Consider the following 288,358-nt stretch of genomic DNA (forward strand, 5'->3'; position numbering starts at 1 on the left):
AACCAAGGATCTCTACAAGTGAAGGAGGGTAGTCTAATCCCTTCCCGACTCTGTATTTGAAACGACTGTTAGTAAGTCCAAAGCCTTCAAGCACTTGGTTTCCCAATTCAGTTTAGTTCTACACACCTATTTAATCGTAGAATATTGGTTGTTTTATTATGGCTAAATATCAGTACAATCGCCAGTGGTATAAATCCAGTTAGGGTCCATGCAGGTAGCCAAAGTACTCTAACTCCCCATGGTCCCTAGAGTGGTGATCTACCTTCAGTTGTTGGCGATCCGCAGCCTTTCTTATTACTGTGATATACAAGTTGGTTTTACTGTAACTTCGTGGACAGGTTTCTTTGTCATAAATTTATGAAGTGCTCCGATTGGTGTCAGGTGGATATGGAATTACCTCCATATCCAGAGGGTCAAAGGAGTTATGGACCTCGACGGGGACCTCCAAAGGAGAGGTGGCCTTTGGTTTTGGGTTATGCAGTTGTTCAAGCTGCTTTAGTCTCTGTAGCTTCTTTTTTCCCCATATTTGCGCGCAGTTTCTGTTTCTGGTTTTGACATTTGTTCTGGTGTTTGTGGGTCAGCATTATTGTTGAATTATTGAAGATGTACAGCATTAAATGTGTAAATGGTTTCTCAGAATGTGTAAAACAACAAACAATGCTATAATTTGGGGGAAATGTGACACAGCCCCTCTCCAACTTCTGTACACCAGGACTAGTATTGGTGCAGGCTACTGTATTGGGATGAACACAGACGGTCTCGCCAATGCTACCTAATGGATGACTCTGGCTCTACCACATGCTCCACTCATATTAAAGTATTCTGTTTGTGAAGATATTTATTCTCCTGTCTAAACCATGATTATTTGACAACTTACAACTATCATGGTGTAGTTCTAAGAACAGTTTATCTGATGTTTATCTAACAGTCGATGTTTACGGAAGAGAGGTCAGACTTTTGTTCAAAGCAGAGGGGAGTGCTAATGCAAGGGTGTTCAAATATTAAAAGCAGGTAGACAAATTGAATACGATAAGCAGGAAGGTAAAAAAAATGACCTACTTTGGCAATATTTCAGCCATATCGTGACTATCTCAAGTTACAGATTAATATATATTAAAGGTAAATCATAAAAACCTGTCAACGAAGGACAGTAAAACAACTAGATTATCACAGGTAGAAATTTAAAACTAGTGACCAAATCTAAAACATGTAACTATACACGACATAAATACAATATAAAGCAGGCTATAGATTGCCAACAACTGAAGGTAGATCACCATACTAGGGACCATGGGGACTATTCGTTTGTGAAAAACGTAAGTTTTGATTGAACCGCACGTTCAAACCTTCGGGCTGTCCGGTTTTTGATCAGGGTTTGAGCACCGTGTCACTCCTTGTGTATTTTATGTAAAGAGTGTAGCAGTAGAATTTTCCTACACATTCATTTCTTCACCGATCAGATTTGAAATATAGATTAATCAAAACATATAAAAACAATATACGATTGCAAAAGTCTAGATATATATTTTTAAAAATGATTGTCCAAACAGTATTAGAAGTCAACAGCTAGTCTGCCAACATCAAAGACACTTCTAAAAACGTCATCAACCGAGACATTTTGCAACCAACAGACGTCATAAAATGTCATGTGTACATGTATCACACCTGCCTAACTGTGTAATTTCAAAGTGTGACAGAGACGCAACACAAGCCATAAATCAATGTGTTTTGTTTATGGTGTAGAGCCTGATAGATGCTTAGCTCAAATTGCATGTGGTCAATGATTATAGTTGTGTATTGCATATTGCCATTAGCAGACAGGCAGGCAGACACATAGGTGTCAATAAAACAGACATTAGGTTTTGTCTGTGACAGAGGCTGCTTATCACAATCAACATGCTTTTTCTAGGTTTCCATAGACATAAATTAAAACATTTAAGTTTTCAAGCTGAGCAATTTTTTAACAATGAAATTAGTATTTCTAATGCAAACACGTAGGGATCTACTTGTGTGTTGTGTGTCAATTTCCTCCTCGGTAGAGTCTCCATCTTCTGAAAAGAATTCACATTCCATATCTGAAGCCATGTTTAGTGAACTCGAATCACTGATCTGAACCCGACATCTTGATCTTATTTGACAGTTAGAAATTCTGACAATGCTAAATAATGACGTTGCTGTTAAATATCGAACTCAGAAAATGACTCAGTAAGAATAACGGGTGGTGGTAGTCAAATGAAATTGTGTACACCCTTGCATTAATAAAGCACCACCCTATTTTAAAAATAAGATTTGATGCAACAGAAAAGTTAGGGTACAGCCATCAATTTAATCAACCTGTAGTTATAGAAGCTTTATCCACTGACAGTTTTACAAATACCATAACCTTTTCTATTATTATGAAAGTGTATGTTGATAACAATGTGGGGGACTGAATTTTTACCCTAAATAACTATTTCTCCCCTGTTCAAACTACACAATTAAATTAAGTTCTGACTAGAAATGACACTTTTGTTATAAAGTCTTTCAGTGGCATTTAGAAGTTGTACATTGATGTCCAAGCTATTTTTATGGATTAAACTTCTTTTAAATTTCTCTCACGACGTTTCGAGACCATTCCAGGTCCCTTCATCAGGTGAACTGGCAGTTAGGACTATGACGTCGTCGCTATCCTAACTCAGCTATGACGTCATAGCGACGACGTCATAGTCCTAACTGCCAGTTCACGTGATGAAGGGACCTGGAATGGTCTCGAAACGTCGTGAGAGAAATTAAAAAGAAGTTTAATCCATAAAAATATCTTGGACTTTTGTTATACACCAAGATGACATTTACATATCAAATAAGCTTTAATTATGCATAATCGGGAAGAACCCGAGTGTCAATGATTCAAACCTTTTTCCAACAATTCAGATTGCTAATTAATAAGAACTGAAAAAGGCCACAAAAATAAGATTTTGGAATAATTTATGTTATGATTTGGAGTTTATTGTAATGAATAAACACTTCTCCTTGCCGGATACTGATAACTACAGCCAAAATATGTTCGTTTTATTTGTAAAGCAACTTTAACTGCATTTTAAAATATCCCTTTTTTTTAGTTTGACTGTAACTTTTCCTAAATCTTAGTTTACAAACTTTCATCCATTCACAATAAATAACGAATTTATAGGCCACACAACAATCAATTATTACTTTCACTTTTCAAAATAAGGTAACTTGTTTTGGGACAGAAAAACACCTGTTTTAAAAATAGGCAATTATTCTAATTAAAGTACATTGTAATTTCAATGATGTTTTCGTTTTTGAAATGTTAAATGCTTGCTCTATCAAATTATAAAGGTTTTTTTTGGAAAGAGTTCAGAATTTCATTTCAGACAAAATTAATTGGTAAAAATACAGGGTGGTGCTTTTTTATGCACAGATGTATATAAACAGTTTAATCCTTAACAAGGTTCTTTCATGTAACAAGTAGATTATTTACTATTTACTGTTTGTGTACACAACCAAGATTAGACTACTCCTGCTCACGACCTTATAATCCAGGCATCACTGGTCTGCGCAGCGCAGCACAGCTGTTCCAACGACTTTTCACCCCAGCTGGGTTTTTTTAGTGAATCGTTTGATTTTTTTCATTGCGTTATGTTTCAACTTTATAAGTTGGATTTGCATTGTTGATAATTTGTTACCGTAGGTACAAACCGAAAGGTATCAGAATCTGCAAAGTTTTGTTTTGCGTTGCATATAAGCTTTAAGAATGAACCTTACTACATCAAGAATCATCTGCCCTGGTGTGGCAGACGGCCTCCTTTGTTGATATGGCAGATTTGACAGGAGAAGAAAAAAGGAAGAAGGTTCTAGATGATTTTGAAAGGGATGTGACTAATGCAAAAAGGGTAGCTGGTAGACATGACATTCCTCTGTCTAAAGTATACTAAACTTTGAAGAACATTCAGTTAAGAGTTGATTTGAGCGGAAGACAGGGTCAGGGAGGCCAAAGAAGCTCAGTACTACATACTGGCGACTTTGGCAGATTGTGAGTAGAGGTATATAGAAATGCGTTGAGAATATTAGCAATGAGATGGTTTATAGAGGACGTTCTCAAGCAAGTTAGGAAACCCTTAGATACGACTTACCTGGGTGACTCTTGCTTGACCTACGTATAAGAATCTATACCGAAACGTTGCATCATAGTAAAATAAAGAAGGAGTAATCCATAAAGTATCGTACTTTTCTTATTGTGTGTTGGGGTACAAGACACACGTGTGATATCGCAGTTGTTAGATACCAATAACTTTATGATTTATTCGTGTTAAATCTCTGAATATCATCTCCAAAATGGTTACAAATTGAATGCTAAGTAGATACAAGGCAATACAAGAGAGCACTACTGAGTAATTGCTTATTATTTATTTGAATGCGGGTGACATTGCAACCCCTTCAACACATATCCACGCAAGTAATATACACAGAAAATCATTGTATATCAAGCATAACTAATTTACGAAACTACAGGATACATCTATTATTGTTACATTAAATTTGAAGCTCACAATTCCTAAAATATAACATGACCGTTGCCAAATTCAAGTTAATATCTATAACAGTCATATGTCTAATGAAGCAATTCACAGACAATTAATTGATTACTAAAAAATGGTATGTCTCATTCTGGCTCCCAAATTAGTGTGATAGTTGTGATGACAAAATAACGTGTATTTGTATTGGATGGCATGAAGGTATCTTTCGAGACTGCGTGTTGTTGGGTTAGGGGTTGTTCACATGTTCACATTTTAAGTATGGCTGAATGCATTTACAATGATGATTTTAAAGAACAAGGTCATCTTCTACGTGCCAGTTCGGATCGGTTAAGCCAAGAATGGCAAAGTCCACTTTCTCCATTGCAACAGTACCGCTTCGGTTAGTTGGCCAGTTCATTCCATCTGGATCAATTCTTACAAATGTACACCCAAGTTGGTTATACCACCACGGAAGGTTGAAGTAACCACTTGCACATCCATTTATGTCCTTGTCAAAAGTTCCAAAACGCGCTCCATTCATGCTCTTACTGGAATCACCTAACGCCCCAAGCCCATCAAGATACTCCTCACTCTTGTAGGAAGCAGTGTGTTTCCTGTCGAATGAATCCCAGTGACAAGCGTAGCCCTCTGCTTCTGAGTCCACCCTAAAGTTTCTGTAGATAACGTAACCACCTGGTTTTCCCAAAATAAACATCACAAGAAATAGATCATATGCACCTTGTGTAGTTAACTGGTGTATAACTTCAGGGCCAGGAAAGAAAAAACCCGCATAAGGTATAATCCCTTGTTTAATCTGCTCCCAGGTATACGTAAAATTGACATTCCTTGTCGACCAATACTCAGACAGTTTGGTGTAAGTCACTCCCGGACCACACTTCCACTGAAAGGTGTAGTCAGATCCAAATGGCTGAATGGTGTACACATCACCTGCAGCAGGCGTCTCCAGGCAATCTGGAAGGAAAACGACGGCATACGTAATATCTAGCACTGTGTGATCTGTAACTGAAATTGTGCGATTGTCAATATTCTTTGACCTGTTTTAACTATGACGCTAATACATAATCACCTTCTTTACTAATGTACTTAGATGTTACTAATCCTAAAAAATAGTAAAAACAATCTGAAACAAATGACTTAAAATATACCAACATGACTATATCCAGTCAATGAACCAATATGCTTTCCATATTCACTGTCGGATGTAAGAATGGTGGCAATGTGTCCACTACCACTGCCGTTGGATCTAAAGATATTTCTTCCCAATGAGCAGACAATAAGTCCATATTCACAGCAGGGGCCATTGCAATATTGACAGCTTGGAATACATTAAAGAACAATCTCTTCATAAACAATTTGTATTATTTTCTTGTTTATTATCATGTCGACAGGCAATTAAAAACATCGGACTATCCAGTCACCTTGGATACATTGGAACTATACCATGATCTTGCCAGTGGCCAATACGACATTGTCTGCTGTTAGTTGCCCAGACATGTTAGGATTGTTTGTAACACAGTGGCTGACGATGCAGCAAACGTAGCACTCAAAAAATCTGACACCACTCCTTCTTCCATATAGTGATATCAAACCTGTCATTAGATCTTACATACGTGATCTGATGCAAAAGAAATGAGACACGCAAGTAGATGTCAATAAAATATATGCATTAAAACCAATTATGGTCACTCTTACTTATGCTGTCATTCCAGATTTGAAGAGGTCATTATGCGACGATGTCGTATTGGCAATTCATGTTACACACATAAATACTTGTTAAAAACTGAGCATCCTCCTTTACGTATCCCTTGTGATGAAACAATCAGTCATGCATATATTGCTGTACTGTGTAGATTTCTCTCTCACAAAGGATCTATATTGTCACTCCACTACTTTAAAGATATTTTTAGTAACAAGAATGCTCATTTTATTTTTGCCTTTTTAAGAAAAATCGAACTGATAGATAAATAATAAATATATTGGCTAGCATAACCTTCAGTCACTGATAACCAAAGTGATGTTTAAATCTTGCTGGGAAATCATGTAGGAAGCAAAAGTACTGTCCCCTTGAGGTGGTCGAACTTTCGTTGTAAGTGGCTTACAGCATGGTTTTAATTAGTATGTATGAATCTGTTGTCTTCTTGTCTTAATTGTCATAACGTTGGCTTTATTTTACAACTATGACATTCCTACCTGATTTACTGTCCTTTGTACAGACGTGACAACACGTGAATACATGGATTTGAATAGTGGGTCTTTCTTGTCGTAAGAAGCAACTTGACCACTTGAATCGGGTGGTCAGTGATTGACTTGGTTGTTCATCATATCACAATTTGGCAGATTGGTGGTCTTTTGTCCAGATCAGATTATTTACAGACAGCTGTCATGCTGGAATATTGCTGAGTGCAGCGTTACACAAGAAGAAAACTGTGTTGGCCAACTGAAATTACAGCCATATCGTTATAGAAAATCTCGTTCATGTAAGCTAATGCATACATGAACATTCTCGATAAGACATTTTTGAAACAATTTCGTAGGAAACAAGCAAATTCACAAAATTTCAAGTTTTTCAAATAAACTTGTAACGAGAAAATATTCGAAGCAACTGAAAAATATTTTATGCTATAACAGTGGAGGCATTAGGACTTCGTACCTCAAAAGTGCTATTGTTTACCCACCGGTAACACTTGTAACAAAGTAATGCAAAGGGAAACCAATAATTCATCACTCTTTTCATACTGTGGTGTGATGTACGTTTTGTATTCCCAGTTCTTTCCACACAGATCTAGTTACATTCTAGTTACAATGCATAGGTAGGTCCTTCGTCATTAATACATATGTCTTTGAAATAAAACTCATTTGGATCTTGTATTTGAAATGTTTATTAACTCATTTAGCCCGAGAGCCCCATCACTACTCAACACCTGGAAGCCCTCGCTGATTGCCCACTCTCTGTGCCGAGACTATTTAGTGCTAGTCACACCTGATTTCCCTGGCAGGTTTCGGGGATCACAGGAAACTGTCTAGTCGTACAAACAAGTCCTGATTGTTTAATTGTGTCGTAAAGATATATGTTGAAAGAAATCAGGTGTGAATACATGTCGTGTATTGCAAGCTTTATGTAATTTTATTGCAAGTTTCTCTTGTAGACCTTTTGTCGGCTTGTACATTTATATTTTATCACAATATGCATACACATGTATTCTTTGTATGTAACAAAGTTACCACGTTAACAAATTCTCTTTCTTATATCATTGTGTGAGGTTTAAATTTACAAAACATCATGAGATACCTATCACAGAGGAAAGGACAGGTGATGGGGCGTGGGCGAAATTTACAGAGAGCACGTTTGGTCACTCAGCAGCTTGGATAGAGATTGGTTATTGGCTATATCCTTGACCAGTCGATATGCTGGGTTTCGGCTTTATCAACTCAAGCTATCATGTAACAGTTTGTGTATTGTAACATACACACTGGTAACGATGTATGAAATATACACATAAGACAAATAGGAGTAGATAGTCACTTTGGCGAGTTTATTTGTCCTCATTTTAGTGTTTTTCGATAAGTAAAACAAAGCGATTGAAATCCAACCACTGAGTAGAGGTAGTATTTATTTTCATATACATTTTATGCACGCAACTAGTACATAAAACATAATGCTTTAGTATACATGTAAATATAATCTTCACCTTGATACGAAACTAGAGTACACGCATTACAGAATTCACGAGGTGACACTATACTGAATAGTGTATAAACTTGCAGTTGACACCCCCAACCCCAATATTTATGAAGGTGGGCGTGCCTATATCTTTACTGAATGCAAACGAGGTTCATAAGATTACAGATGTGCATGCATGTATAAACATCACAGAGAGGGGCGTGACTCCATAAAGCAAGATGTCCAGTGATATAACAGCGCAAGGTCGAAAGAGGCGTTCAATTATCTCATTACTGTAATCTGCTTGAATGACTATACGCATGTGTATCGATACCGTAACTGATATACTATCCAGCTTTTATTGACGATGGATCAATAGAGACTGAGTTGATTGATACACGTGATAATTGCACCGGATTTGATAATTAAACAGATCAAATACCAACGTTTTACAGAATGCTCATGTAAATTGCATAGAAAACTGACAATTCAAATCAACATGAAACTTTCAACAGCTTGAACAAAAATGCTTGAAATACCTTTGTATGGCTTACATGTAATAACTAATGATATTATCTCTGTCCATGTGTGACAATGTTTTGAATTACCAACTTACTGTCTTTTGTAACAAACGTAGTAAAACATTTCGTTGCTGTAATAACACTGACATGTATATATGTAGTCGATGCAAAGGCGCGACTTATCACTTTATATTCGCTTAGGTAACATTACGAACTTTAGATTATGGAAAACAACTAGTTACAATTCAGTAAACTTCAAATTAGTAAGTTCAATTATGTTAAATCTATTCGAGCTTGGATGTATAATTACTTGTGTTTATACATTGTTTCAGTATATGAAACATGACAACATAATGATGCCTAAAAAGTAAATTCAAACTATTCTATTGTGTTTGAATTCTTTGATGTCCTTGAAATTTCGTATATGTTTCCTATTTATTAGGTAGTTAAAGGAAATATAATTTTTAGTAACCTCTAAACCATTACATCTAATTCAGTCAAGGTGCATACGAAGTATTTTAGTATTCATTCCCAAGGAAGAGTACCAGGCACTTACCTTTGTGAAAACATCATAATCCCCTTTCTCGCCGACATGCGTTCATTTGCTAAACGCTGTACAAGCCTATGATAATGATTAGCAATTGTTATCTAAACACTTTAAATACTTCTTCTGATTGATACTAAAGGAGGGATCTCTCGTAAGAAAAGCTAACATTTGCTCAGTACTGCTAAATTGGTTGAAATAATATGTACAGTGCGATTTTTAAAAGTACAACACACATGTGCGTCTCTCGCTGAATAAGAGGTGCTTTCTGTTGACGACTGTATGTGGCTCTCGCAGTGAGAAACTGCTAATTACCTGCCCCATAAACACGTCACTCGCAGTGAGGAGCTGATTAATTTGCCCCATATATGCGTCTCTCGGCCTTTATGAGTTAAAGCAGACTTGTTCTCGTCACTATATGGCTGGAAAAATGCCGATGTGACGTAAAGCCCAACTCAACTCAACTCCTTCGTCATTCCCTGATGAAGCTCTTTAAATGTGTTATCATGGACTTCCTTTGCTTTTTATATATAATACCTGCTGTCGATGGACAGTAATACTTTTCGAAGATCACAGATTAGGTAAACATAGCATCTTAGCATAGGAACATGTCATTAAAAACAATGGTTCCATATATAAACAGACAAAAAAGATCACCACAAACTGAAAGAAGAGCACCTATCCAATAAAGATATCAGACTGGTTGGGCCTAAACTGGAAATTGGAGACGTACAGAATTCACGACAAGGCAGAGATATTGCCGATATGACGCTAAATATTACCATACTCACTCACCGGTAGACAAAGGTAGATTTTCATGGTGAATTTATGGGATAATAACAGCCTTAGAGTCTTGTTTTTGCAGGCTGGCAAACGACATTATCTTTGTTAAGACTAAAGTGTAGGTGGGGATCATGGGGGATGATATTACTGTAATATAATTAAACAGATCATGTGTCATCCTACTGTACATCCAAGCACAACATTTACATGAAGCAAAAAAGAGCCAGAAAAAGGTGGTGGGCTTGCAAGGGTCTGTTCTTTGTTCGAAAAATAACCCTTGAAGCGGTAACCCCATAAATCACAATGTACTGGAGTGAGTATAGAAAAGTGTATGATTCTCAACATAGACCATCTCCCAACCTCTTGTCCATGTCTGTTGCATGGCGACACAGCTCTGGGAAAAAACAGATTCATCTTGTCGTTTCTTTCTCCAAAGACCTCGGCATTTCCTTATGACTCCAGAAATGCAACATTCTTTTATCTTAAACATCTTGCTTAAAGTCTCATTTCCTACATCAAGGTCACTGGGGTGGGGTGTAGAATAGGCCCGATTCTATCAATCGGCTGGTCACGCCATGCCCTGTGCATATAGCATGTTATCTCCCAAAATGATATCATAAAACCATCCTTTGAGACTTGTAAAATGCTTACTTCTTTTGAATATGTTTACAGGCATATGCACAGAAGGCGGTGGCTTAAAGGGCCAATCTGGTTATTCTGACCTCCGATTTCTGTACGCTCCAATTGATTGTCATGGGCCTAACTATCCTGACCTTTGATCTGGTAGACAGCTACAGCTTTTCGTGTCAACTTTGCTGGAGTATAACACCCCTTTACTCTTTATCCTCTGTCTTTACAGCCTGGGGATCCGCTGCAGTGTAAGATCGTCCCTGTTGCCACTCCCTGGTGGGTGGGGAGAAGGGGCGCTGAACCATATTCCCAATGACATGGCTTCGCAACACCCTGGTTCGAAACGAAGACACATGGATACCGACAATTTCTCATTTGATGAGAGTACGCCCTTCCGACCTGACTACTGGCCACGCTTCCTGATCATCGAAAGTTGTGACAAAAAACCTTTACAACTAAATTTATTTGCAATCACCAAACTCCGATCCGGTTCACTCCTGATAGAATGTACTCGGAGACAACAATCCTTGAATCTGCTCAAAAACCAAGAATTTGTCAATATCAAGGTCGCTGTCTCAGCGCACAAAACACTTAACTGTGTAGAGGCATTGTACATGACAGAGCTCGATGCCTGTCTGACGTGACTCAGGAACAAATTATCCAGGCACTCTCCCAGCATTCTGTCACAGCCGTAAAACGATTCACTTTCAAGAAGCACGGTGTTGTTCAACTAACAAACACCTATCTCTTTACGTTCGCGCGAGTAAAGATTCCTGATTCAATTGGACCTGGTTATTGCAGCATTGTTGTGGAGGTGTATGTCCATGATCCACTCAGGTGCTACAACTGCCAAAAGTTTGGACATGGGTCCAAGTCCTGTCGTTCCTCTGCTGTTTGTTACTGCTGTGGTGACAAACATGAGGGCAATGACTGTACTAAGGAAGTGAAGTGCACAAACTGCGGTGGTAACCATATGGTCTCTTCGAAGTCTTGTCCAGTGTGGCAACGCACATCAGAGATCCTAAAGATGAAACACAAAGAAAATGTCTCCTTTCATGAAGCTACGAAGAGGGTTGCAAGTTTAACTGTAGCCCCTTCAACCATAACCATCTCTTACCCTTCTGCTGTCTCCCGACCTTCTATCACTGCTGCTTGCCAAACCAAAGGCCACCTCTCCCCGTCGAGGTCCATAACTCTTTTGGCCCTCTGGATATGGAGGTCACTCCATCTCCACCTGACACCAATAGGAGTACTTCAAACGCTTGCTTACGGTCACGTGACATGTGACCAGTGGACGCACCATGAACCCACAAAACATGATTCAGTGGAATGGCAGAGGACTTAAGAATAATTTTAATGTACTACAGTTATTGATCCAAGACTTTAAACCATCCGCGTTTTGTCTCCAAGAAACCTACCTAGAAAATTGATAAATTTGAAATCCGTCCGTACAGTTCCTACCACTCCTTTTCTCGTCCCGGTGTTAAAGCTACAGGAGGCATTTCTATCCTGGTGAGGCAGGGTATCCTCCATAGCCCTGTTCCACTTAACACCAACCTACAATCTGTTGCTGTCCGCATGACTCTGAAAATAGGCTTTACACTATAGGCTTTACACTATGTTCTCTCTATCTTCCTCCTTCCTCAACTATCCGCCTAGCAGATCTTCAGAACTTGTATGATGTACTCCCGAAACCCTGCATAAGCATGGGCGACTTGAACGATCATCACCCCCTCTGGGGGAAGTACCGATACAAACAACAAGGGAAAGGTCCTTGAAGATTTTCTCTCCAATAATGATCTATTCATCTTCAACGATGGATCAAACACTTACCTCCTTCCTGCCACTGGAACATACTCTGCTCTTGATCTATCACTTACAGATTCTAATCTTTTAATAGAGTTCGAATGGTCGGTCCACAATGACCTTTGTGGAAGTGACCACTTCCCAACAATTCTTACTCCTATCAATCCCGCGGATGAACCACCTTCAACAAGATGGAATTTTACTGAGGCCAATTGGCCATATTCTAAACCTTATGTTCTGAAAAGCTTAAACCTGACAATTTCAGGAATGTTCCTGATCCCATGGAACTATTTTCAGACGTCCGAAATGCCATTCGAGACAAAACCATTTTTACGTCCTCTGCAAACCCGCACATACGCAAACCATGGTTTGATACAAATTGCAAACGAGCTAGAAAAAATAGGAAGAAGGCGAAAAAATATTTCCGACAACATCCTACTGTGCATAACTTAAAATGACAAATGTCAGGGCAAGACGTACCTTTATGGAAACTAAACGCCTGTCATGGAGGAAATATGTGTCCAAAATCAACTCCCGCACACCCATGTCCCAGGTGTGGAACATGATTCAAAAGATTATGATCCAAATCTGGTGTTCGCCATCTAAAAGATGGTGACTCTCATTTAACAAATCCCCCCTTGTGATGAAAGAATCACGGTCAGGCATGTCTTGCTTAACTGTGTTGAATATTCCATCACAAAGGATATCTATTTCAAATCACGAACTGTGAAGGATCTTTTTTGTAATATAAGTTCTCATTTAATTATTGCATTTTTTAAAAGAATTAGATTTGTCAACTGATTTGTAAATAGATAAATATTTTATGATTGGAAGTTTGAATTAATAACTCAGATCGTTAGTGGCTGTATCCTCAAGGGGGATTAAAGTACTGTAAAATGATTGTCCTCCTGAGAGGATACGTAAGTCCACAAACATCCAAAGTAAATTAAAACTCTCCACTATTTTTAATCGTAGAATATGTGTGTTTTTTAATGTATGGCTAGATTTGTCAACGTTGCTAACGGCTGAAGGGATGGTGTAAATCCAGCTAGGGTCCATGCAGGAAGCAAATGTACTGTAAGTCCCCATGGTCCCTTGTGTGGTGATCTACCTTCAGTTGTTGGCGATCAATAGCCCGTTTTTATGTTGTATCATCATCTTTAGTTAAACTGTTTTAGATTTAATAACTAGTTTTAAGTATATATCTGTGATAATCTAGTAGTTTTACTGTCCTTCGTTGACAGGTGTTTATAATTTAATTTTAAATCATTATAAATCTCACTTTGGTGTTCCAACAGGAATACAACCAGATACGTTCTAAGTATATCACCTATAGATCCATTTTCACAGACGGATCGAAGGATGAGGGCCAAGTTGCCAGTGCTACAGTCATTGGATCCAAGACTGTCTCCGCTAGAATTCCCGACAATAGCTCCATTTTCACTGCTAAGGCCAAAGCTATCTTCACAGCTTTGACCTATATCAAACAACAGAACAATTTCAAAAACTTCATCGTTTTCACAGATTCATTATCTTGCCTTCAAGCGCTTCAAAATGTTACTTCAAGTCACCAAATCATTCTGGACATTTTGGAACTTTACAACGACCTCTCTACTGGCCAATGTGACAACGTCCTCTATCAAAAGCTATACTCGGAACCTCATGCAAAAAAGGTGGGATATTCAAGTAGGAAGCAATAAACTGTATGAACTGAAACCCACAATTTGTTACACCCACTTGGGTTGTCAGTCAAAACGTGATGAGGTAATTTTACGACGATGTCGTATTGGCCACAGTCGGTTTACACATGACTATCTGCTGAAAACGGATGGGGATGGACCCCCCATGTGTGTCTCTTGCGATGAGGTTTTCACCATCAACCATATTCTGCTTGACTGTGTGGACTTATCGTCTGCAAGGGACTCACACTATAATGCAACAAATCTGAAAGATGTGTTCTCCCGCGTGAGCGCTCATCTGATAGGGAACTACCTGAGGGAAGTTGATCTGTATCATAAATTGTAACTGTGTAATGTGACTAACAAATTGCCTGCCTTTAAATTTAGTGCTATGACTTTTTCTGTTTTTAAGTGACAATGTAATGAATATATGTCTTTGAAATAAAACTCATTTTGACTCTGTACTTACAATGTTTATTAATGCAGACTTGTTCTCGTCACTATATGGCTGGAATAATGCCGATGTGACGTAAAGCCCAACTCAACTCAACCCCAACTTTGGAGGAGCTAAAGACACTCACCAACTCACTCTCACGTAATCTACTGTTAAAACATCATTCAGCCTTTGCACATCAATTAGACTCACTCGGCTTCTGTCACGTACCCACTTAATCTACTGTAACTGCACCATATCTGCTTTTCAATCTGGCTTCATGTACATTACTGGGATATTCATGGTATGTTTTAAACAATATTTATTCATTATTAAATGAACGGATTGGTAAACAGGCTATAAGCCTGTATAAATACCTCTCCGAATACGACGCGATGGGAAACATTTTACATACATTCATCGTTACAGACAAAAGAACACACCATTTGAAGAGTAAAAGACTTAATGAAAAAGACACTAGTATAATTAACCAATTAGGTAAAATCGTTTTGTTAAGGTAAAACAGTCATGTACGGATTTTACAATATTTTCATTGATTTCGTCAGAATATGAGTAACTTCCACATAATACAGATTGAATGTTATAACCATTTATGTAATAAAAACACTTCGATCGGATTGTAGTAAAATTTGGACAGATAAATAGAAAATGAATGGCATCTTCATAATGATGGCCACAAGAGCAAGTTTTTGAAGAAAACGGTCATTTTATGTGCATTTAAGTCACTACAGCCAAGTCTTAACTTACAATGAATTACTTGGTTAAATCCAGTTTCAGTGTTTCTAAAGACATGATGTATATTGGGTGAGACAGTTCGATCAAAGTGTTTCTTGAACATGGCAACGGAATCTATGTTTCTTATATCATTATCTAACTTGTTCCACTCCATCACAGAGGATGGTAAACAACATATTAATATGTTTCCGTACGACATAATGGTACTTGGAGTATATTACTAGATCTAGATTCATATGTGGATACAGAGGATATGTTTACTGGAATTAGATCTGATAAATACTATTTATTGAAATACACACATTTGGTGATTGTTGCGACATTCCCTTAGTGATGAAAAACCAGTTTCATGATAGATTTTGGATGGCTGACTCCTCTAACAGATCCACATATGGTTTTTAAAGCATCTAAGTGAAATTTTTCTAACAATAACTGTTGAGTTTGTGTACAGTTGTTCCAAATATAATCACAATAGTCAAAAAGTGGTAAAACAAATGAACTATACAGGGTTTGGAGGGTTTTCCTCTGAAGGCGGTATTTCAGACTTCTTAAACAATTGATCATAGGACTAACTTTAGAAATAATATCATCTATATGTATATTCCAGTGGCCATCGCTTTGTAAAGTAAGCCCCAGATGTTTATGAGTGTCAACAGACTTTATCGGTATATAATTCATTATAAGATATGGCATTGATGTTACTGTTTTCTTTCTAGTAAAAATGATAGATTCAGTTTTATTGGGATTTATTTTATTCATTGTATATCTATTAGCTAGGGTTCACCTGACGAAGGGACAAAGAAAAGCCCAGAGACGTCGTTTTATAATTAAGAAAAAGCTGACACCCATAATACTTTCTCTTATACCTGAATACGAACTTCTATATGTCTCTAAAATACCTCATGTGATAAACTAGTTGTTTTGTTGTCCTTTGTTGACAGGTTTGTTATCATTTACCTTTAATTATTATTAAGTTACGACTTCATATAGTCACTGATATGGCTGAAATACTGCCGGTGTGACTTCCAAATGTAACTCATTCTCTGTAGTACCCTTCTTCATTTGATTATAAAAGTTGTAAAAGAGACCAATTTTTTGTAACTTTTATTTGATAGCAAACTGTCTTTATGCCACATTTAAATAGAAGCGTCAAAACCCTTTCCACGTTCATCAGAAATTTCTGCTAAAAAGATCATGAGCATATATTTGTTTCAGCAGAACTACAGCTGTTATGATAATGTTTGTAAAAATCCGGGTCTGAACCCAAAAATCCAATGATTGTCACCATGGGATTGTATCCAATTCTAGCTAGGGTGCTGACTGCAGTACCATTCTTCATCTATATTCTTCATTAGGAATGACAAGTGTTTATGGATGATCAGCTTCTTTATTGTACAATTGCGACGTTCTGGTATGGATGCTTATACCGTTTCCATGCATGATATGAGGAATGAGTACAGTAGGGCTAACAAAGACAATGGATGATAAAACATGATGATTAACAATGAGCACAAGCATAAGCATACATAGATAAGCCGAGGCAAGATAACAACATGATGAATAGGATACCAATGGGAGCGGGGATAACTAATTAGGCAAGGAGATTAGTTAGAGAAGCCAGGGAGGGTTGGGGAGATTAGAGTGGGTTAATTAGTTTTGGTTTAGGTGGTAGTAGGCTGATGGGATGAAATAGCCAGGTGGTCGTTTTCGACAGCAGACCTAGCAACCAAGAAACGATGCTGCCCAAGATGCCAGGCAGCGTTTCGGCGGGTTTGCCGGTCAGTCTCGCCAGGGCTTCCACGATCCAGTCTCTGACGTCGCTATCCAGCTAGGCTCCATGCCGGTAGCAACAGTAATGTAAGTCCCCACTATGGTGATCTACCTTCAGTTGTTGGCGACCTATATACATTTTTCCATTGTATTGCAGGCTGCATGTTACTGTGCTCTCACCCTTTTCCACTGTTTTATGCCTCTCATACGCTACTCAAAATTGGCATCAGTGTTTGGACAAAGAAAATCTAACAGTATTTATGGAAATAATTTGTAAAATATGTTTTATTTGTGCATATTTACATTGTCTATTTTGAAATCAAATGAACTACTTTCATCATCAAACAAGCTATCAGAGACAAGGCTCAGCTTGCAGACAATCAGCATGGGAGACAGACAATGGATGTGAGTGCTTACATCAGCTGAGACGCAAACAAAGGCGGTGTCATGAGACGTTACATCATATCAGATCCCTAGGAATCAGTGATACAAAGCCAACTAAACGAGGAAAGCGCACTGGTCGACGTATTCAAGTTATACTCAATGTGTTTCCTAAACAACCAAATAGTGTCAACAATGTTCATAGATTCATCAACGTTGACAATAACATTCAAGTTCACCCTAAACTTTTAAGAGAATTATTACAACTCAGATTGTGGAATGCTCGTTCTTGCAGGAATAAAATCTGTGGATATTTCAGATTGCATTCTTGATGATGACATTGACGTTGCTGTCATTACGGAACGGGGCTCCGTGACATCGGAGACGAAACGAAGATTGTGGAAATGACTTCATTCGTCAGGCGGAGGAATTGCATCGTTACACAAAGAAGAACTGATCGTTGAATCAGTTTGTGATAGTCATGAAGATTTTCCATCATTTGAACTAATGGAGGTGTTACTGAAGCATGGTTCACAATCAGTGCATATTGCTTGTATATACAGACCACAGCAAACCACCTCCTTCCAAAGCAAACAAACTTACAGATATGGATTTCTGTAGGGATTTTAGTTTGCTTTGTGACAGATTGTGTGTCGGGAAGGGAAAAGTTCTTATTCTTGGTGATATGAATGTGCATTTTGATAACCCATCTAAGCCCTTTGTTAAGAGAATACTTCACGTTTTGGAAGCACATTGATTACAGCAGCACATACAAGAGGCTACACACAAGTCTGGCCATATTTAGACTGGGTAGTCACTATGGATGCTGACAACTTGGTCAAATATGTTCACATTGAGGATAGACAAATGTCTGACCACTTCTTCATAGGCACCCGTGATGAGCCACCTCCTCGTGGTGGGTGCTGGGTAACGCTAAGCGCTCTTCAACCCCCCCGTTGTGGACCCGGGGGTATATTTGGTCCACCAACAAGTTTGCCGTGGGTTGGGCCCCTGTGTTGGCGGAGGAGGGGATTCTGGTGGTTGAGGGCACTGGGAGCCTGGAACCGTGTTCCTTTTGCCCAACACACCACTTTGGCCCTTTCTTCACCTAGACGGGTGGTAGAACTGGCCCGGTTCTATCAATCGACTGGTCACGCCAAGCCCTGTGCATGGTGGTTATATTTGCACAGTAAATTATGATTGGGTCTTGGAAATTTTGATTTTCAATGTTTAAATTATTGATAACTTTAAATTGCCTAGAGTCCTATGGCAGAAGGCGGTGGCTCATGGGCCAATCTGGTGATCTTGACCCCTGGGTAATGTATCTCTCCAATTTCTTGTCAAGGGCCGAACCAGTCTGGCATTAAATTGTTAGATAAATACAGCTATTCATGTCATATTCTCTGGAGTATGACACCCCTGTATCCCTGATGTCAGCATCTTGGATATCCGATGCATATTGACACCATCCTTGTTGACACTCCATGGTGGGTGGGGAGCAGGGGTGTCGAATCATTTCCTTTCACCATGGCACTATCACATGCTGGTTCATCTCGTAGTGAAAAGAAAAGACGTTTCGAAGATTTGTGGAGGGTGCACGGAGACAGCAATCTGTCTTTCAAAACATTTGCCAACATTGAGGTTGCTGTGTCTGTGCACAGAACGTTAAATTCCTGTCGCGGCATCGTTCGTGACAGAGCCAGATGTCTTGCTGACATGAGTGAAGAGGACATTGCCACAGAACTAACAGGACAAGCAGTGACGGCAGTAAAACGTTTTACCGTCAAGAGAGATGGTGTTATCATTAACACCAATACGTATCTTTTGACGTTTGCTCGGTCTCATATTCCAACATCAATTAACTCATTAAGCCCGAGTGCCACTTCACTACTCAACACCTGGAACCCCTCGCTGATTGCCCGACTCGTGTGCCGACACCAATTAGTGGATGAAAGGAAACCGTCTAGTCGTTCAAACAAGTCCTGATTGTATAATTGTGTCGTAAAGATACATGTTGAAAGAAAGCAGGTGTGAATACATATCATGTATTGCAACGTTTTATGTAATTTTATTGCATGTTTCACTTGTAGACCTTTGGCGGCTTGTACATTTATATTTTATCAACATATGCATGTATTCTTTGTATATAAGAGATGAGACATACATAAACAAATTCACTCTTTCATATCATTGTGCGAGGTTTAATTTTACAAAACATCTATGACAATGACATACTGTAAAGAAGAATTTACTTACATACTTTATAATCTTCTACGAAATTAGCGTTTTTGCCGATACATTTCTAGTGTAAGGAAAGTACTATTCCGCTAGTCTGTGACTAACACTAACACTATATTGAATTAATATATTGTGTAATTGAATCCCCCCAAATATTTATGAAGATGGGTGTGCCTATATTTATACCGTATGCAAACGAGGTCCATAAGATTAAAGATGTGCATGTATGCATAAACGTTACAGAGAGGGGCGTGACTCCATAACGCAGGTTGTCCAGTGATGTAATAGCGCATCTGTTTATTTTACACTTGTCACGGGACAACCCTTTCAACAAGGGCGTAACTACATATGCATTCTACCGGAGGCTGTTATTTCAAGGTCGAAAGAGGTGTTCAATTATCTCACTACTGTAATCTGATTGAATGATTATACGCATGTGTATCGATACCGTAACTGATATACTATCCAGCTTTTATTGACGATGGATCAACAGAAACTGAGTTCATTGATACACGTGATATTTACACCGGATTTGATAATTGCAGAGATAAATACAAATGTTTTACACAATGCTTATGTAAATTGCATAGAAATCTGACAATTCAAATCAACATGAAACTTTCAACAGCTTGAACAAAAATGCTTGAAATACCTTTGTATGGTTTACATATTATAACTTATGATATTACTTCTGTCTATGTCTAAGAATTTTTGAATTACCAACCTACTGTGTTTTGTAACAAACGTAGTAAACGATTTCATTGTTGTAATAACACTGACATGTATATATACTACTCAAAACAAGTTAAGGGTCATGCAATATCATCATGTAATGTTATTGATGAGGCTGGTTGCATTATGTATAAATAAAATTTTACATTCCGTGTATGGCAGTTTATTCAAAACCATTGCAGAACCTGGATAAAGGCTGCAGATAACCGTGGTGCCAATAGTCATCATGTGGTAGGGTGTTAAAAAATGAACAAATTGAAACATCGAGTGCTTCACAGAAGCGCCACCGCTGTGCGTGTGAAGGATGATGTGTTCTTCGTGGGATTAGTGCTGTGCATGCTTATTTTCCCTATAAAACTTGTAATTGTCGCATTGTTATTGTCACTTGAAATTCAACAATGGCAAGACGTCAATTGAGCATTACAGACAGAGGAAGAGCTCTTGCGTGGCTTCAAGATGGCGAACCTCAACGCAGTGTGGCTCAGACACTAAATGCGAGTCGAGTGTCATTGGAAGGTTATGGCACCGGTTTCGTGTCACTGGAACGCTGGCTAATCGGCCACGCTCTGGCAGGCCTCCGTCATCAACTCCTAGAGAAGACAGATACCTGACAAATATGGCTCTCCCACAACGCAGAGTATGACAAATATGGCTCTCCCACAACGCAGAGTAGCTGCCATGACCAACTGAGAACTGCCACAAGTACCCTGGTATCTGATCAGACTGTAAGGAACCGACTGACGAGGAACAATCTTCGGGCACGGTGACCAGCAGTACGACCGCCGCTCCTTCAGCGACACACAACGGCAAGACATGACTGGTGTAGACGCCATGTTCGTTGGCAAGTGCTCAGTGGGCATCAGTTCTTTTCTCCGACGAGTCTAGGTTTACTCTACAGTTCAATGATGGTAGAACTCGAGTGTATCGGCGTCCAGGAGGGAGGTTTGCTGACGTTAACGTCAACCAACGTTTGTCATTTGGAGGCGGGGATGTCAGGGTTTGGGGTGAGTTTTCCTTTCATCAAATGGCACCTCTCTATGTCATTAATGGTACCCTGACCGGAAATCGATATCTACGGGAGATTATCAGACCCCTTGTTTTGCAATGTTTACAACGTACCGGCGTCGGATCCATATTCGAAGGTGGCAATGCCCGACCACACCGTGCCCATGTGACGGACTTCCGTAGACAGAACAATGTTCAGCACATGGAATGCCCGGCATATTCAGCAGATTTAGCCCCTATGGACCATGCTTGGGACAAGTAAGGACGTCGGCTTCGTAACAACCACGCCCCTCCAGACAACCGTGCAGAACTGGCTCAGTATCTCATTGCAGAATGGCAGACAATACCCCAAGCCTTCTTCCAACGTCTGGTGAACAGTATGAAACAGAGGTGTACTGCTTGTCTTACTGCTCGAGGTGGTTACATCCGTTATTAGTCCAATGTTGGCTTTTGAATTTTCACTTCTGACAGTAGGTCACTTTGACCTTATTGATCAGCAATCACTGACATCCCTGCTGTTTTTGCCTCCCGTTATGGTTATCATGAAATGTTGGCTAGAGTTGTTATATGATCGCTACATTTTACTGTTATTTATGTTTGTAGTTATGGCCATTAAATGTTTTGACCCTTAACTTGTTTTGAGAAGTATATATATTCGATGCAAAGGCGCGACTTATCACTTTATATTCGAATAATTAGCATTAGATTATGGAAAATAACTAGTTACAATTCAGTAAGCTTTAAATTAGTAAGTTAAATTATGTCTAATCTATTCGAGCTTGGATGTATAATTATTTGTGTTTATACATTATGTTTCATTATATGAAACATGACAACGTAATAATACCTAAAAAGTAAATTCAAACTATTCTATTGTGTTTGAATTCTTTGTATGTCCTTGAAATTTCGTATATTGTTTCCTATTTATTAGAAACTTGAAGAAAATATAATCTCCAGTAACCTCTAAACCATTAGATCTCATTAAATTTGATATGGGGGCCATTTTGAATTCAAAATGGCCGACATTAGTGAATATTTTAAATTATGAAGTATAAACCAGAAGTTTGTTATGAACTATGTAGCCATGACAAGTGCATTTCTGCTGAAATGTGGGTGAAAAGACAACAGACCCAACCCCCAAATTCATACACAAGAAATATATTTCCCCAACCTTGATTTTCTTTGTTTTTTTTTATGGTGACCAATAACACCCTGCTGGTCAGGTTAAACACAAATTTGGCCTGTTATCAGAAATGTCTAGGTTCAGTGCAGTTTCTACTGGCCTAGCATAGAATTAAACGAAAAACTGCGTGAAGATATTTTAACAACCAACAACTTGATGATATAAGTAAAGCAAAAACTAAAGGTATCCTCATAAGAGCTAATGCAAGATGGGTTGAAAAAGGAGAAAAACCTACAAAATATATTTTGAATTTGGAATCAAGAAACTTCCTGAAAATCCAAGATACCTCTGGAAACATGATACGAGCTAAAAAAGTAGTTGAAGAAGTGAGAATGTTCTATTATGAACTTTATCAGCAGCAAGAAATGTCAGGATAGATAATTCACCTGTGTCAAAAGAATACTGAATAGCATTTATAATGTATTTGTTGAGATCCTTCCATACAAAATTGTAAAATTCAGAAGTAAAACCATCAGGTCCAGGGCTTTTCTCATTTTTTGTTCTTTTAGGGCTTCTAGCAATTCTAGAGAGATTTGACTTTCGAATAATGATGCTGTATCATCATTTAAGGTTGGAACAGTGATATCTTCAAAAACTGGGTTTAAGTCAATATCACCATGTTTCCACGTTGTATCATATGCTTTTTCTAAGTCGAAAAATATAGATACAATATGTTGTTTGTTAACAATGGAATTTTTGATAAATGATTCCAGACGCACCAGATGGTCAGTCGTACTTCGGTTCTTTCGGAAACCACAGTGAAGGTCACTAAGGAGGTTATTGGACTCCAAGTACCAGATTAATCGATTGTTGACCATGCGCTCCATGGTTTTATAAACACAGCTAGTTAGTGATATAGGGCGGTAGTTTGAGGGATCAGGCTTTGGTAGAGGGATGATAATGGCATTGTGCCACGAAGGAAGATAGTTGCCGGTTGTCCAAATGTCATCAAATATATTGAGTAGTGTTTCCAAACTTGAATCAGGGAGGTGTTTCAGAAGCTGATAATGAATATCATCAGCTCCTGCTGCAGTGTCATGAGCCTGCACCAGGGCAGTACGTAATTCATGGTGAGAAAACGTTTCATTGTAATCCTCCCCATTAGCAGAGTTAACATTGACTGATTTTCTTTTCCTGTTGGGTTTGGTATTTCTAGAACCGAAGGTTGTAATTTGATAATGAGGAATAGTTTGCCAAAGTTTCACAAAGTCTGTTTGCAATGTCAAGTTTACTTGTATATAGAGAGTCACCGTTGTTAAAAATGGTGAACACCAGATTTTGATCCTCTGCCACTAATCTTTTAAATCATGTTCCACACTTTGGACATGGGTGTGCGGGAATTGGTTTTGGATACGTATTTCCTCCATGACTAAATTTTAGTTTGTTTAAAGGTTCGTCTTACCCTGGCATTTGTAATTTTGAAGCCCCACCACTTTACATCATGGAATGTTACCAGTTATAGCGTCCCCATGTGACCGGAAGCCCCACGACCCCTTTACGTCATGGGAAGTTACCAGGCACATCCCCACGGAGAATCCCGTGACGTCATAGCATGCCCACGTCACCGGAAAGCCATAGCGTCCCCACGCTATGCTATGATATGCTATACTATGTGCTATGCTATGCTATGATATGCGTTGTGCTGTGCTGTGCTATCGCCTGGCAAAAATGTAAACATAGACTCTTTGAACTAGATTTAAATATTCTCATTAATGAGGCTACCTGAGCTTACTTCTGTGCACATCTAACAGTGCTTTAATCCCCTGGCTGCCACATACCATGTATGTCTCATCATAGGAGTCCACAGGGGGTGAAAAATGACACGCTGAAGCGTATTGACAAATAGTAATTGTTTTTACTTTTAGTACATAAGTGAATTCATTAGCCAATAATGTAAATACGAGTGAAAGGTCATAAGCGAGCTTTGAGCACCGTATAACGGCACATACGCAGCACGTAATAATGAGGAGATTGCATTTCCTGGGTTACAATGCCCCCAAAGTACATGTTATGACGAAATGAAGCGTAGGCATAGATGATAGTGTTCGACTGTCTGTCCCTTCATGTTTCACTACATGTAAATCTACTATTCAAAAGAAATCATGCCATTATACATCATCCTACCTCCAGAATCCATGAAAAACACGTCGTAAAATCCACATAAAATCCCACGTACATTAACCTTATACTTTAACTGTGTTACTTATACTATTATTATGAGTAAATGGATTGATTAACCACCAGTTAGTATTACATATGAGCATTTACCAAACACATCTCCAAAAGATATGGTCCCACCAATGCGTTTTGTTTCATAGGGCTATATTCATAACTGTCATAGGCGTTCTGCTTCCCCTCATATGAGGTCACAGTATTCATAGCCGACCCGTATTCATCACAATGCTACTCAAATAAGACAACTGAATGGGTACTGTGCACATCATCTTACCAGGCACGTGCTGTTGAATGAGTGAGTGAATATTGCTTAACGCCGCATCAGCAATGTTGCAGCTATTCGCAATGCTACTCAAATAAGACAACTGAATGGGTATTGTGCACATCATCTTACCAGGCACGTGCTGTTGAATGAGTGAGTGAATATTGCTTAACGCCGCATCAGCAATGTTGCAGCCAAGCTGTGGAACGACTTCACGGATCAGTCAAATAATTCATGAACAGGCTATCCACTTACGTCAGTTGTACAATGAACAATTGCCTAATATATAATTGCCATAGATATACTCCGTATGATACACAAACAAGAACGATATACAGATCTGATGTGCTATTTATTAGCTCCGTTACAGTCAGTACACATTATGATAGGAGCACTTCCTACTTTACATATACTGAGTAAAAAAAGAAACTTCACATTCTTTCTTCAGGGCACTATAAAAGAACAAGAGATGGTAGGATGGTTAAATTGTTATTGTTCCATTGCTGAGATCTGTGTGATGTACTCGATACACTGACAGTGCCATAATCAGTTCCATTTGGCTACACCGCCGTTCCAAAACATGGGTATACAGAATGTAAAGTCACAAGAATAAAAATGCGAAATTTCTCAGTTCAATATCGTGTATGGCCGCCCCGCGCATTCACCATTGCCAAACACCGTCTCCTCATCGACTGCCTGATGCTTGTGAACACGTGGTTGGGGATTCTGCGCCATTACTCTTGCAAGGCAGCGCCAAGTTCCTGCAAATTCTGAGGTTGGTTCCTAAGACCACGAAGCCTTCTCCCAAGTGCATCCCAAACGTGCTCTATTGGATTAAGGTCAGGGGACCTCGATGGCCAGTCCATGACGTTGATTCCAGCGTTTAGACGGAAATTTCGTGTCAACATCGCGGTATGCGGCCGAGCATTATCATGCTGGAACTGTAGACCTGGGCCATGAGCCGCCATGAAAGGAACGAGTTCAGGGGTGAGCACCTGGTCGCGGTAAGCAGCAGCTGTTAGGTTTCCACGGATGACTAGAAGTCGGGAACAGTTGCTCCCACAGAAAGCATCCCACACCATGCAACTTCCGCCCCAGAATCTGTCGACTTTCTGTACACAACATTGGGCATACCGTTCACGACGTCGTCTCCAGACTCTATGCCTGCCGTCCGCGAATCTGAGGGTAAACCTGGATTCATCGCTAAAGACGACTCGATTCCAGTCTCTCTGGGTCCATCGGAGGTGACGTTGGGCCCACAGCAGACGTTGACGTTGATGAAACGGCGTCAATATTGGCCCACGATATGGACGTCGAGAATGGAGAGTGGCAGTCTGCAACCGATTTCGAATGGTCTGTGAGGACAGTCGACCTCTAAACATCTCAGCCTTGGTTCGTGTAGTCGGCAGAAATCTGTCACGTAGGTGACGTGGGACGATTTGACGGTCTTCTGCTCGTGACGTCACACGTGGACGACCCGACCTTGGGCGATCAGAAGTGGTGCCAGTTTGTTGTAGACGACCACGCAAGTCATACACAGTACGACGGCTGCATCCCATTGCTCTTGTCACGTCAATAACTGATCTTCCCGCTTGCAACATGCCAACGGCACGTTCACGTTGCACATTTGACAATCGTGGCATTTCAAGTACCGTTAGAACTGTGGTTTAAAAGTGTTTTTTTCGATTCTTGAGGCCAATGCAAACAGGTGCATATGAAGAAAACTTCGATGCGAAGATCACGTGATGGACTGCACGTGCAAAACCTGATTTGGCACTAATGTCATTTGCACGACGAATGGATGGGTTTGAGTGGGTTCTGCTAACGTTTTTCTAGAGTCGAAAGATAGGGTTCCCATTTCGGATACATAGATGTATCATCAGAGAAACATTATTCATTATTTTTCAAATTACATTTTGTGAAGTTTCTTTTTTGACTCAGTATATTTTGTCAAATTACAGCATCTCATTCTTCCTCACCCTCCTCCTGTTCTGATTCTTTGCTCTCGGTATCGGATATCAGGTTTTCATCTTGGATCAAGTCTTCCACCCAAGATTTATATTTGTACAGTTTTGAAAACACGTCATGATACATATCATTCGTGTCTTGCATTTGCGTCAGTATTTATTGTGTCTTTGGACCCTGCTGCTTATGATACAGATACGTAATAAATCTGGACCCTGCTGCTTATGATACAGATAGGTAATAAATCTTGCATATGTCTCTTTAGAAGCGATCCAAATTAACTTCTTCAGTTTGCCTTCCATCATGTCTTCGGTCAGACCTCTTTTCGCTTACATCTGTTGTTTCTCATCCAAAAAGTCTGTACTCAACTCACGTGTACGTAAATACACTTGTCTTATGCCTTGCTGTTCTTGGTCTGCCATCTTGTTTCCGTTTTTCATGTGGTTTGTGACATCGCTTAACGATTCATCATCATCATCCATTTCAGGACATTGTTTATTCTGTAAATGTCTTTGTAAGTTATTGTTACTGCTAAACACCAGATCGCAGTGGTGGCAGTCCACCAGAGGATGTTGTGTCTTCACAGTGGAAAAGTTGTCTTTTGAGTCCTACTTGGGGTATGCTAGGTGGAACCCCGAGGACTTTTCGGGACACCAGTTTCTTCTGTGTTTTTGGAAATCGCATACCTCTTGAAAGGAGAATCCACAGTCATCGCAAGATGGCATTGTTGGGAGGCTCTCTTCACACATCTGCTCACTCAGTCTAACTCGGACTGATTTGTCCTGGTTCGGAGGTCTCCTTTTAAACTGAATACAATGCAAATGGGCAGGTGTTGTGTATCCATAAGGTGTCTGGGTAGCCCTTTGAAACGGGTCAATGAAATATTTATAATTTTCAGGATACTTTTGCCTCAACAAAGTCATGATGGGTTGTTTATCGATAGGGTTGTTGAACAGAAGTATATAATGACAGTTTCTCCCTTGGGTCCTTGCTGTAATACAAATTCTGATACAAGGCGATCACCGACAGATTATGTCTCAACATATTGTCTGTCCTGGAAAAAGCCTGATAGCACACGGGACACGTTGTTGACTGCATGAACCTGTATACAACTGATTTTATCTAAAACATTGTCTTCCATTTCTTCGTGTGACTCTGGGAGGAGAAAATGATTTCTCCGGGTTTAGATCCCCCCTTTCTTTTACATCTGAATATGAGCCTTGGTCTGTTCAACGATTAGTTGAGTGGGCGCGACCAAGTTTACTTTCATTTCCTGATTTGGTTTTTCCTCCTTCTTTGTAAACAACTCAGTATCGTACAATTCCATGGTTTTATCCACGGACATCAACCCCCGTCTCTGTCCCCCTCTCATAATCAGCACGTAAGGGTCCAGTTTGCCTTCCGCTTGCAACTTGAAGTAACGATACCACTTTTCGGGGTCTGACATGTACCCATTGGTGCAGACATGTTGACTCATCAAAAGTTTGACGTAGAATGAAGGTATCCACTTTTTCTAGCTATTTTTATAGCCGTTCTCCCTACACCAAACCTTCTCAGTAATTTCTTTACAAACAAAACAGAAGTGGTTTTAAGTGTAGTATTACCGTCACTGATCCAGAACTAAATGAAGCCAGTTGGCTGAAGTGGTCCTTAATATAAATATATTAATTGACCTTCAGCTTTCATGGCTTAGTATGCAAGGCCGACCAGTAATTCCGCGCATCAAAGCACATCGATTGCAACACGGCAACTAACGTCTCTTATTTTGTGTGGTTTATTTTGTGTGGTTTACGTAAGTAAACATGCTGGTAAGTTTTATTGACGACTATAAGATTCTAACGTTGCATTATGACATACGGTTGACCTTACCGGCGATCTGACGACATCGCTTGCTGTCCGTTAATTCTGCGCAGCAACTGATGTGCATAACATCCTGATGGAGACCCGAAGTATGGAAGCCTATTAGGGCCAGATTATTTTCAAAAATCACTTCATCAATGAAAGGAAGAGTGTTTTATATTAAATCCAATTATGAATAATGACGAAAAAGGTTTTAAAGTCCAATGAAAACGAATTTTCATAAAACTGTCAATTTATCTGTCAGTTACAGTTATTTACTTACCTTTAGTGAATAAAAGCCAGTCCCCTGTAGAAATGTCCCGATTTCAAGCGTAAATGTGGTAGCAGACGATGTTTAACCTCGATACGGAAGTACGCTATTGCAACTGCGCAGAATTACCGGACGCGCGGAAATACCGGACTCGCTTGTAATTTCCAGCCTAACTACCAGCAATGTTTGGCATCGTGATACTCTTCCCACGGAGTGATGACTGCAAGTGATGAGAGCATGCAAAGACTAAACTATATATAGACACCCAGTGCAAACATGCTCTAATATTGATTTATTACCAATAACAGATTGACTTTGACAAATCAAAAATATACAGTATTTTACGATAAAATCACACTCGTAGTTACAATGTAAATCAACATGACTACCCCAGCGGGCCATTCCTTTCTGAGGTATTCCCGCCAGGGTCACATAAGGACAGTCTGGACATCAGTTTTCATGTTGGACACAAGGATCATCATCTACTTCTCAGTTTGAGAACGAGACCACATTGAAAACACTTGCAAGTGTCCCCTTTGATTAAGTACACAAATCCTGCCTGAGCCATTTGACTAGGACTCTGTTTTACCCGCATAGGCCAAAACTGAGAGGAATTCAACCGTTCTTGTTTGAGTTTTAATCAGAGGAGGGGTACTGTCCATACACAGGTCTTGGTGTCCACATATATCACCTCCTATACGACAACGGGCATCCTGTATCTCTTGTCAGCTGCTTGTGAGTAGAGTGGGGAGTCTCAAGACTCAACAATTTTATTGCTTCTCTCTCTCCGCATTCCTCCAAAGCTTTGCAGAAGAGGGTGTAAGCTTCAGGTCCTTGTCAGGGAAGGGTATCTAATAAGGCTCTTATACGGTCATAAGATGTCACTTCTTTCTCCTGTTAGGTTTAATAGATTGCCGTGACAAAAGGTTTAAGAGTCCCCTTTGAACCAGCAAAATAAAACACACACAAGTCTAAAATATTCAATAATATATTGAACAAACAATGAGCAAGCTACAATGAATCACAATACAGATTTCTAGTACACTGCAATTGAGTCCCAAATCTAAAGTATCGCGTCACAAATGTTAGATATCAACTGACCGAGTCTTGACATTTACAGTGAGAGCAGATATACTGAATGAAGGTAGTTTACAATGAGAGCAGTCAGGCATGCACTGTCAGTCTTGAATGTAGGTCAGACGATGGCAGACAGATGTGTATAACTCCAGTGATATGAAAAGTCTGATGTGATTCCATAGCAAATTCTACAAAAGACTCATTGTCCCTTTTATTAGCATTTCCGAATTTCTGACGATAAGCTTCAGGCACTAACTCATAAGCTTTTAAAAGTGTCGTTTGGACAAGATCATAGTTTGAGCTTTGCTGTATTGACAAGGCCGAATAAGCATCATGAGCTTTACCCTTCAAAACAGTTTGCAGTAGCATAGTCCATGACTCCCTAGGCCACTTGAGGTTTTCAGCGTCTTTTCAAAATGTAGAAAATATATTTGTCTACTTCTTTCTCATTAAAAGGGGGTACCAGTCTGGCATGCTCTGCAATGTCAAAAGAGGAATGTTTTGAGGGCGGAGAAGGGTTTCCAAGCTTTTTCAGCTCAATTTCTCTGTTAATTTCCAATTTCCTTTCATCAATTTCCAATTTTCTGAATCTATTTCCTTTCTTTCTCTTTGCAACCTTTTAAATTCCATTTCTTCTTTTTCTTTTCTATATTTTATTTCTTCTTTCTGAATTTGCAATTGAATTTCAAGTTTGTTCATTTCCAAATTTTCTTCTTTCACCATTTCCAAAACTTCATGTTCAAAATCTCCCTCATCAATATAGTGATTCAACACAATTTTCAAAATCTGAAATTGCCTCGTAACAGGTTTGGCCTCAAGTTTGAAATGTGAAGAAATTTGCAATAAATCTGATTTGCGCAAGTGACCGACTGTCACAGGGGTAGGGGATTCAATGTAGGGGATTCATCCATGGTTATGGGGCTTCCGGTCACGTGGGGACGCTATGATGTCACTAGGAACGTCATGATTTTGGGATGACGGATGGGTTTCATGTCACGTGGGGACGCAATCACATCACTGGTAACTTTCCATCACAAAAAAGGGGTGGGACTCACATCGGGACGCTATCACGTGACTGGTAACTTTCCATGACGTAAAGGGGGTGGGGCTTCCAGTGAAGCTATGACATTCCGGTCATGGGGGGGACGCTATGACGTCACGGAATTTTCCATGGGGGGTGGGGCTTCCAGTCTCGTGGGGATGCTATGACGTGACCTAGAAATTTGGGACGCAACTTTTTCTCCTGAGTTCATCAGTTTGTAAACACTGAGATGGTGTCTCAGAACACAAAATACCTAATTTCTGTATAAGTATGTATCTGTGATTCAGCAAACTATCTCAGACATGTCTAGGGAGGATTATGCTTCGAGGCTGAAGGTGTTTGATCTGTGAAGCGATTCATTGGGAGAGACGCAACACGATTATTAAACAAATCCATACCTACCTACAAGTTGCAGAACTTCAAACCCAAACGCGTGCAAATCCGCGTTATATTTTAGGTCTTCAGCAACCCATGCTTATCGTAAGAAGTGATTAACGGGATAGGGTGGTCATCGTTAATTGCCCAAAATGATATAGTAAGTATGCCAAATGCAACGGTTAACAAGTCTTATTCCAAAATATGTCTATCTAGGACAAACACAGAATCTGAAACTGAACACTATATCTTTCACTGAAGATAATAAATTAATACCAATGTTTTTCATGGTGGTATAACAAACACTGAACAGCCACCCAGTTTGTCAGAGCCTTCCAGAATCTGAAACCTCCAAAGAACCTTTAAAAAGAACTGCATATCAACCAAGACAAGAAGTTAATACCTTAAATAACTAACGACAACAAGATATAAAAATGAATGACATACAGGTGTCTGATAAAGAGGTCGGTCCATGGCTACTATAAAAGAAACTGTTCTTAAGGCGATTGACAAAATCAATTTATGACATTACGGTTCTTTGCTTTTCTCTTCCAGTTGAAAAAGCAACTGTGGAATCATCTTTTAAAATGAGGTAGTGTGCGTCATAGCCACGTCCCTCTGAATACCCCCTATCCAGACTTAAAAAAACGTGTAACACTGAACGTTGTATTTACATTACGTTCTCTATACACCACTTCTTCTCTTCGACAGTCTGATCTTCAGGCATTGTATTATTAGTCCTTAAGTACTGTTTATCATTTGAGATCTTGATGTCCATAACCCACTTATGAGTACTAATGAGTACTAAGGACACATTACTGGATGACAGTTTCTTGAATAGGGATTTATGCAGTCATAATGATGGTTCTAACCTGGAGCATACTTTTATCACACCTTATCGTTTTTTTAGATATTAACCTAAGGAGTCTGAACTGTGACCACGTCATCTGTGTTATCGTTTTACGAACGCAACGCCAACCAGTATCGTACTGTTGATGTGTTAGGAAGTAAATGAGGAAGGTGTGTGTGTGTGTGTGTGTGTGTGTGTGTGTGTGTGTGTGTGTGTGTGCGTGTGAACAAGCTACAGTACAGAAGGTTTGTCCCTTTGAAATGTAAAAGTAACCCAAACCTGCAACTGTTGATTGTGGATTGTGTACCATGTGCAATTTGGCAATTTTGTATATTTTGATTTGGTTGTCGTGTGATTGGTCAATTGAAATATCTAAATTTAGTTACAAATCTCCAGAGTTAACGTATAACTAATTTGCCAGAACACAGAAATATAAATCTAAGCTCTTATGGTTGCTGTCGGGAGAGGAAATATACTTCCTGGCTTTGATTCTCAAAGAAACAGTTTTGGACCAAATGATATGCAGCAAATGGTTGTGTGAGCATCATATCGCGCTTGTTATTGAAACTCTGATGCTTATTTCTGAAATTATATCATTTGCTATAATTGTATAACTACGTACCTCTGTAACGGCGCTGACAGTAGTCTCCAACATAGCCATCAGCGCATCGACAGGTCCTGTTCTCATGAAGGAACGTTCCCCCATTTTCACATGGATATACCTGTGAAGAACATTTGGACTTTTCATAGCAAAAGTTATACATTATTTTGGAGAACCATGAAATGCTACAGTATTAAGTCAGTCACACAGAATACTATAACGTTTGTGATGAATGCAAGGTTAATGAAATACTAAAAGTTATTATAAAATGATATTATGATATTAAGTAGTATCTGAAATTAAGATTCTACCGCAAATTCCTCTGAGAGGTTTATCTTTGGTTAAAGAAGGTCCCACGGATGGTTAAAAAGGGTTTTTTTTAGTCCATGGAGTATCGTTGTTGAACAGAATGTTGTTATTTCAAAAATATTTGGTATCTATTTTTTTAAATATATTTTTTTAAAACAAGAAAATAAAATAGCAAAACGTCCCCAGTGACCACAATCCCATAGGGAGAAAGGATATTTGTTTCTGTTGCCCTTCTTTCACTGTGGGAAGCTGATTTCTCCCAAGGGATTGTGTCTCGCCTGCCGCTCTTCCCCGAGAGCCCATAATGTGATACCTTTCAAGTGAACTCAGAGGTTAATAGTAGGCTTTGAACCCTCAATGTAGAGCTGCGCAACTCCGACACTTTGGATCGTACCCGCAGTCACTCAACCGACCCGAGGACACGACAGCAGCCTGTTTAATTCTTTTTGTCAACCCTGAGGGAGTATTCATTCAGCCAAACAGGTATGTGAGCTACCTGTGGTCACTACAAAAAGCCAACTAACAATAAACTGGGTCATCAGCTCACCAGCTGAGACCTTTAATAGCTTCAAAATAGTTTAATGGAGTGAATAATACATCCAAGGGGAGGTCTCAACTATTTAGGGAACAGGTCTAGCTGGTTTGTGAAGGTCACATCCCATTATTTGTGAATTTAGTGTTTTGAAAACCGAATCGACAGACGTCTGTAATGCATGATGCAATATATAGCTTAAATTCACCTACTCACTCACTGCATGCTAGACAGCACGGTGGGACAGTACTGGATTCAGAATACTGTGAGTTAGAGTTCGAATTAAGTAAGTTGGCAAAACTTGGCAAAGAATTCTTTTTTCTTTTGAATTTACAGTAACATCAAGGAGACAATTCAACGTTAATCTTTTATGATGTCTTTGTTCTTGGCAAGGGCTTGAAGTTGGTCTCTTCCCATTGCCATACACTTTTTTCTCTTCTTCGCTGGTACTGGTTTTACGAGGCTTAAGGTGCTAATCTCTTCCTTCATCTTGTGGTATTTGGAGACTTCCGACATCACCATTCGGAACTCTTCTTCTGAGATCTTGCTATCAGAGATCGCCGCCGAGATATGATCCTCGATCGTATTTAATTTTGATTCAGCCAGAACGCAAATGCTAGTATGTTTTAATGCTTTACGTTGCAATCAATGTGAAATTATTTTAAGTATGAGCTCCCGATGCTATTTCCATGCCCAGCACGACAGGTGCGGCCACGATCGTTAAGCCCACGATGGTGACACCTAGCCAATGCCGACTTCTACGAGCACTTTGTTGTTGTTTTTGTGTGTGTGTGTGTGTGTGCAATGCGATTCGCATATCCCTTTCTTTTTCGATATGTCGTTTAAAATGGCTGATTAGATGCAAACGAAAACCGTCCACTGTTTCCATGGTTTTCTTCCCTAGCTGGATACAATCCAATCTTGAGTATAACATAGGTTAGGTAATAACCTTCAAATGGTTCGCCGACAATTTTTGATTAATACACTGACGACTGATTAGGTTTAGATTGTCATACAGTACAACCAGAAATTAATGAGAATTTTAGATTGTAATTTTTTTTTTCACTCATTACTCACGTATTAAATGTGAATATTAGCAGAACATAATTCCAGATTTAAAGAAGTTACAACGTCGTGGTCCATGCTGTCCCAATATCGGACCACCTCTTCTTTCTTTTCAGCAATATTTGTCAGATTTTTCTTATTGACACTTTCCTTCATAAGTCCTAAAACATTTTCTATTGGATTTAGGTCAGGGCTATAGCTTAGCCAATTTAATAATGTCATATTTTGGGTCCGAAACCAGGCCTGTGAATGCTTTGAACGATGTTTTGGGTCGTTGTCCTGATGGAAAATCCAAACATTTCCATAGAAAACGCGAGCAGATGAAGTAAATGTCCCTCGAGAATATCTGTGTACTGCTCACTGTCATATTCCCTTCAAATACACAGAGGGGCGTTGCCCCTAACACAGATATGCCACCCCACACGTTAAATTTCGGACTGTCGGGCGCTGATACAAAGGTTTTTCAGTTTGTTTGGTCCAGAATTTCAATGTATTAGGAAACACACAGAACTTTCATCTGAGAAAATCACATTGTCCCAGTTAAAATTTCTATGCTGTAAGTACCAGTTCAACCGCTCCTTTTGTTCAGACTTCATGATCGGTTATGGAATTCCTCGACTTTTCTGCCAACCCATTGCATGCAGCTCAGTTCTAATTGTCTCCTTACAGACAGCCACAGTTCCTTTATCAATCATATCCAGCCTTAAGTTTTCTAAACTCCTCCGTTTGTTTTAAGAAACAAGAATACCAAGTAGGGGTGTCACCATTCGGTTCAGTGCATCGAAAATCGAATCGATAGATGTACGATTCGATCTCGATTTCAAATGCATCCATTTCGATTCGATTCATAAAGTACTTACTTTCTAATACTGTTTATTTCCACTGAAATCGTAAGAAATCATGTTGAAAATTCGCTGTCGTTTCATATTTGGCAAACACTAAGCTTGGCCCCGTCTCGCATATCGCAGTGTACTGGCTTTGGCACAAAGTTGTGCAAGCAAAGGGAGCCGGGCTCAGGCAAACACAAGTTTTATAACCACTTTCTGGTATGAAACCTTACATGTATCCTGATTGGACGACTCTAACCAATGACAGTTAAGGTTGCTTACGAGTGTATGTAGTCCCTGGTTACAAAATGGCGGATGGGGTATATCGCTTAAAACACCTCCGGTAAACTTGAAATCAAAGGTCTGGGAGTATTTTGGCCTTCGGGAAAACTGAAAGGAAACAGCAACTTGCAGAACATGCTATGCAGATATTGGTTACAAATCTGGATCGACTACGAATCTATTCAATCATTTGAAGCGGAAACATAATGTGGATGTCAACGAGTCACGTGCGAGTGCAACGAAACCTGGAATTGATGCTAGCAAAATATGTTCCAGGTGTCAACAAACTTTATCACAAGTTGTTGCGAAGTCAAAGTTGGGAGATGACCGTAAGACCCTAATTACTAAGGCTATTGGAGGATATTTAGCTCATGACAAGCGGCCTTACGCAACGATTGAGAAAAGTGAATTTCAACACCTGATTAACGTTTTGGAGCCCAGATATGCATTACCTTGTTCACACTTTAGCAATACCATCATTCCAGCGATATTTAAAACTGTGAAAGATCGAGTAATCAAATCTTTGACTAGTCCAGAAAGAATATCTATGACTACAGACTCCTGGACATCAAGAGCGACTAAAAATTACATTGCCGTAACAGCTCACTATGTGAATGAAGACTGGAAGGTAGAGATCGTTACTCTGGAATCTCTGAAGTTTTCAAAAGCTCACACATCAGAAAATCTGACCCAGATCCTTGAAAGAAACAGTTGATGTCTGGACATTTGAGAGGATTGGGAGGGGTCCATCGGTAACAACCGACAACGCTGCTAACATTGTGAAAGCAGTTAAGGAGTACGGACTTAATCTGCATATAACATGCTTTGCTCACACGTTGAATCTTGCCACCCAGCGTGGTTTAAGAGTTGCCCAGATGGAAATCCTGTGAAGTAGAGTGAGAAGTGTTGTGCGCTTTTTTCACAAAAGCACATCAGCAACAAGTGCACTTACACTGATGCAGACAAAAACTTGAATTACTACAAAATAAGTTGGTAATGGATGTTTCCACCAGGTGAAATTCAAGATATGACATGTTGGAAAGATATGTGCAGCAGCAGACTGCAGTATTTGCTGCAATACTTGAACTAAAGAACATTAAAGAACTTGTCACACTCTCTGAAGAAGATCTGATGAACATTGAAGAAGTACTGCGGATTCTGAAGCCAATAAAGACTGTTTCGACAAAAATGTGCAGTCACACACAACCAACAATATCCATGATACATCCCTTCAAGGAAATGCTTCTGCATCACTTGAAGCGCCAATCCAGTGACAACACTCTCGTCTCTGATGTGAAGAAGACAATTAGGTCTGATTTGGAGTCAAGGCAAGTTTTTAAGAAGTTTCAATTGAGGGTAAGTAATATAAATTCAACATGAGACATTAGGTCCAGTAAAAGTATATTATAATATAGCACGAAAAATATTTATGTAAAACAGGTTAACGTTTCAATTCAGAATAGATAATATTAGTGAAGATTAAAATTATGAAAATACAATTTAAATAAAACAATATAGAGTTGATTATAATAATTATAATTCACAATGACACAGACTAATTTATGAAATATTTATTTTCAGGTATACAGGTGATATACCTGACTTCCTTCTTCAAGCCTCGGCTTTGGACCCCCGATTGAAAAGCATGCCTTACTTGGATAACGTCACCAAACACAGAGTCTATCAGGCTATCAAAGAGGAAACAATTCAGTATCATCAGTCTCAGAGTGAGGTAAGCTTTCAGAATCAAACAGATAAAAGTATTTCATTTTATCATGACCATTGACCACATTACATAATATTTGTATTTAACCTTTAGTCTGTTGAAGTGTTTACAGCTTTGATGAAAACGTGTAAACTGTAAAACTGTAAACCATGACGTCAGATAAGTAGTATTAAACATTTTATTGTGTAGACCGTGAGAGTAAAGACTGAGGCAGGGGAGCAGATTGAAGACCCAGAACAAACTCTTCATAATGTACCTCTTCCTAATCTACCTACTAGGGATGGAGATGATAGTGAGATGGAAGATCAACCACCCCCAATGCTGAAAAGGGAAAAGAGAGACAACTTTAACCAAACTAACCATGGCAGTGCATCCTTAGCAGATCTCTTTGGTGATGTGTTTGTGGTAAAGGTTGAACAGGGTGTCAGTGTCTTTGATAAAGTGGAATCTGAAGTGAAAGGGTAGAGGGGTGAGGATTTTTCTAGACCTGGGGATCCATTGATGTGGTGGACGGGAAGGGAAGGAAAGTACCCTGTTAGCTAGATATGTTCAATACTGTATCAGTGTACCTGCTACAAGTGTGGCCAGTGAGAGGGTATTCTCCACTGCCGGAGTCATTGTAAGTGCCCAGAGGGCATGTCATTCAAGTGAAAATGTAAACATGCTTGTTTTCCTTGCACAGAACATGACCATTCCAAATGACTGAAACCTATTTTCATGATCAATCAGCAGAGGACGATGTCACATTGGCCAGTAGAGAGGTCGTTGTAAAGTTCTAAAATGTCCAGAATGATTGGGTGACTTGAAGTAACATTTTGAAGTGCTTGAAGGCAAGATAATGAATCTGTGAAAACAATGAAGTTTTTGGAATGATTCTGCTGTTTAATATAGGTCAAAGCTGAAAAGATAGCTTTGGCCTCAGCAATGAAAATGGAACTGTTGTCGGGAATCCTAGAGGAAACAGTCTTAGATCCAATGACTGTAGCACTGACAACTTGGCCCCATCCTTGGATCCGTCTGTGAAAATGGATCTATGGGTGTCATACTTGGAACTTAACTGGAAGGATTTGTTTCGGACATTTTGAGTTTAGTGAGGGTAAGATCGACCTGTGGTTTCACCATCTGCCAGGGTGGTGAAGACAGGAGTCAGTAAGGTGCTATGATATTGAGATCAATTTTAGCTGCAGATATGTGTGGTTGAATTCTGATTCCAAGTGGTGGAACCAGGCTTGGCAGTTTAGGAAACAAGTTTTCATAGAGAGGGTTGAAAACAAAATTGTATGCTGGATTGGACTGTTTTGAACGTAGTTTTGTGATATACTGCAGTGAAAGTTTAATGCGGCGTTGTTCAAGGGAAGGTTCGTTAGCTTCTGCATTAGGTCCTGAAAGCTCCCAGGCAGAGCCTCAAGCCTTGGCGGTGGATAGAATCTACTTTTTCTAAATTGCTTTTGCAGGCTCCACCATAAACAATGGAGCCGTAGTCTAGTTTAGAGCGAACCAAAGATATGTACAAGTGAAGGAGGGTAATCTGATCCCCTCCCCACTCTGTATTTGAAACGACTTTTAGTAAGTCCAGAGCCTTCAAGCACTTGGTTTTCAAATATTTTATGTGTGGCAAGAATGTCAGGTGGCGGTCGAATATGAGACCCAGGAATTTGGCCTCTTCTACTACCTTGATGGGAGTACCATCTAAAGATATGTCTGGATCCTTGGGCCACGGCAATCCGAGCACAGCATGGCAGGGCACGACATGACTGTAAACTGTCCAGGAAAGGAATAATTCCAACGGAATTTTACGGCCAAACGAAGGTAAAAAGCGGAATTTTATACACTACAAGCAACCACTGAAGAAATCACTTACTCCCGGAAACTGCTACGTAAAACTTCCCATTAAATTTACATTACAAACCCAATAGCATTACAACAAAAGAAAATGCGACAAATACAATAGAAATAATGCGACCTTTATAAATTCAATCACTGTTCAGTGCAGACATGGCCTCCAGCTCTTCTTCTTCCCCTCTCGTCTCTTGACCTTCTTCGGGAAGGGAGGCAATGACGCCTCGAGGCTTCCTCCTGCCGAAGCCGTAGCCTTCGTGGGGAAAGCATCTTCTCTTGTGGCTTCGCCAACCTTGGAAGTAACGTTGCTCCGGGATCCATGTATTGCCGATTGGGAGCTTGAACCCTGGAAACAGTCACGTCTCCATCGTGTGACTTTGGATGCCACCTCCCGGATGACAACTTGGCAAAATCCTTCCCACATACGGAGCAACAAAAACGTGTCACATGCGGCTTGTGCTTGCTCAGCCAATGATCCAGAAGCTTTCCATATTTATGGAAAACATGTTCTCCACACCCGGACACCGGGCATGACATCCCTGCAGCCGTCCAAAGGGGGTCTTTCTCCATCAAAGAATGCCTTAGATTCTTCCTCCGAAACCATAACCTCGAGAGTTTCCATCGCTGAAAGCGAGAAAAGGAAGAAATCTCCCAATAAGCAGATTAACAAGCAAAAACGAAGCAAAGCAAAGCAAAGAAAACAAGCATCAAAAACTAAAACAACTCAAACACGTTAAACAATTTATTTGGCAAAAAAAACCCAAAACATACTGTAGCAGCTATATATATATATGTCTTGCATATATATATGCATACCCCGAGGTTCTCCTCCTTTCCCATACCTAACTTGGTGAATACACAACCTTCGGCTTCACTGCCCTGTCTACTCTGGTATGTACTGGTGATTTCATTTCAGATGCCTTGTCAAGAGTGATTGCACCCTCATCAGACTCATCCCTGGAAAAGACACAACTGGATTTGTGTCGTCCAGTGTCTTAGACAGAGATAACTCTGTATCCCTTAGCCAGTTCCCAGGAACAGGTTGACCTTCAAAAGGCTTCAAATGATCAATGTGGACGTTTGATACAGGTGAATTTTGTCTCTTCTGTATTCCATACGTTATTGCCGAGATTTTTCTGACAATGAGATATGGGCCGTCCCAACCGAGACCTAGTTTTCGATTGGCCTGGGTGAATACCATCTCCAAACAAAAATCTCCATTCTGAAATGATCTAACTTTCAATCCATGGTCATAATTTCGCTTTTGTGTTGCAGCAGCAACACCTAAATTGTCAGAAGCAAACTGAAATATCTTCTGAAACTTCTTGCATCCATTGAACATAAACAACAGGACACTGTGGATTCCTAACTCCCGGAGCATGACCCACCATCACATCACTAGGCAACTGAATTTCCCTACCTAACATCATCAAGTTCTCTTGTGTTCACTAGCCCTATAAGCCTTAAGGAGATATGGTAAGTGGTCGTCGCAGTCTAATGGTTCCTGATGGACATAAATTGAAAGCATCTGCTTCAAAGTACGGTTAAAACGTTCTACCAATCCATCAGACTGTGGTCGGTTAGGAGTCTAACGGGTTGTCTTCACACCTAACAAATCACAGATACCTGCGAACAAGTGTGACTCAAATTCCCTACCTTGATCAGTATGAATCTGTTCTGGACAACCAAATCTACACAATACCTCGGTGACTAGCTTATCAGCAACAGTAAGGGCTGTATGATCTCAACTGGCAAATGCCTCTTTCCATTTAGTGAAATAGTCCCCTACAACCATGATGTATTCATTACCATTCTGGGTAACCGGTAAAGAACCCACAATATCAATTGCCAAACATTGCCATGGATGTCGGACCTGAGACTGCCTCAACTTGGACTTGCCTTTACCTGGGCCAGGTTTGCAACGAGCACAGAACAAACATGACTTACACCACAACACAATGTCTTTTGACATATTTGGCCAATAAAATCTTGACTTGATAGCAGATAATGTTTCGTCTCGGCCAAAATGACCAGCACAACGTTTCACGTGTAACTGTTCAAAAATGCTATTTCCAACAAGTGATGGAGCAATCAGTGTCAACTGTTTATCAAAAATATCAGACTCTGATATTCGGTACAACAGTCCATTCTCCACAACCAAACTATCCCACTGACCCCACAGAGTCTTTGCCGCTGTTGACCCATCAGTAATATCCTCCCTAACTGGACACTGCAATCCTTCCCTCATCAGTTTCAAGACAGAAGGTCAATTAGCAGATCCAGGTATTGCCCCTAACAGCTAGTCCCTAGTCCAAAACGGTATCCAGTTAGGCGTACTAGTAGAATCAACTCCAGAATCAGACAGGACGTTCCCATCAGTTGACACCTAAACCTGCTGTGCTGTCATGTGTAAGAGGTGATACTCTAACTAATTCTGTATTCATGGCCGAACACTCTGAACAAACTGGCTTGACACTATCTCTCCTGTCACCATTGCAGTCTGGACACTGTTCAAATCTACAGTTCCGTAATGGCTTCCTAGATAAATTATCAGCATTAAGATGTTTTGTACCAGGACGATACTGAATCTGGAAGTTATAAGTCTCAATGATGCTTAACCATCGAGCTAGAATTCCTTCTGGATCTTTGAAATTTTTCAACCAGAACAACGGAGCATGATCAGTCCTTAGCAAAACTTCGAACTTCAGTACCACTTCAGGGAATTGGCCAGGTTTCAATAGAACTGATCTTATCAGGATTACATCTGATCCCTTCTTCTGACACAATATGACCTAGAAAAGCAACTTCTGTTTGAAAGAGTGTACACTTCTTAGGCTTCAACTTAAGGTTTGCATGACGTAACTGTGTGAAAACCAACCTCAGATTTAGTAAAGCATCACTGAAATCTGACCCAAAAACAATAACGTCATCAAGGTAACACAGGCATTTCTTCCACCTAAGTTTTCCAAGAATTTTGTCCATCAACCTCTCAAATGTAGCTGGTGCATTAGTTAAACCAAACAGCATGACATTGAAATGGTACAACCCCATATGCGTGGCAAACGCAGTTTTGTGCTTATCCCTTGGATCCATCTTTACTTGCCAATATCCACTAGCCAAGTCCAGCGTGCTGAACCACTTGGAACCTCCCAGAGTCTCGAGAGTCTCATCAATATGAGGTAAAGGATATGCGTCCTTTGTACTGACAGAGTTCAACTTTCTAAAGTCCACACAAAACCTACAACTGCCGTCCTTCTTAGTCACTAAGCAAACTGGAGCTGACCACGGACTATCACTAGGCTCTATGACACAATGTTCCAACATTTTGTCTAGTTCATCCTCTATCACCTGTTTCCTACTCAAAGGCACTCTTCTAGCAGGAAGCTTAATGGGAAAGGCTCCAGGAGCGTCTATCCTATGAGTTTCCACACTGGTTTGTCCTAATCTCCCGTCCTCACCAACAAAAATATCCTCGAACTCAGAAACTTAGTGAGTCAAAGTCTGTCTCTGCTCAACCGAAAGGGTTTCTGAACATTTATCAATCAAAGGCTGCAAGTGAGAAGGAAGTTCCTGTTTGACTGTTTCAAGTTCTTGATTTTGACACTCAACCACCTGTCTAATAGCACTGATGTTACCAACTAATGACGAGCTGTTCAATGATACTCCCTTGTTCCTGAGGTTTAAAACTGAAACCACAACCTTATCATCCTTAGGTCTAACTAAACTCCTAGCCACAAAAAGACCTCTTCTATGCAACTGGTTATTTGGTTCAATCAAACCATGTTCATATGAAAACGGACCTACCATTTTACATTCAATAAATCTTTCTGCACCTTCAGGAACAACAACTTTGTCCTGCACAAGAATACGAGAACAGCTGTATGTTTTCTGACTGTAAAGCTTGAGCTTACCCTGTGAAGTACTAAGCACCTTCTTTCTGATCTTGATTTCACAATCATACGTCTCAAAGAAATCCATACCAGTGATACTATTCAAATGTCCTAGGTCTGCAACCACAAACGCTTGCACAAACTGTGCTCTACCAACAGTAAACTCAAATGTTGCACAACCATACACATGTACCAGAGTACCATTCGCTGTGAAAATGTCCCTATCAACGACACTCAAAGTGGAATCATTGAGACCCAACTTCTGGAAATCCTGATATGACAGTATTGAAACAGGAGAACCTGTATCCACAAGTACTGTACATATGTCTGACCCAAGCTCAATATCCAGAAAAAGACATTATTTACCACTAGTACTAGCACGCAATACTACTGGCTCTCGCATATTTGAACGCATTTCTCCAACATGTGATGACATCTTCCCTGCAGTGCAATTTTCAGTCGGCCTAACATTCTGCTTGACATTGGCTGGAATGTTGGCCTCGATCCCAGCCTGACTTAGTTTCCCCCATTTGGTTTGCTGCATCAGGTCCAGGTAAGTCTAACCTAGCTAGATGTGGACATTTATCTCTCATATGTCCAGGATCCTGACAAACATAACATGCAAATTTCCTTGGCCTCTGGAATGATTTCGCAAATATTTCTAAACGCTGATCTATCAACTTGACAACAGCATCCACAGTCAAACCCTCATTTGACACTGGTTCGGAAACCCTGGCAATCCGCTCGCATGTTTCAGGTTTCCTACTTTTTTGTCCCTCAACTGCCTCAAACTCTACACCATGAGCAATTGCTTCCTCTAATGTTTGGGGATGTGCAAACGCAATGTGTTTCTTCATATTGAAATTCGACAACCCTGTCAAAAACTGGTCTATGACATGTGGCTCAAGCGAAACAAAGGTGGCATCTGGATACGCCAAAAGTGCCAATCTCCGCAACTTGTAACCATAGTCAAACACCGACTCATCCTTGCCCTGTCTACGGTTCCTAAACTCAGTCCGAAAAGCTACACCTCTTTCTCTAGGATTGAACCTCTGAGTTAGTACAGCTTTAATTGCACTGTAATCACTCAACTGTAATAGCGTAAGGCTACTGAGAAGTTTTTGAGCTGTACCTCGTAAACACATAGTTAACTGTTGTGCTTGTGATGTCACGCACTGACATCTGAGGTTTGATGTAAGCTTCACTAGAGTTGCTTCCCTTAGTTTGAGGTTGATTACCTCCCTTTTGCCAGCCATGTTGTACCATGCGCTCAAGCGACAAGTGTCGTTCTGAAGTTTGGAAGTGTTTTCTTTGCATTAAGCCTCGCACCAAGACGTAAGTTGATTTACAGTGTTATAGGATTCATTCCTGGTGTTCTTGTGATAATTATTCCATGGTATCTTCTGTATTTAATGCATTTAGAAGAAACATGCATCTCCGTAATTTGTGAGGCTCTACATAGGTAGGGTAATGCTACGCAGTAAAAACGTACATCTCTGTACTACTTTCGTGAGGCTCTATACAAGTGGGCTTGACATTCGTATTATATATTTTATGAAACAACTTAGAACTGTCATGGCATTTTGATATCGCAAAAATATTTTATTTGAACCAGTAAATTAGGCTCAATGTCTGGTATTGGTGTTGTTTACACAATTAAGTATAATTTAGCTAAAGGTGTGATTACACTCATCCAATGTACAGGAATATCACACTTATAGTTCCTTTGTTATTTTACAGCTTTTACCACGTCACACGTGATTGACCTCATCATGCATAGTCTTCATGATCGTACTTTGGTACAAATAAAGGCAATCAAGGTTAAACTAGTTGTTGAAGACTCTTCTTTATAGTTGGAGAACAGCATAGTAAAAGGTCTTGAATAGGAAAATGCAAAAGAATCCACGTCAAAGAAAAATGACTGAACAGGGGCAAGAATATTATGAAGCTGAAGTTTGCAATTACTACAGGAAGTTTTCCTCAATAAAGAAAAACATTGAAAAGCGTTTCATTGAATCTGAGAATGCTCAACGAGAAAATGACTTTGAATTATTATGGGAGCTGAAAGACAAAATAGAAAGAGACTTGGATACTTACCTTTCTGTTTCTAGAACATTTGTAGACTATCTCAAGAGATGTGCAACACACGAAAGTTCACTAGAACTCTCATCTCACATCATGATTTCCGATGATCTTGCTAATAGAGTTAACGATACCGTGAACAGTTTCAAGTTCATAAAAACTGAACATGTTGAAGTTATTGATGATGTACATGTGTTGTCCAAAACTGAAGAAGCTTCCGTTTGTTCTGGAAGGAGCAGACACTCACGAAGTTCAAGTCGTTGTTCAACCAGCTCAAGTGTTCTTCTCGCTAAGAGTAAGGCTAAGGCAGAAGGTGCTCGAACTCGTTTACAGTTTGCTGAAAGGGAATTTCAGTTGAAATTGAAACAATCAGAATGTGTGGCAGACTTAGAGTTACTTACACACAAGAAAGAGCTTGCTGTAGCAGAGGCAGAGCTTTCAGTGGTGCAAGAGGAGATTGGGGAGCAAACGTTTGTCAAAGATCGTAACGTCACTACGGTTACGGAGAAATTAATTCCTACTGAGCCAAGCCATACAATTCTAGCTGAAAACCAACAGTCATTAAGTGGAAATCATATTCCTCCAGGACATGTGAACCATGAAACAGTTAGATCTAGGAGCTTGGACCATGACCTCTCATTCAATGTAAATGCTCCGGAATTCGTCCCAGTTCGACAACATCCGATGCCAACACAAGCTTCAGATCTCACAAGTTACCTTTTTAAAAGGGATCTTCTCAATCTCAGGCTAACTAAATTCAGCGACAATCCTGCTGAATACCAAATGTGGAAAACAGGGTTTAGGAACATAGGAAGTGAACTGAACTTGTCTCCATCAGAAGAAATGGAACTTCTCGTTAGGTGGTTAGGTGTAGAATCTGGAAGGTATGCAAGTAGTATACGATCGTCCAACCCTCATGATCAAGTCACAGGACTCAAGCGAATATGGGCACGACTGGATGAACGCTACGGCAGTCCTGAAGCCGTGGAAGCCACAGTCAAGAAGAAATTGTTCAAGTTTGAAAGGGTCACAAGCAAAGACTATCAGAAACTGTATGATTTGTGTGACATCTTATGTGAAATAGAGTCCCTGAAAGAAGATGAACACTTCAAGAATGTATTTGCTTATTTCGATTCATCAATGGGAATCAACCCCATATTGCAGAAGTTACCACCCTTCATTCAAGGCAAATGGACTGACAGGGCCTCACAGCACAAGAGACAGAACAAGGTTACGTTTCCTCCTTTTACCTATTTTGTGAAATTTATTCAGGACATAACTTCCACCTTGAACGATCCAAGTTTCAAGTTTGAGGTTCAGGATAAAGTTTTTCCCCAGAAAGATTTCAGGTTCAGAACTCCAGTGTCAGTGAAAAAGACAGATGTTGGACAAAATGGAAATCCCTCTCTCCAACAAGCACAGCCACAAGCCAAGGATGTACCATATTGTCCCATTCATAAGGCGCATCACACACTGGGAAAGTGTCGCACCTTCAGGGCTTTTCCGTATGATGAAAAGAAACAGTTTCTTAGCAAGCACCGCCTGTGCTTCAGGTGTTGTGAATCGGACAAACATTTAGCAAACAGCTGTACCCTGTTTATAAGGTGTGATGAATGTAACAGTGATATACATTACGTTGCGATGCATGTTTCCTGCTCCTTGCGTGAAAAGACCTCTCAAAGTACGGATTCTCACGGCGGGGAGACACAGGTGAAGGTTGCCTCCAAATGCTCACAAGTTTGTGGTGGCAGATTTCAGGGGAAATCTTGCGCAAAAACAATATTGGCTAAAATCTACCCTCAAGGGCATAAGATGAATCCCATCCATGCTTATGTGATCATTGATGACCAAAGTAATAGAAGTCTAGCAAAGCCCGAGTTATTGGACAGGTTAGATGTGACATCTCAGACTCTAGCATATCTTTTATCTTCGTGCAATGGAAGCACTACAACTTATGGAAGACAAGCTTCAGGATTGGTGATAGAGTCCATGGATTGTATGAAAAGCTTTCAACTTCCTCCTGTTCTGGAATGTAAGCATATTCCAGACATGAAAGACGAGATACCGTCACCAGATGTCGTCGCACATCATTCTCATCTGGAACATCTCACAGGCTTCTTCCTTCCAGTAAACAAGGATGTTCCCATTCTTCTCCTCATAGGAAGAGACCTCCCAGAAGCCCATCATGTCCTCGAACAGTGCACAGGACCATGGGGCTCTCCTTTTGCTCAGCGTCTTCCTTTGGGATGGGTTGTTATAGGCGATGTCTGTTTGGGACAGACACATTCGCCTCAGACCGTAACTGTGAATAAGACATCGGTACTGACCAATGGACGTCCGTCATATTTGGAATCATGTCCAAATAACTTCAAAGTAGAGAAAGAGGTAATTGAAGATGATATCTTCACTCAAGACACTCTTGGTGACACAGTGTTTGAAAGAACCAAGGATGACAATAAGATTGGACAGTCAATAGAAGACCGTCTGTTCCTTGAAATGATGGATGCTGAAATGAAAAAAGGGTAACAATGGAAACTGGACAGCTCCATTACCGTTCAAACCTGGCAGAACCAGATTGCCAAACAACAGGTCTCAAGCCGAAAAGAGAGCATTTCTTTTGGATAAGAATCTGAAGAAAAATCCTCAGAAATTAAAAGATTTCGTGGAATTCATGGGTGACATATTGGATAAAGGCCATGCAGAGAAGGCACCGCACTCGACCTGATGAAGAATGTTGGTATCTTCCACTTTTCGGGTGTACCACCCAAAGAAACTGACCCAACTCAGAGGGGTCTTCGATTCCTCAGCTACATTTGATGGAGTGTCACTAAACAACGTCCTGATGACTGGACCAGACTTTACTAACAGTCTGTTAGGTGTGTTATTACGATTCAGGAAAGATAAAGTTGCAGTCACAGCAGACATCCAGAAAATGTTTTACAGTTTCTTCGTGAATATGGACCATCGCAACTTTTTGAGGTTCTTCTGGTATGAAGACAACAACCCTGATGCCGAAATCATTGAGTATCGAATGTGTGTACATGTGTTTGGCAACAGTACATCACCTTGAGTCGCTACATATGGTCTTTGCAAAACTGTCAGTGACTGTGTGGTTCAGTGTGATGAAGATGTCAAGAGCTTCGTTGAAAAGGATTTCTATGTCGATGATGCTCTCACCTCTGTAGAAACCTGTGGAAAGGCTGTAAGTCTCTTGAAAAGAACACAAAATGTCCTCCAGTCTGAAGGTCAACTTCACGCCCACAAAATTGCTTGAACAGAACAGAGGTCATGAAAGCTTTCCCCAAGGAAGATCTCGTCAAACATCTAAAGACCGTGGATCTCGGCAAGGAACTCCTTCCTTTATGTCACAGTCTTGGATTAGCATGGGATTTAAACAGAGATGTCTTTAGGTTTCTCATTCAAGAAGATAAACTAGACAAGCCATACAGCAGAAGAGGTCTTCTATCGGTTATAAACAGCCTATTTGACCCTCTCGGCTTCCTAGCACCATTCACAGTTAAGGGCAAAATTCTTCTTCGGGAACTTGCACGTAAAGGCACAGACTGGGACGAAATACTTCCTCCTGATCGTCAGTGTGAGTGGAACCTGTGGAGACAGTCTCTTAAGGCTGTAGAAGAGTTGAGTGTTTCACGTGCCTTTGTACCCATATCACCATCTGAGTCAGATTCAAGACAAGTTCACATTTATTGTGATGCCTCTGAAAAGGCAATTGCTTCAGTTGCCTATCTAATGGCTGTGAAGGATGGACAAACTCATGTAGGTTTTGTGCTGGGTAAGGCTAAAGTAGCCCCTCTGCACTGCAACACCATTCCCAGATTAGAGTTGTGTGCTGCCGTGTTGTCCGCTGAAATTGCAGAGTTCATCAGTGAACACCTGAACATATCACTCAAGAATATGAAATTCTACACAGACAGCAAGGTAGTGCTCGGGTATATTGGCAATGATACAAGGCGCTTCTTCATTTACGTGAGCAACCGTGTTCAGAAGATCAGACAAGTATCTACTCCAAGCCAGTGGAGTTACGTTCACACTTCATCGGCACCCATGAAGGGCCACCTCCTCGTGGTGGGTGCTGGGTCATGCCAAGCGCCCTTCAACCCCCCGTTGTGGACCCGGGGGGATATTAGGTCCACCAACCTGTTTGCCGTGGGTTGCGCCCCTGTGTCGGTGGAGGAAGGGATTCTGGTGGTTGAGGGCACTGGTTCCAGGAACAGTGTTCCTTTGCCCAACACACCACTTCGGCCCTAACTTCACCTAGACGGGTGGTTGAATGGGCCCGGTTCAACCAATCGGCTGGTCACGCCAAGCCCTGTGCATTGATTACATTATGGAATGTTGCACAAAATTTTGAAAATTGTAACTTACTCTTTTTTAAAGTCTTGGCGATTTTTGAGGAATTAGAATTTCAAATATACTTTCATGTTTTTGCCTAGAGTCGTATTGTCCTTGTGATACTCTGTGGTGGGTGGGGAGCTCGGATGACGAAACAGTATAACCTTACCATGGCTTACGAACCCCCCCTCAAACAATCAAAGCGTCCTCTTGATACTACTGATCCTGATGTTAACAACCAAAGACTGTCCACCTCTATTGATTACTGGCCACGATTTATTGTGATTGAGACCACTGACAATACTCCATTAAAGCTGAACCCTTTTGCCGTATCTAAAGGCATACAAGGCATTGCAGGAGATGTGAGAAATGTTAAACGTTTACGTACTGGCTCTTTACTTGTTGAATGCACTAAGAGGCACCAGGCAAACAACCTCCTTTCAACTAAATCATTTGTCGGAATTCCAGTTTCAGTCTCTGCCCACCGAACACTTAACACCAGCAAGGGCATTGTGAGAGACTGTGATAGACTTTTTGCTGATATGATGGAAATTGATATTGCCTCTGAGATGAAGGACCAAGGTGTGTTATTCGTCAAACGTTTCACTACCCGAAAATACAACCAGATCCAACAAACCAACACTTACTTGTTTTCATTTTCTACTCCAACTGCTCCAAAGTCAATCAAGGCTGGTTACTGTCACATCAAAGTGGAAACGTATATTCCGAATCCACTGAGATGTTTCAAATGCCAAAAGTATGGTCATGGTGTAAGTAACTGCACATTGTCTGTTGTGTGTGCTCACTGCGGTGAGAAGACCCACACAACAGAAGATTGTGACAGTGATTACAAGAAATGCACCAATTGTTCAGGAGATCATTCCTCTTTCTCTAAAGAGTGTCCAATTTGGAAGCACCAGATGGAAATTAACAGGATTAAGTTTACTGAAAATATTAGTTTTGCCGAAGCAAAACAACTTGTTCAAAGATCTGACCCACAGGAAACATATGCTTCAAAAACCAAAACACCGTCTGAGCCATCCACTAAAGTTTCTAAATCTTCTTCAGGTTCCCAAACCAACTTGACTTGGGTGAACACCGATTCTCCACAGATTTTCTCACCTGCAATATCTACTCAGACTGCTGAGCCACTTCCTGCCAATTCACTAAGTCAGTCAGGGTCAGCTTCTGTGCATAGTTCATCATCACAGCCACCCACAAAGTCTCAATCTTTGTCTAATGTAAAACAAGTCCCTAGAGGAAAAAATAAACCTAAGCCTGATTCTTCACAAAAGCAAAATGGCAGAGCCCCAAAAGGGTCTGAAAATAAAATCAAACTTTACAACAAATACGGATCACTCGAGGATATGGACGTGTCCGAAAACGTCCAATCTAGGGCACGAAGCTTGTCGCCCTCCAAAACAGTGCGGGGTAGATCCCCAGTAAATCCCCCGAAAAGATAGTTTATTCCAACACCATCGTACAGTGGAATTGCAGAGGACTACGGCATAATTACAATGAGGTACAGTTATTAGTCCAGGATTGTATGCCGTCAGCATTTTGTCTGCAGGAGACCTACTTAAAGCAGACTGATTCTTTTGACCTACGTCATTTCAATTCTTATCATTATTTCTCACCTCCAGGTGACAGGGCCACTGGAGGTTCTTCAATCTTAGTCAAACAGAATGTTATCCATAGCCCTATTACACTCACTTCTAATCTTCAAGCAGTTGCAGTGCGACTAACTTTACACGTTGCATTTACATTATGCTCTTTGTATATCTCACCATCTTCAGTCATTCAGAAGACTGATCTTCAAACTCTGTATGACCAACTCCCTAAACCCTGTATTATTATGGGGGACTTAAATGGCCACAACCCACTGTGGGGTAGCATAAATACAAACGCTAAAGGTAAACTACTGGAGGAGTTTTGTTTAGACAATGATTTATGTATTTATAATGATGGTTCCAACACGTATTTACACCCTGGTACAGGAACCTATTCTACTCTCGACTTATCAATCACGAATTCAGAATTACTAAATGAATTTGAATGGTCAGTCCATGATGACCTATGTGGAAGTGACCATTTCCCGACTATACTAAAACCTGTAAACCCATCTGATATTACTCCATATTCGAGATGGAACTTTAAAAAAGCTAACTGGCCTTTGTACCAAGCTCTGTGTTGTAACAGACTTAAACCCGAACTCTTTATAGAATGTACTGATCCTATAAAAATTTCTCTGATGAACTTATTAACATTGCTGATGAGTGTATCCCCAAATCCTCTGCAATTCCACACATACGAAAACCATGGTTCACCAATGAGTGCAAACAGGCTAGGAGGGCACGGAAGAAAGCTGAGAATTATTTCCGTCGCCATCCTATGGTCCATAATTTGAATAAATTTAAAATTATAAATGCTAAGGCACGGCGTACCTTCAAGCAAAGTAAACGTCAATCCTGGCGAACTTATGTCTCAAAAATAAATTCACGAACGCCGATATCAAAAGTATGGAATATGATCCAGAAAATAAAAGGTAAGGGTTCTAAATCTAGCATTAAGCATCTGAAAGATGGAGACGAATTATTAACTAGTCAATCTGATATTGCAAATAAACTCGGAGAAACTTTGGCCAAACACTCTTCCTCATCGAATTATTTACCTCAATTCCAAAATTATAAAAACAACAGGAAAGGAAAACTATTAATTTCAATTCAGATAATGGGAAGATTACAATGAACTGTTTTCTATTCATGAGCTTCATACTGCTCTTGATCAAGCTCATGATACGGCTACAGGTGCTGATAACATACATTATCAGCTCCTGAAACACTTACCGGATTCATGCTTAGAAACCCTTTTAAACATTTTTGATGATATTTGGACTTCTGGACAATTTCCTTCTTCATGGCACGATGCTATTATTGTACCCATCCCTAAACCTGGACGTGATCATACTGATCCTTCGAATTATAGGCCAATCTCGTTAACTAGCTGCGTCTGCAAGACCATGGAACGCATGATAAATAATCGACTTGTGTGGTACTTGGAAACTAATAACCTTATAACAGACATTCAATGTGGTTTCCGTAAAAAACAGAAGTACTATCGATCATTTAGTGCGTTTAGAATCCTTTATTAAAAATGCCATTATTAAAAAAACAACATGCAGTGTCGATCTTTTTCGATTTAGAAAAAGCATATGACACCACATGGAAACATGGTATTTTAAGAGATTTACACGATTTTGGATTGAGAGGCCGTTTGCCTCTTTTTATATCACAGTTTTTAACGGACAGGCAATTTCAAGTTCGTGTGGGTTCTACCCTGTCTGATCATTACAATCAGGATCAGGGTGTCCCACAAGGCAGTATTTTGTCTGTCACTTTATTTAGCATTAAGATTAACAGCTTATCCAAGGTTTTAAACGATTCAATTGATGGATCACTTTTTGTGGATGATTTTAACATTTCTTGTCGCGGTAAGAATATGCATACTATTGAACGGCAACTACAGTTGTGTTTAAATAAAATAAATAAATGGTGTCTCGAAAACGGCTTTAAATTTTCTAAATCAAAAACTAATTGCATACACTTCTGCCGTAAATATAAACCACATAAAGACCCGGAACTGTTTTTAAATGGCACTCCCATCAAGGTTGTAAAAGAGGCCAAGTTCTTAGGTCTCATTTTCGACTCCCATTTAACTTTTCTTCCGCATATCAAATCCCTAAAAACTAAATGCCTGAAGGCACTCGATTTATTGAAAGTCGTGTCTAATTCAAGGTGGGGAGGGGATCAAGCTACGCTCCTACACCTTTACAGATCACTTGTCCGCTCGAAGCTTGATTATGGCTCCATCGTATATGGTGGAGCCTGTAAAAGCAACAAAACTCTTAGATTCAGTCCACCATCAAGGTCTGAGACTTTGTCTTGGGTCTTTTAGAACTTCTCCTATTGATAGTCTCTATGTTGAGGCTGATGAGCCATCCCTTACCCAACGTCGTATCAAACTCTCTTTACAGTATATAACAAAACTCTATTCTAACGAGTCTAATCCTGCATTTAACTGTGTTTTCAATCCTTCTTATGAGGAGTTGTACAACAAAAGCCTTCTCTTGTTCCGCCTCTTGGTTTAAGAATTAAACCATTTCTTTCTGCTGCCGGCATTGAGCTGGAAAATATAGCTCCTTCCGTCTTCTTTCTTCTCCGCCTTGGCAATTGGTTAGGCCACAAGTTGACCTAACATTAACAGCATTTAAAAAAGCAGCAACTAATGAATTACAATATAAACAAGAATATCATCAATTAAAAAGTCAATATAATACATATAAATCCTTATTTACAGATGGATCCAAGGATGATGGCGCGGTGGCATGTGCCACTGTCATTGGATCCAGAACAATATCTTCTCGTTTACCAGATAACAGCTCTATTTTTACAGCAGAAGCAAACGCCATATTAACAGCTCTTAAATATATTAATAAACACCGTAAATATAAACAATATATCATCTTTTCAGATTCTCTTTCTTGTCTTCAGGCTATTAAAATATTTCTTGCAAACATCCACTTTTATTAGAAATTATTGAATTGAATAATGAGCTTGCTACTGGGCAGTGCGACATCGTCTTTTGTTGGTTACCCAGCCACGTTGGCATTTCTGGGAATACCATGGCTGATCTTGCTGCCAAGGCAGCACTCAACAAATCTGTGACACCACTTCTTATTCCATACTCTGATTATAAAGCTGGCATTAGAACTTACATCCGTGATCTGATGCAGAAGAAGTGGGACGCCCAAGTAGGTATTAATAAGTTACATGTAATAAAACCCTATATTGGTTACACCTACTTGGGTTGTCAGTCCAGATTTGAAGAGGTCATTATGCGACGATGTCGCATTGGCCATACCAGATATACTCATGAATATTTATTGAAAGGCGAAGATCCTCCGTTTTGTATCCCTTGTGATGAAAGGATCACAGTCAAGCATGTCTTGCTTGACTGCATTGAATATTCCATCACAAGGGATAAGTATTTTAATGTCAAAACACTGAAGGATCTTTTTAATAATGTTAGTTCTCATTTAGTTATTGCCTTTTAAAAGAATTAGATTTGTTAACAGATTTGTAAATAGCTAAATATTTTATGATTGGAAGTTTGAATTAGTAACATAGATTGTTAGTGGCTGTATCCTCGAGGGGGGGGTTAAAGTACTGTAAAATTATTGTCCTCCTGAGAGGGTACGTAAGTCCCAAAACATTCAAAGTCAATTTCAACTTTCCGTTTTTTAATCGTAGAATATTTGTAATTTTAATGTATGGCCAGATATGTGTTAATTGCTAACGGCTGAGGGGGATGATATAAATCCAGCTAGGGCCCATGCAGGAAGCAAATGTACTGTAAGTCCCCATGGTCCCTAGTATGGTGATCTACCTTCAGTTGTTAGCGATCTATATCCCATTTTTAGATTGTATTGTCTTCTTTAATTGGAATATTTTAGCTTTGTTCGCTAGTTTTATATTGATATCTGTGATTATCTAGTATTTTTACTGTCCTTCGTCGGCAGGTTTTTATAATAACTATATATATTCTATTACAATGTCAAATGTTCTCGTCACGATATGGCTGAAATATTGCCGATGTGACGTTAAATAATAACTCACTCACTTCACACTTCATTTCGAGAAATTCTCTTCATGGACCAGACTAGTAAATGCCATCGCATTACTTAAGGATCTCGTTCAAAGGAAAAAAGGGAAGGTCGTCTCTCGGCAACAAGACTCTGTTCAGAACTTTCTATCTTCACAGAGATTTATTCTCCTAGAACTTCAACGAGAAGTGTATGGTGCTGAAATCTCTTGTCTTGACAATGGTAAACCTGTTCAAAGACAAAGCCCCATCCGCGACTTATGTCCATTCCTTGATCAACATAGCCTACTCAGAGTAGGTGGACGACTCTCTAGGTCTAATCTCTCATCAGAGGAAAAGCATCCTATCATCATACCTGGTGGCAGTCACATAGCACAGTTGCTTGCTAAACACTTTCATGAACATGTCCAACATCAAGGAAGGCATCTCACAGAGGGCGCAATCAGAAATGGTGGATTCTGGATTGTTGGCGCCAAAAGACTGATTTCGTCTCTTTTACACAAGTGTGTTCTGTGTCGAAAGCTGCGTAGACCTCTGGAACATCAGAAAATGGCAGACCTGCCATCAGATCGGCTCACACCAGGAGTTCCATTTTCATCAGTAGGTGTTGACACCTTCGGTCCATGGCAAGTTGTGACAAGAAGAACCAGAGGAGGCAGCGTCAATAGTAAGGGTTGGGCAGTTCTGTTTACTTGCTTAACCATCAGGGCAATACACATTGAAGTAATAGAGGATCTAAGCAGCTCATCCTTTATCAACGCTCTCAAAAGGTTCCAATCCATCAGAGGTAAAGTGACATTATTCCGCTCCGATAGAGGCACTAATTTTGTCGGAGCCACAGATGATCTCAAGATTGATACTATTAAGGTGGAAGAAGGCCCAGTCCAGCGATACTTGTACAAGTCAGGATGTCAGTGGATCTTCAACGCCCCACACTCTTCTCACATGGGTGGAGTGTGGGAGAGAATGATCGGTGTTGTGAGGAGGATTTTGGACTCTCTTCTCGCCCAGAACCCAAATCATCTTACACATGAAGTGCTTGTAACATTTATGGCAGAAACATGTGCTATTGTGAATTCAAGACCCATCACCCCTGTTTCATCGGATCCGGATTGTGCAACAGTGTTATCTCCATCAATGATTCTGACACAGAAATCTGATTCTGTAGCTATCCCATCAGGTGAATTCACTCTGCCAATCATGTATAAACACCAATGGGCATGTGTCCAGCAGTTGGCTGATATGTTCTGGGAACGTTGGAAGAGAGAATATCTTCAGTTGCTACAATTCAGCAGGAAGTGGACTGATGTGAAACAAAACTTGAAGGTCAATGACATTGTTTTGCTCAGGGACAAATCGACACACAGAAATGAGTGGCCAATGGGACGTGTTGTAAACGTGAACCCAAGTGATGATGACATTGTTCGGAAGATTGGAGTTAAAGTGTTCAAAGACAATAAGTTTGTTGTGGTCACAAGACCAGTGGCGGAAGTAGTTTTGCTAATTTCTGAGTGACTTTTTGACATTGTTTAATGTAGTAGTTCAGATCTGATACCAGTGAATTTTAGATAACTATGTGTTATATTAGTGTTAATTGGTTATGTTAGAATAGTCGGTAGTGATATTTCATTAAATATCAGACGGGGAGTGTGATGTCACGCACTGACATCTGAGGTTTGATGTAAGCTTCACTAGAGTTGCTTCCCTTAGTTTGAGGTTGATTACCTCCCTTTTGCCAGCCATGTTGTACCATGCGCTCAAGCGACAAGTGTCGTTCTGAAGTTTGGAAGTGTTTTCTTTGCATTAAGCCTCGCACCAAGACGTAAGTTGATTTACAGTGTTATAGGATTCATTCCTGGTGTTCTTGTGATAATTATTCCATGGTATCTTCTGTATTTTATGCATTTAGAAGAAACATGCATCTCCGTAATTTGTGAGGCTCTACATAGGTAGGGTAATGCTACGCAGTAAAAACGTACATCTCTGTACTTTCGTGAGGCTCTATACAAGTGGGCTTGACATTCGTATTATATATTTTATGAAACAACTAAGAACTGTCATGGCATTTTGATATCGCAAAAATATTTTATTTGAACCAGTAAATTAGGCTCAATGTCTGGTATTGGTGTTGTTTACACAATTAAGTATAATTTAGCTAAAGGTGTGATTACACTCATCCAATGTACAGGAATATCACACTTATAGTTCCTTTGTTATTTTACAGCTTTTACCACGTCACACGTGATTGACCTCATCATGCATAGTCTTCATGATCGTACTTTTGGTACAAATAAAGGCAATCAAGGTTAAACTAGTTGTTGAAGACTCTTCTTTATAGTTGGAGAACAGCATAGTGCTTTTTCTCCACTAGACCACCCATTCCATGCAGCAACTTGTTCAAAATGAACAAGAAAATCCGGCCATTCACAACTTTTACCATCAAAAGTATCCGGTCTAACTTCACGATGATTTGGTTTTTGTCACGAATGGTTGCACAAATGAGCTATCACAATCACTATGATAAACCCTATCACCTGTCCAGTTAGAATCTATCAAAGAAGTATTGGACGTCGGACCAGGAACCAACCCTGCTGCTGAAGGTGCCCTCTGATCTACAGAATTCATTCTGCCTGTCAAAGTGTCTATCTGCAAATGGAACACCAAAATGTACAGAACGTTTATCCTGTCTATCACTTCTACCATAAGCAGACCCTTGCTGAAAATTCAGCATTGCTTCATTCACAGATGATGAAATACCCATTATCTCACTATTACCACTTGTGTACTAACACTTGGGAGTGCATGAGATGAACCAATGTTTTCAACTGGACGAGAAACATTAGGTGTAGAGGTTGCAAATCCCACTTGACCTAAATATGAAAAGTCAATAAGAGCATGGTCCAGATTATCTGGAGGGGACTCAACCTGATTATGTTCCATGGAATATAAATCACGTGTCTCTCCTGATGCCATTTTGTTTGACTATAGATGCTGCAAAACCAAGAACTTTACAATTCTGCTTCTAAACGTACTCTATGAATGTACTTTATGACCTCTAATCAGTTTCAACAGGATATACCTGTATGATGAAACAGACCTTGATTCTACAAAATGTAATACTTTACTTGTTTTGGGATTTTTCTTTTTCTTACGGAAACAATGTTACTTATTCTGACAAGAATCAGTTAGTTTTCACTAAGAAAATGACAAAACTATCCGGGTCACGGCACAAAATCTGTAATAGGCGCTTCCGCTGAGGGAGGTCGCCCAGTGACAGTAAGGTTCATATATCAAGGTTCGATGTTGTTATTTAACGTTCTCCCTTGTGGACTTTGCATTGTGTATTTTGTTTAGATGTTGATCTTGTGCCGTGAGAACGGAACCTTTCATGGACCTTGTTTCAGGTTCTATGGTAGTTCAAGTCATTGTTAAAGATTCTTCACAAAATAAGAACAAAGTTCAGATTTCACCAAATAAATACAGTTTATTAATTAATAAAAATAAACTAAGCCAAACTCAACAAAATAAACAGAAGCCAACCTCACACACACTCACAACTAGCAGTCTATGAAACCCAAAGAAAAAGAAAGTCCTAACTAATTAATTCCTACATACAAAGCCTACTCTAATCCTATCGTTTCCCCCAACCCACTAAATATTCTCCTACTCTACATGCAAAACAATGCTACACAAAACCTAAGGAAAGGAGGAAGACCTCCCGACTTACTGCAGTGTAGGAAAGATGTAGAAAATCTAGCCTGTCCACAGGACTGGCTGGTCAAAGTTTTTACCAATCCTGCCAAAATCTAGCCTGTCCTCCAAATATAAATAAAACACCATTTCAAGACTTAAATCTGGTTTGTTTTATTTTAAGCTATAATTTAATATGCACACACAGAGCTTGGACTGTTAAATCTCTCCTAGTGGAATCATCTGGTTACAACATGACAGAACTAGTCTTCAGACAAGTCATCAACATCTCCATCAAGATCTGAAAAGTCAGAGTCATAGTCTGAATCTGCATCCTTGCCAGTTGCACATTCAACATTGACTAAAATAAGAGTAAATTCGCTCAGTCATAGCAGCAGACCGACCGATGAGGGTCGCGCCATTTTGGTTTGAAATTGGGGGAAACAAGAAACACGTTTTCCTATTCGTTGATTCTGTGACAACCGGCCACTCACACACTTCCTTACTAAACTCGTTTCAAGAAGCTAAGGGAGAGAACTCTGTTCTTATAGCAAACATATCTCATCGATTTCGTTTGCGATAATTTTATCTGTTTGATTATTCTAGTATCCTTTGGCAGTAAATATTCAAAAAGGTTATAATATAATAATGATTATGTCATTGGTTTGCTAAAACTGACCCGACATGAGGACGGACCAGATTTTTTTTTAACCCGTCCTCCACAAAATTCACCCGTCTCGGACGTTGGGATGGGCTATCTTTCCTACTGTACGGTCAGGATGTCCTGAAGCAAGCGACTTCTCTGAGCGTTACAGGCCCTTAAACACCTCGTGCGCTAACCTTTGACCCGGGAGAAGAAGCCTAATACCCCTTGGCCCGCAATGGAGTTAGCCGACCAATCACGACAGCTCTACCATACCGCACTCGGAATGCAAACAGAAAACACACCGGGCCATGGCAATCTGAGCACGGCATGGCAGCGCACGCCGTAACTGTAAACTGTCCGGGAAAGGAATAATTCCAACGGAATTTTACAGCCAAACGAAGGTAAAAAGCTGAATTTTATACACTACAAGCAACCTCTGAAGAAATCACTTACTCCCGGAAACTGCTACGTAAAACTTCCCATTAAATTTACATTACAAACCCAATACCGTAAACAAACCCAATAACATGAAAAATAACATTTTCTTCCCAAAGAAAAACCCATTTTCCTAAACAACAAATCTGAAAGATCTGTTCTCCCGCATGAGCGCTCATCTGATAGTGAACTACCTGAGGGAAGTTGATCTGTATCAATTGTAACTGTGTAATGGGACTAACAAATTGACTTCTTTTAATTTAGTGCTATGACTTTTTCTGTTTTTAAATGACAATGTAATGAATATAACCTTTTTAAATTTAAACTCATTTTGACTCTGTACTTACAACTTTTATTAATGCAGACTTGTTCTCATCACTATATGGATGAAATAATGCTGATGTGACGTAAAGCCCAACTCAACTCAAATCTATCTACCACCACGGTCCGAGACTGTGTCTTGGGTCCTATAGAACTTCTGTTGACAGTCTCTACGTTGAGGCAGATGAACCATGTCTTACACAGCGCCGTATTAAATTATCCTTACAGTATGTCACAAACCTATATTCTAATGAGTCAAACCCTGCCTTTAACTGTTTTTTATCCTCTCTATGAGGATCTGTACAACAAAGAGTCTTCTCTTGTTCCCCCACTGGGACTAAGAGTCAAACCTTTCCTTCCTGCTACTGGCATTGAGCTAGAAAATATATCTCCATCCCGTCCTCTTTCTTCTCCTCCTTGGCATTTGGTTAGGCCACAAGTCGACCTAACATTAACTACATTTAAAAAAATCAGAAACTAGCGACTTACAATATAAACAAGAATTTACTAAATTAAGAAATAAATATAGTCCATATAAATCCTTATTTACAGATGGATCCAAGGATGGTGGCGCAGTTGCTTGTGCATTGGATCCAGAACAATTTCTTCTCGATTGCCTGACAACAGCTCTATTTTCACAGCAGAAGCTAACGCCATATTAACAGCCTTAAAATACATAAATATTTTCAGACTCTCTTTCTTGCCATCAAGCTCTTAAGAATCTTTCTTGTAAACATCATTTTTTAATAGAAATATTTGAATTATGTAATGATCTGTCTACTGGCTAATATGACATCGTCTTTTGTTGGTTACCCAGCCACGTTGGCATTTCTGGGAACACCATGGCCGATCTTGCTGCTAAGGCAGCAGTCAACAAATCTGTGACACCACTTCTTATTCCATACTCTGATTACAAAGCTAGCATTAGAACCTACATCCGTAATCTAATGCAGAAGAAGTGGGACACCCAAGTAGGTATCAACAAATTACATGAAATAAAACCCTATATCGGTTACACCTACTTTGGCTGTCAGTCCAGATTATGCGACGATGTCATATTGACCATACTAGATATACTCATGAGTACCTGTTAAAAGGTGAGAGACTGTATAGATTTTTCCATCACAAGGGATACATATTTCAATGTCAAAACAGTGAAGGAACTTTTTAATGTTAATTATCATTTAATCATTGAATTTTTAAAAGAAATACAATTACTAGATAAATTTTGATACATCGTTTGAAAATAGATACATATTTTATTAGTAGTAGTTTAGATTAGTAACTGATATTGTTAGTGGCTGTACCCTCAAAGGGGGTTGCAGTATTGTAAAATTATTGTCCTCCTGAGAGAGTACGTAAATCCCAAAGCTTTCAAAGTTAAATCTAAGCTTACCAAATGTTAAAGCGTAGTATTTTTGTTCTTTTAAATTCGGCTAAATATTCCTACAATCGTCAGCGTCTGGGCGGATGGTGTAAATCCAACTAGGGTCCATGCAGGTAGCAAATGCACCGTAAGTCACTATGGTCCCTAGTATGGTGATCTACCTTCAGTTGCTGGCGATCTATAGCCCGAGTTTTATGTTGTATTGTCTTCTTTGATTTACATGTTTTAGTTTTACATGCTAGTTTTATATTCTACGAAAGCGTAGCAGGGATAGGGTGAAATTTTGTGTGTGTGTCACTATCTCCTACGTAGGACTTAGTGTCTCCTATGTAGGACTTAGTATCTCCTACGTAGGACTTAGTGTCTCCTATGTAGGACTTAGTTTATCCTACGTAGGACTTAGTATCACCTATGTAGGACTTAGTATCACCTATGTAGGACTTAGTATCACCTACGTAGTACTTAATATATCCTTTTTAAGGTTTGGATTAAGAAGTATGGTTATTAAGTTGAGAAATGTTTGGCTATGCAGTACGTTAGATAGTAGAAATGTGAGTCAGTGAATATTCATGACACGAACGGGCACCCGTGAAGAGCCACCTCCTCGTGGTCGGTGCTGGGTAACGCTAAGCGCTCTTCGACCCCCCGTTGTGGACCCGGGGGTATATTTGGTCCACCAACCCGTTTGCCGTGGGTTGCGGCCCTGTGTCGGTGGAGGAAGGGATTCTGGTGGTTGAGGGCACTGGTTCCAGGAACAGTGTTCCTTTGCCCAACACACCACTTCGGCCCTGACTTCACCTAGACGCGTGGATGAATGGGCCCGGTTGAACAATCGGCTGGTCATGCCAAGCCCTGTGTATCTATATTGTGATGCACAAATTTCGGAAACTGTTTAAAGTTTATCATATGTCTTGGCTGCATGATTATATATTTAAATTCCAAATCAATTTTGTAATTTGCCTAGAGTCTTATGCGCAAAAGGCTGTGGCTCATGGGCCAATCCGGTGGAAAAATTAGTATTTTAGTTTTTCTGCTTGAGTATATCATCCGAGTATCCTTGGTGCTGCAAGTTGGAGACCCACTTGTTTTTAGCATTGTCTTCATGATACTCCGTGGTGGGTGGGGAGCTCGTATGATGAATCTTAAAAACACTAACCATGGCTTACGAAACTCCTTTAAAAAAACCAAAACGTCCTCTTGATATTGATCCTGATGATGATGACCATAGACAGCCCAAATCAATTTACTACTCGCCACGTTTCTTAGTGATGGAGACTCAAGATAACACCAGACTGAAGCTAAATCCTTTTGCTGTACAAAAAGGCATACAAGGCATAGCCGGTGATGTGGAAAACATTAAACTTTTGCGTTCAGGGTCATTGCTCATTGAGTGCAGTAAAAGGCAACAGGCAGCTAACCTGATGTCTACTGAAACATTCGTCGGCATTCCGGTATCAGTCTCTCCTCATAGATCCCTTAACACCAGCAAAGGAATCGTTAGAGACCGAGATCGATTGTTCACTGACATGTCCGAACTTGACATTGTTTCAGAAATGAAAGATCAAGGGGTGACATACTTTAAGCGTTTTACAACACGAAAAAAACAGGAAACCATTCAGACGAACACTTACCTGTTTTCATTTTCTTCTCCCAATGCTCCCAGACCAATAAAGGCAGGATACTGTAACATTACTGTTCACACCTACATACCAAATCCTCTGAGGTGTTTGAAATGCCAGAAGTTTGGTCATGGTGTTCGTACTTGCACATTGTCTGTTGTGTGTGCTCACAGTGGTGAGAAGACACATACAAAAGAAGATTGTGAGAGTACCTTTAAGAAATGTACCAACTGCGCAGGCACTCACTCATCCTTTTCCAAAGATTGTCCAATCTGGAAACAGCATATGGAGATCAATAAGATCAATTTTACTCAAAACATTAGTTTTTCTGATGCAAAAAAGCTTGTCTTAAGATCTGAGATCAAGGAAACTTATGCTTCCATAGCAAAATCACCGTCTGATATAACTCCTACAGTAACTAAGTCCTCTGCAAGCTGTCAGACGAACTTGACATGACTCAAAACCGAGTCTCCTGAGATCTTATCACCTGCAATGTCTACACAAACTGTCGAACCACTAAGTCTTCCTGGCACGGCCCAAACCCAATCAGAACCATCTTCTGAACGTGTTACATCTTCTCAGACATCTCAAATGACTCAATGTACCAGAAACGTTCAGCAAATCGTCAAAAGCAAAAGCAAACCGAAGCCAGATTCTTGGAAAAAACAAAGTGGCAGAGCCCCAAAAGGGTCAGAAGTTAAAATCAAATTATTTAACAAATACGGATCACTTGAGGACATGGACGTGTCCGAAAACGTCCATTCTAGGGCACATAGCTTGTTGCCCTCGAAAACGGTGCGGGGTAGATCCCCCATTAATCCGCCTAAAAGATAGGTCTATCTAAGCATATCGTGCAGTGGAACTGTCGAGGACTAGGGCCAAATTTTAATGAAATACAGCTATTAATCCAGGATTTAACACTATCAGCATTCTGTCTGCAAGAAACGTATCTGAAACAGACAGATAATTTTAACTTACGTCAGTTTGTACTGTATCATTATTTTCCCCCTCCAGGTGATAGAGCCACTGGAGGTTCTACTATCCTTATACGACAGGATGTTATTCACAGCCCTGTTACACTTAACACTAATCTCCAAGCTGTTGCAGTGCGACTTACTCTGGGTGTAGCATTTACGTTATGCTCTCTGTATATTCCGCCTTCATCGAACCTTCAGCTGACTGATCTTCAATCACTCTATGATCAACTCCCAAAGCCATGTGTTATTATGGGTGACCTAAACGGCCACAACCCACTCTGGGGCAGTACGAACACTAATACTAAAGGCAAAATAATTGAAGATTTCATTTCCAATAATGACCTGTGCATATTTAATGATGATTCAAGCACCTATTTGCATCCTGCAACTGGCACTTATTCTTCTCTGGATTTGTCTCTTGCAGATTCTAACCTCCTGAATGAATTTGATTGGTCTGTTCATAATGACATTTGTGGAAGTGACCACTTCCCAACTATCCTTTCAGAAATAACTCCATCTGAATCCCCGTCGTATACAAGATGGAACTTTTCGAAGGCTAACTGGTCTTTATATCAAACTATATGTAAATCGAAACTGCGACCTGAATGTTTCAGTGATATAACTGATCCCATTCAAACTTTTGCTGACGTTTTAAATGAAATAGCTGATGAGTGTATACCAAAGTCATCCACGACTCCACATGTACGAAAACCATGGTTTAATACAGATTGTAGACAAGCCAGAAAAGCGAGGAAAAAGGCAGAGCGTTATTTCCGCCATCATCCAACTGTCCATAACTTAAATAGATTTAAAATACTCAATGCAAAGGCGCGTCGTACCTTTAAACAAAACAAACGACAATCTTGGAGAAATTATGTCTCCAAAATTAATTCACGTACGCCAATGTCCAGAGTATGGAACATGGTTCAAAGAATTAAAGGCAAAGGTTCAAAATCTGCTGTTCACCATGTTAAAGATGGTGATAATTTCATAACTGACAAATCTAAAATTGCAGATAAAATTGGCGAAACTCTTGCCAAAAATTCATCATCGGCAAATTATGTCCCTGAGTTTCAGAGATATCAGAAGCAACAGGAAAAGACAAAACTTAATTTCGAATCACATAACGGTGAAGATTATAATGAAGTGTTTTCATTACATGAGCTACATACTGCTCTTGAGCAAGCTCATGACACTGCAGCAGGTGATGACAATAAACATTACCAGCTACTGAAACACTTACCTGAACCATGTCTGATGACACTTTTATATATATGTGACCAAATATGGACGTCTGGAGAATTTCCTCCTTCATGGCGTAATGCCATTGTAGTCCCAATACCAAAACCTGGCAAGGATCATACAGATCCGTCGAATTACAGGCCGATCTCTCTAACTAGCTGTGTTTGTAAAACCATGGAACGTATGGTGAATAATAGATTAACTTGGTATCTTGAAACCAATAACCTTATAACACATATTCAATGTGGTTTCAGGAAAAATCGTAGTACCATTAAGCATTTGGTACGTTTAGAATCCTTTGTTAAAAATGCTATAGTAATACATATAGTACAACATGCTGTATCAATTTTCTTTGATCTTGAGAAAGCTTATGATACAACCTGGAAGCATGGCATTTTGAAGGATTTACATGATTTTGGTTTGAGAGGCCGTTTGCCTCTTTTTATATCACAGTTTTTAACAGACAGGCAATTTCAAGTCCGAGTGGGTTCAACCCTGTCTGACCATTATAATCAGGATCAGGGTGTCCCCCAAGGAAGTATTTTGTCTGTCACTTTATTTAGCATTAAGATCAACAGCTTATCCAAGGTTTTAAACGATTCAATTGATGGATCACTTTTTGTGGATGATTTTAACATTTCTTGTCGCGGTAAGAATATGCATACTATTGAACGGCAACTACAGTTGTGTTTGAATAAAATACATAAATGGTGTCTTGAAAACGGCTTTAAATTTTCTAAATCAAAAACTAATTGCATACATTTCTGCCGTAAATATAAACCACATAAAGACCCAGAACTGTTTTAAATGGCACTCCCATCAAGGTTGTAAAAGAGGCCAAGTTCTTAGGTCTCATTTTCGACTCCCATGTAACTTTTCTTCCGCATATCAAATCTCTAAAAACTAAATGCCTGAAGGCACTCGATTTATTGAAAGTCGTGTCTAATTCAAGGTGGGGAGGGGATCAAGCTACGCTCCTACACCTTTACAGATCACCTGTCCGATCGAAGCTTGATTATGGCTCCATCACAGCAAAAATAACTTGGTTTCCGCAATGCGGAAACCTGATGGAAAGTGGACTGAAACTTAATTTTCCACTTAGAATCCAGTGAGTTTCCGTTCTTTTACATTGAGTTTCCGCAATAACGGAAACTTACAATTACCCACTTTCTAAGGGTTTCCGCAAGGTTTCTGTTACCCACACTCCAACAGGTTTCCGCAAGGTATCCGTTACCCACACTCCGACAAGTTTCCGTTGAGTTTCCATTAACTTTGAATCCATCAGGTTTCTGCAAGGTTTCAGTTATTAAGATTCCAACAGGTTTCCGCATAGTTTCAGTTACCAACAATCCGACATAGTTTCCGCATAGTTTCAGTTACCGGTTTCAATTTCAGGTTCACAGGTTTTCATATGCATTTCAAAGAGCCAAATTTAAACATTCTTCTTTATTCATATCATAAACTCTTGTTAAAGATAATATAAGCAATTTGTTATTATCATGACATTTACTTAAAGAAAAACAGAATATATAATAAGATTCATTGTTTTATTATCTCAACTTGAATATGAATTAGCTTTTAAGGCAAATAAAGATCATACATATAAATAGTAATATAGCACTAAAGAACAGGGCAAAACATTTTAAACTCAATCCAGGCAAAACATTCTAAACTCAATCCAGTTTAAGAAATCATATATCATGTATAACAAAGTAGTAATTTTTCATCAGTTAAACTTTCATTCACTTATTATCTTGAAATAGCATGTTAGATATGAAATTTATTTCTAAAATCATGCTAATGGTAAAAAATAACAATAACATACAACTTAACACAGTAATAAAACATAGCTGCATTAGACATTTATTTGCACGCCTTGGCATTCAGCCACACACTCTATGTCACAACTATCGCCAAACATCCACTATGATATACATCATACAATAACACAACATACAGCTTACAATACAAAAATAAAATAAAATTAAAATTACATTATGAAATTGAAAATAAATTCAATTAAATTGCAAGAGTTGGTCAGTTAGCCCACTTAGGGGCATCCCTGGGCGGAGATCCCTCTGTTACTTTGGTTGGATGCCTCATCCTCGTCCTCACGTTGGCCATGACGAGAGCAGTGGAGGTGTAGATTCTTTCCAAGCCCAGTGTCGTCGTGTATGTCCTAAGCTTGTTGGACTCCCAGACAAAGGGGACGGAATGCAACTAATTGACGTCATCTTCGTCACTCACGACTGGTGATGTCATGACTATGGTGAGTGTTGTCGCTACCTTTTTCTTTCGTCTATCTGGCCAATCGATAGATGCAAGTCTGTTTAGGCGTTGTGGAAGTTTCTGAAAATGGCAGGTAATAACGAATTACTAGGTTTTTTTGATAAATTACACAACCATCAATCAACAAGAAACTGCCAATGCCAAGGATGATTTAAAATGAGTAATGCAAAGGGAAGTTTGAATAAAAGAGAACTAAATTGAACAATCACACTTTGCACTAGTTTTCTCAAAACTCAAATTATGCAATTCATCACACTTCATTGACCGAATGAAATATCCTATTTTCTAAAGAGGACACACAATCTATACAAAATTTGCTCTGGAGTTACATGCTTCCCAGACCAGAGGTAGTAATACGTTATAAATATATATCTGAACATTTATTGCACTTTCTATATAGTAATAATGGTACTAGTAATAGATTTTCATCAAATTGCTACATTCAATCTCTTACAGTTCGTATTGTTGAGCCCATTTTTGGTGTCCCCCGCCGTGATGTTGCTGGAATATTGCTAAAAGCGGCGTAAAACCAAACTCAGCCAGTCAGTCCTATTGTTGTAAGCACAAGTATATTCACCCAGTAGTGACTATGTTTACACCAAATATAAGTCTTTGAGGTGTATTTAGAAGTGAATAATACAAGACATGAATGTTTACGGATGTCAACGTCTTTATTATGTGAAAACACAATGTTTCGGAGTGAATGCTTACACCTGACGAAGGGGTAAGCATTCACTCTGAAACATGTTTTCACATAAAGGAGTTGACATCCATAAACCTTGTCTCCACACTATTAATTGGAAATTATTTACTATTTATAATGAAAGTCACTACAGATAGGTCAAAATTACCTTCACATGTTCCTGCTGACCATCCTTGGTCAGTCTCCAGACTCATCATCAGCTTTGCTGAAAAAAATAAACAATAACACGTTATTTTTCTTTGCATTTCCCCATTCATTCATTCGAGTTTTAAAAAACCCCAAAGAATTGCAGCGACATTTATACCAACAAGCAAACTACAGATTTATCACTTTAGGTTATGCAATCAGTAAGTGAACGGCCTGACATAAACATCCTGATGAATGAAGTTTAGTTATCTCATGTGACATAACCTTGGAGTAATTACGGTATTGTAAAATCAAGGGGTCAGTTCGACTGCAATTGCACACAGGTGTGAAGTTAAGATTTATTTGGTCCAATTTGAAGTCATGATTAAGTTACCGGTTATTCAAATCCATTTGCAAATGTAACTTTAGTATGGTTCATTTTGTGAAAATGTATCTGGGGAAGCATAATAATAAAATATTCAAAGTGAAATTATGTCTGTTTCGTAGTACCATAGACACATACCTTCAGTAAGAGAGGGTGATCTTTTCCTCCAGGAGTAGTCGTGACACATGTTTCCTCACAACAGCCTAATGAATAAAACAAATTGATTTAAACATATTTTTATTCATGAAGATGAATTGGGATTGGTGAACAAGCATTACTGCTTATATTAACACCGCTCCCATGCAACATATAATACAACATGAAAATGGAGGATTTGACGTCATCGATACTGACCATTGCATAAATATAATATTTTTAGAATGTATAAATATATACAGATTACATGAAATACAGATTACACGAAATACAACTATTCTCTAAGTAGTCATAAGTTAGAGAGTTACAGTTGTGAGTGTCTCACAAGCCATTGTAGAACTATAAATCAATCATGAGAAGGTTGTTGAGTGAATTTAATTATTTTCCTCAGAAAATTTAAAGCGTTGTGTCTTGGTTATATAATCGTGGACGGATTCAACTATTTTCTGGTTTACACAGGGAGTAAGTTCTTTGTTTCCCTCAAGAATGGTATCCAGGTTATAACCGGTAGTGTAAAAATACATATTAAGTCTTATCCGAGTATAGTTACGGCAAATGAAGAAATAGTGTAGGGCGTTTTCACTCTGATGTCCACAAGAACAACAAGGGCTGTCTATTAAATGTCTGTTATACTTATCGGCGTTTAGGTCGCTACATCCGAGCCTGAGGCGATTTGGCAAAAACGAGTGCCATAATTAAGGTCAAAGTAAATCTTATTTTCAGTTTTTGTAATTCGGTTTTTAAATTCTGTGAGATTACATGACGCTTTGGAATAAATTTATTGTGGCAGGTAAAAAGGATTTAGCATAAGAGGCAGTGCGACTGTAAATTCCTTGTATTTCAGAGTTATTCCTCAAGCTGTAGTTTGTAGTTCCGGAGACGGAGTTTGGGATCAGGTCACAAAGATATATTGGCAATTGGTTGTTGTACATCTTATAGAAAAAAGTTAACTTCTGGCAATTCCTTCTATCTTGCATGCACTGAGATTTGGTTTCATTAGAAAGTTTGTTATGACTTGTGCCACGAACGGCACCACATATAGTTCTCAGAGCATCAAGATGTAAATTTTCTAAAGTACGCGATTCCTCAGAAGTACAGTTATCCCAAACATGCGAACAATAGTCAAATATTGGCAAGATATAAGATTTATACATAATATCCAACGTTTTACGTGATAATCGGTATTTAAAACTCCTCAGACAACTGATCATAGGGCGAACTTTACGTACAATATCATTAGTGTGATCATTCCACGTACAATCGCTTTGGGGTGTTAATCCTAAATGTTTATGACTTTTGACTTCTTTTATGATTGTTCCGTCCATGAATAGGTTCGGTTTTAGAGACGGTTTCGTTTTACGTGAGAACTGAGTAGTTTCGGTTTTATTTGGATGAAATGTAACCTGCCACTCACGGGCCCATTGTGAAATTCTATCTAGATCTTTGTTAAGACAGGTAGCAGCAACTGATGGATCGTCTATGATAACATATAATGAGGTGTCATCCGCAAAGAGACGAATGTTACTGTCAACATCACAGACAATATCATTGATGTATATCAGAAAAAGAAGTAGTCCAAGGACAGAGCCCTGAGGTACTCCAGCTAGTACAGTTTTCTTGTCAGATTTATAGCCGTTAATTGCGACCCGTTGTACTCTATTTTCTAAATAACTTTCAAACCGTTGTAATAGTTCGCCTTTTCAGTTTATAAATAATTCCTCTATGCCAGACCTTATCAAAGGCTTTACTTATGTCGCAGAAGACTGCTCTAACCTCTTTTCCTTCGTCAAGAGCTTTGTACAAAAAGGTAAATTGATTTGTTGTGGAGTCTCCTGGCATGAATCCTGATTGTAAATTTGTCATTAAGTCGTTATCTCTTAGGAAATTGAATACATATTTAAATACACATTTCTCAAAGACTTTTGATAAACAAGATGTGAGTGCGACAGGGCGGTAGCTAGAACAGTCATGTACGCTATCTTTCTTGTGAATAGGTATTACCGATGCTTCTTTCCATGGACTGGGAAAAATTGACAGGCTAAGGGACAAATTTAATAATTTCCCATCCGGACCGGTCGCTTTTGATGTGTCCAGTGACATTAAAATATCTCTGACGTCATCGCGGGTTCATTAATATATAATCTATTTGCTATATTTTAAATTGTAGTATATTTTTAGATAGACATATTTTACTTCACCAATCTTTGAAAATAGTTCGAGCCAAACTGTTTATACAGTCATAGGACTTAAATATACGTCAGTCGGCAAAATTCTCATAGACTTGCATGCTATTTTAGTGTAGCTGTGTAATTTTCATTAATTCAGTTTTCCATATTTGGTTGTCAAATTTTGCAGGTTGTTAGGAAATCATCTTAGTACCAGATACATACTTTTCCGCATTGTAGTTACATGAGCAACATATATACAACATTGCGTATTCTTTCCCCATGGACTGCCATGTTAAAAATTGCCATAACCATGACACGCACTGAATTGCAAATAAAACGGAAATTATGTCTTTGTAGCTGAGATGATTCATGACCCATGTGCAGAATATGAACAATATCAAACGGATATTAAATAAATTCAAGACATATTTCTAGCTGCACCAAATTAACATGTAAGTCGAATAATGCATAGTGACGAATACCTGGCCAGTGGCTGTAATTCGATAGATTAGCTTGTTTACCAATCCGGATTTCTGTACGTAAAGGAAATAATTCATTAAACGTTATTTGACAACAAAATAAATTGGTCTTACCTGACAGGGTCGTGGTACTGCGAGTTTTTCACAGCCATTTCCATCTTTCTTTTCCAGGTAGCGAATTCTCTCTTCCAGCATCTCGCAAAGACTCACGGGAAAAACACTTTGTTGTTGTTTTTTAATCTAAATCTAACATTACAGTTTGACAATATCTTTCCGCGTTATTCAACAAAATAAACATACACTATACACATAAAATGTCAGCTGTGTGTTTTTATAATGATTTAGGTAGTCTCGCGTGGACGTGATCCGGTCGCCATTGTTTTATTTGTTTACATTTCCGACATCAAAGGGGACCGTGAAAGGTGGAAATGAGCAGATTGAATGTGAGTACCCAAAGTGACAACAGTGGGCTGTTATGGGCTTAAGGGTCTTTTGATCGCATTATGGGCACTAATTGCTCCTCCTCAGTGTCAAGCATGAACATGTAGACCTAGAGATAATTAACAGTGAATAAATCTTAAAACATATTCACGTTACTTTAAAAGTCCTGATCGAGCTTCATTGTCCTACTCATGAGAACTTGTGTTAGTGGGAACCCTGTCAGGAGTAGGCAATATACGAAAATATTTCTGCTGGACGTAAAACTTCATCATGTAAGTAATTTGCCTATTGAGCTCAAAACATGCAAGTTTATTAGACATGCTTATATTAAGTTCATTCTTTTCAGTTCTACACCTTGATCTACGTATACTATTCCCATGTATTATAAGTTTACTTATCTAATTTTGCAGTATATATCACTAGTTTATATGTAATGTCAGCTCAATATATCTGAGTGAGTGAGTTTAGTATTATGCCGCACTCAGCAATATTCCAGCTATATGGCGGTATTTATCCAATTATACCAGTTCATCTATTTTATCATTTTATAACCACTAAAACAATTATTACATATACTTTACACTCATAGCTTTGTGTAATAATTTGTGTAATCAATTATTAAACCTCTTAGACTTACAATGCATTGACACAAGTCACGTATAACATTTCTAAAAGAATCATTGTTTCAATTATTTGATTTACAGATACGTATTGTGGATCCACTGACTTGTTGGAGATTGACAAGAGGCTTGGCTTGGTAATCATTTATAGTTACACCATACCATGCTCCTAATTTCATTAAAGGAAATCTTAAAACAATATTTTTTATTCATCAGCATTTAGTCAAAAACAAGTAAACACTAAATAGATACATATAATTATTTTCTTTATCTTTGTAAAAAATATAATAACTCAAAATGTAACAGTGCGTGGATTCCAGTGTAATTATAAAATGATATGTTTTTTCAGTTCCAAGAAAAAGACCAAGTTTTCTGTCCGCATTGCCTGTCGTTTATTTCAAGGAAACAAGGAATCCGTCTGGAATGGACGGCAGTTTCTTATCAGGTTAGTCGTCAAAGATACTTCACTTCATAGGTTTCACAGGTTTCACTTAACGACTTCAGTTTGATCTGTCCCTTTGCTATCCATCATATATCAATAATGAATATACTTAATTATTGTATATCAGATATGTAACTGTAACTGAAAGTGAATAAGTTGTGTTACACATTTTACAGTTTTTAAATTAAAGTAAAAGTCACATTAAAAAATAATATTTTATGTTATTATATTGCTGTGAATGTTTCCTTAGAGGGTTGATAAAACTAAGAAATACCCACGATTTTTCATTTATGGGAAATGTTAGGTTTTGTTGGGGTGAGGTTCTGATATGAAACTCAAGTTATAACACGACCTCCGCAAGTTGTTCTTTGTCTTCAGATGGGGCTAGGTTGGATCGGATGCAATCGTCTGGGCTCGTTTTTTCGTAATTGTTTACACGTTGGCGTGACTGGGGTGGAAAAGTGTTGAGTGTGGCGTAAAACAATACGAAATTCAAAAATGCAAAGAATTGTCATTCTAGTTATGTGTATAATTATAAGGGGATACGTACGCATAGATTCCAACCGATAGGCTAAGACACGTCTGTGCAGGCAGATTATGATTCATGTGCAACGATCTCTGAATTATCCAACGCATAATAGTAAAGTCACAGAGGCCCAGATAAGCTGCGTATCCGGGTAAAATACGCATCGAAAATTTCCAATTACGCATTGAAAAATAATTGTTGCGTACCAATTACGCATTTAAAATGTTAGATACGCAAAAAAGGTTCAAACAAATGCGTACGGAATATATTTATAAATATCGTTTGCGTAATGAAAAAGACATCGATTGCTATCAAGTTGTACTGTTAGTATAGGACAAGTGTTGTACTGTCAGTATAGGATGAGTGATTTTTTATGAAATCATTTCCATTATATTTAAGTTGGTTTTGATTAGGTATGACATAAGGCAGAACATACCTGCTTAGTAAACTTACTCAATGACATAATACTTAGGTGAGTAAAATGACTGAAATACGCACATATTTGAAAGCAGTGGGTAACGGAAAATGAAATACCCACTCAACATTCATAATACCCACTCCAAAAAAATACAGTGGGTACAGTACCCATATGAGCTAAATCTTATCTGGAGCTCTGAGTAAAGTGTAACAAAGTGCAACATAAAAAAGTGAACTAACTGCAACGCGTAATATTAGAGCAAACTGAACGCAAGGCAGTAAAGTATAACAGTCGGTCCAACACAGTAATGAGCAACAATTAGTTGAACACATGACTCTAATAGTAAAGGAAAAAGTAGACTCTATAGCCCAGCGGATAAGTGATCAAATTGTGCACTTCGTGTTACAAGCATGAAATTTGGCATGATTGTAGCTTATACCAATCTTATTAAATAAAGATCGAGAGGCCTCGCAGATTGTTTGTATTTTTTCATATTTTTGGGGAAAAAAGTGAAAAATGATATTTGTTTCTACTATTTTCATCATAACTTTTTCTAATATTCTCCAATTCTCATAAATCATATATCAAATTGTAGAATATTCCTAGCTGATCATTTTCCATATATACATGTCTTGTCTATCTTTAATGGTTAGGTCTATGGAAGTCAATTTATATCATGACAACCCGAAAAATGGCCACCATGTCGACTACAACAGTAAAATAAGTATGAGATCATCCCATGATATAACATTTTTTTATCATTTCTTTGCAAATTCAAAACGAGAAGCCTCGTAGATATTGGCCATTTTTCATTTTATTGGGGGAGAAAAAATGAATTTTCCGAAAAATGTTATCTCAACTCAATTTTAAATCCTAATAAATTATGTATCAAGAATATTGCAAGCAGATGAAAGTTTATTTGAAGGGATATATCAGAAGATTTACATTTATCATCCAAAACTTAGTTCCACAGGAGATGACCGCCTCCGTGGTGTAGTGGTTAGAGCATCCGCGGATGGTCGCGGGTTCAATCCCTGACCGCGTCATACCAAAATACGTTAAAATATGGTACTTGTTGGTCCCTGCCTGGCATTAATGGATACAACAAGGACTGGTCGGCTCGGAGTCAGTATAATGTGTCTGAGTGGGGTATTCATGCTTCACTGCGGCATGGTATCTCAGTGGGCTAGCACTATAAAACCAGCTTCAGTCTGGGCTAGTACAAGCAGCCGCACATACACATACACACGCATGCACGTCGTCATATGAGCGAAATATTCTCAAGCACGACGTTAAACCCAATTTCACCTCACCTCACCTCCACAGGAGATATCGTTTTGACAGTACAATGCTCTGATTTTGTACAATGCTCTGACAATGCTATGACGTCATGAACTGATGACGTCACAATGCTATGACATCGCTGCACTGCAAGTCTAGTGGTAGTACAGTGTTGAGAGATTTACAGTTTTCATTGAAAAGTTATGAAGAATGATTTTTTACGATAAATAGAATCTCACCCTCGTGTCTACTGATATCAACACTCGTTGATAAAGGTAAAAATAAAATGTGTACCTTTATCAAATCGTGTTGATATGATTGATATCAGTAGACACGAGGGTGAGATTCTCTATGTATAATGTATGAGTTTGTTTGCCTATGGATCACCTATAAAAAACATATCAAAATCAACGCAAACATGTTTGATTTCAACATCAATGTCAAAGTAGCTATATTTAACAATCTGTGGCAGGTTACTCAATTATGTCTTGAGTGGAATTGTATCTAGCTTGACTGAATTAGAAAATCAATTAGTCTCTTCCACATTTGCACAGTGCAGTGCACTTTAGAGCTGCTTTTACATACTTGGACCGGTTTGAACATTTTTACACAGTATTTATTATTATTAGCATATATAGGATATTTGTATATCAAAAAGTTCTTTCTTGTTGGCATCACACCTCATAAAATCTTGTCAGTTCTGAGGAACACATGAATTGGCTTCCACTCGTCGTCCTTTTCCACTTCCTCTTTTTGTTCTTGCACTGGATTTTACGTTGCGTGTTGATATTTGTCCCAAACAGCATACACTCTCTGATTAGAGTTCAGAGGAGTATGCAAGTATTTCAAGACCACATTATAAAATATCCATCCAATGTTATTTGAGCTGCGGGTTTTAGCATGTTTATTACTGCGACTCCATCAAGGATTGATACGTCAACATCTGGTTTTGAGTCAGTTTGTGGTGAAATGTCTTCAAAGCAATTGAGAAGAACTGATTTTGTGCATGGACGTAGAGAACCTTGATGAGATCTAGATGGTACGCAAGAGTGATATTCATGTCTGAAAAACTGATTCAGGTTCCCATCCCTTGACTCGTCTGTGTATATCTTGTCTTTATGGAAGAAATTTTACATTCATACTGTTGACATAAATGTGGTTGTGTTGGCCATAGCTGCAACAAGCGTTCTCGATCCCTACCAATGTTTCACAGCTTCACAGGAAGTGGCAATGTGTCATCCTTTGGTAGAACAGGAAAGAAGACATCGTGGAATGGATGGAACGCGTTTACTGAAATTACAGGCACCTTTATTTCCCTCGCTCGTCCACCACTTCAAATCACTAATGCACAGATTCATCAGCTTGAAAGATTTGTTGTGCTGCAGACAGAGCAAGCAACCACATGAAAGTGAATGAAGCAAGAAACATTTGTTCCCCACGAAGGGGAGAACATTGGACAATATACCCCCAACAGAATCAGCTTTGATCCAACATATAGAGAGCTGTATATCAGGGGGCTTATGTTTGGGGGCAATCTCTGATGAAATCACAGGAGTTACCAAGCCCTCTGGATAGGGGCTGGCAATAACTTTCTCAGGGAGAGCTTGTACCTCTATTTTCAAGTCTTCTGAAGGCATCAAAGAGCTGCCAGGAATTGCTGAAATGCATTGTGGGCGAGCGGGGGGCATGGTGGGCGAGCTGTCGTAGGCACCAGGCTAGTGATCCAGCGAGCTTGCCGGGATCGAGCCCACCTGTAACCAGCTGTAAAAACCTTGGAGTCAACTTTCTGTGCAGACTCTTTCAGTGTTGTCACAACCCTAGAGTACAGTACACAACCCTGTGCACTTAAAAGAACCCATGAAAATGTTGGTAAATGACAAGATGGCGGCCACATGATTACGTGCAAATACCTAGTTGCGGGTACAGTAACGTGCAGTAAACCTGTACAAGGTACTGTGACTATGTGTCCCAGTCCACCCAGCTGTGAATGGGTACCTCGCAAGGATGGGAAATCCGCAATAACTTGGTGCGCCGAGTGGCTGCAAGAGTTGTATGTTGCCCCGGCAGTTGAGATTGATAATACAATGTGCCGTTGAGATTGACATCCAATGATCAAGGGTGAAAAAACCAAGCGCCTTGAGCATGTATCAGTTCGTGGATATGTGCGATATATAAATATCCTATAATATAATAATAATGATAAATATTGTGCACTGTGCAGATGTGGAGGAGACTGTTTCATCTTCATTAAGTTAGGATGGCTTGTGAACACAAAGATTACACATGGATTGGACATCATCAATTTATTTGATCGGTAGCCATGTTGTGTACATCAGTGACCTTCTTTTACACAAAAGTTGTACAGGCACCCAAAGAAGGAATCAGATTAGGGATGTATATAAAGTTGGAATGGTTATGACTAAATCGCAATATCGACCACTTGACGTGTAGGTAGTTGGGTTTCTCATCAGAATGCTCTGAGGTCGGACTGGATAGTCTTGCTTCATCGGTGAGCTGGACGTTGGTTCAGGTGTTGTTGGTTGGTGTGGAATTACTGGTCTTTCATATACTGAGGGCTGGTCTGGTTGAAAGAGTTCTTTGGTGGGGTTTATGTCACGTCGATTTCTCCGATATGCAACACCGTTCATAGTTTTCAGATGGTAAGACCTGGGAGTATCAGCTGGTTTTGTGATCGTTGCTGGTACCCAATCTCTTCCAAGTTTCACTCGCACTTTGTCGTCCGGATACAGGGGTTGTCGAACTTTGGACGTTCGATCATAATAATGTTTCTGGTACATTCGCGCCTCTGTTATTGCCTTCCGAACATTCTCTGGGTTGACCACTTTCGGTTGCAACATCTCATTATGGCAAGGCAAGTTTGTGTCGAGTCTTCGACTCATCAGCAGTTGAGCAGGCGATCCAAGAGCACATACAGGGGTGTTCCTATATGCAAGGAGTGATAAGTATGGGTCTTCATTTCTTTCCTTTGCTTTCAGCAACATTCTTTTGACTGTCTGAACAGACTTCTCGGCTAGTCCATTAGCCTGAGGATAGGTTGGAGAAGATGTCACATGTTTGAAGCCGTATGACGGTGAGAACTGTTTGTATTCACTTGACGCATATTGGGGTCCATTATCCGAGATAACTTTGTCTGGCACTCCATGGCGTGCAAAGATTGACTTCATATGGGTTATTACAGAAGATGCCTTTGTGTTTGTCAGTGCAGCGATCTCTATGTACCGGCTATAGTAGTCAACAACTAGCAAGTATTCACGCCCACTGAAGTGGAAGAGATCTGTTGCCACCATTTTCCAAGGAAGACTTGGAATATCTGTGGGAATCATAGGCTCTTTGCTTGGCATCATTCGATATTGTTGAGAAACACTGAAAACGGATGGAGATGGACCCCCCATGTGTGTCTCTTGCGATGAGGTGTTCACCGTCAAGCATATCCTGCTTGAATGCGTGGACTTATCGCCTGCAAGGGACTCACATTATGATGCAACAAACCTAAAAGATCTGTTCTCACGCGTGAGCGCCCATCTGATACTGAACTACCTGAGGGAAGTTGATCTGTATCATAAATTGTAACTGTGAAATGTAACAACCATCAATTGTAACTATGAAATGTAACAATCCGCCTGCTTTTAAATTTGATGCTATGACTTTTTTCTGCTTTTGAATGACAATGTAATCAATAAATGTCTTTGAAATAAAACTCATTCCGAGTATGTACTTACAATATTTACTAATGCAAACTTGTTCTCGTCACTATATGGCTGGAAAAATGCCGATGTGACGTAAAGCTCAACTCAACTCAACTCAATGTCACTGGACATCCGAGGCCAGTACAGAAGATCCCTGGCACGATCTTTGCACTTTTGCATGCCCATGTGACCTGTATGAATTCTCTCCAACATCTGCTCTCTCATTACAGTGGGAATAATTACTTTTCTCCCTTTAAACAGAATTCCTTCAACATGACTTAATTCGTCACGAAATGTCCAATAGTCACGGGTTTCTGAGACACATTCCTTGACCGATGTAGGCCATCCATTGTGGATATACTTTGCTACTGCTTGTAGCGATGTATCCTGACTTGTTGCAGCTCTGATGTCAGACATCTTGTCGTTGGAGATTGGCAGGTTGGATATGACCATGTGTACATATGCTTGTACATCGTCATCTAGCGAGTTAATGTTGAGCAGTTTGTCTGTCTCTTTAAAGTGTCTCGATAGCATATCTGCCACTGGGATCTCCTTCCCAGGTGTGTACTGAACAGTCATGTCGTACATCTGTAGACGAATACGCATTCTTTGCAGTCTCAGCGGAACAGCATGTAATTTAATGTAATGTTTTTTAAATATTGTCTCAAGTGGTTTAAGGTCGGAGATGACCTTGAAGCTTTTTCCAAAGAGGTAGTGGTGAAATTTTTCACACCCGAACACGATTGCCATCATTTCCTTTTCTATTTGTGCGTAATTACGCTGTGAATCTGTCATTGCCTTTGAGGCATATGCTACAGGTCCTTTCTCCTGTAACAACACGGCTCTAACGCCATTTTGTGATGCATCGACCTGAAGAATCACATCTTTCTTTCGATCAATATACTGCAGCACAGGCCCTGGTGACCTTGTGATGAGATCTTTTATCTCACGAAAAGCTCTGTCATGATTTGATGTCCAATCCCAGTGTGAGTCGTTCTTAATGAGTTCACGGAGGACATGTGTTTTCTCTGATAGAGATGGCGCATAATGGGCTAAGTAAGTAAACATACCCAGGTATCCTTCAAGCTCTTTCTTGCAGGTTGGTGTTTCCATTTGTCTCACCGCCTCAATCTTCTCTGGGTCTGGCTTCATGCCCTCAGAAGTAAGAAGCTCGCCAAAGAACTTGACTTCTGTTTGGCACAGTTGAAGTTTGTCAACATTTAGTTTGATACCCTTCTTGCTTGCTGTTTCCAGTGCTTCTTTCAGGTTCTCGTCATGCTCCTGAATAGTTCTGCCTGATATCAGAATGTCATCCACAATAGGGTGAGTGTCTTTCAGATCTTCAAATGCTTTGTCCATACGTTTCTGGAACACTTCACTTGCAGTTTTAATTCCGAATGGTAAGCGCAGGAAGCGATACCGCCCAAACGGTGTGTTGAATGCTGTCAACAGTGATGACTCGTGGTCTAAGGGAATCTGCCAGTATGATGACTTAGCATCAAGGACTGTAAAGTACTTGTGCCCAGCTACTTTGCTTGTAACATCTTCGATTGTTGGCATTTTGTAATGTTCTCTGCGAACTGCTTTGTTAAGATCTGCAGGGTCCAGACACAAACGAATGTCACCCGAGGGCTTGGTGACTACCACTATTGAGTTTACCCATTGTGTTGGCTCATCAACCTTACATATTACTTGTAGGTTTTCCATACGCTGAAGTTCCAACTTGACTTTCTCTTCCATTGCTATAGGCAGCTTTCGCGGTGCATGAATAACAGGTGACACACTGTCATCCACCTGTATCCTGTACTCTTCTTTCATATGACCAAGTCCCTTGAATACATGTTCATATTCCTTGATCATGTCTTCAGCTTTACTTGAATGACAGCTTCTCTTGGCTTCTACCGATAGTAGAACTTTTACGAGTTTCATGTCTTCACATGACTTCAGACTCAATATGGAAGGTCCTTCTTCACTCACAACAAAGAATTTGAGATTGTCACTTGTACCTCCATACGTACATTTCAGTCTAACAGTTCCACGAACATCCAGCCATCTACCTCCGTACGCATGTAATTTTGAGTTTGCCTTTCTCCAGCGGTCCTAGAGTGTCAGCATAATTGTTGTAGTCACTTTCTGAAAGATGGTTTACTTGTGCACCAGTGTCAAGTTTCATGCTGATGGAATGATGATCATTCACTACTATATCTGCGAAAACTTCTGTTCTGTCAGCTTCATCAACTGCGTCCACATTGTTGTTGATACTACCAATAAAAAAATCATCCTCGAAGTCTTCTTCTATAGCATGAACTTGAGAATCAGGATTGCGTTTTGTTTTTTTTCTGGAATATGTCTGTTTATCAGAATTCCTGGGAGGTGGCCTATGTGACGACTTGTATCTGCATGCTGACGCAAAGTGGTTCATCTTATGACAGTTGAAACATTCCATACCTTCAGCTGGACATTTGTCTGTCCTGGCATGTTGCATAGCACATTTCGGGCAATGTGGTTGTAGGTTCTCACGTCTACCATAGTTCTGTCTTCTATTCATTTGTGTTGGGGGTCTAGAGTTTTTTTCTGATTTCTTCTGTGTTACGTGATGAACCTGGGATTCTGCACTAATTTCTTTCATTTGTTTCTTGCTAACTTCTACACCTCTGGCGATTGTGAGTGCTTTTGTCAGATCAAGATCATGTTCTTGGAGTAAACGTTCTTGAATTTGTTTACAGTTAGTCCCACACACAATTCTGTCTCTGATCATATCCTCAGAAATTAGACCAAAAGCACAGTCTTTAGCCAATGTTCTTAAATCCGTGAGATACTGATCAACTGATTCATTTGGGGCCTGATTTCTTGTATAGAATCTGTATCTGTTGATGGTGACATTTTGTCTAGGTACACAGTGTGCTTCAAACCTTTCCATCAAAGTTTTCACTTTTCCTTTATCACCTTCCCCAATTGTCCATGTATTGTAAATATCACGACCATCCTGACCAATGTATAGCAGAAAGTAGCTAAACTTTTCACTGTCTTGCTTGTTTGTAAGAGGGCCATCAAACAATAGTTGAATTGTCTGTTTCCATTTCTTCCAATTTTTCGCCAAATTATTTGACTCAAAGTTCAGAGGTTGAATGTCTATTTTAGTTGCCATTTTCACTTTAAACACTCACATTTGAGAGAATCCCACTTCTGACACCATGTTTCATCTTCATTAAGTTAGGATGGCTTGTGAACACAAGATTACACATGGATTGGACGTCATCAATTTATTTGATCGGTAGCCATGTTGTGTACATCAGTGACCTTCTTTTACACAAAAGTTGTACAGGCACCCAAAGAAGGAATCAGAGTAGGGATGTATATAAAAGTTGGAATGGTTATGACTAAATCGCAATATGATTCTTAAGTACCATACATTACAGAGACGATTTTCTAATTCAGTCAAGCTAGATAAAATTCCACTCAAGACATAAGTGAGTAACCTGCCACAGAATGTTGAAATAGCTACTTTGGCATTCGCGTTGATTTTGATATGGTTTTTATAAGTGATCCATAGGCAACCAACCTCAAACATTATACATGTAAGTAAATCTTCTGATATATTCCTTCAAAAACTTTAATCTGTTCACGCAATATTCTTCATACATAATTTATTAGGATTTGGAAATCTAAGACTGACTTAAGGTAAAATATGTTGAAAAATTCCACCCCGCCCCATCCTTTTCTCCCCAATGTAAAATGGCCAATATCTGCGAGGCTTTCGTTTTGAATTTGCAAAGAAATGATAAAAAAATGTTATATCATGGGATGATCTCATACTTATTTTACTGTTATAGTCGATATGGCGGCCATTTTGAAAAATGTCCGTCAATTTTCCCTTTTTCGGGTTGTCATGATATAAATTAACTTCCATAGACCTAACAATTAAAGATAGACAAGACGTGTATATATGGAAAATAATCAGCTATGAATATGCTACAATTTGATATATGATGTTTGAGAATTGGAGAATTTAAGAAAAAGTTATGATGAAAATAGTAGAAAGAATTATCATTTTTCGCTTTTTTCCCCAAAAATATGAAAAATATATAAAATCTGCGAGGCCTCTCGATCTTTATTTAATAAGAATGGTATAAGCTACAATCATGCCAAATTTCATGCTTGTAACACGAAGTGCACAATTCAGTGAAAAAACTGCACTTATCCGCTGGGCTATAATAGTAAATGAAACACATGATAGTAGACTCTAACAGTAAATGAAACACATAACTGTAGACTCTAATAGTGAATGAAACGAATGACTGTAGACTCTAACAGTGACTAAAACCGGAGATTGGGTGCGTGTCTGGGGATTTAAGTCGACATTTCAGATTAATGTATATAAACGTATATCGATCATCGAGATACTATGTCCTACGTAGGAGACAGTAAGTCCTACGTAGGAGATACTAAGTCCTACGTAGGAGATAGTATGTCCTTCGTAGGAGATACTATGTCCTACGTAGGACGTATTAAGTAATACGTAGGAGATACCCACGTAGGAGATAATACGTCCTACGTAGGAGATATTAAGTACTACGTAGGATATATTAAGTCCAACGTGGGAGATACCCACTTAGGAAATACTAACTCCTACGTAGGGTATAGGAAATACTAACTCCTACGTAGGGTATATTAAGTACTACGTGGGATATATTAAGTACTACGTAGGAGATAATATATCCTACGTAGTACTTAATATCTCCTACGTAGGAGATAATACGTCATACGTAGGAGATATTAAGTACTACGTAGGATATATTAAGTACTACGTAGGAGATACTAAGTGCTACATAGGAGATACTAAGTCTTACGTAGGATATATTGAGTACTACGTAGGAGATAGTAAGACCAAAAACATTTTACTTCTACGCTTCCGTAATATTCATATCTGTGATACTCTAGTGTTTTTACCGTCCATCGTCGACAGGTTTTACTCTTCAAAATGTTTTCAGTTTTTACTGTATGAATTGTTTTCGTCACGATATGGCTGAGATATTGCCAGTGTGACGTTAAATATTAACTCACTCATTCACCCCCACACTCTTCAGTTGTGTGAGTCTTCTAACCACAGTGAGCACACACAACAGATAATGTGCAAGTATTTACACCATGACCATACTTCTGGCACTTGTGGCATCGGTGTCTCACAATGCCTTTGCTGGAGTTCAGAGTTCGGTGGGCAGAGACTGATAAGGGAACGCCGACAAATGATTTAGTTGACAGGAAGGTCGATTGCCTGTTGTCTCTCACTGCATTCAACAAGTAGAGGACCTGTCCGCAAATGTTTTTAACATCAATACAATGCCTCCTATGTCTTTGATACGGCCAAAGGGTTCGGCTTAAAAATGTCTTGTCAACGGACTGTCTCAATCACTATAAAACGTGGCCAGTAGTCAGTGGAAGTGGACAGGCTTCAGTGGCAAAAGCTACTAAAAATTAGCGTTACCCAGCACTCAGAGGAAAGGAGAGCTTTCATATATTATTTTCACGTGCTTTAAGCGAGAAATGTATTTCTCGAAAAAACTGTAAATACATTGTAATGGGATGCCAATTACTTCAAATGCTGTGAATACGCAGTGCGATCTGGAAAGTACAGATTCTAGTATGTTTGTTGGGTTGAGTCCAATCTGGGATTCGAACCCACACCCTCAATGTCTGGCACACAATCGCCAACACACACAGCTAGATGTCTAACCCGTTCAAAGGATGAGGCGGTGGTGAAGCGGTTTAAGCGTCTGACTCTGTATTCAAGAATCTGTAGATTACTAAGAAGTGTAATAAAAAAGAAGATATGTTCACATGCTGTGTTTACAATTTTGGAAAATGTGTTTCCGTTCTTAAACAAATAGGGTACCACACGTTATGTAGAAGAAAAACTACTTCGGAGGAATGTATCGTAACGACTTAACACACTTCTCATGGCAAACGAGAGTGCGCATGATGACTTTGTTTACAATCATAAAGAAAACAAACCACTTACAACAGCTGTCTGGGTACAGTCAGCAGCAGCCGCAAGCCCGGAACATCCCCCTTCCAAATAAACTTCACTCAGCTCACAAGTGTACCCATCGCCAGACTTGCAGTAGGAGGCTGACAGACAGCCTGGGTCATTCAGACAGATAATAGAACACTCGATTCTGCTTCGGGCTGGTTTGAGAATCGCAAGGCCACTGCTTGACTTTGACGATGGGCAGTTCATGAACGGCACACGTCTTCTTGTCGCGACAACAACCAAGGGGAAGATAGCTAGTAAAAGCAATGGTGCAGGTAGAAACTTCATTGCTCCTTCCAGGCAGTCCCTACAATGATAATTACTCAATTTAAGAAAGACTTGAAATAAATTCAAACCAAGAAAATGGGAGGTGAATGTATATACATTATATATTCAATTCATAACTAATATTATGATTATCAATAACGATACCACTTCTCGATTTTGAAACGTTCACTACAAATTGCATATGTGTACTTTAATCACATATCTCAGTATGCATTACATCTATCTTTATCGAACCCTGTGTTAAAACCATCCCAAAACAAGTTTCCTCACTCTGAAAATAAATCACCTCACCCTCTAAACCCTAACAAATCGTGAATTTAAGATTTTAACTTTTTTTGTTCCACCATTACTCACGTATTAAATGTGAATATTAGCAGAACATAACTCCAGATTCAAAGACAGGTGAACAGTTAGTATTTTGTCAAGTCACCATGGGCAGCAATGCAAAATTCAATGCGGCGGGGCATACTACTGATCAAAGAAGTTAGAACGACGTGGTCCATGCTGTCCCAATATCGGACCACCTCTTCTTTCATTTCAGCAATATTTGTCAGATTTTTCTTATTGACACTTTCCTTCATAAGTCCCCAAACATTTTCTATTGGATTTAGGTCAGGGCTATAGCTTGGCCAATCTCAGTTCTAATTGTCTCCTTACAGACAGCCACAGTTCCTCTATCAGCCAGCCTTAAGTTTTCTAAACTCCTTCGTTTGTTTTTAGAAACAAGAATACCAAGCCGCCTCCTGTCACCGACAGTCAATTTTCTGGGCCTGCCTGCGCCTCCCTGGTGCTCAATGCCACATCCATTTGCAATATTTTTCAAAACACGACAAACAGTGGACAAAGGGATGCCTGTTCTACTTGAAATCACTTTAGCTTACCCGATGCCCTTGTTATAATATTCTAAAATCAACTTCCTCTTCTCTAAATCATCCATACTGGGCGATTAAAAGTTGCCAAAAGTTGCCTGCTTCACAATCGCCGGCCAACGAAACCACAGACAGGTTACGTAACTCTGTCGCCAGAGCACTGCAGTGACATCATATGAGGAAGGATTTTCAGTTAGTTGTATAATAAGTGTGTCGCAAGCTCGTCATTTTGATGATTTCTCAACATCAACGAAGACATGCCGAATCGTTGCGTTGTCGTCAATTGCTCCTGGGGGTCGGCGATGGTGTCACCATGCACAGATTTCCACAGGACCCCGCAGGTCCTGCTTAATGAGTTATGTTTGTGAGTGCGAAGCGAGTGTTGTGGAAGCCTGAAATGATATCTAACTTGTGTCAGATCTCTTCACAGATCAAAACTACTACGTCATAAAGTATAAAGAATGACCATAAAACTACTTACTAGTTGTAGTGAAAAGGTCGTATAAATATATTGAGTAGTGATGACCATAAAGATAGTTTCCATGCAAATCCTCTGGTTACAACTTGTAACATAGTACTTGATTTCTTCCAAACCAGCATTAAACCTCAGGCTATGGAGGACAGGGTGCCGCCATTTTGAAAATTGTAAAGTCACAGTAACTGTTAGAATTAATGAATATTGTCAAGTTAGTATTATTATATGTATTTGAATAATCACCCAAAGGATTTTCCATGACGCAATTGTTAACGATGTTACGGAAGCGAGGTGGGGGTCGAAGTGACAATACTACGTGCTAAATTTCTTGCTACATTCACAACTCACCGTATGTAGATACTAGTCAATGTACTACTATATTTGGTCTTATATCCTAATAAGTTTATTACAGTAGTATATACTATGATTGTCCGAGATCAAGTCCAACAAAAGCCTCTGTAAAGCTTTATTTCACAAATGAAGCTTTTTTCAGACCCTTAGATCTCGCTCCCATTGTATAGACTACTTTTGAACCCCCAGTTAACTTCCTTGCCCCCACGTGACACAATAGTGCCGCTATGACCGCGATCCTGATGACATGACACTATGTCGTGTGAAACAGTTTAATGTTTCGTACCCCTTGTTCTATGTACTTTTTTTTCTCATCTTCGCTGATAGCAGACTTACGAGCCTTGAGCCGGATTTCTTGTTTCATCTTACGGTACTTGTCGAGTTCAGAGAGGATTGAACGAGATTCCTCCTCTGAGATCTTACTGTCAGTGAGTGCTGTGGAAATACGCTCACTTACCGTGTTCAGCTTTGCTTCGGCCAGAATCCTGATCTCGTCGTGTTTCAATGCCTTCCGATGCAGTCTGTGTGACACAAACTTAAACACCAATCCAGCCAACCCTGACACCCCAGCTGTTATTTCAATGCCTAGCACTGCGGGTGCGGCTATGATGGTGGCCAACAACCCCACACCTACTGCCCCTAACCCCATACTGGTAGCCATAGGGGCGGTATCACCCCAATCCACGACATTGAAAGCTCTATGGTACTTCTTATACAATGCTGCCCATGTGTCGCAGTCTTGTTCTAGTTGGCGTTTGATGTCACATAACTGTCTCAAGTGGAACCCGTCTACGGTTTCCAGGGGCTTCGCTACTTCCTCTGCGACTGGGTACAGACCCATCCTGCGTACATATAATATATTCTAAAAAATATCTTTAAAATGTGCATAATTTACTTTTTTGCTCAGTGTATTTGAAGCTTACAAGTCTTAGACCCTTGTACAGAGAAATAGGGGAGAGGTAAATAGGTAACTGTGCGCCCACATGAACATTATCGAGGGAGCTTCCTAAGGAGTGTATTGAGGGTACTATAGAACCCGTTGAGGGGTCCGGTTGTATGACGATACGGCAATGTTCGCCCAGGCTTAGGGCGTCATAGCGTATTGTCACCCCGGGTAAAAGTTGCTGTTCTACAAGATCACCCCCCCATGAAGAAGACTTCTATGGCGAGTGTGGAGCCTGGTTTCACCTTCATAAGGTCCAATTGGGAATTGGGGACGTCAAACTTTAACTCGTCCTCCAAGCCTGAAGTAACTAACATGTTACCCGTGTGATCCCCCATTAGTTGAGTACTTATACCATACTTCGGAACGAAAGCCCCGAACAAGATACCGTTGTTCCTAATTTCGGAGATATGCCTATCTTTGTCAAACGAGATATAAAGTTTGGTGAGGGTCATGTTGAGCAACCATTTGGGTTCTATAAAGTGGTCTGGCAGACGCCGCCGCACATACACGCCGTTTCTTAAGTGCAGTACGTACGAGGTGTCTTCCTCACCGGGCAGATCGAATCCCTCCGTGTCTCCTAGATCGTTAAGTGTGGCGTTGGGTCGATGACTGGTCATTGTTATATTACTATCATAAGATAGTTTCCAACTGTTTTTCTGATAATTTCTCAGGGGTGCAGTTCACCCCCATGAAGTGTATGTTGTCGGGTAGGAAGATCTTGGTGAGTGATATCGTGCCTTCCACGGTCACGGTGACCCCCTGCAGACTGGTGTGGGAGTCGACACCCACCGGCATGTAAACAGTGCAAACCTGATACTAGTGGCGTTTCACCCACCGGAGTTTGATTCCCTTCACGATTTCGACTTCATCCGGCGATGGTTCCCCTAGGTAGACTTTGATGACCAGCATGGAGTTCGTCGGTAGGCTCGCCAGGATGTTGACCACGCCAGCGAATTCAGACACCAACTGCAATGCCCCATCTTGCACTCCCGGTTTACTCGATAGCATGTGGGCTGCCATACCGGCAACTGGGCTGATGATTACACTACATCTCTGCGCCGGGACGTAAGCCACGAGCAGGGTTCCGTTGTTCACGACTTTGTTTAGGTAGTTGTCTTTGTTCTCCGTGAACACGTAGGGGGAGCCAAGCCTAATGTTGAGAAACCAGTCGACTTTAGCGGGCAACAACACCCATTTGTCGTCGTCAGTGAAGACGAGCGTATATGGTTTGTTTCAGGCGATGGTCGTCCTATCAACATTTTCTAAGTCGAACAGTTTGCCTCCGAACGATTGGGATACCGCCCATCTATCATCACCGATACGGATTAGGTCGAATCGAGTGTTGAGGGCCGCTCCTGAGACATCTACTATGTCACCTAGGGTTCTACCGATGGAGGGGACTTCAACGCGTTTGTAAATGTGTTTTTTCAGTTGCAAGGTGTACAGTTTACCATCTACTCCGGGGTCGTCGAATCCGCGTATGTCCCCGAGGTCGGAGATCCCCGCATTGATGCATTTTTCAACCTCATTCCGGGGGCCTTGTGTGCTAGTCATTTTATGTGCAGCGTTATGCTGAGGTATCCTATATTCACAGGATTATGCTTTATATCTAACACTGATATTATCAACTCAGGGATGTTGCCGAGTTGGTTCTGGCGTTGTTGTATTTCTCCGTTTTCACTGGTACGGCTCTCAGTATCGTGGAAGAGTGCCCCCCTTGAATGTTGTCCGTTGTGCTCAACTAACCGAGATGAACGCACAGCTCTCGGTACGGTACTAGGTCGGGTAACTTCGTGCCTGTGACGGTAGTTGTTGGTTTTATCTCGTGCGGCGACATCCCGAGTGTCCTCGCCAATGGTCGACCGAGCCTCAAGGGGTTTATCCCGTTGTTGATTAACACCACTGTGCCGTTTGAGTCGTTCATGTTGAGTTCCGCTCCCAAGGGTTTGAAGACCTCGTCACTTAGCGAGCACACGCTGTAGTAGCCGTCAGTTATCTGGTTGCAGGCGCCACTGATGAACAGCTTGTTGTTGTTGACGTTGATGTTAGTCCATCGTGGTAGGTAGGTGATATCGCAGAGTGCGACTTCGAGGTGGCCTGACGTGTTATCGATCGCGTGCATCAACTGAATGGACTCGCCGCTCGTTATTCCTGGAAGTGTTAAGTACAAGTTAGAGTATATATACCCATTATATAATACTTTAAAAAATGTACAAGCCAGGAGTGTTTTACCCTAAACTGGACATAGATTTTCCACACATGAAGATTGGGGTCGACGCTGCTGGGCTGTATTTCAGTGCCCAGTTTATAGATGTGTTTGACCGGTATAAGCTTTCGGTGACTAACGTCAAGGCAGTCCATCGGTTGATTTTAAAAGTTCATTGCTAATGGTGTCGCCCATGAATGAGGTGTCATCGTAATCCCCATCATACGCACCAGCACCAAAATCATTAATCTGGATGTCATCGTAACCACCTTCAGCCATATTAAATTATGTTAAACTTATATATTTTATCTATATAACAATGTATGGTAGGAAACTAGATCCTTTCCGAAGATCAAGAGAGCCTCTAGGCATCAGAGCCGTGCGCCAGTCAGTGACCATCACCAACAATCCCAGCAGAATAAACCAGAACCAAACGCTGCTGGTTAGATTCCCAAACCTGGGTGAGAATGACCTCATCGTACCAGGCACAGTTCGACTGACGTTCAACCTCACGTTGACGTCCACCAACGACAAACGCGAGCTAGTGCGGAACGTAGGTCGAGCCATGATCAAGAAAACCACCATCAAGATCAGCGGTAACGATTGCTGAGCATCGACGACAGCGACATGTTTCACTGCTACGGGAACCTCTGGAAAAGTGAGGGAGAACGTGTCAATGACGTGTACCAAGGCATCAGCAAATCGACCCGGTTGTGCGTGGGGTACGGCTTCACGCAAGACCAGCTAGACAAGATCTCAGAGGGTGAAAGGGCCATCGCCCAAGCGTACGGGAACAGGTTCTGCGTGCCACTCGACTTCGAGTTGCTCACGGGACACGCGCCGTTTTACCAGGCCGCGCTGGGTGATAGGCTTGAATACGAGCTCACGTTTAACGACTACAGCAAAGTAGTGCGTACGCCGAACGGTGATGAAGCCAGTTATGCCATCGACAACATCTCTCTGGAGTTCGAGAGGACCTAGACCTATCCTCCGTGCAGATCGGTGAATACCTGACCACCAAGTACTCGCTATGGCAGGACACGCGATCCACGGATGACGATTAATTGCACGGCAGCAGTGCCGCATCGACAACTGCAGCGAGGGGGATAACAATCCAGATTACCAAGAAGGCTCAACCTGCGGGCAAGTTGAAGTTATATTTGTTCGTCATTATGGACGCGCAACTTAATATAGAGAAGGGGAGATTCGTGCAAGCCATCTATTGATCTACCCTGCGACCCGCACTGGTTGTGGGAAGACCGTTTTCGTGTTGGATATGTTGGAGGGGTACTACCGGGATGTGTTTGATAACATCATTATCATGTGCCCTACTCTGCACATGAATAGAACGTACACGGAAAGACCTTGGGTGATGACGGACTCGGACGTACACAGAGTCGACCTGGGGACACGTCTGCAGGACTGGTTGAAGGCTTATCACAACAAATTCAAGGGGGAGTCGACGCTGATCATACTGGACGACTGCAGCGCTAATCGAGAGATAACAAAAAAAGAGAGACATGCTAACGTACCTGGCCTTCTCCAGCCGGCACGCAAAGCACAGCGTCTGGGTGCTACCGCAGAAGTTCAACTCTGTGTTGAAAGACCTCAAGGAGCAGACGCGATGGGTGGCCTTATTCCACTGCAAGGACAGGGATTCGAACAAGAACGTGTGAAGAAACAGCTCACTGAAACTAAGCATGCTAAGCTCGTGCTCAAGACCGACCAACCCGTGGCCTATAGGGTGTTTTAGCTTAGCGATGTTAAGTAAATGCTAAGCAATGCTTAGCAATGCTAAGCAAAGCTAAGCAAAGCTCAGCAAATGCTAAGTAATTATGGTTTGTGAAGTGCTAATCGTGTGTAAGTTAACGTTCATCTCGATGTGTTTCGCCTGCATCGGTTATTATATCATTAGAGTAAAGAATCGCTTGGTATATTATAGGATGGAGTGCGATGACCTGCTCGAACAACTGTTGGTCCCGCAGGATCAGAGTGATGACAAGTGAGAGAAACTAATGGCGCTGGCTGTCGGCGGCAAGGCCAAACAATACTTTGGGGACTATACCCCTGATAAAATCCAGAAACTGTCCACCGATGAGGTCGATAAGCTGTACGCGAGATACGAGTCCCGGCTCGTGGGTTGAGATGACGAAGACTATAGGCTCGACAATGACGCAGATCTACACCGGTTTGGCATCGTATGCCCTCCCCATTCCCCCTGAACGCCGGCTTTACCTGTGGGAGGACCTCGAGAAGGACCCCTTTATACATAACGCTTTGAGCGCCGTCAGCTGCCTGCAGTACCACAAATACGGCATGTTCTTAGCCCCGGTGACAGCGGCGATCATCAAGGCGAAGCATTGTCAATTTATGGAGGGGAAAAATAATAGTAATAGTATACAAGATGGATGTTGCCCAAGAAATGAGTCCAAGGTTAGGGGAACCCCAACTGGGGGAGACCCCTCCCCAGGAGGAGAATCCCCCCGGAAGGGTTTGGAGGAGAATCCTACAGTCACCAGGAAGAAGAACCCTAAGAGAGTCGCCGCCGGTAGAAAAAGGTGGTCTAACAAACATAAGAGTAACTACCCTCTACTCCTGTGGATTGCAGGCGCAACTGCTGCCGCGGCTCTCTCATTATTATTATATAATAAACAACCTCCCCGGGAGGGGGTCCCTCCCCCACAATTAGAGGTCAACCCTCATATCATGTTATAAATATATATTTTATATCATATACATAATGTCTGAGGGGAAAACGTTTGTCAACGATGCATACCACGCCACTGTGGTCACCAGTCTAGTCGTAGGGTACGCTTGGTTGACCAAAATGGTGCTTAAACAACCGACTATCAAGCTAGATTTCAACCTGCAGGATATGGGTATGCTCATAATGAACCTGGGTATGGCGATGCCACCAAGGACATCCTCGTAAAAGAAGGGATCCTACCGGAAAATATTTTGAAGTAAATGTAACTATATATAGGATGGCTACGATCACCATGATGGTTGGCGGGGCGTTAGTAAACGCCCTGGCATTTTCCGGGAGTAATTACCTCTTCTCGAAACTACGGGGGTCGAACGCGGTGGAGACAGAAGCGGTACGGAAGCGTCACGATTTGGTCTTGGAGAAATTCCTAGCAAACCAAGCCGAGTACGCGAAGGAACGTATACAGAAGAGAAATTTCATTAACGAACAACTCCGGCGTGAGAACCATGCCATTAAAGCATCCGATAGCCTTGAAACCGCAGCGAGAGAATACTTCCTGGTAACCGGCAAACAGATAGAACTACCCTCTAAGCCCACACTCGCTCAGTACTACACACCATCCCCAGGGCAAAAGGACCGGGAATTGATCTTTATCCCGCTGGGTCTAGCAGCGACCGTGTTGGTTGTAAAACAATTAGACTAAGTACTCATATGAGTATACCAAAGATGAGACCTGCCCTGTACCGATGTCAGTACATACTTAGGGGGAAGACCGAGACCTGTGGTAGGAAATGTAGGATGGAGGGGTATTGCTGTTTTCATAGAAAATGTTTTGCGAACTACACGTGTTCAGTGTGCGGTATTGGAGTGAAATGTCACTACTGTTTATGTAAAGCCCACGGGGCAAACGTAGTCAGGCACCAGCTTATCTACGAGAAGAAAAAAGACTACATAAACGAATGTAGACGTCTCCTTAGCATGGAGGTGTAATTTTTTAATGATTGGAGGAGTTACCTCCAGTGACTCAATTAGAGCCTGTGTACCCCTAGGTATAATAATGCCTGCGTTCATACGAATCCCACCCCTGGCTTTTGGTCTGAGAAGCTGGTTCATGTTTCCGGGTAAATGTAATATCGACAACCTCAGACCTCTGGTCATTAGTAAACTCGAAGAGGAAATAAACGAATTGGGACGAATCAACTTTCAAATGATTGTTACTACAAAGCTGGATGTATTCAGAGAACAAGTATTGACTGAATCAGCTAATATATATATACGTGTATACCCAACGTTCTGGAAATAATAAAACGGGAAAGCTATCCTGAGACCAGAGTCGATACTGTTATTCTAAATATAGCGCTGGGTGGGGGACTAGATTCGTAGTGAAAGTTACCTCCCTTGTTGGCGTCCCAATTAGAGATTGTATACACCTTGGTATAACAATGACTACTGTCCAAGAGCTCAAGCTGATTGCGAGAGAACGAGGTGTAGTGGGTTACTCCCGAATGAAGAAACCAGCATTGTTGAGATTACTCAACAAACAATCCCCTCCCACGGTAAAACAACTTAAACTCCGAGCGAAAGAGCTGGGGTTGACGGGTTATTCCCGCCTGGGGAAAGCCGGGTTAGTCACATTATTACATGATCCCATAGGGCTGAACGGTCGCGTTCAGCTCCACACTGTGAAACAACTCAAACAGGAAGCCCGCGAGCTGGGGTTAGTAGGTTATTCCCGTATGAGGAAGCCACAGCTAATCGAATTATTACGTCAGAATAAAGCTATTGATCTACAGTTCGTGCACACTGAGCGTGCTGTAGGTAACTATCTGAGAGGCTGGCACATGCATGTTGATAAGAACATAGACATCACCGACATCAAGCTTCTAATCGCTGATAAAGTTAATGAGGAACTAAACGATTTGGGAAGTATAAAGTTTCAAATCACAGTGAAAATGTCACTCGATAAACAGCAGAATGTGGGGGGAACCCCCACTGGGGTCATTGAGTACGTTCAGCCTTACTTCCGAGGTAAACAAGAAGTCGTGACTCATACCGAGACTATAGACGAGTCAATCGATATCAGTTTTCAGCAGATACGAGAATACCTAGAATGCTACACGCACATGGGTTCGAGTGGGTCGTGGATAAAATCGATAATGTCTATCTAGACATAGCTAACTACGTGCCTTTCAGAGGGGGGTCGTACCTAGACTTGCCCCCCTACTACAAAGCAAAACAGGCCATAGTCAACATCAAGAATAGAGGAGACGATTGCCTGAGGTTAGCTATCAGGTCAGCCTTGTTTCCAGCTGACACTAATTCGAACAGGCCTTCTAGTTATCCCCAAGACGATGGGCTCAACTGGGATGGTATAATCGAACCCACCCCCATATCCCAGATCACTAAAATAGAAAAACATAATGATATAGCCATCAACGTCTTAGGGTACGAAGGCAACACAATGCTCGTGCACAGGATCAGTCCGTTGGGGGAACCCCACTGCGTTATCAATATATTCATGATCCGGTGAGGTGATAAGTATCACTACACGTGGATAAAACACCTCAGCACCTCACCAGTCGAAACACGTTTGGAAAAAACACTTTTGCATACGATGCATGCACGGTTTCAGCCAACCCACCCTGCTGGAATCCCACCGGGAGGATTGCCAAGGTGTGGGGCAGACGGCCATACGAGTCGACATGCCCAAGGAAGGTGACAATATACTAAAATTCGACAACCACAAGAACCACATGCCTGTGCCTTACATCATCTACGCCGACTTCGAAGCCTTGGTCAAACCCGTTGAGGCTGTGGCCGGCGGGGCCACACAAAAAACACAGGAGCACGAGGCCTGTGGGTTTGAATACGTGGTCGTCCGATGTGATGTGGAAACGAAAGCTCCCGTAGTGTACAGGGGTCCCGACACGGCTGAAAAGTTTCTACAGTGTTTGCAGGAGGAAGAGAAAACTATCAGGAATGCCCTGTCAACAGTCGCTCCCATGCGTATGACTCAAGCCGACCGGCTAGCTCACGGCTGCAGCACTCACTGTCATGTATGTGATAAACCGCTGAACGGCGGTGATAACCCACTGAACGGTGATTCGGTGAGAGATCACTGCCACGTCACTGGTAAGTATAGAGGCGCCGCTCACAACGCGTGCAACCTCAAGCTTAGAATCAACCCCAAGACAATAAACATCCCCGTGGTCTTCCACAACTTGAGAGGGTACGACTCTCACTTGATCAGGCAGGCCATCGCGAAAGTCGACGGCAACCTGACGTGCATCCCCAACAACATGGAGAGATACATTTCCTTCAGCTTGAATGGCCTGAGGTTCATCGACTTGGTTCAGTTCTTCCTGTCGTCACTCTACAGTCTGGAGTGACACCTGCTAGACAAACACGATACCAAAGTCAGGCGTGGCACGGCCGGAGCCCATCGCAGCGAAGCCATAGTTGAGAGATTCAATAGGACTTTGGCCGAGTGCTTATTCGGGCATCAGTATGCGAGAGATATGGCCAACCCGGGGAAACGATCGACTGAATGGGTAGCGCGGGTACCTCAGGTGATGTCGGCCATCAACCATGAAACCACCCGTCTCACCGGCAAGAAACCAGCCGACGCTATCAAACTAAAATCAATAGTGGCTGAGTCGGCTGCACCATCGCGTGGGAAGGAGAAACAGATACCTGATAGGGCCCTCGTGAGGTACCTCTACCAGCCGGGGGAACACGAAGGGGACACTCGGAAACGAGCCACCGATCTGATATGGTCAGTCAAAACTTACAACATAGATAAAGTGGACATCAAAGCTGACGAGCCGAACTTGTACTACTTGAGAGATGGGCCAGGGAGAGGTTTCGTTAGAGAGGAATTATTAGTCATACCGAAAGGCACAATGTTACCCCCCAAGCAAAATATTTAACACTTACTGTTGAGTAATCCCAATAGTATCCTGTAACCAGCTCATTCACATTAAACTGTTTCCTTGAGGTCAACACGACATGTCACATGATCAGGAAAGTGCTAGTTCGCGGTCCCAGCTTTGCAATCTCAGGATAGACCCGTTAAACTGAGATTATTCAGCTAAATCCCCGGTAGCTCAATCGGTTGAGTGGTGCAACCCATTATGTATAGAGTGCGTGAGCTATACATGTTGGTTCGTATCCCGCTGTTGCCTCAGTGGAGATTCCTTACAACTTTGTGTGATGTGAGGTGTTTTGGTAAGGAATCACGATCATATCAGCTGGGTCGCTGAAAAGGGCTTAGCTGAGCGGGGCACTCTCATGGCGAGAGAAAGGCAGCCGACGCAATTCCCCTTGGGAGAAGCGCAACATCATCTTTCGATTTCACCCTTGGGGAATTGTGGCTGCCGGGGACATTTTACTAGTTTTTGGAACCTTTCTATCTTTCTATAGGTATATTCGCGGTCATAGCGGCACTATTGTGTCACGTGGGGGCTAGGAAGTTAACTGGGGGTTCAAAAGTAGTCTATACAATGGGGGCGAGATCTAAGGGCCTAACAAAAGCTTTATTTGTGAAATAAAGCTTTACAGAGGCTTTTGTTGGACTTGATCTCGGACAATCATTGTATATACTACTGATACTTATAGTGAATTTATAACAGGACTGTAATATCTAGACATTTTATAGTTTGCCAATGTGAATCATAATTCGCACACACGCCCTAGTGTATGTTATCTGTCTCATTACACTTCACGGTGAAAACAATGATTCTGTTGAATGCTACGACAAATGAATAAGAAAAAAATTCAAATATAAAACTTAAAACAGATTAAAGTTATAGGAACAATGTCAGGCTATTACCTTGTTCCATCAATATCCACAAAAACGAGCGATGCAGCTGTTCCAAGTGATGTGTCTTTTAACAGTCTAATATACGAAAAAGTAATATATCGTTTCAGGTATTTCACATTGGTGTATAGTCTCATTGGTCACCCAAGATAGCACACCTATCAACTCATTGCATAATGTCCGCCATTCTTAACAAAAAGTGAGTTAGCTAGCCAAAAATGAGCAATCAATCAATTTATTGGCGGTTAATCCTTTGAAAGAAGGACGTTGTTTTTACACAGACACAGACACGACAGAGTGTATTCAGTATAGATTAGTAAATCTACATACATAAAAACTACCTTTTGAAAAATCCGCTGTGTAAGAAAGCATTAATTTATCAATCAGTGTGTTATCGGTTAATCCTTTGATCGATGTTCATAATGTTGAGTATTTACTCCAGACACAAGAAATGCCAAATGGGAACCTTTGTCGGGTAATCTAAGTGGTGTTACTACTAATTATACCTGTTATAAATTCATTAATTGACCATCAAGTGAATGATGAAAAATAACATGTGTAGGTTTATACGACCTGACACGGGCTACAACAAGGGATTATTAATTGCTGTATTGCATGTGAAAAATTATGGGCCGACACTGTTTTGAGAATAGAAACAGAACTTCATTGTTGCATAAGAAATACATATAAGCGTTTGCTGTGTGCTAAAACTGTATGTACCTATTTACCTAAGTCAATTTTCAGATTCTTCTAGCAATGGCAAAGTAGGGATGTTTAGTTTACGGATTCAAATAGATCAAATGTCAATTATTAATATCATACGTAATAGACGTCATATTTTTACATGACATGATTAAATATCGAGGTAAAAAACCCACTGAAATGGGATCAATTTGAATCAGTCATAATACCATAGAGGCATTTTAAAATCTGAAAAAGCCCACACTGCTTTGATACTTTATTACAATCAAACAAGAACTACCGGTGACATTTTCAAATAACTGCATCTGATGGGCATCCACCCTTCTTAATGTTGCACTGTTTAGGTTGAACAAATCAACCGTAACCCTGAAGTAGTATACCTGCCCAAGGTCTTAATTAGACTTGGTTCAACCATTCTGTATACTACTATGGAGGTACATGCAAAATTTCACGAAAATCGGTCGAATAGTTTAGGAAATATTCACTTTTTAGTAGTAGTAGTAATGTTAAGGTCGCCACATGGTCATTTTGCCGGAACCAGCCGGAGCAGATGTTGATTGACTCATCCAAGTCACGTGGTCACCGTCAGGTACGATATAGACAGGACATCACAGGCGAGGAAACGTCAATGAAAGGTGGTTGTTTTAAGGCAGTCGTACAGAAAAACCCTTCATGGGATAACTCATTAATATGCAAATGTAGGCATGACGTCACACGTCAGAAAGGTTAATGAACGCAATTAACGACCCACAACCCCATAGTCTATGTTGAGCAAGCAAGCGCTGTGTGCGAGAGAGGTGTCAGAGTTGACAGGCCACAGTTCACAGGCTGTGTCTCTCTTGGCTCAGCTAATTGATTTTCCTGACTGCCAGAACGCTGGCTGGCTGGCTTGCTACGTTATGTAGATATCTGCAGAACAATTTACTTCTATGATTTGTTTGGTAAGGATAGCGCTGTGGACGAGTCGCCCTGCCTGCTGTGTGTGTAGGGCTTTCTCTCACAGCTGGCTATTCAGCTGTAGCGCTCGCTGAGCTGAAATGGTCGGCTAGGCGTCTCTCTGTGTTTTTGTTTCATTTAGCCGGTGGTACCACCGTGTCGTGAGGTACTATCATCAACTCCTCTCTGACGAATGCTCTCGGCGGCCCAACTTTCAAGTAGTACAAGTTCGGTTCGCTGTCTTTGACGTCGACCAGGTCTTCGTTGTACGTTTTCATGGACCATATTGGATCGGTGGCGCGTTTTCTGCTGTCTCCCTCCCTCGTATTCACCCGGCTGGTACAAGTACCTAACGCTGACGCGGTCCGGTAATTTTTTCTCTGTTTTATCGTGACGTGCTGCCGCTGATTCGGTGGCAGCAGATTTCTTTTTTGATTGCTTCGACGGGTCTCATGCCCATGAGTCTGGTGACTTCATTGTTGATGGCATCCACCACTTGCGGCAAGCGTACGACCCATTCCATATTTCTGTTTTCGGGGATGGATTAAACCCTGCGAGTAGTTCGGTACAAGATTTTCAACGTTAGCCAGCTTATTTTTTCCCAGCAACGTTCGTTGATATTCAGACATCCAGTCCTGGTTCACCATTAATCGTTCGGGAGCTAGCGGATAGCTGTTGTGCGATTCGTGTAATTCTGCGGGATATTCAAAGTACACTTCAAGTATGTAGCCTTTGTTCAATGCTATCAACGTCTATATCAGATGAGGGTACCCATTCCAATCCCCCAGTTGGTAGATACTGACTCTTGGCCCAGCCGTACTTGTTGGTGTCGAGATAGAGGATGTGTTTGGTCGGCTTGCTCGTGTCTTGACCGGGAACGTACTTGTTGTTGGCTTTGGCATACCATTTGGAGGTCATTGAAATCCCGCCTCGCAAGCCTTTCTTTACACACAGGTGCATGTCGTAATCCATCAGAAGCTTCAGTTCCACGCTGGTTTTTTTCAACAAGGCATCCCAAAAGAGCCAGGGGGAGAAGAAATACTTTGCAGGGTCTAGGCCGTACTGTTTTGAGCACGTTTTTCTGAATATTTCGAACACGTCGGCCAGCAGCAGCATGTCGGTTTTCAAGTACAGGTCGTGGTAGCCCAGTTTGTCGGCATGCTCGTAATCGTCAGGGGTGATGGTCGAGTCGGTCAAATTGCTGTAAAAGCAGTCGATGGGAGGCAATCGCGTCTCGTCGAACCTGGACCAGCCGTCCATGTATTCGTAGGGTTATACGCCCTTCCTCAGTAGCAGAGGTCGAGTCTCAGCGTCGGTGTATTGATTGGTGATGTCCAAGTCGTCCGGGTCGTTGGCACTCACTAGACTGTCTAGAGATGACAGTAGAAACTGAATGCTGGGTTCGTCCAGGTAATCATCAATCGTCACGTAGGACAAACTCAGTTCTTTGACGGCGTCGTTGGTGGGTACCGCTTGATGGCCTGTAGTTTTTTTTATTTTGTCCCATTGCTGGTGAGCTTGCATGCCTTGGCTGAACAGCTCGTTGGGCATGCCCTCGACAGTCACTTCCACAAATTGTTTGATTGGCATTCTAGAAGTTGGTGACTCAAAAATGAAACATACAACTTTATGGATGACAACTTCTTAATTATTGCATAGAGCGACGTTTCGATGTAGATTCTGACATCGTTATCAAGCTAAATCTGGTTGTATTCACTTTAAGCTTGATAACGATGTCAGAATCTACATCGAAACGTCGCTCTATGCAATAAATAAGAAGTTGTCATCCATAAAGGTGTATGTTTCATTTTTGAGTCACTTCCACTTTCGTGATCTCGGGATTTCAAGTGAGTTCACTGTTTCTTCGAAACGGCTCCCAGCAGTCACAAGACGTCTATTAGACGTCTAAATGAGGTTTAAATCTGGTTTATACGTATAACAACGTCTTTTAGACCTTGATTCAACGTACCCATTTCGACGTCTAAGCCTAGAGGTTGATTCAACGTTTAATAGATGTCTAAAGTTCGACCAGCATTTTCTTCATTTTTTGTTATTAGTTATTTTGTATTCCTTCTTGAAATAAGTTTCTTCACTAAATTTGCAAGAGAAGATCTTTTTACAGTTAGGTGTGTAAAATTAAGGACTTTTCATGGTTTTGCAATATTTTGTGGATATGAGAATTTTGCGCATAACACTTGAATAAACCCAGCAACAATAAGTGTTGCCATCCTGTAAAAAGTATTAATTCTTTCTTAAAACAACTTTATGATATTCTGTTTGAAGGGATTCGAACTTGAATCCAGATCGAAGACTGTACAGGCTATTAATGTTAACCAGTAGTACGGACTAGACATGCGGCCCCTAGACATCCAGATGTCGGTGCTGCTTTCGGCGCTTGCGCTCTTTTCCCGCGTGTTTGACCTCGGTTGTGGTTTCCTGAAAATTGACTCGTTATTCGATGTTCCTCTACAAGAAATTCACGGTAAGACAGTTTTATGTAGTTGGCATGTTCCTTACTTATTCATACGCCTTCAGTAAGCCTAGAATCTAGATCTAGCTGCATGCAAGGGACGACAGACGACTGAAAAAAATGGTTGTGCTTGTTTATGTTTTCCATAAATGGTTATAAATCTCGCCCATGTTAAACTGTTTCTCAGAATATTGTTGTTATATAACATATTTATAATTTTCTGTCCAGGATACTATTCTCCACTTAGATGAGTTATATTATTGGAGTAATTGTCTGTCCCCTGGCGATAGAAAACTTTTAAAATTTATATGCATCGTCGAAATCACCAGACCGTCGATTTCATGAATTCGTTGGTTTCACATTACTTTTCAACTCGCTATGCGCAGAGCGTGTGGAATATATCCACAGGCCTGTTTTGAATGTTGTTGTTTTTTTAAGATTTTTGGGTAGTCCACCAGCCCAGTGTACCAGTGTACATATATCAATATGTAGATGTGGTCGACACACAAGTGTAATTCTCAATGTTCTCTACAATTATCTTAAAGCTCTTACAAAAGCATAACTGATAATGTCAAACTTGCTTTAATATCTCATATGAGATACTGACTTACAAATTTAACAAGGGAATAATCTTTTTTTTCAGATACAATCACAAAGTTTCATGAGGTGACCCAGGACATTGTATATAAAGAGATGGTAAAGTTTTTGAAAAATGCTCCTGGGAGGTGTGGTGGTGGCGGGTTCACATTCTGAAGAGCTTGCTTAAATAGATAAGATGAAAGTTCACTGGCTAAAAAAAACAATTGTTGAAGTTGAGTTACTTTGCAGACAAAACTTTTCAAGATATTCTAGTCAAATCATAATATAAGGGTTTTGAAGGTTTTTATCGGAATTCTAAAAATTCACTAGCAAAGACTAATAATTAACAAGTGACTTCGAGCCCTGAAGGAGGACAATATGACTTGACTGTCACTTAGTCCTTCTCACTAAATGATAATATTATCTCAGTTATAAAGACTTAATTAGGTAACGCTTATTATTGGGCTAAATTGAGATTTCCCCTTCAGGGTCTTTGTAACGACTACTAACAATAGTATACAAGCAAATAAGTAATGTCATAATAATGTTCTGAAAACTTATTAATGTCTGAAAACAAAAGGACAATATCCCCAAAAACAGTATATGCCTATTGTACACCAAATATCCTATAAAATGGAATTATTGCTCAAAACCATGTAGAATCGTTTCACTTAATTATTTGATTCAATTTGAACCTCTCAGAGACTATAACAAACCCCCATAAAAGGACGAAAAATGAGGTCTACCTTGAGATGGGAAAGTATCTGAAGAACGCCCCTGGACGGTGTGGTGGGGGATGGAAGATCGAAGGATGACTGATGCCCCAAATTTGTATTTACATAGAAATAATAATGAAATGAATAAACTTGATTTTACGTCATTTACACATTTTGTCTTCTATTATCAATTTATGTGGAGATAATGCACTTGAGCTTATAAACTTCATGAGTTCAGTTTCATGCTTAACTCAAAGTTCATGCTTAATTCTGACTTCATGCTCGAACTTACTGCTGAAATTCAATGTAAAACATTGAGCTGCTTGAAATTGACCCCTTATAACCTGGAGCCCTGCCGGTGGGATGAAGATGGTACATGTTTGAACTGGCAACTTGTGTAAACAACAGGTATTCTAGTTAGTAGAATAAAATGTGTTTTGGTGCACCATTAAAGCAATACAGTAATTGGAATCTAATCAACGTCTTTTATACGTTTTTTCAACGTTTAGATGACGTCTATCTTTAGACGTCTAAATGACGTTTAAGTTTCAATGGCTTCTAGACTTCCATTTTAAACTATATTTAGATGTCTCTTCAACGTATTGTGTAGACGTCTATTAGACGTTGATGTGCCTGCTGGGCTGGTATTCCGCCACGGTATTCGAGCTCTAGACAAGTCTCGTCATGATGAAGACCCAGGTTCGAATCCCCACATGGGTACAATGTGTGAAGCCCATTTCTGGTGTCCCCCGCCGTGATGTTGCTGGAATATTGCTAAAAGCTGCGTAAAACGAAACTCAGTCAGTCTAGACAAGTCCCTGCAGATCATGCGTGGATCTCTCATGAACAACTTAGCCAAACTGGACGAAATCGACAAACACATCGCTCGCGAAAACAGAAAACTCGACGAGGGGCCAAAGGATGACAAGTCAAGCCGAGATCGGATCGCCAACAGTAAACATGACCTCGAAGACGAGAGGTCGACTCAAATAGAAGCCGCTTCCACCAACTGGGAAGCCTTCAGATCGCCAATCAGCCGCGTGTGCGAAACCATTGACAGAGTCTTGAACGAGGACACCACGTTGGCCGACAGGATCCAAACTCTGTTCCGGGGAAAAGGGATCACCATCGCCAGCGTTCTGACGGCTTTGGGCTTCATCATATCGACCCTGGCCGTATCGCTGACGGGCGGCGGTACACAACCAAGCCCAACACCACCACCACCAAGTCCATCATCATCAGACAATGACATCAGAGACTGGATAAAAAAACATTTGAAATCGCTCGGCGAAGCCCTAGCTAAACTGGCCGGCAAAGCCGCCGAAGCACTGGCTGGCATCTTGGGCAGCATCGTATCCTGGCTGTTAGGTTTCTTATTGAAAACGGTCACGTGGCTCGGTCAAAACCTGTGGTTGGTCTGGTGTACTTTGCTGCTAAGGAATTTTTAACCAAATGAGACACAGTCTGATCGTAATCCCGCCGACCACCAGAGCTGTTTTGCGATCGACGTGCCGCTGATTGTTTGCCTGCATGTGTGGAGGTTGTTGCTGCTGCTGCCGTGGTGGTGGTTCTACTTCTGGAGTCGATGCCACGATGCCACGATGACGATTTCGTTGTTGTAGCCCACCACTCTGTTCACCCTCAGTCGCATGTCGCTCGGAGCCATGTACAATCCCACACCGAACACGTAGTAGACTTTCGACCAGGCGTATTCCAGCACATTTTCATTGGGTTCGATGGCACTTGGCAGATCGACCGGAGACACGATGACATCCTCGACGTTAGTCCTGAACTATTTCTGTGAGTTGTAAGCCGTCCCTTCACCGAGGATGTCGGAACGTGTTTGCGCCTGCACACCCAGCACGGCCCACACGTACGTTCGAATTAAAATCTGTCAATCTGACGACTCCGGCATGAGTAAACCCTTTCAAATTGTCCAGCATGAAAATTTTCCAGTCATCTTTGGCAGCGGGCTGCTGTTACACCTTTTGAACAGTGAAAGCAGCACAGCCTTTGAAGTTCATTCGATCATCTCGCCATTCATTACTTGACAGAGCAAAGTCCCGACGTAGTAAATCTCGTTTCAGTAAATCATCGCTGATCTCTTTCACAGATCGCGCTCTAATATACGGAATACCCAAACCATGATTCACTCCAGGCAAACGCCAATCGACCGTCTTCGGATTAAGTTCGAATTCTCCGCAAACCCGTTCGTACAATGCGTACGCACAATCATAAGGATTGTTTACCGCGTTCCATGACTTGTCCTGCGGAATTGGGGCGCTGATCTCTTTCAAAATACGTCTGATCACGGACCGACTCAACATGAAAAACTCGAACGTCATGGTCGTGTTAACCAACAACGGAAAAACCGACTTGAGACTCAGTCGACCGCTTGCGAGAAAGCTCAGGTCGATGTCGAACAACATACCACCAAAAACCACTTTGACCGGCACGAAATTAACCGACTTCATTCCATATCGCAAATTGTGCATTCATCTCGATCAGCTGAGCACGACCGACAACATTCAAGGCGAACGACCTTCCACACTGCTGAGAGCCATCATGGAATTGAAAAGATCAGTTTTAGACATTAAACACGATGCGGTAAGTATAGGATATCTCAGCTCGATGCTGCACATACAACAATGACAGAGCCTCAAGGTCCAGGTAGACGTCCTAGAAAATCTGCCGACGAAATCCACGCTGTACATCAAAGTCTACCTCGGCGAACCGCGGTCAGTGCATGACATCGTCGAAATCATGAAAGCGATCAAACTCTGCTGGGCCAAACAACCACAATACCAAGTTTGCTCCGTTTACGTGCAGGTGAACATTAACGCCTACACCAGTCTGCAGGGAGTCACCGTGACCGTGGAAGACACGATATCGCTAACCAAAATTTTCCTTCTCGACAACATATACTAAGCAGCAAAAGAAACATCAGTTTGGAATTTTCCTTCGCAGAAACGGATAACTGTAAACTCATGTAATGTTTTGATTGTATATTTTTGACAACATCTCCAACTTTACCTGAGCAAAGACATTCCTTCCCAAACTCAGAATGGAATCCAGGAAATAGTTTCAAAAACGCAACGTGATATCGGAGATGGTACGATGTTCTCCATGTTTTTCATGCACCTCATGCTGCACATGTTGTTCACAAGGATCAGCCCTATACAATGCACCCCCAAACCTGGTTGAAACATTCACATTACAACGTCAGCAGGATGCCCCTTCTCACATCAGCTCAGAGGAACCAGGCGCTAGGAAGACTTGAAGCTGGCCACACTGCAAAAGCCATTGCCAATCACTTCCAGGTCAATGTTCGGACCATCTACAGGCTGCAGCAACGTTTCCGGGCCACCAACACCACACATGATAGTCCCCGTACTGGCAGACCAAGGGTGACCACAAGACAATAAGACCGCCATGTTGTGCGACAGCATGTACAGAATCCCTTCATGCAGGCATCCAAAACAGCACGCCAGACAGTGGGAACACACGGAAGACCAATCAGTACTGATACAGTACGCCGATCTGTTAACAGCGGGAACCTCCATTTGCCGTAGGCCTTACTGTGGACCTATCCTCATCCCTCGTCATCGGCATGAACGTCTACAGTTTGCCCTACAACACCGAAACTGGCGATACAGGCAATGGAGAACTGTTCTGTTCACAAATGAGTGTCGGTACTGCATATCAACTGCACATGGCAGAACAAGAATAGGGCGACGACGTGGCCAGCGTTACTCAAACCAATGTGTTATGGAAAGAGACTCATGGGGAGGTGCAAGCATCATGGTATGGAGTGGAATAGGCATGAACCATTGAATGGGTCCTGTGGTGTTCCAGAACCTTGGTCCAAGGAGAGGAGGCGGCATCACAGCAGTGCGCTACATCGACCAAGCTCTCAGACCTCACGTCATACCACATTTCGCACGCCACCGGAACAACATTTTCCAGCATGTTAACGCCCAGGCCCATACTGCCAGAGCTACATGAGACTTCCTACAGCAGAACGGTGTCAACATTATGCAGTGGCCAGCCCTTAGTCCTGATTTAAACCCAATTGAACATCTTTGGGATGAAATTCAGAGGAGACTGAATAATGTCATGCCAAGGCCGAACACAGCCGATTTATTGCACCAGGCCTTTCTCAGAGTGTGGTTCCAGGTGCCAATGGCCTTCATCAATAGATTGGTGCACTCCATGCATAGACGCTGTGCTGCAGTTATTGCCGCTCGTGGTGGTCACACTAGAAATTGAAGTCAAGGATCTGAATTGACTGCAAACGTTCACGTAATGTCTTGAATTGAGTTATTCATTGATGTGTCAAGATATTGTAAACCAAAAATGTTTTTAATCCGCTAAATATATCCATTTCAGTAATGATCTGATTACAGTGCCTATCTAATTTTGAATTCGTACTAACGTGTTTTTTGCTGCTGAGTATACATCTCATGGGTTTGAATTAACCGATAACCAATTAGAAACCATTTGGTAACATATTATTTATGAAATGAACCATCAACCCAACGTCTCGCTAGCCGATCTCGGGAACACGCAGGGATTTGATCTGCCAAGCGTGGAAAACACATTGTACTTATTGACCTTACAAAACAACGTGTACAAACGTCAAGAAGTCATCATCGAATCTCAGTTGAACTGGATCATCAATATTATCCTTACAAACCCATATCTGGTCATGGATGAGGATGGTAATATCATCAAACTAAAAACAAATGGGCTTGTACTGGAGAGTTCCAGCTGTAAAAAAGACGATATACGTAGCACCATCACCTGATCAAGCAGGTAATATGTTAGTCACCCGTCCGGAAAACAAGCATAAATTGTTACAAATATTAAGATTTACTGAAGTCCCAAAGTCGTGGATCACTGTGGTACGATTTTCTATACTTATTATTGAAGTCTTTCTTGGAGATGCCCCTGCAGAAGATGTGACAATTCTGCATGGGTTAAAAATACGCTGGCTTGATCGCCATCGAAATAGACGTTGCCGTATTTATATACAACCAGGGATGGTCCCCACCACAAGCCTCGAGGGGGTCGTGGTTTTACAGGATCCTACCATTTTTCTCCGTACCGTTTTTTTATCCGAGCATGTGTACCTCATGAGCTTAAAGTATATTCATCAAAGACTGACGGAGGACCAATTAAATATTATTTTATAAAAAGTATATATACAGAATGGGACTGTACCCAGTCGTGGATGAAGTAGCAAAAACACTGGAAACCATAGACGGGTTTCGTTTGCAACAGTTATGTGACATCAAACGACAACTGGAACGTGAACACGATACACGGTCAGCATTACAGAAAAAATATCACAGGGCTGTCAATTCCTTGGACGGTATCAACACTGCAACCAGCATGGGATTAGGCTCGGCAGGTTTCGGGTTGTTATCCATCGTCGTGGCCACACCCGTGGTGATATGCATTGAAATAACAGCTGGAGTGACAGGGTTGGTGGGATTGGCTCTTAAGTTCATATCTCTCAGACTGCAATGTAAAGCATTGAAACACGATGAAATTAGAATTCTAGCCGAAGCAAAGTTAAACATGATAGACGATCATATTTCCACCGCACTCACCGGCTCTAAAATCTCTGAGGAAGAGTTTCGTTTGGTGCTATCAGAAATCCCAAAATACCACAGAATGAAACAAAAGATTCGGACCAAGTCTCGTGAAAGCACTGTCATCAGCGAACACGAGAAAAAGAATTCATAGAACAAGGGAAACAACAGGCCCAGCAAGCCTTCATTACGAAAAACAAACAAATCATAGAAGGAGATTCACAATAAATTGTTTCGCGGATGTCAACATAACGTAGCCAACTGGCCAGCCAGCTGTAGATGAACAGCAGAGCCGAGAGACACACACACACTGCAACTCACCCACAGCGTTCGCTCGCTCAACATAGTCTGTAGGGTTGCGGGTCGTTAATTACGTTCATTAACATTTCTGACCTATAACATCATGCCTACCATTGCATATTAATGTGTTATCGTGATTAATTAATGAGAATCCGACTTGATCCCCCCTAGATCCCCCATGAAGGGTTTTTCTGTACGACTCCCTTAAAACAATCACCTTTCTTTGACCTTTCCTCGCCTGTGATGTCCTGTGTATATCGTACCTGACGGTGACAACGTGACTTGGATGAACTAATCAACAGCAAAATGACCTTGTGGCGACTTAAACATTACTACTACTACTACTAAAAAGTGAATATTTCCTAAGCTATTCGACCGATTTTCGTGAAATTTTGCATGTACCTCCGTAGTAGTATACACAAAGGAGGAACGCGATCGGGGCCTGCCCAAGGCCTTAATTAGATTAATTAAGGCCTTGGGAAGGACCTGGTCCCGTTCCACCATTGTGTATACTACTCGTGATGAGCGAGGCTGATCATCGTTTTCGCTATCACTAAGGTCTGGCTCGAACAAATAAGGCCTAGCGACACCAAGCGATTTTAACAGATTCGTCTGTGAAAACAAGTTGTAACTCGGAAACTAGGCAAAGCAGGAAACAAAATTAAGTGACAGTAGATTGTGAGAACATACAGCTTTCATGTTTCACAACAGTTGTCACGTTTTCAGGTTTATACAAACCTGTAAACAAGATAATTTATCCCCTGAAATGTACATGAATTCTGCATTGGCCCTCATATCTATTCCTCATATGACGTCACAGAGACGCGACGCTCTGATGGATTGAAATTTCGTTCGCGGGTTAGAATTGTGCACTGTTGTCAAAAAGTTTGATTTAAGCTAATTAAAGATCGAAATGAGTAGTTTTAATGACGGGGTTTCATTTATAACGACGACAATTAGTGATTTTTAACCCCCTAGTGTATATGTGATCTTTAAAGGATGAAATTGATCACTTAATACCAACAGATGTGAACACTGCATTATGTTTACTTGTTAATGTTTATCAAGAAGCAGCATCTATAAACAAGAGAGGCTACTTCACTAGTTCTAACCATAATTCCAAGTCTAAATTATACAGTCAACTTCCCTGGTGGGACTGTGAACTTAAAGACCTAAAGTATGAGACATATCGCGCACTGAGGGGCCATAGAGACCATAACTTGGACTTAAACATATTCAGGGAGCTACGCACTAAATTCAAGAAAACATTTGTTATCAAGAGACAATCTTACCAGGATAAACAGTAACAAAAAACTAATCAGTATCTCTCATCCGAACAGAAAATCCACCTTCTTTACCTCCTACTATAGACGAAGATGACAGTGGTACCAGAGCGGAATTAAATCAACCTATTAGCCGCCAAGAAGTTGAACAACTGGAGACTCAAGGCTTTCTGTGAAGACAATATGATTATTGATGAGCTACAAGCAGGTTTCAGATCAAATTACTCAACTATTGACAATATATTCAGTCTGCAAGCAATGATACAGAATATACCGGAAAAAAGAAAGGGACATTTTACTGCCTTTTTGTGGATTTTTCAAAGGCATTTGACACTATAAGACATGATATTCTATTACAGAGTTTGAAGGATGTTGGAATAAAGGGGAAAATTGTATAATCTACTTATCTCTATGTATTCGAGCCTGTGTGCCTGTGTGCCTGTGTGAGGGGTTCAAGAGGATTAACAGATTATTTCAAATGTAATATTGGCACCCGCCAAGGCTGTATTTTGAGCCCTCAGCTATTTATCATATTCGTCAACAAGCTTTTAAAACAACTGGAAGAGGTTGGAAGAGAAGGTGCTTTTATCTCACAAGATTTAAAAAATGTTTTTGCCATAATGTTCTCAGGTGATGTGTCATCTATAACTTATTCAGCCAAAAGTGAGTGAGTAAGTGAGTTATTATTTAACGTCACATCGGCAATATTTCAGCCATATCGTGACGAGAACACTTGACATTGAAATAGAATATATATAGAGACTGTAAAACTTGCCGACAAAGGACAGTAAAGCAACTAGAGTATCACAGATATATATGTAAAACTAGTAATTGAATCTAAAACATTTTAACTATAGGGGACAACACAATATGAAAATGGGCTATAGATCGCTAACAACTGAAGGTAGACCACCATACTAGGGACCATGGGGACTTACAGTACATTTGCTTCCTGCATGGGCCCTAGCTGGATTTACATCATCCCCTCAGCTGTTAGCAATTGAGATATATCTAGCCTTATATCAAAATAACACATATTCTACGATTAAAAAACGGAAAGTTGAAATTTACTTTGAATGTTTTGGGACTTACGTACCCTCTCAGGAGGACACTAATTTTACAGTACTTTAACCCTCCTCGAGGATACAGACACTAATAATCTGTGTGACTAATTCAAACTTCCAATCATAAAATATTTAGCTATTTACAAATCAGTCAACAAATCTAATTCTTTTAAAAATTCAACTATTAAATGATAATTAACATTATAAAAAAGATCCTTCAATGTTTTGACATTAAAATACTTATCCCTTGTGATGGAATATTCAACACAGTCAAGCAGGACATGCTTGACTATGATTCTTTCATCACAAGGGATGCAAAACGGAGGATCTTCGCCTTTCAGTAAATATTCGTGAGTATATCTAGTGTGGCCAATGCGACATCGTCGCATAATGACCCCTTCAAATCTGGACTGACAACCCAAGTAGGTGTAACCAATGTAGGGTTTTATTGCATGTAATTTATTAATACCTACTTGGGTGTCCCACTTCTTCTGCATTAGATCGCGGATGTATGTTCTAATGCTGGCTTTATAATCAGAGTATGGGATAAGAAGTGGTGTCACAGATTTGTGGAGGGCTACCTTCGCAGCAAGATCGGCCATTGTGTTCCCAGAAATGCCAACGTGACTGGGTAACCAACAACAGACGATGTCGCATTGGCCAGTGGCAAGTTGATTGTACAATTCAACAATTTCTAATAAAGGTGGATGTTTACAAGAAATATTTTTAATAGCCTGAAGACACGAAAGAGAATCGGAAAAGATTATGTACTGTTCATGTTTAGGATGTCGTTGAATATATTTAAGAGCCGTTAATATCGCGTTTGCTTCTTCTGTAAGAATGGAGCTGTTATCTGGTATTCTAGAAGATATTGTTCTGGATCCAATGACAGTGGCACATGACACCGCGTCACCGACCTTGGACCCATCTGTAAATAAGGATTTGTTTGTATTATATTTAGTTTTTAGTTGATTATATTCCTGTTTTTTATTGTAATTCATTAGTTTCAGATTTCTTAAACTTTGTCAGAGTTAGGTCAACTTCAGGCCTAAACAGTTGCCGAGGAGGAGAAGAAAGAAGACGGGAAGGAGCTATATTTTCCAGCTCAATGCCGGCAGCAGACAGGAATGGCTTAATTCTGTGCCCAAGAGGCGGAACAAGAGAAGGTTTTTAAGTTGTATAAATCCTCATAGAGGGGATGAAAGACACAGTTATATGCAGGGTTAGACTCATTAGAATATAGTTTAGTTATATATTGTAAAGATAATTTTATACGGCGTTGTGCAAGAGATGGCTCATCTGCCGCGACGTAGAGACTGTCAACAGGAGAAGTTCGAAAGGACCCAAGACAAAGTCTCAGGCCTTGGTGGTGGACAGAATCGAAAAGTTGTAGGTTGCTTTTGCAGGCGCCACCATATACGATGAAGCCATAAACACGTTTGGAACGGACCAATGATCGATACAGATGTGTATGAGGGTAGCTTGATCCCCTCCCCACTTTGAATTTGAAACGACTTTCATCAAGTCAAGTGCCTTAAGGCATTTAGTTTTTAGGGATTTAATATGCGGTAGAAATGTTAGATGGGAGTCAAAAATTAGACCCAAGAGGTTGGCCTCCTTAACAACTTTGATGGGAGTGCCATTTAAAGATAGTTCTTTATGAGGTTTGTATTTACGGCAGAAATGAATACAATTAGTTTTGGATTTAGAGAATTTAAAGCCGTTTTCAAGACACCATTTATCTATTTTGTTTAAACACAACTGCAGTTGCCATTCAATAGTATGCATATTTTTCCCACGACAAGAAATATTAAAATCATCCACAAATAATGATCCATCGATTGAATCAGTTAAAACCTTGGATAAACTGTTGATCTTAATACTAAACAGGGTGACAGACAAAATACTGCCTTGTGGGACACCCTGATCCTGATTATAATGATCAGACAGGGTTGAACCCACTCGGACTTGAAATTGTCTATCATTTAAAAAGTTGGATATAAATTGAGGTAAACGGCCTCGTAATCCAAAATCATGTAAATCTCTTAAAATGCAATATTTCCACGTTGTGTCATATGCCTTCTCAAGATCAAAAAAGATAGACACAGCGTGTTGTTTATTAATTAGAGCGTTTTTAACAAACGATTCTAAACGCACTAAGTGATCGACAGTACTTCTGTCTTTACGGAAACCACATTGTATATCTGTTATAAGGTTATTTGTTTCCAAGTACCAAACAAGTCGATTATTTATCATTCGTTCCATGGTTTTGCAAACACAGCTAGTTAGTGAAATTGGTCGATAATTGGACGGATCCATATGATCACGTCCAGGTTTAGGTATTGGTACTACTATAGCTTCACGCCATGAGGGAGGAAATGTACCTGATGTCCAAATATCATGAAAAATATTTAAAAGAGTCTCTAGGCAGGATTTTGGTAAGTGCTCCAGGAGTTGATAATGCATGTTATCAGCCCCTGTAGCAGTATCGTGAGCTTGGTCAAGAGCAGTATGCAGCTCATGAATAGAAAATAGTTCATTATAATCTTCCCCATGATCGAAATTGAAATGAATCGGTTTCTTTTCTTGTTGTTTTTGATATTGTTGGAATTTAGGCACATAATTAGAAGAGGAAGAATGTTTAGCAAGAGTTTCACCTAGTTTATTCGCAATATCTGATTTATCAGTAAGTAATTGATCTCCATGTTTAAGATGATGGACGCTAGATTTAGTACCTTTACCTTTAATTTTCTGTACCATGTTCCATACTTTGGACATGGGCGTTCGAGAATTTATTTTGGATACATAATTTTGCCAAGATTGGCGTTTATTCTGTTTAAAAGTACGCCGTGCTTTAGCATTTAAAATTTAAAATTTATTTAAATTATGCACCATAGGATGGCGACAGCAATAATGTTCTGCTTTTTTCCTTGCCTTCCTAGCTTGTTTGCATTCATCGTTGAACCAGGGTTTTCGAATATGTGGAATTGCAGAGGATTTGGGTATACACTCATCAGCTATGATGTTCAGTGCATCAGAAAAACATCTGACAGGATCAGGAACGTCAATAAAAAGTTCAGGTTTAAGTTTTTCAGCACACAGTGTTTCATACAAAACCCAGTCAGCCTTTTTAAAATTCCGCCTTGATGATGGAGAAGCATCAGATGGAGTAACGGGATTTAGTATAGTAGGAAAATGGTCACTTCCACAGAGGTCATCGTGGACTGACCATTCGAATTCATTCAGTAGTTCTGAATTGGTGATTGACAAGTCGAGAGCAGAAAATTTTCCTGTTCCAGGGTGTAGATAAGTGCTGGAACCATCATTATATATGCATAGATCATTATCTGAGCAGAACTCTTAGCATTAGTAGTTGTACTACCCCAGAGAGGGTTGTGGCCATTTAAATCCCTCATAATGATACAGGGTTTTGGTAATTGATCGTATAAATTTTATAGATCAGTCTTCTGAAAGGAGGGCGGTGGGGTAGTCTAGTGGTTAAAGCGTTGGCTCGTCACGCCGAAGACCCGGGTTCGAATCCCCACATGGGTACAATGAGTGAAGCCCATTTCTGGTGTCCCCTGCCGTGATATTGCTGGAATATTGCTAAAAGCGGCGTAAAACCAAACTCAGTCAGTCAGTCAGTCTTCTGAAAGGTTCAGCCAAAAGAAAATAGATGCTCTGAAATTATTTTGCTTAGAAACTGGAATGAAAGTGAACTTGAAGAAAACAAATCACGGTCTTTAGAAATAGTGGACCCCTCAGAAGTTATGAAAAGTGGACCTACAATGGCGAAAACATTGAAGTTGTACCCTTCTACAGATATTTAGGCATATTTTTTACGCCCAAACTGATAAGGACACAGGCTCAAATTTCTTTAGCTTCCCAGAGTTCTAAAGCTGTGACGGCTATAAATAGATATCAGAGGACACTTGGTGACATTACTTGTAAAGATTTGTTCAAAATATTTGACAGTATTGTTTTTCCTATCCTGTGCTATGGCTCTGAAATTTGGGGATTTAATTACAGCAAAATAATTTAAGATGTTCATGTGAAAATGTGCAAATCTTTTCTGAAAGAATACATGTAATGTAAGTTGAGTTGGGTTTTACGTCACATCGGCATTATTCAAGCCATATAGTGACGGGATCAAGTGTGAATTTATAAACGTTTTAAGTTCAAAGTCCATTATTAAAAAGCATATATATTATTTACATTGTTATAGCACCAAATTCGAACGTATTCACATAACATCACATTACATAACTACAATTTATGATAAAGGTCAACTTCTTTCAGGTAGTTAACAATGAAATCCCCGCTCACGCGGGAAAACAGATCTTTTCATCTGTCACAATGTGAGTCCCTTGTAGTCGAAAAGTCCACATATTCAAGCAGTATATGCTTGATGGTGAAGACTTCACCGCAGAAGACACACATGGGAGGTCCATTGCCATCCGTTTTCAGCAGATAGTCATGAGTAAACCGACATCGTCGTAAAACTAACTAACCACGTCTTGACTGACAACTCACGTAGGTATAACCAATTGTTGGCTTCAATTCATGAAGTCTATTGTTTCCTACTTGGGTGTCACACCTTTTTTGCATGCAGTCCCGAGTATAACTTTTGATAGTGGGTTTGAAATCACTGCACGAGAGATAAGGGCTTGTCAAGAGCTGCTTTAGCTGCAGCATCGGCTTTTGTGTTACCTGCTAGGCCGACGTGACCCGGCAACCAGCAGAGGATGATGTCACATTGGCCAATAGAAACATCGTTGTAAAATTCTAAAATGTCTAGGATGATAGGGTGACTTGAAGTAACATTTTGAAGTGCTTGAAGGCAAGATAGTGAGTGTAAAAACGATGAAGTTTTTGGAATAGGTCTGCTGTTTAATATAGTTCAAAGCCGTGAAGATAGCTTTGACCTCAGCAGTGAAAATGGAACTGTTGTCGGGAATTCTGGAGGAGACAGTCTTGGATCCCATGACTGTAGCACTGGCAACTTGGCCATAATCCTTTGATCCGTTTGTGAAGATGGATCTTTGGGTGTTATATTTGGAACGTAGCTGGTTGTATTCCTGTTGGAACACCAAAGGATTTGTTTCAGACCAAGGGTGGGGAAGACAGAAGTCTGTAAGGTGCTATGATACCGAAATCAATTTTACCTGCACATATGTGTGGTTGAATTCTGATTCCAAGTGGTGGAACCAGGCTTGGCAAATTAGGAAACAGATTTTCACAGAGAGGGTTGAAAACACAATTGTGTGCTGGATTGGACTAATGTGTACGTAATTTAGAGATATACTGCAGTGGAAATTGAATGCGGCATTGTTCAAGGGAACGTTCGTTAGCCCCTGCATATAGACTGTCTACCGGAGAGGTCCTAAAAGCTCCCAGGCAGATCCTCAAGCCTTGGTGGTGGATAGAATATAATCTTTCTAAATTGCTTTTGCAGGCTCCACCATAAACAATGGAGCCGTAGTTTAGTTTAGAGCGAACCAAAGATCTGTACAAGTGAAGGAGGGTAGTCTGATCCCCTCCCCACTCTGTATTTAGTAAGTCCAGAGCCTTCAAGCACTTTGTTTTCAAATATTTTATGTGTGGTAAGAATGTCAAGTGACGGTCGAATATGAGTCCCAGGAATTTGGCCTCTTCTACTACCTTGATGGGCGTACCATCTAAAGATACGTCTGGATCCTTGTGTGGTTTGTATTTACAACAAAAGTGAAAACAATTTGTTTTGGATTTTGAAAACTTAAAGCCATTTTCATTGGCCCATTTTTGGATTTTGTTTAGGCAGGGCTATAGATGCCTTTCTATTGCGTGCATGTTCTTACCACGACATGAAATATTGAAATCGTCCACTAAAAGGGACCCATCAACACCACTGTTCAAGACGTTAGTGAGGCTGTTAATTTTGATGCTAAAAAGGGTGACAGATAGAATGCTGCCTTGGGGGACGCCCTGATCTTGGTGGACATAATCAGACAATGTGGAACCCACCTGTACTTGAAATTGTCTGTTGTTTAAAAAATGAGATATGAACTGAGGTAATCTAACCCTAAATCCAAATTCATGTAGATCTTTTAAGATACCATGTTTCCACGTTGTATCATATGCTTCTTCTAAGTCGAAAAAGATAGATACAGTATGTTGTTTGTTGACAATGGAATTTTATATAAATGATTCCAGACGCACCAAATTGTCAATGGTACTTCGGTTCATTCGAAACCACATTGGAGGTCACTTAGGAGGTTATTGGTATCGTAAATATGGACATTTAGGAGTGTTTGTTTGTTCATGGCAGACTTGAGTGACATCTGGAATTGCACTACAGCTTTGCTATGAAACATTTGCAACGGATAGTTTGGCCCCTGCTCAGTTGCATCTCAGAAATCCTTGGCCACCACTAACTGACTCAAGTTGATCTGCGTGACGTAGAGAGACTGTTTGATCTGTGTCAAAGTCACTGACATTATAGAGCTTCGTGACACATAGGTCAAATTGGTTCCAAGTACTTCCCATTTAGCACTCCACCCTTGACAGCAATCGTGAACATGTCATTGTCACTGCATTCGGTTACTACACCAATGATGTTCTGGGCATCACCTCTTCCTCTGTCGACATGGGTGATAGGAACAGTTACATTGTCTCCGATAGTTACAGGTCCAGAAACACGTTTGCTGCGCTTCACCATGCGCTGGGCATGCTCTTTTTGTGCGTCTCTGGCTGTTTTTCTGTTCTCCATGATGCTTTCATGTTGTGCTGATGTGTGATCGTAATGGGAGTCAAGTGGTGGCCGGGACTATCTCTGACAAGTCATCGGATGATAGAGTGGACACTGGTGATGAGGCATCAGTACTGGAAGCAGGAGATTCAATGGCAGAAAGTAGACATAATCACTGAAAATTTGCTTGTTTCCTGTAACAGACACATTATTAGTTAATTTAATGAACTGTGAACAAGAACACAGAACAGTGAGCACAAACTTGAGTTTAGTGAAGCTAGAAAACTTCAGGACAAGCTGGGCTGCCCATGCGGGTTTACTTGCTGAAGGTACATCTATTATACCTTCTGAAGCAGTCTTTAGACTCAGGAGGTCACCAAATTTGAACTCGGAAATAACACATATACTGCCACGTATGGTCTGGGTCTGATTCAAGTTTGATTATCCTCAGAAATAGGTTCTATTTTTTGCAAAAGGGCAAAATAGCTGTTAAAAGTATATGGTCCACTGAAAAATCAGTTATGACATTGGCTAAGTGCTGAGTCCAGTCCTATTACCATGACAAGGTAGGTTTTCATATGACTTTTACATACTTCTGTCTTTCTCTGAACTCTGCAGGCACCCCTGAAGAGCAACCTCCTCATGGTGGGTGCTAGGTAACGCCAATGGCTCTTCGCCCCCGTGTGGAACCGGTGTCGAATAGGTCCACAGCACCCCACTGCTGGTTGTAAGAGGCGACCAAATTGGGCAACCCGTTTGCCGTGGGTTGCGTCCCTGTGTCGGCAGAGGAAGGGAGTCTGGTGGTTGAGGATGACGGAAACGCCAATAGTGTTCAATAATCCAACACACCACTTCGACCCTAACTTTGCCTAGACACGCCTTGCCCTGTGCATGGAATGTCTATACAAAATTTGGTATTACATAACACTTTTGGCCATGTTCAAAATGTTAACTGATATTCTGCCAAAACAAATTAGCCTTGCAGACCCATGCACAGAAGGCGATGGCTCATGGGCCAATCTGGTGATGCTGACCTCCAATTTCTGTACGTCTCAAATGGATTGTCTTCCGCCGAACCATCCTGACCTTTAATCTGGTAGACAGCTACAGCATTTCATGTCAAATTCGCTGGAGTATAACACCCAAGCGGATCTCCAAGCTGCAAAGACCGGGGATAAGGTCTTTGCAGCTTGGAGATCCGCTGCCATATAAGATCGTCCTTGTAGAGGGTGGGGAGAGGGGATGCCGAACCACATTACTTACGACATGGCTTCCCAACATCCCAGTTCAAAACGAAGACACATCGATTCCGAGAACTCCTCATCTGACGAGAGTACGCCCTTCTGACCTGACTACTGGCCACGCTTCCTGATCATTGAAGCTTGTGACAAGCAACCTTGGCAACTGAATCCATTTGCAATCTCCAAAGGTATTGCTGGTATCTGCGGAGAGGTTGCCAATGTCACAAAGCTCCGATCCGGTTCTCTCCTGATAGAATGTACTCGGAGACAACAATCTTTGAATCTCCTCAAAATACAAGAATTTTTCAACATCAAGGTCGCTGTCTCAGCGCACAAAACACTTAACTGAGGCATTGTACGGGACAGAGCTCCATGCCTGTCTGACATGACTGAAGAACAAATTGTCGAGGAATTCTCCAAGCAGTCCATCACAGCTGTAAAACGATTCACTTTAAAAAAGGATGGTGTTGTTCAACCAACAAACACCTATCTCTTTACGTTCGCGCGAGCAATGATTCCTGAAACGATTAGAACTGGTTATTGTAACATTGATGTGGAGGTGTATGGCCCAAATCCACTCCGGTGCTAAGACTGCCAAAAGGTGGGACATGGGTCCAAGTCCTGTCGTTCCTCTGCTGTTTGTTACCGCTGCAGTGACAAGCATGAGGGCAACGACTGTACTAAGGAAGTGAAGTGCACACACTGCGGTGGTTACCATATGGCCTCTTCCAAGTTTTGTCCAGTGAGGCAATGCGAATCCAAGATCCTAAAGATCAAACACAAAGAAAATGTCTCCTTTCATGAAGCTAAGAAGAGGGTTGCAAGTTTAACTGTAGCCCCTTCAACCATCACCTACTCTTCTGCTGTCTTCCGTCCTCCTATCACTACTGCTCCTATCTCATGTCAGACCGATCTGACATGGGTCACATCTTCTCAGCCAACTCAACTCAACACAACTCAGCCCATCTCAGCCACTCCATCTCCAAAACGAAAAGTCAAAACTTCTGAATCACAAACACCAGAACAAATGCCAAAACCAGAAACAGAAACTGTGCGCCACAAAAGGGGAAAAAAAGCTACAGAGACTAAAGCAGCTTGAGCAACTGCATAACCCAAAACCAAAGGCCACCTCTCCTTTAGAGGTCCCCGTCGAGGTCCATAACTCCTTTGGCCCTCTGGATATGGAGGTAACTCCATCTCCACCTGACACCAATAGGAGTTCATCAAACGCTTTCTCACGTTCACGTGACATGTCACCAGTGGAAGCACCATGAATCCACAAAACATGATCCAATGGAATTGCAGAGAACTTAAGAATAGTTTTAACGAATTACAGTTATTGATTCAAGACTTCAAACCATCCGCGTTTTGTTTCCAAGAAACCTACCTAAAAAGGACTGATAAATTTGACATCCGTCTGTACAGTTCCTACCACTCCTTTTATCCTCCCGGTGTTAAAGCTACAGGAGGCACTTCTATCCTGGTGAGGCAGGGCATCCTCCATAGCCCTGTTCCAATTAACACCTCTCTACAATCTGTTGCTGTCCGCATGACGCTGAACATAGGATTTACACTATGTCCACTCTATTTTCGTCCTTCCTCAACTATCCACCTAGCAGATCTTCACAACATGTAAGATCAGCTCCCAAAGCCCTGCATAATCATGGGCGACTTGAATGGCCACAACCCCCTATCCTCCCACCGGAACATACTCTGCTCTTGATCTATCACTTACAGATTCTAATCTTTTAAACGAGTTTGAATGATCGGTCCACGATTACCTCTGTGGAAGTGACCACCTCCCAACAACTCTTACTCCTATCAAACGCGCGGATGAACCACCTTCAAATAGGTGGAATTTTACTAAGGCCAATTGGCCATTATTCCAAACACTATATTCTGAAAACCTTAAACCTGACAATTTCAGGAATGTTCCTGATCCCATGGAACTATTGACATTGGAGACAAACGCGCACATACGCAAACCATGGTTTGATGCAAACTGCAAACAAGCTAGAAAAAATAGATAGAAGGCGGAAAAGTATTTCCGACAACATCCTACTTTGCATAACCTGAAAGCTGTTAAAATGACAAATGCCAGGGCAAAACGTACCTTTAAGCAAACTAAACGCCTGTCATGGAGGAAATATGTGTCCAAAATCAACTCCCGCACACCCATGTTCCAGGTGTGGAACATGATTCAAAAGATTAAGGGCAAAGGATCCAAATCTGGTGCTCGCCATCTCAAAGATGGCAACTCTCCTTTAACCAATAAAGTTGAAATTGCAAAAAAACTTGGCGAAACTTTGGCAAACCACTCCTCCTCGTCAAATTATAACCCTAAGTTCCAGAAATACCAAACGCAACAAAAAAAGAAATCCGTCCTTTTTAACTCTGATAATGGTGAGGATTACAATGAAACGTTTTCTCTCCATGAACTACGTACTGCCCTGGGGCAGGCTCACGACACTGCAGCTGGAGCTGATGATATTCATTATCAGCTTCTCAAACACCTCCCTGATTCAAGTTTGGAAACACTACTCAATATATTTGATGACATTTGGACAACCGGCAACTTTCCTCCTACGTGGCACAACGCCATTATCATCCCTATGCCAAAACCTGGCCGGGATCATACCGATCCCTCAAACTACCGTCTTATATCACTAACTAGCTGTGTTTGTAAAACCATGGAGCGCATGGTCAACAATCGATTAATCTGGTACTGGGAGACCAATAACCTCCTTAGTGACCTCCAATGTGGTTTCTGAAAAAAACGAAGTACCATTATGGTGGAGCCTGCAAAAGCAATTTAGAAAAATTAGATTCTATCCACCATCAAGGCCTAAGGCTCTGCCTGGGAGCTTTTAGGACCTCTCCGGTAGACAATCTATATGCAGAGGCTAACGAACCTTCGAATATTCAGCTGACTTGGATAAACTGCGAATTGAAAAGTTATTTTGTGCTCATCTCGGTACTCTAAACGAGCGAAATAGGGAGCATCTGCATTTTTCTTCGTGGCATGTTCTTCACAGGGAATTACTTTTCTTACGATAGAGAGAACTGCTCGTTCTGATGCCTCTATCTCTAGCGTAGTCTTATGATGTTAAAATTTCAGACTGCCTCCCAAGAGAATCCACAAGTTTGAAACATTGCTTGCCTTTCAGCTACTGCGTGGAAATGAGACCCATAGGTGTCGACAATCTCTACATTAGTGGCAACTGCAGAAGGAGCTAGAATGGATCCTCTTAATGTGTTTGTTGTACACAGGTGGTGAATGTAGTGAGGTGATGTAGTGGTCAGCCTACAGTGTCTCAACATCAGCAATGACACTCACATATGATCCTTTAAAGAGATTGCTGGTGCATTGTCATCCCTTCAGGTTGAACTTTGGGAAAGTGTTCATTGAAGCACTTTGCAAGGAGGTCGAGCTGTGTGGTTGAATAGACTTGACAAATCCAGTAAAATGTTGCCACTCCATGGTTATCGTCATTGATAGAAGTGATGCAACTCTGGTCCACCTCAAATTGTTGATAACTATACCACTGGGTCGTTGTCTCACTGGGTTATGAGCTGAAATTGTCGCAGAATGTCTGCTCAATAGGTTATTACACTGCTTTGTAGGGTTGGCAATTGATACAGATTGATGAAATCGATAACCATTGACTGAATATATTTCACATCCCCTGGATTACTAACAAAACATTGTCATGAACATCACTTAGAAGCAGCCTTTGAATAAACATCATTATCTTAACTTGCATAGGAATATCGGCTACCCATCGGTCAAAACCAGTCACATGACGTAGGCATATATTTATGTTAAAACCGTAGTAATATATATGTTAAACTGGACCACTCGTGTTCCTAGCAACAACATACCATCATGAGTAATCTCCCTTGTTTGCATTGTTTGTAAACAAATGCGAGTTGTCGATTGTCAGAAAGAATGTATAGGAAAAGCCATCCAGAACAAACTTAGCGCAAATCCACCTTCTCTTCCCTGCCTTCATGTCAGCATCTCAAAACGTCTCGCTTTCTTACCAGGTCCCGCAGTCCGCCATGACATTTCCTAGCAGTGATCGTTGACTTCCACCTGAGAGGGCTCAGCATGGAAGATCTTTTGGAGAATTCAGCGATAGAAATGCTGTAACTTCTAAGCCGCAAATACCAGATCTGTACCAGCAGACCATAACGTTTCATGTTTATAGTGTTGCTTACGTTGTTCTGTGTCATTAAAGAGTTCTTGAACGATAAAGTTTGACCAAAAAAAGGAGTTTCTAACGTGGCATGTCTGCACGAGGTCACGTCAGCGAGGTCACGTCAGCGTTCAAACACATATAAGAAATCATGGTTTCATCTACCAATTTGCTTAATTTGTATAAACCCTTTATTTCAGGCTAGAACCGTTTCACGGTACAAGATCGAAAGTTTTGTGCTGAATGCAATGGTATGAACGAAAACATTGTATGTCCACAAGCAAGAGAGTTATACCAACATAATCGTCTGCCATTTTGATTGTCTCATTCTGTCAGTCCAGCGAACATGTTGCGCACTTTATGCGGCACCAATACTCTCTCGATCAATGTCCAATCTTATGACATGCAAACGCTTTCCTCCCTTCTAGAGATTTCGTACTGAAATGCCTGCACAAGTCATCTTATTGATCCCAGTCCCTTGTGTGGCAAACGTGGTTCTTCTTTGAGGCATCTTCTCTCCAGTTTCTGGTTTCTAAGATTGTATCAACACTGGGTCACACATTATGTGTGCCTCTTCAGAACGAATTTCCCGAAAGGAGGAAAGGAATCATAGTTTCTCTGTCCACTATCATCGCATTTTCCTGTTCGTCGTTCCAGATTTTGAGACTATCGATATTGTCCATCGCATTGTGACACTGAAAGAGGTAATCTGATAACTTCCTCAATCCTACACCATCTCTACCCTCTATCTTTGGCCAAGATTCTAACTTGTCCCTAAAGGATCTTTAGCCACATGATATGAAGTTCCAACTCTTTTGTCTAACCGCCATTTAGATGAGCTTGCTGAAAGGCATCATGTGTATTTATCAAAAGGTATCCTGCTACAGCGCTCCTATCTCCTCCCGAAAGGTACTTGTTTGTTCAAGAAGTTTATTCTCTCACTATACCACGCCTCTCTATCAAAGATTCAAATGCACATTTCCAGCCTTGATACTGGAGAGGGTCCCCTGAGAACAATCCTGGTTCTGGTGTTGGTAGACGTCCGAGGTTAATAGTTTCGGCGAATGACTTGGTCAGATTCTCAAACTCGAGTGACGTGTCACTTAATTGTTTCTGAGGTATAAAGTCTGATGCTTCAGCATTCAGTTTAGTTGAAGCGTGCTGTTTAAACCTATCCTGTGAATTAACTGGTGAATGGGGGTTTCTGTTTCTGGCAACAAGGGATTGTTTTTCATATAATCTTGAACATATTCTTCAGCAGTCTGAAGTTTCTCCAGTTTGTGCACTTTACTATCATTCACAATAACTTCCTCGCCATACCTGAGAGTTCTTTCTGCATCCTCAGACAACAATTTAAATCTAGCTTCTACTACGTCAAGTTTACACAATTCACGTTTCTTGCTATGTTTAAGATCAAAGTACTTCATTTTGATTCTGACTTCTGCTAAACTTCCAGCTGCTTCAGCATGTATCGAAGTCATACTACCCCTACTACCACAACTAGCATGACTTCGCTTCCCGCCATTTCCGACATAATGGCACGTGGTTTGATTTTCTCAAGAATTACGATTTTCAATAATGTCACGACAAGAGTTTATTATATTCATTCAAAATGTCACAAATACGTACTGTTCACTTCCAAGAGTATCCTCACTGTCACAAATATCCAATGAATAGCTGTTTTGACTGTAGCAACCTTCAGCTGGCACTTCGTTTGACATGACACACACTGATTCCATCAATGTTCTTGCAATAGTTGCAAATCTTTGATTATGCTCATGAACGAAATGTGTGTGTTACGTATGCTCGCCTCCTGAAGAAGGGTACTCACTACGACAATACAGAGACATACACAGTTCAAATCAATATGACATGTGAAGATTATGACTATGTCATTCATGACAAAAACGTCTGGCCCGGAGATATACAGTGCTGGGACTACATCCCTCGCTTCAGGAATTACGAACAGCGTGGACAGTACAATAACAATACTGATGATAACAGTCAACGACGTTATTAGAAAACACCTAATAATGCTGAACTCGAAACCAGTGTTTGTCTCAATCATGTTCCTGTTATATAAGTAATGATTCTTAGCCTTTTCAAATGGAATGTACGCGGTCTGTTAACTCATTAACTCATTAAGGCCGAGGGACGCATATATGGGTGAAAATAAATCAGCTCCTCACAGCGAGTGACGTGTTTATGGGGCAGGTAATTAGCAGTTTCTCACAGCGAGAGCCACATACAGTCGTCAACAGAAAGCAACTCTCATTCAGCGAGAGACGCACATGTGTGTTGTACTTTTAAAAATCGCACTGTACCTATTATTTCAACCAATTTAGCAGTACTGAGCAAATGTTAGCTTTTCTTACAAGAGATCCCACCTTTAGTATCAATCAGAAGAAGTATTTAAAGTGTTTTGATAACAATTGCTAATCAATATCATAGGCTTGTGCAGGGTTTAGCAAATGAACGCATGTCGGCGAGAAAGGGGATTATGATGTTTTTACAGAGGTAAGTGCCTGGTACTCTTCCTTGGAAATGGATACTAAAATACTTCGTATGCACCTTGATTGAATATGATGTAATGGTTTAGAGGTTACTAAAACATATATTTCCTTCAACTACCTAATAAATAGGAAACAATATACGAAATTTCAAGGACATACAAAGAATTCAAACACAATAGAATAGTTTGAATTTACTTTTTAGGCATCATAACGTTGTCATGTTTCATATACTGAAACATAATGTATAAAAACAAGTAATTATACACCCAAGCTCGAATAGATTAAACATAATTGAACTTACTAATTTGAAGTTTACTGAATTGTAACTAGTTGTTTTCCATAATCTAAAGTTGATAATGTTACCTAAGCGAGTATAAAGTGATAAGTCGCGCCTTTGCATCGAATACAGACATGTATACATGTCAGTGTTATTACAACAATGAAATGTTTTACTGCGTTTGTTACAAAAGACAGTAAGTTGGTAATTCAAAACATTGTCACACATGGACAGAAGTAATATCATAAGTTATTACATGTAAGCCATACAAAGGTATTTCAAGCATTTTTGTTCAAGCTGTTGAAAGTTTCATGGTGATTTGAATTGTCAGTTTTCTATGCAATTTACATGAGCATTCTGTAAAACGTTTGTATTTGATCTGTGTAATGATCAAATCCGGTGCAATTATCACGTGTATCAATCAACTCAGTCTCTATTGATCCATCGTCAATAAAAGCTGGATAGTATATCACTTACGGTATCGATACACATGCGTATAACCATTCAAGCAGATTACAGTAATGAGATAATTGAAATCCTCTTTCGACCTTGAAATAACAGCCTCCGGTAGAATGAATATGTAGTTACGTCCTTGTTGAAAGGTTTGTCCCGTGACAAGTGTAAAGTAAACAGATGCGCTGTTATACCATTGGACATCTTGCTTTATGGAGTCACGCCCCTCTATGTGATTTTTATACATGCATGCACATCTGTAATCTTATGAACCTCGTTTGCATTCAGTAAAGATATAGGCACGCCCACCTTCATAAATGTTGGGGGTGGGGGTGTCAACTGCAAGTTTATACACTATAATAATTCAGTATAGTGTCACCTCGTGAATTCTGTAATGCGTGTACTCTAGTTTGGATAGTCGTTCGTATCAAGGTGAAGATTATATTTACATGTACAGCAAACCATTATGTTTTATGTACTAGTTGTGTGCATAGAATGTATATGAAAATAAATACTACCTCTACTCAGTGGTTGGATTTCAATCGCTTTGTTTTACTCATCGAAAAACAATAAAATGAGGACAAATAAACTCGCCAAAGTGACTATCTACTCCTATTTGTCTTATGTGTATATTTCATACATCGTTACCAGTGTGTATGTTTACAATACACAAACTGTTACATGATAGCTTGTGTTGATAAAGCCAAAACCCAGCATATCGACTGGTCAAGGATATAGCCAATAACCAATCTCTATCCAAGCTGCTGAGTGACCAAACGTGCTCTTCAGAAATTTCGCCCGCGCCCCATCACCTGTCCTTTCCTCTGTGACAGGTATCTCATGATACGATTGGTCGCAGATAACATATGAATTACCCACTTACTGTCTTTTGTAACAAACGCAGTAAAACATTTCATTGTTGTAATAACACTGACATGTATACAATGTACATGTATTCGATGCAAAGGCGCGACTTATCACTTTATATTCGCTTAGGTAATGTAAATGCAAGATTTCTTTACATACATTTCAATGTACAAATTCTTTCAAATGAAATTGTTTACTAAGTTGTGACAATTGGTTTGAAGTATTTTATCCATGGTGGTCCAATAATTAAACCACTTAATTAATATCTAAAGTTCATTTCCATTTAAATCCTTATCAGTCAAAAGTGTAAATAATGTGGCCCAGTAAATTTCAATTACCCTGTGGCCTTAACCTTCATGTGTGATGTCAAAGCTCACAGGTCACATCATGACCTCTCCAAGGCTCATGCATTTTGGAGCACATGCTTGCCAGTGTGTATTGGACCTCCATGCTGCCTGGTTGTCACCCAGCTGACTGTAAGCTGAACTATGTAAAGACACATATGTGAGTACTTTACCCTTTCATTGCTAGGTTGTACTATCTCTAAATTACAATGAAATTGTATATATGCCAAAATGTTAATTGGTTGTGCCAAAATTGTTAATATATTTCACACAATTATTTGTAAATTTGTAGTTGTTACTTTTGCAATTTCAATGTATTCACATATCATTCGAATGAAACATTGAATGTTATGTGCTATGAAATTTGTACATTTTCTGAATTTCATCGAAAGCTATTGTTTGTTGTAGTTTTCTGAACCTCATCAGCTCATCAGCAACTTTACTCTTCAAGTGAACGCAATAATATTCATCAAGTCCTCAGCAGCAGCCATTTATTATGAACTGTAATTTCTTAAATATCAATACATTAAACCCTGTTGATGCGAGTATCAGTTTTTGTGTCTTTACATAGTTCAGCTTACAGTCAGCTGGGTGACAACCAGGCAGCATGGAGGTCCAATACACACTCATCCTAGACTGTGTGAACAGGTTAATAGTTCAGTCTTGGATCCGTTGATTTTGAATTGTTTATTGCTTAACAGTGAGGATTAAACGTTTAACTGTTAAGTCATTTCTCGCACAACAGGTGTTAAATTGTTGAAAAGTGACGTCTGTATTCTTTGAATGAGACTTAAGTCATGGCTACAAGGGTATAATAATGCCTGCGTTCATACGAATTCCACCCCCGGCTTTTGGCCTGAGAAGCTGGTTGATGTTTCCGGATAAATGTAGTATTGACAACATCAGACCTCTTGTCATTAGCAAACTCGGAGAGGAAATAAACGAACTGGGACACATCAACTTTCAAATGATTGTTACTACAAAGCTGGATGTATTCAGAGAACAACTATTGACTGAATCAGCTAATATATATAGGTGTATCCCCAACGTTCTGGAAATAATAAAACGGGAAAGCTAACCTGAGACCAGAATAGATACTGTTATTCTAAATATAGCGCTGGGTGGGGGGACGAGATTCGTGGTGAGAAGAGTTACCTCCCTTGTTGGCGTCCCAATTAGAGATTGTATACACCTTGGTATAACAATGACTACTGTCCGAGACCTCAAGCAGATTGCGAGAGAACGAGGTGTAGTGGGTTACTCCCGAATGAAGAAACCAGTGTTGTTGAGATTACTCAACATACAACCCCCTCCCACGGTAAAACAACTAAAACTCCGAGCGAAAGAGCAAGGGTTGACGGGTTATTCCCGCCTGGGGAAAGCCGGGTTAGTCGCATTATTACACGACCCAGGGGTAAAGCCCCCACACTGTGAAACAACTCAAACAGGAAGCCCGCGATCTGGGGTTAGTAGGTTATTCCCGTATGAGGAAGCCACAGCTAGTCGAACTATTACGTCAGATTAAAGCTATTGATCTACAGTTCGTGCGCACTGAGCGTGCAGTAGGTAACTATCTGAGAGGCTGGCGCATGCATGTTGATAAGAACATAGACATCGCCGACATCAAGCCTCTAGTCGCTGATAAAGTCAATGAGGAACTAAACGATTTGGGGAGTATAAAGTTTAAAATCACAGTGAAAATGTCACTTGATAAACAGCAAAACAGGCCATGGTCAACATCAAGAATAGAGGAGACGATTGCATGAGGTTAGCTATCAGGTCAACCTTGTTTCGAGCTGACACTAATTCGAACAGGCCTTCTAGCTATCCCCAAGACGATGGGCTCAACTGGGATGGTATAGATGAACCCACCCCCATATCCAAGATAACTAAAATAGAAAAACAGAATGATATAGCCATCAACGTCTTTGGGCACGAAGGTAACACAACGATCGTGCACAGGGTCAGTCCAATGTTGGGGGAACAGGGGGGGAACCCCCCTCGCCGCGTGATCAATATATTCATGATCCAGCGAGGTGATAAGTATCACTACACGTGGATAAAACACCTCAGCAGGCTGTTGCACGACCAATCAAAATACGACGGGAACAAACACGTTTGTGAACGAAGCCTACACGGCTTCACACGAGCTGATTTATTAGAATCCCACCGGGAGGATTGCCAAGGTGTGGGGCAGACGGCCATACGAGTCGACATGCCCAAGGAAGGTGACAATATACTAAAATTCGACAACCACAAGAACCACATGCCCGTGCCTTACATCATCTACGCCGACTTCGAAGCCTTGGTCAAACCCGTTGAGGCTGCTGGGGGTACCCCTAACATACAAAAAACACAGGAGCACGAGGCCTGTGGGTTTAGATACGTGGTCGTCCGATGTGATGGGGAAACGAAAGCTCCCGTAGTGTACAGGGGTCCTGACGCGGCTGAAAAGATTCTAAAGTGTTTGCAGGAGGAAGAGAAAACTATTAGGAATGCGCTGCATACAGTCGCTCCCATGCGTATGACTCAAGCCGACCGGCTAGCTCACGGCTGCAGCACTCACTGTCATGTATGTGATAAACCGCTGGACGGCGGTGATAACCCACTGAACGGTGATTCGGTGAGAGATCACTGCCACGTCACTGGTAAGCATAGAGGCGCCACTCACAACACGTGCAACCTCAAGCTCAGAATCAACCCCAAGACAATAAACATCCCCGTGGTCTTCCACAACTTGAGAGGGTACGACTCTCACTTGATCATGCAGGCCATCGCGAAAGTCGACGGCAACCTGACGTGCATCCCCAAAAACATGGAGAGATACATCTCCTTCAGCTTGAATGGCCTGAGGTTCATAGACTCGGTTCAGTTTATCCTGTTGTCACTCGACAGTCTGGTCAAGGCCAACGATACCTTCCCAAACACCGACCGATACACCGACGCCGAGACTCGACCCCTGCTGATGAGGAAGGGCGTGTACCCCTATGAGTACATGGATGGCTGGGCCAAGTTCGCCGAGACCCGACTGCCTCCTATCAACCGATTTTACAGCAACCTGATCGACTCGACAATCACCCAAGATGATTACTCGCACGCGATTAACATATGGAATAAACTGGGCTGTAACAATCTGGGTGACTACCACGACCTGTACTTGAGAACAGACGTACTCCTGCTAGCCAACGTGTTCGAGACGTTTAGGAGGACGTGTTTTAAGCAGTATCAACTCGACCCCGCATGGTACTACACCAGCCCAGGTCTATCTTGGGATGCCTTGCTGAAGAAAACCGGAGTTAAGCTGGAATTGCTCACCGATTACGGAATGCACCTGTTCATTGAGAAAGGCTTGCGAGTTGGGATTTCCATGGCCTCTAAACGCTACACAAAAGCCAACATAACTTGCTGGGTGTGCGGGTGGTAGACGTTGAAAAACTCGTGCCCAACTTAATGAATAAGACCAAGTACATCGTGCACTATCGCAACCTACAGCTGTACCTGTCGTTGAGTATGAGGCTGACCAAAATACACAGGGTGCTCATGTTCAACCAGAGCCCCTGGATGGAGCCCTACATCAGAATGAACATGGACCTGCGAAAGCTGGCCACCAGTGACTTTGAGAAAAACCTCTACAAGCTCATGAACAACTCCGTGTTCGGTAAGACGATGGAGAACCTGAGGAAACGCGTGAGCGTGAAGCTGGTTCTGTCGAAAGAGGAAGACAAGCTCAGGAAACTGATAGCCAGCCCGGCATTCAACCGGAGCAAGATATTCACCGACGACAAATTTCAAAAGCGGCGCCAGGGAACTTCGTCAAACTATAGATGGTTTGGATCAGTCAAAGTTGCATTACCATCTGCTTCAGCAAGATATCAGATGGAATTTCAATCCACCTTCGGCAAGCCATATGGGCTGAGTGTGGGAAAGACTCGTCAGATCTGTTCGAACTGTCGTGAATCCTCTACTTCATGAGTTCAGTCAGCAACTAGATGATGAAATGTACAGAACTCTCCTATGCGAGGTAGAAGCAATTTTGAATTCAAGGCCTCTTACTCCAGTTTCTAGTGATCCTGATGATCTTGATCCACTCACTCCAAATCACCTTCTTATGATGAAATCAAATGTTTTCATTCCCCAACCTGGTGAATTTCAACTTGATGATATTTATGCTCGTTAACGTTGGAGACACATTCAACATTTAGCAAATGTATTTTGGTCACGTTGGACAAAAAGAATATCTTGTCTTGCTACAACAACGTCAAAAATGGAACACTCCAAAGCACAATTTCCAATTGAACGATATTGTGCTCCTGAAAGATGAAACACTTTCCCGAAGTGCTTGGTTGATGTGTCGTGTTACTGGAATTGAGGCTGATAAAAGTGGATATGTCAGGAGTGTCATCCTGAAAACAAAAGACTCTGAGCTGCGAAGACCAGTTCACAAACTTGTTTTACTTCTTCATTCAAACATGTGATTGAAATGTTTGTTTTGTCAGTCTGATTCTTTTCTTGCATTCTTTGTAGTTTTGGGTTGTTAAACACACCGTGAGTATGTTTAAGGGGCCGAATGTGTAAATGCAAGATTTCTTTACATACATTTCAATGTACAAATTCTTTCAAATGAAATTGTTTACTAAGTTGTGACAATTGGTTTGAAGTATTTTATTCATGGTGGTCCAATAATTAAAACACTTAATTAATATCTAAAGTTCATTTCCATTTAAATCCTTATCAGTCAAAAGTGTAAATAATGTGGCCCAGTAAATTTCAATTACCCTGTGGCCTTAACCTTCATGTGTGATGTCAAAGCTCACAGGTCACATCATGACCTCTCCAAGGCTCATGCATTTTGGAGCACATGCTTGCCAGTGTGTATTGGACCTCCATGCTGCCTGGTTGTCACCCAGCTGACTGTAAGCTGAACTATGTAAAGACACATATGTGAGTACTTTACCCTTTCATTGCTAGGTTGTACTATCTCTAAATTACAATGAAATTGTATATATGCCAAAATGTTAATTGGTTGTGCCAAAATTGTTAATATATTTCACACAATTATTTGTAAATTTGTAGTTGTTACTTTTGCAATTTCAATGTATTCACATATCATTCGTATGAAACATTGAATGTTATGTGCTATGAAATTTGTACATTTTCTGAATTTCATCGAAAGCTATTGTTTGTTGTAGTTTTCTGAACCTCATCAGCTCATCAGCAACTTTACTCTTCAAGTGAACGCAATAATATTCATCAAGTCCTCAGCAGCAGCCATTTATTATGAACTGTAATTTCTTAAATATCAATACATTAAACCCTGTTGATGCGAGTATCAGTTTTTGTGTTCTGCATTAACAGGTAACATTACGAACTTTAGATTATGGAAAACAACTAGTTACAATTCAGTAAACTTCAAATTAGTAAGTTCAATTATGTTTAATCTATTCGAGCTTGGATGTATAATTACTTGTTTTTATACATTATGTTTCAGTATATGAAACATGACAACGTAATGATGCCTAAAAAGTAAATTCAAACTATTCAGTTGTGTTTGAATTCTTTGTATGTCCTTGAAATTTCGTATATTGTTTCCTATCTATTAGGTAGTTGAAGGAAATATATGTTTTAGTAACCTCTAAACCATTACATCATATTCAATCAAGGTGCATACGAAGTATTTTAGTATCCATTTCCAAGGAAGAGTACCAGGCACCTACCTCTGTAAAATATCATAATCCCCTTTCTCGCCGACATGCGTTCATTTGCTAAACGCTGTACAAGCCTATGATAATGATTAGCAATTGTTATCAAAACACTTTAAATACTTCTTCTGATTGATACTAAAGGTGGGATCTCTTGTAAGAAAAGCTAACATATGCTCAGTACTGCTAAATTGGTTGAAATAATAGGTACAGTGCGATTTTTAAAAGTACAACACACATGTGCGTCTCTCGCTGAATAAGAGGTGCTTTCTGTTGACGACTGTATGTGGCTCTCGCTGTGAGAAACTGCTAATTACCTGCCCCATAAACACGTCACTCGCTGTGAGGAGCTGATTAATTTCACCCATATATGCGTCTCTCGGCCTTAATGAGTTAAACGATACACGTGGTATAAATACAATGTAATGTAATTTTGTGGACATACTTGCCATCAAGGAACATTGGCTCACGCGAGACTGTGAATATGAACTAAATACCTTGTCAGAGTTTTCTGCTATTACCTATTCGTGTAATTCACAATCAGTCTTTACTAATGGATCTGGTGGCACTGCAATTCTATGTGATGATAAATCCATGTGGAGTGCAAAGGGACTACACACTAATTCACAGTTCTTTGTAGCTGCTGCTATTCATGCTAAGGGTTATCATGACGTCTTCGTCATGTGTTGCCGTCTTCCCTCAACTAACGCATTACACTCAACATACGCTAATGCTTTAGATGAACTTATTGATATGTATGATACTCTAAGTGTCAAGGGGGATAGTAGCATATTAGGTGACTTAAATTCCGACATCCGCCGATCTAAGATGTCTCCTCGTGATAGATTACTCCAAAAAGTAATAGACCATAGACACCTTGTTAGTGTAACACACGACTTACGCAAAACAGGTCCCGGGTACACATATAGAAGCAAAGGCAATGTCAATACATCATTCATTGACTATGCTCTCGTACAATCCCACATGAGTAACTACACCACCCACTATACTTGACCAATGCCACTATAATACTTCCGATCACTTCCCATGCTTTGTCTGTATACAATGTATACTTCACATTCCACCCACTGTACATTCAAGACATGTTCCAAAGTGGCACTCAGCAGACTAAGTACACCTAAAAGATGTAATCGAGAGACGTCGAGACTTCTCTCCTCCATATCTCTTACATGTGATGCCGCCCAACATGCTGCCATAGAAGACTTTAACGCACAACTAAGTGAACGTCTTATGTATGCAAGATCACACTTGAAGCCCTACTGGAAAAACGATGGCTTACATGGACCTCACTATGAAATGAGAGTGGCTAGACGAGAGTGAATAGCTGACAATAGGCCAGGGGGACAAAGTTCAAAATTATACAAATCTGATAAAAATGCTAAAAGGGAATTCAGGCGCCTACATCAAAAATCAAAACGAAAACAGTGTAAAGAAATGCGTACAGAACTAGAACAAACGTGCGATGCTGACATCAATACATTTTATAAACATGTACGTAAACTGAGGCGTAAAAATCAAGTCACTGAAAAACTAGTTTACAAAGGATGTACTGCTGCCTCATCAGCTGACATATGTAAACAATGGGGCGACTACTACTCAGACTTAGCAAAACCCCACCAATCTGACGCATTCGATAAACACTTTGTATCAAAACTTCACTCTGTTATTGATGAAAATGGTTGTACACACGATCAACTTGATGATATCCTATATACAGAAATCAACGGCTCAGAAATCAGATCACATATACACAATCTCAAAAGAAACAAGTCTCCAGGATCTGACGGTATCACAAACGAGCGCTTAATATTTTGAGGAGAGACACTTATAGTCACACTTAAAAACCTATTCAACCATATACTTACATGCCAGTACTATCCACGAGCATTCAGACAAGGTATGATAATATCTGTTTATAAAGGCAAGAACGACAAGCATGATCCCCGTAACTATAGAGGCATAACTCTCACATCGTGCATGTCTAAACTCTTACAGAAAATGATTCTAAGTAGAATAGAAACATACACTCACAATAACCTCCAATCCTTTTCTGATGCTCTACAATTTGGTTTAAAAAAAGAGCATGGAGCAATCATGTCTGTATTCACAGTTTTAGAATGTGTTTTTCCTGCATTTTTAGATAACGAAAAAGCTTTCGACCGTATTTGGCTTGCGGGCCATCTTTGTCAAATTACATGACCTCAGGTTCAAAGGCAAATTAAGGAATGTTCTATTGCACAGCTATACGGACAGTTATGATTATATATCATACAACGGAGAAAGATCTGATGAGTTCCCCATTAAACAAGGTGTTGGGCAAGGTAGAGTTATGTCAGCCTGGTTATTTCTTATTTTCATAAATGACCTTATCTATGAATTAAGGAAAACAAACAATGGCCTCTCCATTCATGGAATATACATACCCTGTGTTTTATTACCAGAGACTCACCTCCAAGCCTCTTAGAGTAAGTCACTTGATTTCTGTAAATCACGCCAGCTCCATAATAACGTAAAATACAAGTTTGGTGAGGCTACAATTGACAACTCTGACTCTGTCAAGTATGGCGGAATAATAATAAACAGTAATTTATCCGTAGAGAAAGAGTCAAGTCTTGATGCTCAAAGGCAAGGCAATGTGTAAATTTCCTTAAGTGGCATTTAGAAGCTGGTATGATGAAATGGAACACTTTTATGGATAGACAACTTCTTTGTTGCAGTAGTAGTTGCGATGTTTCGGTGTAGATCCTAACACCGCTATCAAGCAAATGATACACAACATTTGCACAAGGAGAAATATATACATGGTGGGTATTGGGTTAATACAATGGAAGACGTTGATGTACGATGTGTTGACATGAGACTTGTTGTGGTAGGAAATGATTTAAGCCAGTAAAAAAAGGGTGGGTTATTCTTGATTATGCATCAACCTCTTGATTCTCGAGATTCTCACTGCACAGACTCAAACGCGTTCTAGCATCATGGCTTACAACGCTCAGAAACAATTCGTGACAAACATCAAGGATACCATCGCATGTCTGGTGAATTTACCGACGGCTATAAAGCGATACCAAGACATGTTGCAGAATGCCAGGCCTAAAGTCGACTACATTTTCGGCGTAGGGTTGTACATGGCTCCGAGCAACATTCTGAGGACAACTGAGGATCAATAAAGTGGTGGGATACAATAACGAAATCGTCATCGCCACTGGTGATCAGAAACTAGTCGTGAATCTTGATATTACAGTCAAACCGTCCGACATACTACACCACACCTATGGGCACAGTTGGTCGTTGCAAATCAATGACACGTTGATCGCAAGATGGCGCTAGTGGTTGGCGGGATTGCGGTCGTACTGTGTATTATTTGGTTAAAATGTCCTTAGCGGCAACGTACCCAGGCCCTCCACGGCAGCGACGAACACCCACAGGTTTTGGCCAAGCCAAGTGGCCATTTTCAACAGAAAGCCCAGCAGCCACAAAACGATGCTGCCTAGGATGTTCAGCAGGTTTGCCGGCTAGTTTGGCGAGTGCTTCCCCGAGAGATTTCAGATGTTTTTTGATCCAGACTCTGATGGCACCACAAGGCAGATTAGGGAGGCTTGGTGGTGGAATGCTTCCACTGCCAGTCAGGGAGACGACTAAGGTGGATACAATGAATGCTGGCGATGGTGATTCCTTGTTCCTTCAAAAGAGTTTGGATCCTGCCGGCTAACAAGGTGTCTTTGTTTAAGACTATAACGATGGTTTCATGCACTCAGCTGATTTGCGATCAGAGCGCTTCTTGGTTGGGGGCAAGGGCGGCTTCCAGTTGGGATGATTTCTGGTCTTGCAAGTCGTGCAGTCTTTGTTTGATGTGGCTGATCTCATTGTCGTTGTCGTCCGCTTGTTTAAGTTTTGTTTTCTTGTAAGCTCTGCATTCCTTGTGTACATTTACTTTGGCCATGTTGTTCGCAGGCTCTATACATATGTTTTTTCAGGGTCCCTGATGGGAAATGCAAAACCTGGTAAGGGTTTGTCCCAGTATGTGGCCAATAATTGTTAGAGTCCTTTCGACGGTTCTTGTGCACATTGTGTCTTTCAGATCAAGTTGATTTAAAGCGCTCGCTGTTTCACTGAGCTTGGTGCTTACCATTTGCAGATCTTGTGAATGTTTCGGGTCATGCACCACTGCAATTTCGCAGGTTTAATTCATTGCGGATGAAGTCAACGCCATGTTTTTCTCGTGTGCTGCAGCACCAGAAAATCGTCAAGGAAAAGAGGGACACGCTGTGGAACATCAACCTGTACATGCAGGCCCGATCAATGAAAGGTATTTTGATCGTTCCCGTGGAGGAATACCAGCCGTTTCAAAGAGGCAACGAAACATATTTTAACCCCGTGATCACCAAAGTGGAAGTGGCCAAGGCATGTGGCCTCACCAACAGTGGGACGAGATAAAAAGATGCTCAAGAGCTTGCTGGAAATCATCGCGGCCGTCAAGGATCTTCAACTCAGCAGTGTGACGATAGGGGGATTACCTGACCACCAAGTTCATGCTGTGGCTGGACATCCAATTCACAGACGCATCACCAAGAAATCACCAAGAAGGCGCAAGATGCCGGCAAGTTAAATTTATATTTGTATGTGATTATGGACGCGTAACTTAATATAGACACTTGAAGATTCGTGCAAGCCAGCTATTAAGAATTTTGATCTGCCTCGCGATCCACACTGTGCCATTGTGTGCAGTCAGACAAGTTGCCAAAAACAGTATTTGTGCTGGACATGCTGGAAGGATACTATTAGGAAGTTTTAGACAGACAGCGTGAATGATGAATAACAACGACGTGCATGAAATCGATCCGGGAAGACCCATGCACAGAAGGCGGTGGCTCATGGGCCAATCTGGTGATGCTGACCTCGGATTTCTGTACGTCTCCAATTGACTGTCATGGACAGAACCATCCTGACCTTTAATCTGGTAGGTAGCTACAGCATTTCATGTCAAATTCGCTGGAGTATAACACCCCCATATCTCCGGTCGATCCGCTGCAATATAAGATTGTCCTTGTTGACACTCCATGGTGGGTGGGGAGAGGGGATGCCGAACCACATTACTTACGACATGGCTTCCCAATACCCTGGTTCAAAACGAAGACACATGGATTCTGACAACTCCTCGTCTGACGAGAGTACGCCCTCATGTAGAGGCATTGTACGGGACAGAGCTCCATGCCTGTCTGACATGACTGAAGAACAAATTGTCGAGGAACTCTCCCAGCAGTCCGTCACAGCCGTAAAATGATTCACTTTCAAAAAGGACGGAGTTGTTCAACCAACAAACACCTATCTCTTTACGTTCGCGCGAAGAAAAGATTCCTGACTCGATTAGAGCTGGTTATTGTAACATTGGTGTGGAGGTGTATGGCCCAAATCCACTCCGGTGCTACAACTGCCAAAAGTTTGGACATGGATCCAAGTCCTGTCGTTCCTCTGCTGTTTGTTACCGCTGCAGTGACAAGCATGAGGGCAATGACTGTACTAAGGAAGTGAAGTGCACAAACTGCGGTGGTAACCATATGGCCTCTTCCAAGTTTTGTCCAGTGTGGCAACGCAAACCCGAGATCCTAAAGATCAAGCACAAAGAAAATGTCTCCTTTCATGAAGCTAAGAAGAGGGGTGCAAGTTTAACTGTAGCCCCTTCAACCATCACCTACTCTTCTGCTGTCTCCCGTCCTTCTATCACTACTGCAACTATCTCATGTCAGACTGACCTGACATGGGTCATGTCTTCTCAGCCAACTCAACTCAACACAACTCAGCCCATCCCAGCAACTCCATCTCCAAAGCCAAATGTCAAAACTTCTGAATCACAAACACCAGAACAAATGCCAAAACCAGAAACAGAAACTGCGCGCAAGAAAAAGGGGAAAAAAGAGGCTAGAGAAACTAAAGCAGCTTGAACAACTGCCAAACACAAAACCAAAAGCCACCTCTGCTTCAGAGGTCCCCGTCGAGATCCATAACTCCTTTGGCCCTCTGGATATGGAGGTCACTCCATCTCCACCTGACACCAATAGGAGTTCATCAAACGCTTTCTCACGTTCACGTGACATGTCACCAGTGGAAGCACCATGAATCCACTAAACATGATTCAATGGAATTGCAGAGGACTTAAGAATAATTATAACGAATTACAATTATTGATTCAAGACTTCAAACCATCCGCCTTTTGTTTCCAAGACACCAACCTAAAAAGGACTGATAAATTTGACATCCGTCGGTACAGTTCCTACCACTCCTTTTCCCCTCCCGGTGTAAACGCTACAGGAGGCACTTCTATCCTGGTGAGGCAGGGCATCCTCCATAGCCCTGTTCCAATTAACACCAACCTACAAACTGTTGCTGTCCACATGACTCTGAACACTCTTCACTCTATCTTCCTCCCTCCTCAACTGTCCACCTATCAGATATTCAGAACTTGTATAATCAACCCCCAAAGCCCTGCATAATCATGGGCGACCTGAACGGCCATAACCCTCTATGGGGGAGTACTGATACAAATAATAAGGGAAAGGTCCTTGAAGATTTTCTCTCCAATAATGATCTATGCATCTTCAACGATGGATCAAACACCTATCTCCACCCTGCCACTGGAACATACTCTGCACTTGATCTATCACTTATGGATTCTAATCTCCTAAACGAGTTTGAATGGTCGGTCCACGATGACCTTTGTGGAAGCGACAACTTCCCAACTATTCTTACTCCTATCAGTCCCGCGGATGAACCACCTTCAACAAGATGGAATTTTACCAAGGCCAATTAGCGATTATTCCAAAATCTCTGCTCTGAAAAGCTTATACCGGACAACTTCAGGAATGTTCCTGATCCCATGGAACTATTTTCTGATATCTTAAATACTATTGGAGACGAAACCATTCCTAAGTCCTCTGCAAAGCCGGATATACGGAAACCATGGTTTTATGCAAACTGCAAACAAGCTAGGAAAAATAGGAAGAAGGCGGAAAATACTTCCGTCAACATCCTACTGTGCATAACCTGAATGCCGTTAAAATGACAAATGCCAGGGCAAAACGTACATTTAAACAAACTAAACGCCGGTCATGGAGGAAATATGTGTCCAAAATCAACTCCCGCACACCCATGTCCCAGGTGTGGAACATGATTCAAAAGATTAAGGGAAAAGGATCCAAATCTGGTGTTCGCCATCTCAAAGATGGTGACTCCCTTTTAACCAATAAAGTTGAAATAGCACACAAACTTGGCAAAACTTTGGCCAACCACTCCTCCTCGTCAAACTATAACCCCAAGTTCCAGAAATACCAAATCCAACAAGAAAAGAAATCTGTCAATTTTAACTCTGATAATGGTGAGGATTACAATGAAACGTTTTCTCTCCATGAACTACGTACTGCCCTGGGGCAGGCTTACGACACTACAGCAGGAGCTGATGATATCCATTATCAGCTTCTGAAACACCTTCCTGATTCAAGTTTGGAAACTCTACTCAATATATTTGATGACATTTGGACAACCAGCAACTTTCCTCCTTCGTGGCACAACGCCATTATCATCCCTATGCCAAAACCTGGCCAGGATCATACCGATCCCTCAAACTACCATCCTATATCACTAACTAGCTGTGTTTGTAAAACCATGGAGCGCATGGTCAACAATCGATTAATCTGGTACTGGGAGACCAATTACCTCCTTAGTGACCTCCAATGTGGTTTCCGAAAAACCAAAGTACCATTGACCATCTGGTGCGTCTGGAATCTTTTATCAAAAATTCAATCGTCAACAAACAACATACTGTATCTATCTTCTTCGATTTAGAAAAAGCATATGATACAACGTGGAAACATGGTATCTTAAAAGATTTACATGAATTCGGATTGAGGGGCAGATTACCTCAGTTCGTATCTCAGTTTTTAAACAACAGAAAATTTCAAGTACGGGTAGGTTCCACACTGTCAGATTATTTCCACCAAGTTCAGGGCGTCCCTCAAAGCAGCATCCTGTCTGTCACCCTTTTTAGCATCAAAATTAACAGCCTCACTAACGTCCTGAACAGTTGTGTTGATGGGTCCCTTTTCGTGGACGATTTCAATATTTCATGTCGTGGTAAGAACATGCACGCAATAGAAAGGCATCTACAACTCTGCCCTCACAAAATCCAAAAATGGATGAATGAAAAAGCCAATGAAAAGTTTTCAAAATCCAAAACAAATTGTATTCACTTTTGTCGTAAATACAGACCACACAAGGATCCAGACGTATCTTTAGATGGTACTCCCATCAAGGTAGTAGAAAAGGCCAAATTCCTGGGACTCATCTTCGACCGCCACCTGACATTCTTGCCACACATAAAATATTTGAAAACCAAGTGCTTGAAGGCTCTGGACTTACTAAATACAGAGTGGAGAGGGGATCAGATTACCCTCCTTCAATTGTACAGATCTTTGGTTCGCTCTAAACTAGACTACGGCTCCATTGTTTATGGTGGAGACTGCAAAAGCAATTTAGAAAAATTAGATTCTATCCACCACCAAGGCCTGAGGCTCTGCCTGGGAGGTTTTAGGACCTCTCCGGTAGAAGGTCTATATGCAGAGGCTAACGAACCTTCCCTTGAACAACGCCGCATTAAACTTTCACTGCAGTATATCTCTAAACTACGTTCAAATCAGTCCAATCCAGCATACAATTCTGTTTTCAACCCTCTCTATGAAAACTTGTTTCCTAAACTGCCAAGCCTGGTTCCACCACTTGGAATCAGAATTCAACCACACATATCTGCAGCTAAAATTGATCTCAATAGCATAGCACCTCACCGACTCCTGTCTTCACCACCCTGTTGAATATTCCATCACAAGGGATAAATATTTTAAATCACGAACTATGAAGGATGTTTTTAATAGTATCAGTTCTCATTTAATTATTGCATTTTTAAAAGAATTAGATTTGTTAAATGATTTGTAAATACATAAATATTTTAAGATTGGAAGTTTGAATTAGTAACTGAGATTGTTAGTGGCTGTATCCTCGAGGGTGTGTGTGTGTGTGTGTGTGTGTGTGTGTGTGTGTGTGTGTGTGTGTGTGTGTGTGTGTGTGTGTGTGTGTTGAAGTACTGTAAAATTATTGTCCTCCTGAGAGGGTATGTAAGTCCTAAAACTTTGGAAGTAAATTAAAACGTTCCACTTTTTTAATCATAGAATACCTGTTCTTTTAATGTATGGCTAGATTTGCTAAATTGCTAACGGCTGAAGGGATGGTGTGAATCCAGCTAGGGTCCATGTAGGAAGCAATTGTACTGTAAGTCCCCATGGTCCCTAGTATGTTGATCTACCTTCAGTTGTTGGCTATCTATAGCCGGTTTGTAATTGTGATATTCTAGTTGTTTTACTGTCCTTCATCGACAGGTTTTTACAGTTTACCATTACTTACTATGTATAAAATTAATTGTTCTCGTCACGATATGGCTAAAATATTGCCAATGTGACGTTGAATTTTAACTCACTCACTCCCTTCACCACCCTGGCAGATGGTGAAACCACAGGTCGATCTTACCCTCACTAAATTCAAAAGGTCTGAAACAAATCCCTTGGTGTTCCAGCGGGAATACATCCAGTTACGTTCCAAGTATGACACCCATAGATCCATTTTCACAGACGGTTCCAAGGATGAGGGCCAAGTTGCCAGTGCTACAGTCATTGGATCTAAGACTGTCTCCTCTAGGATTCCCGACAACAGTTCCATTTTCTCTGGCGAGGCCAAAGCTATCTTTCCAGCTTTGACCTATATTAAAGAGCAGAATCATTCCAAAAACGTCATCGTTTTCACAGATTCATTATCTTGCCTTCAGGCACTTCAAAATGTTACATCAAGTCACCCAATCCTTCTGGACATTTTAGAACTTTATAACGACCTCTCTACTGGCCAATGTGACATCGTCCTCTGCTGGTTGCCGGGTCACATCGGCATAGCAGGTAACACAAAAGTCGATGCTGCAGCAAATGCAGCTCTTGACAAGCCCTTATCTCCACTGCTGATCCCGTACAGTGATTTCAAACCCACTATCAAAAGCTATACTCGGGACCTCATGCAAAAACGATGGGACACTCAAGTAGGAAGAAATAAACTGTATGAATTGAAACCAACAATTGGTTATACCTACTTGGGTTTTCAGTCAAGACGTGATGAGGTAATTTTACGACGATGTCGTATTGGCCACAGTCGATTTACTCATGACTATCTGCTGAAAACGGATGGGGATGGACCCCCCATGTGTGTCTCTTGCGATGAGGTTTTCACCATCAAGCATATTTTGCTTGACTGTGTGGATTTATCGTCTGCAAGGGACTCACATTATGATGCAACAAACCTAAAAGATCTGTTCTCCCGCGTGAACTACCTGAGGGAAGTTGATCTGTATCATAAATTGTAACTGTGAAATGTAACTATCATAAATTGTAAATGTGAAATGTCACTAAAAAATTGCCTGCCTTTAAATTTGATGCTATGACTTTTTCTGCTTTTAATGAATATATGTTTTTGAAATAAAACTCATTTCGAGTATGTACTTACAATGTTTATTAATGCAAACTTGTTCTCGTCACTATATGGCTGGAAAAATGCTGATGTGACGCAAAACCCTACTCAACAACTCAACACAATAACATATATCTTAAGTTAGTAATTAATCGCGACCGCGTAATGTAAACTTTCTCTCGATTGGATCACTTACTAACTTAAAGCACTAGCATTGCATGTAAGACAGTGTTGTTAATGATCAATCATTATGATTTTATATCTACAGTATACCAAATCATCAATTTTATATAATTCTGACTTATCACTAATACGTGACGTCTCATCAATTGTAAATATCCCGGACGAAACGATTATGCGTGACGTCATTTATATTTGATCAATTATACAATTATAGCATAACTATTATCTACCAATCTTATATCTATAATTGTATTGTTTATTGCCGATGTATTCATATAAGATATATACGAGACTTTCATGTCACCATTCGACCATGTCGGACGAACACAACATTTTTCTCGTGTTGTAATGTTCGTATTTCACAGGCAATGAACTGGTTCATATCGTAAGCGACGTTCCCCGTCTCATCAATTATTGTCCTTGAGACAGCTCAAGACCAGAACCCGCGACAATTGGCGCCCGAACAGGGACGGGGTTCATCATAACATCGCCGTCAACCAGTGCCAACGAACCAAGAACACCCCCACGATATCATCACGACACCGTCACGGTACAGCTCACCTCGACGTCATCTTCAAGGATTGTCATATACGTGAGATTTACGCTCAGTGATGTCGTGTGTATATATATCAACTTCTATTTGACTGTGATAAGACACTTTACATCTTATATATTCTACACCTTATCTCTGATATCCATATATACATGTGACACTCTAAACAAGACTGTGATATCCGTGATCATCAGTGAGACATTGGGAGACATTCAGCTGCTAAAGTGCATTTTATATGTGACATTCCATTTATATCCATGAATTTGCTATATTCATAGCATTGACATCTGCATTGATTTCATGGATCAGCTGTATTCATACTATTGACATTTGTCTACTGCCATAATATTGCATGAATGCATTGCATTTCGCATAACTGTGCAATATTTACGTAACTTGGCTTCATCATATTAGTTAGATTAGTTCAATTAGTTAGATTAGTTTAGTTAGATTAATTTAGATTAGTTTAGACAAGTTTAGTTATATTTATAAATATACAAGCTACCTATATTGTCTGTAAATACGACAATGCATACTTAAGTATTATATTAATGTGTTGACTTAGTGCAATAGTTGACTGTTTACATTTTTTGGTTTGCTTGTGTGTACGCGTCAGTCATGTTCATTTGCACTAATTATACAGCCATGCAGACGCGTTAACATTTCCGCGTCCGCGTCTGCGTTCGTTAATCTTATAAACTGTTAGGATAATATACTTAGTTTTTTTTCCATTTTCCCCTATCCTATACTGCTTCCCTCGCCCTATCCTATAGGCGATTGCATCCCTTTGCTTCGTATCAACTGGCGTTGTGTTTGTTCCTTATCATGGTGTTGTTTGCTTTTTGCCTTGGGTAAGGTTGTTACTGTTGGCTGCTCAAGTTTGCATTTGCACACTTGTGCAAGTTTTATACTCTCTGCATACCCTTAGCATTTATTACAGGAGTAACTCTTAGAGTTGCGCTTGCTTTTAGCTCTTGCATCACATCTTGGTATACCACACACAGTATCATACACTCTGCAATATCAGAGCATATTCTATCACTGATACATTCATGCTTCCCTCTATGTTTGCTATTCCTTGTTTACTGTTTGTGCACAGTAGATACTTTACCTAGCGTAATAGTATCAGCATAGTTCATATGTTACTACCGTAGTTGCCCTGGTGGGTCTACTCGTGGTTGTATAAACCAGTAAACACTTCACGCATTTCTTTGCTGGTCATTTGTGTTTACATTTCACTCGTTATATCACGGATCGAGGACAACATGGCTCACGGTTGTGAAGATTTGGAGATCAAGTCCGATGGTATTTCCGAAGAGGACGAAGCCAGGATGTTGACCTATCTTCAGGGGACTGGGAAATACACTATTCGCTCCGTACCCGCTTCTTCTACACCACACTCAAGAAACTTCTCCACACCTAGTTTTTCCATCTTATGTCCCTACACCAGGATCGTTTCCTTTCCCTCCTTCAACCTATCCACCTGCACCATGGCCTACACTTCAGCCGCTACCAAGGATTTCAGCCTTCTCAGGTGAAGAGCCAGTGCAGAAAGGGGAGACAACTTTCGAGAACTGGAAGTTTGAGATTCATTGCTTGATGAGGGATGACAGCATTACATCTTCAACTCTTATGCCAGCTGTGAGAAAGTCACTCAGAGGAGATGCCGCTTGTGTGTTTAATTTCCCTAGGAGAATATGCTACAGTCACAGATATTCTACAGCGTTTGGAGGGCCCCTACGGAACCATTATCATGGCGGAACAGCTTCTTAAACAGTTTCATCAGGCAACTCAGAAGGATTCGGAGACAGTGGCTTCATGGGGAATCAGGCTTGAGGACATCCTACAGAGTGTGCACGATAGAGGGTCCTACTTGGATACACAAGCAGGACAGGCCCTGCTACGGAATCGGTTCTGCTTTTTACTCGTCGATGGATTTCCACACACTACTACAGACCGTTCGACTGATTGAACAGGAAATCAACAACAGCCAGCCTGTCAAGCCAAGACCCAGTCGTAGTCAGCACCAACCTCAGACATTAGGATTCTCACAACCACTAGAAGGATCTACTCCCTCTCCTCAGGATCAAAGTGCTCAACAGCTGTCTAACAATACAAAGAGGCTTGAGAAGTTGGAATTGGCATCCAAGAAACCGTCTACAGACAGTCATCTTCTCCAGCAGATTCTGGACAGACTGAAGGCATTGGAAACCCAGGAGACCCAGCAAAAACAGTACTCCCTTCAGCCACAACGGACTCGAGGTAGAAGAAGAAGAGGACGTGGTCGAGGTCACGGATACTCGAAGAAGGAAGACAAGGATTCTTTAAACTAAGCCAGCCTACTGCTGCGGGGCATGCCGAGGCTGAGGGAACTACTAGCCCCAACGAAGCAGTTATCGACATTGAGAGAATCAACTGTCCAGCCTTGATCGATCCAGGATCTATGGTTTCAACTGTGTCTGAGGGATACCACGCGTCATGCCTTACTCATCTTCGACTACGACAGCTCAAGGACTTTGAGGTCGAAGTAATGGGTGCAGGCGATAACATCCTTCCATACTCAGGATATTTGGAGGCCAAGATCTACATCCCCTTCATTGACAAGGAGTTGGACATTGATCTACTAGTCACCAGAGACACAGAGTACAACAGGCGAGTACAACTAGTGATCGGAACCAACGTCATAGATCTTGTGGAGAGATTCTTGGTACCTGTAGATAACACCATACCAACTTCTTGGTTTACTGCATTATGTTCACAAGCTAATGGAATCATTGGACAAGTAAGATCTACAAACAAGACGCCAATCCACCTTCAACCAAACAAGATGATGACCATGGATGGACTTGTGCGCCACCAGCCTGGAAGAGCCACAGCTATCACCGAACACTATGACTTGGACTCTGACCTTTGGACAGGACAGTTTGCCCAAGACTCGTTGAGATAGGTAAGTGAGGTAACTCCTCCAGGGTTCCTGTTCGCATTTGCAACATGTACGCCAGGACCATCACTATACCCGCTAAGACCAGACTCTGTCAGCTTCACAAGGTTCGAGTGCTCACTGAAGTACCTGTCGATGCTCTGCCAACAAAGACCAACACCAACCAGGAGACTCATACCTCACCAGTGGACTTCGACTTCTCGGACAGTTGTCTCACCGATGGACAGAGGGACGAAGCCTTGACTATGCTTTCAAGATGGAACTGCATCATGTTGAAGAGCCTCATTGATTTTGGACACACCACAGCTGTGCAACATGAGATCAAGCTCATTGACGATACTCCTTTCAAGGAACCTCACCGACGAATTCCACCTGGAATGTTTGAGGAAGTCAGGGAACTCCTTCATGAGATGTTGACATGTGGAGCCATTCGTGAGTCTCGTAGTCCTTTCTCGTCTAACATAGTTCTGGTGAGGAAGAAAGACAAGTCTCTGCATCTATGTCTGGATTTTCGCCAGATTAACCATCTGACGGTTAAGGACGCCTATTCCATTCCCAGGATCGATGAAACTTTAGATTGTCTGTCAGGAGCATACATGTTTTCTAAGTTGTACCTACGCTCAGGATACTGGCAAGTGGAGATAAAAGAAGAGGACAATCACAAGACAGCCTTTTCAGCCGGTCCACTCGGATTTTATGAACGCAATCGAATGCCGTTCGGACTTACCAATGCACCTGCCACCTTCCAGCGTCTAAAGGAGAAATGTATTGGAGATCTCAACCTCAAGGAGCGTCGAATTTACCTGGATGACATCATTATCTTCTCAACTACATTTGAGGAACACTTGGAACGTCTGGAAGCAGTATTCCAATGATTGAAAGACAACGGCCTCAAGCTAAAGCCTTCCAAGTGTGAGTTATTCAGGGATTATGTGACATACCTTGGGCATGTTGTATCTTGCAACGGGTGAGAGACGGATCAAGAGAAGGTATCAGCACTCAAGAATTGGCCCGTACCAACCAATGTGCATGACGTTAGAAGATTTCTAGGCTTCACTGGGTATTACCACCGTTTTGTGAAGGATTTCTCTCGGATTGCAAGACCCCTCAACGATCTCTTGACAGGCCAACCAAAGAAGAAGAGACGAAGCTCTAAACCTGATCCTAACTGGAAGTGGAATGATGAGCAACAAACAGCTTTTGATGTCCTGATCCAGCACCTCACGTCACCGCCAATCTTAGCGTATGCTGATTCCTCGAGGTCCACACCGATGCCAGCGCTGAGGGACTGGGAGCAGTTCTCTACCAGAAGCAGGATGACAAGATGAGAGTAATCGCGTATGCAAGTAGAGGACTCAGGAAGAGTGAGAGGAACTATCCTGCACACAACCTGGAGTTTTTAGCACTCAAATGGGCCGTTACGGATAAGTTTCATGAGTACCTGTATTGAAGCAAGTTCGAGGTCAAGACAGATAACAACCCTCTTACCTACGTCTTGACATCAGCCAAGCTTGATGCCACTGGACACCAGGTGGTTCGCTGCTCTCTTAGTATACGACTTCATCATTACTTATTGTGCAGGCAACACCAACATCGGCGCCCATGGATTGTCAAGACAGCAAAGAGTCTCATATCGAACCCCAATCTATCAAGGCCATCTGCCAAGTTCATTGCACCTCCTGCATTGCTGCGGAAAGCTTATCTTGTGATGAAAAAGTTGTTTGCCCAGATGACATAATTCCTTTGACCCCTACATCACTGTCCTGGAAGAAGGAACAACTTAGTGATCAACATCTTGGACGTGTAATCCATCTCATCAAGGAAGGAGTTAAGCTCACAGCATGTCAGCGGTCACTTGAGGATCCTTGTTCAGACGAATCAACAACATCGAAGGTATTCAACATCAGCTAATTCTACCAAGGAACAAGATACAGGAAATACTTCAGTCTCTCCATGACGACTCAGGACACCAGGGACGCGACAGAACTCTCAATCTTGTGAGATCAAGGTTTTTCTGGACTGGAATGTCTGAGGATGTCGAGAAGTACATTAAGAACTGTGGTAATTGTGTCCGATGCAAGTTCAAAACCACTGTGAAGGCGCATCACTTATAAGCATCCACACTTCACAGCCCATGGAACTTGTCTGTTTGGACTATCTCAAACTCGAAGAATCCAAAGGAGGCTACGAGAATATCTTTGTGATCACGGATCATTTTACTCGCTATGCTATTGCCATCCCAACTCGTAACCAATCAACAAAGACCACAGCGAGAGTACTGTTTGACAATTTTCTAGTACATTATGGATTCCCGGCTAAACTCCACAGTGACCAAGGGAGGAACTTCGAGGGCAACATCATCAGAGAAGTCTTCCAACTTACTGGGATAAAGAAGACAAGAACGACGCCATATCACCCTCAAGGTAATGGTATGACGGAACGTTTCAACCAGACTCTGATGAACATGATGGGTACCCTGGATGAAGAGAAGAAGAGTGACTGGAAAACTTATGTACCTGCTCTCGTCCATTCCTACAATGCCACGAGTCACGAGAGTACAGGATTCACTCCCTTCTACCTCATGTTTGGACGACACCCTCGACTCCCAGTGGATGCCTTTCTTGGATTCGACCTTGGACAAGGACAAGCTACCTGTACTCAGTATGCTAACAACCTCAAGAAGCGTACAACATAGCCTCCAAGGAATCTAGGAAGGCAGGACAACGCTACAAACAACATTACGACAAGAAAGTGAGAGAGTCCTTTCTACAACCAAATGATCGTGTTCTGAAGCGACTTGTCGGACTTAACAGGAAGGAACAAGCTTGCCAACAAGTGGGGAAAAAACGTCTGTGTCATTGTGAAACAACCCAACAAGGACATTCCTGTCTACACTTTGAAGCAAGATGAAGACTCTCCACCGCAACATGCTCCTGCCACTGGAATCTGTTTCCCTCCAACAACACACGCCCAGAACAGAACGACGCCAATATGGAAGAAGCAATAAATCGGTATCACTTCGAGTGAAGGAGTTTCAAGCTTCAGACAGATCCGAAGAAGCCAGTCAGGATGAAGAGGAGATCATACTGCTGCCCAGACTGAGGAGTCAAACCAGAGTCACGGATTTGATTCCAAGTGCCAACGCTCAAGATCTTCTGGCAGCCAGCCAGAGACCACAGAGCCAGCAGCTGACACAGTTATCCCCCCTGCCAGCATTTCCGTTCCGGAAAGTCGACTTCAACGCCACCCTCAAGTACTCCTGTGGAACCAGAAGATGCAATCTCTCCTGTCTTCAGCGTTCAACCTTCCCAGATAGACGCTCTGGAGTCAGGGAGGCCTACCCGACTCAGAACCCGTCCAGCCTGGATGCAGAGTGGGTGACAAACTTCAGGGATGTCGCTCGTAAAGAATCAGAAGACGAAGAAGTCTTTGTTTGAAGTTTTTGTACATACTTTAGTTGGTTTGTTCAGTTTGGTTTGTCAGTTTCTTTCAATGATTTCCTCATCATTGGAACCTTACGAGCTTTCATAGGAGTACCAGGTGTTTTGTTTTCCGTTATTTGGTGTTCCTTTCAAAAGCATACGTGTCATTAAAAGCTTAACTAATTCAGTTGGGGATATTTTCATCAATATCTCTGTTTGGTTATTTTCCACTCTCATTATTGGCCATTTCCTTTGTTCTATAAATGTTGAGGACACCATTTTCCAAAGGGGGGGAATATGTCGCCGACAGCCTTCTATTTCCCTTTTATTTCACCAGAGGGCTGCTTCTCCACTGGCCATATGTAGAGAGTTGTATGTGCCACCAGTATTCGGATAACCCGCCAAATATCGTGCGTTTCATGCCTGTGACGTGTGACACTTTCATGTCACCATCCGACCATGTTTGGACGCACACAACATCTTTCTCATGTTGTAATGTTCGTATTTCACAGGTAAGCACCCTCTCTACATATATTCTCTCTACATCTATATCATTGCTAGTATATGTATTATTATCATCAACATAGTAATAACATATATCTTAAGTTAGTAATTAATCGCGACCGTGTAATGTAAACTTTCTCTCGCGTGGATCACTTACTAACTTAAAGCACTAGCATTGCATGTAAGACAGTGTTGTGAATGATCAATCATTATGATTTTATATCTACAGTATACCAAATCATCAATTTTATATAATTCTGACTGATCGCTAATACGTGACGTCACATCAATTGTAAATATCCCGGACGAAACGATTATGCGTGACGTCATTTATATTTGATCAATTATACAATTATAGCATAACTATTATCTACCAATCTTATATCTATAATTGTTTTGTTTATTGCCGATGTATTCATATAAGATATATACGAGACTTTCATGTCACCATTCGACCATGTCGGACGAACACAACATCTTTCTCATGTTGTAATGTTCGTATTTCACAGGCAATAAACTGGTTCATATTGTAAGCGACGTTCCCCGTCTCATCAATTATTGTCTTTGGGACATCTCAAGACCAGAACCCGCAACACTACACTCAGGTAGTTTAAGGCATCTGAGCGGGCGGCTGACAAAGTACCTTCATTTGTAGTTCTTTATTGTAGGAGCTTATGCCCATATTGGGTCTGGTGGCTGGGAAGACGATCGATGTCATTCTTCTTGCATGCTCATCCATCTCGAGAGGCAGAGATGTCAGGAGCGTGCGCATTGGCAGTATTTGTGTTTCCCCAGTCACATGGCCCAAAGCTGGCTATATAAGCTTACCCTAAGTAGGAAATCGTCGAGGTATCAGCTGGGAAAGCGCCATTTCAGATGTTAGTATACCCGGTAAAGCGTCAAACCAGGTTCCGTCCGGTATTGCCGGGAAACATGATATCTACATGATAGTTGCAAAGAAAACATCAGATTACCGTAAATGAGTTGAGCGTCCATGATTAAAAATTGTCTTCGTTACTGTGCATGTTATACGTCGTCCCGTGTCTTGTATCAAGACCACAGTAAGTTTCCAATTCATGTTTGTCTTTCGGGGAGATATATTCGTTTAGCGACGGTCGTGAGAAGGAGAGAAATAGAATAGGAACAAATAGGTTTATTTGGGGGAGAATATTTCATTTCGGGTGTAAGGTTAGCGAGGTTGATTTAACTGAAAGTCTACTATAGTTGAGGTAGGATTTACGTAGAAAGGGGAAGGGGAGTATAAATATGTGGGGTTGTTTTTGATTTTGAAGTCTCTTCAGTGTATTGACCTCCCTGAACGACTACTTCATTTACTCAAGTCTTTAATTTGTTGCTGGTCGACTCAATTTGAGATGTACTCGCAAGGGCAGGTGCAGACTTCGGAATCTATTCTATTCAGAAGGGAAATATTCCAAGGAGACTCATTTAGTCCTTTGCTTTTTTGTTTTGTCTTTGAGCTTTCTGCTCAATAGTTGAATTGTGTTGGGCTTTACGTCACGTTGGCATTATTCCAGCCATATAGTGACGAGATCAAGTTTCCATTCATTACCATTTTAAGTCCAAGGTTAAAAAAAGTTATATATTTCAAAAACATATGCTCAATAGGGAGGAGGGTTACCACCCGCAGCTCCTCAGCACAGATCCCCAACACTGCTTACTCATCTCCTTTACATGGATGACATTGAGTTCCTTCCCAAAGCAGATACCAATTTGAAAAAACAGGTCCTCCTTGTCGAGTCCTTATATATTGTGGCATATTGTGGAAGATCAGGCCTACACTTACCTTGGAATGCAAGTTCGAGGCAAGCTCCACAATGCCTAGATTCAAGAAAAACATCGGGCCGAGTATAAATCTCGCTTAAAGAAAATCTGGAGCTCAGAGCTAAATGCTCGAGTCAAGGTCAAAGCCACCAATACTTTTGCTGTACCAGTCCTTTCCTATTCCTTTGGACAAAACAAGACATCGAGAGTCTTGACCGCCTGACAAGAAGGATCATGTCTGATAACAGAGCTCAAAACCCTCGCTCCTCTCATAATCGTTTATATATGCCAATCAATTCTGGAGGTCGGGGTTTGATTAATGTGGATGCTATTCATGATAGAATTCTATTGTGTACTTTGCACATATTTATTTATCTGCTGACCCTCTGGTGATGCATGTAAAGACTCATGGTGAAAGCAAGGAATCCCACAGCTATTTTAAGCGTGTCAAGGTTGTTGGACAGAATCTGAAATTTGAGGTTGATTTTGTTGATGGCAATGTACATCGATGGGAGTAAACAAGGTGAAGTTCTTCACCAAATCTGCCCAGAGTCGGTCATGTGTGGAGAAACGTCCCGAGAAGCCATTGCATCGTGTGTACATGCAGTGAGTGGAACAGAATAGCAATCCAACCGACTCCTTCAACTGCATTAAATCGGCTGGTGTTGAATGTGAAACTAAGGGCTTTCTACTTGCTGCTCAAGACCAGTCACTTCACACTCGCAATCACTAAAATGTGATTCCTAAACAAACTATCAATATGAAATGTCGACTTTGCAATGTACTTAGAGGGACTGTCCAACACCTTGTCAGTGGATGCCCTTTTCTTTGCACAGAGAGCACACCATTTTTGCCGTGTCTTTCACTTTGACTTCGACGTCCATCTATGGTACGAACCTGAACATGTCCTGGGCATAATACAAAATCATGCTTTTTAACTTCTTTGGAATAGGCCTATATACAGCCTCAGAGGAATTCCTGCCAACAAACCTCGTCCTTTTCTTATAAAACCAATGAACTTATTTATCGCATTGAATTTTCTGTCCCTTTTGACAGCAACGTGATTTGCAAGGTTCAGGAAAAACATGCTAAGTATGCGGACCTCGCCTTTGATATGTCTCGCATGCATCCCAAGTACACCGTTGTCAGGCTCCCCATTGTTCTCGGTGCATTTGGTCTGGTACAGATCAGGAGAGTGCCTGGATTCTCTACCGGAAGCACAGCCCTTCTGAGACTCTGGATAATGCAGAAGGCTGCAGTGTTGGGGAGCCTTCGTACTCTCTGTTAAGTTCTTGGTGGGTTCGACTGGGCGGGGTTTCTTGGGAGAAGTCCCATTTGCTGTCTGGGGTGCGTGAAGATGGGGCAAGGACGCTATGCTGATGATGAACCGTACCAGCTTGACTGTGCCAGGATCACCCTAAATATCCTGCTCAAGGCACAGAAAATGACAATAAAGTCAATAGAAAGCTTCGCGCAAAGTTTAGTTTTTAGTAGAGTTCTTAATATATGCAGATATGCAGAGCAGGAACGGATGTGGTGAGGCTGATCATTTCACTCTTTAGAAGCAGCGTAAGAGAAGGAGCGTTGTCCAAATCGTGTGAGCTCGACTTTTGATACCGTCATGAGGCTCTGTTTTTCTGATCGAAGTCATCTAGATGGACAATAGGCTTGTATCAGTTCTGAGAAGTAGACTGGAGCTACGTCAGTCAAATATTGATGAGCCAGGCAAAGAATGTTGAAGCTGATCCTGGGCTTGACACATAGCCAGAGGAGGTCTTGCAACACTAGAGATAGATGGTCGTATCTATAACTGAAGGACGTGATACAGCAGCAGTATTCTGCACACACTGTAATCGATCTGGGAGGAGCACCTGCCAAAGACTAGTCTATCCTTGAAGACACAAGACTTCGACAATGAGTGACAGCAGCCGTACTCGATCAATATTTCCTTATTGAAAATAGCAGATTGTGATTCACTTGGTGGGTCATACACAATTCTTGATCCATGATGACGCCTTGGTCCTTACGGTGGTAGAGAATGAAATAAGTGCACCAGAGACAGAGGTGGTGTTCAGTTCACTTAACACGTTTTCCAGATTTCGTTTGAACAAGTTCTGCAGCTGACTATCATCAGCATAAAAATGATTTTCTCAATGACAGAACCGATGGTATACACGGGACGTCACAATCAAGTGCTATTGGAGTAGATTTAATTTAATTTTATTGGAACAGTTGAGCTCTGTCCTCCAAGTATGATTTCAGCCAATATAGTGCAGAATCCTTGATACCCATCTCGGCGTCTAATCTCATGAGCAGTTTACTGTGGTCAATGGTATCAAACCCACTGCTCAAGTTCAACGGCACAAGCAATACTACTTCACTACCTTCGATGCCAAGGCTGATATCATTCGAGTTTTGTAAGTAGAGCAGTCTCCGTACGCTGATTGAACCTTTTCAAGGATGTAGTGTCGTGAGAGGTGATCCAGAATTCGGCAAGAAACCCTTGAAAATGAAAGATAAATTGGATACCGGCATGTAATTTTTGTTTTTTCTTCTAAATTATCAGAACCCAATTACAAGACATATGTCTGTTAACAGGTTAAATTATGGCATTTATGATACATGTGTCCATTCCCTGAATAAACTGATCGTCGTCACTGTAAGATATTATTAAGATGGAGTACACACATAATGCGAGATAAACATAGAGCACGTATTATAACCAGAGTGGGCAATAAAAAGGACTAACATGTATATATCATCACATGCCTCCATTTGTTTGAACCAGCTTAATCGTTATGGAATATAAAATTTCCATCTTTCAAGTATTGCATTTGTTGAACAGCGAAGTTTTGAACTGAGGTTGTTTGTCGGTATACCTCCAAGTGGAGATGAAGTACCGTAAAATAATTGTCCCCCTAAAAACGTACATAAGTTCCAATCCATATAAAGTTTTCTTTTTGAGGTCGAAGGAGGTCCTACAAAGAGGCCACGACTCCTACTCGGATTTGATTGGGATCATAGAAAGTTAGATAAACATATGCAAGGTGCCGTTTATAAATCAAACTTGGCAGTGATATATACTGGCAGTGATATATACTGTTGAAGAACGATGTTTCGGGATTCGACCTCAATTTGCAGGGTGTGTTCGTACACTTCCTTTTGAGAGAAATCCTTTTCTACCAACCAATACGTTTGTCTCTCAAAACAGTCTGTCTTCATTCTCTCGAAGTAGGAGTCATGTTGTCGTATTACTCTTTCTAGCCCTGTCGTAGTCCAAACAGTGCTCGTTTCGCCTGTTGGTGATTCGAGGACGATAAGTGTGGAACGGTTGGTGGTTCGGAAGCCGAGAATGACGTATCGACCGGCTATTGCCCCAACTTTTTTTGTATCCGTGTTGCGGAGAGCATTTTCCACAAGCAGTTGTGATTGTCTTCGTTTTTGGATGTATGCTCTGGCTTCTGCGAAACTTTCTTGCACAGCGTGGATCTCCTTTTTGCGTAGTTCTACTCGTTCTTCCCGGATTTGTATTTACTTTTGAAGTGCCTTTTTGGCTCTTTGTTCTCAATGTTCTGCATTCTCGGACTCCATGCCGGATGGATGTAGAGCTGTTGGCTTCTTGCTGGCAGCTAGCACCGTCTTGGTGTCCTTGCCTTTGGCATAGCATCAGAGTGGGCCTAGTTCCACTGTATCTCCTTCAACCGATAGGATGTCCATGCGGATTATTGGAACCCTTCGAAAACCGAAGTCTCCTATGGCCCTGTCGATGTTTTCTTCCCAGGAATCTGTGTTGGTTGGACGAATGTGTACTCCGGACACGCGACACGTTTTCGAAAGTGCATACCATGCGACGAAGATCGTTTGCTATGGACTGTCGGCTATGACCAAACAGCAGTCTATCTTTTCTGCGAGACAAAGCCACTGCTACGAATAGACCATCGCCTGCTGGTGAAACCCGATCCAGCACGTCTTGCAAAACGTTTTCTGCTCTCTTGTTGGACATGTCGGTGTCTTGGCAGGCGTACAGGGACACTTCTATGAGGGCAACCTCGTTGTTGTACGTCTGGGTGGAGAAAAGTTTTCTGGAGATGCTCGTTTGGACAATCTACATAGTCAGCAAGATGGTCGCCAATGGGTTATCGGATTTCTCCGGCTTCAAAGTTGCAAACGACTTTGTTGTACAGCGTTATGTGCATCGTTTTTTCGGGACTTTGTTGTCTCTACCCATGTGCAAACATAGTTGCCGACCGATTTGGTGTTGTCCAGGATGGTTGGTTTTCCACTTTTGATAGCTTCCACGAGATTGCCTTGTTCGACAAATCAATGTTGGCTACAGAGGAATTGCACGAGCTGTTTGTAGTCTAGGATGCAGGAATAGTCGCGGGTGTAGTCCATGCTGTAGATCCCTAGTCCGTTGCCTTGTAGTTTTGTTTGGACAATTTCTCTTGGAGTCGGTTGATCGCGATTTCGGGTACGTCCACTTTGGCCACGAAGACTGCAAAAGGGGTTTCGTCGTCGATTTGGGCTTTCCATGCTCGTAACGATTTCTGCTGGGTTTCGCTTTCAATCTGTTGGATCGTGCTGGCAATAGCTCCTGCATACGTCTTTTGCACCAAGTGGAGAAGTGTCGCATACATTTTGGTTGCTTCGGTATGCTCTTTGTAGGTGGTGCGTAGTATCCACTGGAGTAGTCCGACAATTTTTTTCGCAGGGCCGTGTTCTCCCGTTGTACACTGGACGCTTCCCTTGTGCTGCACAATGTCTTTGCGAGATAGATAGCCAAACACGTAGAGGTCGTAGACAAAGGCTGGAAGACCGGAGAGTGGTTGCAGGTGGGTTTCCCTGATATTTTCGGTGAGATGGTCTACCGTCGAGATATCGGACATGAGGTTGGTGTCGTGCGTGTTTTCCAGTAGGAGTTGGTGTGCGATTGATTTGCTCCACCGAATGCCCATTTCTTGGAAAGTTGCTGCGATTTGTTTTGCCATAGTTGTTGTTGTCGGAGTGTATCCTGTATACTGAAGCAACTCCATATGTCTAATTGGAAGTTCGAGCAAACTTGGTGCCAGTTTTTTGCATACCTGTCTTGGTATCGGGTCGAATATGGTGTTCGTGTTTCCTGAAAAAATGGGTATACCTGGCGAAAATGAAATTCTTATAAAATTTTGCATGCACCTCAGTAGTAGTATACACAATGGGGCTACGGGATTAGGGACTTCCCAAGGGCTCAATTTTTTTGTACATTGAGCCCTTGGGGGACCTGGTCCTGTAACCCCATTGTGTATACTACTTGCTATCCTTCTTGTTGACCAACGAGTAACACCAGAGACGACTTGATCACAAGCTACAGAGACCATTTCCTTGTCGCCCTCAAGGATACTGTGAGAACAAACCACAGGCCATTTACACAAGTGACACAAGTGGACTATCATTTGTATTTTTATGTTCGCATGCATAAATTGATAAATTACTAATCAGAATCATACATAATACATAACACACATAACTGTGCACAATGTTTAGCATTATGTAACTGCGTAAATATAAGAAATTGATAAGGTACTAATCACAATCATACATCATCAATGTCCACAATGATGGTTCATACGAAATTGACTTTAAAGTCCAACAAGATGAGGAACAGCATCTCCATATTCTATCATGGTCTTCCTTCCTGCTTGAAGATGGTCTTTTTCTCTCTGTAGTCTATCGTTAAGTTCTCTGTATTTTCGTTTTCTGGGTCATTTATATATGCTGAACATAAAAATACAAATGATAGTCCACTTGTGTCTTTCTTGGCTTGGTCATCTCCTCAGTCATCCCCCATCATTGTCTTGCTAATTAACATGGTCTGGTAATCCTCTTACTCCCTAAATAAACAACTTGCCCGACTGGCAAAAGAGGAACACCCCGCAAAAACAACCCAAAATGAATTCCCTCTTTAATAAATTATAGTGTAACTAATTAATTTAGTCCTTTACAATAAAAGGTGACTAAATGTTTAATACATTGTTCACTTTAGATCACGTTGAATAAAATTTCTAGAGAAATCAGTACACAAGTTCATATCACAGATGATTCAGGAGACAAATAGTTTATGAGATTCTAGTTTATGAAAAGCATTAAAGGGCCAATGATCCAGAGCGATTAATGTTTCTCGCCAACAGTCTAATTACGAAACCTAGCTGCAAACTGGTCAGCCCTTGCTCCCTCGACCGTGACAGAAAGGCCTTTAAGGTCCCTTATGCTGGTAGTAGACAAGAGTTTCTTAAAGATGGACAAATTTGGAAATTCTAGGTATTTAGTGTTCAGTTGGAGAAAAGCTTCAGATCTAAACAAGTAGTGAAACCCGTCTCCAACAGCGTTTGATACACAAAGTGGACATTGTCTGTCTTCACGTGGAATGCCCAACCATCGGCCTGTCTCAATTGGTAATTTATTGTTAGATGTTCTAAACTTCAAAACTGGATAGTATATATTTTTTGGAAGAAGTAGAAGATATTTTTCTAAATTTGGTTGGGTTTTGAAATATTTATAATAATCCCCCTTGGAACTTGAATCAACATTTGACTTCCAATTTTGGAAAAACTAGGCTCTGAAGGTGTTTTCAACCATTGAGACAAGCCAGGGCGTCGTGCATACAGACGGATTTAGAAACACGTAGGATAGACCACAGTTATCAAGGATATGTTTCACAAAAGGTAACCATGGAACATTATTTGTATTGTCACAGATGTGGTTAACACAGTTATATATAATCTGGGATGGCTTCCAATATGTGTTCTCAGAGGCTAATTTATGCCCATGTGAAATAAATCGCTTATAGATTTTGATACTCAAAGGCTCTCTTCCAAATGCACCGTAAAGCATTTAATTTGGGAAGCTATTTCTCAAACCGGAATCTAATTTCAGAAATTTTAAGTGAATTCTTTCTATTATTTCTAAGTTCTCGTGTCCCCATATCTCTGAGCCATTCAATAGAATTGGAACAACCATAACATCAAATGCATCGAAAAGGCAATCTAAACGTAAATTAACATTCCTGGATTTCTTTAAAAGGCAATACATTGCTTTGGTGGTGCTTTCCGTAAGAGCTTTAATTGCTTGCACAAATCGCCCATTCCTATGGAATTTAATTCCAAGGTAATCTATGTATCTACAATATTTATAGTTTCAGTTCCATGAGTAAAGTGGAGTTTCGAACATTTCGCAGGGCCGCTCCCAAAGATAACAACTTTCGTTTTAGATAAGTTTACTTTAAGTTTCCACTTCTTACAGTAATGAAAGAAGACATTCAGGGATTTTTGTAAATCATTTGGATTTCCACTGAACAGTACGGCGTCATCTGCGTATAACAATATAATAAAATGGTGTAAGAGGTCAAAACTGTTAGTTTGCGTTACATATTTAAAACCATTACAACTACTATCAAAGAGGTGTTGTTCAAGATCATTTAGGTATATCGAAAAAAAGGGGCTACAGGTTTTCACCTTGTCGCACACCCTCGTAACACAGGGATTCATCTGATATGTTATTTCCAATCATTACCCTAGATTTTATGTTATGATACATATTTCTTATGAGTGTGAAAAATATCCCATCTATCCTAGTTTTGTTAGTTTATGCCACAACCCAATTCTCCAAAGTTTATCAAATGGTTTAGTGAAATCTACAAATACCGTATATAGTTTCTTTTTAGAGAGTTTTAGTATTTGGATCATCATTTGCATAACAAAAATGTTATCACATGTTGAAAACCCTTGTCTGAAGCCTGCCTGTGTTGGGTTAAGTATATTGTTGGTATCTAAGAATGTATTCAGTCTGTTATTTAACACTCTTGTAAATATACTCAGTCAAAAAAGAAACTTCACACTTGTGTGGAGGTCGATAAGTTGAACATACATGAAAAGAGGTTTTAAATAATGATTTTATTCCATTCTGTACGGTGTACCATAAAAATCATGTTCATAATGTAACCAGTTCCACCGGAAATGCTACGGAAATGTAAGAGAGTAAAAATGGTAAGTTACAACTTGATGAAAGCATGTCAATAGCGCGTATGCCCTCCATGAGCGTTCACAACTGCGACGCAACGTCTCCTCATGGATTGAATGATGCGTCTGAACACAGCTTGGGGGATGCGTCGCCATAATTGTACCAACATGGCACCAAGTTCCTGCAAATTTTGTGGAGGGTTCCTTACTTGACGGAGTCTTCTGCCCAACACATCCCATACATGTTTTATGGGATTAAGGTCGGGAGACCTTGAGGGCCACTCCATGACATTGATGCCAGCATTCCTAAGAAAATTCCGCGTTAAATTGGCCGTATGAGGTCTGGCATTATCGTGTTGGAATGTCAGACCTAGGCCATGAGCTGCCATGAATGGCAAAAGCTCTGGAATAAGCACTTGATCCCTGTATCCTGCAGCAGTTAGGTTTCTTTGAACGACAATCAGTCTGGAATGGGCAGGACCATTAAAGGCACACCAAACCATAACACTACCGCCCCCAAAACGGTCCACTTCCTGCACACAACACTGGGCGTAGCGTTCACCGCGTCTCCTCCAAACTCTAACTCTCCCATCAGCGAAGTGCAAATTGAATCTTGATTCGTCACTGAAAACGACCCTATTCCAATCACGCCGAGTCCATCTGAGAAGTCGTTGTTCCCCGATCAGCCGTTGACGTCGGTGTAACTGGGTTAAAATTGGTCCACGATATGGCCGACGTGCATGGAGACGAGCAGTGCGCAGGCGATTACGTATTGTTTGGGCAGTCACACGACCTCTAAACAATTCATTCCTAGTGGACGTTGCAGTGAGAAATCGATTACGCAAATGACGTAAGACGATCTGTCGGTCTTCTGCTTGTGTCGTCACACGTGGTCTACCCGAACGAGGTCGTTCCCGTATTCAGCATGCCAATGGCACGTTCACGTTGAATGTTTGACAGTCGTGGCATTGCAACTCAACGGATAATTGACTGTAAGAACTTGTTTTTCCGAGATGTCACTCTACCGTGCTAACTTTGGCTCAACTGCACGTGTCTCATAAGGTCACGTGATTAGGAGAAAACATGCTTTTACCGTGATGTACGCTCGCACGTGCTGCATGCCTGTGCACGTCGGAGTTGCTGTGTGTCATGATGGCTTTGACAACGCATTTACCCCTAATAATAATAATAATAACTCTTGTATTTAGGTTCAAGAAAATATTTAGAAATTTATGAGTGTGAAGTTTCTTTTTTGACTGAGTGTAGTTTACCAAGGCATCTTAAAATTGTTATAGGTCTGTACGAGTTGGGATCCAGTTTACACCCTTTACCTTTATAGATTGGCTTAACAACGCCAGTAAGCCACGAGTCCGGTAGAATACCCCGTGATAGTACAAGGTTGAAATGTCCTAAAAACAGAGGCATAAGTAGATCTATTGAAAATCATTTTCGATTAAATCAACGCCCGTTGCTTTATTTCTTTTTATTTGTTTTATCGCAAGTTGAAATGTCAGATCAGTGGGACATTACGAAGGGTGGATGCCCATCAGATGCCGTTACTTGAAACTATCCCCGGTAGTTCTTGTCTGATTGTAATAAAATAGCCCAGCAGTGTTTACAAGCTTTCTCGGATTTTCTGATACGTGGATGGTAGGAAGACTGGTTCAATTTGATCCTATTTGTGTATTTTGTACCTCCATATTTACTCATGTCATGTAAAAATATTATGTCGACGGACCTATCATATAAAAACATACACATTTGATTTATTTTAATTCGTAAACAAAATCATCCCCATTCCTGCTTGACAACGTTAGAAAAATCTGTATCGAAACGTCGCACTCACGAAGTTGTTCTCCATAAAGTTTGTTCTGTATTGTAAATCAACCCTGCTTTGCCATTGCCAGAGTGAGTGAGTTTAGTTTTACGCCGCACTCAGCAATATTCCAATATTGGCGGCGGTCTGTAAATAATCGAGTCTGGACCAGACAATCCAGTGATCAACAGCATGGGCATCGATCTGCGCAATTGGGAACCGATGACATGTGTCAACCAAGCCAGCGAGCCTGACCACCCTATCCCGTTAGGCGCCTCTTACAACAAGCATGGGCTATCCACTGTCAGAAAAATCTACAAATGTACTTAGGTAATGAGGTATATACAGTTTTTAACTTTAGTGCACAGCAAATGCTTATGTGTACTTCTTCTGCAACAATGAAATCCCAGCAGTGTAGGCTTTTTCAGATTTTCAAATGTTTGGATGGTATAGTGACTGATCCAGTTTGATCTTATTTCTGTGTTTTTTACCTCAATAATTAATCATGTAAAAATATGTCTATTACGTATGCTATGATATCAAAAACACACATGTGATATATTTGAAACCATAAACTGAACAACTCCACTTTGCCATTGCAAAATAAATCTGAAATTTTACTTAGGTACATAGGTATATACAGTTTGTAACTAAGTACAGAGCAAATGTTTATATATATTTCTTATGTAACAATGAAGTTCTGTTCGTATCCTCAAAACAGTGTCGGCCCTTAAGGGGTTTTTAAGGCAATCAAACTTGCATGCAATACACAGCGATTACTACGCTCTTGCTTTTACCCTTGTTTGGTGGTAATCCTAGACATGTTATTTGTCATCATTCACGTGATGGTCAGTTAATGAATTTATAACACGTATAATTAGTGATAACACCACTCAGATTACCCGACAAAGGTTCCCATTTGGCATTTCTTGTGTCTGGAGTAAATACTCATCATTTTATATTGAGGTCTGATGTGGCAAATGTATTACACATGTTATGTAATATGCGCATGGAAGTGCAGTAAGAGGAACTATCAACTGAATTACAAAACAAACATCGATCAAAGGATTAACCTATAACACGCTGAATGATTAATTGCTTTTATCCTGCACAGCGGATTTGTCAAAAGGTAGTGTTTATGTATTATTTTTTATTATAGGATATTTATATAGAGCACATATCCAGGCAACTAGTGCATACCAACGGCACATCATATTATCAAGCTCAACTCCCTGGGGAGTATACAACTCTTGCAGCCACTAGGCGCACCGAGTTATTGTGGCTTTCTCATCCTAACGAGGTACCCATTCACAGCTGGGTGGACTGGGACACATAATCACAATACTTTGTCCAAGCACACTGCACGTTGCTGTACCCGCAACTAGGTGTTTGCACGTATTCATGTGGCCACCCTCGGTTTCGTTTGTTCTTTTAAGTGCACAGGGTTGTGTACTGTACACCAGGGGGTTGTGACAACACTGAAAGAGTCTCCACACAAAGTTGACTCCAAGGTTTTTACACCCCCGTCACAGGTGGGCTCGATCCCGGCAACTCAACCTCGCTGGATCACTAGCCTGGAGTCTTAGCCAGCTCGCCCACCGCGCCCCCGCGGTATGCATGTAGATTCACTCATCTACTGAATACACCCTGTCGTAAAGTGCCTGTGTAAAAACAACGCCTTTCCTTCAAAGGATTAACCGCCAATACATTGATTGATTGCTCATTATTGGCTAACTAAATTACTTTTTTTAAAGAATGGCGGACATCATGCAATTAGTTGCCAGGCGTGCTATCTTGGGTGACCAATGGGACTATACACCAATGTGAAAACATGAAACGATAGATCACTTTTTCGCATATTAGACTGTTAAAAGACACATGACATGGAATAGGATACTTTGTCAGCTGCAGATGAATGGCATCTCTTTCCTTTATGTGGATATTGATGGATAGATTCCCCGAACAAGTTAATAGCCTGATATTGTTGTTATAACTTTAGTCTGTTTTAATTTTAATAATTGCATTTTGTTTTTGTTTATTTTTTATGGCATTCAACAGAATCAATTTGCCGTGAAGCGTAATGAGACAGACAACATACACTAAGTCGCACTCAGTGTGTGTGAAATATGATACACGTTGGCAATCTGTAAAATGTCTAGATATTACAATCATGTTTTAAATTCACTAAGTATCAGCATTCTATTAAGTTTCAAAATGCATACAAATATGATAGTAAAACAAATTAGGATTATAAGACAAAATATAAAGACGTACATTGACTTCGTTATTTCAGTCCTAACATTTTTTACAACTGGCACATGGTTAAACTTAAAATGTTTTCATTTGTTATCAAAATAATGCCATTGAATACAACCTTCATATTGACTAGTAGTGAACCCAAGCTCACTACTCTCCCCAAGACTTCCCATGTAAATGTTAACAAATGATGCTGCTTTGGCTGTAATATTACACACACATATATCGAGTGCAAGTATCCACTTCTGAATACCAGCCTAATCACAAAGCCAACAATCGGCTCTAAAGTGTTGTTTTGTTATAGCCCTAGAACAAAGGCTCACGCTTCAGTAGCTAATGCTAATTACCTGGCTCGCATCTCTCACTTAGCCACATTGCAATGTTGTCTTAACAAGATATTTTTAGGAAAACTCTGGCTAAATGAGAGTGAACCGTTTCTGAGCGTGGTGAGCCATGAACAGTGTTCACCACATGCAAAACAATTTTAATCAATAAGTGTTCGCAATTTGTAGCTTCAATTATCAATTTCTTATGCTCTCTCCCACTTAGTGGGAATGTAAATATTTGTATTGTGTTTGTATTTGATTAAAATGACATTACATGATTATAAGTTATATAGGTATCATTTATTTATCTGTAACTGAACTTAAAACACCAATCATCTGCTTAAAATGAAAAAAATGTTTAAGAACATTACGTGACTATAAGTTACACATGTATAATTTGTCTATTTTTGTATATCTGTAACTTTACATATAACATGAAAGGTATATATTTTTGTAAATTTTGTTAAATGAAATAATTTGGCAATGTGTTGAATCCCCTACTAATCCCCTTTGTTGTACCATTAACTTTAATTAATTGCTTGACATTGAAACTGCCAAAGTGGGAGGACACCACATTCTTAAAGTGCGACTTTACAAATGCCAATTTCTTGTTGATGCATAGAGGGGAGTTTCCATATTTATTCCCACACCGTTATCAAGATAAAAGTCACTACAACCAGGTGAATAGAAGTATATATGCATAATGACAATCAGCAAATTAACAGATAATTTAGCAAGTAGCACATCATTGGATGGGGGCAGCAGGAGAGTAAGATCAACAAATTGTAAACAGGCTGATTGGATGGTAAATGAACAGCTGATTGACAGATTCTAGCTGTAAATCAACTTCAGTATGACAAAGTCGAAATCCACTTCACTGTCAAAGTGATGGAATCAATCAACATTCAATCAGCTTGTTCATCCTGAACGATGTACACCGAAATGCCGCTCTATTCAATAAACAGGGAGTTGTTATCACTTAAGTGGTATATGGCAAGTGGTATGTTCCGTTCTGTATCCCCATACTGCAGTATAAGTGAGATCTGATTCAGTTTGCGAATGACCAAACCTTTGACGATGATTTAAGTTCTACTTAAGTAACCTGCATCCTAATAATTTGATTTCAGATTAAAACATCTCATTCCGAATTCGTGTAATCCTATTTCAGGTACTAAGAAATACTGAATTTTTACATATTAGATATAAATCTATCAGTACCAGTTTCATGTGTCTGGTCATGAGTTAACTAACATAATGATTATATATTTATTGTCATTACATGTTTCATTAAGCGTCATTTATGCCATTATAATGTTCTCTGATCCATTTCATCATACAGCATTTATTTCATTCAATGTTTTGAAGCTCTCATGATGACATGGGAAATGTTACTGTTCCAGTTCAGTTCGTTCTTCAAGTGTTCCAACCAATATAGTCATTATGGTAACAAACGGCCTGATTTTATTAACCTATGAAGTTAGATGTTATATATGAGTGTATGCACACACACTCACACAAAACCTACGTAATTTCTGAATTCTGTTCAGACGAAAAAGAAATATCTAATTTGATAAGAAACAATACATAAATTATCTATCCTGACTCTGCGAGAAGCATGGCATTATTCGTTAATTTTTAAATAATTTTATCTGCATAAAAGATGGGATTATAAAAAATCTGAAACAAACTTCCGTATACTACCATTTCACCAACATTGCAATATTGACCATGGCATCATGTTAATTTCAGTCTGATTTTAATGTCATAATTATGTGACGTTCCTCATTCACACATTCATACAAATTGACAGCTCAACACGAAACAATATGCAACCAACCAAAATCAATGCAAAACAACTTTAACCGCCTGTGCATACCACACTGTTGACGAGTCTCCCATGTGTGTTAGAGCGATAATCACATTGCGACATGTTTAACAAACCTACAGCTCAGCAGATTTAAATAACTTACCTTTTTTAATAAGGAAAGCCAGATTTATGGATGTCAGCTTCTTTATTTTGAATAACACGACGTTTCGGAGCGTATGCTTGCTCCTTCATCAGGTAAAAATCAGGTCACAACACTGACTGACTGTGTTTGGCTTTACGCCGCTTTTAGCAATATTCCAGCAACATCACGGCGGGGGACACCATAAATTGGCATCACACGTTGTACCAATGTGGGGGATTCGAGCCCCGGTCTTCGGCGTGACGAGCCAACGCTTTAACCACTAGACTACCCCACCGCCCCAGGTCACAATACAGAAGCTGACATCCATAAATCTTGCTTTTGTTATGCATTCCACTTCTAAATGCCCTTCAAAGATGTAACTTACTTCCACAGGCTTTTTTGAGAGGCATAGAAACTTGGGTGTATTCTCTTTTTGCCTGCACTTTACCTGGTTATAAGCGGATTAGGGTTAACAGTCCAGTGCCTGCACAATTATAGTCTGTTCAAGTAAGTTCAGTACCCACTTACCACCAAGGTCACTAGCCGACCACACTGAACACAGTTCACAATGATAAGTCAACTTAGTCATTAAAAGTAATCAAATATGACATGATCGAGGCATGGGGTTATAAAGCTGCACAATCTGTTGGGATTGTGAATGTTATTATTGTGTCATATGAAACAAACAATACACTTGTATGTATTTATGTATAATTCACAGTGCACAAAAGTATATATTTCCTGGTGTAACATTTAACGCTTATTTATGTATTTGCTGATTTAAAATTTCATCATATTTGTCAGTCAATTCATTTTTGTATATTTGTATACATGCAATATTGTTTATGCATATGATGTTACAAGCAATATTAGTAAAATTACAATTGTCACCATATTTCCAAATAACTCATATTCGTATATTTGCAATTGCTATATGCAATAAACAAAATGTGATAAACTTTACTGTTTACCAACAAGCGCTGGCGTACTTGCTTTTCTACAACAGACTATAGCTTTAATCCCCATTGTTGTAAGGATTAGTATGGATTAGTTCAATCCCAAAACAGTACGTGCAGGCAAAAAGAGAACACCCCGAAACTTGGAACTTGGTTTCCTTCCAGAGGCCGTCTTAACTGACTTGACTCACTCATGAATTAACAAGGCAGTACTCCTTGTGAATTGGTGAATCTTAACTGCCTTGACTCACTCATCAATTAACAGGGAATTATGTCTTGGGGCGTGCAAACTACAATCATTTACCATCACCCACCAGTTATCTCCCCTTGTGGACATTTCCAAAATTGTAAATTTTTGTAAATCTCACATTTCCAAAATTGGAAATGTCTTTGAAACATCATATTTCCAAAATTGGAAATGTCTTTGAAACATCATCTTTCCAAGACATTTCCAAGCTTGTAAATGTGGACGTTTTTTCCAGTGAATTAATGACATTAGATGAGTCTGCAATCTCACTTTTCTTGGTTTGATGTGAACATCACATTGTCAGCTCACACTTGTGTGTGGATTGTTGATGAAGGTTTTGATATTTCAATACGTTTGTCATTACATTTAATGCCCATTATACCTCCAACGTCAAAGACGTCGTTTGATATCAGGGCAATAGGTGAGATGCATCGACATGCTTGAATCAGGCTTCTCATAACGCAACGTCGCGAATGCACAAAACGTCAGCCGAAGCGTTGTTAAGAGAGCGTGGAACTGGCATCAAACCTTTGGTACGGCAGCACACCGTCATGGCGATGGTCATCAAAGGTCGACTACACAACGACAAGAACACTTCAGGTTCAGGCACGACGTTATCCTTTCTGGACATCCACCAGCCTCCGAAATGACCTCCTCAAGGCCTCGGGCGTTAACGTATCCACCCAGAAAATACAGAATCGTCTTCATGCAGCTGGCCTCAACTCCAGGAGGACGTGTGGGCACCTCCCTGACCGTACGTCATAGGCGGGAACGTTTGAATTGGTATTATGATCATGTCACTTATACACATAACGTGAGTGAGTTACAATTTAACGTCGTATATTTCAGCCATATAGTAACGAGAAACGTTTTACATACACAATAAATATAAGTTGTTAAATAATCAGTCATCGAAGGAATCTAAAATATCACCGATGGTGTCTAAAACTGGCATGTAAATGTAAAAATATTTTATTTACTAAGACAATACAATATAAAACAGGCTATAGGTCGCCAACAACTGAAGACACATAATGACTTGGTACCACTTCTCTTTTCAGATGAGACGGTACTGACAGAAGGCAACGGGTGCGGAAAAGGGAAAGGTTTAACAACGCTAACAGCGAACACGATCGTTACTGAGGAGGATCCATCATGGTCTAGTTTGGAATCAGGAGAAACGGAAAAAAAGATTAGCAGGTCATAGGGAGAAACAGGGATGAAATCCTTAATGTGTACGTGAGACATTACGCTGGTACCGCTGGTCCAGTGTTCATCTTGATGGGCAATAACAATATTCAAGTTCAGTCTTAGTGGACACTACAACATGAATTGGTTCCAGATAAAGACGGTTCTGACGATGATGAAAAGGCCGATAACATTACTAAACATATTTTTACAACATGCTATGACATAAACGCAACAGTTCCAGAACGAACTCACCGTTAAAGTTTCCTCTGGCGTCAATTACTCTGGGTGTAAAGATGACAAAATCACAGATGGTATATATTCGACCTATTCCTCAAGAATACTGTTCCTTACCGTAAACCCGAATGCTCAATGGCTGTAACGCTTAGAATGTATCTCTCAACTGTCTTTGATTTTCTGTTCCCACTTTCTCAAATAATGCTGTTAATGTCAGACTGGAAATCAGTGCTTTCATTTTTATACAGAACAATATGAGGTTGTCAAGTCAGTAACCAAGACATCCCAGCGGTACTCTCTAGCAAATCGAGCCTACGAGCGAGAGGTATTGATTCTTTTGAAATGAGAAGTGATCGAAGGCTATTCTTGCATGACCTTTCCTCTTTGATCGTTTTCAGTTATAACGATGGAACAAACAGTATTCGGGAAATATCTCTTTTTATCTACTTGGGGCCAAAATACTTCCATCACTGAGCTAACACACGTATGGTTTATATGATATGTTTTATCACCGTTTCATGAACAGTGTTGAAATCAATGTATCTTTGTCTTATACGTTATGTATTAAAGCTCAAGGAATGATCACACCATTAGTGAGTGAGTGAGCTTGGTTTTACGCCGCTTTTAGCAATATTCCAGCAATATCACGACTGGGAACACGAGATATGGGATTCCCACACTGTGCCCATGTGGGGAATCGAACCTGGGCCTTCGGCGTGACGAGCGAACGCTTTACTGGCTACCCCACCGGCCTGTCCACTGACGACGTATAATTCTTTCCGCAAAGAAGAAGAAAAAGGGTTGAAATACAACCGTGACATGAAACTGTACTTATTAGTTATGAATGTCTGCAGTCATAACCTGTTTCCAATTTTGTTTTAAAATATGATGCAACAAAACTATTAATACATCCCAGGAACATCGAAACTTTTAAAATATATTAAATACGATGGATATTCAGATGCACACTACCTTTACGTAATGTCAATTATGACATTTGGTCCGAATTGACAAGTACATGTAAAGCAGGTGCTCCAGACAATATCTGTACAGCTATAGGACATATAGCTGGGATGGCACCAAACGATTTGTGGTATGAATGTCGTTATTGCAGTATGTGCACTACAGATTTATGAACTGACTTACAAAACAACAGAATCAAAAAGTTACTTTTCATAGCCATTCAGAAAATATACGATGGCAAGTTATAGCCGTGCATGGGTGGAACACTAACGACACGTTAACTTGTGGGCAAGCACATGACCGATGGAGAAGTTGGTTGGTTTGTTGTGTAACGCAGCACTCAGTAATACTCAGGCGGTCTGTAAATAATCGCGTCTGCACTAGGCAATCAACAGCATGATCCAACGGCAGGATACCGTTCGTCGCCTCTTACGACAAGCATGGGTTACTGAATACCAATACTCTATCCCTAATCTTCACGGGTCAACGGAGGATAAAAGGGTTGTCAAAGACCAATAACCGGGATGACTGAGAGCTTTTTCGTCTGGGAAGACGCATTCACATGACCAATGCCGGAGAATGGGGGTCTTACTCACCACATGTACCATCAGAAAGAGGCTATGAACTGAGACAGACAGACAGAACATTTATTTAAGTCTCCTTATATATGCATCTTGCACTCACATATAAATATTGATAAAAAAAATACAAGCCACTCCAACTGGAGTGATGAGAGACTGTAAAGTAAAACAACAAAGCACATTTTAAACGGTAAAGTAGCATAAAAAGAGAGTAGAGTTTAAAATCATTTGTTTAAATATATACTTCGAGCATATAAAATATCCTTGCAGGTTTGGGCACTAATAAAGAAAAATAAAGGGTTGGATAAACCGTGACGTAAGTTTTCAACATCAGAATGATTTCTAAAATTGATTATGATATCGCCAAGTTTATTTGCAATTTCAAATTTATTTGTTAAAAGAGAGTCACCATCTTTGATATGGCGAAACACCAGATTTGGATCCTTTGCCCTTAATCTTTTGAATCATGTTCGACACCTTGGACATGGGTGTGCGGGAGTTGATTTTGGACACATATATCCTCCATGACCAGCGTTTAGTTTGTTTAAATGTACGTCTTGCCCTGGCATTTGTCATTTTAACGGCATTCAGGTTATGCACAGTAGGATGTTGACGGAAGTATTTTCCGCCTTCTTCCTATTTCTCCTAGCTTGTTTACAGTTTGCATAAAACCATGGTTTGCTAATGTGCGGTTGTGCAGAGGATTTAGGAATGGTTTCATCTCCAATAGTATTTAAGATATCAGAAAATAGTTCCATGGGATCAGGAACATTCCTGAAATTGTCAGGTTTAAGGTTTTCAGAACATAGGGTTTGGAATAATGGCCAATTGGCCTTAGTAAAATTCCACGTTGTTGAAGGTGGTTCATCCGCGGGATTGATAATAGTAAGAATTCTTGGGAAGTGGCCACTTCCACAAAAGGTCATCGTGGACCGACCATTCAAACTCGTTTAAAAGATTAGAGTCTGTAAGGGATAGATCAAGAGCAGAGTATGTTCCAGTGGCAGGAGATAAGTGTTTGATCCATCGTTGAAGATGCATAGATCATTATTTGAGAGAAAATCTTCAAGAACCTTCCCCTTGTTGTTTGTATCGGAACTCCCTCATAGAGGGTTATGGCCGTTCAAGTCGCCCATGAGTATGCAGGGTCCTGGGAGTTAATCATACAAGTTCTGAAGATCTGCTAGGTGGATAGTTGAGGAGGGTTTAAGATAGAGTGAACATAGTGTAAATCCTATGTTCAGCGTCAAGCAGACAGCAACAGATTGTAGGTTGGTGTTAATTGGAACAGGGCTATGGAGGATGCCCTGCCTCACCAGGATAGAAGTGCCTCCTGTAGCTTTAACACCGGATGGAGAATAGGAGTGGTAGGAACTGTATCGACGGATGTCAACTTTATCAGTCCTTTTTAGGTATGTTTCTTGGAGACAAAACGCGGATGGTTTGAAGTCTTGAATCAATAACTGTAGTTCATTAAAATTATTCTTAAGTCCTCTGCAATTCCATTGAACCATGGGCACCCGTGAAGAGCCACCTAATCGTGGTGGGTGCTGGGTAACGCTAAGCGCTTTTCGACCCCCCGTTGTTGACCCGGGGGTATATTTGGTCCAACAACCCGTTTGCCGTGGGTTGCGCCCCTGTGTCGGTGGAGGACGGGAGTCTGGTGGTTGAGGGCACTGGTTCCAGGAACAGTGTTCCTTTGCCCAACACACCACTTCGACCCCTACTTCACCTAGACGGGTGGTTGAATAGGCTGGTCACGCCATGCCCTGTGCAAAGAAATTTTTGGCACACTTCTATTATTGGGGATTGGTAATTTTGGTAATTTCTAGTATACAAATTGTTGATAAATTTACTTGCCTTGAGTCCTATGCCAGAAGGCGGTGGCTCATGGGCCAATCTGGCTTTAATGACCTCCGGGTTCTATTTGTCATCAGGTAACTGTCTAAGGCCGGACCAGCCTGTTCTTTTACTCTGTTTGACTATTATAGCTACCTGTGTCTTTCTTCCTGGAGTATAGCATCCTTGTAGCCCTGGTGTTGTAGTTGGCTTCCGCTGCAATTCCGTCCTTGTTGACATTCCATGGTGGGTGGGGAGCAAGGGTGTTGAATATATCTTTCATTATGCCTACCCAACTACACACTGGTTCCAGATCAAAAACGAAAAGAAGGCACATTGATACTGATGCTGCCAAATCTTCTGATGAGGAATCCTTAAACAATATTGATTCTTGGCCACGATTTCTTGTTGTCGATGGAATTGATGGCACACCCCTCAATCCTTTCATTATTTCAAAATCCATTGAAGGCATTTGTGGACCTGTTAAAAATGTTACACGTCTCCGGTCTGGTTCTCTTCTTCTGGAATGCGCAAGGAGACAACAGTCTCAAAATCTCCTCAAGGCTCACCATTTTGCCAATACTGAGATTGTTGTATCAATCCACAAGACGCTAAATTTTTTTAGAGGCATCGTACGTGACCGTGCAAAGTGCCTCTCAGATATGTCTGAAGAGCAGATTGTGGCAGAAATGAAATCTCAAGGAGTACTGTCTGTAAAACGGTTCACTAGGAGAGAAGGTGACAACATCATTAAAACAAACACCTACCTTTTCACGTTTGCTCTCTCAAAGATTCCATCTTCTGTCAAACCAGGGTACTTCAACATCGGAGTGGATGTGTACATACCAAATCCACTCCGTTGTTTTAAATGCCAACAATTTGGTCACGGTGCGAGGTCTTGCAGAAACCCCCAAGTTTGCTCCCGATGTAGTAACAATCATGATGGCACTGACTGCACTGATGCTATCAGACAGCCAAAAATCCTGAAACTGAAGTACACTAATGACGTTTCCATTGCAGATGCAAGGAAATTGGTTGATAATGAGTAATGTGCTTCATTCTCTACTCCTACCTGTTCAGCTGCAGTCTCCTCTTCCCCACTCAAAGTTGATACTGGTTGTCAAACCGCTATCAGTTGGACCTCAGATGAGCAAATTGTATTATATCCAGTAAATGCTGAGCATATTTCTATGTCATCAGCATCATCACAAACTGCTCTTTCGACAGATCCTCTACCGCTATCAGATATAATGCCTGAACAAACAAATCATCATGAAACTGAAAGGAAAACAACACTGTCAAATAAAGAAAAGAAAAAACAAAGAAGAAAGGAAGCCAAGGCCCTTAACAATGTTGAGGTGCCTTTACCATTAAATGTGCCTGTAGAGGTTCATAACACCTATGAACCTCTAGATAAGGAGACAAGCCCCTTACAGCCATCTCAGCATGAAGGGACTTCGTCTCGTCCACGTTCTCCTATTGTACCCCCATGAGTTGCTCACATAATATTATACAATGGAATTGCAGAGGACTTAGAAACAATTTTAATGATTTACAATTACTATCCCAAGATATTAAACCATCAGCTTTTAGTTTACAAGAGACATACCTGAAAAGTACAGATAACTTTGATTTTCGTCAGTACAATTCATATCATTCGTTTTCACCCCCAGATGATAAAGCCACTGGTGGCGCTTCTATTTTGGTTAGGCAGGGTGTTATTCATAGCCCTGTCCCTCTTAAAAGCAATCTTCAGGCTGTTGCTGTCCGTCTATCTTTACAAATAACCTTCACGCTCTGTTCTTTGTACATTTCTCCGTCTTCGGCTCTTCATCAGTCTGATCTTCAGGGTCTATTCGACCAGCTTCCCAAACCCTGTATTATAATGGGTGATCTTAATGGACACAACCCTTTGTGTGTAAGTACCGATACTAACACCAAAGGAAAAATCATCGAAGACATCATTTCTAATAATAATTTATGCATCTTAAATGATGGATCAGTCACTTATTTACATCCTGGATTTGGAACTTATTCTGCACTTGATCTGTCTCTCACAGATCCAAACATATATAACGAATTTGAATGGTCAGTCCATGAAGACCTGTGTAGAAGTGACCATTTCCCCACAATACTTTCATCTGTAAACCCGCATGATGATCCACCTGCAACAAGGTGGAATTTTAATAAGGCCAACTGGCCATTATTTCAACCTGTGTACTGACAACTTGAAATCTGACTTTTTTTAACAATGCTCTAGATCCGATTCAATTATTCTCTGGTAAATTGAAGAATATTGCTGATGAAACTATACCTAAGTCCTCTGCACTTCCACATATCCGTAAACCATGGTTTAATGAAGACTGTAAACAGGCCAGAAAGAGTAGGAAGAAGGCAGAAAAATATTTTCGCCGACATCCTTCTGTCCATAATTTCGATAAAGTTAAAATTTTAAATTCCAAGGCTCGACGCACCTTTAAACAGAATAAGCGTCAGTCTTGGCGAAACTATGTTTCCAAAATAAATTCACGCACACATATTTCAAAGGTGTGGAACATGATCAACGAATAAAAGGCAAAGGTTCCAAATCTACTGTCCACCATCTGAAGGATGGTAACAATGTATTGTCGGAGAAGGCTGACATTGCAAATAAGCTTGGTGAAACTCTCGCCAAGCATTCGTCTTCACCAAATTATGTCCTGGAGTTTCAGAAACATCAGAAACAATAGTAGAAGAACAGAATTAATTTTAACTCGGACAATGGTGAAGATTATAGTGAACTATTTTCACTGCATGAGTTATATACCGCCCTTGAGCAAGCTCATGATACAGCAACAGGGGCTGATAATATACACTATCAACTCTTAAAACATTTACCTGAATCGTGTTTGGTAAATATTTTTGATCAAATATGGACTTCAGGGAATTTCCCAACTTCTTGGCGTAATGCCATTTTTGTCCCAATACCAAAGCTTGGCCGGGATCTTACTGATCCATCAAATTACAGACCAATGTCTTTAACGAGTTTTGTTTGTAAAACCATGGAACGAATGGTAAACAATAGATTAACATGGTATCTTGAAACCAATAACCTTATAACAGATATTCAATGCGGTTTCAGGAAAAATCGTAGTACCATTGATCATTTGGTACGATTGGAATCCTTTGTAAAGAATGCTCTAGTAAATAAGCAACATGCTGTATCAATATTCTTTGATCTCGAGAAAGCAAACGATACAACCTGGAAACATGGCATTTGGAAGGATTTACATGATTTTGGTTTGAGGGGTCGTTTACCTCTTTTTTATATCACAGTTTTTAAAAGACAGACAATTTCAAGTCCGAGTGGGTTCAACCCTGTCTGATCATTATAATCAGGATCAGGGTGTCCCTCAAGGCAGTATTTTGTCTGTCACTTTATTTAGTATCAGGATAAACAGTTTATCCAAGGTTTTAAACGATTCAATTGATGGATCACTTTTTGTGGATGATTTTAATATTTCTTGTCGTGGTAAAAATATGCATACTATTGAACGGCAATTGCAGTTGTGTTTAAATAAAAAAAAATAAATGGTGTCTTGAAAACGGCTTTAAATTTTCTAAATCAAAAACTAATTGTCTACACTTTTGTAGAAAATATAAGCCGCATAAAGATCCAGAACTATCTTCAAATGGCATTCCCATCAAGGTTGTTAAGGAGGTTAAATTCTTGGGTCTAATTTTCGACTCCCATTTAACTGTTTTGCCGCATATTAAATCCCTTAAAGCCAAATGCCTGAAGGCACTCGATTTGTTAAAAGTTGTTTCCAACTCAAAGTTGGGAGGGGATCAAGCTACCCTCCTACACCTATATCGATCACTGGTCCGCTCGAAACTTGATTGTGGCTCCATCGTATGTGGTGGAGCCTGCAAAAGCAACCTTAAATTACTTTATTCTGTCCACCACCAAGGCCTCAGACTTTGTCTTGGGTCTTTTAGAACTTCTCCTGTTGACAGTCTCTACGTCGAGGCCGATGAGCCATCTCTTCCCCAAAGACATATACTGTAAGGATAAGTTTATACAACAAAACTACATTCCAACGTGTCTAATCCTGCATTTAACTGTATTTTCAATCCTCATTATGAGGATCTGTACAATAAAAAGTATTTTCTTGTTCCACCTCTGGGACTAAGAGTCAAACCTTTCCTTTCTGCTGCTGGCATTGAGCTGGACAATATATCTCCTTCCCGTCTTCTTTCTTCTCCTCCTTGGCAATTGGTTAGGCCACAAGTCGACCTAACACTCACTAAATTTAAAAAATCAGAAACTAATGACTTACAATATAAACAAGAATATAATCAATTAAAACGTAAATATAATACATATAAATCCTTATTTACAGATGGGTCCAAGGATGGTGGTGCGGTGGCTTGTGCCACTGTCATTGGGTCCAAAACAATATCTTCCAGATTACCCAATGACAGTTCAATTTTCACAGCAGAAGCAAACGCAATACTAACAGCTCTTAAATATATAATTATAAACACCGTAAATATAAACAATATATACTATTTTCAGACTCTCTTTCTTGCCTTCAGGCGATTAAAATATTTCTTGTAAACATTCACTTTTAATAGAAATTATAGAATTATATAATGAGCTTGCTACTGGCCAATGCGACATCGTCTTTTGTTGGTTACCCAGCCACGTTGGCATTTCTGGGAACACAATGGCCGATCTTGCTGCCAAGGCAGCACTCATCAAATCTGTGACACCACTTCTTCTTCCATACTCTGATTACAAAGCTAGCATTAGAACTTACATCCGTGATCTGATGCAAAAGAAGTGGGACACCCAAGTAAGTATTAATAAATTACATGAAATAAAACCTTATATCGGTTACACCTACTTGGGTTGTCAGTCCAGATTTGAAGAGGTCATCATGCGATGATGTCGCATTGGCCATACAAGGTATACTCATGAATACCTGTTAAAGGGTGAGGATCCTCCATTTTGTATCCCTTGTGATGCAAGAATCACAGTCAAGCATGACTGTATTGATTTTGCCATCACAAGCGATACATATTTTAATGTCAAAACAGTGAAGGATCCTTTTAGTGTTAATTATCATTTAGTCATTGAATTTTTAAAAGAAGTATAATTGCTAGATCAATTTTTATGAATAGTTTGTAAATAGATATGTATTTTATTATTGGAAGTTTAGATTAGTAACTTAGATTGTTAGTGGCTGTACCCTCAAAAGGGGTTGAATTAGCGTAAAGTTATTGTCCTCCTGAGAGGGTACGCAAGTCCCGAAACATTCAAAGGAAATTTAAACATTACAAGTTATTTCAAATGTAGCATTCTTGTCATTCTAATTTTGGCTAAATTTGACTTCAATCGCCAGCGGCTGAAGGGTTGATATAAATCCAACTAGGGTCCATGCAGGTAGCAAAAGTACTGTAAGTCCCCATGGTCCCTAGTTTGGTGATCTACCTTCAGTTGTTGGCGATCCATAGCCAGTTTTTATATTGTATTGTCCAAATAGTGCTAAAAGTTTTAATTTTCCACACTAGTTTTAGTTGTAATTGTGATAATCTAGTTGTTTTACTGTCCTTCGTCGACAGGTTTTTATAAAATACATTTATTCAATTTCAATGTCACATATGTTCTTGTCACGATATGGCTGCAATATTGCCGATGTGACGTTAAATAATAACTCACTCACTCATTGAACCATGCCTTGTGGATTCATGGTGCTTCCACTGGTGACACGTGACCGTGAGGAAGCGTTTGAAGTACTTTTATTGGTGTCAGGTGGAGGCAGAGTGACCTCCATATCCAGAGGTCCAAAGAAGTTGTGGACCTCGACGGGGATCTCTAGAGTTGAGTTGAGTTGAGTTGTGCTTTACGTCACATCGGCATTATTCCAGCCCTATAGTGACGAGAACAAGTCGGCATGAATAAACATTGTAAGCACAGAGTCAAATGAGTTTTATTTCAAAAACATATATTCATTACATTGTCATTTAAAGACAGAAAAAGCATAGCACTAAAATTAAAGGCAGGCAATTTGTTAGTGACATTGCACAGTTACAATTTATGATACAGATCAACTTCCCTCAGGTAGTTCACTATCAGAACAGATCTTTCAGATTTGTTGCATCATAATGTGAGACCCTTGCAGACGATAAGTCCACACAGTCAAGCAGTATATGCTTGATGGTGAAAACCTCATCGCAAGAGACACACATGGGGGTCCATCCCCATCCGTTTTCAGCAGATAGTCATGTGTAAACCGACTGTGGCCAATACGGCATCGTCGTAAAATTACCTCATCACGTCTTGACTGACAACCTCAGTAGGTATAACCAATTGTTGGTTTCAATTCATACAGTTTGTTTCTTCCTACTTGAGTGTCCCACCTAGTTTGCATGAGGTCCCGAGTATAGCATTTGATAGTGGGTTTGAAATCACTGTACGGGATCAGCAGTGGAGATAAAGGCTTGTCAAGAGCTGCTTTAGCTGTGTTACCTGCTATGCCGACGTGATCCGGCAACCAGCAGAGTACGATGTCACACTGGCCAGTAGAAAGGTCGTTGTAAAGTTCTAAAATGTCCAGACTGATTGGGTGACTTGAAGTAACTTTTTGAAGAGCTTGAAAGCAAGAAAATGAATCTGTAAAAACGATGAACTTTTTGGAATGATTCTGCTGTTTAATGTAGGTCAAAGCTGAGAAGATAGCTTTGGCCTCAGCAGTGAAAATGAAACTATTGTCGGGAATCCTAGAGGAGAGAGTCTTGGGTCCAATGACTGTAGCACTGGCAACTTGGCCCTCATCCTTGGAACCGTCTGTGAAAATGGATCTATGGGTGTCATACTTGGAACGTAACTGGTTGTATTCCTGCTGGAACACCAAAGGATTTGTTTCGGAGTTTAGTGAGGGTAAGGCCGACCTGTGGTTTCACCATCTGCCAGGGTGGGGAAGTCGGTAAGGTGCTATGATATTGAGATTAATTTTAGCTGCAGATATGTGTGGTTGAATTCTGATTCCACGTGGTGGAACCAGGCTTGGCAGTTTAGGAAACGGGTTTTTTATAGAGAGGGTTGGAAACACAATTGTATGCCGGATTGGACTGATTTGAACGTAAATTTAGTGGTATACTGCAGTGAAAGTTTAATGCGGCGTTGTTCAAGGGAAGGTTCGTTAGTGGAGATGTGGCCTTTGGTTTGGGGTCTGGCAGTTGCTCAAGCTGCTTTAGTCTCTCTAGTTTCTTTCCTTTCCTCTTGTTTCTGGCTTTGGCATTGGTTCTGGTGTTTGTGATTCTGATGTTTTGACGTTTGGTTTCGGAGATGGAGTGGCTGATGGGGCTGAGATGGGTTGAGAGGAGTTGACCCATGTCAGATCGGTCTGACACGAGATAGTTGCAGTAATGACGGAAGGACAAGAGACAGCAGAAGAGTAGGATATAGTTGAAAGGACTGCAGTTACACTGAGAAACCTCTTTATAGCTTCGTGGAAGGAGATATTCTGTTTATGTTTGATCTTTATGATCTCTAATTCACGCTGCCATACAGGACACAGTTTGGACACTTCACTTCCTTGGTACAGTCATTGCTCTTGTGTTTGTCACCACAGCGGTAACAAACAGCAGAGGAACGACAGGACTTGGATCCATGTCCAAACTTTTGGCAGTTGTAGCACCGGAGAGGGTTGGGTATGTACACCTCCGCTCCATTACTACAGTAACCAGCTCTTATGGAGTCGGGGATCTTTGATCGGGCGAACGTAAAGAGATATGTGTTTGTGGGTTGAACAACACCATCCTTCTTAATAGTGAATCGCTTCACAGCTGCGGCAGTCTGCTGAGAAAGTTCCTGGACAATCTGTTCCTCAGTTATGTCAGACAGGCATCGAGCTCTGTCACGTACTATGCACGTGTTCAGTGTTTTGTGCGCTGAGACAGCAACCTTGATATTGACAAATTCTTGGATTTTGAGTAGAATCAAGGATTGCTGTCTCCGAAACTTTGGCAAACCAATCCTCTTCCATAAATTATAACCCCAAGTTCGAGAAATACCAAACGCAACAAGAAAAGAAATCAGTCAATTCTAACTCTGATAATGGTGAGGATTACAATGAAACGTTTTTCTCTCCATGAATTACGTACTGCCCTGAGGCAAACACCTCCCTGATTCAAGTTTGGAAACACTACTCAATATATTTGATGACATTTGGACAACCGGCAACTTCCCTCCTTCGTGGCACAATGCCATTATCATCCCTATCCCTAAAACTACCGACCTATATCACTGACTAGCTTTGTTTGTAAAACCATGGAGCGCATGGTCAACAATTGATTAATCTAGTACTTGGAGACCAATAACCTCCTTAATGACCTCCAATGTGGTTTCCCATAGAACCGAAGTACCATTGACCATCTGGTGCGTCTGGAATCTTTTATAAAAAATTCCTTTGTCAACAAACAGCATACAGTATCTATCTTTTTCGATTTAGAAAAAGCATACGATACAACGTTGAAACATGGTATCTTAAAAGATTTACATGGATTTGGATTGATGGGCAGATTACCTCACTTCATATCTCAGTTTTTAAACAACAGCCAATTTCAAATACGGGTAGGTTCCACATTGTCTGATTATTTCCACCAAGATCAGGGCGTCCCTCAAGGCAGCATCCTGTCTGTCACCCTATTTAGCATAAAAATTAACAACCTCACTAACGTCCTGAACAGTTGTGTTGACAGGTCCCTTTTCGTGGACGATTTCAATATTTCATGTCGTGGTAGGAACATGCATGCAATAGAAAGGCAGCTACAACTCTGCCTTAACAAAATCCAAAAATGGGCCAATGAAAATGGTTTTAAGTTTTCAAAATCCAAAACAAATTGTATTCACTGTTGTCGTAAATACAGACCACACAAGGATCCAGACCTATCTTTAGATGGTACGCCCATCAAGGTAGTAGAAGAGGCCGAATTCCTGGGACTCATATTCGACCGTCACCTGACATTCTTACCACACATAAAATATTTGAAAACCAAGTGCTTGAAGGCTCTGGACTTACTAAAAGTCGTTTCAAATACAGAGTGGGGAGGGGATCAGACTACCCTCCTTCACTTGTACAGACATTTGCTTCACTCTAAACTAGACTACGGCGCCATTGTTTATGGTGGAGCCTGCAAAAGCAATTTAGAAAAAATATATTCTATCCACCACCAAAGTCTAAGGCTCTGCCTGGGAGCTTTTAGGACGTCTCCGGTAGACAGCCTATATGCAGAGGCTAACGAACCTTCCCTTGAACAACGCCGCATTAAACTTTCACTGCAGTATATCACTAAATTACGTTCAAATCATTCAAATCCGGTATACAATTATGTTTTCAACCCTCTCTATGAAAACCTGTTTCCTAACTGCCAAGCCTGGTTCCATCATTTGGAATCAGAATTCAACCACACATATTTGCAGCTAAAATTAATCTCAATATCATAGCACCTTACCGACTCCTGTCTTCCCCACCCTGGCAGATGGTGAAACCACAGGTCGACCTTACCCTCACTAAACTCAAAAAGTCCGAGACAAATCCTTTGGTGTTCCAGCAGAAATACAACCAGTTACGTTCCAAGTATGACACCCAAAGATACATTTTCACAGACGGATACAAGGATGAGGGCCAAGTTGCCAGTGCTACAGTCATTGGATCCAAGACTGTCTCCTAGGATTCCCGACAGCAGCTTCACATATATTAAACAACAGAATCATTCCAAAAACTTCATCGTTTTTACAGATTTATTGTCTTGCCTTCAAGCACTTCAAAATGTTACTACAAGTCACCCAATCATTCTGGACATTTTAGAACTTTACAACGACCTTTCTACTGGCCAGTGTGACATCGTACTCTGCTGGTTGCCGGGTCACGTCGACATAGCAGGTAACACAAAAGCCGATGCTGCATCATAAGCAGCTCTTGACAAGGCCTCATCTCCACTGCTGATCCCACACAGTGATTTCACACCCACTATCGAATACTGTACTTGGGACCTCATGCAAAAAAGGTGGGACATTCAAGTAGGAAGAAATAAACTGTATGAATTGAAGCCAACAATTGGTAATACCTACTTGGGTTGTCAGTCAAGACGTGATGAGGTAATTTTACGACGATGCCGTATTGGCCACAGTCGGTTTACACATGACTATCTGCTGAAAACGGATGGGGATGGACCCCCATGTGTGTCTCTTGCTATGAGTTTTTCACCATCAAGCATATACTGCTTGACTGTGTGGACTTGTCGTCTGCAAGGGACTCACATTATGATGCAACAGTTCCGAAAAATCTGTTCTCCCGCATGAGCGCTCATCTGATAGTGAACTACCTGAGGGAAGTTGATCTGTATCATAAATTGTAACTGTGTAATGTGACTAACGAATTGCCTGCTTTTAAATTTGGTGCAATGGCTCTTTCTGTTTTTAAATGACAATGTAATGAGTGTATTTTCATAAAATAAAACTCATTCTGACTCTGTACTTACAATGTTTATTGATGCAAACTTGTTCTCGTCACTATAGGGCTGGAATAATGCCGATATAACGCAAGGCCCAACTCAACTCAACTCAGTATGATATCATGACATTTGTCACAGATGTGCCAGTGTATGTCTGTATGGGTATGTCTCTGTGTGATTACCCAATGCCATTTTAGAAAGTGGTCAAATATAACATATGGTATATTTGGGATGACACTTTCTCAGTAAATCACAAAATCTAGTATTTTTTGGGTTGAGTACCATCCGGGACTCGAACTCATACCCTCATAGTCAGGCACCCAATCGACAGCATACAAAGTCACAGTGGCGGCTTAGGCCGCTGACTGGATGGGGGTGGGAGAGTCTATGGAGGGGATGGGGATCAGTGTCACTGTGCGAATGTTTTAGTGAGGGGAGGGGCTTGGAGGGAGTGAGTGGAGGTGTGAAGGGGGTGATTGTTTGTATGAGTGTAGATGTTGTGTAAGCTAATGTGTGTAAAGGGATGTTTGTTTCGGTTGAGTGTTATGAATGAGTTCTTTTGAAAAAATGTTGGTAAATGTTGTAATTTTATGCCAGGTGTCTTTTTGGCCCGGTGTTTTAAAAAGGAATATCTATGCATTTATCTGTTTGTACACATAACATAATAATAACATCTAACATTATTGTTTACATCTGCTACATGCATGGTTGGTGGCAACATCAAAGCGCCCACCATAATGTTATTGGCAAACAGAAAAGGTGTTTTGCTTTGAGTCAACATCTGACCCAACAAATCGGAGTCAAGTAATCGCTACGCAAATAACCGACAAGTTCTAACAAGAGGTTTGTTACGATGTCGAAAGATCTTGTCATGAAAAATTCGTTTAAAGGATGTATATCGGGTTATTTTATTAGTAGTCCTTTTGTTCGTCAACAGAAAGTGGATATTAATGGCAATAAGTCAGCTGGCTTGGAGATTCAGTGATTGCAACATTCCTTACAAAGACAAAACAGTCCTGTTTCAGGCATAATGTACTAGTCATAACATTGTAATACTAATGAAATCGACTTGAGACCGTAAAGACATTGGGGCCAAACTAGCATACATGTATTCCAGAACACTCATGCTGTGTATATAGATCTAGGCTTCATCTCTAGGCTTCGTCAAGCTGGCAATCAGCATTTTGTAGCTCGTCTGTGACCAAAGGTTCTTTCTTCAATTTGCCTTTTTAAACAACATGGACGAGGCCACTTTATTATGCACAGGGACAAATGAGCCGTGCTCGAATTGTTTCCTGCATCAACCAGAACCGTCGACGGACTGGATCCAACATCTCTGCACTAAGGCATTCAAAACATCAGTAATCCAGTGTAAGAGAAGAGAAAACGTCAAATGAATGCTGATTGCAATATGCATCAGACGCCGAAAATACATATTACCATGGGGCGATGGGCGGTACCGGTACCTCTAATTGCACCATAAAGCAATATACTAATGACCAGGGTGCTGTGGGAAAACCGCATAAAGATGTCACCGCATAAAATATGGTAAATTTACATTTTACTTTGAAAGTTTTTGGACTTACGTACCCTCTCAGGAGGACAATAATTTTACACTACTTTAACCCACTTTGAGGGTACAGCCACTAACAATCTAAGTTACTAATCTAAATTACTAATCTTTGAAATATGTCTATTTACAAAACACATTAATCGGAATTCATGAAACAAATCAATTTCTTTTAAAAAAACAATAATAAAATGAAAATTAACATTTGTAAAAAGATCCTTCATTGTTTTTACATTGAAATATGTATCCCTTATGATGGAGAATTCAGCACAGTCAAGCAGGACATGCTTGAACGTGGTTCTCTCATCACAAGGGATACAAAATGGAGGATCTTCACCTTTTAATAGGTATTTGTGAGTATAACGCGTATGGTCAATGCGACATCATCGCATAATGACCTCTTCAAATCTGGACTGACAACCCAAGTAGATGTAACCAATATAAGGTTTTATTTCATGTAATTTGTTAATACCTACTTGGGTGTCCCACTTTTTCTGCATCAGATCACGGATGTAAGTTCTAATGCTAGCTTTGTAATCAGAGTATGGAAGAAGAAGTGGTGTCACAGATTTATTGAGTGCTGCCTTAGATCGGCCATTGTATTCCCAGAAATGCCAACGTGGCTGGGTAACCAACAAAAGACGACGTCGCATTGGCCAGTAGCAAGCTCATTACACAATTCAATAATTTCTATTGAAAGTGGATGTTTACAAGAAAGATTTTAAATAGCCTGAAGACACGAAAGAGAATCGGAAAAGATGATGTATTGTTTATATTTACGGTGTTTATTAATATATTTAAGAGCTGTTAATATGGCGTTAGCTTCTGCTGTAAAAATGGAACTGTTATCTGGTATTCTAGAAGATATTGTTCGGGATCCAATGACAGTGGCACATGCCACTGCGCCACCATCCTTGGATCCATCTGTAAATAAGGATTTGTATGTATTATATTTATTGTAATTGATTATATTCTTGTTTATATTGTAATTCATTAGATTCAGTTTTCCTAAACTTTGTCATAGTTAGGTCAACTTCAGGCCTCACCAGTTGCCAAGGAGGAGAAGAAAGAAGACCGGAAGGAGACATATTTTCCAGCTCTATGCCGGCAGCAGAAATGAACGGTTTAATTCTTAGCCCAAGAGGCGGAACAAGAGAAGGCTTTTTGTTGTATAAATCCTCATAAGCAGGATTGAAAACACAGTTAAATGCAGGATTAGACTCGTTAGAATAGAGTTTTGTTATATACTGTAACGATAATTTGATACGACGTTGGTTAAGGGATGGCCTCAACATAGAGACTATCAATAGGAGAGTTTCTAAAAGACCCAAGACAAAGTCTTAGACCTTGGTGGTGGACAGAATCAAGTAGTTTTATGTTGCTTTTGCAGGCTCTACCATATACGATGGAGCCATAATCAGGTTTCGAGCGGACCAATAATCGATATAGGTGGAGGAGGGTAGCTTGATCCCCTCCTCACTTTGAGTTGGAAACAATTTTCAACAAATCTCAAGGGCCTTCAGGGATTTAGCTTTAAGGGATTTAATATGTGGCTAAAAAGTTAACTGGGAGTCGAAAATTAGACCCAAGAACTTGGCCTCCTTGACAACTTTGATTGGAGTGCCATATAAAGATAGTTCTGGATCTTTATGCGGCTTATATTTTCTACAAAAGTGTAGACAATTAGTTTTAGACTTGGAAACGTTTTGAAGACACCATTTATATATTTTGTTTAAACATAACTGCAGTTGCCGTTCAATAGTATGCATATTTTTACCACGACAAGAAATATTGAAATCATCCACAAAAAATTATCCATCAATTGAATCATTTAAAACCGTTGATAAACTATTGATCTTGATGCTAAACGGTGTAACAGACAAAATCCTGCCTTGTGGGACACCCTGATCCTGATTATAATGGTCAGACAGCGTTGAACCCACTCAGACTTGAAATTGCCTGTCTTTTAAAAACTGTGATATAAAAAGAGGCAAACGGCCTCTCAAACCAAAATCATGTAAATCCTTCAAAATGCCATGCTTCTTGGTCGTATCATAAGCTTTCTCAAGATCAAAGAAAATTGATACAGCATGTTGTTTATTGACTTTAGCATTCTTAACAAAGGGTTCTAAGCGTACCAAATGATCAATGGTACTACGATTTTTCCTGAAACCACATGGAATAGTTGTTATAAGGTTATTGGTTTCAAGATACCAAGTTAATCTATTATTCACCATACGTTTCATTGTTTTACAGACACAGCTAGTTAGAGATATTGGTCTGTAATTTGACGGATCTGTATGATCCTTGCCAGGCTTTGGTATCGGGACTACAATGGCATTACGCCACGAGGGAGGAAAATTTCCGGACGTCGATATTTGGTCAAATATATCTAAAAGTGTGACCAGACATGGTTCCGGTTTCAGTAGCTGATAATGAATGTTGTCATCACCTGCTGCAGTGTCAGGGAGCTTGCTCAAGAGCTGTATGTAGCTCATGTAATGAAAACACTTCATTATAGTCTCCACCATTATTTGATTCAAAATTTAGTTTTGTCTTTTCCTGTTGTTTCTGATATCTCTGAAACTCAGGGACATGATTTGCCGATGAAGAATATTGGCAAGAGTTTCGCCAATTTTATTTTATTTGTCAGTTATTAAATTATCACCATCTTTAAGATGGTGAACAGCAGATTTTAAACCTTTCCCTTTAATTCTTTGAACCATGTTCCATACTCTGGACATTGGCGTACGTGAATTAATTTTGGAGACATAGTTCCTCCAAGATTGCCGCTTGTTTTGTTTGAAGGTACGACGTGCCTTCGCCTTAAGTATTTTAAATTTATTTAAGTTATGGACGGTTGGATGATGACGGAAATAATGTTCTGCCTTTTCCCTCGCATTTCTGGCTTGTCTACAGTCTGTATTAAACCATGGTTACCGTACATGTGGAGTTGTAGAGGACTTTGGTATACACTCATCAGCTATTTCCTTTAAAACGTCAGCAAAAATCTGAATGGGATCAGTTACGTCAGGGCTTCGGTCGCAGTTTCGATTTACACAGATTTTGAAATTCGGACCAGTTAGCCTTTGAAAAATTCCATCTTATATGCGATGGAGAATCAGATGGAGTTATTTCTGACAGGATAGTTGGGAAGTGGTCACTTCCACAAAGGTCATTGTGAACTGACCAATCAAATTGATTGAGGAGGTTAGAACCAAGAGACAAATCCAGAGAAGAATAAGTGCCAGTTGCAGGATGCAGATAGGTGCTGGAATCATCATTATAAGTACACAGGTCATTATTGGAAATGAAATCTTCTAGTATTTTACCTTTAGTGTTAGTGTTAGTACTGCCCAAAAGCGGGTTGTGACCGTTTAGGTCACCCATAATAACACAGGGCTTCGGGGGTTGATCATAGAGTGATTGAAGATCGGTCTGCTGAAGTGCCGATGGAGGTGAAATATATACAGAGCATAATGTAAATGCTACACCCAGAGTAAATCGTACTGCAACAGCTTGCAGATTAGTTTTAAGAGTTACATGGCTGTGAATAACATCCTGCCGTATAAGGATAGAAGATCCTCCAGTGGCCCTATCACCCAGAGGAGAATAATGATGATAGGATGTAAACTGGCGTAAAGTAAAATTATCCGTCTGTTTCAGATGCGTTTCTTGCAGACAGAATGCTGATGGTGTTAGATCCTGGACTAATAGCTGTAGTTCATTAAAATTAGTCCTCACACCTCTACAATTCCACTGCACGATATTAGTAAAATGTCCTATCGTTTAGGTGGATTGATAGGGGACCTAGCCTTCACTTTCTTCGAGGGCGACAAGCTATGTGCCCTGGGATGGATGCTTTCTGACACATCCATGTCCTCGAGTGAACCATATTTATTAGATAATTGTATACGGTTTTCTGAACCCTTAGAGGGTCTGCCACTATTTTTCACACTTTCCGTCCTTGGTTTGACTGTATTTTTGACCACTTTCTTTGAAATTGTTTCAGATTGAGTCTTCTGAGTGAGTTTAGTTTTACACTGCACTCAGCAATATTCCAGCTATATGGCGGCTTGAGTCTTCTGACTGGACTGAGACTTTAATTGTATTTCATCCTGAACTTTGGATTGCATTGACTCTGAAGTCTGACTAGACTGTTCAGGTGTAAGAAGTTGAGGGGTATCGTTTGTAACCAAAGTCAAGTCTGTTTGACACTCTATTGAAATACTGGATACTGGTGAATTTACTTTTGACAAGCTTTCGGAGGGTGTCCTGGCGACTGATGCATATGAATCAGTTGGAACTGTTGATTCAACAAGCTTTTTAGCATCAGCGAAGCTAATGTTTTGAGTAAATTTAACCTTGTTTATTTCCATTTGTGTTATTCATATTGTCCAGTCTTTAGCTAAGGATGAATGGTTACCTGAACCAATTGTGCATTTTTTTAAGATACTTTCACAATCTTCTGTTACGTGTGAAATTTCGCTACAGTGAGCACATGTTATTGGCTTTGTGCAAGTGCTGACACGGTGTCCATATTTTTGGCATCTGAAACATCGCAAGGGATTTGGGATGTAAACATATTGCAGTAGCCAACCTTCACAGACTTTGGAGGATTTGGTGACGAGAACGAAAAGAGGTACGTGTTTGTCGGAATTACGTCATTGTTTTTGCGTGTGGTGATTCGCTTGACATATGTCACTCCCTGATCTTTCATTTCGGATACGATGTCCAGTTCTGACATTTCGGCCAACAAATGATCTCTGTCTCTTATAATTCCTTTGCTGATGTTCAGTGTTCTGTGCGCAGTAACTGAAACATGGATTCCAGCAAATGTTTCTGTAGTCATCAGGCTGGTGGCTTGTTGTTTCCTAAGGCATTCGATCAATAAAGATCCCGAACGCAAGCGTTTTATGTTCTTCACCTCACCTGCGATGCCAGATATACCCTTAGAAACCATAAAAAAGGATTCAGCTTTAGTGGTGTCTCGTCTACAATGTCGAGAACCAGGAAACGTGGCCAATTTTCTGTTGATTTGGATGGTCTTTGCTAATCATCATTATCGAGTGGACGTTTTGTTTTTTGGTGGGGGTTTGGTAATCCATGGTAAGTTTATTTTGATTCATCATCCGGACTCCCCACCCACCACGGAGTATCACAAGGACAATGCTAATCACAAGTGGGTTTCCAACTTGCAACACCAAGGATACCCGGATGATATACGCAAGCAGAATAATCAACAAGCAATTATTCCACCAGATTGGACCATGAGCCAATGCCTTCTTGACATAGAACTCTAGGCAAATTATTAAACTGGAGTTGTACAATCAAAATATAAATATATCATCATAAAGCCAAGACCACTGACAAAACAATTAAATAATTTCTAAAATTGTGCAGCAAAATTTACATGTACAGGGCTTAGCATGACCAGCCGAATGATTGAACCGGGCCCATTCAACCACCCGTCTAGGTGAAGTAAGGGGCGAAGTGGTGTGTTGGGCAACAGGAACTCCCGTCCTCCACCGACACAGGGGGCGCAATCCACGGCAAACGGGTTGGTGGACCAAATATACCCCCGGGTCCACAACGGGGGGTTGAAGGGCGCTTAGCGTTACCCAGCACCCACCACGAGGAGGTGGCTCTTCACGGGTGCCGGCACAGTGCACACGAAGTTAACAAGATGTTATTATTTGATCATCATCACCACATCAACATTTACTTTGAAAAGTGAGTATGGTTTTTTGGTGTTTTCAACAGGATTTTTTTTTGTTCGTTTCTTTTATTTTATATGTGTTTCTTCATTTGATTTTGTTTGGGAGTGGGTTTGGATTTTACACCAAGCTTCTACCATATGATGTCATTGTTACGGCTTCGTAGGTGTAAGGCGTTTTTTTTTTTTTTGGAAGAAACACTGACGGACATTGAATAAACCTTATAACGAACACTGCATACATAACATGAATCAAATACTTGTCATATATTAATGATTTATGATTTGCTTAATTGTTCTAACATCCACACACACAAATCATTCAGGCTTTTTTTGGCAAGTATCGTTTGGTCAATTATTACCTGAAGTCTTAAAATAAAGTTGTGATTCAATATATCTTTAAGTTCGGATTCTCTGGACAAGATTTGGCCTGTGGTAACGTCTCCCAAAACGTGTTGCATACACACACTTTCTTTATCAGTGTAATATCATTAGCTTGTGTACTGAAGAAGCCTTTGAATTGAACCGTTGTCTTAATGACCGACCCATCAAGAGTCAACCTCCCTTAGCCGGCGAGACTATGATTGTGAGCCGTTAAGCCTCACAGCGTGTCTTAAACAAATAGGGAACCGCTGTACGGTAACAAACAGGGAAACAATGTTCTAGATCTATGGAAAGAGTATCGCCTGATAGTTTGCAGTTTATGGACACAGTACATATATCACTTGTCATTAATTTTCTAAATCAGTACAATAGTAAAGAGAGAGAGAGTAAACACTTGTAAAGAGAAAGATATCAACGTTGATAAAGCCAGATGAATACACGTAATTAGTATTGATATGTTGGTTAATTTTTACTCGAAGTTTTCCTAAACAGATGAAAGAAATAATCGTGCAAATACAGCCAAGTAATCAACAACATAACCCTGACGCAATCGTGTTACTATTAACAACCCAAAAGAACAAATATATAGACACCGTTTTACTGTCTATTCATTTATTTACCGTATCGTGTAAGTCATCGTTTTTATACATAGACACAAACTATGGATCTTAGGATATCATGAAATGTTAACTGATAAAGCAAAACTGATCTTTAGATATACAGAAGTATAAGACAAGGTCTTGTTACTCGTATAGAGCGAAATTTCGGTTAAAGATCACATATACTCTAGGGGGTACAAACACATAAATCATTTATTGGTATTGTTATCCCCCGCCGCAACGCGGAACGGGTGACTATGTATTCAGCGGCGTCCGTCCATCCGTCCGTACGTACGTCCTGATTTTGTTAACGCGATATCTCATGAACTGTTGTACCCAATGTCTTCTAATGTCTTCTAATTTGGTGACAGCCTACATTGGGAGATTACTTGACCTTATTTTCAAGGTCACCACGACACTGACCACTTTTTCAAACTGTTGTTAACGTGATATATCATGCACTGTTACACCCAGTGTCTTCAAATTTGGTGACAAGCTACATTGGGGGATTACGCAGACACCAGTTGATTTTGGGTGACCTTGACCTTATCTTCAAGGTCACCACGACACTTTTCACACTTTTAACTCTTGTTAACGCGATATCTCATGGACTGTTGTACCCAATGTCTTCAAATTTGGTGACAGTTTACATTGGGGTATTACACAGACACCATTTTATTTGGGTGACCTTGACCTTATCTTCAAGGTCACCACGATACTTTGACCGCTTTTTAGGCGATATCTCACAAAACATTGCACCCATGTTGACAGCTTACATTGGGTGATTATTCAGACACCAGTCATTTCAGGCATCATGTATGTGACCCAAAAATAAAACGTAGTAAATATAGATATTCCATTCTTTAGCGGCGGGGGACATTGCCATATCAGTGGCAAAACTTGTTATAAATGAAACTACAACCGATGAGATATATACTAGGCAGCAAAAGAAAAGTCAGTTTGGAATTTTCCTTCGCAGAAACGGATAACTGTCAACTCATTTAATGTTTTGATTGTATATTTTTGACAACATTTCCAACTCTACCTGAGCAAAGACATTCCTTCCCAAACTCACAATGGAACCTGGGAAATGGTCTCAACGCAACCTGATCTCGGAGATGGTACGGTGTTCTCCATGTTTTGCATGCAACTCATGCTGCACGTGCTGTTCACAAGGACCAGCCCTATAAAATGCACCCCCTGGTTGAAACATTCACATTACAAGGTCAGCAGGATGCCACGATTCATGACAGCTCAGAGGAACCAAACGCTAGGAAGGCTTGAAGCTGGCCACACTGCACAAGCCGTTGCCAATCACTTCCAGGTCAACGTTCGGACCATCTACAGGCTGCAGCAAAAGTTTCCGGACCACCAACACCACAAATGATTGCCCCCGTACTGGCACACCAAGGGTGACCACACGACGACAAGACCGCCATGTTGTGCGACAGCATGTACAGAATCCCTTCATGCAGGCATCCGAAACAGCACGCAACACAGTGGGAAAACACGGAAGACCAATTAGCACTGATACAGACAGACAGAAAGATTATTATTAGAGTCTCACCTCATTGACATAAAATAATACAGCATAATATACAAAAAGAATACAATAGCCACTCCTTTTGGAGTTATGAGAGACTGTTAAAACCATGTACAATGATAAAATACACTATGATATGAGAAGCATAAATATGAATATAAACATATACATACATACAGACAGACAGACAGACATAGGGAACATTTTAAAAACATCAAATATATAACTAGGAATTGTACAAGTTTTCCATTCGTTTGTCTAAAATAAGTTTACATGTTTTGGAACATAAAATGGCTATCACAGTGCAAGATAAAATGAAACTAGTTTTAGTGATATCATCAGCAGTATTAAACTCGGGCCACACTTCAGCACATCTCCGCAGTAAAACCTGTCGGAAATCATTGTATAGAGGACATCGCAGTAACACATGGGTTTCGTCTTCGACTCCACATCTAAAAACGGCTAACGCTCTTCTGTGAGATTTGGCCATAGGGGTAATGACGTATGCCTCAGCGCCGAACTCCGACTTGAAACAACCGTAAAGTCGTAGTTTGTTACCTCCGGTAGTGCGGTTACCTTGATGATTCAGTACACCAACGTCTTATCAGCGGGAACCTCCATTGCCATAGACCTTACCGTGGACCTATCCTCACCCCTCGTCATCAGCGTGAACGTCTATATCTTGCCCTACAACACCGAAACTAGCGATACAGGCAATGGAGAACTGTACTGTTCACAGATGAGAATCGGTACTGCGTATCAACTGCAGATGGCAGAACAAGAATATGGCGACGACGTGGCCAGCATTACTCAGACCAATGTGTTATGGAAAGAGACTCATGGGGAGGTGCAAGCATGGGAGAGGTGAGTGTCTCTCAGTCTGAAATGTTCTCTGTCATCTTCAGACAACAATTCACATGAAAAATGTTAATAGCGTATATATCCACCATATGCACGGAAAACTGCCTCTGTCCCCTCCACATGCTTGTCGTGAATCTCTGGATTCGCTCCAGAGGCAGCTGCTGCTACTTCCGGCGCCAAGCTGCTTCCAAACTTGCCAGATTTTTAAAGCCGGGTCCAGTGCTTGCACTCAGCGTCCAAGAATGCCCCAAACAGGCTCCAATGAGTTCAGATTTGGGCTCATAACAGACCATGGAAGTTTGGTTACAGTGTTGTTCTGGAGAAAAGCTGTCAAAGTCGGGAACGATGTGGTTATGCTTTGTCTTCCATACATAGAGGGCGAGTGGCTAATGGGTTCATTATCAAATTGTGGCACACGAACAGGATCCAGGATGTCCCGGATGCCGTGGTCGCCATTGAGATTACCACGAACAGTTACCAAGTCCATACCAGTCAGATTCCCTTCCACATGAACACGGTTTGTTCTTCCATCAAACACAGTTGGATACAGTAGGCGGCCCCACGACGTCGATAAACCCGGTTGCAGCAAGTAACGTTATTCGCCTGTAGACGATGTCTCCCTCCATTGAATGATGGTCCATCGGCGCCTCAATCTACACCACGTCACTGCTTTATGACGTAACGTTCGAGAGGTCTTGTGGCTGAAAGTCCCGCCTCTCTTAGCCTGTTTATAACAATTTGGTCCGAGATCTGGCGTAGTCTAGGAATAGCTGTAGTTGTGCTGCTAACGCTTAGGGTTCCGGAATCCATCACGCAAATGACACAGTCGTATGAAGCGGTCCTGGGCAGCAGTAGTGACCCGAGGTCGACCTGACCTTGGCTTGTCGCGGGCGTAGCCATTGGCATTGTAACGACGTTAGAAGTAGGAGATGGTTTGCCTGGAAATACAAATGTTGTTGGCAACATCTTGAATCGCTCCCGCTTCCAGGTAGCCAACAGCATTTTGACGTTGTGCTTCCGACATTATCACCATGTTTAACCCATACCTTGTATGCTTCTGAACATTACTATTCCTCCGTACATGGGCCCAACAGGCTCGGGCACATTGCCTTTTGGTTTACTTCTTATTAGAAATAATCTAAACTATTCCCCTGCTGCAAGTCATCAGTATTAGTTGGGAAGAACTTAGAAAAGTCCTCCACACTGAAGGGTGAGTAATCTTGTAATGTTTTTAAATATAAGGTTTGGAGTCAAGCTTTGATTTTAAGAAGGTTTAATTTCATTTAAGTTGTCTTCTTCTTACAAGCGAATACCAACTTTCCAGCCAGACATAGAGGACTTAGAGTCATAGTGCTCTCTATGACCAATGTGAGGCGGCCTGTCATGATCTCAACAGGGAGATGGAGGTTTGCTCTGATATTTTCACAAACCTGGCCAGTGGCCCTACGGACTCTGTATCTCTCCGTCCTGTCACGGCACCCAAGCCTGAAACTCATTCAGAGGTACATGGTACGGAAGTGTCACGGCAGAGTTCTAGGACAAAGCCCAATACGGAGGAGATCGACCCCTCTCCAATCAAACTAACAAGGTCGTGTCAGCTAACCTTTTAGCGACCTATGACCGTCCAATCAAACGCGAAACGGACGAACAGATTTAACCAATCAGACAACGGCTACTTTTTAGGGTTCGGCGGGACTTACAAATATGGCGACGCAAGATGAAACTGACAGTGCGCTCGCTTACGGGTTTCTGATGACGTAATTAGTTTTAGCTTATATTTCCTCAAGATGACATCTTGGAATATTGACAAAAACTCTATTTTTCCTCTATGTGTATCACTCGGAAGCGATCGTGCGGAATATAGCATTCGGAATCGTTGGAAAAACAAACGTTCTCAAGGTATGTGTGATATTAACTTTCGCGATTTGGTAAGCTCTGTTCTGATTGCTCAGTGCAAAAGGTTAGCTGACGCGACCTTCTACTAGGGTTTGTTAGATTCACTATAGACAGACAGTGTAACGATTAATACTGAGTATAGATTTACATAGACTGACTGAATGTAGGCTGAAATTCCACTTATATCGTGCATCCGTGCAGGTGAACGAGGCCGTAGGATCTTGGAAAATGTCTTGTGCCAACGCATACTTCTCAAGCACCGTAAGCAACAGCCGTTGGCAGTTGTTGGAATCAGTCTAACTTGGTATGACAACACATTCCAAAAATTCATCATTTGGGATCTTGTGGCGAGATTAATTTACCACAATCTGTACAAGGCTGAGACATACTAGTCGGCCTTAGACTTACCCAAATTAATATCCAAATGGACTTTGAAAAAGCTTTTGACTCTGTTTAACTCATTAAAGCCGAGAGACGCACATATGCGACAAATTAACTAGCTTCTCACAGCGAGAGCCGCACATGTGCAACAACTGAAAGCACCTCTAATTCAGAGAGAGCCGCACATGGGCGACAACAGAAAGCACCTCTTATTCAGCGAGAGCCGCACATGTGCAACAGCAGAAAGCACCTCTTATTCAGCGAAAGACGCATATGTGTGTCGTACTTTTAAAAATCGCACTGTACTTATTGTTTCAACCAATTTAGTAGTACTGAGCAAAGATTAGATTTTCGTACGGGAGTTGCTACGTTTAGCGTTAATCAGAAGAAGTATTTAAAGTGTTTTGATACCAACTGCTAATCGTTATCGTAGGCACAGGGGCTGGTAATGCTAAAAACTGCCATCAAGGTATATACTGTCACTGGCGGGGTCTTAGTACTATATAAAAGTAAAGGGATGTAACGAGGTCAACACACCAAGTCCGTTTCAGGGCGAATTCAACAATACTCACTGTATTTATCCCATTTAAAGTTGCACACATGTCAAGCCAATAGATTTCCCTACAACATGAGACATACAGCACACAAATCGAAGCAGTACTTTGGGAGCTAGGGTGTTCGGAAGCTCGAAAAATCGTGATTTCTCGATTCCGAGCCAAAATCCCTGCTCAGAATTTGTAGCGGTAACTCACCCATTTTCTTGTTTATTTCACAGTATACACAAACGACATGCACCAAAACATGTTGAACTGATGGCACGTGTCAGCGCGCTAGTCGCCATTCTTTCGGAGACACTTACATCTCACTGTCATAATGAGTTTACGTACATTTACTCATCGCAAACAGAATTGTGTCGTGACCGTTCGCCATTGACGACCTTGGCCTTAACCTGCCCCGCACTTAAAGGCGCAAGGGAGCTCATTGGCTAAAAATAAAATATGTCCTATCAAATCGCTGACTCTTTTCAGTGCGGGGCAGGTTAAGGCCAAGGTCGCCAATGGCGAACGGGCTATATAGTACTAAGACCCCGTTAGTGACAGTATATACCTTGATGGCAGTTTTTAGCGTTACAAGCCCCTGTGATCATAGGCTTATACAGTCTTTGGCAAATAAACACATGTTGGCGAGAAAGGGGATTATGAGATGTTTTTACAGTGGAAAGTGTCTGGTACTCTTCATTGGGAGTGGATACTAAAATGCTTCTAATGCACATTGATTGACTCAGATGTAATGGTTTAGAGGTCACTGAAGATTATATTTTCTTCAACTACCTAATAAATAGGAAACAATATACGAAATTTCAAGGACATACAAAGAATTCAAACACAATAGAATAGTTTGAATTTACTTTTTAGGTATCATTACGTTGTCATGTTTCATATAATGAATCGTAAACAGAAATAATGATACATTCAAGCTCGAATAGATTAGACATAATTTACTAATTTAAAGCTCACTGAATTGTAACTTTTTATTTTTCATAATCTAAAGTTGATAATGTTACCTAATCGAATATAAAGTGATAACTCGCGCCTTTGCATCGAATATATACATACATGTCATTGTTATTACAACAATGAAATATTTTACTAAGTTTGTTACAAAACACTGTAAGTTGGTAATTCAAAAAATGCTTACACGTAGACAGAAATAATATCATAAGTTATTACATGTAAACCATACAAACGTATTTCCAGCATTTTTTGTTTAAGCTGTTGACAGTTTCATGTTGATTTGAATTGTCAGTTTTCTATGCAATTTACATGAGCATTGTGTAAAAACGTTTGTATTATATCTCTGTAATTATCAGATCCGGTGTAATTATCACGTGTATCAATGAACTCAGTCTCTATTGGTCCATCGTCAATAAAAGCAGGATAGTATATCAGTTACGGTATCGATACGCATGCGTATAATCATTCAATCAGACTACAGTAATGAGATAACTGAACACCTCTTTCGACCTTGAAATAGCAGCCTCCGATAGAATGTTCATTTAGTTTCGCCCTTGTTGAAAGGTTGTCCCGTGACAAGTGTAAAATAAACAGATGCGATGTTATGTCATTGGACAACCTGCTTTAGGGAGTCACGCCCCTCTTTGTACTGTTTATGCATACATGCACATCTTTAATCTTATGAACCTCGTTTGCATGTATATAGGCACGCCCATCTTTATAAATATTGGGGGGGATTAAACAGCAAGTTTATACATTATATTAATTCAGTATCGTGTCACTTTTTGAATTCTATAATACGTGTTCTTTAATTTGGATATTCATTCGTATCAAGGTGAAAATTATATTTACATGTACAGCAAACCATTATGTTTTGTGCGTAAAATGTATATGAAAATAAATACTATCTCTACTCAATATTTGGATTTCAATCACTTTGTTTTACTTATCGAAAAACACTAAAATGTGTTTTCGATCTCTGAGATCTATCTACTTCTACTTGTCTTATGTGTATAATTCATAGATCGTTACGATTATGTATGTTTACAACACACAAACTGTTACATGATAGCTTGAGTTGATAACGCCGAAACCCAGCATATCGACTGGTCAACGATATAGCCAATAATCAATCTCTATCCAAGATGTTAAGTTACCAAAGGTTATCTTCAGAAATTTCGCCCACGCCCCATCACCTGTCCCTTCCTCTGTGACAGGTATATCATGATACGATTGGTCACAGATAATAAATGATCAGCCACTATATTGAACAGTTGAGATATCGAACGTTTTATTCGGGAAATTTGATGTCGCCCTATCACGTGACTCTTTGTTTTATGTCTATACAAGGATTATGTATTATACAATTTGTATATGTATGTTCGTATGGTAACGTATGCTTTTTGCATTAAATCTAGATGAAACAAAGTGCCAAGCTATGAATGTGCTCTATGTGAGTCATAGACTAGCGTAATAGTACTTTCCTTAAAATATTCAGTATACACTAGAAATGTATCGGCCAAAACGCTAATATCGTAGAAGATTGTAAAGCATGTAAGTAAAGTCTTCTTTTCAGTATGTCATTGTCATAGATGTTTTGTAAAATTAAACCTAACACAATGATATAAGCGAAAGAATTTGTTTATGCATGTCTCATGTCTTACATACAAAGAATACATACATATGTTGATAAAATATAAATGTACAAGCCGCCAAAGGTCTACAAGAGAAACTTGCGATATAAATTACATAAAACGTTGCAATACATGATATGTATTCACACCTGCTTTCTTTTAACTAGCATCTTTACTCAATAATCAGAGCTTGATTGTACGACTAGACAGTTTCCTGTCATCCCCGAAACCTACCAGGGAAATCAGGTGTGAATAGCACTAATTAGCTTCGCAACAGCGAGCGGGGCAATCGGCAAGGGGTTCCAGGTGTTGAGTATTGATTTGTCTCTCGGGCTTAATGGTTTATGCAAATTTATTGAGAATTGTCTTGATTTTTTTAAATTTCGGACCCTCTATTACACATTTGATTAAGACTTTTTACAATGATATAAGTCAAGTGTTCTAGTAAATGTTTTTTCCAGTAAATGTTTAATATTTCGAGAGGTTGTAGACAAGGCGATCCACTTTCACCATATCTTTTTCTTATCTGCACAGAAATTTTGCAAACATGTTGAGGGAAAATAAATATGTAAAGGTTATTAAGTTACTTGAGATCGAAAAAACATAGAAAAAACTAAAATAAAATGGATTGGTTCTATGCACAGCATTCAATACTGCAAGACCTTCAAACTAGATTGGTCCCAAAGACCCTTTACTTTACTCGGAATGCAGTTTCAACACAACCAGGCTGAAATGGTTGAAAGAAATTATAAAGACAAACTAAAACATAAGACAATAACGACGTGGTTAAGAAGAGACCTTACTCCATTTGGTAGAATTACTGTCGTTAAAAGCCTTATATTACCTTCCCTAAACCATATTTTTACAATGTTGCCAAATCCAAGAAGGGATGCCATTCCAAATCTACAGAAAAAATGCTTTAAATTTGTTTGGAACGGGAAACCTGACAAGATCAAGCGAACCACGATTATTCAATCGTACAAAGACGGGGGGCTACATGTACCCTTAATTCTTGAAACAATAAAGGCCCAAAAGCTCTCGTGGCTGCGCAGAACATTAGTTAAACATTCTAATATATCAAATCTTATAGATCTTGCTATTCCAACAAAAAGTCTTCATCCAACAGAGATGGGAGCAAACTATTTAAAACACACTATTATCCCAAATATCAGAAATGTGTTTTTGGAAAGATGTGTACGAGGCGTGGGCAAATATGCAATCTTTACAAACAAATCATCACATTGATACTGACATTTCACAACAATATATATGGGCAAACGACAATATCACCATAGATCAAAAACCAATTATTTATGAACATTACTTGATGTAAAATGTTAAATTATGATCTACTGAACAAAGAAAGAAATTTTCTTACCTATGAGGAGCTTATTTCCCTATACAATATTAAGACACATTTTTTAGAATATAGAGGTATCATCAACTCCATCAAATCCTACTTTCTTTCGAAAAAAATAACTCTGTGTAAAGTAGAGGAGCCATTTATTCCTAATAATATACAGATTCTTTACAGAAAACGTAAAGGATGGAAGAGTGTCTACTCTGTCTTTTTAAGGAAACATACATTAAAAGAAAAGCTAAACAGCCAGCTTAAAGGGCAAGTGTACACGAAAATTAACCTTTTTGTCTTGCACTTTTTCATCATAAAAAGTGTATATATATATCCAAACCCGTACATATATCAGAAGTAACTAATTTATGATTTGCGTTATATCAATTCATATTAACCAAGAGTTCTATGTCCACAATAAACACACCATGGCTTATGTCCCTTGGAAATGACGTCATTGGTGCCCAAACGATAAACGAATGACGTCGTCAGACCTTATTAGACCCATTTCACGTGGTGCAGGCATATGTGTGGTTCTTGTGTCTCGATGCGCAGGCTACTGTTTTAATCTACGTGTGGCTTGGCCGTCAGCTGACTATGTGGTAAGTTCTACACTGTAATGACGTTGCAGTTTGAAAAAACGTATACATTGTACCAAAAGTGTTACCACGTAACCAAATTGTATAACATATTCAACCTGAGTCGGTCGCTTTTCCAACAGTATCTTTTTTCATTAAACCTAAAACGTATATGCACTACATCTTGCTTGCCATCGGTGAATGTGCCGGCATTCTACGTTTGTTACTAAAGTTCTTACATAAATAGTACGATATGTCACTCCTCTTCCACCTAATTCACTTCGATATCGATAGTACATATCCAAATACATCACGCAGATAAATGCAATTTGCAGTTTTGAACACTGTTTGAAATTCGTTTTTCTATGATATCATCCGCTCATTGTAGATAAAATTTACTGAAAATTACATGCATCGTAAATCTCGCCAGTTTTGACACATTACTAAATCACCATTCACTGCGTTTTGCGTAATTTATGGTATGTCTTAATTCAAATGTCAAATTTTACTGGGAGAATATTGAATTTAAAAGAAAAGGACGTGATCATTGTGATCAGCGGTAGTTTTGTTGTTGTATGATCAAATCACCAATGCTCGTTCTGAAACATTATCAATGAACCGAGAATCGCTGAGAATGTTTTGGAAAATACGCAAACGTCAAAGTGAATTTTCAGCCATATTACATAGTGTTTATAAAATCACGTCACATGTATGTCGGTTATGTTTCGTCCATAAAATTCAACACCATCTTCCTTACATGAATCCCTGAATTCCTCATACAGTTCAAAATAAACTGACAAATGGACTTTGTCACCAATACGAAGTGTTTCAGTGAAATCTAACGAAATATATCGAGGATATGAGATGCCGCGCTGTGAAAGAATACTTGTTTGAAATGTATGCAAAGCCAATCTCAGATTTTACACTATGTATCCTTTCGCCTACTTGTTGCATACAATTACTTATTAGTTTTAGAACATGCATGGGAAAGGTATCGTAGCAAGCGATAGTTAAATAAAACAGGTGTATTCCAATGATTTTCTAGATTCATCACAACATATTATAGTTTTTGAAAGCATGACGCCATAACTGACGCAAACTCACGCATAACGATGACGGTACTTCTCTTAATTTCCCTTGGTCACAATGAAAACAAAAAGAAAATAACAACCAGCAGACTGACAGAAGTTTGGGCTACTTACATGGCACAATTTATACGTTGCATATACGTTGCTTGAAACAACGAAAATTTCCTTCGAAAACTCCGGCGTACTCGTGTCAGTGAACACGCCATTTTGAAAAAGTCGCTTCCCGATAGTGATGTCATACGGACGTCAACATTGTTATACATATTTGGTATTTTCATTGAGGCGAGGTTATGAATGAAAATACACACGATCAATCCGTCCTGCTACTTACATTTTCTGTTCTTATGCTTCTTCGTATTTTCACAAACTTTTTTTCACGTGATTAATATCAGTATTATTATCTTTTGATTTGGGACTAGACAGGAGACCAGTTTAAAATCAAGTGGCACCAATTACGTCATAATCAAAGGGCGGTAACTCTGGCCTGTTTAGCTCGGCAAACAAATACCTCATATTGGCATAACATTTCAGCACTTATTTTGAGGGTTATACTTACATTGTAAGAAAAATGAGTGTATATTTTCAAACATTGGTATTAACTAATTAAAACAGTTCACTTTGATTCACATAAGAATAAATGTGATTTATTCGTGTACATGTACACTTCCCCTTTAAATGGGAAAGGGATATTAACGTAGATATGTCAGAACAACTCTGGAAAGTTTTTAACTATGTACCTTTCAGAACAACTTGTAATACACAATTCAGATGGCTTCAATATAAAATTGTCAAAAGAATCATTACAACAAACAAAGATTTATTTAACTATAAACTGACAAAATCTGCTTCTTGTACATTTTGTAATGTTACAATCGAATCAATTAGCCACATATTTTGTGAGCGTGTACATGTGAAAACTGAAAGCCGGAATTAAACAAGATACAGGCACAAGATTAATTCTGGATGCAAAACATATCATCTTTGGACATAAAGAAAAGCGAAATGTTGTATTACATCTGATTATCATCGCACCAAAACACTATATATATATGCAAAGAGATGTCGGCATCCGCAGTTTGTTGGATTAAAAAATTACCTCCACACCCTGTATGAAATTGACAAATGTACTGCCTTTTCGCACTGTAACAATGGTAAATTCGTCACCTTTTGGTCATCTTGCCATTACCTCTTCAAATAAATTACAATAACAATGTATTCTTCTAGCCAACGGATTATCTACCACTCGTGTTCATACTTTGTAAATTTATGTACCACAAATGCAACAATTATGTACCCATCAAAAAGAAATAAAGTGATAAAAAAAATAAAATAATATCCACATGGAATAGCTAAACCCGAGAAAATAAGTGCACACGTGCGTTCGTGCGTGTTACACAGCAAAATGACGTTCCCGCGCTTAGGTTAGGGAGATATCTCCTACGGATACGCTTGGGACAACCACTGGGAAGAAATATTACACAAGCCAATGCTCTTAAATCATTTTGTTCAAGCTAAACCCGTCGATCAGAAAAAGAAATGTTTTAGGAAAGCAGGCAAAAATGTGTTACATGGACGTAATCGGGGGGATTATTTCAATACACTCATTGTTAAAAGTTAATATTCTTGTAGGTCCTGAACGTTGACATTCATTTGGAAACAAAACATTGAGATAACAAGTGGAAACCGCATGAATATAACAGTTTCAATTGCTTACTATCACCAGAAACTTACAGGCTCAATACGCCTTTCGCTACATCACTGATGGGACTTGTATGATTATTTATTTATTTAAATACTATAGAGTGTTTTTCCTATGTTTTCTCAATCTAAACTGTAAAAATTAACAAGAATGTATTTGGTAATCACGTAAGACAATATGTACTTCTGAAATACATTATCTGCACACTAGATAGTTTCTTGTACCACAAAGTCTCTGTACCGCGTTTACCTCTTTTCATGGAAATTAGTTATTGACCAGACATCTACACACGTGCAGAATATATTATACTAAAATGTAAGCTATAAAATGGGACGGCTCATGGGGCTGCATATGCAGTTCAATAAATACAGCAGGAAAATGCCGCGATTGACAGCAGAGCAGCGCGAAATGGCCTTGGAAATGTTGCATTTAGGAGCAACACAGGCTGACGTTGGAACTATATTTAGTTGTACACGAGCCACCTTGACAAGACTAATGCAACGTTTTAGACAGACGGGTCGCTCTGCGGACAGACCAAGAACAGGAAGGCCACGTGTGACCACACCAAATGAAGATCGTTTTCTCTGTACCATGCACTTACGAAACAGGCGTCTCACGATGACGTCGTCAGCCATAAGTGCATTAGGTCATGCTGTGAGCCGGCACACTGTGTCCCGGAGACTACATCAGGCTGGCCTAAGGGGCAACACTTGCCTCTGTTCGACATTCTTAATACACCAACACCTGGCACAGAATAGGCACAGCATAGACACACCTCGTCAATGCATTCTTCAGCAGAATGGGAGGAATCAAAGAAGTTGGGATGAGTCAACTGAGCAATTTGCTTGTCATGGCATGTGCGACCTTTGTGGCCGAATGATGACCAGACTTATGGAGGTAGCTGATACTTTGAATGCTCCAATGTACCGAAGCGAAATCCTTTGTCCTTCAGTATTGCCTTTCCCTCGCGAAATGTTCCTGTGTGCAGCGTTTCAATACGACAGTGCAAGACAAAACACATACCCCGCTGTGCCACACTACTTTAACACAGGTACTCATTATCAAGAAGTGACCCTTTTTGAACATCTTCGGGACTACCTAGATCAACAAATACTGTACAGAGAGTCCGAAAACAGGCACGAAATGATGTAGGAGATATCCAAAAAGTGGCAGCTGGTTCCGAAACTTGATTCCAGACATCCAACATTGAGGTCATGAAGTCATTACTTTCCCATGACAATGTGATTTATTATTAGACAAAGCTGTAATTGAATTGCATTGGTAATGTAAAGATCTTACATTTATATTTTTAGACAATGCTGTAATTGAATTACATGTGAAGAGGTAACTGCAATTCGTTGTCAGGTATTATTACTACAGTATTACTAATACACATGTATTACTTTACATTATATTCTCAGAAACCAAATATATTGTGACATGGACATTTTCCATTAGTAATGTTTTGTAAGACGTTTTGTATGTGAACAATTAAGACGCAGAGATTGTCAAAAGGCAACCAAACAGGTGTGTGAATTGCACGAAATTTGTAAAAACACTGAGATGTAGCAGATAAATAGTCAGGAATTTCGAACACTGATTTAGCCTCCATTTTGAGTTTTCAGTTCATCACATGATGAGATCAGAGATTTATATATTTATGTAAAACATTATAAGTGGCAGCCCAAAATACAGAAACGGTGAGTATTAAAGTTAGCGTTACCTGAGCGCAAAAACTGTAGATCAATCCCTGGAGGCGCATTATTCATTTATCATTTGTTGTAAGACCTGAAACAAATGCCATGCGTGTCCTTTGCTCTTTATTAAACATATGAGTTAAAGTGTTTCAAAATGTTATGAATTTAGCATGTTTGACCTGAATAAACTTACAGAATGTACATACTGAGTATTGGAGTTAAATGGACATGACTAGGAATATTGCTGTATTTGTTTAGTTAGTTTTCAGATTCTGAAAACATTGTACAAGGTTGTATGAAAGAGAGACTTGTGGGCACTCGTCCCTCGCTATCGCCCTGAATAAAGGTGAGCATTTGCACATGTTTTATTCTGGTTTGTGCAAATGGAAAATATGCATGTGTTTGCATTTGAAATCAAATCGTAAAAGCTAACCATTTACATTATGTGAATAAAACTTGAATCCTCAATTGAATCGTTTTTGCTTACTGTTCATTTGACACATAAAGTAACAGGTTTCTGTTTGTTTGAACACTGTCTCTTCTCTCCTGGGTGAGATGGGAGTTGTCATGAAGATTAACAACGACCATTCATGCGAATGAGCATTTTATAACTATTATTATCTAACATTCCAAACGAAAAACGTCATATATGGCATTAAGTGTGCATGCAATAGAAATGCAGGTACAACTTGACTGAACAATATCTAAAAATGGGCCAGTGAAAATGAAATTTTCAAAATTCCCAACAAATATTATTTACTTTTGTCGTGAATACAAACCACACAAAAATCAAGAACTATCCCTCAAGGGAGTAGAAGAGATCAAATTTCTGAGACATATATTAACATATTACACAAGTTTACATTCTTACCACACATAAAATACTTGAAATCAAAGTGCTTGAAGGTTCTTGGCATGACCTTAACTAAGATGTCACTGACTGCCCCAGTTTGATGAGGTCGTAAAATGATTCACAATGCATCTGGCTGACTGGTTACACCTGTTATGTATTCCTTGCGCTTATTCAGCGTAGTTCTGTAACGCACAATGTGGTTGATGTCATATCAAGTCCGTATCAGACCGCCAACTTTTCTAGCGGCAGAGCCTCGTTTTGATATTTCCACGATTTCCAGGTTTCCGTTTGTCAGAGCTCGCTGCACGACATGATTGCAAGGGTTATGAGAAGAGTAGTGTTGCAATGTACAAGTGCTTAGATGTATCAAATAATACTGATTCAGTTAAATGAATTGGTCTAAAAATTATGAACTGGTTATTGTACTAAGTTACGCAATAGGACGGAACCCAGTCAAGAGGTAACGAGACTGTTGTGTACTCAATATTTTGACTTGCCCAGGACTTGTCTCCTATCGAGCAATCTTGGGATGAAATGGAGCTACGTTTATGTTAAGCCCAGGTAGTATGCCATCATCGACCCGACGTCGGCTTTTATCGGCATCGTTGAACAGCGATGGGCCGATAGCGTGCCAACAAACACACAACATTTTCCAACCATTTTCAAAAGGCTTCAAACTGGTTTTTCAAATACATTTTTGTCAAGACCTAGTCGCAATCTTATTACAATGTCTCTCAGCTATTTAAAGCACGTTAATTTTTCAAAATTATTTTAAAAGTTATTAATGAACAAAAAGTTCACGTCATATTTTCGCACCCGCCGTCTTAGTTGAAGCTTGTTCAGGACGCTACAACAGTGCCATTTTGCATCAAATTAGAACCGGATAATCGATCTGACCGCGGTTGCGGCAAGTTATATTTACAGTCACTATCACCCGCTTGTTATGTTCATGTATATTGTGATATTCAGTCGATTAATGTATCGTGCTACTCAGTAATAGTTTGAGAACCGTTGCAGCCGGACACGATCTCTTAGATTCAGTGTTATTAAACTTCCAACAGAGAACATTATATACATATATATGTATGTTGTGCAGGAGTTTGCACTATATTAATTTTATGTTGAATACAAAAAATAATTGCTATTAATGGCAAGCAGTATGTTTTAAACCAGAGTCAGGCAGTTATTTGCCGCTATTACGTTCGGTTTTCGATCTAGTATGGCCCATTCAGCTCTAGTGAGCGTATGCGCAAACCTCAAGTCAATGACACTTATCGTCATAACTGTTCCCAGGTATATCTGAAATATATATACATGCATTTTTCATTTAACATAACAACTAACTTTCAGTTTGAAACTCTGAAAATTTCGCTCACTTATGTTGGTGGGAAAGGTTGCCGACGGGAACCTTTTTTATTCATTTTATTCGCATACTTGTCTTGAGCATAATATTGCTCATGATACTGGTGCGGGCGTTGAAAATATCCAATACCAGTTACTAAAACATGTGATGTCCTGTCGTGCTGAAATGTTGCCTTAACTTCAATAACAAAAACTGGCTGTCGCTATCCTTTCAATTTCAGGTCAATGATGTCGCAATAGTCGAGTTTGGAGCGGAAACGTGATCTGCCCCCTCATCTAGTAACTTTCAAAAGTATATTTTTAAGATATTTTATGATAGAAGTTAGAAATGGAAAGAGACCAGTCAGTGTTTATATTGAGACAAAGTTGCAGCTCTTTCTCAAGCGTGCACATACATACCTCTGCATTATGCATTATAATCGTCAACAAGTTACATATCAACAAAAGCCACTTGTAAATTAAGATTCCATATTCCAGGTTGTGAAAGTCGACAAATATAGATAAGACGCGTTGTTTATTAGTCATGACAGAATTAACACGCCTTTCCAATCGCATCAAATCATATTTCAAATTTTCGTCAATGAGCGGTTTAGTTTTCACTTAATAACTTGGTGTTTAACATGAACTACTTCACAAGCAGCCCTGTGGGGCACAGCTGCTCCCTATGAATCACTCATTTACAGTGAAGTCTCAAATTAACATATATAACAAGCAAGATCATTCTTGAATCGATATCCGGAGATGGGTATTGATATATCTATCTGTGTATCATGTCTAAGTCGATTATTCACGTAAGCAAAGATTACATTAGTAATGTAAATGTAGGAATTGTGGAATATATGCTTTGTAATAAAGGTAACGTTATTTTTCGTGAACTGATCAAATTTGACTTCGCCTGCATATAGATGAATGCAAATCTGCAAAACGTGGTTTACTGCGTTTTTCAAGAATAATATATGCTCTATAAAGTGTAATATTACAGGTAATCATACCAATAAATATTACATTAGTTATCTAATAATTGAAATAATAGATTATATGCTTTGTAACAACGGTATAGTTACTTTCAGGAAACTAATCAAATTTGACTTTGCTTGCATATAGATGAAGGCAAACCATCTAAACGTGGTTCTCTGCTTCTTTTAATGAATAATACATGCGGCACTAAGGGCAGTATTAACATCAGTGATAATGGTGAACCAGATTTGTTTGGATCGCGTTATTGACACAAGCATCAATATCGACATCAATTTGCTTGAAACATATTTTGTGTTAAACTTGCAAAAATAAATGAAAGGTTGTAAACACCTTCTTTGTCTCGGACAATGGAAGGCTTCCTAGGTTGATAAAGAAAAGAAATACATTTTGCTCGAGTGAGTATGGTTTTACGCTCCTTATCAATATTCCAGCAATTTCAAAGCAGGAGACACCAGAATTGGGTTCCACACGTTGAACCCATGTTGGGAATCGGACCCAGGACGAGCCAACGCCTTAATCACTAGGCTACCCCACTGTCCTTATTTTGATCGAAAACATGAATTTGTGCCGAGCGCATACCAATGTATCAGGAATACGTTCATATTAAAATGGTAGACCTAAAATGATAGCACTAAAATGATAATCGGTCGACGAGTTGAGTTGAGTTGGGCTTTACGTCACACCGGCATTATCCCAGCCATATAGTGACGAGAACAAGTTTGCATCAATAAAAATTGTAAGTACAGAGTCAGAATGAGTTTTATTTTATAAAAATACATTCATTACATTGTAATTCAAAAACAGAAAGAGTCATAGCACCAAATTCATAGCAGGCAATTCGTTAGTCACATTACACAGTAACAATTTATGATACAGGTCAACTTCCCTCAGGTAGTTCACTATCAGATGAGCGCTCACGCGGGAGAACAGATCTTTCGGATTTGTTGCATCATAATGTGAGTCCCTTGCAGACGACAAGTCCACACAGTCAAGCAGAATATGCTTGATGGTGAAAACCTCATCGAAAGAGACACACATGGGGGTCCATCCGCATCCGTCTTCAGCAGATAGTCATGTGTAAACCGACTGTGGCCAATACGACATCGTCGTAAAATTACCTCATCACGTCTTGACTGACAACCTAAGTAGGTATAACCAATTGTTGGCTTCAATTCATACAGCTTATGTCTTCCTACTTGAGCGTCCCACCTTTTTTGCATGAGGTCCTGAGTAAAGCTTTTGATGGTGGGTTTGATATCACTGTACGGGATCAGCAGTGGAGATAAGGGCTTGTCCAGAGCTGCTTTAGCTGCAGCATCGGCTTTTGTGTTACCTGCTATGCCGACGTGACCCGGCAACCAGCAGAGGACGATGTCACATTGGCCAGTAGAGAGGTCGTTGTAAAGTTCCTAAATGTCCAGAAGGATTGGGTGACTTGAAGTAACATTTTGAAGTGTTTGAAGGCAAGATAATGAATCTGTAAAAACGATGAAGTTTTTGGAGTGATTCTGTTGTTTAATGTAGGTCAAAGCTGAGAAGATAGCTTTGGCCTCGGCACTGAAAATAAAACTGTTGTCGGGAATCCTAGAGGAGACAGTCTTGGATCCAATGACTGTAGCACTGGCAACTTGGCCCTCATCCTTGGATCCGTCTGTGAAAATGGATCTATGGATGTCATACTTGGAACGTAACTGGGTGTATTACTGCTGGAACACCAAGGAATTTGTTTCGGACTTTTTGAGTTTAGTGAGGGTAAGATCGACCCTTGGTTTCACCATCTGCCAGGGTTGGGAAGACAGGAGTCGGTAAGGTGCTATGATATTGAGATTAATTTTAGCTGCAGATGTGTGGTTGAATTCTGATTACAAGTGGTGGAAGCAGAATGGAAGGTTAGAGAGGGTTTAAAACACAATTGTACCGGAGAGGTCGACGAAATCGGTTTGATAAGGAATATTGCGTTATGAATCATTGATCTTTGACCACTGTAGATGTATTACAAATTCACAGATTCATCCATATAAGCATTGGCCAAAACATAAGATTGTAAAATGGTATGGCTACTTGAAGACATTTATTATCTTATTTTTCATAGGATTTCCCTGTACTTGTAGTAACTATACGATGAGTGAGTTTGGTTTTAGCAATATTCCAGCATAATGACGACGGGGACACCAGAAACGGACTTCACAGATTGTACCCATGTAGGGAAGAAGTAGACATTCTACACGTGTGGTACATATCGTTAAATGAAAAGAGGCGTCTTCAAAACAAAATGTTGAACAGAGTACTACTACAAAGAAGTTAGTAATCGTGGCATCGATGTGTCATTTTCATATTTACAGGCGTTTATGAGCCTAAATTATTATTATATGCATCATATTCTGAACATTACGTATCACTTTGCATAAACAAATGCCGCCTCATTCGACTGTGGCCGATAAAGAGAAGACCTGTGTGGGTGTTTGAGGTTAGGATTCATACAGCTCAACATTTTCTATCAATCAATGTCCTAACCAAATTGTGTTACTTGTTTTGCTAGCTTTGATCGCTAGAGAGTGACGAGAAGCTTATAATGTTCGGTTTCAATGATGAGACTTCATTTGCTTTGCTGCATTTTCTCATATCTGGTACAGGTGTGGTCAATAAGTTCTTCTTTGTAGACCAAGGATATGTGGATTATCAAATGAAATTGTAAATAACGAACAAGTGATACACACCAGATAACGAAATTTACCATTTAACATGCATGTGTCATTTATGTCACAGGCGAGCTGAAATAATTAACACACAAAGACCATACTGGGAATACCAAACTAACGGTTATGAAAGTACCACAGCGCAACTGAACAGGTCTTGGGTACTCGGGTTCAACTATTCTTGCTGCATTTCAACTGAGACGAACATTGTTGTAACGCGGTCAAGCTGACCAATGCAATGAATCTTACATGGAAAATGTTAAAGTTTGAAATGATTGCATATCCAAAGTTAACTATCAATAAGTGTAACAAGGCAATACAGTCATCATCCCAACGATGCTTTTGTATTACACTTTGATCTTAAGAAGCATCTCTATCATAACTTTGTCTCCTCAAACTTGACATGACATGTTGGGGTACTTTTGTCGAAATTGTAAATATTTTGTTTAAAAACAATTATTATTCTGTAAAAATTTGTACCATCATTTAATACCTACCCACCAAACCAAGTGGTTGTTCAGCGTTCCCCCTTCACGCCGAAGACATGGGTACAATGTGTGAAGCCCATTTCTGGTGTCCCCCCTCGTAATATTGCTGAAAATTTGCCAAAGCAGCATAGACCTAAAATCACTCACTCACTGACTCACTAGTCACCATACATCGAAATGTGTATTAATACGTCATATACGTACTTTTGTTTGCCTGAACAGGGTCGTCACGGTAAGAGAAGGAACAATCCCATATGTCGAACGGTTGTAACACCTCTAGCATTGCTGTAATAATTTATGATCTTTTCTAAGGGTGTTTAGATTATGTTTGATTGGTATTAGAAAGATCGTTCCCGCAATATTTGTGAAAAATATAAGTTAAGTTAAATATAAGTGGAGTGGGGGTTGTGAAGGCCTAGTGACGCGGATCATGCTGACAAAGATCACAAGCTGCGCCTGATCTTCTCTTAATGATACTTACAGAAATAACTTGTAAATATAAGTAACAAATCTTTTCGAATCCATGTCGTAAAATTAGCTTACTGTGTATCAATGTCATTTACTGACTGACACAAACAATGTGTGCCTGAAGGTTGCTCACCAAGTCGAATCGCTTTCATGCATTTAACAATGCTATGAAATGTGTGAGTGCGTATGGGTTTACGCCACTTTAGCAATATTTCAGCAATATCACAGAATAGGAACACCAGGAATTGGCTTCACACATTGTACCCAGGTGAGGAATCGAACCCAGGGTATTGGCGTGACGAGCAAACCAGCCTTGATGTTATCAAATCCGCTATCTTAATTGATGCTATATGTACATTCGGTAAAATTGAAAACTTGACACTGATAAATTTCGACATTTTTCTTTTTCTGTTTAATGATTTGTTTTGAACAGAAGTAAACGGTGTGAATGCTTTAATTTCGTAAAAATTGTAAGTTCACGTGCAAACCTTGAGGTTGTAGCCTATACCCCCATCGAATACGTGATCACAGAGTATTTCCAATGCATTTCCTTTCAGTGCAATGGGTGTTGAACATGCGGCGAAACAATTATATACATTTTCAAAGTTTGAAATGTTTACACATCTCAGACTGACTGACTGAGTTTGGTTTTACGCCGCTTTTAGCAATATTCCAGCTACATCATGGCGGGGGAACACCAGAAATGGGCTTCACACATTGTACCCATGTGGGGATTCGAACCCGGGTCTTCGGCGTGACGAACCAAAGCTTTAACCACTAGGCTACCCCACCGCCCCTTACACATCTCAGTACACGCTTCAGAAAATGAAACGCGTTGATAATTTTGAGAATATTGGACTCATGAAGCCGCCGCAAAAACAATACAAATATACTATTTCTTTCTTTGTGTGATTAGAAACGCGGCACTTTTAACTTTTCCCCTTCTTTAAAAAGCGTTTGAAGAAATATTTGCCAAAACGTCACCCTGAAAACATGCAAAGCAACATGCACGTGCAAGTAAGTAAAAGAATGCGGTATCACTATAAAAAGGGCAAACGTTGTGTTGAATGCTAAGTTCTTTTGGACAAGAAAAGCAATTACTAAAGAATGTCCAATGCTTGCCCATAGACCCTATTGATATGAACCTTATCAACTGACATCAGGTTTGGGTCAAGAAAGGCACAGACGTTAACCTCCTGGGTGCCACAGGGACATATATGTCCTTCCACCTCAACCCTCACTTTGAAGTCCAATAAAATACTAAATATATCACGCACACAAATATACTTCACAGTTTCAAATGTTGAAGGAAATTTCCTGTTTCTTGATACTATCCACTATTATTTAAGACACCGCTCAAGTGCTAAAAATGACCTTTCAAAAGGCTTCATCGAAAATGTCGCCATTTTTGACACAGTACGAAATCGCGATTCACAGCGTTATTTGTTGTATGTTTCGAAATGTGAAAATCGGATAATTACTGAATTTCAAAACTAACATCAGTTGTACATGAATTATAATTCTGAAACATTGCCGATGAACGTTTGGGATGTTTTTAAAAATACACTTACACGGACGCCGTAGAGCACTTTCCGCCATACTGGATAGTGTTTACAAAATCACGTTTCGCGAAGGTAGGTATTGAGACGCCTATTTCATCACGTATTTTTCATATTCAGCTTCGAAAAATGCATCACTGAATTCCCCATACATTTTGGAATCAAAATGCAAGTGGTCTTTGTCACCAATACCAACTGTCTAAATAAAACGAGACGAAACATATTGGGTGTGAAAACGAAAGCTGTGCTCGAAAGACTGCGCTTGTTTGAAATGTAAACAAAGACAAATTCCGATTTTACACTGCGTAGCATTTTCTGAATTTTTCCAACATTCATCCGTCTATTCATTGCTTGCAATGGCTCAATACCTTTGGAATATGCATGGAAAGAGTGTCGTAGCAAGTAATTGGAAATTATAAATAGATACAATGCAATGATTTGATAATTCATAAGAAATTGTCAAAGTTTCCGTTCAGCGTGACGCCATGAATGACACAAAATCACGCAGAACGACAACTGTAATTATCTGCATTTCTGGCTTCTTCTCTTACTTATAATAAAAACGATAAAAACATATAACAATGCACACATAGTCAGAATCATTCTGATTACTTGCATCTCATATATATATACAAACGATCCCTGAATCAATGGAAGGGTCCTCGCAAAATCCTATTTTACCTTGTCAGCAAAGCCGCTATTTTGTAAGAAATAGGTCATCGGTAGTGATGTCATACGTCAACATTGTTGAACGTAGTAGGCAATTTCTTTGAGGTGAAGGTCGGTTGAACAAGAGTAAACACAATCGCCCAATCCTTCCGATTACACTGTCAGTAGTATGATGTATATTTTGCGTATAGTTCAGATACTTTTTCATGAAACTGACTTCAGTATCTACATTTAGCCTTGTTCAATATCATATCATACGTGCATATAGAGTTTACGGTGTTTTATTCTTTGAAAGTTTTTGATTGTTTGAATAATATTTACATAAGAAATTGACACATTTAGTGCAGTACACCATATTCTAAACCTTTACACAAGTGTTAGAAGATCAAACGTAGCCATACCTGCAACTACATGTACTATAGTTCCTATGAAGTACCATATTCTATGCATTTGGACTAATATTGCAGGTTCACATGAACAGGTGAACGAACGGCGATTTAATTCAACCCTATAAGTAAAACTGATAATATTTAATGATTTATATATATATGTTATGAAATGTATATGCACACATATTTATATTGTCTTGTTCACTGTATATTTTTGTGTCGTTTATAGACAATTTATGATGGATATTGATCGGGCGTTTATCGGAAACGTTTTATGATTCACTATCATTGTTTTCGATAATATAATCAATTCATATTCGATTAAAAAATATTGTGATGACAGGATATGAAACTCCCCCAATATTTATACGAAAATTGTTTAAAAATATAGAAACCATGTCATGTCTTAATTTGGACAAATCGTACATCCATATTCTAATATATAGTTCCATATATAAAAGCTATCTTTTCGCATCTTTCATTGCATATTTATGAAGTGAAATAGCTACATAATCATACACAAAGAAATTTCTTATCCTAAACAAAATATTCGGGTGTTGTGAAATATTATTTTTCATTTACGTTAAATTGATGCCAAACAGGTTCGCATGTTGTTCACAATAAGATACACAGTCAAACCGTCTAATTGTTGATATATTCAGGACACTATTTAAAAGGAAAAATCAGTCATTTTATGTTTTGTCTAAAGAGTTTTAAATTCTGACATAGAAGCCGAGACCTTTAATACAATTAATGGAAATTAGGTGAGATATATACTAATCAGCATACCAATGTCGTCTTTTTCCGACATCGCAAAATGCATAAAACAAGCCATGACGTCAACTAAAATGTTGTTATATTTTCAGCAATTTCATAACATTTTTAAGATATCGCAGGTACTCTGGTAATAACTATGCGAAATTAGTCAAACTACATCTACACAAACAGGAGAATATGGGAATCTAAGAACTGACTTATATATCGGATAGGGCCATCCAACTCGCTATTGCGTGCTTTCTTATAAATTATGAAACTACCAAAGACTATCCGCTCACATTGGGGAACTTTGAATTGGAATTCACCGTGAACAAAAAATAACGAAAATATAGCGTCCGCATGCACAACATTTTCTCTCCATGTGATCTGAGTTACATTGACCTAGTGTTAAAGCATAACGGAGTTATGTCCCTTATCATTATACGTGCATGACATCTCTGTCGTCGTTTGACGTCATAGAACAAAATCCATTTTTTGACATTTACTGCGAGTCATTTTTAATGTTGAGCGTATAACGTTATACATAAACACATAAACCCAACTCATATACACTTATGTCGTTCAGATATCAGGCTGTATTTTCTTCGCTCACACTTTCCGTAAAGATGCCACATTAAGGAAACCGTAGCACAGTGCGGAGAAATTTACTGTTTTTTAACGCATATCAAAAACATTTGACAATATTTAGCAAAGTTTGTTTCTCAAACCGCCGAGATAGTTGCACTAATATTTATACCAACGGATAGGAAATACAATATTCTACATTGCTGTGTAATTTTATAGCCGTACATAGATCCAGGACCACGGGAGGGCATTTCTCGCACAACGTTCAATTTTCCAACCTTATGAAAATGTGCGCCTGAAAAACATTTGGAATCCAGGGGGTTAATAGTACAGTCCATTAAACTGTAGGTGCTCAGTTACGGGTATCGCTTTGCCATGTGTTTTTTTCATTATCTGAATACATTATTCGGACTCACTAATGAGTGAGTATGGTTTCACGCCGCTTGTAGCAATATTCCAGCAATACCACGGCGGGGGAAACCAGAAATGGGCTTCATACATTGAACACATGTTGAGAATCGAACCCGGGTCTTCGGCGTGACGAGCAAACGCTTTAACCACTAGGCTACCCCACCGCCCCGACTCACTAACGAACCTGATGTGACAGTTATATTACCGGACCATTGACATATATATTAAAATTGTGTCAGTGATGTTACACTCCGTTACGAATTTTATACGCGTGTATTATATTATAGCCTAACCCGGGTCATACGAGATTTCAAGGGTATTGAAATCCATGCCCTACATTTACAGCATTTACGTTTGTTGCATGCTATAATGCACATGAAAACAATGGCCAGATCTGCACACCTCTGAAACATATGTGAATACAGAGTTGAGTGTTCGTTTATATTAACACCTCCGTAATCGTGTATAAATCTGACACACAAATGATATGTAGATTTCAAAAGTTGTTCATCAGTGGTGCATCAAAGTAAATACTATCAACATAGTCTTATTTTCTATATTCATTGCTTTTATTGTTATAATCGCCATTGTGTTGGTATTCATTGATTTCGTACTTCCATTTTATTTGCTTCTGCAATTGTAATCCCTAAGCTAACATTGTATTGATTTGTAAAGTTAGTTAAATTTAAAATGTTAATGTTAATTGTACACATTTTCATGGTTCTTTTCAGTTTTCACACCGAGTCCGAAGTTTATCGGCTGTTTCTGCTTTTAAACAACACTAGCATTCTATCTGCAGTTATTATCAAATAGCCATTTAACTGTCCACGCGTTAGAAGCTGAAAAGACTATGACAGGGAGTTAGATAAAGAATGGTGCAAAAGGTATGATTTTGTTAGATTTCCAGAAGACATGCTCAAGCGACTATTGTATAATACACATAGTCCAACATCGTTCATTGGTAACACTCACACCACTCATTGATCAATCTCATGTTGACTATATTGGACAGATAACACTGTGTCGAATATATGATGGTTCCAGGTAAAAATCGAATCCTGCTCTACATGCGGAAAACACTGCTGTCTGACTTTCATTTTTGAGTTCATCCTCTAGAAGTCCCCAGAACGTCATACAAGTTGTATTTGAACATTGATTTCGATCGTACCAAGAAAATGTGTAAATCTGTAGTTAATTTTTCAGTCAGTATAACCAGACAAGAACGATAATTGCATTCTAAACAGTAATCGAACATGTTTCATACACAGATCCTTTTGCATGTAATCAGAAACTGAAAATTCCTCTATCGTGCAAGGCAAAAGAAAAACAATAGTGAAAATGTGACAAGTGGGGTGAAACAGTTTGTATTATCCCAGCTACATCACGGCTACTTGTGAAGATAAAATACAATGAGTGATAACATGAGCATGGTATTGTGTCATCAAGAATCTGAAAAGCAATATCAAACAGGTCATATTGTCTTTTTTTAAGCCGCTTCCTATAACCAGTGTGGGGTTACTTGGGGCATTTCTGACACAGAATGAATATATTCTAAGGCGACGACCTACTCCGAATGACTTCGCTTGCTTTTTGCCATCCAATGGTATTCAGCCATCCACAAACAATAACTTCACATTTGTCAATGATTTTCCTTGCAATCACAAAAGACTGGTTTACTTTGCACTGTGCCATTCAAAGATCCATATGGTCACGGTTCTAGACCGTGTATGCAACCAACCTTATGATGTTTTGCATTACACTTTGATTTCAAGAAGAATGTGTACCTTTGTGTCCTCAAACTAATATAAACATTCCATGACATGATAGTGTACCATTCTACATTGATACAACAGATAGTTGAAATTGTACATATTTTGTTTTAAAGTAATTATCCTTCCCGCAATGTAAAATATAAATTACGTTAAGTGGAGTTGGGGCTCTCAAGCCTAGGAACGGGGGTCATTCTGACAAAGATCACAATATGCCCCTGATCTTCTCTTCGTGATGCTTGCTGAAAAAACGTGTAAATATATAAGTAACAAATCTTTTCGATCGATATCCATGATAATGAAAATCAGCCTTTGTTCTAATCCGACTATGACGAGAACATGTGTATATTAATTACAACCCAATGGTAATGATACTAGGTATTCGTGAGAAGGTGAGCATATCCTTCTCCACAGGTAGAATATATGTTCTCTGAACACAATGAAAATATTTGTCTTGACAGTCCTTGTCATAACCCATAATAACTCTATATGGACGTAGGACATGAACAGAAGACTACTTGTGAGGAAGATATTTACCGGTATCTGAGACTCGTGTCAATACATCAAAGATATAGCTATCTGTGATGAGTAAGCGAAACAAAAAACACTACAGAAAGTCGATTGTGAGATTCACTGTGGAAGACACACTTCCACGTGATCTTAAACGCGACAACTTTTATGTTGTGTATTTTTGTTGGTAAATAACGATCAGTTACCATATCAACGAAAGATAATGCCAATAAATCACTGTCAAGATTTTCAAGTAAGAGCCCTTTATAGACTTGCAATCCAAAGCGATACGTTCGCCCTGATGTGCCCTTGTTGTCGCACTACTTAACCCCAGTGGAGTGATTTCAAGGAGGCGATCGTTGCTTGCCACAACAAATCAAGTTGTTCTGTCTATGAAGTCTAAACACATATTCGCTAAGTCACTATACTGTATCAATTAAATGTAAAAATGTTAATGTTATACAGGTGCTTTATTGACAATGGTAATATCAAGCAAGCGTTTTGTCAAACAATTAGTAACCCTGTTATTATACAATGAGGTTTATGTAGTTTGAGGTAGCTCTGTTTTTTAAGAATAGTAATTAATCATGGATTTGCTTGCACCTGTGGCATACGCAGTAAAACACCCTTTCATTTTATTACAAAACACATGCATATGTATTATCAATGCTATGTAGATGTCATACGACCAAGTGAGATATGACATTTCAGAGACTTTTCTGTGAAAACTTTAGGATCTCACTTACATAGATAGGTTCCAATACACAGGACCAAATGCCGGATAGTAAACCAATGAAATGAACGTAACTACAGTAGGAAATATATGACGTGACCGGATTTATGTATGTTTCCAGAGATTTCCCAACTTCGGGCATATATTTCATATGGATCTATGTCTTTGAAACATATGCTCATCGTACATTATCGTCTGCACAAGTACCTCGTTCATGTATGCCATGACCGGATTGTAAAGTGTTTCCAAACATGAATTGCAAAACAGATACCCCTGTAAATACATGATCATACAGTATTTCCGATGCATTTCTTTGAATTTCAATGGGTGCTGAAATTTCCGATTTCGTTCTAAGTTTACTAAGGCTGGAAACATGTAAATTTACGTAGGTGGGGAAACACATGGAAATTTTCAAATTTGCAAATGTTTACACACCTTAGATATATATGTATCATACCGGATTTCAGGGGTATGAATATGGACAGTTCATACACCTTCATGTTACCTGTGCTCAAGCAAGATGATCATTTGTTTCCATCATGTGAATTACTTGGTTCATGTAATTTCATTTTCACACATTTAAGTACGTTTGAAATTAACGTTAACGTGACCTCATTATTCTTATCATCAAAAGAGCCTGACTAAGAAAGCAATATTACGCAAGCTAACATGGCTTATTAAGCTGCACTCGCTCCTGCTACCAGTATCAGTTACGCTTTGTCTGCGGTGTTGGCAAATCTTGTGAGTGGTGAACAAAAGGGCGATGAGCTGCCCCTTTGTCCTTGCAAGTGCCCCTAGCTGTCCCAACAGAATAGCACTTGATCTCTCTTGGAGCGCGGCCAAATACGCTACACGGGCCAACTCGTAGTTTCTTAAGTCTCTTCAACTCGCATATCAGTACTGTAAAATTGTTTTTGGCAGTACATAATTGGAATATAATTGCACTGCATGTGACTCTTCTTAATAGTCTCACAGTGCCTGAACCATGTTATTTCTCCTTCCGCTCAGCCTTTGCTGTAATAACGCCATACATGAACTTAAAGTTGTCCAAGTTGTAACACAAACACATTTGTTTCTTTATATTCTGTGAGACATGAAATGAAAAATAATTTTTTATCGTGTAGCGATTATACGATAACCATAGGCATGTTGGACCTCCGTGCCTTTTGTGAAACATTGTTCTGTTTAAATTGTCATATCAAATGTTGCACTGTTGTAGTTTCCCTGTATATTCTCACAAGTGAGACAGACACATGCGATTGAGCGTATGTAGGGACGGGTAGAAGACTAAGTATAGTAAAGATAAAATGGATACTCTTGGTGCTGTTATACTTTTGAATTAAAATTAAACATTCGTTCTTATAAATGTATACTTTCCAGTTTCAACCAAATGTACATTCGAAGGATATCTTAATCTAGGTTGCAATAGCTGATTTCCCAGAAGCATATTTACAATTAAAGATACTCCCAAACAATGGTCTGTTGTCAAAATATTTTGTTTTCCATATCTTGTCAAAATATTTTGTTTTCCATATCTTGTCACAATCTGTATCCAGATACCATATGATAGTCTGTTATGTATATGGTCTCTGCTGTATCATAGTCACAGAACGATATTATTTCCCCTTCCGCCCAGCCCTTACTGTAATGCTTACGCCCTAAATGAAGCATATCTAGATATTCCAAGGCTCAGCGTTTGTTATAATCTGCAGGAAAACTCACTGCAGGGTTCGGGTTACACAGTAAACATACCAAACACCCATGGCTTGCGGGGACCAACATCTTCAGTTACATTTGCATCTGCCAACGCTTAATTCGCAAGTGGTGAAGTAATACGCTAACGAGGCTAAGGGTCCTGTACCATCTTTGTGAAATATCTATGATGCCTTATATGAAGTTTATAGTCTAAGCAAGTAAAACACAAGGGTTATTTCCTTTGAGTTAACTGACAGGCTTTTGGTATCAAATATTTGGAACTCCGGCCAAAGGTGATGTTTTGCTGTCTGGAATACAGCGTTTTTATAATGCTTTGGTTGCACTTAATGATAAGTGATTGTTAAATGTACATATGATGTTTTTGAAGGATATAGTCAGTTGACTCAGATACCTTGCACGTGTTTTCCCCCACTCTTTCCACACCCATCATTCAGTTTTTATGTTTGTGACATGATCTGCACACTGATAATTTCAAACAGGTATATAAATAACAACCGTTACAATCTTTACCCAGTTTAGTTTTCCATTTATTTAGCAATTTTCAGTTTCTATTATTTTCTGAAAATGTTGTACGGAGGTGCATTTAACAGTTCACCCAATAACAGTAGAGTATATAGATAATACGTTTCGGTACTTGATAAGTTAATAAGTTTACATTATATTCCATGATATTGGGATGCCCAAATGATTAACATTATTATATAATGTATAACAAATCAGACAGCAAAAATTAAAAACGCATGAGCAACATAAATGATGTTAGGTAGTAAGCTTTCAATAATTATCGAAACTGCTTAGTTATCTAACTTTATTAACTAATTGCAGTCACTAGAGTTTTGTATAATCTACCCCAGACATGGAATCAAAATAGTTGTACAGTATATTCCGTCGGATAACTGAAATTTGAGAAAACGTCCGCATGGGACAATATCTGTATTCCGAATCAAAAGAGGCCATCCCAAGTAGTGGTGTAACGATTCATCGATGGAATCGATCTGTGCATAGTCAGCTATGCGATACGAATGCATCAATACAAAACACATTTAGGCAATACATCAGAATATTTATATCGCGAGGGTCCATAATACATCGATGTATCGCCACAAGAGACGATATATCCCGATATTACTTAAGTACTACTTAAAGTTGTAAGGAGTATTACATTAGGAATAGGAAGGGAGTCTCTTTGAAATCCTTTTGAAATTTAAAAACAAATTGAGCCTTATAGGAATTTGTTTGTATCTGTTACATGAACAAAGGAGTTGGTGTAGAAGTGAAAGATTGTGAACATGTTTCAAACTCTGTGAACTGTACAATACTTGTCTTCAAGTAATTGAAATATGTTTTAGTTGTTTGACAAATAACACCAATTATTCACAACTATGAATGATGTCTTAGTTTTGTTAAGAAAGAGAACAAAGATAAGATACAATTTAGACAGCAGACTTAAGATTTTTTTTCAGTGATTCTGAATTCTGATATAAATTACATTGAATTGTTTGTGTAAGAATTGGTGTAGAAACACAACTTCCCAAAGGAAACTTCAGTTTTAAATTTATTTTGAGGCGTGCTGAACATGTTTGACTGAACCTTCTTCAACATGAAATGCTGAACTTTCATTAGATCAACAGCTCTTTAATTGTGTGTGTGTGTGTGAATGTAACACAGGTTTTAATGAATTTATAACTATTTTAAGTCACGATATGGCTGAAATATTGCAACCATGACTATAAACTTTTATTCACTCACTCATGATATATCGTCTCGCCTCATTAAAATGGTATCAGGATATGTCGTCTCCCCACTGATGCTACGAAACACAGCTCTAATACCAAGTATGTGCATATTAACACATTTACAACTGTTACAGTAATTTACATCTGGAATCACTAATACATTGTAATCATCTTTTTTGAAAGTACAGATAGCTATGATCATGAGTATGATGACTAATACAAGTGTGCATTAAAAGTAGGGACCTACCGGTTCATGTCTGTGTGGGCACACCTGTCTATGTTTTATTGCAATAAGCAAGCTCTCCTTGTATGTCATATATAAGAAGTGTACGTAAGGTCACTTATTTAAACTATAATGTAATTTCCATTGCAAAAAGTATAAACGGTATTACTTACTGATCAGAAAGGCTTATCAGTACTCAACCGCCACCACCGAACCCTATGCCTACGCTATCCCACACCCTCTCCCTCTCACACACATGCACACACGTGCACACACTCCCTAACATACATATCGCCATGGCCCATAGACCAAATGTTTGAACCTTTTAAACAGACAGCATGTGTGTGTCAAGAAAGACACGCACGTTAATAGTGGTGCTCAGTCATGGGTATCACTTCGCCATGTGTTTCTAATGGTCTCCGTGCATTATGACGTGGTCCGACGCGCTAACGAACCCGATGTGACAGGTACTTTATAGAACCATTGAAATACTAGTACATGTTTAATTAGTGTTAATCTTGTAACACTATGTTTACCCATTACCAACCATGTACACGTGTACTAAATATATGACAAATCTAACCCTGGTCATACGAGATTTCAAAGGTATTAAAATGCATGTCCTACAATCACAGCATGTACATATGTTACACATGCTAGAAAACACATGAAAACAATAGCCAGATTTACACACCTGTGAAATACATGTAAATACAGAGTTGAGTGTTCGTTTATTTTAACACCTCTTTAAACGTGTGTAAATCTGACAGACAGATGATACGTAGATTTCAAACGTTTGTTCATATGGACGCCGGATGAAACGTATATTTTCTAACGTTAGTAAATTTGGGTAATATAGTCATTTTGTGTGGTGATAGACAGTTAATACTTTTTGAGAGGACCACGTTTTAGGACATCAACAATATTTTTAATTTTACATTCTTCAGAGATAATAAATTCTCGCGAATCATCTCACTTTGACAGCATATAATCTGGAACCCCTAATGTTGCATGCAGTTTTAGGTTGACAGGTTCAACCGACGGACGCCAAGTGCATCACTAACAAATTGCCAAATTATAATTGCCAATCCGCTTCATCTAACGACTTTATGCCGAATACAGAATGACTAAGCAGAACAAATTAAACAATTGTTTACTTAAACCAACGCAAGCTAATTGGTTTGTAAATACCGGTTATCCATAAATATTGAATGAAAAAGTTACCCACTCAGTTTAAACATAACCTAATAAACAAACGTAGCAAAGCATGGAAACTAATGATGAACGCTACAGAACGAGTTCCCGAAAGGTATGTTGCAACATGATTTGTAAAAATACCTAACGAAAAGAAACAAGTATCACTTGCATTATATATTTATATACTTGCAATGGTGTGTCCAGATAATAAGGAATTATTGTACAGGGCAGCCCTTGTTTATTTGCATTATCCTATAGAAGTGAGATGGTTTCCGTGATATCTATGCATACTATTCGATGAAGCGGTGAGCCTATTACAAAACGCGTCAAAACACCTTCCATAAACCGAATCAACTAAAGGCATAGACCCTTGTGTAATCCTGATATTATCATAAGCAGGATACCATTACCTTCTTGCGAACACATGATATCGTCACTACTTGATTGTTATTCATAAACACATGTCCATGATACAATCAGGATCGTCAATCGATTCTGCTTTTCGCATATATTGCATATGAATATGAAAAGGTGTTTGTAACATATATTTATATATTGCTTGGTCTTAGTGTCATAACTGTACAATAACATACATGATTTACAACTGCGTCATTCATACATTTGTTGCGATATTACCAACACCAAAGAATATCCGAGTTAATTATACTTATGTATTGTTCAATATGAACGCGTGAGTAGAAAAGCAGCATCGACTATAAACATATAATGTGTGTCTGATACCCAATAGATAACGCATATGTGTGGAATACAACAGCTGCTTCCGTTCGATTAGCATTCTGAAGTCATCTGTAAATAAGCTCATATCCCTATATTGCGCTTTTAATTTGTTACATTTTTAAAATAACGAGTTAGTCGTTAAGATTTGGTCAGACTCAGCAAAACAGTTCAGTCAAAGCGAAATAAGCATTTCGTGTGATGCTGATATTCTCAAACAAATATATCAATAAAGTCGTTTCATTTCTCATGTCGATATTAATACATGTACAACAACAGGCAAGGAAATTATATTAGTGTGTCCGAGAAAAGTGAAAATTAAACTGAGGCAAAGATCTATATTCCATTATTACTCCGGAAACATATTTACATGTTAAATGCATTTGAGTATGATCGAAGACCGATAAACAACGTTAAATAATAAAATATTTATATCTCATTCAAAGGTTCTGTCTCTCAACACTTTGTTTAGTAACCCTCCTTTGTTTCCTAAAAAGCTAGCTTTCCCATGCATTTCATAATGTATCACGGATCGAACTTCAGTGTTCTTTACATTGTCCATATTTAAGTACAATGCCATGTTGACGCCTGTCATGTTCTGATCAATCAGCTGAAGATCCGTTTCACACACAAAATTAATCATCGGATTATCAAGGGAATACGTTTTTGTCAGTCTGGCTTTTTCCCCATAAGGGTGTCTGCACATGATATAATTAACAGCTGGGGTGATAGTGTGCTTAGCAGCATATGTGAAACATAATTAACATATGAAGGTCAGTTGGTGCATTACCTACACTGAATCTATCTGATGGATAGATTCTTGTTAAGTTACATAGATAATTCATTAAATTTAAAATTAAATTAAAAATTAAGTAGGTGTTACAAATATAAACCATAACTATAAATGAAAAGAAAGGTATGCCCTCCATTATGATACATGTATGTCAGTATGTCGTGAATTTCAGATGCTAAGCTGCAATATGTAATTGTTTAAAACAATCCATCAATCCAAAATTCAAACTGGTTACCGTTCCAATGTATCTTGTAAGACCAACGTTTTCACATCCACGCCCAAATTTGGTGGTTAAATGTGTATGCCCCTTTTCATATCGTGTTTTTAGATAATCTTTTAACGTTTTACTTGCTCTGTAACTTGTATTAAATAGAACTTTGCCGATGTGATGTAAGTGTTAACTCACTTAACTTAATATCTACAATACAGTATGCTGTATCTTCACTCAGAGTTCAAAAAGTGAACGTTTCTAAACTGGTCAACTCAATATCTTCATCACCATTCCGAAGGCAAGATTGTCATCGTGAGGCAAGATACACGTTCACCTTGTAAATCAATAGGTTTGTGAATCTATCAGTAGTCATGTAACGTGACAAGTCCTAGCAGTACCGTGTTCTTTATATCTAATATTGTCAATATCACAAAGGCGTTTAATCGATACAGTTTTAAATGTTTACTGCAAGGTTGAGAAATTTTACAGGCATTGTTAATCTTGTTAATCTCTAGCTCTAACGAGTAGAATGAACTAATGTGTAAATAAGCAATGCAACACATATGGATATGATTAAGGAATCATAAAATATAACGTACATATTGCTCAGGTTCACCAAGTCATTGTTTCAGTGCAAGTACCAGCATATACATGTTTTCGCCGTTGTCACAACATATCTGTTACCACACAGTCGATCTCAATCACAGGTCAAGTGTGTCGGCAACATAAAGTCAATAATGGATCGTCGATGTTCTCACGTGCCAGGATGAAATGAGAAGTGCCATTATGTATATCAATATTATTGAACAGTTTAAGATGTAGTGATTGAAGTAAATATAGCTTTAGAAACACAACTAGCTTAACGCTTACTGTGCTTGATTCAAGTCGTATTTAACAACTATATATAGATACAAGCATAAACAAAAGGGAAGGTATGTATCTGGTGTGATTTGTGTTCATCGTGACACATTTTGAAAACAACCCATGGTAAGTCTGTAACATCAAAGTATGTGTTTCGTGATGATCACGTCTTGGTATCGAAGGATTAAACTGAATGCTTGCATAAGCTACACAAAAGAAAGCTTTGACTTCCAATATGAGTTATGTAGAGTTGAAGATGTATCTAGGCATCATGCAGTATGTTATAATGATTCTGTTGTGGTGCCAAGTTCACCACAAGAAACCTCTATGGAATTAATGTGGCTGTGCAAATTTGGTTTTGTTGCAATTATTAGATTTTGTGTCAGTGATCAATTCATCGGTCTCAAATGGAATCAAACGGACTGTAATAAACCGTTATCTCCACTGATTATTCAGTACATTGATTTTGATCTAACTATCAAAAATTTTATTCGGGAGCTTATGCCCACACAGTGGAACACCTAGGTAGGAATCAATAAACTTTATGAACTTAAACCAACCATCAGTAAAGCCATACATGGGTTATCAGTCAACACTTTCTCCGAGAGAAAGGTGACGGAGGCGGAGGCAGTGAGGCGTGAGATATACTACTGCATTGATATGTCCGAATAATTACCATGGTCAGTAGGTGACAGAATACTGACGAATGGATTTACAGTAAATACATCAATAAAGTTTAGGTCAGAAATGACTGGACTGATCAGAAAGTGAAAGTCATCCACTATGGAGTCACTTTCGCAGAACTGACATATTGAATTATCTCTTTTAGGAAGTGTAAATCTGCCAATTCATATCGCCAAGAACAAAGAAATATATATACTATGAATCAGATAACGGTAGTTTTCAAAATGGATATAGCATAGAAGTTTATTCTCAACCATTGTCCACGGTCATTCAAAACTTTTGACAATCCAATGACTTACTATTTGAGGAATTGTTGTTTACATTGTTACAAATTTTGATTTACAACAGACAATAGAAGACCAACAATATGAAATATAATGAATACAGGTTTATTCTAAGATTTGTAGAATGTGTTATACTGTCTGCAAATGGCCCTCGATATTTTAGACTGTTCAGTATTAAACATTTTACGCAGAAATATTACAACCTATTTTGCTGCTTTGTAAAATGAGACATTCAGCCCATTCCGCATTGTGAACGGCGTCTAACTGCCAACACGGATAAGGCTACATTGCCATATTATGGCAACCGAATTGTATCGTAATCCAAACAAGGTTAGGACAATTTGCTGAAGACGTTATCCAAAGAGAAGAGTGTGCACAGCGGGATAATTTTGTAACCTTTGTGTTCAGTATTGGTATTCACTGATGCATTGCACAAAATCACCGTCCAGCCTGTCAGGTGAGTGGGACGAACCCTAAAGTAGCACCAAACCTCTTAAAGGGTCTGACGCACTGACTGTAGCGCCGAAGGCTATCTCTCTCATATACGAACAAAGAGTTTTGTGCCTTTAGAAATTAGACTATTCGTCCAAAACACACGCATATCCAGGCAGATTATGTGGAGTTGGTATTTGTTAAAGATGGAGTACGTCCTATATAGATGTAACTAAGATCGATCCTGTTTGGTGTCGGGTAATTCGGAATGATCTGCCCATTAAATACTCAGTGGTATTGCCACCAACGAAGATCAACATATCTTGCGATTACAACTCTCGGGCAATTCTATTAAATCACTGTAAGCATGTATACATGCATAGAATGTTTTTTTAAATATCCCACCTCCAGCCTCACCGTTGTTTCGGAATTCTGTAAATATTTGTATTTAAGCATTCTAATGTCTTGCATAGCCATAGTCTATTTTACTGCCTCAGGTATATTGTGACCATGTCACTGAAACCTATGTGTGTGGGACTGACTGGGTTTTAGAGGAAGATCATCGGAGGCTGAGGCGACGCCATATAACCGCAATCGGCAAGATAACTTTATTTATTTAGTTTACAAGGTGTGAAAGATCTGTCATGTTGAATGCAACCATAGGTAACATATATTCGGAAATATCTGTGCTGTGAGATTTTAATGAAACTTATTGCCCTGTTTTTAATCTATCCTGATCATTTTATAAACCTCACTGCTCTAATGCACCCAAGACCAAGGTGGATAATGTAAGAGAACGAGTGAATGAGTGAGTTTACTTTTACGCTGCTTTTAGTAATATTCTATCAAAATAATGAAGGGGGACACCAGAAATGGGCAGGAAGAGAATGATTTAAATCTCCCTTAAGAATGTCGATTTTAAAGCATAAGCGTGTGTCAGAACAATGAACACACAATGTAATTTAGAAAGTTGACAAATGTGACATTTGTTATATTTGGCATTACACTTTCTCAGTTAAGTAGTTTCTCGTACCTTTATTATGTTGAGTTCCATCCGGAATTCGAACCAACACTCATAGTAAGGCACCGAATCGCCAGCACACAAAGTGAGCGATCTAACCCACTCAGCCGCGGATTGGGTATTCATGCAAATTTGTTTGTTTGATGTCTTTAACGCCGTTACTCACGGGTAAAATGTAGATAATGATTATGATAATGCTGTGCGTAGCTATTCTAGCTATATGACGGCGTCTGTAAATAATCAGGACCAGGCAATCCAGTGATCAACATCATGATCATCGATTAACGCAATTGGAATACGCAATATGAAAATACGAAATGTGTCCTTTACTAAAGATAATATTTCCCCCTTATTTGGCTTAGCTGGACTTAGTAAGGAAACAGAAACTATTCTGTGCCTCCGTATATTTTCAAAAAGCATTTGATACTGTCTGGCGTTTAGGCCTGTGGCAGAATCTATTACAATATAGTGAAATTAGAAAGTATTTTATGGTCATTTATAATATGTACGAAAACAAAAGACCGTATGTTTCATGTAAAGGGTAGTTACACACGCTTTTCCCATGGAAAACACGTGTTAGACAACGGGAAAACCTGTTTACTCTTCTGCTTCTGCAAATTCACGAAAGATTTAGAAGTGAATTCACTGATAGAATTGAAAATGTCAGTACGATATTTTTGCTACTGTATGCAAATGATGCAGCTTTCTTGGCTATAACTATGCAACATGTACAAAACATGTTAGATTCATTCATCAGGCTTAAGGATAATGTATCTTAAACTAAAGTGATGATATTTGGAGGATCAAAAATATCGATTCTCATAAATTCTTAGGTATGACATTGCAAAGGCATTCCACAGTTACTGCTGCAAACAAAATCAAGTAATACATGCAACCAAGGCCATGTACCTTATGTCGTCTCTTGCGATTGGGTTTTGTAAACTCTAGCACAGTAACCTTCTATTTATGGCCGTTCCAAATTGTCGGGGAGATGGTAGTGGAGAGGCTCTCCACTCGTTTGGTTCGTTGCAAGATGCTAAGTTTTACGGTATATCACTTGAGATTCTTGAGATTCATAGGTCTTATAGGTATAACATTTAGATTCATAGGTCTTATAGGTATAACATTTATTTTGCCTAAAGATATTTAATCTCGCTGTCGGTTGTCAACTGCGTGACTGTGGTTCTTCCACGTTTAGCTTGATAACGATGTTAGGATCTACATCGAAACATCGCTCTATGCAATAAATAAAAAGTTGTCATCCATAAAGTTGTATGTTTCATTTTGGTGCTTGGAAAATATATCAAGCATTCAGAATGTTCATCTGCGCTTTCTGAGGTCTTTAACCTCACTCAGAAAAAGTACTCCAAAGTTCTAGGTTTATGGTGAACTTGGCGGATTCTATATACTGAGTCAAAAAAGGAACTTCACAAAATGTAATTTGAAAAATAATAAATAATTTTTCTCTGATGATACATCTTTGTATCCGAAATGGGATCCCTATCTTTCGACTCTAGAAAAACATTAGCAAAACCCACTCAAACCCATCCATTCGTCGTGCAAATGACGTTAGTGCCAAATCAGGTTTTGCACGTGCAGTCGATCACGTGATCTTCGCATCGAAGTTTTCTTCATATGCACGTGTTTGCATTGGCCACAAGAATTGAAAAAAAACACTTTTAAACCACAGTTCTAGCGGTACTTGAAATGCCACGATTGTCAAATGTGCAACGTGAACGTGCCGTTGGCATGTTGCAAGCGGGAAGATCAGTTATTGACGTCGCAAGAGCAATGGGATGCAGCTGTCGTACTGTGTATGACTTGCGAGGTCGTCTACAACAAACTGGCACCACTTCTGATCGCCCATGGTCGGGTCGTCCACGTGTGACGTCACGAGCAGAAGACCGTCAAATCGTCCCACGTCACCTACGTGACAGTCTTCTGCCGGCTACACGAACCAGGGCTGAGATGTTTAGAGGTCGACTGTCCTCACAGACCATTCGAAATCGGTTGCGGGCTGCCAATCTCCATTCTCGACGTCCATATCGTGGGCAATATTGACGCCGTTTCCTCAACGTCAACGTCTGCTGTGGGCCCAACGTCACCTCCGATGGACCCAGAGAGACTGGAATCGAGTCGTCTTTAGCGATGAATCCAGGTTTACCCTCAGATTCGCGGACGGCAGGCATAGAGTCTGGAGACGACGTCGTGAACGGTATGCCCAATGTTGTGTACAGGAAGTCGATTCGGGGGCGGAAGTTGCATGGTGTGGGATGCTTTCTGTGGGAACAACCGTTCCCGACTTCTGGTCATCCGTGGAAACCTCACAGCTGCTGCTTACCGCGACCAGGTGCTCACCCCTGAAATCGTTCCTTTCATGGCGGCTCATGGCCCAGGTCTACAGTTCCAGCATGATAATGCTCGGCCGCATACCGCGATGTTGACACGAAATTTCTTTCAAAACGCTGGAATCAACGTCATGGACTGGCCATCGAGGTCCCCTGACCTTAATCCAATAGAGCACGTTTGGGATGCACTTGGGAGAAGGCTTCGTGGTCTTAGGAACCAACCTCAGAATTTGCAGGAAGTTGGCGCTGCCTTGCAAGAGCAATGGCGCAGAATCTTCAACCACGTGTTCACAAGCATCAGGCAGTCGATGAGGAGACGGTGTTTGGCAGTGGTGAATGCGCGGGGCGGCCATACACGATATTGAACTGAGAAATTTCGCATTTTTATTCTTGTGACTTGACATTCTGTATACCCATGTTTTGGAACGGCGGTGTAGCCTAATGGAACCGATTATGGCACTGTCAGTGTATCGAGTACATCACACAGATCTCAGCAATGAAATAATAACAATTTAACCATCTTACCATCTCTTGTTCTTTTATAGTGCCCTGAAGAAAGAATGTGAAGTTTATTTTTTGACTCAGTATATATACCAAACCTAGAAAGGCATACTATCTGGAAAATAACCCATCAAAACTATCTCTCCTCATCTACAAGCTGCTGTACCAACAACAATATATTGGAAAGATACACACAATTGTTTAACATTTCTTAAAAGTATTTTCAATGATCTTGGACTTATATGTGGCAGTCACAAACTTCTAATAACATTTCGTAAAAACAACCTCAGCGATATCAAGTTACAATTTTGGAGAGCTACGACAGATACTATCTCCAAAGAAACCATGAACAGCGTCTTTAAAATGATTCCTTAAGTTTTGAAAAATACCTAAATCTGCCAAAATGATTTGGCCTGCATTGCTAGAATCATAATCTGCCAATTGAAAGGGACGGGTGTAACACAAATAACAGTAACCAAAAGAAATTACCCACTTTGTAACTGATTTCGGTGATAAATTCCATTACTAATTTATTTCTGTCCAATTTTGGAAAACGACAGACAGCAGCTAATTCAGAAGTATTTTCCCACTGAACCAAATTTCTTCAAAATAAATTTACTTTTTGATAGTCGAAAACTAAGAACTCTACGACAATTATCCAAAATGTGTGAAACCATTTTGTTACTATTTAACACAAACATGTTTCTCGATTGAACATTGTACTCTGATATCTGTTCTCACTGTTTGATGAAGTTGTTGATGCATATAGTGTGCCTGTGCATTAGGATGTGTGACGTAATGTAAAAGTTGTACCTCTAAGGCCACTGAGAGCAGCCCGAGTGGCAAACAATCCCGTAAATCGCCTTTCACGATAATCAAGGGATGCAGAAGGTCAATTCTTCCCCGGATCTGCACGGGTCATTTCGCAAATGTGATATGATTACATCTGACCACCCGATCCCGTTATTTGCCTCTCACGAGAAGCATCAATTCAACGCCGGATCTTCACGGGTTATGCTAGCTGAGGTACCACACGGGCATGTGCGTCTTGGTCTAACTCAATCAGTTTTGAAAATTTCACATAACCTCACCACCACATCAAATATCAAAACGCTGCAATCATATTGATGTTTCAGAATATGTTATGATGCACGATACATATCACGCACTTGCACTGGACATTGATCTAATACGTAATGTACATAGCTGTACATACTACCAGCTAACTAACTAACATACTAACAGATCTACCATAAGAAACTAAAAGGCACATTTTCACTCACCTTTAAGTTGACAACCGCACAGTAGTGATGATTTACTCTGGCCCAGATGCCCCCTCGGTTGATGTCAGCAGTCTACCGTCACGTTCAATGTTTGACATCTGACTGTAGCTGTCATGTCCTGTTTATAATACACGAAACAGTGCAGATATTGATTTTTACAAATTTCGCACTTACAGTGACACAACACATATTTTACTGGCACTTCAGTAATACCGGCGTTATATATACTGTTAATGAAGACACGGTTTATATACACGGTAAGTAATGAGGAAATTACATTTATTATTGTACAAATCGTCTAAATGACTTGTGTCTCATACGTTAATTCTTAGTGGGAACGGGATCGGATGGTCAGGTTCGCTGACTTGGTTGACACATGTCATCGGTTGCCAGTTGCGCAGATCGATGCTCATGCTGTTGATCACTTGATTGTCTCGTCCAGACTTGATTATTTACAGACCGCCGCCATATAGCTGGAATATTGCTGAGCGCGGCGTGAAACTAAATTCACTCACTCACTCTTAATGGGAAATTGTACCTTTAACACCTATCACAATAAATGTTGTAATTCATACTCGTGACACACTTGTATAGTTTTATTCAGTATTGTTTACTCGTACATAACTCTCGGTGGATCGCTAAGAAACCGTTAACTAATGGTGGCAATTACACGAATATCGCCGTTGTCACAACAAATCAGTCACCGCACTGTCGATCTCCATCGGATGCCAATGTGTTGTCTGAACAAATCAATAGCGAAACTCACGTGAGTGATGGAACTGAATGATTGATGATGTGATGATTAAAGTCAACATAGTCTTAGAAGTACCATTCCGAACCTAAATCTTCCAATACTTAGTACAGTGGTATTGGTATTTCAGGACTATATATAGCCTTTTCCGTTTCCCTCTAAAAACATAATATGGGTGAATATATGGGTGAAAAAAGACCGAGGTTTAGTATTTGGTGTCAATGCACTGTGACAGATTTTGAAAGCTATCCATCATGGATCTGTAATATCAATGTATATATGTCATGACGCCTCGTCTTGATGTTGAAGGGTTATATTGAATGCTTGTATAGGCTGTGCAATAAAACGCTTTCATCTACCGCGGACTTATCGGTTACCTGGATCGAAGAGTCACGCCGCATGAAATGTGACTTCCAATACGAACTGTATATAGTTGGAGCTGTATCTTGACATCCCGCTGTAGGTTATGATTGATTCACATATGTGTCGCAATTCCTTGAATGAGTGAGTTTGGTTTAACGCTTCCTTGAACAATATTCCAGTTTGATCATTATCGAAAGGTTTAATATGGGAGAGGAGCCCGAAATGATGCAGGTGCCAGAGAATACGTGTGTGTCTGTCTGTCTGTAGGATGGGGGTGGGGCGTAGTGTGAGCAGGGTGAGAAAAACTGCAAAACCGTGTATGCACACCTGTGTTCACAGCGTCGGGCACTCATATTCTTTATTACCAGACCTTTTACTAGGCTATACGCTCTCACTGAAGGACCACAGACCGCATGCCAACACTCTGTAATACCTAGAAACCATCGATGCACATTAAGTAAACTGCATTGGGCCATTAGACATTGTACACAAGTTTACTTGCCCTTAAAGCATCCGTTCCCTGATTCCATAAAGATAGTTAAACCAGGCGTAACCCGTGGCCTTGTGGTTCATATTTGATTGTGGAAAGGATTGGTAACAATGTGCTTGTTGATAACCATCACTAAATGTCCATGTTTTATAGATATATCCATATCTAATAATAGCGTCAGGCTTTAGTGGTTTCGACAAAAGTAAAAAAAAGTAATTCGGAAGATTTTGCGTTTGGTTACTAATGAATGGCCTGTTAACAATGTTGAAAAAATCCACAGAAAGACTTAGTTATATTAGATTAATTAGTTTAATATACGTCAACCTCATTGCTGAAGGCGCGTTTGTCACAAGCTCATCTATCACTTTCTGGGCGATATACGTATATTTTACTGCTGCTTGAAAGGTTGGACAGGCATATAGAATTACCACTGTATGTTATTCATGAGTTTGTTCCAGTAAGATTACACAACGACCTGTTCATCAACTGAATTAATCACGTTGTACCATTACATATTTTTAGAGACCAAAAAAAAAAACCGATTTCAACTAAGCTTTCAGTTATCCTCACTCATTGTCAAACTCATTGTTACATGTATAATACAAATTACTGTCGTTTCCTGGGCATTTTGCATGTGAATTGAAACACTGTCTATACCAAGGACCGCCTCCGTGGTGTAGTGGTTAGAGCGTCCGCCCGGAGAGCAGAAGGTCGCAGGTTCGATGCCCGACCGCGTCATACCAAAAGACGTTAAAATATGGTACTTGTTGGTCCCTGCCTGGCGCTCGGCAGTAATGGGTACAACAAGGACTGGTCGCCTCGGAGTCAGTATAATGTGTCTGAGTGGGGTATCCATGCTTCACTGCGGCATGGTATCTCAGTGGGCTAGCACTATAAAACCAGCTTCCGTCAGGGCTAGTACAAGCAGCCGCACATACACACACACACTCATGCACGTCGTCATATGAGCGAAATATTTTCAAGCACGACGTTAAACCCAATTTCACCTCACCTGTACCAAGCCAACTAGAGGTTGATGCCACGAACACCATACTAATTTTGAACAGTAATTGGCCCAATTCATCAATCAGAAATATTCACTGCATTGAAAAGTGAATGGGATGATTCTAAATTCGGTTTGGAAGCAAATATGTATGCATGAATATGTCGGTTAGGGAACTGAGAAAAATTATTCTTATGAATATTTGTACATAACAGGGACCAAAGTGATCCCCTGCTCCTGACACACATTTCGTCACTGCCCCACTGTTTCAATAATGGGTCTACTTGAACCATGGCACTCACATTGTTACAGCATCTCTTGCGTCTACCGGTTACCGCATTCCCTGTGCATGGAAAGCAACTGGTGAACTTGGGTTAGATAACAGTAAACATTAACGACTAAGGGTGGTGATAACACAACACATGTCATGACGCCTCAAGATGAAGACTGCTGAAGCTCAGAAAACGCCAACAAAACAGGCATAGTAAGTTCTACAACACATAAATACCCTGGGGTATATCAATAACAATACGGGATAGCATACCAGTCAAAATACGATGTTACTTACGTCTGTTTTGTGTCTCACCACGTGTTCGACCACGTGCTGTTCCATGATGGAGCCTCTTTGTGTTTGTGTCATGTGATCAGTTTCAGGTGGAGGCTTTAATGTAAAAGATTTGAGAGTGAACAAGTTTGTAGAGCTATGTGGGTTTGAACTCAGAACCACCAAAGGTTCAACAGCAGGTATAATTGAAACGAGTAACGCAACCATTAGACCATACAGGACATACAAGAGAGTTTACACAATACAGGAGCATTAACATTTGCTAAAAGGTTTATGCTGGTAACTTTGAAAGCATGTCACCAAGCGATGTATTTATTCGTGTTTTGTTTTCTCACCAACATGATTTGTATACTTCAACAAAGGTCAAGACGTATCTGATTAAATATTTCCTGTAAATGTATATTTTACCGCTGCTTCAAAATTTGTTCTTATTGGGTTTGGTTGAAATAGATTACACAATGACTTTATCCATATTCTATCTATTTCAAAACACTCTTTTTAATCTCATGACCGTTTTGACAAGGTGCTATAAGTAGGATACACATTTCTTCCGGAATTTTCACCATATCGATGGGTATTAATGCCCAATATATTCCTTTGTCATATGTGCTTCATCAAAATGGAAAACACGGGTACAAAACGTTCCTTTGTTTTCATTCGTTATACCAGAGTGTGATTCTGAGCCGCTCCAGTCAACGTTTCAGCAATATAACCACATATGACCTTCACACACTGTTACCATTTGGGCGTTCGAAACCGGGAGGTGGAGATCATGTGCTTTAAATACCAGGTTACGCGGCTATCCATACAGCTGTGACATAATGCTCTGTTGCTGTATCATTACATTTTACCTCTAGATAAGCTATATGTTTCTTCTATTCATCTTGCGTTCCAACGAAATGTACATGCGTTTTTATAGTTCTTATTTTCGGTTCATGGATATCTCGCATGACAACTGAAACGTATTCACGTGAGCACTGAGGTGCTACATGGTTGATGACATATAACAAGACATGAGCAAAACTGTGTGGTTGATAGCATGAGCAAACACAGAAGTGGTTTGTTACATGAGGAAACAAACTATCGGTTACTGGCATGAGGCAACACTATCGGTTACTGGCACGAGGAAACACTATCGGTTACTGGCACGAGGAAACACTATCAGTTACTGGCATGAGGCAACACTATCGGTTACTGGCATGAGGAAACACTATCGGTTACTGGCATGAGGCAACACTATCGGTTACTGGCATGAGGAAACACTATCGGTTACTGGCATGAGGCAACACTATCGGTTACTGGCATGAGGAAACACTATCAGTTACTGGCATGAGGCAACACTATCGGTTACTGTCATGAGGAAACACTATCAGTTACTGGCATGAGGAAACACTATCGGTTACTGTCATGAGGAAACACTATCGGTTACTGGCATGAGGCAACACTATCGGTTACTGGCATGAGGCAACACTATCGGTTACTGTCATGAGGAAACACTATCGGTTACTGGCATGAGGCAACACTATCGGTTACTGTCATGAGGAAACACTATCGGTTACTGGCATGAGGCAACACTATCGGTTACTGTCATGAGGAAACACTATCGGTTACTGGCATGAGGCAACACTATCGGTTACTGGCATGAGGAAACACTATCGGTTACTGTCATGAGGAAACACTATCGGTTACTGGCATGAGGCAACACTATCGGTTACTGGCATGAGGAAAAACGCTATCGGTTACTGGCATGAGGAAACACTATCGGTTACTGGCACGAGGAAACACTATCGGTTACAGGCATGAGGAAACACTATCAGTTACTGGCATGAGGCAACACTATCGGTTACTGTCATGAGGAAACACTATCGGTTACTGGCATGAGGAAACACTATCGGTTACTGGCATGAGGAAACACTATCAGTTACTGGCATGAGGCAACACTATCGGTTACTGTCATGAGGAAACACTATCGGTTACTGGCATGAGGCAACACTATCGGTTACTGGCACGAGGAAACACTATCGGTTACTGTCATGAGGAAACACTATCGGTTACTGGCATGAGGCAACACTATCGGTTACTGGCATGAGGAAAAACGCTATCGGTTACTGGCATGAGGAAACACTATCGGTTACTGGCATGAGGAAACACTATCGGTTACTGGCATGAGGCAACACTATCGGTTACTGTCATGAGGAAACACTATCAGTTACTGGCATGAGGAAACACTATCGGTTACTGGCATGAGGAAACACACTCGGTTACAGGCATGAGAAAACATACACAAGATTACTGGCACGAGGAAACAAACTATCGGTTACTGGCATGAGGAAAAACGCTATCGGTTACTGGCATGAGGAAACACACTCTGGTTACTGGCATGAGGAAACACACACTAGGCTACTGGCATGAGGCAACACACTACAGGACACTGGCATGAGGAAACATTATAAGTTACTGACATGAGGAAACATTATAAGTTACTGGCATGAGGAAACACTGTATAGGTTACTGGCATGAGGAAACACACTATAGGCTACTGGCATGACGAAATACTATAGGCAACTGGCATGAAGAAAACACTAAATGTTACTTTCATGAGGAAATACGGTCAATAGCATGCACACACTATAGTAGCTGATGGTATAAGCCAACAAAGTGGCAGTTGATGGCATGAGCAAACTAACTATTGTTTGAGGAGATGATCAAACAAACTTGACGAGAAACACATGAGGAAATATGTGGTTGTGGTTGCTGTCATGAGCGAACAAAATAGTAGTTCATAGCAAACAGATGAGTATGTGATGACATAACCTAGAAAAGTAGCAGTTACTGACATGAGCACACAAGCGGATATTGCCCTGCGCAAACAAACAAGTGGTTAATGGCATGAAGTAGCCGAATGCATAAATAAAAAGTAGCGGTTGATGACATGAGCAAACACAACTGTTGTTGACCTGAGCAATCCAAAGAGTGGTTGATGGCATGAACAGAGAACAGACAAGCTGGTTTCTTTCATTTCATCACAACCTCGGACAAAGCATGTTACTCTTTGTTGGACTCATGGTAAATCTTTTTTCCTTAATATATATTTCCTAGACAGCACTCATAGTGTTATAGATCTACATAATACCATACTGTTGGTACCAACTGACTGTCCGTTGAGTCGTTCCAGGGTGTTATAGATCTACAAATACCATATATACTGTTGGTACCAACTGACTATCCGTTGAGTTGTTCCAGGGTGTTATAGATCTACAAATAACATATATACTGTTGGTACTAACTGACTGTCGGCTGATTTGTTCCAAGGTGTTATAGATCTACAAATACCATATATACTGTTGGTACCAACTGACTGTCTGTTTGATTTGTTCCAGGGTGTTACGTGGAAAACCGCTTCTACGACAATGGCGTTTACACCAACAAGTGTCCATGTGCTGCAGGACAGAAGTGTGAGTCTCTGGGATACAAGGAGATCCCTCAGGGGACCGTCGGTGTGAATACTCCACCATAAACTGCAGTGCACTCACGTTGAGAACCAAACAGTTTAGTACGTGCGCGCGTGGAGAACGTGTTGACGTGTGTGAGTCGAGGTGTGAAGTGGTTTGTGTGTATGTGTGTGTGAGTGTGTGTCGGGGGTGGGGGTGGGGGTGGGGGTTTGGGTACCATATATCAAAAAGCTGACAAACGGCTAATTTAGTACTACTAATACTACTACTGCTGCTACTGCTACTACTACTACTACTACTACTACTACTACTACTACTTAGGAGATAAACCTAGTGTGTTTGAAAATCAGAGACATGCTTTACTGAATTGATGGCGACTAAATTTCAATTGAAATTGAACGCGTAGCGTGAGGTTTCAATTGAAATTTAGTCGCCATCAACATTACAACATAACAATATTCTGTCCAAAGAAATCAAACTACTGTTTATTCAATGCAATTATGTAATACCCGAGATCTTGGGGTTTTTTTCATCCCAACTCCACACGATTAAAACCAGCCTATTGTTTTGTGTGCCGTGAAACTGTACCCCCCTGGCCACACTATAATGGAATCGTCTGACCTACTTATTTTCTTCGCAGTAGACAGTTATGCAACAGTTTGAAATGGCGGACGAGCCAGTGTTTACATTTTGCGAAAGGTTGAAATTTGAAGTGACAGTGGGCAATACTTGACTGACTGTCGAATCTGAACCCTGCAGAATCGAAGGATAGATACTTTCCTGATCAACCTACGACCTGTAACTCATCAAAGACTGTTGATTTTTATGACCGGCCGATCATGATTTCACGTACTGCCTCCACCCCGGCATGCGACAAAAGGGTGACAGTGCTGCTGCTTAGTGTACATGCGACTAACTTGTGATTCCTTGGAACTTTGTTTTCATCGTTTGGGACTGGACTGTGTCCAAGCGTTTTTCAAAGTAGATGAACATAACAGTGACACCCTTGCGGGGAAGCTGGCAGAGAGCAGAATTATTTTGTGAACGATGCAACGGGATATGATGGAGTATGACTATGAGTGGCATAAATGTGGTGTTTCGCCAGACCGTTAGATCTATCTTGCAAATTTCCCATTCTAAACGGAATTAAATATACCAGGTAGGTAAATGTTTACTAATGTTTTGCTGCATATTTTGTATAGATAGGGATGTATTTTTACAAGGCTTTCTGATTTATATGTTAGATATTGTTTTGTTTATGTTTGGGGCTGTGTATTGTAATTGAGTTTGAATATTTTTATAATAGAAGGTAATATGATAGTGAGGTTCCCTCATAATTGTTGGGGGGAAATCATATAACTGTATTTTTCGAGTTTAATAAATGTTTCATCAGCATTTTTCCATCACGTCTGTTGTGTTGATATTAGTCATGTTGGTGGTCAAGCTGAAGTAGTGGGGCAGTGTTCTATACGTGCGCAATGAAGCGCAATGAAATCAAACGCATTTTTAATCCAAAAATTTCCAATTGCCTATGTGTAAAATTCGAAAGTCAGCGTCAAAATCCATGGAGTTGTTGTTATGATCCGCCATCATTGTGGTCAAACGGAAGTAGTTCTCACAATAAGATTTGTTAATGCGCGGTGAAGCGGCCTTACAATCAGATGAGCGTCAATCCACAATTGATGCCGTCTGATTTTTCTGAACAACCAATCAGAATCTAGTATTTTCTTGATTCATGGTAGAATAGTGGTTAATGGCATGGTCACACACAGTAGTAGTTGCATGCATGAACAAACAAAATAGCAGCTGGTGACATGAGCAAACAAACGTGTGGTCGATAGCATGAACAAACATATTTGAGGTTGCCGGGTTAGGACAGATTCCCCAAACACCAATTTGTCGTTGGATACAGCGACATAGTTCGATAACTTAGTTCATTCATATGACTGTCACTGAACAAACACAAAAAGTCGCAAGAAATACTGTAGATGCCATTGATTTCACAAAACAGTAACAGCCTGGTGACGATCTCGATGTATAGAAGTGTCATTCCAAGTTAGCTAATCTCAACACATGTCATGATGATGACAACCTCGTCTTGACACGGGTTTTGTTCAGTGCATTACATAAGGCAACAAGTCTATTTTTCACCTCATATATTGTATATCGTGAGAGGTGAAGATTGTTGAAGCAAGATCGATTAGGGTTGAGGCCCAGAGACGCTAGAAGTCTTCCTCACACGCCTGAAGAGCGAACGTTTGGAGTTACCCAGTTGGTGAGTGAATAGTGTTTAACCCCACATTGAACAGAATTACACTTAAATCATTGTGTGTCAGCTAAATGAGGGAGAAAAGCCGGGTTGATAAAGGCCTCAAACGTGTACCGCTTTGGTTAAACCAACCAGCACGGGCATAGTGATGGCAAACCAGGAAACATAATTGGACGCACGCAGAGTTGATGTCATATCAACATCAGTCTTTCTCACAGTCCCTAAACCACATTATTTTCCCTTCCGCCTAGCCCTTTCTGCAGTGATAAAGCCCTAAACGAATCAAGTCTCAATTACCGCAGGTTCATCACTGGAGCTCTTTTCAATTTAAACAGAACTATTTGTTCCTATCAATATTATTCAGAGACCAAGGGTTAGTATATATCAACATGACCGCACCACTGTGTTACTGATGGGTCCAGTTTCAATCATACATTGCAATGATCTGTGCTTCATTCCATTTACATACAAAACGTTTCTTTTTAAGTACATGCCCTGTTTTGTCAGAGTATATTGTGTTATAGGTATAGAATATACACGCTCTGTATGTAAAGGATTTTGTTCCCATCGATCGGTTTCCCATGGCCCGGTTGCCATTCTTCACAGGTCACTACTTGTAAAAATGTTTCAGTACCCGACCCTGCGCCTGGTCCCGATAGAAACACTGTCTTTGCCAAACAAACTAGAGGTTGATGTGACAAACACCATACTAATTTTGAACAGCTAATGGCCCAGTTCGTCGATCCGAAAAACTAACTGCAGTGACAAGTAAAAAGGAGACAAGTGAAAGCGCTGATTATAAATTCGGTTTGGAAGCAAATATTATGCATGCATGAACATGTCGGTTGGGAAATTGTGAAAAATTATTCTCATGATTATTTTTAAATTAAAGGGATCAAAGCGACCCCCTGCTCCTGACACACATTTCGTCACCGCCCCACTGTTTCAATAAAGGATGCAGTTGAACCAAAGCACACACATTGTTACAACATCTCTGGCATCTACCGTTTACTACAATCCGTATGCATGGAAAGCAACCATATCGAATTTCGGTTACATACCACTAAACATTAACGGCTAAGTGTTGACATAGCATGACACATGTCACGGCAAGAAGAAGACTGCTGAAGCTCAGAACACTCAACAAACAGGTATACTAAGTTGGTTGCGGCATTCTACGTATAGTAAGTACACTAAGGTACAGCAATAACAGTACGGATAGAATAGCAGTCAAAATTGGATGTTGCGCCTGTTTTGTGCCTCACTCCGACATGTTCGACCACGTGCTGTTCCATCATGGAGCTTCTTTGTGTTTGTGTCATGTGATCAGTTGCAGGTGGAGGCTTCATTGAAAACACTTTGAAACTGTGAAAGTTTTTGAAATTCTCTGGGTTTGAACTCAGAACCACAAGGATACAACAACAGCTGTAATTGAAATTACCACACGGGACACACAAGAAAGCATACGGAAAACGAGAACATTTACATTCGCTAAAAAATGTGCTGGTAACTTTGAAATCATGTCACCAAGCAGTTTAATTATTCGTTTTTTTCTAATCAACATGACTGGTATACCTAAAACAGGGTTGAACAATTCCTGTAAATGTATATTTTACCACTGCTTCAAAAATTTTGCGGACAAAAACAACGTGCAAAAATATCAACGTGCACTGATCAATGATCACTGTGTGTAAATAATGAATTGGGTTGAAATAGATTACACATATTGGACGCATGTGGGGAATCGAACCCGGGTCTTCGTTGTGACGAGCAATCGCTTTAACTACTTGGCCAACCCCGCCCCCACATGTGCTTGATCACAACTGTTTCTAATAGTGATATTGTATGGTACGAAGGGGTGACTTGCAACTACAGTCCGTTTGAGTCAGAAACGGACCGATGAATTGCAAATTTTATCATTGTACAAAATTGCCACATAAATATAAATAGTACACATGTTCATCAGTTACTAATACCCAACAGCTTTCTTATATTTGAAAATTTTCTGGACTCCACCAAAAAAGTTATTTAAGAAACTATCATTAAAATTTTGACACAGTTCACTATTTGTTACGAGGTAGGAGTGCAGAGTGAGTGAGTGAGTTAATATTTATCGTCACATCGGCAATATTTCAGCCATATCGTGACGAGAACAATTAATTGGTACATGTAGTAAATAATAGTAAATTATAAAAGCCTGCCTACGAAGGACAGTAAAATAACTAGATTATCACAGAGAATAATTTAAAACTAGTAATTAAATCTAAAACAGTTTAACTATAGTTGACAATACAATATAAAACCTGGCTATTGATTGCCAACAACTGAAGGTAGATCACCATACTAGTGACCATGGGGACTTACAGTACTTTTGCTTCCTGCATTGACCCTAGCTGGATTTACACCATCCCTCAGCTATTAGCAATTTTGGATATTCAAGCCACAAATTAAAAGAACATATATTGATTAAAAATAACAGTAGATTTAAATTTACACTGAATGCTTTGGGACTTACGTAACCTCTCAGGAGGACAATAATTTTACAATACTTCAACCCCCTTTGAGGGCACAGCCACTAACAATCTCAGTTACTAATCTAAACTACCAATAATAAAATATATATCTATTTACAAATCACTTAACAAATCTAATTCTTTTAAAAATGCAATAACTAAATGAGAGCTGATATTATTAAAAAGATCCTTCATAGTGTTTACTTTGAAATAGTTATCCCTTGTGATGGAATATTCAATGCAATCAAGCAAGACATGCTTGACTGTGATTCTTTCATCACAAGGGATGCAAAACGGAGGATCTTCGCCTTTCAATAAATATTCATGAGTATATCTAGTATGGCCAATGCGACATCGTCGCATAATGACCTCTTCAAATCTGGACTGACAACCCAAGTAGGTGTAACCAATATAGGGTTTTATTGCATGTAATTTATTAATACCTACTTCGGTGTCCCACTTCTTCTGCATCACATCACGGATGTAGGTTCTAATGCTAGCTTTGTAATCAGAATATGGAATAAGAAGTGGTGTCCCAGATTTGTTGATTGCTGCCTTGGCAGCAAGATCAGCCATTGTGTTCCCAGAAATGCCAACGTGGCTGGGTAACCAACAAAAGACGATGTCGCATTGGCCAGTAGCAAGATCATTATATAATTCGATTATTTCTATTAAAAGTGGATGTTTGCAAGAGAGATTTTTAATAGCCTGAAGGCAAGAAAGAGAGTCAGAAAATATTATATATTGTTTATGTTTGTGATGTCTTTGAATAAATTTAAGAGCTGTTAAGATGACGTTTGCTTCTGCTGTAAATATAGAGCTTTTATCCGGTATTCTAGAAGATAGTGTTCTGGATCCAATAACAGTGGCACATGCCACTCCGCCACCATCCTTGGACCCATCTGTAAATAAGGATTTATATGTATTATATTTACTTTTTAATTGATTATATTCTTGTTTATATTGTAATTAATTAGTTACAGATTTCTTAAACTTTGTCAGAGTTAGGTCAACTTGTGGCCTCACCAGTTGCCAAGGCGGAGAAGAAAGAAGACGGGAAGGAGCTATATTTTCGAGCTCAATGCCGGCAGCAGGAATAAAGGGCTTAATTCTGTGCCCAAGAGGCGGAACAAGAGAAGGTTTTTTGTTGTATAAATCCTCATAGAGGGGATTAAAGACACAGTTAAATGCAGGATTAGACTCGTTAGAATAGAGTTTTGTTATATACTGTAAAGATAGTTTGATACGACGTTGGGTAAGGGATGGCTCATCAGCTTGAACATAGAGACTATCAATAGGAGAGGTTCTAAAAGACCCAAGACAAAGTCTAAGGCCTTGATGGTGGACAGAATCAAGTAGTTTTAGGTTGCTTTTGCAGGCTCCACCATAGACGATGGAACCATAATCAAGTTTGGAACGTACCAGTGATCGATATAGATGTAGGAGGGTAGCTTGATCCCCTCCCCATTTAGAATTGGAAACGACTTTCAACAAGTCAAGTGCCTTCAGGCATTTAGTTTTAAGGGCTTTAATATGTGGTAGAAACGTTAAGTGTGAGTCAAAAATAATACCCTAGAACTTGGCCTCCTTCACAACTTTGATGGGTGTGCCATTTAGAGATAGTTCCGGGTCTTTATGCGGTTTGTATTTACGGCAGAAATGTATACAATTAGTTTTGGATTTAGAAAATTTAAAGCCATTTTCGAGACACCATTTATCTATCTTGTTTAAACACAACTGCAGTTGCCGTTCAATAGTATGCATAGTTTTACCGCGACAAGAAATATTAAAATCATCCACAAAAAGTGATCCATCTATTGAATCATTTAAAACCTTGGATAAACTGTTTATCTTAATGCTAAACAGTGTGACAGACAAAATACTGCCTTGAGGGACACCCTGATCCTGATTATAATGGTCAGACAGGGTAGAACCCACTCGGACTTGAAATTGTCTGTCATGTAAAAAGTTGGATATAAATTGAGGCAAACGGCCCCGTAATCCCAAATCATGTAAATCTCTTAAGATACCATGTTTCCACGTAGTATCGTATGCTTTTTCTAGATCGAAAAAGATCGACACTGCATGTTGTTTATTAATTATGGCATTTTTAACAAAAGATTCCAAACGCACTAAATGATCAATTGTACTTCTGTTTTTACGGAAACCACATTGTATATCAGTTGTTGGTTTCCAAGTACCAAACTAATCGATTATTGATCATGCGTTCCATGGTTTTGCAAACGCAGCTAGTGAGTGAAATTGGTCGATAATTAAAAGGATCGGTATGATCACGTCCAGGTTTTGGAATTGGAACAATTATTGCATCACGCCATGAAGAAGGAAATTCACCAGACGTCCAAATACTATCAAAGATATGTAAAAGTGTCTCTAAACAGGATTCTGGTAGGTGCTTCAGGAGTTGATAATGTATGTTATCAGCTCCTGCAGCAGTATCGTGAGCTTGGTCAAGAGCTTTATGAAGCTCATGAATAGAAAATAATTCATTATAGTCTTCCCCATTATCCGTGTTGAAATTAATAGGATACTTTTCTTGTTGCTGTTGATAGTTTTGAAATTTAGGTACATAGTTAGAGGAGGAAGAGTGCTTAGCCAAAGTTTCACCTAGTTTATTTGCAATATCTGAAGTATCTGTTAATAATTCATTTCCATTTTTAAGATGGCGGATGCCAGTTTTAGAGCCTTTACCTTTGATTTTTTGTACCATATTCCAAACCTTGGACATGGGTGTACGTGAATTGATGTTTGATACATAATTTCTCCAGGATTGACGTTTACTTTGTTTAAAAGTACGCCTAGCTTTGGCATTTAAGATCTTAAATTTATTGAGATTATGGACCATAGGATGGCGACGGAAATAGTGTTCAGCTTTTTTCCGTGCCTTCCTTGCTTGTTTGCAGTTGTCATCAAACCATGGTTTTCGTATGTGAGCAACAGCAGAGGACTTAGGAATACATTCATCAGCAATTATATTTAGTTCATCAGAGAAACATTTTATGGGATCAAGAGTGCCCATGAAAAGTGCAGGTTTCTATTTGCTAGTGCAAAGCGTTTCATATAAAAGCCAATCAGCTTTTTTAAAATTCCATCGTGATGACGGAGGAACGTCAGATGGGGACACAGGTTTCAAAATGGTTGGAAAGTGGTCACTTCCACAGAGGTCATCGTGGACTGACCACGTGAATTCATTCAACAAATTTGAATCTGCAAAAGACAGGTCTAGTGACGAATACGTTCCTGAAGCAGGATGTAGGTAAGTTTCTAAGTCATCATTAAAGATGCACAGGTCGTTATTAGATATAAAATCCTCGATCACTTTTCCTTTTTGATTAATGAATGGACTTCCCCATACAGGATTGTGCCCATTTAGATCCCCCATGATTATACATGGTTTTGGGAGCTGGTCGTATAGCTTTTGAAGCTCACTCAGATGAAGACCCAAAGAAGGAGGAAGATATAAAGCGCAAAGTGTTAATGTAATATGCAAGGTGAGCCGAACTGCCACAGCTTGCAGATTTGTATTTAGGGGAACAGGACTATGAATGATGCCCTGTCGCACCAAAATAGAAGAGCCTCCAGTAGCCTTATCACCAGGAGGGGAAAAGGAATGAAATGAAATGTATTGCCTCAAATCAAATTTATCTGTGTTTGTGAGATATGTTTCTTGTAAGCATATAGCTGATGGATTTATATCTTGAGTTAATAATTGCAATTCATTAAAATTATGCCTAAGTCCTCTGCAATTCCACTGAAGTAGATTGGAATAGTTCATGGTGGTTCGATTGGAGTCCTTTCACGTGAACGTGAAGAAGTGTTATGGTGGGTAGATGGAGTAACATCCATCTCTAATGGCTCAAAGAAATTTTGAAGTTCCACTGATGTTTCAACAGGAGTGGCAATCTTCGTTGTAATTTTCTTATTTTGTTTCTTCTTTTGTTTTTTGGACAGGTCAGTTGATGATTTTTCCAGATCTGATGTTTCAGGAGCTGGAATGGACTGAGATGTTGAAGGGATGTTACGTTGTTGACTGTCTGTAGAAGTTGCTTGACTGTTCAACGATTTAGAAACAGGCTGAGGGTGTTCGGATTTTGCCCATGTCAAGTCAGTTTGACATTCTACAGATTTAGTGGAAGGTGCGTGAGAGTGAGAGACAGCTGCAGCATAAGTTTGCGTTGAGGGAGGTGAACGGCTCGCGACAACTTTTTTAGCTTCTTGAAAGGAAATGTTGTTTTGACATTTCACTGTCAAAATGTCCTTTTCAAGTATCCACAAAAGACAAGATTTAGAAGCAGCGTCATGTTGACCCTTACAATTCACGCATTTCAGTTCTGCTCTACAACCAGTGCCGTCATGATTACCTCCACACCGAGGGCACGCAGAAGGTCGATTGCAGAATTTCGAACCATGTCCAAATTTCTGACAATTGTAACACCGGAGCGGATTGGGTACATATACATCCGCTCCGATGTTGAAATAGCCAGCTTTAATGGATTTCGGGATAGCAGTCAGTGAAAATGTGAACAAATATGTATTTGTTGGAACAGATACATCTCCATCTCTTCTCATGAAGCGTTTCACTGAGGTAACATATTGTCCAGAAAGTTCTTTTAAGATGTCTTCCTCAGTCATTTCCGCGAGACAACGGGCTCTGTCGCGGATGATCCCTCGACTCGAATTTAAAGTTCTGTGCACAGAAACTGAAACTTCAGTGTTTGCAAATGTGGAACATTTCAAAAGGTTGATAGCTTGCTGCCTCCGTGCACACTCAATCAAGAGGGAGCCGCCTCGGAGACGTGAAACATTTATCACCTCACCACAAATACCTTCGATTGCCTTGGAAATTGCAAACGGATTGATCTTTAACGGAAGATCATTCTTAGATTCAACAACAATAAATCGTGCCCAAGAATTAGAATTTTGTGGAAGAGAAACATCATCATCAGAGGACAATATCTCAGCTTCCAAACGTCTCTTTTTTTCATTTCGGTTAGAACCAGAGTGATTGTGAGCCATGATTATATCAAAGAGATTCGACAACCCTGCTCCCCACCCACCATGGAGTGTCAACGAGGACGGTGTCTAACAGCATTGGGTCTCCAGCATGCAAACACCAGGGATACAGGGGTGCTATACTCCAGCAAATATGACATGAATAGCTATATCTGTTTAATAAGTTCACTGTCAGGCTGGTTCTGCCCATAACAATAACTTATAAACATACAGAATTCAGCGGTCAACATCACCAGATTGGCCCATGAGCCACCGCCTTCTGGCATAGGACTCTAGGCAATATAATATCATGAATAATTGAAATTTTGAAAAGCCAAGACCAAATAACAAATCAAATTTGTGCAATAATACCCACTATGCACAGGGCCTGGCGTGACCAGCCGATTGGTAGAACCGGGCCAGTTCTACCACCCGTCTAGGTGAAGTAAGGGCCGAAGTGGTGTGTTGGGCAAAAGGAACACGGTTCCAGGAACCTATTACCCTCAACCACCAGGATCCCGTCCTCCACCGACACAGGGGCGCAACCCACGGCAAACAGGTTGGTGGACAAAATATCCCCCCGGGTCCACAACGGGGGGTTGAAGGGCGCTTAGCGTTACCCAGCACCCACCACGAGGAGGTGGCCCTTCATGGGTGCCAGGAGTGCAGAGAAGGGACAGCCAGGTGTTAGAGTAGCACGTGCACAAGTGCCCACCAAGTTATTGATTCATGAGCCTGTGCTGTGCCGTCTCCATCTTTTCTCGCACACCTGGCTGTCCCTTTCTCTGCACTCCGCCCTCGTAACAAATCGATAGAACAGCGCGCAGTTAGCCCTGTGCGAGGATTCTTAATTTAGGTCACCGACACCGTCGTTTGTTTTCTGCCTTAAATTAATCGTAATTATCCTTAGAAAGTATTAAATTTAGCATCTTAGAAAAGATGTAAAGTTCGCTCTACCCCAATGTGTTTTGTAATAAAGTATAGTTTTGCCCTGAACTATTTTTTGTAATTAAGTATAGTTTTGCCCTGAACTATTATAACATCAAAGCACTCGGAATACCGTCCTCGTGCTTTAATTATAATAGTTCAGGGCAAAACTATACTTTATTCCAAAACACATTGGGGTAGAGCAAACTTTATTTCCTAATTATTTACATCACACATTCACGAACCTACGTTTCCAGTATTAACTAAACATACCTCGCAAAATCCCGCGTACATCAGTGAACTCGCTATTTTGTAAACTATCGGTCACCGACAGTCATATCTTACTATAACATTGTTGTACATATTTGGTAATTTCTCTGGGGTGAAGGTTGGCTGGAGTACGCACTATCACCCTCCATTTTCTATATTTTTAAAACCAGTTACGTTAAACAAATCAATATTGTGATGGCAGGATATGGAACTGATAACTTATTTCTACGAAGAAAAAGTCAAATCCTGAAAATATATTCGGTGTGTTTCGAAATATTATTTTTCATTTACGTTGAAGTAATTGATGCCAAACAGACACGCGTGTTGTCTGATTAAGATGCACTGTTAAACGATCTAATTGTTTGTCTGTTTAAGCCAGTACTTACATTTTAAAACCGGCCGTGTTATGCTCTGTCGAAAGAGTGATAGAGTTTGACTGACAAACTGAGATTGTTTATCAATCCTTTGAACGGAAGTTATGTGAGATATGTACTAATCAACATACGATTCTCGTCTTTCTCCGACGTCACCTAAGACATCAAACAAGGTTTGGCGTCAGCTTTGAAGAGATCACTGGTGGCATTTCTTTCAGTGCATTTTAAGATAAGACCGGAATTATGTTAATAGTGTTCAATACATCTACACAAGAATGAGAATATGGGGATCTAAGACTTAATTTGCATACTTGACACAGGGCCAACCATTTCCCTGTTACTTCCTTTCTCATGTAGTACGATTTCATCATTTCTTATATTTGTATTACTACAAAAACGTATCCGGTTACAATACTTACCATCAGTCCTCACGGAAGCATTATTCCCCCCAAAATACGCATTTAGATTACAATATTGATTTAAAAAGTTTGAGTGAATTAATGCAACGTTGCATTAAAGCGACTCTGGCGCAATCGACCGGCCGAATAATATTTCAAGCGAACACCATAGAGTTATGTCATTTGGAACGCTCCTGCGCACAACTTGTGATCGAAACCAGTTCGACAACACCGCCCCCACCCCCCAACCCTACGTTAAGACGAACGTTACCAGAAAAAAACAAATGATAAGAGTTTGATGACGGTTTACGTTCGGATAAAATATCTTCTCTGAATTAATTTAATTTCATCTGTCATTAACGTAAACCATATGGGGCAATATGAACGTCACATTTCTACTACCAACGTAAGTTTAGATCAGTACATCCAGATGAAGCTGAGTAGTCAAGCGACATTCCACGATTGCATTGTGGGAATGTAAACATTGCGAACGTTACCGTGTCGCTGAAAACTTCTGAGTCGAATTGACACATTTTAACCGTCGTAAAACATAAACGTAATGTTTCCACCAGTGATGTTAGCTGCGTGAAGCAACTGCAAACCAAGAAAAGGGATGCAACGGAGTAGTTTACTGCAGGAGTCCGTACGAGGCGATGACAACTGACATGCATCGTGACGCCGCTGACATTGTGACGTAATGTAAAATAATTCGATTACGAGGGGGCACACTAGAATGGCGCAGTGACGGGATAACGTCATTCAATTGTTACGTAATCAAAAAACTATACCTTTATTGTCTGATAATGTATTTTTTTTCTTGATTCTTCTAACCGCTAGGCATCTTAGAATAAGGAACATTCTGATTGTCTGCGTATTGTTAGTTTTTTTTAATGATTTTCACAGTAACCAGGAGAAACAGAAATGACGATGATAACTGGTGTGTGTGATATTGCGTCAGTCATAATGTCACGCAGGATGGAAATATTGACAATTTCGTTGTATTCACCACATCATTGTGTAGTCATCCCACAGATGACATCCTTACTTTGTCAGCCTGCTGACGGGGTTAACCTCTTTGGTCATGTGGACAAGCGTCCGACCTCTGATCAGAAGGTCCTTGGTTCTAATCCCAGCACGGGACTCGGAAATTTTATGTCCGCTATAATGGCGCCCAACGTGGGGCTGAGCACGTTCATATCAAATTTGAGCAAAATAAGTCTCAGTACCCAACTATGAGGCTCGGGACGTGCCTTCTGTTGACGGGGGGAATATGGAGCAGGGCGTGGAGTCATCCCACAGATGACATCCTTACCTTGTCAGCCTGCTGACGTGGTTAACCTCTTTGGTCATGTGAGTGAGTGATTTTGTTAACGTCACATCGGCAATATTTCAGCCATATCGTGACGAGAACATTTGACATTGAAATATAATATATATATATAACACGTCACAATTTAATTCTGGACTCACAAAAGTCCAGAAACTCTCCGCACTGTGGGCACTTTCTGACAAGGGATTTGACCTAATTAAACATGCAGTTGTTATGAATACATGCCAAGGATGAAAAAATGAAAAAAAATTCTTTCGAAAACTTTAAATTTAAACTCGCTCGCCCATGGGCGAGAATGTTTAATTTCGATCAGAATTCATGTTTTGGAGGTTGTAAATGAATGAGTGTATGTTTGTAAGCATCATGAAACAAATTTCAACTCATTTTGACTTAATTCGACTAATTTAGAGCGATATTAAAAAATCTCGCCCATGGGCGAAAAACATTTTGGCCCATGGGCGAGAATATTGACTTTTTACTCAAAATATATGTTTTCCCATGTTTTGGAAGTTGTAAATGAATGAATGTATGTTTATAAGTATCATGAAACAAAATTCAACTCATATTGACTTAATTCGACTAACTTAGAGCGATATTAAAAAATCTCGCCAATGGGCGAAACACATTTTGGCCCATGGGCGAAAATATTGACTTTTATTCAAAATATGTGTTTTTCCATGTTTTGGAGGTTGTAAATGAATGAGTGTATGTTTATAAGTACCATTAAACAAAATTCAACTCATATTGACTTAATTCGACGAACTTAGAACGATATTAAAAAATCTCGCCCATGGGCGAAAAATAGGTTGGCCCATGGGCGAGAATATTTACTTTTACTCAAAATATGTGTTTTTCCATGTTTTGGAGGTTGTAAATGAATGAGTGTATGTTTGTAAGCGTCATGAAACAAAATTCAACTCATTTTGACTTAATTCGACTAACTTAGAGCGATATTAAAAAATCTCGCCCATGGGCGAAAAACAGTTTGGCCCATGGGCGAGAATAATGACTTTTATTCAAAATACATGATTTTCCATGTTTTGGAAGTTGTAAATGAATGAATGAATGTATGTTTATATGTATCATGAAACAAAATTCAACTCATTTTGACTTAATTCGACTAACTTAGAGCGATATTAAAAAATCTTGCCCATGGGCGAAAAACAGTTTGGCCCATGGGCGAGAATATTGACTTTTACTCAAAATACATGATTTTCCATGTTTTGGAAGTTGTAAATGAATGAATGAATGTATGTTTATATGTATCATGAAACAAAATTCAACTCATATTGACTTAATTCGACTAACTTAGAACGATATTAAAAAATCTCGCCCATGGGCGAAAAATAGGTTGGCCCATTGGCGAGAATAATTACTTTTACTCAAAATATATGTTTTCCATGTTTTTGGGGTATGGTGGTTTATCCCTTATTATAAACATATTAATTATTACTTTAGCTCTCACCTACCTCATCATATGTAGTCACTAGGCACTTAAAACATTAGAAGTAATGCCATGAAATGTGGCTCGTCAATGGTATGCGTGTACGAACGGATAATATCAAAACATACACGTCAGAACAGTCAAAATTAAGAAATTGTTGAATATGAAATATTACTGTTAATTTGTAATTCTTGGAACATAAACAGTATTGTGAGAGCTTAAAAATGTAACTGCATTGAAATATGTCTTGTCAATCCTATTGACATTTGCCAATAACCACTTCCAAATAAAATAAATAGTCCATGCTGCTTCAGAACAAATAAAGGTCAATTAGGGAGCCCCAACTGGGTAATTAAGGAGAGAAGTCAATACACTGTCACTTCCTGCCCAGGACGTCACACGTCACCACTCGGGAGCGAAGGGCCTTGTCAAACCTCCTCACAAAGGAAACAAAAGCATCAAAACTGTGTTTTTATTCTACGTGACACTCGGTATGTCGTCATAGTATTCATTGTTGAATAACTTCTATCGTGGGCAACCCCACACTTGCGAGGTGTACCTACCCAGGTTCGCACGTTTCGTTTTAATATTTTGTGATCAATTATTTTGTAATTCCCGTCTGCCCGTCACGGCTATTCTTCGCCCGAGGTTTAAGGGAGTGAGTCTATTATATTAATTGTATTTTTATTGTGTCGTTTAACGAGCTGGACACGGAGTGCTGTTATCATGAATGTTATCATATATTAGTGGGATGCATTGATAGTAATGAAAACTTATAAGAAGATAGTGTACCTCAACATACAAACCTATCCCGATAGCTCTCATCGTCACTCTCATGTCAATCCATTGTGACTGTTGCAGTCCTCCTGTACATCCTGTATATATCAGCAAGTTGGGTTTTTTTATTTAGGATTTATTATTGCTAAACACACATTTAACCGAGATGAAGAAGGGGGTCTCAAATTCCATGTATGCTTTTGCTCTCATAAGTTAGACATCCCATTTGTCAGACACGCCAATTATCAGACAACTTTGGATCAATCAGGCGTGACTGTGATTACAAACCTAGTTTTACCCAGTGGCGTAATAGACCCGTCCCATAGACTAACGAGATGTTTTCATATTAGTGGTTAGTGGTATATTTTAACACTAATTATGAGTTTGTTACTTTTTGTGCAGAAATACTTTGATCAGAATACTAATATTGATTGACTTCGGCTTCTCACAGTTTGTGTTCATAATGTTCACTTTGATCAAAACAGGATTATAGATTTCCCATGTAACTAATTGAGTTACTCCCAGCGGTACAATGGTGGATACGAATGGCTGTTGGGCTTCCTCTGCTCCCCCTATGAATAACTGACAAGAAACTTGAAACCAAGATGGAGTAAACAGTTAAAACATAAACTCAATGAAGCTGCAGGTTTGCACCTTAACAATAAAAAAATCAAAACAACACAAATATTTAATAAGAATAAATAACCATCACTAAGCTATCGATAGTCACACATTCTATTGATGGATCGATAATTTTTCATTTCTACCATCGATTAATTGCTTTCGGAATAATTGCAATTCATCGATAGTTTGATGCATCATTACAGCCCTATTAATTATATGGCTTAATATATTCTTAAGCACATAACTTTGTTAAAGGTAACAGTGCAGTGTACCTGCGTGCAACCAACCATAACTTATGTTGATTTGACGTGTCTGGGACGTCTAACTGATCGGAGGACACCAGAGAGTTGCATGCAATATTTTTAATATTGCCCTTGTGGATTGCCATTATGATTTGCACACATTATGTTTTGCAGACAGTGTACATCACTATCTATGTAATTGTATTATTGTTATGAAGCGGCATTGACATGCATGTTTATGTTTGTTTGCCAATCCCGTCATGATTACTTGAAGAAAACATGTTTAAACTATACATTGAACTATCCATAGTATTAATATGTAGTCTTTACATTAGGCAATGAGGAATACACAATATATTCAAGACTGAGTTTGATTTTACCTTTTCAAAAATTGTCAATATTTTTGCAACAGGTCCGTGGATGTGGTCTCTCGGTATTTTAGAAACTATGTCGTTAAGACAGTTGAGAGTGTTGATCTGTATGCAGTCTTTCTGCATGCATTTTCACGAGATCCATTCTCCCCTTTTCCTCTTTTTCACTATGAACTTATAACCATTTACACAAAGGTATCTTTCACCACGAAATGTAGGGTGAGCTGAGTTAACACATTTTACATTTGGTAGAAAGCTAGTGTCCTATTTCCTTAAAACAACACCGTCGTCACAACATCAAACATCCAAGGATTTTTACCTCGACCCAAAGGTCTAACCAGAGACCATATAATAGATCTATTATATGGTCTCTGGTCTAACTTACGGGTCTACCCAGTAGACATCAGTTGCTTGATAACGGTTTTAGCAGCTACGCCGAAACGGGGTGTCCCCAGTTTGCCAGCAGATATTTTTAAAGGTTTCAGGTCACTGAACCATGCTAATCTCTTGAAACAACAGGTGATACACTTTTTAGGCCTAAAATTATCCAGTTAGGCAGATACCGCTCATTAGGCTATGTGGGACTTCATGCCTCACTGGTTTTATGGGATTACGGTTCACCTTACCACTGCGCTGAGCCCGTGAACAGAGTTCACCTGAACTGACACTAACACGAGTGAGTCATTAAATTAATGATTGGTGTTATGTTTAAACTGAACACATCACTTATCTCGTTGACATATCAATCTGATAAGGTCATAACAGAACTACACAGAAATAACATTGATGTAGTTGCAGGGTCGTGGTTGTGTGAGACCTAAGAAAACAAATATCGCCAGCTTGAAGAACGGCTAGGGTAGACTGCTGCAAGATGATGTCGAGACTCCACTTGCTTACGGTGTGTCTCACCTTGTGGGACTATGAATAATGATGTATGCTTGTGATATTGTGTATAATGTGATATTTTATAATAATGTATGTTTGTATCATGGTGGTAGTGCTAATATTGCCTAATGGTTGTATTTCATAATACTGTTGATGAGATTGATGATGATGATAATATGTATATTGACATAAATGAATGAATGAAGTCACAGCGTCAATTTTATGGGCAGCCAAAATATCCTGGACCATATTACAAACGGAACAACCTGCCCTGCACGCTCATTCATGTGTGTCCTCGTATCCCAGGTAACCCCTGCTGCCTGTTGGGGGTACAGCGCCGAAACGCCGCTTACAATATAATAAAGAAGTTGTATATCCATATAACTTTCTCCGTTGTTCGAATTATCATGGTCTCAACAGATATTGCATTGTCATAAGAATTCAAGAGAGATTTTCAAGTTATTGTGTTGTCATCCACATGTTGATTTAGCTGGTTTCTTCCTCATTTCCAATTTCATCATTCTGAGTTTCACCTTAGTTGAGTATTTCAGTGTGGCTCGCAAAGACGAGGTCACGGAGCGGAACGATGACGTTTAGTGTATCTCCGCGTTCAGTTACGTAATTTCCGCAAAGCGCCTGCGGCAATTTGCGTCGAAAACGTCGTTGTGTCCCCATCCGTTGGTCTTGTGTATTGGAGTTATACAGCCACGACTTTCAAGTGTATTTTGCTTTCCAAATATATACAATCCATTGATCACTCTGGGCTAGGTGTGAGATGTACAGGTGCTCGTGAGGGTGTTTTTTAAAAAAAGACTGACTGCGCTTATCGCGCAGCCAAATATCGTACATTCTAAGGAAACCTCGAATTGATTGTATTATAAGGTGTCGAAATGGTGTTAAATTCTCTTTTGTGCATCAACTTATTTGTCATGCAGAATTGGTGTGTATATATGTGTGATTGAACAACCCTGTTTACTGAGACAGGAATAGGAACTTTGACCTTTCTCAAGACGTGCACATTTATGCGTATATGCTCTTGAAAACCTTGTTTGGCAAGATGTGCTTTTCAATTTTGCTATTGTGTGCATGTTCATATTGTATTTCAGTTTTGAACATATGGTTTAAACATATTTATATTATCAGAGAATCTGGTTTGGTAAACAAGCAAAACATTGCTTTTATTAATACCTCACCGGTACATATAAAATATAACAGAATACACAAGAACTGGATAAACAAAACGTCAAATTAATTCCTATCATAAGTAGTAGCAAACTGTCACTGACACCTTCGGCTAGGTGGATAAAACGGGACGCAAAAATCCTCGAATACACCGCATCACAATAGTAAACAGAATTTATCTTAACGAATGTTTAAAGACAGACAGACAGCCAGACATAGTGTATCAAAGTGCCCCATGTATGTAAACAAGATATATAATACATATAACATAAACGCATAATTTTTTACATACATCCAGCCTTAACAGGCTTATGAAACACTGTTATCTAGAGGGTCAAAATATACATCATAGAAAGATTTTTATAAAACCATATTTATACATAACCTTAGGCAAAAATATCTTAAATCTCTCTTCATGTAAATATAGCTTGAAATTCAGTCATAAATTTCACTAACAAGGTTATTGACCAGTCGATTTGAACCACTGCTTCACGGTTTACTGACTGCCGTGGATGCACATTTTCAAGGGTACAGCTTCATTAAGCCTTATGCAACCAACCATAAAACGTGCTGTTTTAAGCGGTCTGTCTTTTTGGGAGGTCTATCTTATGCTCATTCACGTGACACATAAATAAACTATTTTGTCTGTCTTATGGGAAGATACCGTTTTTTTCAATGGGGCGGGATATAAATGATTTATTCTGCCTAATGATTTGTACAACACCACCCAAGCAGTGCACAACCGTGCACCCGGCATACATTGTAATTTGTTCGGTTGTAGAAAAAAAGTCATAGGGAAAAAAGTAATAGATTTGGGTAGGAAAAAAAGTCATAGGAAAAAAGTCATAAACTCAAAAAAGGTCAGTATTGATGATGTATTTCTTTTAACAAGTCATAACAATATTATCGTCAACAGCACTACCACATTTGAACCTAACTTATAAAATTAATGTCATCATTTAAGTAAAATACATGACATCAGAAAATGCACTGTCATCATAACACTTTGATCTGCAACAGCACTACATCAGTCAGTTGTCCCAGCATATTTTTATTATATTTAACCGAATGTTCCAGCCAATGCCATGAAGTGTTTGGATCACAGTCTGACGGCCAGCGAGTCTTATATTAGCTGCTAGAAGGGAGCCATTTGAGTAAGAGCATTAACTGATAATCCCATGAGTTCATTAATCGCTGTGATATCGTCAAGCTCAAAGCTAGTTAAATAAACAATCAGGTGACTTGTGACTTTTAATCCCACAATCTGTTCATCTCTCCTGTTTTGATAAGATCCAATTGCTTAAAGCGTCACACTAAAGGAATAATTAACTTGAAAGTGAAATAGTATAAACAAAGTAAATAACTGGAGGACATGATGTTTTATAATAGTTATTTTTTCTGTCTTTTTTTTCATGACTTTTTTTCCTATGACTTTTTTCCGTCCACCATTTGTTCAAGGTCACGTGAATCAATCAGAGATGGACATTATTACATGAGGTAGGGTAAATGTGCATTGTACGTACGTGCTTAGGAACCTTGAACTTGCAGTTACATTTAATTATTTGCGTACAGATATTGGTCTAGAATAATTTATCGATTCGTTTAGTCTTGAAGATGTATTGATGCAGGGACTCCATTATGTTCTTGTTGACATTGTTGGTAGCTAGAGGTGTTCCTAATTTTCACAGTTTGGAGTGAGTGAGCGAGTAAGTTTAGTTTTAGGCTGCACTCAGCAATATTCCAGCTATATGGCGACGATCTGTAAATAATCGAGTCTATACCAGACGATCCAGTGATCAACAAATTGAGCATCGATCTAAGCAGTTGGATGAGTCAGTTTAGTTTTACGCCACACTCAGCAATATTCCAACTATATGGCAGCGGTCTGTAAATAATCGAGCCTGGACCAGACAATCCAGTGATCAACAGCATGAACATCGATCAGCGCAATTGGGAACCGATGACATGTGTCAACCAAGCCAGCGAGCCTGACCACCCGATCCCGTTAGTCGCCTCTTACGATAAGCATGGGTTACTGAAGATCAATTCTAACCCGGATCTTCACGGGTTCGGCGCAATCGGGAACCGATGACATGTGTCAATCAAGCCAGCGAGCCTGACCACCCGATCCCGGTAGTCACCTTTTACGATAAGCATGGGTTACTGAAGGCCAATTCTGACCCGGACCTTTACGGGTTTCACAGTTTTGTCTTCTTGAGAGGGTACGTATGTCTAAAACATTTGAAGTAAATTTAGATACACCAGGTTTATAATAGTAGGATACTTGTGTTTTAAGTGATGGCTAAATTTGTGCACAGTCGCCAACGTATGAAAGGACCTTGTAAGTCCTTCTAGGGTGGGTGGGGTGAAGGGGTGGTATGGGAGCATTGAAGGGGCAAGGCAGGCTGAGCGAGTGTGTAGTAATTGAGGGGCTATGGGCGACCTTGACCGTGGAGTTTGTTATGGATGGTACTTGAGAGGCGGCGGGGTCGGTGGTGGCTGTAGGCGCGCGGACCTCGGAGGAGACAGTAGTTGTTGGGAGGTAGAGTTGATGTGAAAAAATGAAGGAATATAGAGGCGCGCGGACCTCTGAGAAGACAGGTGGTTGGAGAGAGAGGTGAAGTTGTAGATGGCTTGATAGTGAGCAGAAAGTGGATCGAGATTGCTAGGTTGAGAGGTGGACGCGGACGTCGGAGAGGACAGTCACGCACATATGGGTGAATTTGGAGTGACTACATACCAATCCGTGAAACAATTAAGTAATGAAACAATAGGCGAGAGCTTTCAATACAACTGATAGCTCATGACAGGTAATTAATGACAGATGGTCGGATTGGGGTGTGCTGATAGCTATAGTCCGGGAAAGCCACTTTTAAGAGAACAAGAGTTGAAAATGGTTTGGCTCAACCGGCAATGGGTATGGTTGAGTGATCGTGTGAAAGTGGGTCTCCCGGCAATTCGCTATTAGCTAATCCATGTTACCGTAAATAATCCAGATTTTTTAATGTCGCTCTAAGTTAGTCAAATTAAGACAAAATGAGTTGACTTTTGTTTCATGATACTTATAAACATACACTCATTCATTTATAACCTCCAAAACATGGAAAACATATACTTTGAATAAAAGTAAATATTCTCGCCCATGGGCCAACCTATTTTTCGCCCATGGGCGAGATTTTTTAACATCCATCTAAGTTAGTCGAACTAAGTCAATATGAGTTGAAATTTGTTTCAAGGTACTTATAAACATACACTCATTCATTTACAACCTCCAAAACATGGAAAATCACGTATTTTGAGTAAAAGTCAATATTCTCGCCCATGGGCCAAAATGTGTTTCGCCCATGGGCGAGATTTTTTAATATCGTTCTAAGTTAGTCGAATTAAGTCAATGTGAGTTGAATTTTGTTTCATGATACTTATAAACATACACTCATTCGTTTACAACCTCCAAAACATGGAAAATCATGTATTTGAGTAAAGTCAATATTCTCGCCCATGGGCCAATGTGTTGTGCCCCATGGGCGAGATTTTTAGCATCCATCTAAGTTAGTCGAATTAAGTCAATATGAGTTGAATTTTGTTACAAGGTACTTATAAACATACACTCATTCATTTACAACCTCCAAAACATGGAAAATCATGTATTTGGTTAAAAGCCAATATTCTCGCCCATGGGCCAAAATGTGTTTCGCCCATGGGCGAGATTTTTTAATATCGCTCTAAGTTAGTCAAATTAAGTTAAAATGAGTTGAAATTTGTGTCATGATACTTATAAACATACACTCATTCATTTACAACCTCAAAAACATGGGAAAACATGTATTTTGAGTAAAAGTCAATATTCTCGCCCATGGGCCAAAATGTTTTTCGCCCATGGGCGAGATTTTTTAATATCGCTCTAAATTAGTCGAATTAAGTCAAAATGAGTTGAAATTTGTTTCATGATGCTTACAAACATACACTCATTCATTTACAACCTCCAAAACATGAATTCTGATCGAAATTAAACATTCTCGGCCATGGGCCGGCCCATGAGAAATTTGTTCGCCCATGGCCTGCCCATGGGCGAGCGAGTTTAAATTTAAAGTTTTCGAAAGAATTTGTTTTCATTTTTTCATCCTTGGCATATATTCATAACCACTGCATGTTTAATTTGGTCAAATCCCTTGTCAGAAAGTGCCCACAGTGCAGAGAGTTTCTGGACTTTTGTGAGTCCAGAATTAAATTGTGACGTGTTAATTATATAGATATTATAAAAACCTGCCGACGAAGGACAGTAAAAATACTAGATAATCACAGATATCAATATAAAACTAGCGAACAAAGCTAAAATATTCCAATTAAAGAAGACTATACAATGTAAAAATGGGCTATAGATCGCCAACAACTGAAGGTAGATCACCATACTAAGGCCCATGGGGACTTACATTACTTTTGCTACCTGCATGGACCCTAGTTGGATTTACACCATCCCTTCAGCCATTGGCGTTTATACTGAGATTTAGCCAGACATTAAAATGACAAAAATACTACGATTAAAAACCTGGTAGACTGAAATTTACTTGAAATGTTTTGGGACTTACGTACCCTCTCAGGAGGACAATAATTTTACGGTACTTTAATCCCTTTTGAGGGCACAGCCACTAACAATCTAAGTTAACAATCTAAACTACCAATCATTAAAATAAATCTACTTACAGAGCATATTAATCAAAAATCAGTAATCAAATCAATTTCTTTTAAAAAACCAAGAATTAAATGAACATGAACAGTGTTAAAAAGATCCTTAACAGTTTAAACATTAAAATATTTATCCCTTATGATGGAGAATTCGACACAGTCAAGCAGGAGATGCTTGACTGTGACTCTCTCATCACAAGGGATACAAAACGGAGGATCTTCACCTTTCAACAAGTAGTTGTGAGTATACCTTGTATGGCCAATGCGACATCGTCGCATAATGACCTCTTCAAATCTGGACTGACAACCCAAGTGAGTGTAACCAATATAAGGTTTTATTTCATGTAGTTTATTAATACCTACTTGGGTGTCCTACTTCTTCTGCATCAGATCACGGATGTAAGTTCCAATGCAAGCTTTGTAATCAGAGTAAGGAATAAGAAGTGGTGTCACAGATTTGTTGAGTGCTGCCTTAGCAGCAAGATCAGCCATTGTGTTCCCAGAAATGCCAACGTGGCTGGGTAACCAACAAAAGATGATGTCGCATTGGCCAGTAGCAAGTTCATTATACAATTCAATAATTTCTAATAAAAGTGGATGTTTACAAGAAAGATTTTTAATAGCCTGAAGACAAGAAAGAGAGTCAGAAAATATTATATATTGTTTATGTTTGGGATGTCGTTGAATATATTTAAGAGCCGTTAATATGGCGTTTGCTTCTGCTGTAAAAATGGAGCTGTTATGTGGTATTCTAGAAGATATTGTTCTGGATCCAATGACCGTGGCACATGACACCGCGCCACCGTCCTTGGACCCATCTGTAAAGAAGGATTTGTGTGTATTATATTTAGTTTTTAGTTGATTATATTCTTGTTTATATTGTAATTCATTAGTTTCCGATTTCTTAAACTTTGTCAAAGTTAGGTCAACTTCAGGCCTAACCAGTTGCCAAGGAGGAGAAGAAAGAAGACGGGAAGGAGCTATGTTTCCCAGCTCAATGCCGGCAGCAGACAGGAATGGTTTAATTCTTTGCCCAAGAGGCGGAACAAGAGAAGGTTTTTTGTTGTATAAATCCTCATAGAGGGGATGAAAGACACAGTTATATGCAGGGTTAGACTCATTAGAATATAGTTTTGTAATATATTGTAAAGATAATTTGATACGGCGTTGTGCAAGAGATGGCTCAACTGCCTCAACGTAGAGACTGTCAACAGGAGAAGTTCGAAAGGACCCAAGACAAAGTCTCAGGCCTTGGTGGTGGACAGAATCTAAAATGTGTAGGTTGCTTTTGCAGGCTCCACCATATACGATGGAGCCATAATCAAGTTTGGAACGGACCAATGATCGACACAGATGTAAGAGGGTAGCTTGATCCCCTCCCCACTTAGAATTTGAAACAACTTTCATCAAGTCAAGTGTCTTTAGGCATTTATTTTTAAGGGCTTAATTTGTGACAGACAAAATATTGCCTTGAGGGACACCCTGATCCTGATTATAATGGTCAGACAGGGTAGAACCCACTCGGACTTGAAATTTTCTGTCATGTAAAAAGTTGGATATAAATTGAGGCAAACGGCCTCGTAATCCAAAATCATGTAAATCTCTTAAGATACCATGTTTCCACGTAGTATCGTATGCTTTTACTAGATCGAAAAAGATCGACACTGCATGTTGTTTATTAATAATGACATTTTTAACAAAAGATTCCAAACGCACTAAATGATCAATTGTACTTCTGTTTTTACGGAAACCACACTGTATATCAGTTATTAAGTTGTTGGTTTCCAAGTACCAAACTAATCGATTATTGATCATGCGTTCCATGGTTTTGCAAACGCAGCTAGTGGAACAATTATTGCATCACGCCATGAAGAAGGAAATCCACCAGACGTCCAAATACTATCAACGATATGTAAAAGTGTCTCTAAACGGGATTCTGGTAAGTGCTCCAGGAGTTGATAATGTATGTTATCAGCTCCTGCAGCGGTATCGTGAGCTTGGTCAAGAGCTTTATGAAGCTCATGAATAGAAAATAATTCATTATAGTCTTCCCCATTATCCGTGTTGAAATTAATAGGTTTCTTTTCTTGTTGCTGTTGATAGTTTTGAAATTTGGGTACATAGTTAGAGGAGGAAGAGTGCTTAGCCAAAGTTTCACCTAGTTTATTTGCAATATCTGAAGTATCTGTTAATAATTCATTTCCATTTTTAAGATGGTGGATGCCAGTTTTAGAGCCTTTACCTTTGATTTTGTGTACCATATTCCATACCTTGGACATGGGCGTACGTGAATTGGTGTTTGATACATAATTTCTCCAGGATTGACGTTTACTTTGTTTAAAAGTACGCCTAGCTTTGGCATTTAAGATCTTAAATTTATTGAGATTATGGACCATAGGATGGCGACGGAAATAGTGTTCAGCTTTTTTCCGTGCCTTCGTTGCTTGTTTGCAGTTGTCATCAAACCATGGTTTTCGTATGTGAGCAACAGCAGAGGACTTGGGAATACATTCATCAGCAATTATATTTAGTTCATCAGAGAAACATTTTATGCGATCAGGGGTGTCCATGAAAAGCTCCGGTTTCAATTTGTTAGTGCAAAGAGTGTCATATAAATGCCAGTCAGCTTTTTTAAAATTCCATCGTGATGACGGAGGAACATCAGATGGGGACACGGGTTTCAAAATAGTTGGAAAGTGGTCACTTCCACATAGGTCATCGTGGACTGACCATGTGAATTCACTCAACAAAGTTGAATCTGCAAGTGACAGATCTAGTGATGAATATGCACCTGTACCAGGATGTAAGAACGTTTTTGAATCATCATTAAAGATGCAAAGGTCGTTATCAGATATGAAATCTTCGACCACATTTCCTTTTTGATTAATATTTGAACTTTCCCATAACGGATTATGTCCATTTAGGTCACCCATGATGATAAAGGGTTTAGGGAGCTGGTCGCACAATTTTTGGAGTTCAAGCTTCTGAATATTTGAAGAAGGTGGAAGGTATAAGGAACAAAGTGTGAACGTAATTTGCAGTGTAAGACGAACTGCTACAGCTTGGAGGTTTGTGGTCAGGGGAACAGGACTGTGAATAACACCCTGTCGCACCAGAACAGAAGCACCCCCGGTAGCCTTAGCACCCGGTGGAGAAAAAGAATGAAAAGAATTAAAGCGTCTTACATCACAATTGTCGGTATGTTTAAGGTACGTTTCCTGTAAACAAATAGCTGATGGGTTTATATCTGTTGTTAATAACTGCAGTTCATGGAAATTATGTCTAAGTCCTCTGCAGTTCTATTGAAGAAGACTGGAATGGCTCATGGTGGGTCTATAGGTGATTGCTCACGTGAACGTGAAGAGTAGTTATTACTACTCATACGTTCTGAAGATCATCCATCTCGAGAGGGTCAAAAAAGTTGTGTAGATCCACTGACGTTTCAGTAGGAGTGGCAATCTTAGTTTTAATTTTCTTATTTTGTTTTTTCTTTTGATGTTTTGACACTTCGCTTGATACTTGTATTGGAGCTGTTGTTGCAGTAGCTGGTGTAGACTGAGACGTTGGAGAAGTGGCACATTGTTGACTGTCTGAATGATTCGTCTGACTGTTAGAGGCTTTGGTAATAGGCTCAGGGTGTTCCGTTTTCGCCCATGTCAAGTCAGTTTGACATTCAATTGATCTAGTAGAGAAGTGCGGGAAACAGCAACAGCATAGGTTTGTGTTGAGGGTCGTAGCCGGCTAGCGACAACCTTTTTAGCATCTTGAAAAGAAATATTGTTTTGACATTTTACAGTCAAAACATCCTTTTCATATATCCAGGAAGGACAAGATTTGGAAGATGCGTCGTGTTGACCCTTACAATTAACACAGTTCAGTTCTGCTTTGCAACCAGAGCTTTCATGGTTCCCTCCACAACGATGGCATAGAGATGGACGATTGCAGAATTTGGAACCATGTCCAAATTTCTGACAATTGTAACACCGGAGTGGATTGGGGACATACACCTCCACTCTGATGTTAAAATAGCCTGCCTTAATGGATTTGGGGATAGCCGTCAGCGAAAAAGTGAACAAATAAGTATTTGTTGGGACAATGACATCTCCATCTTTTCTCATGAAACGTTTCACTGAGGTCACATGTTGCCCAGAAAGTTCTTTCAGTATTTCTTCCTCAGTCATTTCCGCGAGACAACGGGCTCTGTCGCGGATGATCCCTCGACTGGAAGTTAGAGTTCGGTGTACTGAGACAGTTACTTCAGTATTGACAAAAGTGGTACATTTCAAAAGATTAACAGCCTGTGGTCGTCGGGCACATTCTACCAAAAGAGAGCCGCCTCGGAGCCGTGAAACATTTGTTACTTCGCCACAAATGCCTTCAATTGCTTTGCTAATAGCAAAAGGGTTGATTTTCAAAGGAGTCCATCTTTTGAGTCAACGACAATAAATCGTGCCCAGGAATTTGAATTTTGAGGAAGAGAAATATCATCATCAGAGGACAATATCTCAGCTTCCAAACGTCTCTTCTTTTCACTGCGACTAGAACCAGAATGATTGTGAGCCATGGTGATATAAAATTGATTCGACAGCCCTGGTCCCCACCCACCATGGAGTGTCAACGAGGACGGTGTCTAACTGCATCGGGTCTCCAGCATGCAAACACCAGGGATACAGGGATGTTATACTCAAGCAAATATGACTTGAATAGCTATATTTGTCTACTAAGTTAATTGTTAGGGTGGTTCTGCCCATAACAATAACTTAGAGACAGACATTATTCAGCGGTCAACATCGCCAGATTGGCCCATGAGCCACCGCCTTCTGGCATAGGACTCTAGGCAAGTAAATATATCAATAGTTTTGTACACTAGACGCCAAAATGACCAATACCCAATAATTCAAAAGTGCAAAAAATACTTTCTACGCACAGGGCATGGCGTGACCAGCCGATTGATAGAATCGGGCCGATTCTACCACCCGTCTAGGTGAAGTAAGGGCCGAAGTGGTGTGTTGGGCAATAGGAACACGGTTCCAGGCTCCTACTGCCCTCAACCACCAGACTCCCGTCCTCCACCGACACAGGGGCGCAACCCACGGCAAACGGGTTGGTGGACCAAATATCCCCCCGGGTCCACAACGGGGGGGTTGAAGGGCGCTTAGCGTTACCCAGCACCCACCACGAGGAGGTGGCCCTTCATGGGTGCCTTTGGTCATGTGGACAAGGCGTCCGACTTCTGATCAGAAGGTCCGTGATTCGAATCCCAGCACGGGACTCGGAATTTTTATGGCCGCTATAATTGTACTGTACCTATTTGTTAATCTCTAATTTATGTTTCTAACTCTTCGTATGCATATTCTAAAAATATTGAGCCAATGTTTGCAACGAATAGACAAATGACTTTTTATAATTTACCAAAATTCTTCATAGTGTAAAATGTGAAATTGTCTTTGTTTCCATTTCAAACACGCTCATTCTTAAAACTTACTATATTTCAATTGATTTAATCGAAACACATGATATTGATCACAAAGAACAGTGTTATTGAATTCCAAAATGCATGTTGAATCCGTTGTTTATATAACAGGCGTCCCATGGCCGGCCATGATTTTGTAAACACGTAGGATTGCGGAAGTTTACTTTGGCGTTTTTGCGAGTTTTCCAAAATATTTGAACCAATCGGAAAGTCACCGGTGGTGTTATAGCATAAACACTGGTGATTTGATGACAAATTGATATCAGCCATCACCAAAAGGTCAATTTTGAAATTAAACATCTCCGACTCAACATCCGATACTTAAATCTCTCAATACACAAAACAGCGCCGTGAATGGCGATTGATTTGGTAATGTATGAAAAATTAGTTTTACGATGTACCTAATTTTTCATTTCCAGGATTTAAAATTACACTACGTGATATCAAGGAATGGTAAATTTCCAGCGAAATTATAAACTCTGAAGTATATTTGCGTGTGTTAAATGTTATTTGAGTCCTGTACTCCAACTACACCGTGTTTATGTGGCAGACTTATATATTGGCTCGAGCAGCATGCATACTTGACACTTCATTCCTTCAGTTATACAGTGACTCAATGGACTGGTTATTGTTGCTACTGCAATGAAATGACTGAGTGCTTCTTGCCCATACACCTGCTATAAAAATTCACTGTCCTTTTTCACAATGGTGGTTTGTCGTTTTGAAATATCAGTGATTTCAACTTGGTATGGTTTCTTTTGCCCATTAGTTTATATCAATATTTTGTATTTGCTTGTCAGGAAATTCATGCGCCACGTTCACAACACTATTCTTTTAATTCATAACCATCATACAGGCAGCTTATGCTTGGTTGTCACTGTATATCATCATTATCTCTAACGGGGCGGTGGGGTAGCCTAGTGGATAAAGCGTTCGCTCGTCACGCCGAAAACCCGGGTTCGATTCGCCACATGGGTAGAATGTGTGAAGCCAATTTCTGGTGTACTGCACCGTGATATTGCTGGAATATTGCTAAAAGAGGCGTAAAACTAACTCCCTCCTTTATAATGAATACCGCTAAAATGACAATTCAGTATTCCGAATTCAAGTCCATAGTCCCCAAAAGGGGCGTCAATAACGGCCTCACACAGTGTTTTATTGTGGTGAGACGATGTACCGACTCAACGCTTAAATATTGCAACAAAAAACCGATGTCTTCCACGGTTAAGATTACTAATACAAACAAGGGTCATATCAGCTGAGAATGTTGTCTATTTCACGCAGGTGTTCACCAGATTTGTCGCTGGGTGTCATAGTAACGAGTTTAACCAATCAGGACACACGTTTTTGCACGAGTTTTCCTTGCGCGTAATCCAGACTTCGTGGATGGAAGCAGACGTGACTTACTTATGAAATTCACCAGTGAAAGTCAATTCGAAGAAGTGTGTACGGAATTCACTTTAATTCGACATTAGTCAACTTGGACCCCAATTGGACATGTTTCTATTACGGTGAACGCTGCTTTTTATATTGTGTTTGAGACTGTCTGGTCCAGACTCGATTATTTACAGACCGCCGCCATACAGCTGGAATATTGCCGAGTGTGGCGTAAAACTAAACTCACTCACTCACTTATATTGTGTGTATTACAAAGACCATCGGCAAAGAAATGTGATTTCCTGTTGTGGGGAGGACGATTAAGGAAACGATATCCAATTAAACTATCTGTTGGTGAACAAATCAGTGCGTATGATACATTTACTAGTTCTCCCCCTGTAACATTTAGGTGAAAGGTGTTATGTGTTTACCGCCGCGAGTTTTCAGGACAAGATATTAGTGCGTAACGTTTCGTGGGGGGACCTCTGAGAGGATGTGATTACACTCGGTTCATGTTACTCGCCTATATATATTACCAAAGGCCGCTCACTAAATATTACTGTTTATGAGGCAGTGTTATTCGTTCTGCAACACTATTCTACATTGTACACTCAGTCAGTGTCAGTGGCGTGCTATATCTGGACATGTCCATGAATGTGGAAAGACAGAATGATGTTGGAAGGGCTACTGTACACATTTAATACACTAAAATTTGGTACATCCCCGATAATACACACTCGTGCAAAACGTATTCGGACACTTGACGTAATTTCCATAGACTTACATGCTATTTCAGTGTTGCATAATTCTTTTTCATGAAGTGAGTTTAGGATGGATCTTTGTAAAATTTGACAGGCAAATTTGAAATCATATCTGCTCTGCGCACATAATTTCAGTTCAATTTTCCGACCACTGATGACATCATATTTATTAATTTATTCCCACAATGCACACTCCCATAGGCCGCCATTTTAAAGGAGTTCTGGGCACTGTATATATGTTGATTAAATTGTTGCCATTCGATAAATAAGCAGCGGAAAATTAAAGAAATTATGTGATTGTAGGTAAAATGATTCCTCACAAATGTACAAAATTTGACTTGGATCTTACGAAGATTAAATTCATGAAAATTATTTATGCTACACTAAATTAACATGTAAGTCTATGGAAATTACGTCAAGTGTCCGAATAGTTTTTGCACCACTCTATAGCTCCACAAGCCCCGCGGCTCACTCGCCTAGTCTTCGATTTAGACGTTTAAAGGGACAACACTCTGACGTCACCGCTTGCGGATGTTTCTTGTTTTAATATATATATGATGCGAGTTAAACATTGTTTTAATTTGATGAATTTTTACTGCAAATTGCATATGCTTAGAGTTGCTTGTTCGATGTAAGTCGTATCGGTCAGTTTCTGAGAGCGAGAAGCGTATTTCGTTGGCAGGGCACGGACCAGTAAATAATGTTTTTTTCTTTCCGGGGCAGTGTTACTGGATATTTAAAAAGAACTCCACACTTTACAAACACCGTAAACACACCAGAATATTCTTTAATTAAAAGAATGATGTTATTCATCACTAACCGAAACCAGGTCACTGTCATATTTGTTTACATTGTGTCGCAGCTCTCTCGCCTGTCTCATTTCATCAGTAATACCCGCTAATCAATGCACGATATTTGCCCAAAACATTTAATCAAAAACGATTTTGTGCGTTACAGGCATCGTCCTTGTTTATAAGACCTAAGATATATTATAGTCCGTTTGGCTCAAAAGCGGACCGATGAATTGCAATCTAACTCGAAAAACTAATAAACATAAAATACTCAATGAAACGCTGATCATAATCAAAACATCATACCCACTCTGTGAGGGTTTTGCAGAATTTTTGTCCTAAAAATAATAAAGTTGTTTCACAAACTATCATTAAAATATTGACACAGTTCACTGTTTGTTACGAGGGAGGAGTGCAGAGAAAGGGACAGCCAGGTGTTCGAGAACGGATGGAGACGGCACAGCACAGGTTAATGAATAAATAACTTTGTCTGTGAACGTGCTTCTCGCACACCTGGCTGTCCCTTTCTCTGCACTCCTCCCTCGTAACAAACAGTGAACTGTGTCAATATTTTAATGATAGTTTGTGAAACAACTTTATTATTTTTAGGACAAAAATTCTGCAAAACCCTCACAGAGTGGGTATGATGTTTTGATTATGATCAGCGTTTCATTGAGTATTTTATGTTTATTAGTTTTCGAGTTAGATTGCAATTCATCGGTCCGCTTTTGAGCCAAACGGACTATAACTTGTTATTTGTTGTCATCTACTGGTAATGAATATGCATACGTGCAAAAGTGCAATTCGTGCACGAATTCTCAGTTTCGATCAGACGTTGGTGTCGTGAAAGATGGTGAACTAATCATGAATCAGACACGTCGTTTGACCTCTGAAGAAAGCCTGACAAATCCACACAGCGCACCTGGTCATCTGAAATTGACGCATGTGCCAGTTTTAATTGACAGACAGGGCCGGCCTCTACACTAAACATCAGTGTCAATAATTACCAACATATGTAACAAACCTTTGAATATTTAGATTCTATGCTACACTATAAAAAATATAAGATCTAGATCTAATTATGGGTTGTCGGGTATCTCACACACCCCCACCCCACCCCAAACACCAGTAGCTTTATCTGTTTCAAAAATTAATTATAGAAAATATATTTATTTGATATAGAAGGCCACCTTCCTTGTGGCATATGGTGGCAGTCCATAGTCAGGAATGGGTGTTTGTATGAAGATTTTAGGCCTAAACTGGAAATAAGAAATTTATCTGTTGTAAATTGTGCCAGGTTCAGATCAAAACGTGTGGCAGCTGTAAGCTGAGCCTAATGTTTGATATGTGCATTATAGTTTTCAAAAGTGATGAAACCAAACAACATTTTGATATTTACTTTATTTGATCTTGTACAAAACAAAATACCTTCTAAATGAATCTCCAAGTAGACATTATAATTTCGTAAGCTCGATGATGATTGAGGTAAAGAGTATCCAAAAATAGGTTTTTATGTGCATGTTGGCAAAATATTGACTTGCATGTATCAGCCACGTGAGATCATTGATAAAGTTCTTCGCCGCCGTAGATGGGTGATACAATCACGGAAATCTGTCATGGACAGATACACTGAAGTTGATGAAAACTCTTAGTAGGCATTAACAATGAGCAAACAATTTAAGCCTGTCGCCAACCCCTACCCCTTCCAAATACTGACTTAAGCTACCTACCCGACAGACTCAACTGATGTTTAGCTTTCAACACCCTTTGAATTCAATACTGAATTTTCACAAAGTTTAGTAAAAGCTCGGAAACGTTTCGAGGGGCCAGTTCGCAACACTGTGGATCTGTTGTAAAGTCATAATAAGAAATGTCGTCATGTATTAGATGACGTCATAAATGTGATGTCATTTTATTAACGGCAACTTGCTTGATCGCCGATGTCAGGTGAATGCCCAATCGCTTACTAGTTTGCCCTGAAGAATATAATGGAACTCTTGATAGGAAATGTAGAAAACCCAGTACATGGACGAAATAACTGTATGGGCACCTAAAATGTGAAAATGTTTAAATGGTGGCTGATAATGTAAGGTGAGTAGCGCGACATTTTGGACATCCCCTGGAAAAACTCTTGCATCTGATGTCCATTTGGAAAATATTTGGGTAAGTATTGTTATATATTGATGTATGGTGATAGTAAAACTACCTCGGTGTGCCAATTAACATTCCAACCCCCTCCTCTCCACCCTCTCTCACCGTTTCATGAGATTTTAGATGTTTGACGACAACTTCGGATAGTCGACGCCGTAATGTAAAATAATATATGTCAAAATCGGTTATACATGTAACACCTCGACCCCAGTTTTTGTCGATATTGTATCGATACAAACGTAATACAAGTACATAAATTATCAACGTAACATTAATTCTTCGTTGTGTTACTGCATTCATTTCCCAATTAATGTAAAATATAATCTACGCCCATCAACGCGGTGTAATTTCACAAATATCGATTGTCGGTGAATCACAGTTACAGTCGAGGGAATTCCCTTCCTTATCCCCCTTGTCATTCCTGCTCAGAATATTTTAGCAATATTCATTAGGGCTGCGCAATATAACCGGTTTACCGGTATTTACCGGTTCAGACCTGAAAACGATACGTATTGCGATACGCTGATCGAAAACCGGTATTTTGACTTGCATTCGGAAAACTTCGTAACACTCGGGAATCTTCGGATATGTCCTTGTTTCATTTGTGCCAAATATTATTCACATTTTTATTTTATCATGATTAAGAATTATTATTAAAGCTTAATCAAGCCTAGTGATTTTGTTGTGTATTTGCTCTATAGATCAAGAATTAACTTGATTATAAGTAGTTTTTTGTTTAAAAACACTTCATGCAATATATTGCAATACATATCACAATACATGCTTTCGCATCGCAATATGAAAATTCTCTGCAATATTCACCCCTTATATTCATACATAATAAGAATAATTCAAACCCCTTTTCGATACCTGGAATCCGAATGGGACGAAACACCATACCCTCAGGGCCTGCAGGCTCAGTCGCATGTACATAGTGTTTGTATTTGTCCCGCTCGTCTTGGTTACACATGACGTGTGTTCGGGTTTTATTCCGAGGTCGCATTTATATTTCGATACGTTCACTGGAAACCAATGCTTGAATTTGGCGACTACTGACCATATTTACTGTAGCTGACATGTTTGTTCCAGTTGTGGGCGCGCATGTTATGTACATAAATTAAACAATCACTTGATACACGTCACGCCACAGTATGTACTATTTACTTGTTGTGTTTATCAATCCCGTAATAATTGTCCGCATTAATTTGTATAAAAGTTTTCGTTGAACTCTAATTTTCGTTGTTGAATTTAATCAAAAGGATTGGTTGTGGCTTTCTTTTTGATGAACCGTAAATAATAAAGTCAACCCTTAACTTAAAACCCAGACCTTTTTGCTTTTTAGTTAACCGCGTATGGATACGACGTACTGTACTGTTGGTTTCGATATATGTTCCCTTTCATTGAAACTGTTGCTATGGAGCGATGATTGGTTTTCACGAAATAGTATCTTCCTATTGTCTTATGTACAAGGTACAAGGTAATTGTACAGGTTGTTGTAAACTAACTATTTATGAATATATATTATCAAATACACATTACAAATCTCCTCAAGAAATGAAACATATTACTTGGCTAGAAACATCATCAAAGTAACTGCCATTGGTATTAGATCTTACTGAAATGTTTGATTGATAATTTTTTTAAGACTTTGCTCCCGATTTCAGTATGTCAATAAGATTTCTATTGCATGGACTTAAAATGTATTTCATATGCCCTCTATCGTGTCAGTGACGAGTAAAGGCTTTGTGTTTTTTCGTTCAATTATTAGTGTTGGCCAATAGACCGCCGTTCATTTCCAGCTGCTGTTAATTTGTCGTCTGTACTGGCTGCTGAACAGTCATCGCCAGTAGTGTGCAACAGTACCCTAGGGTCTTTTTCAAGATGGCGGCACATCCGGTCCCCATGGGCGCCGCCATCTTGGATCAAGATGGCGACCCACGGTGACCGGATGTGCCGCCATCTTGGATCAGTCACTTCCGGTCAGGGGAGATCACTCGGGTTCCGGTTCCGGTGCTTCCGGTTCCGGCGGGTGCGCACGCATGGCGATGACGTCACGTCCGGTTCCGGTGGGTGCGCGCACATGACGATGACGTCACCTCCGGGCCAAGATGGCGGACGCGTTTCAAGATGGCGTCCCATCCGGTGGGATCGCGTGAGATCTCGCGGGATCTCGTGGACTCTCGCGGGATCTCGCGAGCGTAGACGCCTTTCAAGATGGCGGAACGGACGAGCGGCGGACGGGACGGGACGGAGAGGGAAGGGAAGGGAAGGAGAGGAAAGGAGAGGGAAGGAGGGAGAGAGGGGGTGAGGCGGACACGATGGCGTGGCTAGACAAGTGTTAGTGTGTGTGTGTGTGTGTGTGTGTGTGGTTAAAACAACATTGGATGGAGCATTCTTTCGAGCCAGGTGGGTGGCCCTGAAAAGGGCCGTTGTGATGGTATGGACGGGAAGGTGAGACCTCACTTTGTGGTGGCGATGGTACATAGACAGAGCAGGTCGAGGCCCCGGAAAATAAATTTCCCGGGGCAGACTTCGTCGTGGAGATGGTTAGCCCCTTTGCGGACGCCGCCCCCACAGTAGGTACACACGTAGTACGGTGCACCTGGAGCGACATCGAATTGGTTGGACGGCAAGGCTTTCCAACACGTTTGGCATATAATGAACTTCCAATTGGGTGGTAGACATTGCCATGCCGGTGGCGGAGGTGGTACTGCCGTGGATGGTGGGGCTGCCGCTGCTTCTGTCTCTTCCCTTTTGATGTCAGCCTTCCCTTGTAAGGTAGGGCTGCATCGTAGGCATTGCCTCCTACCACAATTTTTCCTGTAAGGCGTCGGTCGCATGACTTCTACTTTTCTTGTATTCATGTTGCATGAAGATAGCTCTCACTGACCCATGCTGGAGTTTATATATGGGCGACCAGACAGCGATGACGTGTCGTCGATGACGTGGTATCGATGACGTGGTATCGATGACGTCATGGTCGCGCGTGAGGGTAATGACGTAGTCCCGGTGACGTCATGGTCGCGCGTGAGGGTAGTGACGTGGCACCACTGACGTCATGATCGTGAGCTCTCACTATATAGGATGAGCGGAATGACCGAAGCAGTGTTACAATGGACAGAATGGAGAACTGGGATTTAGAGCTGATACCCTTGGAGGCACCATCGCCACCCCCCTTGCCGGCATGGCAGTGTCAACAATGTCATGGCTGCCTGCCTGTTTACGCTAATGGGACTGATGACTATCGTGGTACCTTCCAATGTGTGTACTGTGGCACTGTCTTGAAGGACACGTACATCCGCCGGTTGACCCATGGGAGCAAGTGCCCCGTCAAGACAAAGATGACCATCCATCCCTGCCAATGTATGACCCCACTGTGGTCCCTGGAGTGAAGTACACTCCGAAAAAACGGCCCTTTTCAGGGCCATCCATCTCTCTCAAAAGAAAGGTTCGTTTCAATGCCAACAACAATAATAACAACACTAGGTTGACATTTTTCAAACGTTTTATTTCCCCCGCTAACAAGAACACTTTGACAAAAGAGACAGGATTAGGGGCGTCCCTGATCTTTTGTTTACAAACGGTATGAACTGTAACATTAGAACTGTAACATCAGAACTGTAACATCATCACATCAGAACGATAAGGTTGTGTCCTTTGGCGGGGTGTGGATCATGGTCAGCGTTGTTGTTGTTGTCTGTCAGGCGGCGTGCGGGTTGAAACCAACGTCTTACACGTTCTTCATTGACGAGGGTATCGTAGGGATCAAACTGTTCCATCACTTCGTCAAAAGACCATCCACGGGCACGATGAGCCAGTACATACAAACAGTACATTCCACAAGAGGCACTGAACCAGGGTTGAAGTGATTGGCCATTCCACCGTTGTTGGAGCCATCCGGCGAAGGTCATGACATTTCGAAAGTCTGGATGCTGTTGATAGGGATGGAGCCCATAACTGTCAAAGTAGTCCATGGCACCTGGTACTGGACGATACACGCACACCCAGTGTTGTCCTGGGAGATGGCTGGGGTCCGTGTTGACAATGTAGGCTTTAGGATAATGTCCCTCCTGCTGTTCACACAGTACGGTGGTGGCAAAGTGATCTCGGGCAAAGGTACCTTGGTAGAGGGGTCGCAGCAGGGGATCCTGTTGTACGTAGGCGTTCAAGTGCCTGGTCGTCAAGCCACTGTCGTCGTCGTCCATCCTTAGACCATCAGAGCGTTGCGGAACCGATCAATTTCCAAAACGCTTTCGTATTCCTCGTAGCAGACGAGCGTGACGGGGCGTGGTAGGGGTTCTGCAAACTGAAGTTCAAGTCCCAACTTGCCCGTCTGTCGTGGGTAGTTATACCCTTCATCTGCGCCCAGATCCGCCGTCAGATCCACCACCCACACGGTGAATCCGTTCCTGAATTCGTCCAGGGTGAGGTTGCAGGGATGTTCTTGCCACAGGTGTCCCGTGTTGCGGAACAGGTTCATGTACAACTGTTTGAGCGAGGCACTGTTGTCCTGAAAGTCGCTTTTGATTTCAGTGCCATGCACTTCTTGCCCATTGAGTTTCAGCTTGAGACTGGTCACGTTGTTGTGCTTGAAATGGTAGGGGTTCTTTTCCTTGCTGCCGGCAAAAGCATCATTGTCCACCAATCCCAACACCACTCGTTTGGGCAGTTGGCCTCCAATCAGTTGATCTTTGTGGAAATCGCGTCCTCCTCCTGAGATGTCGTGGGCTGTGACTTGGACTCGGGTCAAAGGATATTTGGCCGTGACTCCTGGTGACATGTGTTTCACGTGTTGTTCCCGTATGGCAGGATCAATGTTGACTTGGCGCACGTAAAACTCGGCTTTGGTCAGTTCAAATCGGCACTCGACGTCTCCAGCACTCATCAAGTAGAAATCACTCGGGCTGCGAATCAGTTCTAGTTTCATGGGGACTCCATCCACCAGGTACCGGTCTTGGAGAAACAGGTCACAGTGGAGACGTCCTGTCAGTTCCACGTCTCGGGTGGGTAGAATGACCCCTCGTCGTGCGACAAGTCCGGCGTTGGCATTCTGGGCGCCAGCATTAAAGTGATCCATTTTTCCAGCTTCATCGGTGTACCATCCTGGACACTGGAGATGGGTCCCTTTGGCTGCCTTCCCATAACTCAGCAACGTTTCCAAATAGGCTCGGTAGGGATAGGTACCCATGGAAGGAGTAATTTCCAGCTGGTTGTGTCCCACTTGCACACGCACTTCACGAAAGAGGGAATGCATCATGTTGTTCACCGTGGACACGGCGAGTGCCCCATCGCCCTCACGAATTGCATTCGTACCATCTGTATTCTTGATTTTGAGGCAGATGCGGAGGTAACACTGGCTCAAATCGATGTAGGCATTGACAGGGTTAGCAATGTTAAATTGGAGGGGGCCCGCGACCGAAGGGGGTGCCAGAGGGCTGTATCGAATCCACTGACCTTCTTGGACGGACGTCACCACAGGGGGCACAGAAAAGAGATCCAGTTGGGCCTTGGAGCATTCACAGGCATCTCGGCGCATCATCTTGACAGCTGATCTGGACCACAGGTCTACACAACAGGTCTTGACCCTACGGTGTCTGGTGTTGAACTGAACTCCTTTCCCATGGGGTGGGTCTTTATCTCTTTCTCTCAAAACAAGGGTTTACGTTTCTTGGTGGATCCCACGGACTGTTTCCGTTTTCGTTTGCGAGCAGGTGATCCTGGTGGTGGGTGCTGTCGCAAGGTGGCGAGTAAGGCTTGTTTTCCATGATGTTTCAAACTGTCCCCCACACTCCGGTGTCCTGAACGGATATCTTGCACCAATCCCGGCAACATCTTGACGCCTGATTTGAGAGCTGATTTTCCCACCGTCTTGAGGATGGAGAGCGCTGAACGTCCCAAGTTACCCAAGATGTTACCGAAACCTCTCCCTCGTTGATGAATGCGTCCTCGGTACACGGCTAAGCCGCCTCCTCCTCGCTGCTGTCCACCCAAGCCGCTGCCGCTGCGGAGTCTGATACACTGATGTCCTACCATGCTGATTCTCAGTACGTACCCAGACGACGGGGACGGAAATGAAGTGTCACGATGGTCTTCCCAGTCTGGAATGGCACGAGACGTCCTACGTCATCCGTTAAATAGATTCGAATGGCATCCGTGGTTCCCTGGCGCAATCCCATGTAGCGTAGGTGCTGAGGGGTTTTGATCACGACGCTGTCTTCCATCATCTGGCGCGACACGGGGACATACATCAGTAAGGGAGCCATGGTATCCCCCACGATTTGATCTTCCACTGCATCCGAGTAGACGTACACGGTATCAAAACCAGCCAGATGGTGTGCTTCCTGTTCACCCACGACGAGAGGGCGGTCAAACGCAGCCACTTGCACAGGCTGAGCAGAGACTTGGCTTATTTCTTCTGCTTCGTCCACCATGGGGAGCTGTATGAATCCCAGCATACGTACTAAAGGAGCAGGCAACACCAATCGGGTGGTGTAGGCAGACCTGATGGCATCGTGGCCAGGTTGACTTGCGGTTCTGCAGGAGGAACCCGTGATGGCTCTGCACATGTCTTTCGGGTGGGAGCATAAAAGTTGACATGCGTTTTGCCACGCATTTCAAATCGGAGCTCTTCTTTGGGGTAGTTCACGGTGACGGTGAAACGAGCTCTGGCATCCTGTTGGTAAACATCTTGCGTATGCTTGTCCAACAGCCGTGCACAGGTGTGTTGAAGCAGGATGTTCAGTCTCTGGACCAGTTGGCGACAGGAATACACTCCTTCTGGAATAATGACCTTTTCGCTGACGGCTCTGATGAGGCCTGGGTTCTCTTCTATCACGGTCGCATCGCGTTCTGCTGAACTGTAAGTCCGGGTCATACGTTCCAAGTTCACATGAAGGACAAACCAGTTGAAGGGGTATGACACATTGTACCATGTCATGGGAAATGAAGTTCACTGACGCCGACTTCCCACTCCTGACGATTCACTTGAATGGGAAAGGGTAGTTTGACTTCGTAATGATTCACTCTGTTGTCGGGATGAACATCCATGGACGCATCGCTGGGTAAGGTCACGTAAAAGTCCCGCTTGGAAAACACAGACACCGACATCTTTTCTCTCTCTCTCTTAGGGAACCAGACTGGATACAGAGGGGGTTGGAGATGTAGTCGAGGAAGGTGGCAACGTGGATGATGATGACGACGACGACGACACCAACGTGGGTTGTGGGAGCAAGTACCCCAAGCTACTGGCCAACAAAGCTGTCCACAACTGTTTCTCACCGTTGTCCAATGCCAACTGAACCATGCTCATGATGACCACGCCATATATCAGAAACACTTGGGAGAAAAACACCACTTCACTTCGTGGCAAGTCCATGCCAAAGCAACACCAGCGTGGGGATGACTTGCGCTCTCCTACACCTTGAGATCGGTTCACTCTGCATGATGGTGGAGGCTCCACTGACGGTGGGAGACTGGAGGCCACGCTATTTAAAGACCAGATGAGCCGCAGGGATCCATGAATCAAAGCTGGCAGGGTATCCTGACCATCTCACCAGCACTTCATCTTTTTTTTGACGACGTCGTCGTTTCAGGACCTGATCCACTGTGTACACATCATCCGTTTTCTGAATGGGTTGCAGTTCTTGCGGGTAAAAGGTGCCTTGCAGCACTTCTCCATGATCATCTTTCACTTGGTAGACAGGAGGAACACGCCCTTTCACCACCCGATCCACGGTGAACAGTTCGGTGGTCCAGTTGGGAAGGTACCCTTTGTCAAACGTGCCCTTGGTCTTGTTCAAACGGACACGGGTCCCGGGTAACAAGAGAGGGTACTTCTTCTTCTTCTTCTTCTTCTTCTTGAGTTGGCGCTGCTTCTGCTTCTTCTGTCGTTCCATGTGATCCAACACCCGAATTTCATCGTAGGGAGCGTTAGGACGTACATCCACGGGGCGTTGTCCAATCGTCACGATGGACACGATGATTGTAGGAATGCATCAGTTGGGGTAAGGCCTTCAGGTAGTGGCGCGTGTCCCTTGTTGGGTGAAGTAACGCCACATACGGTTTTCAACGTCCTTTGAAAACGTTCCACCACAGAGGCTTTGGTTTCTGGGTTTTGACTGGTGTAGAAATGAATACCCCGTTTCTTGAGGAAGGCTTGAAAAGGAGCATTGACAAATTCAGTCCCTTTGTCTGTCTGTAACTGGGATGGCACACGTCCTTTGGCTTGTTTCAGGATCCGTTGAAAGGCCTCTATCAAAGTGGCACCGGTCTTGGCTTTCATGGGCTGCACCCAAGCCATTTTGGAGAAAACATCGATGACACACAGCAAATACCGGTTGCCTTGGTTCTCTTTCTGATACGCAAGGAGATCGCTCAGATCGGCTTGCCACAATTCATCCACGCCACCCACACGGTAATGATCCCTGGGAAACGAGCGTCGGGCTGGTTTGTGCAAGGTGTATGTCCTGGGTTTTCAACCATTGCCGCACCTGGCGTTGGGTGGGCCTTGCCCCCGTTTTGCTTTCCCCCTTCCTGGGTCCTGCTTTGGCTTGATGTCCTGCTGCTTGCCACAAGGCAAGCCACCCTCCATAGCCTGCTGGGTGTTTGGGATCGTAATAGGTGTGGTGGAGCCATCGTGTCCATGCAGGTGACAAAGACGATGATGATGATGCTTTGCTGATGTTGTTTCTCTTTGGACGTCTCATGATGACACTGTCGTTGACATCACCCTCTGCTCCCTTTTATTAAAAGTGAATCCACTGACGAACCCGGTTGAGAGGGGAGGAGGGGGTCTCTACAGCTTTTTTCTTCTTCTGGGGTTCCAGAGGAAGGTTGGATGCAGGGGTGTCAAAACAAGTCAGCGGGTGGAGGGTGTGGACGCTTCACGTGGTGTCAGGAGGAGGCTGGGTGGATGACCCTTTGGTTTTCATCATCCAGGACCAACGTAGAGGGTTACCAATCAGTTCATGGGGTACGTTGCTGGAAGCGAGATACTGACCCAGAATATTCCAACCCGTGGAGGGCCTAATTTTGTACGTTGTCGAACAAGATCATTGATGAGATCCACCATGTGCGTCCCAGGCATGGGTTCCCCTTCCACCACGAATTGACCCGCCTCATTCCAACCCAAGTCGGGATGAGCACGAATACGGGCCATCAACTGCCTGGCCTTGGTCTGTAGCGTTTTGGGAACCGTTTGCACGACTTCATTCAGAATGGCTTCGACATCATCGGGTTCTGAAACAAAAAAAGAACAAACAAACCATGAGCCACTGCTCTACGACCGGCCAGCGGACTCCTTCTTAGGAAGGCGACCTCTACAGCGGGACATGTAGATACACGGCTCAGTAAGTCAACTGTACTTACGGTGAGGAGATCCAGTCCTGGGGGTGCCAACCCTGGGAGTGCCAACCCTGGGGGTGCCCGTGGCCTCTAAAGGTCGTGGTTTGACAGCGGCTTGGTCTTGAAACGCCAAGGTGTGTTGCAACAAAGGTGTTATACTGCTGCTCTCGGTCCCTAAAAGGAACCGTGTCATCACGGACGAGGGTATCCATATCGTGAAGCGTGTGTACGCGTTTCTGTTCCAACAGGTTGGACTTGAGCAAATGCCGTTGACGTTTTTCTTCTTGCAGACTTTGCCATACCTCTTCTGGGACCATCACCATCTTCCGTGCATGCTTCATCTTGGTGGTAGGACGGTGCAGATGCAACTAACCCCAATCTAGGATGTGTCCTCTATTTATGATCTTCCTTGAGGATCTTCCTTGAGGATCATCTACCCAACAGGCCAGACACCAAGGGACCCACCACCGATGCCAAGGCAGACAAGAGACCTAATCCCCTTCCTTTCTGTTGTAAAGTTGACGTTTCTTGGACACAGACACCTTCTTTTTTCATCAACGTATGCATCAGTGACCCATGCTTTTGTAAACGTTGACGTTGCTGTGCTGTCATAGGAATGTTGCCTCCATACAAATTCACCACGCATTCACAGATGGCTTGAATCAGTTCCGATGGGGCCTGTTTCAAAATAGCCTGTCGCATGGCTGGTGTCGCAGAAGGACTACACACATGACAGAAGCTTCTTTGTGGCGCTTCAAACGTGCCGACATGATGATGATGGTGTCGTCCCTGCAGCTGCTACCATTGAACTGACCAGGATGGGGGTGGGAGGCCTCTATTTATGGTAATGTCGCTGGAGGGAGTGGGGGTAATGCTGCCGTTGTGGTCTTCTTCTTCTTCTTTTGACTTCGTAACACCATCCGGGTCAAGGCTGCACCTGGGGCTGAGGGTGAAGTGACCCTTTTCTTCTTCTTCTTCTTGTTCTCTTGTCGGTTGGGTGACTTGCGACGCCCTGGGGTTGCTTAGGGCACGGCGGCGGCGGCGAGGTGCTGAGGGCTTCTGCTGTTTTCCTGTAGGTAGGACTGCCAGTTCAGTAAGATACGGGTCAACACACCAGCCAACGTACCACTTCCACTGCGTTTCATCAGGTAACTCAGGCGTTCATCCAAAGGTAGTCGTGGATTCGCAATCTTGGTCAGCATGTCTTGGTGTCTCAACAGCCAGGTCTTGTGCTGCGTCTTCAAAGGAACACGTCCTGCTCGCAGATTTCTCACGGCAATGACAAACCATTGCAACAGCCGATGACGTCCTTTGACAGCCACGCTCTCTGCCGAAGGGAGTCGTTTCTTCACGATGATGGGTTTGACTTTTCTGCGGGCGGGCATGCTTCTGTGGCTTCCTTTGCGTGGGGTGCCCCGGGCTGGGGCGTTTAGCACCCGTACGTTTCTTGCCGGTGCGTTTGGTGTTGGTGGTACGGCGTTGGGTCAAGGGTTGAAAGGGTTGGATCATGGTGGGAGAGAGGGGAGACGATGGAAATGAAGGGGGAGAGGCCGGAAAAGAAGAAGGGGGAGAGAGAAGGCAGCAGGAGAGGCACGATACGTACTGACAGGGACAAACGTGTTCATGGTGGGTGCTGTGGGGTACAACTGCTTTAAGGAACGTCTTTGTTTGGAGGAGGAGGAAGCAGAGGGAGGAGGAGCACTTAGACTTTCGTACAGTCGTTGCACACCTGACCGATGTTGTTCGGTGGGATCACGACCCAAGGTGGTCAAGAGTGTTTTATGGATCGGTTTAAACAACCCTGTGGCAACAGCACGTTTGCGGGGCTGGGTCTGTTTCCGTCTGTCTCCCATGGCAGCTCTGGGTCAACTGGCCGTAGGGTAGACGCTCATCTCTATTTATCACGACTTGGGAATGTAAAGGATGGTGGGGTTACGAAAGAGATGGGACCGTACACGGTGCTCTTTGGCCGTGGTCGGTTTCAAGTCCAGAAACAAATAGGAATAAGGAGCCAAAGTGGCATCCTCATAGGCTTCCCGAAGGAAGGCCGTCTGTCCTGGAAAGATTTGTCTGGCCAAGTGATCCATTTGCGAGGCGTCCCTCGGGTTTTTAAACAGCACCATGTAGTGGGCATTTAAACTAATGGTGCGATGATGAGGCGATGAAGCAAAGAGGTTTTGCGTCAAGTACAACACGGACGTGTTGCGATGATGACTTTTCTTGGTAAACCATCGCAGAACTTCGGCTTCTTCCTCTTTGGTATTGTCGCCCAGCAAATCATCAATGATCAACCAATGGGGCGTAGGCAAACCCTTCTCGGTCTTAGCCCCAGACCCTGCAGGTAACTGCGTGTTGGCTTCCCCCCATCGTTTGCACAAACGTCAGGGGTATCCCTAACCTCGAAGTCAGAACTTCCAAGTCCTCATGCATGGGTTGCCATTCACTGTACACCCACACGATGCCCTGAGGTGGAAGATCTAGGATCCCCGGTTGAAACACATGTTCCATGAAGGCTTTGACAAACGATGTTTTACCTGACCCTGTAGGGCCTGCAATTAACATGGTA

At 40.5% G+C, this 288,358-nt stretch overlaps 1 protein-coding gene and 3 long non-coding RNA genes across 4 annotated transcripts; 2 read left to right on the top strand and 2 right to left on the bottom strand.

Moving 5' to 3' along the window:
- Nucleotides 1–4,441: 4,441 nt before the first annotated feature.
- LOC124254069 (delta-like protein D) lies at nt 4,442–236,068 on the bottom strand. Its single transcript, XM_046687920.1, has 4 exons — nt 235,975–236,068; nt 85,761–86,079; nt 33,139–33,238; nt 4,442–5,489 (listed from the first exon to the last, which is right to left on the bottom strand). The coding sequence occupies exons 2-4, from the start codon at nt 86,058–86,060 to the stop codon at nt 4,825–4,827; spliced, it is 1,065 nt and encodes a 354-aa protein (XP_046543876.1). The 5' UTR covers nt 86,061–86,079; nt 235,975–236,068; the 3' UTR covers nt 4,442–4,824.
- LOC124254072 lies at nt 60,029–76,597 on the bottom strand. Its single transcript, XR_006892376.1, has 3 exons — nt 76,587–76,597; nt 61,664–61,668; nt 60,029–60,139 (listed from the first exon to the last, which is right to left on the bottom strand). It is a non-coding gene; the product is annotated as an uncharacterized LOC124254072 (long non-coding RNA).
- On the top strand, nt 128,766–129,239 carry LOC124254071. Its single transcript, XR_006892375.1, has 2 exons — nt 128,766–128,861; nt 129,110–129,239. It is a non-coding gene; the product is annotated as an uncharacterized LOC124254071 (long non-coding RNA).
- Nucleotides 133,547–134,020, top strand: LOC124254070. Its single transcript, XR_006892374.1, has 2 exons — nt 133,547–133,642; nt 133,891–134,020. It is a non-coding gene; the product is annotated as an uncharacterized LOC124254070 (long non-coding RNA).
- Nucleotides 236,069–288,358: the final 52,290 nt, after the last annotated feature.

This window comes from Haliotis rubra, unplaced genomic scaffold, assembly GCF_003918875.1.
Source record: "Haliotis rubra isolate DU_JTF1 unplaced genomic scaffold, ASM391887v1 Scf562, whole genome shotgun sequence".
Taxonomy (NCBI): Eukaryota; Metazoa; Mollusca; class Gastropoda; order Lepetellida; family Haliotidae; genus Haliotis; species Haliotis rubra.

Coding starts and splice junctions, on each gene's coding strand:
- LOC124254069 (XM_046687920.1), bottom strand. CDS start 86,060: ATGAAGTTTCTACCTGCACCATTGCTTTTACTAGCTATCTTCCCCTTG. Junction 33,239..85,760: donor ACTGTACCCAGACAGCTGTT/GTAAGTGGTTTG, acceptor TGTTCTTCACAG/GTATATCCATGTGAAAATGG. Junction 5,490..33,138: donor CTGTCAGCGCCGTTACAGAG/GTACGTAGTTAT, acceptor TTTTCCTTCCAG/ATTGCCTGGAGACGCCTGCT.